The sequence below is a fragment of the Gorilla gorilla genome, chromosome 11 (genome assembly GCF_029281585.2).
Source record: "Gorilla gorilla gorilla isolate KB3781 chromosome 11, NHGRI_mGorGor1-v2.1_pri, whole genome shotgun sequence".
Taxonomy (NCBI): domain Eukaryota; kingdom Metazoa; phylum Chordata; class Mammalia; order Primates; family Hominidae; genus Gorilla; species Gorilla gorilla.
In genome coordinates, this window is record NC_073235.2 from 85,352,758 (window position 1) to 85,641,115 (window position 288,358).

Below are 288,358 nucleotides of genomic sequence, written 5' to 3' on the forward strand. Positions count from 1 at the left end.
TCCCATTTTGTGAATGAGGACATTAGGCCACAGAATAATTTTCCCAAGATCCCATGACTTAATAAGAGGTCATGTCAGGATTAAAATCCAGACAATCTGGCTGCAAATTCTGTGCTCCCCGTCACAACACTGCATTTCCTCTGCATGGAAATTTACTCCTTCAGTCTTAACCCAGTGCCCACTAGAAAAAGTCTGGCACGTTTTAATATAAATACCTCACCTACTAAATTGCTGCCAATCCCTCAGATATCTTTTTTTATAACAGTTGCATTGAGACACAATTTGATTTCCATAAAGTTTACCCTTTTAAAGTATATGATTCAGTGGCTCTTTGCTTATTCACATAGTTGTGTAATCATCACCACAAACAATTTCAGAACATTTTTATCACCCCCAAAATGAAACCTCATACCCATTGGCAGTCACTCCCATTTCTCCCCCGTACCTCCAGCCCTAGACAGCCATTTATCTATCTCTATGGACTTGCCTATTCTGGACATATATGTATGCCTATTTATATAAAGAGACTCATACAATTTGTTGTCTTTGTAAATAGCTTCTTTCACTTTACATAGTGCTTTTAGGTTCATCTATGTTGTAGCGCATATTGGTACTTAATTTCTTTCTATTGCTAAATAAATTCTACTGAATGGATATAGCCCATTTTGCTTATCCATTTATCAATTGATACACATTTGGATTGTTTCTACCTTTATGGCTATTATGAATAATGCTGGCATGAACACTTGTGTACAAGTTTTTGCATTAATATATACTTTCATTTCTCTTGGGTATATACCTAGAAGTGAAATTGCAATTGCTGGATCACATGGTGACTCTATTTTAACATTTTTAGGAACTCTCAAACTGTTTTCAAGGTGATTGTGCCATTTTGTAGTCCCACTAGCAAAATATAAAAGTTCCAATTTCTCCATATCCTTGTCAACTCTTATAGATACAACATTTATATAATCTTTTTTTTTATTATAGCCATCCTAGTGGGTGTAAAGTGGCATTTCATTGTGCTTTTGATTTGCAGTTTCTTAATGACTGATGACGTTGAATATCTTTTCAAATGCTCATTGGCTATTTGTACAACTTCCTTGGGGAAATTGCTATTCAAATCCTTTGCCACTTTTTTTCTTTTTGGTCTGTGTTATTGCTAATACCTTTGCCACTTTTTAACTGAGTTACTTGTCTTGTTTTTGAGTTTTAAGAGTTCTTTATATATTCCACATAAAAGTCCCTTATTAGATATATGATTAGAAAATATATTTTATCATTTTATGGGTTGTCTTTTCATTTTATTAATGGTATCTTTTGAAGCACAAAAGTTTTTAATATGGGTGAAGTCCAATTTATCTTTTTTTCTTTCGTCTCTTGTGCTTTTAGTGTCATATCTAAGAAGCCAAGGTCACAAAGATTGGCTCCTTTGTTTTCTTCTAAGAATTTTTAATAGTTTCAGCTCTTATCTTTAGGTCTATAATCCGTTTTGGGTGAGTTTTTATGCATGATGTAAGGAAGTGATTCCACTTCATTCTTTTACATGCTACTATCTAGTTGTCTCAGCACTTACTTGTTCAAATATTGTTTCCCTTATTTCATTGTCTTGGCACCATTGTCAAAAATCAGTTTACAGGCCAGGAATGGTGGCTCACACCTGTAATCCATGCATTTTGGTAGGCTGAAGCAGGCTGATCAATTGAGTCCAGGAGTTCAAGACCAGCCTAGGCAACATGGTGAAACCCTGTCTCTACAAAAAATACATAGAAATTAGCTAGGCATGGTGATGCGTGCCTGTAGTCCCAGCTACTTAGGGGGCTGAGGTTGGAGGATTGCTTGAGCCCGGGAGGTGGAGGTTGCAATGAGCCAATATCATGCCACTGCACTCCAGCCTGGGGACAGAGAGGGACCCTGTCTCAAAAAAAAAATCAGTTGAACATATTTTTGGACTTTCAATTCCATTCCATTAATTCCCTAGATATCTTAATTCAATCTGATGATAATTCGTAAAGACCTTAACATCAAGATTGGTTTGATCTTAGGAAATGTGTCTTGCAAAGCCTGTCACCCTTGAGCAATCTCTCAGGAAAGGAAAGGAAAGACAGGAAAATTGCGATTTCCAAATTCTACCTTGAACGTACGACTGATATGAGATCAATGCAATATTATTAACTGAATGTAACAATAAATAATTTCTTGAGCCTAAAGGAAAAATATCTGGTCAAACTGTTTAATTACTGCAACATTATGATGTTATGGAATACATCTAGGGGAGGATTATATCTTCCATCTTTAAATAAAAATCTGCTTTTACTTATTTCCTTCATAAGAGATAGTTTCCAAGGCTCTCTAGAAAATTAAATCCATGACTATAATTTATAATAAATATTTGTTTTGATCCTCAATCTTGGCTGTCAGTCTGATTATTACAATGTTGAGTTTGACAGAATAAAAACAGTAAGGACAAGTGAGAGTCTCAATTATTTAATTGACTTGATGAGTCTTAGAATTTGATAGGACTTTGCACATAGGTCTTCTGAGAAACCTCCCCCTTCCCCCACAGCAACACGTCATGTAAAAGACAGCATAATAGGAGAGATTCCCAGAGAGAGAATCAGGAAAGAATGTTACCTGGAGTGACATCACTCAATTATTCTCTCTGAGGTGGAAAGAGAGATGGGGACAGAACATCAGCCATCCTTTCTCTTGGCCTGATAAAGATAGAACCTGGCAAAGCTTTGAAAATAACACCCACATGAAGATAAGCTAAGGCCATACAGATTCTTTCAAAGTGACTGTGCCATTTTGTAGTCCTACTAGCAACATACAAAAGTTCCAACTTCTCCACATCCTTGTCAACACTTAAAGATACAACATTTATATAGTCTTTTTTATTATAGCCATGCTAGCGGGTGTGAAGTGGGATTTCATTGTGCTTTTGATTTGCATTTCTTTTGCACTTTGAAGGCCATACGCAATTTCTTTTTTTTCTTTCTTTCTTTTTTTTTGAGATGGAGTCTCACTTTTTCACCCAGGCTGGAGTGCAGTGGCACAATCTCGGCTCACTGCAACCTCCGCCTCCTAGGTTCAAGCGATTCTCCTGCCCTAGCCTCCTGAGTAACTGTGATTACAGGTGCATGCCACCACACCCAGCTGATTTTGTATTTTTAGGAGAGACGGAGTTTCACCATGTTGGCCAGCTGATCTCAAACGCCAGACCTCAAGTGGTCCACCCCCTCCGCCTCCCAAAGCGCTAGGATTACAGGCATGAGCCACCGCGCCCAGCCTGCAGTACACAATTTCTATAAATTCTTCATCTCTCTTGATAGAAGTTCCAATGTTGACTTATCACTAGTAATTGCCAAACAAAAACAATTTGAATTCTTTAAATATTTTGCAAGAGTAAGAAATAGCATCTCTCTTTTTAGATTTCCTTTTTTCCAGTTTTGAAACTAGAACACATTTAATTTGTAAGTAAAATATAATCCGCTTTGAATGAAAACATTCAAAGATCTCCCAAGAGGGCATTGGAGTGGAACGTCCACTGGAGTCCATTTATACTGTTTTATTTTAATGTTTCTGATGATGATAATCACGGTGATTAACACAATGAAAATACAGCTATTAAGGTCTAGAATACTGTGTCTAGTAGGACCAAACTGGACAGGATACAGAAGAAACTATGAAGCCTCTTTGGGGAAGGAAGTGGAATATAATATCTGAGGAAGGTTTAAAATAATATTGTTATTCTGAAAAAGTTAATTCACCCAATTCATTCATTGAACATTTATTGCTCACCTTCTAATTACCAGACAATTTTAGGTTGCTGAGATAACGCAATAAACAAAGCAGGGTCTGGGCCATCATAAAACTTAAACTCTAATAAGTTTACTTTACAAGATGGAAAGAACTATAAACAAGTCGGTCCTATATCTTCACTGAGGGAAAACTAAGTTACGACGTTGTTTATGTTACAGTGGAGAAGATTTACACCAGATTTGAAGAATGTTCTAGTGTAGAGGTTGGTAAATTCCTGAACTTGATTTTTTAAAAATTAAGTTACGTAGAATGAGAGAACACTTTTCTCTTCAAAGGATTTAGATGACACCACCCTGCGAGCCAGGCCATATACATCAGTTTTCTTCAGAAAGGCCATAAACCTAATGTGCAAGGAGGGAGGTTGGGAGACAGGGCTTTAAAAGAACTGGCAGGTGGAATACAATTAATTGGGCATTTTTGATAGTGCCTATAAACTGCTTTTGAAAAACTGCTTACATTTCACCAACGTATGTCAATGTTGGCATATATTTATTTAGTCATTTTTCATTTTGTAAGAGCCTAAATGTGTATATTTGAAATAATTATTTGTCCTGCAGGTGACACATTTGATGTTTCATTTCACCAAGTTGTAGGTCCATATTTTCATTTTATTTTTGTTTCTCATCTCACATTATCCATGAACAAGCATTTTGCAGAAAATTGCATTTTCCTTTTCTAGGTATAAACAATTTTTAACTGCAAGTAACTGTAAAACACTATTGCCAGGTTTGCATAGGCTTCAAGGAACTCTCTGTCATTTGGTGCCACATCAACAATTGGTGCTGCCTAGTGTTAAAAATATCATTTCTGGAGGACGGTTCAGTGGGGAACTCTACAGTGTTTTACACCTGATGTGCATTTTGTTTTCGAGCCTGTTTTTCTCTGAAGAATGGGGTAAAGCCAACAACAGGCTAAAATTTTCCCTAAAGTATTTAAGAAGAACCAAACAGAACGCTGGAAAATTATAATACTTAATTCACAGTAAGACTATGACAAAGGAACTAAAAGCAGTCAAGAAACGACTTTACATAGAAAAGGGTTTGGTCACATGTAGAAAAGAAAAAATCATGCAAATAGACTGCCAATCAATTGCTTCTATCTAGCTATGACTAGCTCTAGGTTCTGTTTATAAATGAATTTATTCTATCTTTTTAATAAATGTAATGTTCCTCAGGTATTCACACATTCCATGTTTCAACCTAAATGCAAATTTACTTTTTCTTTCCTGAATATAGAGAATGATGATTTGTTTCATTTCACATATAGATCTAAAAATATATAAATTACATATTTTCTTTGCTCTGGTAAGTGGATGTAACCAATATTACTATTATATCACTATGGTTACTATATATGATTGAAATAAATTATTAAGAAAAAGGGCAGAGAAAACTGTCTGATGGCTTCCCATGATCAATACAGTATGAACCCCCAAGACAGAGAAAGACAGATGTGGAAAGAACAAAGGAAATGAAAAGAAGTGTAGCAAAACAAGATTGAAGGATGCTAAGGGATGAGCTTAATGTTAATGGGGAAACAAGAATGTATTTCCACAGAGAGGAGGAAACATCCACTCTTCTCCCCAGGACTAAAAACAACATGGGAGGAACCTGAATGGAGTTTTTTTCAGACCTGTAAATCTGAGCGAAGGAGGACATCTGGGTTTTCCTCTCTCCTTTGGAACTCTTCAACACTTTTCAGGTGCCCTGTGTGGTCACTTCTAGGGGTGGCTCAGCCTGCAGAGGAGCCCTGCAGTGGTCCAGCACACCCATGACTGGGTGCTTAATTCTTATGAATCCTGGGATCGAAAATTAGCAAGACCCGTTAGTCACATATCTAAAGCCACATTCTCCAACCAACTTTATATTAGTAATAATATCAATCAGTTAATCTGCTGTGACTTTTGTTTCAATTAGTTTTTAATTTGGATTGGTAAAAGAGGTGTTTGTTTACCGGACCCCTTCAAGATTTACCAGGAGTCTAATTTCATCCCGTTGCCCTCAGGGACCGCTGCGTACCCCTAGAGTCTAGTTCCTCTATAGTGTGGATGGTAATGAGACCTCCGTGCAGGTAATGAGGCTCTGTGCAAGCCCTCTTAGGGAGACAGCACCAAAAAGAATACAATTCCAAAGAGATGCTGTGATCCTAAAGTATTATTCTTTACAATAATATTGGTTACTTTTTCTGAATTTTATTTTTAACTGACAAATAATAATTGTATATATTTAGGGTAAAATGTGATGTTTTGATATGGATATACATTGTGGAATGATCAAATCAGGCTAATTAATATATCCATCACCTCAAATACTTATCATTTCTTTGTGGTGAGAACATTTCAAATGCATTCTTTTAGCAATTTTAAAATATACAATGCATTATTATTAATAATAGCCACATGCTGTGTAATAGATCACAAAAACCTATTTCTCTTGTCTCACAAACTTTGTACTCTTAGACCAAGTGCTCCCTTTTCCCATCTACACCCGCCTCCCCAGTCTCTGGTAACCACCACTGTGCTCTCTACTATGATGAGATCGATGTTCTTAGGTTCCACATATAAGTGAGATCATGTGGCATTCGTCTCTCTGTACCTATCTTATTTCACCTAACATAATGTCCTGTAGGCCCATCCATGTTGTTGCCAATGACAGAATTTCCAGTTTTTTTAAAGGCTGAATAGTATTTCATCGTGTGTATATATATATATATATATATATATATATATATATCACAGTTTTAATCCATTCATCTGTTGATGAGCACTTCGGTTGTTACCATATCTCGGCTGTTCTGAATAATGCTGCAATGAACATGGTAGTTCAGACATGTCTATGACATACTGATTTCAGTTCCTTTGGATATATGGCCAGAAGTGGAATTGCTGGATCCCTAGTGGTTATTTTTATAAATAGTATCACAAAGAACAAATAAGTCACAGAATAATAGAATATAAAATACTGTTTACTAGGGCATCAACTCTCACAATTTTTTTTTCTCTCATGTATGTCATGACCCCTCCCCAACCAATTTTCCTCTCTTATTACCTGTTCTTTGCTTTTCTATAGACAAAAATGCCCTGGAGATTAAGTACTACATACATATAAGATAAAACAGATGGTGCACTGAATAACCCCCATTCCCTGCATCCCTCAGAAAACCCAGGACTAAAGTTGCTTTTGACATACTGTATGTTTTTTATAAGGCCAAAGGTGTATTACACATTTTTATAATATGAGTATTGTTGGGAACCTGATACGTACTGTAGTTAACGCCATAAAATATTCGAAGATTCTGAGGCAAGGTCCATGAAAACGGCTGAGCGTTTCAGTGAATCTGCTTGTAATTCAACATGTGTCCTTCCAGGTTTGTAATACTGTCACAAAGACTCTCCTGCTTGTTTTATTTGCAACTCCCCACTGATAAAAGTAATGAATTCCAAGCGTGTTCACATGAGCCTGTGAACCAAGACTGAAGTCATAAATACGTTCCCTGGTGATATGGAATGGTTACAAAATCATTATGTCTATATACTTCCATTATTAATTAGTATTATACAATGTTTATGAAGATTTATAACTGGGTAATCTCTAACTGATTTCTCCCAATTTCTTTTTTTTTTTTTAAGAGTGTGTCCACACATAAATATGTACTTACTAGGTAACAATAACATGTAATCCCAAAGGGAGTGGTGATTAGCATTAAGGCATTCTAAAATCCTTCATTGTTTGAAAGGATTATTTGCTTGTCTAATTATTGACATTAGACTGTGTGAGGTGAAATATGTCCTTCAAAATGTGTCTCAGGTAGCCACTACAAAAACAATAGCGCACATAACTTAAACTAATAAAGGAGAACATAACCAAGGAGCAGAGAAAAACTGAAAGTAAAAACTTCAAAATGAATCTTTTTTCTTGAGAGTGGGCATGGTCTGGAAATGATTTACAGTTGCAAATGTTCCAGAGGTTGCAAAAGCCCTCCACCCTTGTGACCTTCGAACCCCATTTGCTCACCAAACCCAAGGTTTCTCTCTCTCTCTCTCCTCCTTCTTCTTTTTATCTCACTATGCATACATATATATATACACAGATCTATATACTTAGTTCTTTTTATGGTCTGTACTTATTTTTAGATCAATACTATATCTACATTTTAAGTTCTTAAAAGACAGAAACAATTTACCCATTTCTATGATTGAATCTATATATTAATAAAGAAATTTGACAAGTTAACAAAAAGCTAAGCTGAGTATAACTGAATTTTGACCTACCTGGTTGTTTGCACATGGTGTTAGGATTTTAAAAATCTGTTTTCAATGGTAAACAAACTCTCAATGAAATTTTTGTAGCTTAAATCACTATTTGATCAGAAGTACATATTAATTTTTTAATTGGTGATAATTTAGGGTAGAAAGAGGAAGGAGAAAAAAGGCAGGTCATGGAGACATAGAGAAACTGTCCGGGATTGGGAATTAGTTTGCAGCAGAAACAGAGAGAAGGAAAGAGCCTTCCCAGCCAGTTTCATCAGCTATTTATCAACACTACCTTCTTCCTTCTTTCTAACTCTGATTAGATGATCCTGATTTGACAAATTAATCGTCATAAGGTTAGGATTAGATTCCATGTCTCATTACTATGGCCTCTAGGAAAGACAAGACAGTCTATACTTGTGAATGATGCAATAAACCATAGCTAGTATCTGCCTGTAGCCTCTATGAAGCACAGCTTAATAGGAAGAGAAGACAGGAGCTTTAAAATTGAATTAAATGAGCCAAAAAAACTCTTTACACAGACGTTCTATTCTAGAGAAAAAGATCTTTAATGTTTAATTTATAAAACTCTTCAAACTCGTGAATATCCAGCAACAAATTTCATACCTATTTGATTGATTTAAAGTAAATTAATTAGAAAAGCTTTAGACTTAGACTTCCCATTGCAGTATGATTAATTTACCAATCTAAATTTAAGATTCTGTAATAAATTATTCACATTAAGTATTTCCCCAAAACCCATTAAATATTACGTCGACTTGAAAATTCTCCTAGACTGCCGTTTTGTTTAACGTGCCATATTTTTGTGTACGGAATGAATGCTCTTTGGTTGATTCATATCATGCAGTTTTTTTTCACATAGACATAAAATATCAAATGGCTAAACTTAAGTAAAACCTGATTGCTACCAATTAAAGGTTCTTTAGTGTAATGTTTTGAAAATGTTCTAGAATTTACAACCTCTGAAAAAATAAGCTTTTTGCCAAAGTCAGTATTGCTGAATTTGCCTAGTCCTAAAGGGATAATGTAGGGGTTATCTCCCTAAAGATTCAGAAAGCAAACAAACAAAAACTTACATTAATTATACCAGAAGTTCTGGAGCTCATTCATTTCCTTTTAGTTTTGTTGGGTGGCAAAGACATGAAGTGAATGTTAAAATTTATGAAAACAGTCATAGGGTTTATCTTTTTTATGTGAGAGCAATTATGACACTTCAGATACGTTCTGATGTTCAACTTAATCTTTCCCAAAAAAAGGCTTTTGGAAGAAAATCTAACACTGCTAATAATGAAATCAGATGCTTTGACTAGAAGAGTCTTAAAACGACCTATTCCACCAAATGCCTTATGCTCCTTTCCTGCTCAATGGAACACATCACTTGTTATTGGAATAAAATTATAACTAAATAACTTTAACACTAGGATTTTCTGTAGATCTTTATCCTTAGGATAAGCACATGGACAATTTCAGCCCTGTAACTGACTGCAATAAAAAGAACAATTTGGGCCGGGTGCAGTGGCTCATGCCTGTAATCCCAGCACTTTGGGAGGCCGAGGTGGGTGGACATGAGGTCAGGAGTTCAAGACCAGCCTGGCCAAGATGGTGAAACCCCGTCTCTACTAAAAATACAAAAATTAGCCTGGCACAGTGGCAGGTGCCTGTAATCCCAGCTACTCGGGAGGCTGAGGCAGGAGAATCGCTTGAACCCAGGGGGCGAAGGTTGCAGTGAGCTGAGATCACGCCACTGCACTCAAGCCTGGGCGACACAGTAAGACTCTGTATCAGAATAAATAAATAAATAAATATTTGGCTTATTTAACAAAGTGTTTGGTCATTACTTTCTCCTTTGAGGCACACAGGAGCAGAGAGTAGCTGTATAAAACTGAACCCACTCTTTGAGGTTATGAAAAATGAATGTGATGGGACACATACCCTAATGATTTTTATTTTCCTACAAGTGATAGGAAGGAGACAGGAGACAGACACATTCCTAGGTAGTCAAGGACAGGTTCCCAGTGAAACCCAACATTCGAGTTAAAGAGAGCCTGAAGCCGGAAAACCGAGCTGCCAGTTTCGGGTGGAATACACCACCAGAGTGAGAATTTCCTCCATGCCTTGTAGCCAATGGAATGGTGCCTTTTCCAGGCCTGCCCACGGACCAATCAGCGTGCACTCCCCCATTCTGAACCCATAAAAACCGTAGACTCAGCCTCACAGATGGCTACCTGCTTTCGGGTTTCCTCTCACACAGAGGGCTACCCACTTCAGGTGCCCTCTCATGTCAAGAGCTTTTCTGTTGCTCAATAAAATTCTTCTCTGCCTTGCTTACTCTCTGGTGTCCACATACCTCATTCCTCTTGTTTGTGGGACAAGAACTCGGAACTGCCGAATGGCAGGTGCAAAAAGAGCTGTAACATGCATTCCTGTTCCCCAAGCTAGGAAGTGGAAAAACCACTGGGCACCATGCATCCCCGTTCACCAAGCAGCGGGTGGCAGGAACAAACGAGCTGTAACACACCCCCATCCGCCAAGCTGTGGGCATCAGAGAGAGCTGTAACACACCCCCGTTTGCCTAGCTGTGGCATAAAGAAGCGAAGCAGTTGGGCGCCATTCCCTCCTGGCTGGCTTGCCAAACTACAAAACCCACATTTCTTGGGGGCTCAGACCTCAGGACTCCCTGAGCGAGAGGTGTGACACCCACTGGGGCTCTGTGGTTGCTGGCATCCCTGAGTTTTCAGTTGTCACCGCATTCCCCTCATCTAGACTTTTGCACCCAATGTGAAAGCCACCCATGGCACACCTAGTCCAGCTGAGGGCTGAGGGCAGAGTCCCTGTTTGGATGCGGGATCTGGGCAGGGGCACAAGCTGAGCCCAGCCTGAGGACCGAGTGGGTAGAGTGAGCCCCAGGCACCGAGTGAGGCCCTGAGCAGATGTCACAGCAGCTGCAGAGATTGCTGGATGGTGAAGTGGCACTGAAGGAATCCTGTAATACCAGGAAGTGTTCCAACCATAACATAACATGATGTGAGCACTAAGTCAGGGACCTTCAGAGAAAGGAGAGACTGAACTCCATCTATCTTGTTTCTTCGGTATGGTACCTTAAATACCATGGATGTTCAATAAGTGTAGATTATAAAATGAGTGAATGAGAATTAGTGAGTGAATGAAAAAATAGAACATGTGCCTTTTTTTTTTTAGTTTAGCAACTTTTGTTCTTTCAGAATATTCTGAGATAAAAAATAATGCTTTTTAAAGTTTCACAGCACATTTTCCTAGTGAGGTCAAATCCAAGGTAAAGGGAAGAAATAAAGCAGCCCTTGGAAGTCACCATCTGTGCCCTTCATAGCGCTTCAGAGAGGACCCAGAAGGTCAGAGGGGCTGCTCAGACCCAATCTCCAGCATTAGGAGGTACCCAGAGTCTTGGTGTCCAGCCTTCCCCAAATTCATGCTTCTTCAAAGAGGCATAAGAAGTGGGCTGGGGCTGAGACTTATTTTTTGAAGTTTTAATCAAAGCCCTGTAGAGAGTTGGCTGAGGATCCTCAGACCCCTAACATTCTCTCCCTGTTTAATCCATGCTCCCCAACCACCACCACCACACCAAGGGTCCTTCTGCTCTTGGACTGTATGCCCCTTCCATAGAACCCTTTCTATTACTCGCTCCAAGCCAACACACAGCTGTTTCTCAATACTGCTAAATTAAACTAAATTTGGCCAAGGCCACCTCTTTACTTTGTTTCTGCCTCCTTGTTTCTGCCTCCTTACTTTGTTTCTGCCTCCTTACTTTGTTTCTCTGTAGCAAACTGCCGCCTAATAGCACATAAACAAAATGCAGGCTAACACTTGAGTAGCAAGTAGCTGAATCTCAGCAAATCATAGTAGCCAAACTTCAGCCAACTACAGGCTGCCAACTAATCAGTCCATGCCCAAATAAGGCAAATGCCAAGCTGTAACCAATCAAGCTGTTTCTGTACATTATTTCCTTTTTCTATCTATAAATATTGCCTGCCACGTTGTTCCACATTGCTGGATAGAGCTCTCTGAATCTCCTGGAAATCCTCATCTCCATGATTTCTAATTTTTTTTTTTTTTGGAGAGGGGACGAAGTTTTGCTCTTGTTGCCCAGGCTGGAATGCAATGGAATGATCTCAGCTCACCGTAACCTCCGTCTCCCGGGTTCAAGCAATTCTCCTGCCTCAGCTTCCCAAGTAGCTGGGATTACAGGCATGCACCACCACGCCCAGCTAATTTTGTATTTTTAGTAGAGACGGGGTTTCTCCATGTTGGTCAGGCTGGTCTCGAACTCCCCATCTCAGGTGATCTGCCTGCCTCAGCCTCCCAAAGTGCTGGGATTACAGGTGTGAGCCACCACGCCCGGCCCAGGATTTCTTAATGCTGAAGGGCTTCATGGTTCAGTCCTGGTTCTGAATGCTGTCCAATTCATGAATCATTGCTCAAAAAAACTCTGCTAAATTTAATTTGTCTAAAGATTTTCTTTTAACAACACATACTCTCTGCTCTGGCCAAGCTGATATATAAGCATGATCTTCATGAACTCTTCCTCAACCCTGGCAGCCTGCAGTAACTGCACTTATCACAGCTATGTTACTTAATCATATTAACCCTTAATGTGTATGCATATATTAATTTCTGGTGCTTCAAGGTTGAGGGCCGTACCCTAACTCTTTATATCCCACTATTCTTTGCAGTGTTTTGTTCTCATAGTAGCTTATTCGTATTTGCAATCGAAATAAGAATATATTCTTTTCCTCTGGAACTGCCTTCTGTATCTTTTTTATTTAAGGCATGTTCATTCAGAGCAAAGACTTTCTGAAACATTATGTGATAGTTGTAGAACAAGAGGTAGCCTCCTTGTTATGCAGAAGAGTCAGCTAAGTAATTTCTCCACCCAGAAAATTCACCACTCTCATAGATATGAAGGAGGTCAAGTGTAAATTTTCTCTGTAAAACACAATTACAACAAATCCAGTTTACATAACCAACAACACATAACGGTCATGTGGTCATGGAGGTGATGAAGATGGTGGTGGTGGTGATGGCAGACCATTTGGATACCCTAGAAGATGACCCTCAAAATCCTCATCTCCATAATTTCTTAATGTTGGAAAGCCTGAGTTCAGTCTTTGATACGCTTCTTTTCTCTATACTCACTCCCTTGGTGACTTCATCCAATCTCACAGCTTTATATTCTATCTAAAAACTGTTAACGTCCAGATTTATGTCTGTAGCCCAGATCTTGCCCCTGAACGCTACTCCACATTTCCACTGGGCTATCTAATAAACACCTTAAATTTAACATGCCCTAAACTGTGCTCCTGATCTTTCACCACCACTTCCACCCCAAAACAAAATAATGAAAAATTTAAAAACTGGCCCACTAACAATCTTTCCAGTCTCAGTTATGGTAGTTCCTTCCTTACAGTTGTTCAGGCTGAAATCCTTGGAGTCATTCTTCCTTTTAACTCCACCTTCAAAATATGTAAAATTCTGGCCATCTGGCCATCTCTCCATCTCTCATTACTCCATATTAGCCCAGTGGCTCAAGTCTAGATTATTGCAGTAGCCTTCTAACTAGTCTCCCTGCTTCCATTTTCAGCTCCTTACAGACTAATCTCAACACAGAAGTCAAAATGATACTTTAAAAACATAAATTAGATCAATGTGACTCCTTCAATGTCCTTTACTTTCACTTAAAGCAAACATCAAAGTCTACAGTGGCCCACAAGACTCTACATGATCTACCTCTTCCCTCTGTTCTCTGACTTCACCCCCACTACCCGTCCCCTCATTCATTCCACCTTAGCACATATGTTTCTGGCTGTGTTTTGAACACATTGGGAATGAGAATGCTCCTGAGTCATTGATTTTTCCCTTGCTGATCCCTTGGTCTGCAGTACTCTTTCTCCAGATGTCCATGTGACTCACCCCTATACTTCTTTAATGTTTTCACTTAAATGTTAACTTCTCAATGGAACCTACCCTGACTACCCTATTTGAAAAGGTAAACGCCCAATCCCTTGGCCCTCTTTATCCCTCCTCTTCCACTAATTTATTTTTCTCCATAACTCTCATCACCTTCTACATAATTCGTGTATGTATTTTATTGTCTACTTTCTTCCCCTAGAATGTAAATTCAAATGAAGACAGTGATATATCCATTTTGTTCTTGTGCCTATGAAAGAGCCAGGCACCTTATAGGCATTCAAAAAATATACGTTGCAAGAATTAATTAATGAATGGCTGAGTCATTCAGTAATTAGGTCATAATACAGTCTTAATTAAGTCATAATACAGTCTTCACTCACTGTAACATAAAGGAACAGCAACATTAGAAGTTACTCAAAACTCCACCAAATATATACCATCTTGACCTTGGGTAAATCATTGAACTTCTCTGACCCTCGGTGTTCTCATCTGTAAAACAGACATAATAGTCCTTTCTCATTCTATATCAAAAGGCTGTTTTGAGGGTAAAATAAGATAAATGGCAAGATGAAAATGGTATAAACCTTAGGTAAGTTCTAGCCTTAACAATGTCAAACAAGTAATTTTAATAATAAAATTTCAGGGATAAGTCAACTCAGTTCCTGAATTTCTTCACTGAACTTATTGTCTGTTTGACTTACTTAGCATTTTATCACATAATAGTCTAAAAAATTTCCATTAATTTCATTTATGTTTACTCCTTCAACTTTTCAAGCTTGTCCATTAAAATGAGATTTTTATTATTGCCTTTATTGCCTTATTATAGTAATAGTAAAATTTCTGAAGGACAAATTTTGTGATATATATTTTTATACTTCTCTTTTATATAGGTTGTCATACACAGTTGATTGTTACATTTTTGTCAAGTGAACTTATTGGATCCCTAGAAAAGTGAGCCGTGGTGAAAGTGGCTCAAAATACTGGCTTGCAGAACTCAGGTCCAACTGACTTAGACTTGAGATACACAGCAATATATAATTAACATTATAATATTACATAATTATGTTATTATAATTATATAATTAACTATAAATGGAAATAGAATATCGAACTGGTTATAATCTTACATATTATTTTATCTTGCCTTGAAGCAACACTGTGTTCAAACCATCATAAGACTAGTAAAAATATAATGAAAGATCATTATGTTTTTATAGCCCTGGGTAGACCAAGACATACAGTCACATCAAGTTAATTACATATACCAGACTTATTTGATAATTATCGCACTCTAATTCACCCATAATTTTCAGGAGAAAATGTAGGGTTTTGATCTTTGTAATTATTTTCTGTCAGTTTTCAGGACAACAGCTTTGCACAACTAATGCTTATCCATAAAAATCATAGAAAAAATTAAATTATCTTTCATTAAACCCAGTCTTAGCAACACTTCAGAAGCAAGTCTAGGGGAAGCAGCTGCTTCTGTTAGGCCAAACTACCCAGGTTGGGAGTGGCGGCAGGGGTGGGCAGAGACCTGGAGGTGCTGTGGCCACAAGACAGGAAATCACACCTTCTTCTTAGTGATAACATAAAAACACAAATCTAGGAAACGTAGCCTAGGAGCTTCCAAAATCTGAACATCTTCAGAAAAGAATGTTCCACACCCTCCTTCAGTAATGACTAGGGTCTGTTCCACAATTTAAATGGTCCGCATTTCCCGGAATTATCTGCTTATCTGCAAGACTTCCACGTACACCCAAACCTGTGCTCTGTGGGACCCTAGGGACACAGCCATCATCCCTGACCTATTTCTTGGTCCCAAGTTCTATTCTCTTCACTATCCCCAGAAATAAGCACCCAAGCTTTTTTCACTTAAAATGTGGTAAAGAGAATTTTTACAGGGAAATTGAGAAGAATGATGAGGAGAGACAACATGGGAGGTAACAGAGTTGGCAAACTGCTCAAAGTCACACTCCCAGGGGTGACCTTCTGACTCCTTTTGGAATGGAAGCAGGTGCCTGCTAGGACCTTAGGCCTCCATTTTTCTTTCTTTTTTTTTTTTTTTTTGTCTGAGGCTGGGACTCACTAAATTGGTTCCGTTTCCCTTCCCCATCGTTAGGGAAGGCTACCAGCTCCGTGTGTGACCTGAGCAAGTGTCTTACCCTTTCTCAATCTCAGTTTTCTTCCCTAAAAATGACAGTGATAAAGCTACTAGACCCCATGAGGTTGTTGTGAAGATTAAATGTGTTAATACATGTAAACGCCTAGAACAGTGCCTGGCACATAGTAAAGCCCAGTAAGTGTTAGCTGTTATTATTATTATTTGTCCTGGCAAGGATCTCTTCCCACCCTAAAAAAAAGGACCGCATCTCTTTGTCACATGGGTGTACACTGCCTGTCCAAGCATGCCAGGTTTCATGGCATCCACTGTATAGGGCCTCTGCTCCAGCCAGACACAACACAATATTTCCCTCATCTGCCCCATTCTTATATGAGCTCATAACTTATATTTTCTCATCAAAGGAAATGGGTAATTAGTAGTAGCCCATCCTCCACTGGAAATCTAGGGAACTAGCTACAGATCTTTTCCAGACAGTAATAGTTCTGGTGACTCTCAATGAGGCCATTTCTGCCTTTGGATGAGACAGCTTGACCAATAGTATGCTTCATAACTAAGGAGACCATCATCATCCTGGTTTCTACAAAGAGTGTGTGGAGGAATTTGCACAGCTACATTGAAAATTCTCACTCCAAGACTGTCCACTCTTTGCTTCTCCTGAATTGCAAAGGGTAGGCAGACCTGTGAGCCATGCTCCGGGTGCCTTCAGCTACCCTCCCCAGTACAAGATTCCTGAAAAGCCAGGTCAGCTCTACCCTTGCTGTGGGCCTTCAGTCACATGTTACCATGACAGATGAAGAGAGTTACGCATCTGTTTTAAAACATGGAAAACAGAGATAATGTGACCTGTCTTTGAGAAAGTAATACATTTGTTTGTTCAACAAATATTTACAAAGTATTTACTCTGTTCTAGGCCTTGAGTTTATAGCAATGAACAGAACACACATGAGAATCATGCTGTGGCACTTGGAATGCAATGAATCAATGCCATAATTAGAAAGTTACTGTATATGGCTGGGCGTGGTGGCTCACGCCTGTAATCCCAGCACTTTGGGAGGCTGAGGCGGGCAGATCACGAGGTCAGGAGATCAAGACCATCCTGGCCAACATGGAGAAACCCCATCTCTACTAAAATACAAAAAATTAGCCAGGTGTGGTGGGGGGTGCCCATAGTCCCAGCTACTTGGGAGGCTGAGGCAGGGGAATTGCTTGAACCCGGGAGGTGGAGGTTGCAGTGAGCCGAGATCACGCCACTGCACTCCAGCCCAGGCGACAGAGTGAGACTGTCCCAAAAAAAAGAAAGTTACTGGATATGTGATTCACCTCCTATTTCCAGGTCTTACTCCTTCTACAGTGAATATTGAATAAACCCTTAATAGGGCCTAGAGTCTCTCACACAGCACACCTCTCTCCCTTCTTCCCTTTTCCCTATCTTTTCTTCTTCCTTCCTTTCTTCCCTTCCTTCTACCTTCTCTCCTTGCCTTTCCTCCTCAGTACTGTTTATTACTATACTTCTGTCTTACTAACACCACCTAATAATTTGCCCCCTCAACCTACTTTTTTTCTAACAAGTTCTAAATGAATCAGTCTTTCTTAGCTCTAGTATAAATAACTGAGCTGAAGAGCTCTGCCAACATAGGATTTAGGCAGCAGGGGTGGAGCTCTCCTTACTACATGGTAGAAATGCTGGTCTTCAACAAATACTGATAGGTTGCAGCTTATTAGATTTAGAAATACCTGTCATTTTGCTTTTCCTTTCAAGGAAGGTAAAATACAAGAATATTTTAGTAGTCAGACAACATCAAGAAAATCAGAATAGGTGTCAGAATAGGAGAGTAGTTGTCGAAGCCATGGGTTTTGCAGATGGTGAAGGTTGGTTTTTGAGTGCTAAGGAGTATATAAATGTCATCTTTCTTCTTCTTCTTTTTTTTTTTTTTTTTTTTGAGACGGCATCTCACTCTGTCGCCCAGGCTGGAGTGCAGTGGTGTGATCTCAGCTCACTGCAACCTCTGCCTCCTGGATTCAAGTCATTCTCCTGCCTTAGCCTCCCACATGGCTGGGATTACAGGCACCCACCATCATACCCGGCTAATTTTTGTATTTTTAGTAGAGACGGGGTTTTAGTAGAGACGGGCTGGTCTCAAACTCCTGACTTCAGGCGATTCACCCACCTTGGCCTCCCAAAATGCTGGGATTACAGTTGTGAGCCAACATGCCCAGCCTAAATGTTGTCTTTCATATAAAATGTTCTAAACTATTTTGGGCCTGAGGTGAGTAAGATACCTACAAGATTATTTAAAATGCCAAGTGCATCCATTGCTAAAAGGAAAGGCTCAGCTAGACACAAAAAAGGAAAGCATCACCTCCTCTCCAATCCCCATAGGCCCTGCCTCTGCAGCACACCTAGGGCCTCCTGCTGCTGTGTAGGTGCACGTCCTATGCAGATAGACACACACTCACACACACTCGCACAGACACAGGCGTACACACTGGCATGCCTTCCAGACTACCTGCTCCAACAGCAGGTCTCCAGCATTTGGGTTGCTGAGAACTGAGCCTTCGTGAGGCATTCCCAGAATGGCCCTCTGCCAGTGGGCTCAGCTGGGGCAGACAGCGGTCTCTCCATCTGACCGTTATCACATCTTCCGCCCCTTCTATGTTGGAGTGAATTAAACCTTCCATACTATCTTACAAAGATTGCCTGCCCTGTTTTTTTCTTTTTCTTTTTTTTTTTTGAGACTTTTCTTCTTGGGAACTGAACCTATTCAGTAGGCTGGTATGCTCACAGAACTCAGGGGAACACATTTACCGCCTTATTTCATAGTAAAGGATATGATAAAGAATACAGATGGGCAGCCAGGTGGAGAAGTATTATACATAGGAAGAGATTTGGAAGGGATGTAAGCTCAGGAACTTCTGTCCCATGAAGTTGGGGTGCACCACCCTCCTGGCTCATGGATGTGAGCTGGAAACTCTCCAAACCTGATACTTTAAAAGCTTCTGTCCTGTGGAGTTGGGGTGCACTGCCCTCCTGGCTCACGGCTGTGGAGTTGAAAACTCTCCAAACCCCATACTTTGGGGACTTTTTTTTTTTTTTTTTGAGATGGAGTCTCACTCTGTCACCAGGACTGGAGTACAGTGGCGCACAGCAACCTCCGTCTCCCGGGTTCAAGCGATTCTCCTGAGTCAGCCTCCTGAGTAGTTGGGATTACAGGCGCCCACCACTACTTCCAGCTAATTTTTGGTATTTTTAGTAGAGATAGGGTTTCACCATGTTGGCCAGGCTGGTCTCGAACTCCTGACCTCAAGTGATCCGCCCGCCTTGGCCTCCCAAAGTGCTGGGATTATAGGTGTGAGCCACCGCGCCCGGCCTAGGGACTTTTATGAAGGCTTCCTTATGTAGGCATGGTTGATTATTAACTCAATCTGGAGCCCCCCTTCCTTCCCCAGAGGCTCGGGGCTGAAAGTTTCGAGCTTCTAATCTTGGCTTGGTGTTTCTGGTGAACATGCAGGAGGAGCCCACCAAGTCTTGCCTCATTAGAACAAAAGATGCTCCCCATCACCCAGGAACTTCCAAGTGACTTAGAAGCTCTGTGTCAGGAACTGGGGTCAGATATCAAATATGTAATTTTATTATGCCACATTATTATACGATAATATAGCAAAAATTGGGGATGAGTAAATTCTGGAATATTGTAGACTTGGCAGAAACTTTAGGCTATTTTTTCCAATGTTTTGTGGTTACCAAAATGCTTTTGCAACCAGTACAATTCCTTGAAGTCAATGAGTATTATCAGAAAATTTCATCTACATTTTACAAATTAATTTATGTTTTACTCACCAATTCCATTTCAAAGGAGATTTTGATATCAAGGAATTTATTTCAGTTTCTTTTTACAGGTCTCTTTTAAAACTTATTTTCTCCTGGTGACAGGAAATTGTCCGGGCAGCACTGAACTCTAGTAGATTAGAATTTGTTAGAAACCCTGAACTGAAGAAATTTCTGAACAGCGTGACAAAATTAACTAGGCTACCGTTAACCAAAATGACAGTTCTCTTATTATATAGTTAAATGAAATTTTGGCAATATAGCTAAAATAAAAATAACTGGAAAGTCAGCTGACCAGGAATCAATTCTTGATCTTTGCTCAACCCAATCTTAGTTTCTTACTTCAGCCAAATATTTAGTATTTTACAATACACCAACCATAACAACCCTTTTCACTCTCCTGCATAATATAGAAAACATTGTTAAGTGGATGTCTGTGTGGCACTTTGAGCTGTTCAGATTTAAAAAGCTGCCTGGAAAAATTTAAGTAATGTTTGGTGTGAGGCAAGAAAGCAGGTCCTGTCAAATCCTACGGGTGGAAGTAGAAACAGGAACAGACTGTCTGGAAGATAAAGTGTCACTGAGCAGCAGAATCCTTATAATTTTGACTCATAATTCTACTTCTCCAAATTTATTCTAATAAATAATAGGGTACTGGTAAAAGTATGCTATGTGGAATACTATACATTAAACCATTAAAAATGATTTAGTAGACTGTACAATAGAAGAAGAAAATGGCATGGAAAAATATTCATGATATGTCAAGTTTTTAAAAGTTATCAAACGGTGGGTATGGCATGATGGCATGTTAATGTATATATAGATATAAACACTGAGAGAGAGGTCAGGCACGGTGGCTCACGTCTGTAATCCCAGCACTTTGGGAGGCCAAAGTGGGTGGATCACTTGAGGTCAGGAGTTCGAGACCAGCCTGGGCAACATCGTGAAACCCCATCTCTACTAAAAATACAAAAATTAGACGGGCGTGGTTGTGGTGGTGGTGCCTGTAATTACAGCTACTCGGGAGGCGGAGACAGAATTGCTTGAACCTGGGAAGCAGAGGTTGCAGTGAGCTGAGATTGCGCCACTGCATTCCAGCCTCGGCAACAGAGTGAGACTCCGTCTCAAAAAATAATAATAAAAAAATAAATAAATAAATAGAGAGAGAAAGAAAATTAGAGAGCTAGATGTATATATAAAGATAGATGCAGATGTAGTTGTAGATACAGATGCAAATATAGTCATAGAAATACATATGGCTCTAGAACATATATATGTATGCATGTATATCCATATATAGATACAGATATAGATTTCAATGGTTTAATGCATAGTATTCCATATTGCATAGTTTTACATATAGATATAAATGTGATGGTAAAATGTTAACAAAGACTTTCAAAGGTATGAGATTTGGGGTGATTTTTACTTTCTTTGCTTATCTCTATTTTTTTCTGAATAAACATGGATTTTCTTCAATAAACATGTAAGTTTTCTTCAATAAATATTTTGAAGAACTACTTTATAATATAAAAAATCATTTAAGTGAATGGCACTAGGAAAAAATAACATCTATAAACTAATTACTAGACTGTACCATACTTACTTTAAAAGAAACAAGCAAATCATTATGCATATTTTTATGTACTCATACTTTTCAAGGTCAGATTCTACAGATGTCAATTTTTGCCCTTTGAGCTTTATTGCAGGCAGGAGCTGTCTCTCCTGAGTCACATCGCCAGGTGATAAGGGAAGTGCATCACATCCACCATCCCAGGCCACAGTCTCAAAATTACTTGAGACAACTGCACCAGCAGCTTTGATCTAGGGCTTCTTGAGGTGTAGCTGAATTTTCACACAAATTCTAGGTCACTAGGTCACCCATCATCTAAAACATCATAAGTCATTTAATGGTTGCTTGAATGTACTTTAAATTCATTTGGGAACTATATTCAGATTTTCAAAGTAAAGAGGAAAGTAAGTCCACACTGAACCTTTATTTAGCAAACAAAACGGGATCCAATTTATTAGCCAAAGTACTAATAGCGGGGTAGCACGAGGAACAGGAAAATTTATTCTGGCATCCAGCTCCTTCTTGTTTTATCCATCTGGGACTCCCTCCCCAGTTTAATAACAAAGAAGGAAATGTGGTCACCTCCACCAGGGAATAACACCTAGCAGTCAAATTTTTCTGGTATAATATCCTCTCTGTAGAATGCTGGCTCTTAAGCAAAATGCTTTAAAGAAATAAATATGGAAATTTTCTTTTTTGGCTTTAGAAGATTGATATTCAACCTAAGACATGACAAAAGGCCTAGATGTTGTGCACAAAAAATATAGAAATGAACAATTACTGGTATCTTTCCATTCTTATTTAAGCTACAGTAGAGTCTCTTTAGAAAAGAGCACATGGAATAGACACATATATATGCTAAAAGGTTCAGTGCAGAGTTCTCACAGGGGAAGATTCTTTCATATTTTTAAATTTTCTTGAATCTGGTTTGTGGCATGGGAAAATAGATTGTTTCTTCTTTGCTTTCTGATTTAACAGTTAGCTTTCTGGTAACAATAATTAAAGAATAACTGTCAAATTTCTTTTTTTTTTTTTTGAGATGGAGTCTCGCTCTGTTGCCCAGGCTGGAGTGCAGTGGCACAATCAGCTCACTGCAAGCTCTGCCTCCCGGGTTCACACCATTCTCCTGCCTCAGCCTCCCGAGTAGCTGGGACTACAGGCGCCCGCCACCATGCCCGGCTAATTTTTTGTATTTTTAGTAGAGACAGGGTTTCACCGTGTTAGCCAGGATGGTCTCGATCTCCTGACCTCATGATCTGCCCTCCTTGGCCTCCCAAAGTGCTGGGATTACAGGCGTGAGCCACCGTGCCCAGCCTTCAAATTTCTCTTAAATCAGCTGAAAGAAACACATCATTCAGAGCACTGGGTATCTCTCCCTAATCTCCAGCCTCAGAAATTAGAGACTCCTTAACAAAAAAAAAAAAAGTTAAGCTAATGAAACATATTCCTGAAAGATCTAGTTTTTGAGCCATCTATTTTTTCTCTTCAAACTAATAAAATACGATAAATCTTTGTTGTCTAATTTGCTCAATGGGAAATCCCATTGCATATAACCTTTCACATGCTCAGTGTCAAATGCATCTTTTCTCTTCATTTCAATATCACAGTTGATTAACTGCTACCTACAGTGCAGACACAAGCTGTTTTTATGAAAAGGTGCTAAATATACAAAACAGGTTATTATTCAGCAGAGGCTATTTAGAAATATGTAAAAATTTAATTTACTTGTTTCTCCTACAAGAGGCTATTGCAAACACCATAAAATATATTCACTTACAGTCATAAAAGGGGGATTTATTGTACATTTCCTGTTTCCACTGAGGTCTGGTTATAGTTCCCACAGGTAGACAAAATACAAGAGAATTTTAACTTCTTTAATAATTGCTCAAACTGACTTTAGTTAATATAGAAGGAAATGGAAACAGGTTTTCAAAAATATGCTTGGACCTGAAAATTTGCTTTTTTCTTTTTTTCCTTTTCTTTTTTGCTTGTAGCTATATTGTACCTTCTGGATGGTTGGGAATCTCTGGTTTGTATTTCTAAGTTGGTATTTTATCCTTTAGGTTTTTTTTTTTCAGTTGTTAATTGTGAGCTTTCTTTTCCTAAGGAAAAAAAAATCAGCTATCTTATTAAATTTTGCATAATATATTGAACTATAGCATCAAAGCTAGGTTTCCTAAGCTACATTTTAGATTCTTTTCTCAGCAATGTACACTTACTTTTAAAAAAATAATAAAAAAAATAATAAAAATCCTTTTCCCAAGCACCCCCGTCTAAAGTTACAGCTGTATTTGGTTACTCGTTGGAGAGGAAGGCCGGTTGCCTTTCTTCTTGGCTTCCAAGCCTTGTTTCTGAATCCCTTCCACACACACAACTCTTACTTCAAAGAGAAACCCCACTGGGAGACTGGAAGACAGGACTGTGAGAGAAGGAAGTTATGTTAATTCCCCAACCCCAAAGACACCAGTGAGCACTTCAAATACTTAGGGAGAAAAAAAAGAAGCTTCCTTCTAGATTGATTAAAAGTTTGGTGATCACATTTGCAAGTTCTCACAGCTCCACCATTACATCCCTCCTCCCCCACCGCACCAGTCACTTGCTTAGTCACAGATAGTGTCGCTGCTTAAGGAGCCAAGTAAGGCTGAATGTGACCCCTGTTTCCCCGTGGCAGCCTGGGCTCCAAGGTAACTGAAGACATGACAGCTGTTGATTTTGGCTGAGGCTCAGCAAGGACTTAATGTTTGGGGAAATCAATGGCACCACAGTAGGCCACAACCCAACCAAGTAGCTTCTCCAGCCTTGAGGAGTATTTTTGCCTCTCAAACTTGAAAGATTCCAAAAAAAAGGGAACAGGAAGTGCTAAGAAACAATTTTTAAAATATTTACACATCTGACAATAAAACAACAGACTCTGTTAATTGGAAGTTACTAATGGAAAAATCTTTCAAGAAGAGATGGTATATAGAGATTGAAAGAAATCTTTGAAGAGGAAATACAGTCTCCTGCAAGCATTCATTCAACAAATATTTTACATGTCATGCAATGCAATTATTCTTAATTTTTTCCCTTCCATTTGACAATCCGATAAACAATAGAAACTATTTCCCCAGGAAAAAGCACACATGTATATAAATATTAGACCTAGGCCAGCTGCAGTGGCTCATGTCTGCAATCCTAGCACTTTGGGAGGCCCAGGTGGGCAAATCATTTGCACCCAGGAGCACAAGACCAGACGAGGCAACACGGTGAGACCCCATCTCTACAAATAAAAAATAAAAAAATAAAAATTAGTTGGTGGTGGCGCACGCCTATAGTAACACCTACTTGAGGGGCTGAGTGGGGAGGATCATTGAGCCCAAGAAGTCGAGGCTGCAGTGAGGAAAGACCATGACATGCACTCCAGCCTGGGGACAGAGAAAGACCCTTTCTCAGAAAAAAAAAAAAAAAAAAAAAAAAGAATAAAACCCACATGGGGATTTTTTTTTTTTTTTTTTTTTTTTTTTGAGACGGAGTCTCGCTCTGTTGCCCAGGCTGGAGTACAGTGGCGTGATCTTGGCTCACTGCAAGCTCCACCTCCCGGTTTCATGCCATTCTCCTGCCTCAGCCCCCTGAGTAGCTGGGACTGCAGGTGCCCGCCACTGCGCCCAGCTAATTTTTTGTATTTTTAGCAGAGACAGGGTTTCATCGTGTTAGCCAGGATGGTCTCAATCTCCTGACCTCGCGATCTGCCTGCCTTAGCCTCCCAAAATGCTGGGATTACAGGCGTGAGCCACTGCACCCGGCCAAAATGGGGAATTTTTTTAATCTTGAAAAACTGGATATAGTTCATCAGCCTAACTATTTAAAAGTTCTGTATGGCTAAAAAAAAATAAAGACAAATGATAAGTTTAGAAAACATTTGCCAAATATATGATAGACAAAAACAATTTCATTAATATGTGTACATTTTGTTAATAAGTGACTTCTTACAAGTCAATAAACATACAAAAAAGATGTTCAACCTCACTCAGACAATATTTTTCATCTATCCAATTGACAGAGGTTAAAAAATTGGATAATATCCATTGCTGGACCATGAGGACACAGGGATCATACATCGCAGATGGGAGTGTCAACTGGTACAACTGTTATTTGATAATGTGCCATATTTCTGGGACTTTTTAAAGCACATATATTTATCCAAGTGCTCAAATATATATATATATTCAGATGTTCACTACTGTATTTTTTTAAAGAATGTAATCGGACTGTTCAATGGGACACATAACACGTTTAGGCTATTTCAAGATAATGGTTTATTTTGACACCACCAAAAGGAATGTAGATCTCTCTGTTTTGATCTGGAAATAGGTTCAATACACATTATATAAAATTTACCGTTTCAACCATTTTTAAGCATACAGTTCTGTGGCATTAAGTACATTCATGTTGCTGTGCAACAACCACCATCATCCACTGTCAGAACTTTTTCATCTTCCCCAACTGAAACTATGTTCCCTTCATACACCTTCTCTTCATTTCCCTCTCCTTGCCAGCCCCTGCCAACCAACATTCTACTTTCTATCAATTTGACTATTTTAGGTACCTAATATAAGAGGAATTATACAATATCTGTTCTTTTGTGGCTGGCTTATTTCACTCAGCATAATTAATGTCTTCAAGGTTCATTCATATTGTCTCATGTGTCAAAATTTCTTTCCTTTTTAAGGCTGAATAATATGCCACCGTACATATAAATCTCATTTGTTTTTTGATTCCTTTGTTGATGGATGCTCGGATTTACTGCCTTTTCTTGTATGTTGTTGTTTTATTTGTTTAAGTAAACAATCACTTTTAAAGCCAAGGTTTCCTTGAGAAGATATTTAGGGCACAGGACACCAAAATACAAATAAGTCAACTAGAAATGAGAATTTTCTGTGCTCCATTTTGAATTTGATTTGTAGTTCTCAGAATAGAACAGGGAGCCCAACCTGAGCTGAGGTTCAAAATGAACTTCTTGGGTACTCCTAAGAAAAACCCTTCCCTGGAATCCATTCTTAGCCACTGATCTAGATAAGGGCCAAATAGCCTCCTGATCCAAGGCCACAAATTCTGTCACATTTGGTGTTCAGACACGTATAACCAAGTCTGTTGGAATGGATGGGGTGGGAATTCAGTGAAGGCCAAAATACAAAAGAAAATGATAGGGTTGCAGACAGAAAGTTTTATTCTAAGGAGTTCAGCCGCTGAGCCCTAGAGTTAAGGAGAAACAGTGGTTTCTGCAAAGCTGTGGTAGCTGGCTCTTTAACTGGTTCAGACTCTACTATCTTGGAGGCCTGCAGGTGCCCTGGTAGCCAAAAGGGCTCTAAGTTCAAACTCAAAGAGCTACCTCACTAAACTCTACATCATTTTGGAGTCCAAGTAAACCTGCTGTGGGACAACCCTCGCCACCCCACTCAAGCTACAGCTTTTGATTGAGTAGGAAAGCCAGCATGATTTGTGTTTCTGCATCCAGGCAAATGTACTAAAATTCTTTGAGAGATGAGAGGAAATATTTTTCAGAAGCTTGGAGGTCTGAGTACACATGTGGGGAAAACAGTGATTATAAATTGGGCATGGATGTTAATGTATACTCATACGTGCCCACAACAGTTGGAGCCTTGGGAACAAGGAAGTTACACTGCCTCGGCAAAGAAAGTGCTTTTCTCCACTGGACCTGCAAAGGAGAATCTCAGCTCTAGGAGAGCCTCAGACCATTCAGGATTCAGAACCTAGATAGATGACGCTGTGAGGGCTGCGGCTGTGCTCTGCACTTCTGTGTACATCGAACAAGACAATAGATGTGAAAGAGCAACCCAGAAGTTAGTCCATGTTTGGTGGAAAGGGGTCCTCAGCACCCTCACAGGTCATGCATCCTCAAAACCTTTTCTTCTAGGAAATTCCTGGCAATGCAATCTAATTTCTTCACTCCTCATCTTGAGGGGTAAGTGGGCAAACATCAAGAACATTGGCTTGTCAGCAAACTTCAGAGAAAGTTACTGAGAAGAAGGTGATTGCTAAGTATTTACAGATTAAAGACTCAACCTGTATTCATGCTCTGATGGTCCAACATTATAACTTGGAAATAAAAATAAAATCCTAAGCCCCCCCCCATTTGACTAAATAGACCCTCTCCTGGCCAAGAGGACTTCAGGGAAACCTTAAAAACTGAGTTCCCGGACATGATGGGATGGGAGGTTGGGCACATCTCATTATACCCCCTCCTCACTAACTGCCATTAGGTGTTCTTTCCTAAGAGTTAAACAGAAACCAGCCCTTTGGAAAGACCTGTTGCACCTCTGATTACAACCAACCTCATGACTACCCCTCCCTTTTTGCTCTTTGACAACTGACCAGCATTCCTTCCTATTAAGGGAGTCCACTGACCATGGAGTGGTTCTGGCCAGTCTAGGGAAGATGCAGTGAGGGTTTTTGTGTCCTCTGCTTCACCTTTTGATGTCAGAGGGCTGAAAATCCCACCCTTGGATCATGCTAACACCACTAAGCCTTACATAGTGGGGAATTCAAACACATGGGAAGGGGATTAATTCACAAAACAGCCTATACTATATGAATAAGACCAAAAAATGGCCATCAGTTCATGACTTTATTAACTTATATAGTTAATACATGTTTTATATACTGTTATAAACAGACTATGTGAAAAAATTTGAAATATAAACTCTTAAACCATGAAAACATAAGTCAATATTCTGTTACTCCAAATGTTAAATATTTCAGTCATCTATGAATGGCCATCATAATGATTTGAAACTAGCAAAGTTATCAGTTAGGTTTGCTATATCCTTTTTTTTCTCCCAAGCTGTTTGAGCTTTTATGTTAACACCTATACTACTACAATGAGAAAACAGATTGCTGTTGATGGGAATTATTAAAAAAAAACAAAACAAACAGAACAGCTTTTGGAGAAACTTGTCCTTATATACTCTCTTATAATTGCCTCAACAAATTCAAGATGGTTATACTTTTTAAAAAAGTTTTTCATGATTTTATTAGAAAGTAGTAACTGCATTTCTGGTAGGCCTTTCTGATAGGTCACTTGAGAATGACTTTTGCACTATTCATGCATTTTCCACAATAGACACTTCATGTCTTTGAATTCTTTTAGTTGGAGTAGGAAATGCAAACAAATCGGCAAATGGACTTAGCCCTTGAAAGCTTATGTCCAGCTGAGTAGTTATATCAATCACATCATGAAAAATTCCTTTTACCTAAAAAACTGCTGAAGTTCAGAGGTTGTAATTTTTTTTTTCTCAGCATAGGACAGACTGAAAAAGAAAATGAAGACCATCTTAAAATATCTTTGGATATTGGCAAAAATTTAGGGAGCTTTTTGATATGAGAAAAATATGCTTTTGCCTTTAAGGCAACATGTTGCCCATTACGTATTAATAAACTGGATTCAACAAAGACATTCTTACCCATTGCTAAAAATCAACCAACTATAAACAGTTACCACAGTTCTGTTTTTGCCAGTGCCAAAAAGATTTCCAAATCTTTTCAGCTAAAAAGCCAGCAAAGATCAAAGAGTTTTCACATGAGCTCTCTATGTGGCAGTGAGATACAAGTGCCATCTTTTAGCACATTATAATAATCCTGTTGTGCAGTACTCCTTTCCAATGACCTGTAAAAATTATATATTCAGAAAGGCATTTTTCTCAGCAAAAGAGAAAAAGTACGAATTAGGAAAGGTACATTTAACAAGCTCAATGATCTATTATAAGTTAATACACTTTTTCCCCATTCTGTGGAGTTCAGAATTATAAATGCTTGGCTAGTTAGCCGTAATAAAAATGGAATTTGAATGTTAGAGTGCAACCTGACAAAATGATTTATTACTCCTTCGTCATTGAAACTAATACACGTTCTAACCTTTATAGCTTTTCACTTACTCTGTTAAGCATGCCTTGCACCAAATTAAAATATGTGCACTAGCACAATACTATAGACAGATCTCAAAACCAAAGAAAGATAGAGGAAGAAAGGAAGAAAGGAAGGAAGGAAGGAAAGAATTCAGCCAGATGAACTTTAGTTAAGTGCAATTTATGTTTTTGCTAATGGTATCATACTAATTTTCCAATGCATTCACCTATCCATTGGCCATGGTTACTATCATTGAAACTTTCACTTGAGCCTCTGTTCAGTTTTGACGTTACCATGTTGAATAGTCGTTATTTGTTTTACTGTCTGCCTCCTTCATCAGATGATGAGTAGTGACCCTAGTTTTACAGTCAAGATCAAATATGTAAAGTCCGTCTCCTGCACTATATTATAAGCTCTGTGACATCAAGGACCAAATCTGGTTCGTGTACATGCCAAGCATTTAGGACACTATGTCCTGTGTATTCATTGATTCAACAAATATTTATTGAGGACTGTTGTGGCTTGAATGTGTCCCCCAAAAGTTCATGTGTTGGAAATTTGGTCCCCAGTGCAGCAGTGTTGAGAGGTGGGACTTCTGGGAGGTGATTGGTTCACAAAAGCTCTGCCCTCATGAGTGAATGAATTCATTTCCAGATTAATGGATTGATGGGCTATCGAGGGAGTGGGTTAGTTACCACAAAAGTGAGTCTGTTATAAAAGTCAGTTTGGCTCTCTCTGGTGGATCCCACCCCCACACGATGTGATGCTCTGTGTTACCTCAGGACTCTACAGAGACCCCACTAGCAAGAAGGCCCTCACTAGATGAGAACCCTTGACCTTGTACTTCCCAGGATCTAAAATGGTAAGCAATAAATTTCTTTACTTTATAAATTACCCAATCTCGGGTATTCAGCTATAGCAACAAAAAATGAATGAAGATAAGGACCTTCTCTGCACAGGGCCCTTTTGATTGCAAGAAATATAATCTAGTCAAATTAATTAAAATGAGAAAAGAGTCTATTTCCTAATTCTCATCCTCTCATGCTTCTTTGCTTCTCTGTCTGCATCTGCCCCATTCTTTTTTCCTGATCAGCACTCTGATGCTCTCTGCCCCCACAGCCTGTGGAAATACAGGAAACTTCACAATGGTGCACAGTCCATACTCCATGAAACTTTCTGCTTAAGTAGCCCCCACAACCCTCAGCCTCTTGGTTCTAACTTAGTGAGAAAACTCTGATAAGAACCCACCATTTACAAGCTATTGGACTAACTCCCCTTGGATCAGTTTTCTTCCCTCATTTAATCAGTTGTAGCCAGGGAGAAGTCACATATTGGTATCAGAGTGTGCAGTCACAGAAGGAACTCCCTTTAGCAGTATCTCCCCTTAAATGAAGTTATAGTTAGGGCAGGTAATCGTAGACAAGACTAGTTAAACTGTGTTTTTAGTTAGCTTTGTTTTGTATTTTATCATTCTGTCCTCAGTATCTAGCACATCGTAGGTATTTTAAAAACTATATTCATTGAACTGATGTTAGGATATGACATAATATATTATTTTTAACTTTTATAGTTTATGTGAAATGGGGAAGGCAAGTGGAGGGAGCTGACGTTTTGGACTCTGGACAGATGCAATACATACCTGCTGCCAGGATGAATAGATTAAAACAGGCAATTTCTATTTCTTTAACTTTCCTACTCAAGCATTGTTTTTAAATGAAAACTAACTCAGCATATCAAGCTTTAAAAGACCAATTAAAACAATTAAAAGAGGAAATGGAGATACTCTAGTATGCAATTTATATGAAACCCATTGCCCACTATAACCATCTTTGAGGACACTCTGCATTTTAGAAGTGCCACAATAGCATATTCTCTCCTTTTCTGATTCCCTTTAAAACTTAAGTCACTTAGAATGACATGAGGGGTTCCATTACTAATTTGAAGAGTAAAAAGAGTAAAAAGGAACAAATTCCCCTCTAATAAATTACCCCCACAGAAAATATGCTGTGAGGTGGGAAAGGCTGATGGCTAGACCGACACTGCAGAGTTCCATTGGTAGAGATGCGCTTTGTGTAATGTTGGGAGCAAGTAATGATTTTTCCTCTTTGTTCTTGTGGAGGGATGCTTTGGGTGCTCAGAGGAGCATTGACTACCTTTTCCATCCCTTCCCTTTAAAGAAATCAGATTTTGTAAACAGTGAAAAAACCAAGAGCAGATGTGATCATTTAAGCTGGGAATGCAGCCATACCAGGTGTCAGAGAATGTTGTGAGCACCTCTACCTGGGTGTCCCCCTAGGGCTACAGCTGCTCTCAATGTCACTTCCTCTCACACAGACAGGCAGTGAAACTCATGCTGAGGACTCATCTTCTGTACACACTTTTAAGAACTTCTACTTCCAAAGATACAATGAAGTTAATAAATGAAGCAAAGCAGATTTCTAGACTAGGCTTCACATAGGGTGGCTTGCAGCATTTAGAAGCATTTCTCTAGACACCACACCTATTTTCCAACTGTAATATTCTGTATAGAATGCAAATGTTCAGACTTTGCTTTTCAAAAACGTTGTATGGTTCACAGCTGAAGAGAGAATAGTTGAGAGTTGAGTGATCTATCCTTCAAACTACAGACATGATATTCCTTCACTTGCCAGCAACCCTTGGACCTCTGCAAGGATGTGACAGGAATAGCACAACTCACTAGAGCAGGTATCAGCTGCTCCCTCTAGTCACTTTGTGGGTGCTGTGACCTCCAGCAGCAGAGGCATTCATTCTCCAAGGGTGTTCTATGAGCCTTATTGGTCCTCCCTGTATGATCAGCTGCGAAAGAATTGCCAGTGCAATCTTGAGACTAGATGAGGAGTTACACTGACAGGATAAAATTTCAAGGCTTGCTAATCCTTGTGCATGATGACATGAGATCATCAGACCAGCTTGACTGTAGGAGGCATTTCTGTAAAGGGGTAAGATTACAGTTAAGTGTCTCACAGCTCCTGTCTTTTCTATGAAGTACTGACTCTAGCTAGGGGTGAGTCACCAGAATAAAATGATCATTTATTTCAGGACAACGACCTGAGTAGTCACTTTGAAATTTTTCTGATGGCCTCTCTTCTTTGCTCTTGGTATTTCACTTAAATTTTCAGATTTAAAAATTATTTTTCTGCTACGTGGAATGCCTTTTTGATCTATTGCCAATGATTTCACCTTTTGTCTATTTATACAAGGGGCTCAGATTCTGCATCTTCTCCCCCTGACATCCCAGACAAGTGATTTGTCTCATTGGGAGAAATCTTAGAAACCGTGTCTTCGGGGCAGTTTCCTCTCCCTCCCCGTCTCCCTGCTCCTGCTCCTCCCTCTCCCCCTCCCCCACTCCAACTCTCCCTTTCCCTCTGCCATGTAAGAAGTACCTTGCTTCCCCTTCGCCTTCTGTCAAAAAAAAAAAAAAAAAAAAAAACATGTCTCTGTGTCATCATTGAGCTGCTGCTATTACAGGTGTAGAAATCCCCAGCTGCCTGTATCTCTGATGCTTCTCCACAGGAACAAAAAGAAACAGAACCACTTGTTCCCAACATGAAGCTAAGGGCATCTGTACCAATGGAGGTCTGTAGCATCTGTCCAGCCACCGGCCTTTCCTACCTTAAAGTAAGATTCTGAGAGTTACACAGGGTAGGAAATGACTAAACAGACAGAAAGATGAAATAAACCTAGACCGTGACCTCAAGGCAGTCCCAGAATCAAAGGAGTCAGAGATAAATAATAATTACATTATGATTCAATATGTACTATAATAAAGGCATTTATAAGGTTTAGAAGAAACAGGATGGCATGGTAAGGAAAGGGCAAGTGATGTTTGAGCTTACTGTTTACATTATGATCAGGAGTTTGCCAGCCAGAATAAGAGAACATTCCATTCCAGAGACAGGAAACAGCATGTGGAAAAGCACAGAAGCTTCCAAGAGCAATTGTTGCAATTGTTCTGGATACTGCAATAACATTTGAAAATACAAGCTTTACATCTTATACATTTTTGTGTATAGTATATACAAATATAGTATAACATACATATAGTATAGAGCAGTCTTAAAATTAATTTCAGCATCGTTTTCTGTTAAGGTTACATGACGGGGAAAATAATCTTTCCCATTTAAGATAAAGACTCCGATCAGAGCTATAGAATAGACTAACACAAATGTTACATTTTCATGAATGGAAGTTCTGATATTATAATACTCATAAAAACCGTGAAAAAACTCTTTGAAGGCAATTTTATAAGTGAAACCAAATAGCCTAATAATACTGGAGAAACTACCACCGTTTACACTGAATGCCTACTTTGTGGTAGCCTCTTCTTCCCCACCATCTCATCAATTTATATGCATGATCTTATTTTAATCTTACAATAGCCCTTTAAAGTAGATATTATCCACATTCTACACTTAGGGAAACAAACTTGGAGAAGTTAAGTAATTTGTCCATAAGTGACAGAGCTGGGATTCAAACCCCAGATTTGTTTGAGGCTGTGGCATCATACTTCAAGTCATATCCACCTCCAAAATCCTACCAGGAACCAGTAGCTGTTTATTATTATGAAGACTATTACTGCATAAACATAAGATCAGCATATATGCGGCAACACAGCACAGTAGAAGGAACACTATATGAGCACATCGCCACATATGTTAATTTGGTTAAATTACCTAACTCTCGAATAGGTTGAACCAGATAATCTCTAAGGCTCTTCCAGCTACAAATGACTAAAATGCTCCATCATTACAATCATTGATACATAATAGGTTGCCCATTCAAGAATTAGCTATTATCTTGAAAATAAGTTCATCTTTCATAAAGGCAGAATTAATCCATCAATCACATTTAGAGAGCTCTTGGCACTAACTTTAATATTAGACCAAGCATTGTATGTTCCAGTGTAGGATCTCACTTCAACAGCTGCGTTACCTTCAGAAAACAGTAAAAACCATTTTTGTTGACATAGAGAGTAAGTACTGTGTGAGCTTGAGATTTAAAACTAAAACAAATATTTTTAACATTCACAAATATGTGACATATTATCTACTATATATGTGGGATAAGACAGCCTAGGAAAGAAATCTGATTTACTAGAGATTAATCTGAGCAGGATCAGAGAGAAAAAGAGAAGAAGCAAAGAAGCAACTTACAACCATGAAGGACAGAAAGTGGGCATAGTGTCCCCAAGCCCACAGTCATTTACCCAGGAAATGTTTTTTAGTGCTTTGGGAAAGAACATGATACAGTAGAAAAAATATGGGCTGGAAATCCTAGAGCCTTAGGTTTTAATCTCAGCACTGTCACTCAAACTCATTTATGACACTGGGGCAAGGAATTTAAAGTTTTATGAGCTGGTTTCCACATTCATTTACAAAAATCAAGAAAACAATCCCTATTGAGTAATTTGGTTGTGGAGTTTAAATGAAGTAATGGATATGAAAATGTCTAGTATCAAGAGTAGCATAATGTAAGCCCTCAGTGTTATTTTTTTTGTCCCTCATTGTTAATGTAAAGCAGTTTCAAATGCTACTGGATAGAATTTGATCCAGCAATCCTACTACTGGGTATCTACCCAAAGGAAGTCAATATATCAAAAAAAATCTGCATGTGTATATTTATTGCAGCACAATTCATAACTGCAAAGATATGGAACCAACCTAAGTGCCCACTGACCAATGAGTGGACAAAGAAAGTGTGGTATATATACACACCATGGAATACTGTTCAGCCATAAAAAAGAAACAATGTCTTTTTGCAGCAACTATGATGGAGCTAGAGGCCATTATTCTAAGCAAAGTAACTCAAGAACAGAAAACCAAGTACCGTATGTTCTCACTTGTAAGTGGGAGCTAAGCTATGTGTATGCAAAGGCATACAGAGTGATATCATGGACTTTGGAGACTCAGAAGTGGGAGGATGGGAACGGGTCTAGGGATAAAAAACTACATATTGGGTACAATGCATACTACCTGGGTGACAGGTACACTAAAACCTCAGACTTCACCAACGTATGATTTATCCATGTAAACAAAAACCCACTGTACCCTAAAAGCTATTCAAATTTTTAAAACATTAATTAAAAAATGCTATTCGTTAGAAAAGTCCACACTCACATTTGAGAGATCTGAGACACAGTTTAATGAGAAGAACACAACTCTGGGGCCAGATTTAAATGTTGGCCTCTGCTACTTCCTCGTAGTGTGAGTTTGTAAAAATTGCTTTGTCTTTCCTCAGCTTCAGTTTCCATATCAATAAATGGGGGTCATCATGATATAGGATTACTGTGAAGACTAAAAGAGCAATATTTAGAGGTCTGAATTAGAGAAAACTTAACAGAGTATCTGGTACACAATGGGCTTTCAATAAACATTAGCTCTCATTATTATTCTAGTCAGTATTTTTGGCTTGATAAAACCACATCTGTCAGTTAAGGTCAAATTTTCCCTTCCTAGCCATCACAAGTTCTGCCATCTGGGCCTTGTTTCAGACTGCAAAGACCCTTGTACATTTTGGCTGAAGGTAAGAATTCAGAATGAACTGACATTCAGCATTAATCTGTAAAGTTGTGTACTACCTGCTCCTCAGCTTCAACTTCAACCTTTGCAAGATCTAACAGTTAAATGGTTAAATGACTACCTACTTCAATGTGCTTTCTGGCAGCCAGAATTTGCATGCAATCAATGACCATGTGACTAACGTTAAGTTATGGTCATACCTAATTAGTATGGCATTCTGATTATTAACTGGATATTTCCTCTCAAATAAAGATAAACATTCTCTATGTAACTTGGAGTGAAACTCTTATGTGTTTTATACATTGAATGCTATCCATCAGTTCAAGGGTGAATACGCCTTCAGAATGCAAGTGTTTTTTTTTTTTTTAATGTAGTATGATTTTTTTTTTTTTTTTTGAGACAGAGTCTTGTTCTGTTGCCCAGGCTGGAGTGCAGTGGCACGATCTCGGCTCACTGCAATCTCCGCCTCCTGGGTTCAAGCGATTCTCCCGCCTCAGCCTCCTGAGTAGCTGGGATTACAGGCGCGAGCCACAAAGCCCAGCTAATTTTTGTATTTTTAGTAGAGACAGGGTTTCACCATGTTGGCCAGGTTGGTCTCAATCTCTTGACCTCAGGTGATCCACCCACCTTGGCCTCCCAAAATGCTGGGATCACAGGAGTGAGCCACCGTGTCTGGCCTTAATTATTATTGAGACCGGCTCTTGCTCTGTCACCTAGGCTGGAGTGCACTGGTATAATCATGGCTCACTGCAGCCTCGAACCACCCACCGCCGCCAACCCTCCCCTTGGGCTCAAGCAATCCTGCCACCTCAGCTTCTCAAGTTGCTGGGACTACAGGTGTACACAATCACACCTGGCTTTTTCATTTTTGTATTTTTTTTGTAGAGATGGGGTTAAGACATATTGCCCAGGCTGATCTCGAACTTCTAGGCTCAAATGATCCCTCTGGCTCCGCCTCTCAAAGTGTTGGGATTACAGGCGTGAACCACTGTGCCTGGCCACCAGTACTTCTTACATAATACTTGCTGTAGAGAATCTCTTTCTACTCAAGGGAAGATGCTAAAACTGGTGTTCATGCAATTAAAGATGATATGAACATAGACATTCAGAAGCAATACTGTCATCTTGAGAGCCACATCATTCCAGTGTCACATTTCTAGAACCAAAATATGAGTCCATGTGGGCTGCTATAACAAAATGCCTTAGTCTGGTTTATAAAGTTTATAAGCAAGAACCGTGTTTGTTACTATAAAAAAACTTCTTGCTCATAGTTCTTGAGGCTGGGAAGCCAATCAGTGTGCTGGCATATCTGGTGTTTCTGGAGGGTCTGCTTTCTGGTTCATGAACAGTGGCTTCTTGCTTTGTCCTCACGTGGCGGTTGGGGCAAGTCGGCTGTCTGGGGCCCCTTTTACGAGGGCATTAATCCCATTCATGAAGGCTCCACTCTCATGACCTAATCACCTCCCAAAGGCCCCACATCCTGTCCCACTGATGATCAGATTTCAACATATGAATTTTGTGGCCAGGGGGACACAAACATTCAGACCACAGCACAAAGGTTAGGGACAATTTCTTAAGTAATTGTGTGATGCAGCAAACACATGCAAAAAAAAAAAAAAAAAAATCAGAAATAATGAAAGTAAACAAGGGCAACATTATCTTAGGTTTGTCTCTGAAAACATTCAGGACGCATCACTGAGCAGTGCACACAGTTTTAGTCTGTGAGCACGCTTCAGTGAAATTATATCACCACTGACCACAAAATCTTCAAATCCGAGAGTTGAAGAAACACTTTTAGTCAGTTACTAATGGAGAAAAAACAAATATAATTTGGTTGCAACCTCATTAAGTTGCTTCCTGTTCTATAATTTAAAATAACTATCTTAAATTAGTTCAATGAGTGAGCAATTTAGCACCTGACAATGCTGAGAAATTACTGACTGCACTGCATTAAATTTAAAAAATGAGCTTTAATAAAATTACAGTAAATTTTAAATATGATTTCCTACTTATTCATGGATTCTAGAAGCTTATTTTATGATGGTAATCTTCAGTTTAGGTCTTGGCGAAATAATTTCAAGCCTTAGCCATTGGCATTTGGTCAGTATGTGTATGTAGTGTACTATGAATGTGACTCAGCCATATACTACAACTGAGACAAGGCAATCACCAAGGTCACATACCTAGTACAGCCCCATCTCCAGGCCACCCATTTACCAAGTTTGTGGCCCTCATGTAAGAGGTGACCAAGATGCACCTGCACCAAGAGCACCAAGAGGATTGTCTCAATCCTTAAGAGAAAGAAGAAGGTATGGGCTGGGGATGAGGGGTACACTTAAACCAGAAATGAGACATGGCCCTCTGTGGCTAGGATACTAACTTCAGATTGCTAATTTATCCCATTTTACTTAGGCCCAAAATGACAGGCTGAATACTTTTATTGGAAATGAAACATTCCAGAGTTAGACATGTTTACTCTGGACAGTCAAGGACAGCGATGTGTAGGGAAAATTTGGTTCATGCAAAAATGAATGAAATTTTAATACACTTAAAGTTACTTTTCACTCTGAAAATAATACCAAAGTAGAGTCAATAAATATTAAATTTCCTTCCAATTCCACAGGACCAATTAACGAAAAACATAATTTTTGTACTAGAGAATAAAAAATTTAAAATCTCAAATATTTTTTCCCAAAGGCAGAGGTCATGGCAAATCTTCAGAGAAAGAGAGCATTTTGTCTATTTGAAAATTCAGGCTCAGGCCTTCAAATGAAATGACGGTTCATGCTGTCATTTCAAGTGACTACAAAGAAGAAATGAAAGAAAGATGTAAGGAGTCACTACTTTAAGGATTATTCACAAAAGTCTTAGGAATAATACAGGTGAAGTCTCAGAAAGGCAAGTCATTATAACAGAATGGGCATGGATCATGTACTAATCAGTAGGTTACAATTCACTACCTTACAGAATTTGGGCTTCATTTAGAAGGCCTAATGGTGTACAAAAGACCTTACATTTTCACATTAATGCAAGAGCCTATCAGTGAATTCATGTTCATTTCCTTTATTAACCAGCCTACATTAGATTTAATTTGTGAACTCTGCTATATAAGCAAAGAAGAAAGCAAGCAAGCAAGTGATCAGAAAAGAGCTAGCTGGCCCATAAGGCTCCTAGAGGGAACTTGAGCACTCCTCATGACAGAGACACAGAAGACACACTTTTAACTTCTCAAACATGCCAAGTTTGTGCTTGCCTTCTGGGTCTTTGCCTTTATTATTCCTCCCCTCAGCCCACTTGTGGTTCCTTCTAATCCTTCACGTACCAGCTCAAATGTTTTCTCTTACACAGATGACACTTTCTTCTAAAGTAGTTTCACCACTGCCTCCCCACATTATCCTGTATACTTTCCAGTCACCATCAGAAGTTTGCTCATGGCTGGGCGTGGTGGCTCATGCCTGTAATCCCAGCACTTTGGGAGGCTGAGGTGGGTGGATCACCTGAGGTCAGGAGTTCGAGACCAGCCTGGCCAACATGGTAAAACCCCATCTCTACTAAAAATACCAAAAATTAACTGGGCGTAGTGGCGGGCGCCTGTAATCTCAGCTACTCAGGAGGCTGAGATGGGAGAATTGCTTGAACCCGGGAGGCGGAGGTTGCAGTGAGCCGAGATCAGGCCGTTGCCCATTTCCTGGGCAACAAGAGTGAAACTCCGTCTCAAAAAAAAAAAAAAAGGAAGAAGCTGGTTCGTTTATTGTATACCATCATTAAAATCCAAGCTCAACTATAAAACGGTCACCTTTTTGCTCACCATTACATCCAGGCATCTAAAAATACTTGCTTAAATAAATGAATGAAAAAGCAGCAGAAAGGAAGCAATTTTACTTCTGAAAAATTATTCTAAAAAAATAACAGGTCAACTTTACCAAGATATAGATATACATTTATAATAATGAAAAGAAATTGTCTAAAAATCTATCCAATCTATCCAAATGAGTATTATCTTTTTTTTTTGGAGACAGTCTCATTCTGTCATCCAGGCTGGAGTGCAGTGGTGTGATCTCAGCTCACTGCAACCTCCTCCTTCTGGGTTCAAACAATTCTCCCACCTCAGCCTCCCATGTAGCCAGGATGATAGGTGTGCACCATCATACCTGGGTAATTTTTGTATTTTTAGTAGTGTCAGGGTTTTGCCATGTTGGCCAGGCTGGTGTTGAACTCCTGGCCTCAAGTGATCCATCCGCCTTGGTCTCCCAAAGTGCTGAAACAGGCGTGTGCCACTATGCCCGGCCATGAAATTGTTAAATTAGTTATGGTATCTATAAAGGTATTAAAAAGAATATCAAAGACATTTTTTCTACTATTGAGTGAAATAAGCAGATTACAGGCCAGTATGTACGGTATGATCACACATTAATGTAGAGAAAACAACAAAAATAGTATGTTGTTGTATAAGTTTAGAAGAAAATAAAACAAACAAGATATCAAAAATAGTAGTTGTCAATTTACTTTTAACTTTTTCCTCCAAGTTACCTTTGCCACGCCTCCTCCCCCGCCTTTGCTGTATGAGAAAAAATTTGGACAAAAACTTCAGGTGACTATGAGGAGCGATTTTTTTCTCAGCCTAGCAGTGGTAGAGAATGCCTTATTTTCATCCTTATGCCCTTTCACATATGATTCCAAAGTGTACATATCCAAATGCCTACTTTACCTCTCCAGAGATCACTGCCAACAAAGTTATTACCTCTCTAAGATCCTAATATTTCAAAACAAATGGCATTAAATCTTAGTTTTGACTGTTCACGGTGTAAATCAGACTATTTCAGGTCTGAACTATGCCATTTAAAAATTTCCCCTTTTAAAAAATCTTTATGGAACAAGTACAATTTTTCGACAGATAGTGACAACTACTCCCTACTTTAAATATAGGCTGGACAAATCATACACAAAATAACAGCATAATCTCATAGTACTTCAATTTCATTCTACTCTCTATGTTTGAAGAAAGAAAAACATTATAACTGAGTTCACAGCAGCCTTCTTTTATCTTAACACAAGTTACCAGTGTATACATAAGAAGCTGTGAACAGAAGCTCTTTATGATATTCAGATACAAAGCTGCTGAGAAACAGCCTCAACAATGCCAATCAAAGAGCAAAACATCGGGTTAGTTTTCAAACTAAATGAGCTGCTTTGCCCTCCATGCCAACTATTAAGCAATAGGCCCTTTTATGTCTTTCCCATTCATTACTGACTAATGCAGCAGTTCTCAACATTCTCACTAGTCCCATGATCACTCACATTTTTTTCCCTATTCTTTTAAATAACTCTATTTGGTTACAGATAAAATGAGCAAGTTGACAGCATACAAGTTTTCTTTAAGTTCTTAATTTTTAAGAAGTATTGTGTAATTTTATTTTCTAACTTTGGTATTTTTTTCAAAAAATGTTTTTCAAAACATTTAAACAAATCATATAATAGCTGACCTGGTATCGAATGCTGTACTTAGACATTCCTAAACCATTCTTTTTTATATTTCAAACTAAGTTTAAACAAAAACTTTATTATTATTGAATGAATATCCAAGGATCTTAAAGAAATCAATCGAAGTGTGATACAGTCTAGTGTTTATTTTATGTTATGGCAGGTACACTTGAATTTCAAAAATTTAAAACATATATAAAAAGTGGTTAGGGACTAACATTTGTATCAACAGTTGATAAATGTCTAAGATTTTTTATTATACAGCAGGGTACAATGGTAGTGCTAATGCCAACAGGGCACCATGGAAGTTAGTCTAAAAATTATCGCTAGGCTTTATACAAGCAACAACATATGCTGCTGTTTTTAGAATTTTGGGAAATCATCTGCTTCTAATACTAAGCAGTTCTTTAACATTTTTAAATGTTATACAGTGTTCTAGTATTTAGTTTGGCAAATGTTTCAAAATAAAGTAGAAATGTATTCATAACATCACAGAAATGCACATCCAATTTTGTTTTCAATAAGAACCATAGGTACAGATCAGAACTCTTCCCTATATGAAATAATTTACACACAGATGAATGCTATAATATCACTATCTAAAATAATCACTAAATACAGTTCTTTTTCAGAAATAAACAAGCAAAGATTTTTTTCATTATCAAATATCAAAAACATGTTGATAATGTATGTTTTTCAAATAAATGATACTTTAAAATTATAGGAATAATCTCAGTGAATTCAGTGAATGTGCAACCTAAATCAACCAAGTATACTGTAGTACAACCATATTAAGAAACCAATGATCAGAAAATACAACCGTATGAAAGAAATTTATAATCCACAAAACTTTTTCAGGTCTTAAGGTAAAATAGTTCCACAGTCTACAGGTAAAACCAAGGCAACAAAAATGCGTGCTTGTCTTGAGTAAGTAGGTAATTTTATGCAGAAGATGTAACACTTTGTTTGTAGACAGCATGGTATGCATTTCTCAGCAAGACATAAGGAAAACAAGATTCCAAAAGATCCATTGTAAGGAATGGAGATTCTTGTACAATCTGTAAAATTCAAAAAATGCATCAAAACAAGTTATTTATAACTTGTTTATAAACAAAAATTATAAGTTATCTATAATGGGAACATTTATTGACAACCAGTAAGGCATAACTTCTATATTGTTCTTATTAGCAATAGACACATATTATTTTCCTTTTACTTAATCTAAAATGTAAATGTGCCACAGTGAATGTATATCAAACTGTTTAAAAAGTGCTACTTTTCAATTAAATTTGTTTAATCAACAGGAATACATCGAGCACTTTCATTTTCCTCACTGACATACTAGAAATAAAAGACAATACAAAAATATTTTTTTTTTGTACCATCAACTCTACCTGGCAATCCAAGACTAAGCTAGGAAGCAAAACCAAACATAAGACCGACTATAATGAAATGGAAAGCTGTAAATTCTGTAAGAATTCAAAACAGAAGAAAGATTAATGTAGGCCAAAGTAATCAAGAAAGACTACCTGGAAAAAGATTTGAGCTGTGGGATGTGCTAAGTCATTAGAATAAATCCAATTTCTGCAGGTAAGGAAAATAACTCTAAGTGGGGAAAGAGCCACGTGGTAGAAACAAGCAAGAGCTGGTTCACAGATACTGCAGAGAGGGAAGTGACTAGGCACAGAGAATTACAGAAAATTACGAGAAATGGGCAGAATAGAGTTAGAATGTAGAAAACTCAGAAAACTGGAAGAGAGCTGACACCAATACACTAGAAAAATACAAGGCCTAAATGTTTTCCAACAGGTTGAAAAACTGTTCATAAAAGAATACCCATAGTTAATGCTAACCTTTGATGGTTATCTTCTGATATTACCGAAATGATAAAATATGAGTGATGTCAGTCTTCTCTGCAAATTTTAGAAAGGTGTGGCTTACGTGAAGTGAACAAAAGGGATCAAAAAAAGTATTCAATGACTAAGATGCCAAGAAAAGATTCTCAGGAATGACTGGAACTTTTTTATTGTTAGTAAAAATTAAAATGAGACTTACCATATCTAGCAGTAAATAAACGGATTCTCTATTTCTTGTTGTAGTTTTATCTGTCTCCTGGCCAATTTTCAGTAGACTGGAGGATGCAAGCTTAAAAGTATACATACACATAAAGTGAGTTTGTTAATAAAAGGTTCATCGGTTACTTATTTTAGGTATGTTTCAACTTCCAACACATTTCAATCATTCAGTGCTAAATATAAAATAATGAGCAATTAAATAATAAGATGAGCTTAGATACCCTACATTCAAGCAGTAATTTAGAGAGTAATTAAGGCACAAAGAGATACTAACATAATAAATGTAATCAAATATTCTTATTGGTCTTTAAAACTGATTTTTTCAGAACAAGTCTGCTTTTTAAAATGACTCAAATTATTTTCTCTTATCCCATCCCATTATCTATACTGACTATATTTCTTAGTTCCCAAGGAAGAAGACAGTTTCACACTGGATTTGACTTCACAGAAACACTGTAAGATTAAGACATTAAACCCTGAGTGAAGGAATTATTTGCAAATGGAAAGAAACACTTAAAAATTTTAATAGTGTTTTCCTTGAAATAGAAGTTATTTTCTCCTCAAGTTAGTACTATATTTGCATTTGTAATTTAAAAATTATTTTTTAAAAAAGCTGACAGGATTTATAACTGAAAAAGAAGTAAATGTTCTAGAGTTCAGTATGCCATAGTATATCTTTCGTTTAAATAAAATATGGAAAAGGTTATATTAATAAAGAAAAGAAAGAACTACATTGATAGAGAAACTAAAAACCATGTTTCATGAGGCTACATTTAGCACTCCTCTCTTTTGGTAGTGAGTAGTATTTTTAATGATGAATTTTTCACCATTAATGGTCTTTCTCCAAAGAAATGGAAAAAAGTAAAATATGTCTTTTTAGAGGGAATAGCTTCTCTCTTGGCCTCAATTTTCCTTTGTTTTTTTCTCTTTCAAGCCTAGGAAAATTTCTAGGGCAGTCCAAACATCAGCTTGGGGGAAAAAGGTCATATTGCAGAGCTCTAGAGTTGGGAAAGAGACTTCCGAGTCTAAGGGAAATAACGGACTGCTCCTCGATTTTAATGCCCCATCTTCACACCTGTTTCTCCCTCCAAAAAAGAAAATAAACAAATAAAAATAAAAGGAGACTGAAATTCATATACCTGAGAAAATAATTTGAAAACAAAATGCCATTAGAGGACACTAAATAAAATGTAAAAATAAAGAGAATTTATTCTTACATTTTGTGGTTGTGAATTTTAGTTTTCTTTATAAAATGTGATGAGTTTTGTTATTTGATTATACATACCGCCAGAAATTCTTTAAGACGGTCTTCAATGCTTCCTTTGTGAATTGTAAACAAAGCTGCAGCAATCTGGTTGATGGCTTTGGCCAAGCAATGTATGTTGTTGCAATGCCCTGAGAAAATGCAAATAGGGTTGTGTAGACCCCAAAATAGCAAATAATACATAGAAGGCAAACCTTTAATGACTTCACAATCTGCATAAATAGTGGCATAATTAAGAGTAGAGTTGGGACATGACCAGACTTGCTCTCCTTTGACTTTCATGAACACTGATGTTTTTAAAACTAGTGTAACAGGAGAGTAACAAACGATCGTGTATATGTTAAACAGGCAAACACTTCTGAAAACATCTAAAAGAAATCACACATCAGTTTTATAGTAGCTCGGAAATAAAAAGGAAGTGCTTAGCTGCTTTACAACATTTTATCATTCAATCCTTAAAATAATCCTATGAGTTGGATAATCCCTCACCGACCTCTACACACATTCAGGCACACATGAGCTTACTTACACACATTTCATATATCAGGAAACTGCAGTTTAGGAAAATGGAAACAGACTACCCCATGTTCCACTGCCAGTCAGTGGCAGAACTTAACTCATATTTTATTATAAAATACCAAAACCCATGATTTTTCCATCGCCAAAACAATTTTAAACCACTATTACCTTCTATAGCAGGGCTGTACTGAGACATCACATTACTGGCCAGTGTTGGCAAAGAAACTGCCACAAACACCATGAGAAGGCAGGCAATTTTATACTCTTCTTCTGGACTAATGTTTTCTAAGAGACAAAATTTAAGAATAAAATCAAGGTATTTCTTCAAGATTAGTTAAGATTTGATAATCTAAACTAAACGGATTTTTATTTTAAAAATGGTTTACTTTTTTTTTTGAAATAGTAAACTATTTTACTAGCATTCTATAGAATTGGTCACAATTTTATTATAAAAATATAAAGTAGAAACAGTTTATATTACAATGGACTATTATCAACTACTTAGGCATATTTCAAGGACGTCTGATAAAACAGTAAGGTAAGATTTTATTTTTTTAATTGTAAGATTATAGAACAAAAAATACAGTTAGGATAACTGCAATCCTACAATTTCCTAATTGAAAACTAATGAGGAATTATTACTTTATGAGACAGTTCTATTTACAATTTAGAAAATTTATCTCATAAATTATTCTGCAAAATCACCAAAAAAAATCTTAATTACTTTTTGAAAGAGATATGAATATAATTTGAAATTTACTATTTAAAAGACATAAATGTGGAAAGTGGAATGGGTTTTCAACCTCTCTATTTTAGAAGACAGAAGAAACTAGTCATGAATAAAAGAAGACAGAAGACAGAAGACAGAAGAAACTAGTCATGAATAAAAATACCTAGCATTGCTCTAAAGCTTTCAAGACATAACCCTTTCTAAAACATTTATTGTGATATGCACTCAAATTGTGGGTTATTTAGGCTACTAATCACCATTAGATATAATTAAGAATTGAATGTAAGAAAAAAGCTGAAATATGTTTTAAAGATTTGGTTGACTACAAAAAATACAGCTGTAGCAAATCAAGTAATAATTATAATTATCCATGTGACTAAATGTAACATACTGTATGAATGAGGAAACAAAATTGCATTGTTAAATGAAATTGTATTGTTAAATGAAAAAAAAAAACTGATGAACTCAAACACCATGCTGCTGCCTCAAGGGGGCAGAAGGGGCATTTTAGTAGTAGAAAGAGATGAAATGCTATATTTACTTTGTAGACAAATCAAGAAATATCTGTAGGATTCTGAGTACTGCATTTCTAAGGGCTGGTCTTAAAAATGTCTAAATGTTTTATATAACACTGTACAAACTCTTGATGGTGAATAACTCTAGTACAATAAAAACAGAATACCCTTTTCTAGATCTCAATTTTTTGCTATCTACTGGACCATCTCCCATTAGCATACAAATGCTGTAATCTCCTCCATCTTAAAAAATCCTTCTCTTGACTTTGCTCTTGCCTCCAGCTGCTGAGATTTCTTTGCTCCCCTTTACAATAGAACTCTTTGAGTTGTCTTCTAGTTATCTCCAAATCCTTTCCTCCTGTTCTCCCTTAATCTCCCTTACTCACTACTCAGCCTTTTGCCCATAAAACCTCACTGACACTGATCTTGTTAGTACCACCAATTAACTCTACATAGCTGATCATTTCCTTTCTATCTTCCTGGAAGCTACTCTTTCCTGGTTTTTCTTCTACTTCATTGGTCCTTTCTTCTCAATTTCTCTAAACTTCTTTTTTGGTGGTTTTTCCTTTTCTCCCTGAGCTCTTAAATCTTAGAATGGCTCAAGGCTCAGACCTGGATCCTCTTCACTGCTGCATCTATATACACTAAATGGCTCAGTAATCTCAACCAATCTTAAGTTCCAGAAGGGTGATGTTTGTGTTTTATGCACTGATATAGTCCAAGTACCAGCAATAATAATAACAAATTTAAAAAGCTGAACACAAAGCAGGCATTTGAATATATGGTTAAATATCATACCTATACCTATGCTGCCCTGGTAACTTTAACTAAGAGTATTAAATATTTACTAATGCATTTTACCCGATTTTTGTGAAGAAAGAGCTACGACCAATGCAGGATCAATCTCACAAGGTAATCCGGCAGCTGATGATAACTCATACACATTCATTGCAACCTGATAAAAACAAAAGAATTACAGAGCAATAAATAGTCTAACAAATTTCTGAGAAAGCTCACTGTTTATTAGAGTCTGCCTAGAAGAACACCAGAGAATTTCGGAAACTTGGCTGAAGCAGAAACTACAGCATAACTAAGTATACTGAACAACTGATTCAATGTAGGTTGAATACTGTGAGGTGCTGCTGGTTCTAACTTCCTACTGCTAGGCCAAACAAAACTTGTATACTTTCTGTGGCACATTCCAACAGGATAATTCTAAAGTTATCACTTTGCTTGGAAGCATGAATATAAAATATCAAGTCAGAAAAGATGAATAAATGAACAAAGTGAATCAATATTACTAGACCTGTGTTTATCTCCATAGTGGTTTAATGAAAAATTATAGTGGTTCAATGTCTAATCATATCGTATCTATAAATATAGCAAATTACTTATAATAGGTTTTTTAAGGAGTATTCATTTAAAAATCTGATAAGGGAATTTCTAATAACGAAAGTAATTTTTCTGTATCACATATAAATTTCAAATATTCAAGGCATTCTGACTGCTCAATAACCTCAGAAGAAAGCTATCTATATAACTGGTTACCTCTGATATTGCGACAAAAAACCTTACTATAAAATATGAAGTAAAATAGTATAGCTCAGAAAAACTGGGAACACGGCAGGGATTAAGTTCTAGATTAAAATGTTTGTAATCTATTACTCACTTCACACATAAAAATCAACTCAAAATAAATCATAAACCTAAATGTAAGAGCTAAAACTGTAAAACGCTTAGAAAAAAATATAGGCACAAATCATCATGACACTGCATTAGGCAATGGTTTCTTAGACTGACAGCAAAAGCACAAACAAACCCCCAAAAACAGACAAAATGGACTTCATTGAAACTAAAATACATCATCAACCTATAGAATTAGAGAAGAGATTTGCAAATCATGAATATGTTAATGGACTTGTATCCAAAACATATGAAGAACTCACAAACAGAAAAAGACAACCCAATTTATAACGTCAAAGGCTTTGAATGGTTATTTCTCCAAAGAAGATATAGAAATAACCAGTAAACATATGAAAACATGTTCAACATAATTTGCCATCAGGAAAATGCAAATATAAACAATAAGATGCCACTTCACACTCACTAGATGGCTATGATTAAGAACACAGACAATTACAAGTATTAGTGAAGATGCAGAAAAAGTGAAACCCTCATACAATGCTGGTAGGAATGCAAAATGACACACCCAATTTGAAAACAGTTTAGCAGTTCCTCAAAAGGCTAAACATACAGTTTTCATATGACCCAGCAATTCTCTCCTGGTATATACTCAAGAAAAATAATACACGTTCACACATAAAAACTTGTACATGGATGTTCACAGTTGCAGTGTTTCTAATAGCTAACAAGTGAAAACAACCCAGATGTCCATCAATTGATGTGAATAAACAAAATGTTGTATATCCATACAATGAAACATTATTCAACAATCATTAAAAAAAAGTACTGATATATGCTGTAATATGTATGAATCCTGAAAATATGCTAAGTGAAAGAAGCCAGTATCAGAAGACTACACATGACGATTTATGTAAGTGTCCAAAGTAGGCTAATTTAAACAGAAAGTAGATTAGTCGTTGCCTAAGGCTGGGGATGGGGGAGAAGTGTAACGGGGAGTGACTGCTAATGGGTACAAGGCTTCTTTTTGGGGGTGATGAAAATGTTCTAAAACTGACTTTAGTGATGGTTGAACAACTCTGTCACTACACTAAAAACCACTGAATTGTGCATTTTAAATGAGTAAATTTTCTGATAGGTGCGTTATAACTCAATAAAGCTGTTTAAAAACATGTTTTTGTTTTTGTTTTAAAGTTAAGTTCTATTGAAAGTTTGCTGGAAACTAAACATGATTATGTCAGGTGAAAAGTGAATGGTTGCTCAGAATATTAATTAGAATTCTTATAATCCTGCACATCAGTGTCTTCTCAAGAACTGATTAGTTTTTGTCTCCTTAACTTTATTTTTTCTGCAGTGTTTCCACTTAGGAAATCATTTTGAGCTATTTGTACATAGTTTTCAATCATAGAATCACAAGACAATCACTGATCTCAAATGTTTATTCTGTACAAAACACTGTAAGAGAAACAACAGCAACACCACCAAAAAAACAAAGTCTGGGTCTTCAAGATATATACCATTTGGTATAAATATAAGTAGAAAAATAGAATTATAATACAAGGCAGATTATATTCAACTCCACAGGAGATAAACAAGTTCTCTGATAACACTAAGAAACAAGAAGTTCTTTATCACTGGAGAATCTAGGAATGGTTCTTAGAAAATGGCAATTGAATTAAGCCTTAAAATACAGGCAGGATTTCAAAAGGCAGAAAGAGAAAAGGTTGGTATTTTCAAGTAGAATAAATCAGAAGGTAAAACAGATAGATGTGAGAATGCAACAGAAAGATCTAGTTAGCTCACAGAATACCATATAAAAAGAGGGGCAGAGTAAGAAAGAGAGTGAGAGAAGGAAGAAAGAAGTGGCAGAAGATAAGCCTCAAGAAGTTTGAGTGGCACCAAATTTTTTTTTTTTTTTTTTTTGGAGACGGGAGTTTTGCTCGTTCCCAGGCTGGAGTGCAGTGGCGCAATCTCAGCTCACCACAACCTGCACCTCCTGGGTTCAAGAGATTCTCCTGCCTCAGCCTCCCGAGTAGCTGGGATTATAGGCATGCACTGTCACGCCCGGCTAATTTTGTATTTTTAGGAGAGATGGGGTTTCTTCACGTTGGTCGGGCTGGTCTCGAACTCCTGACCTCAGGTGATCCGCCCACTTCAGCCTCCCAAAGTGCTGGGATTAGAGTCTTGAGCCACCATGCCCAGCCTGAGTGGCACCAATTTTAGAAGAGTCTTGGTGTCATACAAAGGAGTTTAGACATTATTTTTTTCAGTCGGTGTTTTTCAAGATATGTGAAACAGAAACAATCTCTCTAAGAAATGTGTCAGCTTAGAAAACACAAATGTAAACCCCGATATATCACTTACTAGATGTATAACCACTGGTCAATCATTACTAGGATTAGATCAATAGTTGGATTTCATGGCTCAATAGAATTTCAAAATAAAAACTGTAAGCTCACAGAAGGCTGCCAACCTGCTGTTTTATATATATATTACATATAATAGAATACTAGAAATCTTTTTTAAATTACAGCCTACAATTACATCCTTTTATAAGAAATGACTTAACATCTATCTTAAACTTACTGAATTTCATTGTATTTAAAACGACTATTATTTCATTGCTTCATCTTTCTTTTTTTTTGAGACGGAGTCTCATTCTGTTGCCCAGGCTAGAGTGTAGTGGCAAGGTCTCAGCTCGTTACACGTTCCGCCTCCCAGGTTCACGCCATTCTCCTGTCTCAGCCTCCCACGTAGCTGGGACTACAGGCGCCCGCCACCGAGTTAGCCAGGATGGTCTCGAGCTCCTGACCTTGTGATCTGCCAGCCTCGGCCTCCCAAAGTGCTGGGATTACAGGTGTGAGCCACCGTGCCTGGCCACCTCATCTTTCTTAATTTTCTTTATCACCATGTATAAACAGCTATCCATTTAAGGAGAAAAAAAATCTATTTTTAGTCAATTTTGCATTGCTATAGGTGATCAAAGAAGACTGACTTTCAAAATGCCTAGGTAGTATTTTGGTGCTGAGCTCTCAAAGATTCAATTACAAAGGCAAGCATGCTAACTAACCACTCTAAACTAGAAACTTTACAGTAGTTTAGGATTTATTACATTTTATTGCATATGTAATTTAAATATTTCGCTTTAGAGACTGTAAACCCCAACTATAAATTATATTATTACCTTCATATCAGTTTCCCTTGGAATGTGATCCTTAAAATCTTCGATTGAACTTACAAGAAAAGGAATGTGGTAGGATAAGACCTAGGCAGGATAACAAATAAGAATACAGAATTACTTTTAAATGGCAACCCCTAAATTTACAAAATATTACCAATTGATTAATTTTAGTTTTCATAAAAATTATTTTACTTTATCTACTTTCAGTGATTTTTCAAAAATTTCAAGACATATGAAAATTAAATGGATTCAAAATAATTCAATATTAAAGCCAGTATAGTCAAAATTGAAAATACTCTACCGATAATGAAGATCACTGAAAAAGTAGTGCAATAACCACGCAAGTTATACTCTGCAAGCAGCAGTACCAAAACAAAAAATGAGCTTAAATAACTAATTTTATGTATGTTATTTTCTGTAACTACTAAAACTGGAATTTTAATTATATCATTGCTAAGCATGAATCTGAAACTTAACTTTAAATTTCTGAGAAATTAAAAGGGATTGTTTGGATACCGAGTATATACTTGTAATGGTTTCTTACATCTCTAAGTGCTTCTTGTGCCAATGATCGGAAGGATAAAATTACACCAATTATTGTCATCCTCTTCAAGACACTGTCAACAGCTAAATTCAAAGAAACAGAAGGAGAAGAGAATAAAAAAGTGTGAACTGGATTCTTTCTTAAACTTGGAAAAAAATCTAAATTTATTAAAGTAATAAAATTCCCATGATAAAAGGCACAATTAACAGTAATTTGATTACAATAATGATTAAAGAGAGAAAGATGTTGATAGCTGATATTTAAACTGGTTAAACTTTTAAGTAACTATAGTTTCCATCAAATGGAGTATATTGTGCTCTTTCATATGAGTTAGATGGTTCACAAGTAGCTAACTATAAATTATATTTATAATATAACTTTATATAAATTATATTACTACCTTCTGAAACCCTATTTCAGAAAAGGTAGGGGCAGAAAGAAGGGAAGCGAGACTAGGTGAGAAAGAAGCTGATCAGAGTGAACAGGAGTTAAATCCTCAAGCGGCCCAGGAACTCAGCAGTACTAAATTCTTAAATTGTTAAGGTCTTGAGTTAAGAAACAAAAAATGCCTGTTGAGAACACATGCAGTTTTGGCAGGACCAGTTTGCTGAAGCTGAACAGATTTGATCACTTACATATTGGTTAGAGAGCATTATTCTAAAAATTATTAATAGATTTTCAAGGCTGAGCATGGTGGTTCACATCTGTAATCCTAGCATTTTAGGAGGCTGAGCTGGGAAGATTGCTTGAGCCCAGGAGTTCACAAGCAGCCTGGGCAACATAGCAAGACCCTGTCTCTACAAAAAATAAAAAAAAATCAGTCGGGTGTCGGGGCATGAGCCTGTGGTCCTAGTACTTGGGAGGCTAAGATGGGAGGATCCTTTGAGTTCAGGAAATCAGATGTTGCAGTGATCATGCCACTGCACATCAGCCTGGGTAAAGGAGCAAGACCCCATCTCTAAAAAAAAATAAAACTCTGTTAACAAAGTAGGATTGGAAGGGTCAATATGATGGTTCAATACCTTCACATTTTATAAGGCCAAAACAAACATTTATTGCACGCCATATACAAAGCCTTACACTGTGTAGTAAAAGAAGAAATATAAACAGAATAATGATCTAGACCTCGAATAGCAGACAATCTAAATGGGCTGTCATGAAAACTAAGAAATATAATTCCATTTATGTAAACTAAAAAAGATATATATACAGACCTATATTTGTATATACATAACAAATTTCTGGAAAGAGATGTATGTACTACAGTAACTGTTAAAGTTACTAGTTGAGGAGTAGCAATAGAGAGAAGTGTTTTATTTTTGACTTTCTACCTTCTGTGTAGCTTGTTTAAACTTTGACCATAGTACCTTTTACTAAACCATACAAATAGGCCTAATATAAGCCAAACATGAATTAAAAGTCATGTTAACAAAATGATATAAGGTGCAAATTTATTAAAAATTCCATGTGAGCAGGAACTACTCTTAATCTTTTCATCTACCTGTAGCACTCAGCACAGTGTCTGATACCCAGATGACCAGTAGATATTCAATTAAATGGTAATTCAAGATGAGACTAGGTTGGGTGGCTGAGGCGGGTGGATCACTTGAGGTCAGGAGTTCAAGACCAGCCTGGGCAACATGGTGAAACCCCAACTCTACTAAACGTACAAAAATTAGCCAAGCCTGGTGGCACGTGCTTGTAGTCCCAGCTACTCAGGAGACTGAGGCAGGAGAATCACTTGAACCCAGGAGGCGGAGGCTGCAGTGAGCCGAGATCTCGCCACTGCACTTGAGCCTAGGCAACAGAGCAAGACTGTCTCAAAAAAAAAAAAAAAAAAAAAAAGATTCACACTAGAAATAACAAAAGATTCAGTGTGATATAGCCATATATTTTCCAAAGTATGTTACCCAGAAATTAATCAAGTTCTCAAAGACTATACCCTACAACCTCATCTTGAATGTGTACAATAATGACACATTAAAAGTTCTAAGATACTTCACAGTAAGAAACACTGCTTAATGTATTGTGTAATGGATTATTTGCCAAACCATTTGACCACTGGCACTTCCCTTCACCCCACATAACGTCCACTAACTTCCCAAGGAACTAACTCTAGAACAGAGGCTATGTGGGTCTTGGACCAGGCAAACAAACAGGTAGTGGGGGACAGAGAGAGAGGTAATGCCGGTCAATTATTTCATTAATCCAAATAATAGTTTTTGAAGGTCATGCTAAGGAGTTTATACTGTATCCTTCAAGCAATGAGGGTGTTGTTCAGGGTTTTCAAAATATAAAGAGTTATACGAAAAGAATTCTATTTAAAAATGACTCTTCCCATTTAAAAAATAATGACCCAAATTGAAAAAAAATTTAATGTAGCATAGGGCCAAACAATGTATACCTTTGGACCAAATGTGACACACCAATTTGAAAACTCTCATCTATAAGACATAGCTACTGCACATGGAATATGAGGAGTGAAAGAATCAGAGAGGATGCCCAAGTTTTCCAGTGTGAGTCAATGGATAGATGGTGAGAGAGGTAACAAAATAGTCAATAAAGAAAACATCAGGTTTTTTCTCCCCACCTACTTATACCTGCCATGGAAGAGATACTTCCCATTCCAGGGACGTTGTGAAAAACCTGTGGGTCATATAGCTGAAAATATTTAACACAATGTTTCTAAACTTTTGTATGATTCCAAATGACCCCGAGGACTTGTTAAAACACAGACTGCTGGGCCTCAGCCCCAGAGATCTGAGTCAGAAGGTGTGAGGTGGGGCCCAATAATTTACATGCTTAACAAATTCCCAGGTGGTGCTGTTACATGTCCCTGGGTTATACTTTGAGAAGCCCCGGTCAAACTAGTACTTGGTATTAAACATCTGGAGATCAACAGAAGAGAGTTAAGGCTGAAGATAAATATTGGATAAGGGAAGAGAAAATTTGGGATAAAATTTTTCCAATAGGATTGCAGAGTAAAAATGGAAGAGTAAGATATCACAAGCTGACACTACATAAAAGATGAACCTGCAAAAACGACGAAGAGTAGAGATAAAAGTATTGGCAAATAAAGAAAATAAAGCTTTAATAAAAAGGAGAATAAAAGAGATAAACACGACAGAGAAATAAACAGAATGAGAGTTGAGGAAAAAGCACCAAATCTTGCAAATGAGTAGTCACCAACAAACTTTCAGAAAGGTTTCAGGAAAGTGGACATATTACAGCACACCAAGAGTGGACAGGTGGGATGATCAAACAGTGCATACAAACTAGTCAAAAAGTTTCAAAGTAAGACAGGTGGTAAGATGAAAAAGAGGCCAGTTTAACGACAGACTTAAAAAGTGTTATTTCACAAGCAGTACTTGGCTTTCAGGGTGGAGGAGACTTTCTAGGGATCAGGAAAACTGCTTTGTGGGAATGAATGTAGCAAAAACTCAAGGGTATGACAGCATAAGGGAGAATGCACTAACCAAATTTCATAGTCCAGAATGGATAAAATATGTAAAGCCAGGAATAGGTGATCAGGAAAGCTGAGAGGCATAAAAGTTTCAATGAGCTAGAACAAGGAGTTCAATAAGTGTAAAGGAATGGGAGAGCTAGAAGACATGGCTGTGATCTGAGAGTTGAATTTCAAAGTTCAAGATTTTTACTGATGGAACAATTTCAGGAAATAATAACATCCAAAGTACTGCTAAAGTAAAGATCTTCAGAGGCAACTTATAGGTTTGTAGATGATGGCAGAAAGGTATGTGAATAGAATGAGTTTTCAAAAGAAAAAATTGCTGTAGGGAAACTAGAAATATTTTTAGTCTGGAATCAGGGAGTCAGTAAAGCGATGAACCTAGTCCCAAGAAACAGATGTCGGAGAATAAAAAAATATTAAACAGACATAAGGAGATTTGCCCAAGTCACACAGAAGTCTTAAAACTGATAATAAGGCCAGGCACGGTGGCTCACGCCTGTAATCCCAACACTCTAGGAGGTCGAGGAGGATGGATCACTTGAGGTCAGGAGTTCGAGACCAGCCTGGACAACACTGTGAAACCCCATCTTACTAAAAACACAAAAATTAGCCGAGTGTGATAGTGCATTCCTGTAGTCCTAGTTACTTGGGAGGCTGATGCAGGAGAATTGGTTGAACCAGGAGGCGGAGGTTGCAGTGAGCTGAGACTGTGTCATTACACTTCAGCCTGGGTGCCAGAGCAAGGCTCCATCTCAAAAAATTAAAAAATAAAAATAGATAAAATAAAATAAAAATAAACTAATAAATTCCAGATTGCCTCCCAATTCAGACCTACTTTTAATAAATCATAATGCTTTATCTTTTAAAAAGAATGTGCTTGTTGACTGTGAAAAACTCCTTCAAAAACACATTGACTTCTGGATATGGACATGGGGAGAAGGAAGCACAAAAGAATAAAAAAAAAGAGAATGTTTTGGAAAACAGTTCAATTGCTGAAAAAATAGTTCTCTCTACTCTCCTAAAGGAGTCACTCTCAAGTGAATCGTTTCTTTTTCCAAATTATAGAAAAGATTTAATAAATTCTATTTAAAGACAAATTTGATATATATGGGTCATTAATATTCAACAATTTAGATTTTGGTTTTGGCCAATTCCAAAATGGCCAATGAGTTAGAGGTAATGAGTCACCACTAATTATTATACACATAATTCAAGTAAGCAGAATCTTGACAAACGACTATGAATTTTATTTTGAAAACTTGCAAATTCTGTTTGGAATTTTAACAAATTCCATTGTTTCAATTCTACAAATGAGAGTTAAATAAAGTACTGAACAATGCAGCGGATTATTTGCTTCTAATTAGATGGTACAGTCAAAAGATTGTTAGTAGGAAAGTAAATAGGGTTAAGGCCAATGGGGTTGTCAAATGAGTATTAAAAAATGGGAGAAAACATGAAAAAAACAAAACTAATAAGAATAAAGGAGTAGAAAATATAAACCAATGTACAATAACAAAAGAAAGATCAGGAGAGTTTTAAAAACTAATTTCCTACTTATTCATACTCCTCCCTATAATGCTACCACGTCTATTTTTTTGTTTTTTAAAGTATCATATAATAAAAATGACCTTTTCTTTTCCTTTTGGTATACAGCTCCATTTTTTTTTTCTTTGAAATAGAGTTTTGCTCTTGTCGCCCAGACTGTAGTGCAATGGTGCTATCTCAGCTGACTGCAATCTCCATCTCCTGGGTTGAAGCAATTCTCCTACCTCAGCCTCCTGAGTAGCTGGGATTATAAGCATGTGCCACCATGCCTGGCTAATTTTTGTATTTTTAGTAGAGAAAGGGTTTCAACATGTTGGCCAGGCTGGTCTGGAATTCCTGATCTCAAGTGATCTGCCTGCCTTGGCTCCCAATGTGCTGGGATTACAGGCCTGGGCCACCACACCCAGCCCCAAATGTTATCATGTACAGATTTGTGTTACCACTATGTAACACACAGTGATATGTGTCGTATGACACATATGATAGATTTGTATCACCACTATGGTGAACAGTTTCATCACCCTAAAAATCTCCCTCATTGCTTTCCCTTTATAGTCCTGGCAACCACGGATCTGTCCTATAAGGTAATCTTTAATTTTTATTCAATAAGAATTAAATAAGTTTTACAGGATAAAATAGCCTAATAAAGTGATTCTCTAAAGCATTTAAGAGAAAAATGTCAAATATGAAGTATGTTAAACACATGTATGGCTTTAGTTTTCTTCTGGATTATTTTTTGTTTAGGAACATAAACTTGTTCTCTGGCTTTCTCAAATACAAAGAATATTTTATTTGGGATTTCATTTTTTTTTTTAGTGTTGAGAAGGCTTTTAAATTAACCAAGAAGTGTGACTTTAAAATAATTTTTCATTATAACTTTAACAGTTCAAGTAAAAAAAGCAAAAGAAAATAACATTAGATCAAGTATATCTAAAACAGTTATCTGGTTGAACACACTTTAATACTTAAGATTCACTGTGATTTCACAATATACCTCCCACAAAGAATCAATGTCAAGAAGACATTACAATTTTTTTTAAAGTTGTAGGTTCAGGTTTTCATCAATCTTAGCTAATAACAAAAAGAAACAAATTACTGATCACTTAACAACATGGATGAATAAATCTCAAAAACATTATGCTAAGTGAAAGAGGCCAGACACAAATTTAATCTATAGTGACAGAAATAAGATCAGTGGTTGTTTGGCCTGGGGCCAGAGACTGGGGTAGGAGACCAACTACAAAGAGACAGCAAACAATTTTTCAAACTGATGGAACTGTTCTATATCTAGACTGTGGCAATGGTTATATGAATGTATCCATCTGTCAAAATCCAAAATACCATTTGCTTAAATGGTACATTTTATTGTATGTAACTTATACGTATAAAGTTGATTTTTAGAAAGTTAACAGGCTCAGAAGCTAATCCTTTTAGTCTAAATTAATGTAGATTTACTGTATTAAATTTAATGGGTTCAAAACCAAATTGATACTGGTAATATTCATGAACCAGCGACACATAGTAGACTAAGAGTATGGTTAAGAAAAATTGTGAAACAGATAAGCCACACACACACTTATATGATCCTTTGACTGCAAAAATGTTCTAGTTCTCTTCATAAGCTAAAGAGTACTTTTCATAATTTACTACTTGTATTTATGTTACAAATTTTGAGCCAAAGCTAAATACTGAGTATCAAGATCTTCTTATGTTTATAAAAAGTATCACGAGTTACCCACATGATAATCTTTTAAAGAGTGCAGCCATCTGGTCTGGTTTGTCAAAGCTGGTCCTCATTTGTGTTAACACATCAACATTCTCCACCACAAGTTTCTAAAAAAAAGAAAGATCCTTGGTCAGGCACAGACCTCTTTGTGTTAATGAGATAAGAGCATGCTTGGAAATTACAATCTGGCAAGTAGGAAACACAATTCATGAAATCCAGACGCTCTATGCTACATATATTTTTTTGTTGTTTCAATAAAAGAATCTGAAAATTATTTATATAAGCTTAGTGTTTCCCTTCAGTTTACAAATTCAAGAAGGAAGGAGTTCAGGAAAAGCAACAAAGGTAAGTAGTAGGATAAAGAATCATCTTATGCTTACTTAGACGTTGAATGGCATCAATAATAAAAAGTAGACACTAAAATGGACATAGCAACAAATTCCAACTGAAACAAAAGAACTTGCTAAAGTTAAACCTGGCTAAAGGCAGGCTAGAGTATGCCTGTAGACAATGAGTATTACTGGATACATACAATGAAAGGGAGAATGACTTGTTATGGTATGGTACCACTTGATGGGGATTATATAATAGTAATGTTTCCCAACAAAAATTATAAAATGGAAGTATAAACTATCTACTCCTCTTTCACAGACCACTGAGAAAAGGGAAGAGAAAAGAAGGAAGAGATATTTAAGGGAAGGGTGTGAAGGATAACTATTCAAGAAAAGTATAACTCATTGAAGAATGCTCTCCTCAAAAGAAACATTACAAAGTAATTTAAAAATTATAACACAAATGTAATTAATTTCATTCTGTCAGAGATAAGCCTAGACAACAATAAACCGAGTTTCTAAAACAACGAAGAGAGAAGTGAGAGAGACATTCTGCTCTTTGTTGCACTGTTACCTGTGTGGTCTGCTTTCACCACTAAGTTCACCACTATCACACTTCCCAGTTCTTTCATAAGTGAAGTTTATAATTTAATTTCTGATCTCTATATCTCTACAAAGTTCTTGTAAATCAGAATTTTCTTTACTTTTGTTCTCTATAATGGTTCTCAGCCCTTGTACACATCACAATCACCTGTGGTGCTCTTTCCAAATACACATATCCATGCTTCATTCTTGGTTATTTCAATTCAGCAGACCTGGCTGGGAAGGTGCAGCAAGCATATAAAGTGCCATGGTGCTTTTTACAAACGAAAGGTTGATAACATCTGATTTAAGGGAAAAAAACTACACAGAAAATCCATAAAAATAATTTTTTTGAAAACATTAGTATAAGTTTTGTTTAGGTTGCTTGATGTTATTACTTCAGATTGTTTCTTATTATGCTGCTAATCAGAAGTTAAGCTCTAGTCACATTTATTTGCTGAATTTAACTTCTATGGTCTCTGATTAGGCTGCCTGCTCTCTCTGGGCCAAAAAAAACTCTCCAAACTTAAACCTAAAACTGGATTCAATACACACTCAAACTCTATGCCCAAGCCTGATAGTGACCATGCACTTTAAACATAGTATCACATATCAGTGAATCAACACCATCGAATTTAAAATACACCTTATTCTATGTGTCACTAAAAGGAAAAAAAAAAAAAAACAACTACTAACACTATAAGATACATACTATTTCAGAAATATTGATATATGTTTAATAATAAGAGCAATTATAACCATTTGTTAAGCTCTTATACAAGGTAACTTATAATCATATTTACTATAATCCAATTAAGGGAGGTAATATTCCAAGTTTACAGCTGAGGAAACTAAGGTTAGAGAAGTTGGATAACTTGCCCAAAGTTACAGTGATATTCAACAGTTAATTTGGAATTTGAATTCAGGTATGTCTCATTTTAAAATCCATGTTCTTAATCCCTAAAGAAATGGTTCCCCATCTTTTGTGCGCATAAAAATTCTCTAGAGGACTCCTTACAAACACACATTGCTGGGTCCCAGCCCCAAAATTTCTGATTTAGCAGGTCTGAGACAGAGAACAAAAACCTGCATTTTTAACCAGCTCCAAAGTAATGCTTCTTCTACTGGTCTCAGAAGTAAAATTTGTGAACCATTACCCTAAATTATTTGCTGGCTTACTATTTTTGCTCTCTATAAAGTTATTGATTAATCTCACTGACGAATAAACTGAAAGCTGGCAGTAATAATAGGAATTACCAATGAAATGGTTTAGAATAAGTTTAGACAAAGCAAGTGAAATCAATCAAGATTTTTTAAAAAAATGTTTGATATAATTTAGTTGGTATTGTGTTAAAAAGAAAGTGTTAAAATTCTTGGCAAAACTCATATTTAAATTTCCTACTTCATTTGAAAAAATGTCCTTTAGGATCCCATGAAGAACTAGAACTGATCTGTAAAATGCCAAAACAATTCTTTTGGCAGACTGGAAGGAGAAATGGACTCAACGCGCACAACCCCAAATAAAACACCCAAGAATTTTAGTAGAAAAAAAGATGGTTGCTTTCTTCTCCTGAAAGGAATAAACATGTTTCACCATAAGTACACGTACATAGTGTTGATTATGTCTGACACACAATTTATTCACAACCATCAAATATAAAAAAGCTCTACTTCTTTAATTAGCACACAAATTACCCTATAAAACAAAAAGGTCCTCGGCTAAAACAGGAACTAAGATAATTAAGGTCACCTTTAAGATAAAAAGAAAAAGACAGAATCAAATGATACTTAGTTTATATCAGTTTAGATTAAATATTTTAAAAATGGGAATAAAAGCAAAGAAGTGGCCAGGCATGGTGACTCACATCTGTAATCCTAGCACTTTGGGAGGCCAAGGTGGATGGATCACCTGAAGCCAAGAGTTTGAGACCAGCCTGGGCAACACAGCAATATTTCGTCTCTACAAAAAACTTTAAAAGGCTAGGCGCGGTGGCTCACACCTGTAATCTCAGCACTTTGGGAGGCCGAGGTGGGCGGATCACCTGAGGTCAGGAGTTCGAAACTAGCCTGTCCAACATGGTGAAACACCATCTCTACTAAAAATACAAAAATTAGCAAGGCGTGGTGGCAGGCGCCTGTAATCCCAGCTACTCGGGAGGCTGAGGCAGGAGAATCGCCTGAACCCGGGAGGCAGAGGTTGTAGTGAGCTGAGATTGCGCCATTGCACTCCAGCCTGGGTGACAAGAGCGAGACTCTGTCTCAAAAAATAAAAAACAAAAGAAAAGCTTAAAAAAAAGTAGGCACAGTGGTACACGCCTATATTTCTCAGCTACTCAGGAGGGTGGGCCCAGGAGTTGGAGGCTGCAGTGAGCTGTGAACGTGCAACTGCACTCCAGACCAGGTGACAGGGAGACCCTGTCTCTTAAAAAAGAAAGAAAGAAAAAAAAACCAGCAAAGAAATTACAGAATGATCTTTAAAATATTACAATTCCCCCCAAAACACAAAACACTGTATATACTAACTCCAAAAAGACTAAGATGCTATTAGAGATATCACAATGTTCTGCTGAGGAGAGTGTGAACTACAATATTTTCAGAGGGATATTTGGTAATATCAAAAAAAATTAATGTTCATATTCTTTGATCCACTTTTAGAAACGTTTCCTATCAAAATGCTCAAACATGCTGGTGAGGTTGCAGAGAAAAAGAAATGCTTATGCACTGCTGATGGGAATGTAAATTAGTCCAGCCACTGTGAAAAGCAGTTTGCAGATTTCTCAAAGAACTTAAAACAGAATTACTGCTCAACCCAGCAATCTCATTACTGGGTATATACCCAAAGGAATATAAATCATTCTAACATAAAGACCCATGCATGTGTATGTTCACTGCAGCACTATTCACAACAACAACAAAAAGACATGGAATCAACCTAAATGCCCATCGACAACAGACTCAATAAAGAAAATGTGGTACATATGTATCATGAACTACTACACAGTCATAAATAAGAATGAGATCATGTCCTTTGCAGCAACATGGATAGAGCTGGAGACCATTATCCTAAGGGAATTAACACAGAAAGAGAAAACCAAACACCTCACATTTTCACTTAAAAATGGGAGCTAAACATCAAGTACACATGGATAGCGCAGTGGCTCATGCCTGTAATCTCAGCACTTTGGGAGGCTGAGGTGGGTGGATCACGAGGTCAGGAGATCGAGACCATCCTGGCTAACATGGTGAAACCCCGTCTCTACTAAAAAATACGAAAAATTAGCCAGGCGTGGCGGTGGGCGCCTGTAGTCCCGACTACTCAGGAGGCTGAGCCAGGAGAATGGCGTGAACCTGGGAGGCAGAGCTTGCAGTGAGCCGAGATCATGCCACTGCACTCCTAGCCTGGGCGACAGAGCGAGACTCTGTTTACAAAAAAAAAAAAAAAAGGAGCAACACACACCAGGGCCTACTTGAAGGCAGAGGGTGGGAGGAGGTTAAGGGTCAAAACACTACCTATTGGGTACTTATGCTTACTACCTAGGTGACAAAATAATATAATCTGTGTGCCAAACCCATGACATGTCATTCACCCATATAACAAACCTGCACATGCACCCCTGAACGTAAAATAGAAGTTGGAAAGAAAAAAAAAAATGCTCAAACATGTATGTAAACTATGTAGAAGTGCTGGTGAAATGTAGAGAATTTTAAATGTCTAAAACTGCTCCTTTCAGAAATCCACTCAAGTCAGAGGTAAAAAAATAAAGGCATAAACCTACCAAAAAAAAAAAAAAAAGGAAACAGCAGAAAAAACAAGATCAAAGGAGAAAAGTCAACAAATTCCTGGAAGATGGAAACTAGAGCAAAGAATAAGGAGAGGTGAGAAATTTGATTAGCAAGTTCTTATAATGGAGATAAAATGTAGACGCAAGTTAAATCACACCTCAAGAGGGAGGAAAGGAGGAAGGGATCAGAAATTGAAGGCAATGGCACAGAAAGGAAGGCTTGAGGCTGAAAACAAGACAATAATTTAATCATGGCAGCCTGCCAGATATATAAAACCTCCTACCTCCACCCTGCACTAATCTCCAAAAGACTTCCACTCTCCAGCTGAAGGTCATGTGCTTGATGAATTATTTGCAGGAATCATCTGAAGCCTAGGATGAGGATACCTTTCTCCAGAGAAGATCTGTGTTAGCTTCTGCTAAGTACATTGGGGCACTACCAACCTAGGACCACATTAATCCAGGTCCAAGGATTGAGATGCCTTAGATAAAGCATATAACATAAACAGGGCTGCAAATCCTGGGGAGGGGTGACTCATTTCCAGTTCATCCTTACCCTGAAGTTAGACAGTGTCTATGTAAAGAGGGCTGGGGAGAAATTATGCAGACTTCCCATGCCCTACTTTGAGAAGGCTTTACTCTAGGTTTTTGACTACTGACACCCTTGTTCCACAAGGCCACCAGAATTCAGCTTAGTTTTACAAATGTTACTTCTGCTTCAGTACACATGCCTGGGTGAAAAGTGGCTTCCAAAGCTGGGCTTATGTCTCTGATTTCCCAGGTTCTCCTTGGCATCAGCCTAGAAATACTTCACTATCTTTTTAGTTCTTCTTTAAAGAAGATTATTTTATAGATATATATATATATCTCCAGCTTTTAAAGTTGTTCTTTGGAAATAAGGAGGTCTGAATTACCTAGACTACCAATACTGGAAGCAAAAATCTGTAAGTTCTTTTGTTCCTATAATTTCAAAAATTAGGTTATTCTAAGGAAATTTTATAGGACGCTAAAAATTAGAATCATCACTGACAGAATAACTTTTAGAGATTTATTTCAATGAGACAGACTAGTATACAACACACTGAATTTATCTATATGAAACATCATTATGATCTGTAGGATTTCTTATGTAATAAAATACAAGAATACGTATGAAGTATGCCTCTGTACACAGAGGCTGAGAAAACAAAGTCACAAATAAACACCTTCTCAAGTCCTTAATAATACACAAGTAGTTGAATACTAAACAATCTGGATTACATCTTGAGGTTATTAGGAGAGAACTCAAACAAAATCACTATAAAACATTATACAATTCCAGAAAATGGAATCCTTACAATTAACCTTGTTTTGAAGAACTAAATGATGAAGGCACAATATTAAAAATATAAATATTTCATAGGAAGCCTTCTGAAAAACATAATCCTTAAATAAGTCAGGATTTAGTATTTGAGAAGCAAAAAAGTAAAAACAAATACCAAAAAATAATAATTACTACAATATTAAATCATTTATAAAATATGGAAGTTATTATGAAGGTAAAATGAAAAGTCAAGTAAGAAAAGAATCACATAGGAGATTACTAGAAAGCTAACATCAAAAGTTTTCAAGAAAAAATGTTTTAACATCCTTAACCATCTTGGTTAAGGATATTTAAAAAGTCAACATTGTTTACAGTAGTTCCGCATTCCCCTAACTTTAAATTTTAATATCTGAGAGAGAATACAGCCACTCCAAAATATAAGAGAGAAATGTTAAAACATAAGCACCTTCCATTTCTTCTCAAGAATGAGAATATATTTGATAACATTCATACTTACAGACAAGGCTAAAATAGTTAAGTTTATAAAATAATTGTTAAAAGACTAGGATAAAATCTGTACTCAAAAAAAGACCCTAGAATAATGGACAATACCTAACAAGATAAACTTTACTAAGAAAAACTACAAAGCATACACTCAGGTCTAAAAATTTCACAAAATATAAGATGTGGAAAGCCATGGTTTAAGGTTAGCATAAGCAAAAAAAAGAGACAATTCATCTGATTGCAAGTTGATTGTGAAAACAGTATGGCATAGCTACCAAATGTGTTCATGCTATCTTAAACTGTGTCAGTAAGTACAGTATCCAGAATAGATAAATGTACTCTCACTCATCACACCTTATCTGAAACTCATTCTTGGTTCAGGGCACTATTCTCTAAGAGTGACAACAAAAAAAAACAGAGTTTGTACAGAGGAAGGAGTGAGAAAGATGGCAAAGAGACTGAATATGAATATATTCCACACGAGGAAGAGAAAGATGATACATGAAGGGAAGCAGTTTTTAAATACGCGAACGGTGATCTCGTCAAAGGCAATCCCTGCCTCTTGATGTAGAATAAGGACCAATAAAAAATTACTACTTAGATACTAAATCAACATAAACTAGAGATGTACAGTAATTGATAAGATGGCCTCATTTTCAAAAAGACCAGATAATACACCTAGAAAAATGCAACATGTGCTCCTTCATCAGATAAGAGTAGGTTAGATGACTACTGAGATCCCTCTCAGTTCTACAGACAGTGTAGCATGGTACTAGCATAATCTGTGGTGCTAGACAGACTGAGTTCAAATTTCAGTTTCACCACTTACTAAAATGTGAGCGTGCATAAGTTATTTAATCCTTCTTGGCCTCACTTTCCTAATTTGTAAAATAAGGAAAACACCTCTTTTAAAGATGTAAAGGAGTTAATAAGATAAGTGAAGATCTTAGAAAAGTCCTTGAATAAAACAGAGTTAAGAAAGCTGGGGCCAGGCACAGTGGCTCGTGCCTGTAATCCCAGCACTTTGAGGCTGAGGTGGGTGGACCATTTGAGCCCAGGAGTTAGAGACCAGCTTGGGCAATATGGCGAAACCCTGTCTCTACAAAAAATTAGCCGTACTTGCTGGCACATGCCTGTAGTCCCAGCTACTCAGGAGGCTGAGGTGACAGAATCGCCTGAGCCCAGGGGGGCCAAGCTAGCAGTGAGTCATGATCACACCACTGCACTCCAGCCTGGGTGACACAACAAGACTCTGTCTCCAACAAATAAACAAAGCTAGCTATTTTTATTTTTGCATCCAAGAAATATTTACTAAGTGCCTACTATGTGTTAGGTCTGCAGCAAGGTTTTAACAGAATTTAGAACTGCATTTATACTCTAGTGAGAGTGACATAAACAAATACACTGCATGAGAGGTCACAATTAAGATACACATACAGCTGAATGAAGAGAATAAAAAGTGATGTTTGCTATTTTAGAAAGCTTGGTCAGGAAGGACATTCTGATATGGTGACATTTGAAAAATACATGAATGTCACGAACAGGCAAGTTATGACCATGTCTTAGTGAAGGGTAGTTTGAAATGACACAACAGCAATCAGGCCAGCCATGCTGGAAAAGTGGAGGAGGAAGGAAAAGCAGAAGGCCAGATCCTTGCAGTATTAAGGAACTGTTCATATAAATGAATTCAGAGACTCAAAATAGGCTAATTTTTATTACCATACCATGATACTGCATCCATCGAATTAAATAAGAAAAAAGCAAAAAATAATACAGATAATTCTAGAAGTGCCTAGTTTATTCAGTCTGAAATAAAAAATAGCTGGCTAAAGTAAAATTTCAGAGCCATAATTCTTCTATGATCTCATACTGAAGGAACACAAGAAAAAAAAATTGGAGATGAGAAATTTGTTATTTGAGAACAGTAGGATAGAAAAAAATTATGTATTTACAGGAGAATTAGTCTAATAAATAAGAATGATACTGCTTGTAAAGAACCAAGACTAGCATTTCAATGTTTGTATATTTACAACCATATAAAGTTTACAAACTTTATATTTTAAGGCATCTAAAAGTTGACTTTTATACAATAATTGCAGAAAACTTTAAAAATAACAATGAGAGGAAAATGATATGATGAATACTAAAATAACAGACATTATGCTGAGTACCTAAAAGCTTGACATGTATAATCTCATAAAATTCTCTCAAAGTAAAAGCTTAAACATTTGTCTGAAATCAAAGCTTGTAAGTGACAGGTCTGAAATTCAGGAAAGTCTCACTTGAAAGCCTGAGTTTTTTCTTTTTTTTGAGACAGAGTCTCACTCTGTCATGCAGGCTTGAGTGCAGTGGTGTGATCTCAGCTTACTGCAACCTCCGCTTCCCGGGAGGAAGCGGATTCTCCTGCCTCAGCCTCCCTAGTAGCTGGGATTACAAGTGCCCACCACCACACCCAGCTAATTTTTGTATTTTCAGTAGAGGGGGGATTTCACCATGTTGGCCAGGCTGGTCTTGAACTCCTAACCTCAGGCAATCCGCCCACCTCGGCCTCCCAAAGTGCTGGATTACAGGCATGAGCCACCACGCCTGGCTGAAAGCTTGAGTTCTTAACCAATGGGTAATATTGCCTCTCCTTAAATCTTTGATTATACTAAGCTTTTAGTCACACTGACTCTTGCTATTTATTCACTCAGCAAAATACTATTAAGTTTGTAGAAATTAACTTGTTCTACATATTTGCTCAATTTTCAGTAAATCAGATTAACCACATTTAGAACTCTATGTGCTACATCTGAACTGTAAGCTACTTACCAGTACCGTCTATCATTTTCTTAAGAAACTAAAAATTGGCCAGGCACGGTGGCTCATGCCTGTAATCCCAGCACTTTGGGAGGCCGAGGTGGGCGGATCTCTTGAGGTCAGGAGTTCAAGACCAGCCTGGCCAACACGGTGAAACACTGTCTCTACTAAAAATACAAAAATAAGCCAGGCTTGGTGGTGCGTGCCTGTGGTCCCAGCTACTTCGGAGGTGGAAGTTGCAGTGAGTTGAGATTGTGCCACTGTACTGCAGCCTGGGCAACACAGTGAGACTCCATCTCAAAAAAAAAACTAAAATATCAAGACTCAAGTAACCACCAAAAAGCTTTTACAAAGAAAATGTTTATTTTAAAACATAACTTCTCTATTCTGCTTGTAAGTTCAAAAGTTTTGGTGGCCCAAGTTCAAATTCTTTCAAAAACTACATAGTTATTATATATACAGATTCGTTTAATATAAATCACCTTAGCTCTAGGATATTTCTAAAAGGCTAAAAAAAGGTATTTAAAATGTTGTTGCTTCAGTTCCTTTACATCTTTACTGAAACATTAAGCATTCTAAAGGCATTTTTCATTCAACTTAGAGGGCATAAGATAATTTAAAAGATTACCTAAGAAAAAGCAATAAGCCCAATAAGTTTTGTATTATAATCTATGGAAAGCAAATACATTCAAACCGCAAGTGTGAACAAATTTTTAACTTTGGCTGGAATTTTGAAGCTGGTATTTCAAAGAAAACATCATGATTCAATACTATGAAGGCTTGACCACAAGCCAAAGACCCTGAGGTTCTGTCCCGTTTACCAAGTCAATTCACCTATTTTGGCTTTCCATTTTCTCACCTACAAAATAGAGAAAACTAAACTAAGATGCCATAAAAAGGCCTTGCTAGCTATTTAATTTTCATTTTCATATTAGTACTTTCATGTTGGATTAAAATAATTAACATTGTAGGCTTGTTGCTCATATCCCTGAAATGTTTTTCAGGAATTAATGCTTAAAAGCTAAAATTAATAAAGACTATATTACCTTAAGTTCAGCAACTTGTGATGAAATATGCCACATAAGGCTTTCACTTAGAAACTTCATACCATATGGGCCTAGTAGTTCTGATAATGACCTCATTTCTGAAAGAAAACGTACTTAATTTTATACTTTCGACCGAGCAAATACTTTAAGAAAATGAACATTAACACAATACAACATCTCATTATAAAAACTAATGTAAAATCCTGATAGAAGTCTCTAGAGTGAAAGAGAGAATACAAAATGCAAAAGTAATTCTAAGATACAATATGCAGTTATGCATATAATTGAATGAAATAGTCACAACAGAATCAAAAGTCAAAAGAATCAAGACACTAGCAAAAGAATTAAGTGTTCTTCATTCTCTAAACTGTGGTATAGTACTATTCACCTGATATGTCAGAATATTCCTCTGCATTGAATGTTAATTCATTTTCTGTAGGTAAGTTCACAAATGCTTTCATTGCAGGAAAATATGCTATATGGCCATTGCTGACTTGTCGTAACAAAGTTTCCAAATACCTAAGGAGAAACATAAACTTATAACCGGAAGAAACTGCTTAATTCAGAATGTATCATGATATACATTCCTGCATATAATTTTAAGTTGACTGATAATATGAATAAGTACTTATTCACAAAAAAATTAATTTTCCTAAGTACTTCATTACAAACTTTCCGCTACTACAAATTTCTAAATGCATTCCTTACCAATTTGTGTATAGACTTGTAATGGTTGGCTCTCCATGACTGTCTAAGTGTTGTGTTTGTTGAAGAAGCACATTATTAAATACTCTTGTAATATCAATCTGCACATAGTTTTCTATTGACTGGAGTACGGTCATGTATGCTCTTACACTTGTTAGAAGTTCTGAAGGTTTTGCAATTTCCTGTGTGGCTTGATTATACATAGTCATCCCAACAATTGACCTGGGAAGAAGGGATAGAAGAATAAGAAAAGCCTCTGACTTTTCCATTCATGTAAAATAAAGCACTCAACCTACTGTTATCTAATATTAAACAAGCAATAAAATTAACTTTAAAAATAATTTATTACAAAGCTGTAAAATTACTGCCATTATCTTCCCAGGAAACAACGTAAAAAAAGAATGAAGGCCGGGCATGGTGGTTCACGCCTATTGTAATCCCAGGATTTTGGGAGGACGAGGCGGGCAGATCACTTGAAGTCAGGAGTTCGAGACCATCCTGGCCAACATGGTGAATCCTTGTCTCCACTAAAAATACAAAAATTAGCTGGGCCTGGCACATGCCTGTAATCCTGGCTACTTGGGAGGTTGAGACAGAAGAATCGCTTGAACCCAGCAGGCAGAGGTTGCAGTGAGCTGAGATTGCACCACTGCACTCCAGCCTGGGCAACAGAGTGAGACTGTCTTAAAAAAAAAGAAAAAAAAAAAAAAGAAAAAAGAAAACTTAAAAACTACAACGAAATGTGAATAAAATGATTAAAAACATTCTAAGAATACCAGTAACAAAAGTGATTTAAGTATAAAGAGGGTTTTACAAATTGCTTTAACATGGTAAGTTGTTTGTAGCAAGGACAGTGAACTATTTAGTCTACAGCTTGAATTTATTTGACACTGTTAGGTGCCAGTAGTTTTTGAGGCTTTATATAAATTACCCACAATCCTCACATTTAATAAACACCTACAATGTACTTATCACTATATCTCCCAGAGGAAAAAAATAAAGCTCAGGACTCACATAAATTGATAAGGTTTTGTTGGGAAGTGGTTATGACTAGGATTTGACTGCAGATCTGCCTGACTTAGTGCTGCCTCTAAACAAACTGTATGACAGTCAAACAAAATAAGGCAACAAACAACTTTATTTTCTTTAATCACTCATAGCATATAAAACACAGTTCTGTTTATATCTCAAGAAACTGTATAAGACTAAAAAGGAAACACAAATTTTGAAAATACTTCCCTAAATGATCTTATCCTACACTGGCCACCCCTATTTCACTTTCTTTAAAACTCCCTGAGCATTAGATCTGTAAAGATCTTAGACTTGTATTTGTAAGGATGAATCCTTAAAAGACAACCGACAAATCCCATCACTAGAAACAGGCCAAGAAGAGCCAACTCAAGACGAAAACTGCTATCCTAGTGTATAATCCCTAAGTCCTAAGACTGTGCTCAGTTGATTGACAAAAACCAACCCACTAATATTCACAAGCTATCTGGCTGGCCAATATGGCGAAACCCCGTCTCTACTAAAAATACAAAAATTAGCCAGGCACGGTGGCACACGCCTGTAGTCCCAGCTACTCGGGAGGCTGAGGCAGGAGAATTGCTTGAACTCGGGAGATGGAGGTTGCAGTGAGCCGAGATTGTGCCACTGCACTCCAGCCTGGACGAAAGAACAAAACTCCGTCTCAAAATAAATAAATAAAATAAAAAATCTTTCCAAGGTAAATAAGCTGTTCCCCTTGCCTTGATCCTAATCACTAAGTAGATGTTTGGTTAAAAAAAAAATTGCTTCTCTGTGGATTAACAAAGCAGACTGTTTACAAGGAAAACAAGGGAGCTGTACACTGAACTCTCCCTTCCACCCACCAATCTCCCACCTCTAACCCACTTGAGAATAATAAACACCACAAGGCACAATGTCCCTTTGGTCTAAGTACTAGGGCATTCTGGGTTTTACTGTCAGGATGCCTGACTTACTAAGGAGAACAAAAGACAGTTCATCACCAGACTCTTCTCAAGTCAACTGATAATTTAACACTCAACTTAGTGCCAATTTATATACTGTCATATTCTGTTCTCTAATTCTTTTAGTCATCTCACCAGCTACAGTTCTATCTTTATCTCATTATTACCTAGAGTACTTAACACAATGTTAAGCATATAGTGCAAATACAAACACCACCTGTTAATGACTACAGAAACTTTGAAAACCTTTTGGCAAAATTTTGTTTTATAAATTGCTTCAAGGCTTTGAAGAAAAAAATTGTCAAATAAATAAAAATTTTCATGAATAAATATTAATAAATATGTAACTTCAGAAAAAGGTTAAAACAATATAAAGTTGAAAGGTTTCTGACTTATCAATGCACTATTTCATATACATACATAAAATATATATTCATATATAACAGGAAATTCTAATTAGAATTGAGAATTCAAGAATCTAGAATTCTACTGGCTTATTTAACAGCAACATGTGAATTCAGAAAACATGTAAGGGTTCATCTAGTCCTCAGGTCTTCAAACATTTTACTGTGACCTACTGCATGACACGCATCTTAACACTGCAAGTCAATACACATGCATATATGTAACTGAAACATTTCACGAAGCAATATATATATTTAATGCACACAGTGTACTGGGTTTTTTTTCCTATTTTTTCTTCCTCTTGTCCTTTCTTTCAATCCCACTTCTTTCTCTAAACTTTGACTACAACCTAATAAACTGATTTCATGAACCTACTAGGTTGCCACCTGCAAGACGAAATACGTTATTTGCTCCAATATTCTCACTTTGTATATAAGGAAGCTATGACTCAGAGATATGAACTGGTTTGCCTGGTGTTACCAGTTAATACTAATAGGTATGAGAAAAGAATCTGGGTATCTTAAGTAATTTTCAGTTCACTATTCTTTGCATTTCCCAGTTCATTATTCTTGAGACAGAGTCTTGCTCTGTCACCCAGGCTGGAGTGCAGTGGCATGATCTTGGCTCACTGCAAGTCTGTCTCCCGGGTTCACGCCATTCTCTTGCCTCAGCCTCCCGAGTAGCTGGGACTACAGGTGCCCGCCACCACACCCAGCTAATTTTTTGTATTTTTAGTAGAGACGGGGTTTCACTGTGTTAGCCAGGATGGTCTCGATCTCCTGACCTCGTGATCTGCCCACCTCGGCCTCCCAAAGTGCTGGGATTATAGGCGTGAGCCACCAGGCCCGGCCCGGTTCATTATTCTTAACACTAATCCAGTTCTACTAATGCTTTTCCTTATAAAACACTGTATAATTAAATAACAAACTCATTACTGAGTCAACAAACAAAAACAGTCAATATTCTTTCTTACTTGGTAAAGCGTATTTCCAGATGAGAAGTCAAATATTCTCGTGGGGTAAAGGTATGTTCCCATACCACCATGTTTGGTACATAATTTATAGAGAAGCATAACTCAGAAAGTGCAGTGTGCAATTTATCAAGGCTGAAAAAAATTAATAAACAATTAAAATGTTCAACATGTCATCATAGGCAATACAAAATTAATTTTATAAATATATCAACCTTATTTGGAGATAATGCTTAGAGAATTCGACTTTTTAATCTCCTAAACTGAGAAAGTTCAAAATCTTTAAGGTTATAATTAACACATAAGAGCAATATTCTAAAGATGGCGTCATTTGTTTCTACCTTTAGGTAGTAATGAATATACTGACTTAATATACAAAGGTAGAGCTTATTCTGCACTCATAAAGATAACCACGTTCAATTCCGGAAGTACTTTCTGTTATGAGAGAAGGAAAGTTGTCTATAAAAGGGCAATGGCTTGCTCAATTTAGCAAGAAAGTAGGAACTATACTTTAAACAAAAAATATTTACCGAATTATTACCCACCTACACCTCCCCTCCAAACAACGAAGCAAGCAAAGATCCCTGAATGCTACCTGGTCTGTTATTTCTGTTTTATAATAATGACATTGGGTATGTTCTAATATATCACAAACATGCCAAAATAAAGTCTCCACTATCTAACTTCAAATAAATTAAAAATTACAGATTGCTTATAATGTACCACACAAAATTTTTTAAACATATAATTGGCCTTCAGTACTTAGTATAAAAAGACAAATATCAACTATTACATATATTTTCTTCTAAAGGCCAAAATCTGTATTTTGAGATGAAATAAGCAACTAACAAGTTAATTAAGCTCAGAAATATTTTTTAAAATGGCTGGAAAATGAAGAATATACAATTATTAGCATTTCCTCAGTACTGTCATAGAAAAAAATGAAATAAATATTTTACCTGGAGCAAAAAGGTATAATATAAGTGGACACTTACTTGGTCACAACCAGCCTGTTTTTCCTCATGCTCTCAACACCTGGTTTCTCCCTTTCAGGTTCCCCTTTCTTACCAGTCTGCTTTTTTGATTTCTTATTCACTGCTTGACTGATAGTTTTGGCACAATGCTTGGGCAGCAACTAAATTTAGAAAAGAATGAAATCTTACATTACACCAATTACTCTGAAAGCATACTAACTATTCAAGCAAACATTAGCTGAATCCAGGCTATGTTGCAAATATCACAACAATATTAAAATACAGAAATATAAGTGAGATACAGAGCTTACTTAGCTAGCTTGGGTAATGCACATAGCTTGGTGAAAACAGAAACGGGTAAATCTTGTGTGAAGAAACACGTCATAGAGTAATTCATAGATGCTTATTTACATTACTATTAAAAAGACAAGTAAAAACATACCAGGCAAGCAAGGAATGAAAAAGGATATTTCACTGGAAGGATTAAGTGGCCTTTGGAAAAAAACTGTGTAAAGATACGATGGTTCAGAGCTGTAGTTAGAACTACTATGTGGTGGAGCATAATGTGTAAGGTAAAGTACAGAGGTTTCAACTATTAGGAAGGGCCTTGAATGCCAAGCTAGAGGTTGGATTGTAAACTGCAGGCAAAAAGACAGCGACAATTTTTTAAAATAGCCACAGCATGAGGAGACATTTTCTTTTCTTTTCTTTTTTTTTGAGATGGAGTTTCACTCTTGTTGCCCAGGCTGGAGTGCAATGGCACAATCTCAGCTCACTGCAACCTCTACCTCCTGGGTTCTCCTGCCTCAGCCTCCTGAGCTGCTGGGACTACAGGCGACTGCCACCACACCCAGCTAATTTTATTTGTATATTTTTAGTAGAGATGGGGTTTCGCCATGTTGGCCAGGCTGGTCTCGAATTCCTGACCTCAGGAGATCCTCCTGCCTCGGCCTCCCAAAGTGCTGGGATTACAAGCGTGAGCCACCATGCCTGGCCATGAAGAGGTATTTTCTAAGGATAACTCTGATATTGGCAGAAGAAAACACTGAAAAAGGAAAATTGTAACAGAGCTGCTAGAAATAGTTCAGACAAGGCATGAAAAAGGGATACGAAATAGGCAAGTGTAATAAAAAAAATTTTAATGGGCAGATCTGAGACAGACTTCTGAGATAAAATTGAAAGGATTCAGTAACTTAGATGTGTGAGAGAAGCAGGAATCAAGTATGACAGAGAGGTTTCTACCTAACACATTGTTAAGACCAATAATTAAAAAAAAAAAAAACCACACAGGTACAAATGAGAAATAATTGATTTCACTTGACAGGTAACAAAGCAGGCAAATGAGAAATAAGAAATAACATTTTAGGTAGAAGGAGAGCTTCACTGTACATTACAGTAGCCACACGTGAAATGTGCCCCGTCCAAATTCAGCTGTGTTATAAGATAAACACCAGATTTCAAAGATTTAGTATAAAAACTATACAATATTTCATTCATATGATTACATGCTAACATAATAACATTTTGGGGTATATCGGGTTGAATCAATGTTTTTAAAATTAGCTTTACCTGTTTCTTTCTAAGTTTTGTGTATGGCTACTACAAAATTTTAAATTACATATGTGGTTTGCATAGTATCTCCATTGGACAGTGCTGGGCCAAGGAAAGTTATTTAGTCCTTATACCTAGATAGTAACTAAAGCCATGGGATTGGTATTTGGGGAAAAAAATGCATAAGAAATTACACTGCATTTCTATTGTGACAAAGGAGTTCCTTCCTAAAATGAAAATTTCTACGGACATTTGCAACTTCAACAATATTAAAGAGACCAGAGTGTTGAATATCTATAACACTCTTCATAAGAGACAGAGCTACTAGAAAGGCTGGTACATCTTGTCACACCAGATAACAAGAAAGCTCTCAAATGACTATAAGGACTCCCACAAGCCAGGCTTCATCCCTGGGATGCAAGGCTGGTTCAACATATGCAAATCAATAAATGTAATCCAGCATAGAAACAGAACCAATGACAAAAACCACATGATTATCTCAATAGATGCAGAAAAGGCCTTTGACAAAATTCAGCAACACTTCATGCTAAAAACTCTCAATAAATTAAGTATTGATGGGACGTATCTCAAAATAATAACAGCCATCTATGACAAACCCACAGCCAATATTATACTGAATGGGCAAAAACTGGAAGCATTCCCTTTGAAAACTGGCACAAGACAGGGATGCCCTCTCTCACCACTCCTATTCAACATAGTGTTGGAAGTTCTGGCCAGGGCAATCAGGCAAGAGAAAGAAATAAAGGGTATTCAATTAGGAAAAGAGGAAGTCAAATTGTCCCTGTTTGCAGATGACATGATTGTATATCTAGAAAAACCCATTGTCTCAGCCCAAAATCTCAAGCTGAGAGGCAACTTCAACAAAGTCTCAGGATACAAAATCAATGTGCAAAAATCACAAGCATTCTTATACACCAATAACAGAGAGCCAAATCATGAGTGAACTCCCATTCACAATTGCTTCAAAGACAATAAAATACCTAGGAATCCAACTTACAAGGGATGTGAAGGACCTCTTCAAGGAGAACTACAAATCACTGCTCAATGAAATAAAAGAGGATACAAACAAATGGAAGAACATTCCATGCTCATGGGTAGGAAGAATCAATATTGTGAAAATGGCCACACTGCCCAAGGTAATTTATAGATTCAATGCCATCCCCATCAAGCTACCAATGACTTTCTTCACAGAATTGGAAAAAACTACTTTAAAGTTCATATGGAACCAAAAAAGAGCCCGCATTACCAAGTCAATCCTAAGCCAAAAGAACAAAGCCGGAAGCATCACGCTACTTGACTTCAAACTATATTACAAGGCTACAGTAACCAAAACAGCATGGTACTGGTACCAAAACAGAGATATAGACCAATGGAACAGAACAAAGCCCTCAGAAATAATGCCGCATATCTACAACCATCTGATCTTTGACAAACCTGACAAAAACAAGCAATGGGGAAATGATTCCCTATTTAATAAATGGTGCTGGGAAAACTGGCTAGCCATATGTAGACAGCTGAAACTGGATCCCTTCCTTACACCTTATACAAAAATTAATTCAAGATGGATTAAAGACTTACATGTTAGACCTAAAACCATAAAAACCCTAGAAGAAAACCTAGGCAATACCATTCAGGACATAAGCATGGGCAAGGACTTCATGTCTAAAACACCAAAAGCAATAGCAACAAAAGCCAAAATTGACAAATGGGATCTAATTAAACTAAAGACCTTCTGCACAGCAAAAGAAACTACCATCAGAGTGAACAGGCAACCTAAAGAACGGGAGAAAATTTTTGCAATCTACTCATCTGACAAAGGGCTAATATCCAGAATCTACAATGAACTCAAACAAATATACAAGAAAAAAACCAAACAACCCCATCAAAAAGTGGGCAAAGGATATAAACAGACACTTCTCAGAAGAAGACATTTATGCAGCCAAAAGACACATGAAAAAATGCTCATCATCACTGGCCATCAGAGAAATGCAAATCAAAAACCACAATGAGATACCATCTTACACCAGCTAGAATGGCAATCATTAAAAAGTCAGAAAGCAACAGGTGCTGGAGAAGATGTGGAGAAATAGGAACACTTTTACACTGTTGGTGGGACTGTAAACTAGTTCAACCACTGTGGAAGTCAGTGTGGTGATTCCTCAAGGATCTAGAACTAGAAATACCATTTGACCCATCCATCCCACTACTGGGTATATACCCAAAGGATTATAACACATGCTGCTATAAAGACACATGCACACGTATGTCTATTGCAGCACTATTCACAATAGCAAAGACTTGGAACCAACCCAAAGGTCCAACAATGATAGACTGGATTAAGAAAATGTGGCACATATACACCATGGAATACTATGCGGCCATAAAAAATGATGAGTTCATGTCCTTTGTAGGGACATGGGTGAAGCTGGAAACCATCATTCTCAGTAAACTATCGCAAGGACAAAAAACCAACCACCACATGTTCTCACTCATAGGTGGGAATTGAACAATGAGAACACATGGACACAGGAAGAGGAACATCACACACTGGGGCCTGTTGTGGGGTGGGGGAAGGGGGGAGGGATAGCATTAGGAGATATACCTAATGTTAAATGACGAGTTAATGGGTGCAGCACACCAACATGGCATATGTATACATATGTAACTAACCTGCACGTTGTGCACATGTACCCTAAAACTTAAAGTATAATAAAAAATAAATAAATAAATAAATAAATGCTTAAAGTTGGAAAGAAAAAAAAAAGGACTCCCACTAGCCAATGACGGGGCAATCTGAGCTTCAATCTGAATTATAAGTACAGTGGATTGAAAATCACCAAATATGCTTAATTCCAGTTCTTTTGCAACTTTCAAAGAAATAGCAGAATCAGGTGCTAACACCACACACACGTAAAAACTACACGTGACTCCTGATTAAAGAACACAAACAGTACGTAGAGTCTTGCCAAAAAGTTTACATCTAAGAAATTATACCTGTTAATGGAGTTTCACAGCAGAGGTTTGAGGTTTACTAATAGTGTGGGAACTAAAGAATGGAAAGTAAAACAACAACTGGCTAAAAGCACATTTTCTTGCCTTCACACTCAAAATTTCCTATCTGTTGGAAACATTTAAATCATTACCTGGTCACTAAGGGTACACTGTTCTGTGCAAATATCAGTGATGAGATTTCGAGCTTGTTTGGCCATTTCATCTAGGAACATATTACATAAGGAAAGACTGCGATCTCCAATATGATGTCGCTGTGAAGGCAGAATAATAATAATAATACAAGTTATAAAGAAAGTACGTTGAATTAAAAAGACTTCTAAATAGACATGGAAAATTAGGCTAAAGGTACATTCTGCAATAGTGAGGGTGGGAGATGTTAAAAATTGCTTTTGCCTCTTGTAACAACTAACTCACCATACTGTATTTGAACATAAATGACAAAGTATTTGGTGATTGTGAAAGCAATGTATAACTGGGAGGAGTCTTGAAAAATCAGTATTTTGCTTAACATGAAAAACTATGTATTTAATTTTCAAATTCCACAAAGTCCTATATCCAGTTCTTAAATGTTAAAATATTAAACATATAATGTGAAAGGAAACAGATTTAGAGTACTGTTTCCAATCTTATTTAAAATCTGTGTCTCTATAAATGTATAAATTGTGACATAACTTTGTATAAACAGGAAAGAAGAGCTCAAATATTTAAATAAAATGGTGAGAAATCAATTTGGTAATACAAAGTCCAAGGCATTCAAATCTCTAAAATCAAACCCCATTGCTCCCAGGAAGAAAAAAAAAAAAAAGCTGATCATGCATCCATCTCTACAGGATTCTCTTTTTAGTTTTAGTGGGTTGCAATCGTTTGATTGTTTTTTTCTTATCTATGGTAACTGGAATGTTGAGTATAAAACACTGTAAATTTTTGCACTACACATTTCTAATACTTTACAAAGAAATAAAATTTTTAACAGTTTTCCTGCCCTGACCTTCCATAATCATATATGTAGAGCTTACATACAGTATTTCTATGATGAAATAAGTGTAAAATACATAAAATATAAAAATACTTGAGCATAGAAAATAACTTTTCCTAGATCTATTATATCTAACGTATTTTATTTAAAATGCCCTGTAAAACTTTAATAGAAAGTCAAATAAAAAAAAAAGATTTACAACCTGATACAATTAAATATTGGTTCACCTTAGGAAAGATTTCAATTAATAAACAGTGTTTTGTTTAATCAAATTCTGACTTCTGAAAGACATAAATCTTCTGCTATTAATTCTTCCTGAAAAAAGAATACTGAATTAAGACTGCTCAAATTTGTTCTTTACAGATACTAACTTATTTAAAATACAAATCTGATTTCACTACTCCGTTTCAACAGCTCAGAAATGCTGAGATGGAGAAAAACTAAGGTTTAACATGTCATACAAATCTCTCTATTATCCGACCTCTGCCTTTGGCTACGGTGCCAAGAATAAAGTTTAGGAGAACAATGGCAGAAGCAAAGAGACCACTCAGGTAATCCAGGCAAAGATGAACTCCATTTAGAGTACATATGAAGAGTATCATAAATCTGAACTGTAAAAATGACAATAGCCATGGAAAGTAGAGGATGGATTCAGGACATGACATATAAATAAAATTAGAAGGATTTTACGGGTAATTTAATGAAAAGAAATTTGATGGTGAGGAAACAGTTAATAATACATCTCAGGTGTCAAGTTGGGGAGAAAAAATCTATTAAATCTAAAAAATTCATAAATCTATTAAAATTGGTGGTATTAATATCCTCATAGGTAGAAATTCTGAAAGTATTCCCTAATAAACTTCCTGTAAGCTAACTTCTGTCTCAAAGTTGGCTTCCCCTGGAATACTGGCATACAATCTGCAACAGATGTTGTCTAATGCTTGAAGAAACTGATCATGTTCCTGCTATCTCTAAGTTTCTTTTCTACAAGTTCTGCAATTTTAAGTAAAGGGACTAAACACTAAGTTAAATTATAATAAAGAAATACATTATTTAATCTTTATATTCTTATCACACATAGAAAATATTTCTTCTTTAAAGATTAGAAGAAACACTGAGTACATTTTTCACAGATACTTGGCATCAACAAAACTACCAAGCAGTTCAATTACTCTGCAACTGTGTGTGTGTATGCACATGCATGTATGTATCCCACAAGTATCAGCAAATCTGGATTTTGCTTAGTATATTTATTAACAAGTTAGTAATAATAAGCTAGTGAATCTCTCTTTGACTTGTTTATGCTTATTCAGTAATCCATAAATTTAATTTTCGAGTCCTTTCCATGACAGTTTAAGAGGAAAATTAAGTATACAAAATCAATTACTATATAAATCTTTTCCACAGATATTAATACCTGACCCACCATTTATCTTAAAAAAGGTAATTCCAAGTGACTTTATGGTATGTTCTTATTATACTTATGTTTATTTATCTATATATATATTAAACCTATGTATCTGTTCAAGCACTTTTCTGATTCTGCATAGAGATGTATTCGATGGGAAGCTAAGTTAGGTAATTATGACTGTAAATATTTGGTTGGCTACAGGTTTGATCTAGTTTACTTTGCATACCATATAACTCACAGTAGTACGCTATAATTACCTCTTCTGGACACAGTTCATGCGTGCAACTCATAAAATGAGTGCAAAGTAGTGGAAATGCAATTGAGTATCTTGATTGAGAGGGTAACTCCAAACACTGCTGAAACATCTTCTCAAAAGCACGACTATAAAAACTATATAAACAAAAATCAGAATCACAATTTTTACATTTAAAGTAAGTTTTCTGATATAGTACCTTACAGTTAATTTGATTCAAGTGAATGAATGATAACTGGTACCACTGATTTAAGAAGAGAATATTTTTCCCCCAAAGTATCTTTTACACACCAATAATTATCTCAGAGTAATAAAAATATTATTTATATAACAATAACAACATTTTAAAAAATAATAAACCATAATCTATGGCCTCTTACATAATCAAATTTCATCAAAGCTAAGTCACTATAAATAGGAAAAAATACCATTATTATGGCTCGGTGTGGTGGCTCACACCTATAATCTCAGCACTTTGGGAGGCCAAGGCAGGTGGATCACTGGAGCCCAGGAGTTTGAGAGCAGCCCAGGCAATGTGGCGAAACCCTGTCTCTATTTTTAAAAAATAAATTAAAAAAAAGAGAAATATTATTTTATGAACCACTAAAAAAAAAACATTGCCAATTAAATAATCACACGCCATCAATTTTATTTTTTTTTTTAACTTTTTTTAGATGGGGGACACTTTGTTGCCCAGGCTGGAATGCAGTGGCACAATCACAGTTCACTGCATCCTTAACCTCTTGGGCACAAGCAATCCTCCATCTCGGCCTCCCATGGTGCTGAAATTGCGGGTGTGAGCCATGGCACCCAGCCTGCCAGCAGTTTTAATTTGCATCCACATTTAAAGATGTTAAATCTAAATGTAAAAGAATGTGAGTCAATAAAACACTATATATCTTAGAGTAATAAGACAAACAGAAGTAGTAAACATTTCTTTATTTTGGATGTGACAGGCAAAAATAGAATGCAACTATGAAAAAATATAAATAAAATTCAGGTATGACTGAAAATTACAAATTTCAAACATTATTCAAAGTGCTTTTATTTCCAAGAAAGGGGATACGACTTTCTAATTGTTGTATTCTTCTTTTGGAATAGGATCCTTTGCATAGCTGAAAATATCTAAACATATAATGTTTCATGTTCTACCTAAGGTAGACTTTGTGCCAGATAGACAGTAGTCCTGGGCTCCAAATAATCTTAAAAATTCTTGCAAATTTGACCTGTGATGTGTCTAAATCTAAAAAGTATACTTCCTAATGTGTTTCATTATTTCCTTTAAGAGGCATGGTTTCTCTACCTGGTGATTTGAATTTCTTCTGCAATACTAATTCAAGCTTTCCTAACAAACTGCCAAAATCAACACAGATTATACTATTTTCCAAAAGAAATGCAGTGAGAAGCTTTTCATGATGATCTCCATCCAATACATAGAATCTACTATCACTATCCACTGAGATCATTTCAGCATTTTAGAAATCAAGAGACATACTAGGTTATTCCAGTCCTCTTCCCTAAAGGAAAAAAAGGGCCAAGAAGCAGAAAATAGAGTTGATATTATACAGCTTGAGGAGAGAATACTTGAGTTTGAATCCTAACCCCACTGTTATGTATTTATTTATTTATGAGACAGTCTCACTCTGTCACCGAGACTGGAGTGCAGTGGCGTGATCTCGGCTCACTGCAACCTCCGCCTCCCAGGTTCAGGCGATTCTCCTGCTTCAAGCCTCCCAAGTAGCTGGGACTACAGGCACACACCACCACGTCCGACTAATTTTTGTATTTTCAGTAGAGATGGGGTTTCACTATGTTGACCAGGCTGGTCTCAAACTCCTGACCTCAGGTGATTCACCCACCTCGGCCTCCCAAGTGTTGGGATTATAGGCGTGAGCCACCGCGCCTGGCCACCACACTGTTTATTAATCTGATCACAACCAAGTTGACTTATTCATTCAAAGATTTATTAAACAACTACTATGACAGACACTAACAAAACAAATTATAGCCATTAAGGACCACATTTTCTGGGAGGAAGAGAGGGAAGAAAAATAAACTAAGTATAACAAAAAGACTCTAACAGAAAAAGAGAATGAAGCACAATGCAGGAGGTAGTCACCACATCATCTTCATATTAATGTTTAATTTAACATCATAGAAGTGAAGTTACCAGGCATTTAATTTCCAACACTGAGCTCTATTTGACCTTGATCTACAACATTTCTTTCCCTTTAGTTTAATCATGCAAAGAAGGGCCTCAAGGTTATTTGGAGTGACTGTTTTCAACTCCTCAAAAAAATGTAAGAAATAAAAGTCACATCAGTAAGTTGCTCTTTTAGAGAATTAAAAATAGACATAAAATCCCTATTTGGTTAAACTTTTTGTTGGCACATTTTAATAAAAGTCCACTATTCCCTTTATTCTTAAGGGTCTATTACTGAACTGTCTTAAGGACTATGCTAACACAAAAATAATCAAGAAACATATATCACATACTAAAACTTTCAAATCCAGATTTAGAGAAAATTACAACATACCAAAATATGGAGAGATCTGATGTTTCCACCAACATTTCCACCAAGGAATCTACCATTTTTGTGTGAAAAATTATTGTATTCATCATCTTTCCAAGTTCTCTGTGATCTGCAAGGCCAAGTGAAGCCTTTGAGACACTAGTATATGCCTATAAAGCACAGAAAAAACAAAAGTAGTTTAGGTAAACATAAATGACTTTGGACTTGTCATTTTACAGGGGGAAAAGCATCATTGAAAGATATTTAAACTATCTACTGTGACACTGACAGTAACATCTATTGTGTTAGTTGTCTGTAGTGACCCTACCTTGAAATTCCTATCAAGAATTTATTTAGTAAACTGAAATACTAATGTCCATAAAACAGTGTCTAATATATGAGTCATTCACACTGAACCTCAAAGGAACTGAAGTTACAATATCAAAAGTGTAAAACAATTAATTGTCATATTAACCATACCGAAAGAAATCTTCGACCTAATTTAAGAGACAAAACACACACAGGAAGCAATCAGATAAAACTAAGTACTGCACATGTTGATTCAACGAGGTTTTAGAGTATACTGATTCACTAAAAACTGGATCATATAATACACTGTATTAATTTGACAAATTCTAGAAAAGTACTGAAGATAGTAAAAATTGGTGTCGTTTGGCCAAAAAAGTGATAGAACTCAAAGAAAATCATTAAGATAGGTTGTGGGGAAAAAAATTCTATAACTGGGACACCAAATCACAAAAAGCAGATCATGTCCATGGATAGGGGACATTTCAGAAGGGCAGAGAATAAGAATAGAAGGGATGCCTACAGAATAAATACTGTTTGTTACGGCTAGAGTTTGAGTGCAAAGAAGAGAAGGGAAATAGTAAAACATGAGATTCAACCAGATCGTGAACAGCCTGTATACCACGTTAAAGAATTTAAACTTTTTAGTGAAGCACTAAGGGTTCTATGTGGTGGCCAGTTTTTGTTTTAGAAAGATTACTCTGTATAGTGAGGAAAATAGGGAAGCATGACTGGGAAGGGAAAGGAAGCAGAAATCTATTAGAAGTCAGTAGTGGCAATAAGACGGCATTACAATGGTCTAGTTTTGAGTAATGGTAGTTTAAAAGAGTTTACTCTGGGAAATAATTAGATATAGTGGGAAATAGAATTATAGATGATGGTCAGGATTTTGGCTGTTGGGAGATACTCCTGCATGGGTCTCATGCTCCCACACATCTTGCTGGGTATGTCAAGAAGGCAAGGCCTGAGCCACTCATTCTCTAGGCCATTTCTTAGGGTTGTACTTGCAGCTATCAAATTTGAGGGATGAGGTAATGTCTCCCTTGGAACAAAGAGCAAGTATGCTTACGGCTGATGATAAAATAGAGGGTTCCTCAAATTTAGTGTTCCTTATCTGCAACACAAACAGACTGCATGCACAGAATTCATTTTGGCTCCTCTGTACCACACCTGCAGAGCTTAGGGAAATAGCAGAAATAATGCATATATGCTGATGCCTATGCTGCTTTCTGTGCAGTGAATGAAGTCTTTTGTCTTTTGTCACTGACCCAGGAGCTCCATATCTTCTTGCCAGCATCCATGAAATAGTAAGAGAGTAAATTACCACCTTGTAAGTAGGATAAAAATTAAACCTCAAACCCTACCATGGCAAGGGACCAATAGGTGGATGATGTTACTATTCAATGAGACAGTGACACCACAAAGGAGACTTTTGTATTTTGTTTTTTTGTCTACCAGAAAAGAAGAAGGAATGAGGAAGAATGATATCAATATTCTGATGACAAAATATACTTGACATTTATCACAAACTAAGCCTAAGGAGTTTTACTTACCATTTATCAGCTTTAGAGTATAAACAGGAATTAGCTATAGCTGTGGCCATGAATTCAATAAAGAGTTCCATTAACTGTCCCACATTTTCAAAAAGCAGAATTTATTCTTCTCATCAGAACATGGGATATTCCCCAGGAGAGACCATATGTTAGGCCACAAAACAAAGTTCAACAAATTCAAAAAATTGAAATCATATCAAGTATCTTCTCTGACCACAGTGCAATAAAACTAGAAATCAACAAGAGGAACTTCGGAAACTAACACATGGAAATTAAACGATATGCTCCTGAACAATGTAGAAATTAAGAATAAAAAATTTATTGAAACACATAAAAATAGAAACACGATATACCAAAACCTATGAAATACAGCAAAACAGTAGTTAAGAGGAAAGTTTATAGCAATAAACACTCATATTAATAAAGCAGAAAGACCAAATAACCTAATAATGTACCTTTAACTTCGGAAACTAACATATGGAAATTAAACAATATGCTCCTGAACAATGTAGAAATTAAGGACATAAAACATTTATTGAAAGAAATAAAAACAGAAACATGATATACCAAAACCTATGGGATACAGCAAAAGCAGTAGTAAGAGGAAAGTTTATAGCAATAAACACCTATATTAATAAAGCAGAAAGACCAAATAACCTAATAATGTACCTTAAAGAACTAGAAAAGCAAGAATAAACCAAATCCAAAGTTAGCAGAAGGAGATAAGTAATAAAGATCGGAGCAGAAATAAAAAAAATTCAGACTAAAAAGAATACAAAAGATCAACAAAATAAAAAGTTCTTTGGAAAAATAAAATTGACAAATCTTTAGCTAAATTAAGAAAAAAAGAAAGAAGACCCCCAAAAAATCAGAAATAGAAAAGAAGACATTACAACTGATAGCAAAAACTTCCAAGGATCAGAGATTATGAGCAACTATATGTCAAAGAACTGGAAAACCGACATGAAATGGATACATTCCTAGACACATACATCCTACCAAGAAGAAACAGAAAACCTGAAAGGACCAGTAATAAGTAATGAGATAGAAGCAGTAATAAAAAGTCTCCCATGAGAGAAAAGCCTGGGACCTGATGGTTTCACTGCTGAATTCCAGCAAATATTTAAAGAACTAATACCAATTCTACTCAAACTGTTCCAAATAATTGAGGAGGAAGGAATACTTTCAAATACGCATTCTATGAGGCCAGCATTACCCTGATACCAAAACCAGACAAAGACACAAAACTACAGGAAAAGAAACTACAGGCCATCATCACTTATGAACATAGATGCAAAAATGCTGAACAAAATACTAGCACACAGAATTCAACAACACACTGAACAGATCATGATCCAGTTAGATAAATACAAGATGGTTCAACATATGCACATGAATAAGGACAAAACTGTATAATTTTAACAGATGCTGAAAATGCATTCAATAAAATTCAACATCTCTTCATAATAAAAACTCTTAACAAACTAGGTATGGAAGAAAACATAGCTCTTAAAAAACTAGGTATGGAAGAAAACATACCTCTTAACAAACTAGGTATGGAAGAAAACAATAAAGGCCATAGATGATGAACCCGCAGCTAGCAATACACTGAATCAGGGAAAACTGAAAGCATTTCCTGAGATTTGGAACAATACAAGGATGCCTGCTTTCAACACTTTTATTCAACACAGGACTGGAAGTCCTAGCCAAAGCAATTAGACAAAAGACATAAATAAAAGGCATGCAAACTTGAAAAGAAGTCATCAAATTGTCCTTATCTGAAGAAAATATGATATTATATTTACAAAAACCTAAAGACTCTATTAAAACTGACCAACCAATTCAGTTTCATGACATAAACTCAACATACAAAAATCAGAGGCATTTCCATGTGTCAACAGCAAACACACTGAAAAAGAAATCAAGAAATCTCATTTACAATAGCTACCAAAAAAAAAGCCTATGAACAAACTTAAACAAAAAGTGAAAGATCTCTACAATGAAAGCTATAAACACTGATGAAGGAAATCGAAGAAGACACAAAGAGATAAAAAGATATCTCATGTTCATGAATTGGAAGAATTGATATTGCCAAACATACCACCCAAAGTGATCTACAGATTCAATGAACTATCTATCTAAATACCAATGACATTCTTTACAGAAACAGAAAAAATAAATCCTAAAATTCATATGGAACAAACAACAACAACAAAAAAACTAGAAGAGCCAAATCAATCCTGAAAAGTACAATCCAAAAAGTACAAAGCAGGAGGAATCACATTACTGATCGCAAAATCTACTACAAAGCTATAGTAATCAAAACAGTATGGTGTTGGCATAAAAGCAGATACAAATATCAATGAAACGGAACACAGAACCCAGAAATAAATCCACACATTTACTATTAGCTCATTTCCAACGAAAGTGCCAAGAATATACATTGGGGAAAGGACAGTCTCTTCAATAAATTGTGCTGAGAAAACTGGATATCCACATGTAAAGGAATGAAACTAGACCTCTATCTCTCATCATATAAAAAAATCAAATCAAAATGAATTAAAGACTTAAATGTAAGACCTGAAACTACGACACTACTAGAAGAAAACACTGGTGAAACATGCCAGAATATTGGTCTGGTCAAAGATTTCTTGAGTTAGACCTCAAAAGCCACAGTGAACAAAAGCAAAAAAATGGATAAATAGGATCACATTAAGCTAAAAAGCTCCTGCACAACAAAGAAGGAAACAATCAGCACAGTGAAGAGACAACCTATAGAATGAGAGAAAATATCTACAAACTATTCAACAGACAAGGCATTAACAATCAGAATATATAAGGAACTCAAACAGCTTAATAGAAAAAAAACTGATTTAAAAAATGGGCAAAAGAGCTAGACATTTCTCAAAAGAAGACATACAGGTGGCCAACAGATATATTTTTAAACCGCTCCCCATCAGAGAAATGCAAATTAAAACCACAATGAGACATCATCTCACCCCAGTTAAAATGGCTATTATCAAAAAACAGAAAATAAATGCTAATGAGGATGTGGAGACAGCGGAACTCTCATATACTGCAGGTGGGAATGTGAATTAGTAGAGCCGCTATTGAAAACAGTAGTGTCTGAGGTTCCTCAAAAATTTGAAAATAGATCCAGCAATCACACTGCTGGGTATATATCCAAAAGAGAGGAAATCAACATACTGAAGAAGTATTTGCACTCCCATGTTTATTGCAGCAATATTCACGATCGTCAAGATATGGAACCCAACCCAAGTGTCTATCAATAGATAAATGGTAAATATATATACAATGGAATATTATTATGCCATAAAAAATGAAATCCTGTCTGTTGCAACAACACAGACGGAACTGGAAGAAATTATGTTAAGTGAAATAAGCCAGGCACAGAAAAACAAATGCCACATGTTCTTACTCCTAAGTGGATGCTAAATAAATTGATCTCATGGACGCAGAGAATAGTATGATGGTTATAAGAGGCTGAGTAGGGAAGGTAGGAAGTGGGAATAAAGAAGGATTGGTTAATGGGTACAAAAGAACAGTTAGGAGGAATAAGAACTAGTATAGCACAATGGGGCAACTATAGTTAATAATTTTCTGCATCTTTCAAAATAACCAGAAGAGTAGATTTGGAATGTTTCCAATATGATGATATGTGTTTGAGGTGATGAAATATTCCCACTACCCAGATTTGTTCATTATACACTGTATGCTTATATCAAAATATCACATGCACCCCATAAATATGTACAACTATTATGTATTCATAAAAATTTAAAATTAAAAAATTAAATCAGAATTTAAATAACATTGTGAAAACAAATTCAGAAGAAATGGATGGTAACAAAACAAGATAGTGATTTAACTGCTTGACAACAATGGGGGGAGAAACATGTTACTAAAAAAGAATAGATTTAAGTAAAAGAATATGAACAACTTGAATAAATTAGAAGACAGACGAGAAAAGATATTTGAAAGAGCAACTAAAAATGCTTAAGGGACTGATGGAATATACAACAGAATGAGATCACTTAGGAAGTAGAAAAGAATGACAAAAATACAAAGAGAATTCTTAAGAGTAAGTAAGAAAAGGGCAGAGAAAGATGAAAGTGACCTATAAAAAAGCAATGACCTTAGAACCAAACTAAATAGGACACCAGTGAAGGCACAAAGTACACTACTAAAATTCTCCTAAAGGCTTACTCTTCTGGTCTGCTCTACTCAACCACTACTGGCTATCTATAGAACTCTTCACCACTCTCTGGCCATGTGCTTTTACCTAACAATTCTTGCACTTCTACCTGAAACCAAAGGTCAGTGATCAAAGTCAGATCATTCATAGTTCTTGTGAATATTTTCCCCTTCTTACAGTAATACTTTATACTCAAAAGTCTCTTTACTTGCTCTTTACTCATCGTTTGTCCTTTTCTTTTTCCTATTCAAAGCAATTTTAACTTGAAAAATGCTTTATCCCTTCTAAGACTGAAATTAACTGATAAACATACTCTGTCTATGACATCTCTTAATCTTTCAGATTTTCAGCTGCTATTTTTTACATTTTTTATGCTTTGTCTCCATAGCTAGATTATAAAATCCTCAAAAGATGAATGTGCTATTTTTCTACAGATTATATAATACTGCTCAGTATTTTATCTTCTGTATCCTACAGTCTAATCTGTAGGCTTGGAACTTTCACCTTTGAGCTGCTTTTCAACACCTATGTAAACCTTCTAGATTCTGGACCTTGCCTGCTACCTTGCACTTGTGTTCTCTACTTCTAGTGAACACTTCTCTCGCTTAGTGTTATGTCCCATTCTTTCCTTCCTTTGTATGCATTGTCCTGTTATCACTAAAAAAAAAAAAAAAAAAAAAAAAAAAAAAAGGGGGGTCTGTATGCAGTAGAAAGGGTCTGAGTGACTGCATGTTCTAAACGTGGTTAACAGCAATGTGTATCCCCGAAAAAAAGATGTGCCTAAATCCTAACCCCCAGTACCTCAGAATGTGACCTTATTTGGAATTAGGGTCTTTCCAGAGCTAACTAAGCACATAAAAATGAGGTCATTTGAATGGGACCTAATCAAATATAACTGGTAGCCCTATAAAAAGGGAAAATTTGAACATGAAATATGCAAAGAGGAAAAATGATGTGAAGAAACACAGGGAGAATGCCGTTAGAGTAATGCAACTACAAGCAAGGAACAACAAAGATTACCAGCAAATCACCAGAAGCTAGGAGAGGGAGATGGAAGAGGTTCTCCCTTACAGTTCTTGAAACAAACCAACCCTGCCAACACCTTGCTTTCAGACTGCCAGCCTTCAGAACTACGAAATAATACATTTCTATTGTTTAAGCCATCTAGTTGGTACTTTGTTATGGCAGCCCTAGGAAACTAACACAAGTAGGTATAGATTACATGAAAAAAAATCAGATAGCTAGCTAATAATGCTCTTATAAAAATCTTACAAAACTTTAAAAATCTACACATAGGAATAATCAGGTCTACATTCTTCATGTTCACTCAATGCTTTTTATTTTGCTGTGATTGAAAAAGGCTAAAATTCTCACATGAATAACTCAAATGTAAAGGTGCATCTGAAATGCATCTGAATCTCTAAAATTCTCTGAGCCCAAGTACTGGTTTAGGCATTCCTATAAACCGAGAACAGGAGATTGAAGCAGTTCAAGCTTTGTGACAATGACTTTCAAAGTTTTAAACATGTATATCCTTTGGCAGAGGAAATTCCACTTCTTTTTTTACATTACAAGTTCTACTTTCGTATTGTTTCACTGCCTTTTTAAAAACAAAGAGGTGTCAATTTTAAAAGTTTATTTGTAATAAGAAAATAACCTATAATATATACACATTTAACATTTTGGGATGTTGGTATTTCAAGTGTACTTCCCTGATCTCCCACTAACTGGTAAGGTATTTAATGCTTTTATTTATAAAAGTCTTCATTTCTAAAAATAAGCTCCCTAGAGAATATAGAACAAAAAAGAGAAAAGTGCTCATGCATTTTGAGGTTGGAAGGAAAGAACCTAAGAAAAGCAAAAGCACCTGAGAGTACTAAGCAGACTGCCAGAAAAGTATGGTCATCCTGAGAGTCATTCCTGAGACTGTATCCATCTAAAAATAGCTTCCACAAAAAAATACTTCTTATATTTTCTCTTTTTAATTAAACAAATAGAAATTTTATTTATTTATTTTTAATAGCAAAACAGGCCAGGCACTGTGGCTCATGCCTGTAATCCCAGCACTTTGGGAGGCTGAGGTGAGAAGATCACCAAGGCCAGGAGTCTGAGATCAGCCTGGACAACATAGCAAGATTCAGTCTCTAAAATTTTTTTTTAATTAGCTGGGTGTGGTGGCTTGCACCTATAGTCCCAGCCATTCAGGAGGCTGATGTGGGAGCACTGCCTGAACATACGAGCCTGAGGTTACAGTGAGCTATAACCATACCACTGCACTCTAGCCTGGGTGACAGGGCAAGACCCTGCCTCTAAAACATAAATAAATAAGTAAATATTTTTTTAAAAAGACAAAAATAAATAGCAAAACAGTACATAGTACTATCTAATTTACTTGTTTGAACATCTAAAAAAATATAGGCCAGTTATTAAAAGTGAGTATTTCTGGAGAATGAAACTGGGAAAGGGGAAAACTGAATGTTTTGACTTCACAATGAGTCAAATGACTATATTACGATATAATGACTATTATCATTTAACAATATATGGATTTTTAAAACATGCACATTATTGAGAACACTGGGCCATTTTCCCATAATTACTTAAAATATTTACAGGGCAACTAATTTTTATCATTAAGGTTACAGTATACCCCAAGGTGTTAGGCTTGCATTCTTAACGCCTTTAGGAACTATTTATATGAGACTTACATATTAAATGAACACTCTAAGTCTAATAATATTTATTTGTTTTTCAGCAAATGTAAGTTTTTGGTATAGATCGTGGTGGTAAACTATGGCCTGTGGGCTACCTGCTTGTTTTTATAAATAGTTTTACTGGAATACAGTCATGCCCATTAAGTTATGTATTGTCTATAGGTGCTCTCACACTGCAATCGCAGAGTGCAATCATGATGACGGAGACTATATGGCTGCAAGCCTAAAATTTTTTAGCAGCTGTTTCTTTATTAGAAAAAGTTTGCTGATGCCCACAGTAGATTTTAAATATTTTCTCAGAAAATATTTTGTGCTTTCACTTTAGAATTAAATATTTGAATCAGGATAATCAAGAGAGAGACTGGGATTTAAATTTTTAGATATTTTAAAATTGTAATAATCTATTCAAAAACTCATATATTGGCTTAAGTTATTAATATATTTATCCAACTTTAATAATTAGTACAAAATGTTTCTTTTATGGTTAATTATACAAAAGAAATATTTTCAATAGGTATATAACAATGAATATTTTATAGTTGTTACAAAATTTTTCATGTTAACTAAAATAACAAAACAGAATGACAACAAAAGGTTATTCTTACCTGTAACCTAAACCAATCTAATCTCATTCCTCTGAAATCAAATACTTCCCCATCTTCAACTGTAGTAATAGAAAAAAAAAAAGATTACAAAGCAAATTAATGTTTTCACAATCTATAAGCACATTTTAAATTTTAAGAGCTAAGACAATTCTACTTCTGAGTATACCTAAAAGAATTAAAGCCAAGGTCTTAAAGAGATATATGTACACCCATGTTCACAGAAGAATTATTCAAACAGTCAAAGGTAGAAGCAACTTAAATTTCCATTGATAGATGAATGAATAAACAAAATGTAGTATCTAAATACAGTGGAGGCCGGGAGCAGTGTCTCATGGCTATAATCCCAGCACTTTGGGAGGCTGAGGCAGGTGGGTCACCTAAGGGTCAGGAGTTTGAGACTAGCCTGGCCAACGTAGTGAAACCCCATCTCTACTAAAAATACAAAAATTAGCTGGGTGTGGTGGTGTGTGCCTGTAGTCCCAGCTACTCGGGAGACTAAGGTGGGACAATTGCTTGAACCTGGGAGGCAAAGGTTGAAGTGAGCCGAGACTGCACCACAGCACTCCAGCCTGGGCAACAGAGTGGGACTGGGTCTCAAAAATAAAATAAATAAATATCATGGACTATTATTCTGCTAAAAAAGAAAGGAAATTCTGACACATGCTACTATGGCTGAACTTGAGGACATTAAGCATAGTGAAATTAGCCAGTCACAGCAAGACAAATACTCTGTGATTCCACTTATATGAGGTATCTAGAGCAGTCATGCTCACAGAAACAGAAGGTTGAATGGAGGTTGCCAGGGGCTAGCAGGAAAGGGAAATGGCGCACTGTTGTTCAATAATCATTAAAAGAATTTGTTTTGCAAGATGAAAATGTTTTGGAGATTGGTTGTACAACAATATGAATATACTTAACACTACTGAACTATACACTCAAAAATGGTTAAGATGGCCAATTTTATGTGTATTTTACAATTAAAAAATAAAAACATTTTAAAATTAAAGAGTGAAGACAGTGAAACAATTCTCAAATCCTGTAAAGATGATGATAAAGGAGACAGTTGTGCTAAGGGAAGTAAAGGCTTTTCTCCTAAGCTCTCTGATTCTTGGTGTGCTTACATGTCAATTTACAGGAGTTTGAATAGAATTTGAGAGATCCTACGAATAGAAACTTTGGACAGCATGCTGAAGTTCCACAGAATAACTCTATATAAACCAAATATCACCAGAAAAAATTATTTTAGTTTCATTACTTAGATGTGGTAGCAATAAAGATTGAACTAAGAAAAATGTTTATACATTTATTACTCAGAAGTTTTCAAGGTTTCTGATATCCTTTATTAAAAGACTATAAAACTAAAACACACTATCGATCCACTAGAATGGAGTGTCACATAATGGCAAGGTGATTATATGACATCAATTTTTGAGACTGACAGATTTGAGCTCAAATTCCTACTCTTGCTTAATAGCTATTAGAGCTTGGCAAATTATGTTTAGTAACTGCGAGGTTAACCCTCAAACCCAGAGTTTCCAAATCTGTCAAAAGTAATAACAGTGTTGAAAAAAGAATGTGGAGTAAATGGGATAATATACATGTAAAGTGCCTGGCACAGACTAAACATTTTATAAATGGCATTAAATATTGTTATTGGTATGCTTGGACCAAATATATGATTTGCTACAAAATGCAAATGTTTTATTGTTTTTGTTACAAAATGCTTTTTTTCCTGCTTAATAATTAGAAATATAAAACTGTAATTATTATTTTTGTAAATAGAATCACAAACCCATTTTGGAAATCTTTGCTTCAGAGAACAAAATTAAGATAAAAGATAATAGATCATTAGCCAAATTGATTGGTAAATTATCTCCTTAATAATCAAGTTTGAAAATCTAATTAGAAGAAAATATGCTTTTATTTAAAAGGCTTATTACCTTGTTTTACACTTAGGGAAGTCATAGTGTTAACAAAAGAGGACATGATGATTGATTCATCTTCAGGGCAAACAGAAAGATTCTGAAAAACAAACAAAAAGTAATGTTAAAAACATCTATAGTTGGGAAACAACTCAGGTCTATCAATTAGTGGATGGATAAACAAACTGGTATACCCATACTATGGAATATTTTTCAGTAATAAAAAACAAATGAAATTTTAACACACACCGTAACACGAATCTCAAAACCATTACATTAAGTGAAAGAAATAAAAAATAAATGATTTTGTGTTAAAAAGTAGTTTTTTCATAAACTATATAGGAAAATTTATATGAAAAAGTATTTTTAAGGCGAAAGTATAGTGACAAACACCAGTTGCTGTCAGGGGCTTATGCAAGAATGATGAAGGTGTACCATAAGGGTGTATAAGTAAACTTTTAAAGGTGTTGGAAAAGTTCTGTCTTGAATATGGTGATGGTAATAGTTGCACAAATGCATACAGCTACCAAAATTTACAACATGCAATAAAAATGAATGATTTTTGTTGTGTGTATGTTAGGCCTCAACAAAATTAAGACCTAAAAACCCTTTTCAATCTAGCTTAAAAAATGAATATTTGATAAACTGAATTTAAAGTGGATGCTAAAAAATAAATTCCTTTTAAAAAGTGGATGCTTAGCTTACAAACAGTATAAATAAAACACATTTTCAAAACTTTATGATGCAAGTGTACTGTACACTTAAAAATCATGAAAATGGTAAATTTTGTTACATATATTTTACCACAATAAAATATTAACACCTATTGCAATCAACTATGCTAACAGGTTTACAACCTTAGTTCTAAATTTATATGCTAGCAAATGGTGAAAAACATTGTGAATATACTTTGCAACAGAAGAGGGTGGTAAAATGCTCAGGCTTTGGAGTCAAAACTTGAGTTTGACTACTGGCTTTATTACTTATGCGCTGTATTGGTGATAAGGAGCAAATTACATAAGGCATTTCTTCTTCAACAAATAATGATAACTATATCCACTCTCACAGAGGTTTTCTACAGATTTGGTAAGATACACTATCAATAAATCTGGCAATTACTAATATCAGTATGATTGCTGCTGCTACGATACTATTACTATAATTCCAGAAGAAATGCTAAGAATTAATCTTCTCAGTATAAGTAAACTCCACTTTATATTAAAATAGATTAAGTAATTCAGGAATTCTGGTTTACTTTTTAAACTGTATGCTAGTATGAATAAATAATAAACAGTAACAAAAGCTTCTGGCTTATCTGTTAAGTAATAACTATTCCAATAAAATTATAGTAAGGCAATAATACCCCAGGTTTTCTGTTCCCTTTTTAAATGACCATAGAAAGGAAGTATCTGAGCTCCATCTAGTGGCTAAAAGAAGAAATAAACTATAGAGTTTAGAATACTAGCTTGTAACAGCATATAATTCAAGGTAAAAAAAATTACATGAACAATTTTTTTCCTTATTATATTTTTAGGTTGATTTGAAAAAAATGAGAACTTCAAAGTATGGTTATTTCTCTGGAAAACTAGCAGCTTTAGAGTAGTCTTTATATAAAGAGGATTCTTAACTGTTTTCTTTATACTATATATTAGCTTACAGTCTATTTGAAACATGTAATTCTATAAAGTGAAGCAAAATAAAATATTATTTCCTTAGAGTCAGTTTATTTGGAATAAAAAATTTTTTTAATTTAAATAAAGATGAAAGATATTGAATAAATAAATTATGGAAAGCAAAAAAAAGGCTAAAAACCAGTTAAGGAAAAAAAATTGGACATTTAAATGGGAATGTCTATACAAAACCTTTACTTACTGGCCATCCTCTAACAATCTTCTTCAAAAAGATTTTTATTCTACTTTCCCTCTAATACTTAATTATCAATTATATTGTCTCTATCATCTCTTCTGAATCTCCATAGCTACTGCCCACGTTCAGACTCTCATCACCTCTCATCTAGCCTACTGCAGTCATTTTTCTTCTGGTCTCTCTGCCTCCTCATTTGGTTCCCAGCAATCTATCATCCACACTGAACCGGGGTGATCTTTTTAAGTAGTACACCTGATTTATGACTAACCTCCTCTTTCCCAAGGCCCTCTGTAATTTGGTTAGCATACACCTCCATCTTCGGGATAAATAATTGTGTCTTTCCTTGTGTTCATTCTGAGCTTTATATATACTTAATGCATAACACCTATCACATTGGACTACAACTGTTTCTTCCCTTCTAAGTAATGATCTCCAAAATATAAACATGATTTATCACTTGGCACATGATATTTCATAAACAAATAAAATACTATCAAAGGTGGGAAGGAAGGAACAAAAGGGAAATAGTATGAGATAGTTTTTACCTGCACGAGTTCATTGAGGACAACAGCATCAAAGCCAGAAAGGTACTGCACGTAATACCTCTGCATTACAGGTCCATATTTCCTCACATGTGCTCTAAGTTCCTCCATGTAAAATATTAATTCAGCAATGTGCCTTTTTTAAAATTTCAAGAAAAATATTCAAATAATAAATTCATCATTATTAAAGAATATATTAGATGCCCTTAATCTTATTTCTAAAAGTATTTTTCTTATAAAGGGCATTGTTTAATACTTAATGTCAATTACTTCCTTTTTAAATCATTTCATGAATAAAGAAATCATGGAAAGCAAAGAAAAAAAGAAGAAAGAAAAAAAGTTAAGGCTAAAAATCGATAGCAGAAAATCCAAACTGAAAATAAGCAGGGCCGGGCACAGTGGCTCACGACTGTAATTACAGCACTTTGGGAGGCCAAAGCAGGCTGATCACATGAGGTCAGGGGTTCAAGACCAGTCTGGCCAACATGGTAAAATCCCATCTCTACTAAAAATACAAAAGTTAGCTGGGCATGGTGGTGGGTGCCTGTAATCCCAGCTACTTGGGAGGCTGAGACAGGAGAATCGCTTGAACCCAGGAGGTTGAGGTTGCAGTGAGGCAAGATGGCATCACTGCACTCCAGCCTGGGTGACAGAGTAAAACTCCGTCTCAAAAAAAAAAAAAAAAAAAAAAAATTAAATTAAAAAAATAAACAGGACATGTTATAAATACATCATCAAAAAATCTCACATAAAAGAGGATTAGCAAGAAATAAAATTTTTCTGTATGCTCTTATTTCTCTGCTCCATTTTTCTAACTCTTATTGAGAGACTGAACTAAAATAAGACAGACATTTTAATGACACACTGAGTTGCAACTCTAAAAACAGGATTTTTATTTAAATGTTTTGTGTAGTAAATAGTTTTAAAAAATGAATTCCATAAGAAATATTACTGAGCATAGCAAGAAAACAAAAACTTTATCACCACAAAGCATACTACGAGAAAATAAAAGCCCTAATTTAAAACTAAATTTGATTTTGCAGTCTAATTAATATCATCTAATGATATATTACAAATATTCCAAGCTCTTCAAAATAATTTTGCTTCAAATATAAGTCTCCAGATTCCCCAGCCCATAAATGAGAATATAGATGGTGCACAACTTACAGTGATTTGGATGTACTATCTTTCTAATTTACAATGGTGCAGAAGCGATACACATTTAGTACAAATTGTACTTTGAATTTTGACTTTTTTTCCAGGCTAGCAATAGGCAGTATGATACTCTCTCATGATGCTGCCGCAGTTCCCAGTCAACTATGTGATCAGGAAGATAAACAACCTATACTCTTCAGTGTACTATGTTGCCAGATAATTTTGCCCAACTGTAGGCTAATAAAAGAGTTCTGAGCACATTGAAGGTAGGCTAGGCTAAGCTCTAATGTTCAGTATAATAGGTGTACTAAATGAATTTCAACTTAACAATATTTTCAACTTACAATAGGTCTATCAGGACATAACCCCATTGTAAATCAAGAAGCATCTATATACAGAAAATATTTTTTTAAATGTTGCTAACTTACTTATCTATAAAGTCGTCTGCACTCTTCTTTGGCATGTTATCTGCATGACGAAGTAGCCAGATGATTTCATCACGGGCAAAGGATAATGCCATAAAAACAAAAAGTGCCTGTTTAAAAAAAAGTAAGTGTTTATTCTTATTCAAAGATTAAAAACAAAACTGGTAATCTCTTTCTATGTGAAAAGTCATTGGCAAGAAGTGATAATATCAATTCAAAAGGGTGAAGAGACTAACAGGAGAGGACACAAGAGAACCTGTAAGTATGTAAGAGAGAGAGCACGCATATAAGGGAGAAGAATGCAGGGAGGTACGATGTATGAATGTCAAGTCAGCAAATTCATTCTCCACTAAATATAAAAATCCTTTTATTTAGTCCCTGACTCAAATTTCAGTAAAATTTCATTTAGAAACGTTTTTTAAAATTTTAATATGGCACAATTATTGAAATAATTAAATGAATTACCTTGGGACCTAGCAATCCAGGTTGATCAGAGAGAACAGTAGCCAATTCCTTCAGTGCAGATCTTAAAAACTTGCGTCTTTCTCTGTGCATTGAACCACTACGGGGAAAGACACCATAATAGTTTATCTGCTTCTACTAGAATTATTATTGGCAATTAAAGTAACTAGCATTACAGGTGCAACTTCCAAAGTCTTTTTTTAGGAAGCCAAAGTTCCTATAAAAATCATCTTCTATGTGTCTATCGTTAAGTGAGTTTCTAATCTTACATTTATCCTGCCTTTCTTATGTTGCTTTTTAAACTATGTTTCTTCTGTTATTCTCCATCTATCAAAATCCTACCCAACCTTCAAGACCAGTCCTTCAAGAAGCATTTCCCAACATCTAGCTATTTATTTATGAATAATTTATCCAATTGTAGTACCATGTAGCTTTAAGCACTTTATAGACTATGAAATTCTTGACGGTGACCAGACACAGTGGCCCATGCCTGTAATCCCAGCACTTTGGGAGGCCAACTTGGGCAGACTGCCTGAGCTCAGGAGTTCGAGACCAGCCTGGGCAACATGACAAAACTCCGTCTCTACTAAAAATACAAAAAATTAGCCAGGTGTGGTGGGTAATCCCAGCTACTTGGGAGGCTGAGGCAGGAGAATCACTTGAGCCCAGGAGGCAGAGGTTGCAGTGAGCTGAGATCATGCCACTGCACTCCAGTCTGAGGTGACAGAGCAAGACTCCACCTCAAAAAAAAAAAAAAAAAAAAAAACCGTGAAGGCAAAAACTGACTAACTGTATACATTTTTGTCACCTCCATATAGAAATTAATAAATATAACTTAAATATCTGGTTATCTATATCCTTATTAAGTTATATTCCTATTAAATATACAAAAGTGAATACACAAGAGCTATAGTCAATAAAGGTATTGGGATGAGAGCTACTTGGCACTCTTGTTCAAAAATAGAAAGATGGGGAAAGGAAGGGATAATCATAAATATTCATATACTACTTATTTTAAAATTAAGATTAGAAAACATTCTCACATATTAACAGGAGGAAAAAAAATCATAAAATGTTCCAAGTATTCCAACTCCTCATACTACACAAAATATACACTGCTCCAAGAAAGTTTTAGAATTTAGATGGTGTGTGTGTGTGTGTGTGTGTGTGTGTGTGTGTGTGTGTGTGTGTGTGTGTATGAATGATGCCTATGCCAAAAACTCAAGTATAAAGAATACACAACACTAGTAATTTCGCAGTAGATCAGTTTCAGAGGACTCAAATTAAAATCCATCCTCTCCCTGCATGACCTTAGGTTCCAATTCTAAGTTTCAGTTTTTCATCTGTAGAATAAGTATGATGACATCTGTTTCAAAAGATGCACAATCTTTCATGATGCCTGATATATAGTGCTTCTGTTACTTTAATTTCAATGACAAGCTCTTTCTACTGACAATAATAAAGTCATCGTGTCATTTCCAAGAAGAAAATGAACAAATGTTATTTTGATTATTTTACTTCACAGGATTACTGTGAGGAGTCTGTGATGGTTATTGGGAGAAAATGTCTATAAAGTACTTGGGCCTGGCACATGGTAATGAGTCCTACAAGTTACCACTGCTTACTACTTATATTTTATTTAATAAACAGAAGGAGGAAAATAAAAATACCTTACTTGTAAAAGATCTTTATAAAAGATAGCTACGCCTATATGTCTGCCTATAGTAGCATCTATCCCACGAAGAAATAATTATGTGCATTTCTGCAAGTCTAGAGAGGAATTCTAACAAACTCCAAAGTACGTTATCTGCACTAGAAATCATTTTTGAAAAATTAAGCACATGTACTTCATTCAAGTAAATAAAATATGCATGAGGAATGATATAGCACAGATACGATGAGTAAAGATGGTTTAAATTCCCAATATCTTATAGCCTAAACCGAAATTCTAAAACTTCCTGTGGTTTTATAGTTTTCTCTATGGAGTGTTGCTTGTCTTCTCTCTGCCTTATATAAAAATATTGATAGATCAAATAATATTATCTGTATATAGTACCTAAGTTCACTGGAGAAAATATTCTATATTAAGTATATCATATACGTAACAAAGTGAAATATCAAATGATTTAGAATTATTTTATGAGAAAACTGGAAAGTTGTTCAAAGATTTAAAATACACTAATTTCTCACTTAGGATATCTATATATTTACTAATATAAGAAACTAAAATTGGGAAAGAGGTGTACTCTTAAAAGTAATATTTGCCGGGCACGGTGGCTCATGCCTGTAATGCCAGCACTTTGGGAGGCCAAGGCAGGCTGATCACTGAGGTCAGGAGTTCAAGACCAGCCTAGCCAACATGGTGAAAACCTGTCTCTACTAAAAATACAAAAATTAGCTGGGAATGTACAGCGGGTGCCTGTAATCCCAGCGACGCAGGACACCGAGGCAGGAGAATTGCTTGTACCCGGGAGGTGGAGACTGCAGTGAGCCGAGATGGTATCACTGCACTCCAGCCTGGGTGACAGAGTGAGACTGTCTCAAAAAAAAAAAAAAAAAAAAAAAACTAAATATTATCTGTAAGAGTTATATGGATATATTAATTTTCATGTAATAGTACAAAAATCATATTGGTATGCAGAGCATAGTGGCAGTGAGATTATACCCAAAGTAAGAGTCCTTTGTGTGATACTTCCTTATAGCATTTTATCAACACTTCAAAAACATTTAAAATCTGACTTAATTCCAAGGTTCTACATGTTGAGGCAATATACTTAATACTTCTCATTGACTGAAAGTCACCCTCTTCTACTACCATATCTTGCATACTATTAATCTGTACTCACTTCAACAAAATGATGCTTTAAGAATTTTTCTTGATTAAAGCTACCACGGATAAAATAAAACTACTCACGCATGTGACACGGCTGCCTCCTTGCATTCTCTTATGTCATTAATACGTTTATTATAGCTAGGTGCAAAAACAAATTAGAACGTTAGTTTAATTTGATCAATAACTGTCAAAATGAGTAAGTCTAATACTAGAAGTCAATTAAAAATGACATTATCAATTTAGAAACTGGCCGTCAAACTGGAAGTGCATGGAAGAATCTACCCACACTTTTTCCTAGCACTTAGATGTCCAGTCAAGCCTTCCTAAAAAAAAAGTAACATTATATTAAATCCAACATAAAATTAAACTTCACAATGTAGATTTTCATTTCATTAAATGTTATTACTTCCTTAAGCCCCAATGGAGACACTGAAATTACACTTCTGATGTAATTAACATCAGAAGTGATTTCCAAAAGTCTAAAGTACTGACAAAGCTATCATTTCTGACTTTTCAATCAAGTCTATCTTTAAGCATGAAAAAATTCTGAAAGGATATATATCAGTGATCAAAAGTAGTGACTGGATAAAAAGGTTTTGTGAAGGAGAAAACTGAGGCAGAAAAGCATTTGCCGACTTCAAATTATTTTAAGAGAACTATATATGATTTTAAGCTATGTATTTTTTTTAAAAAACTTATTTTTCAAATAAAAAAACATTTAATTAACATCAGCTTAAAGATGCTACCACAAAAACAAATGCTAATAAATAATTTCATGAATAATAGATATAAAAACTCAAAATTCCTAAAATGTTAAAGAAAAAATATCTTCCTGACAACCTCTCTAAAAATCTCTTACACTATGGCCGGGTACGGTGGCTCACACCTGTAATCCCAGCACTCTGGGAGGCCAAGGTGGGTGGATCACTTGAGGAAAGGAGTTCAAGACCAGCTTGGCCAACATGGTGAAACCCCATCTCTACTAAAAATACAAAAATTAGTCGGGCATGGTGGCGGGCACCTGTAATCCTAACTACTCGGGAGGCTGAGGCAGGAGAATCGCTTGATGCCGTGAGGCGGAGGTTGCAGTGAGCTGAGATCACACCACTGCACTTCAGCCTGGGTGACAGAGCGAAACTCTTGTCTCAAAAACAAATAAAAAAATAAGTAAATAAATAAAAATCTCTTACACTAAAATGAACTCCAACTTCTATGTTTAAGTGGTCTAAGATTTATGTATTCTTTGAGCAAATTTCCAAAATATAATAATTCTGTAATCATCACCCTCTATAATTAATACACTTTTATACTTATGGTTTGATTATGATAATTCATATCTTAAACTGGATGATCATTCACAATTAAAAATGTAAACACAATTTTAAATACAGAGATTCTCAAATGATAAATTTATTATTAATAAAGCATAACAAAGACAACTGGTTTCACTATGGCATTAAATTTACTTGCACCATACATAAGTTCACTCAATATACAGAGGCTAACTGGTTTTAAATGTTTACATATATTTACGTATGATTCTACAATGAGTTTGTCAGTATGCTAGTACATGATATTAATATGTTTCATGATTTTCAATCTAAATCAATTAGAAAATGACAAAGCACATCTTGCATATAATATTTCAGGGTATTCCACCATCTAAAATAAGAGCTGAAAAGTACATAGGGCACTATTTATCATATGACTGACGGATCACTGGCATAAGAATATCAGTATGGTGACAGAAATCAGAATAGTAGTCACTTGAGAAAGGAGTGGGGGGGAGTGGGGACTAGACATGGCAGTACCGACCAGAAAGAAGCACAAAAGAATTCTCCGGAGATGATGGAAATGTTCTTACATCTTGATTTAAGCGGTGATGACGCCAGAGTTTTCATACGCAAAGTCACTGAGTTATACAACTAAGATGTATGTATTTTTCTGTTTGTATTTTCTCTCAAAAAAGTACTCGGGAAGAAAAGGGCAGATTCCTTTAACCTCTCCAAGACACAGATAGAGGAGGTTAGAGGTGATGCTCAGGAACCTGGATTTCAATTTGCATTTTGGGGTAATTCTTATGTACACTAAAATGTGGGATATATTGGCTTACATTTAGCGTCAGACATATACACATACATTCAAATATCTAGAAGTTTTATTTCATTTCAATGTCATTAAGTCATTACTCAACTGGATGTGAAATAAATATAGGCAAATTTCACTGTTATCTGAAGCTAGGAAGCCCAACTTATATATTCAACATAAGTATAGCAGATCCCAGATATTTTTAAAAGATTTCATAATTGCCACCAAGTCTGAGTTCAATTTGGCTTTTATATATTGGCTACAGAATCTCAAGTGGAGAGAAATAAAGTTATTAAAAATTTCAAAGACACACATTTCAGATAATTATTTGCTGAACTGGAAATAAATGAAAATAAATCATGTGGAATACTATTATTTAAATAAAAACAACATGATTTCCTACATGCAGTGATATGAATTCTGTAATGGTTATAATTAATCCAATTAACTATTTTTTATTGCTTCATATACTTTTACAAGTACACTCTATTCTAAAATAACACTTATAAAAATTTTAAACCTCTAAAATGTATGTGGTACTTTTGCATCTAAAATCATATATGACTTGCAAAAGAAGACGTATCTTCCTTCTCCTATATTACATGTTTTGAAAGGTCAGGTAACCTCAGTTTTTTTTTTAATATGTGAAGTTACCTGTAAAAAATATGATTATTAACTATCAGGATGACTGTTAAAAACAACTTCCTGGGATCCAAGTCAGATGGTATAGGCTGTATCTTCCTGCACAGTGTGACTACTCCTTTATCCCCAAAACTTCAGTAAAGATAACTCACTCACCACCCTTCTCCAAAAAAGACAAAATAAATGAAAATGCCATACCCTCGTATGTTTACAAATAAGTCTTCTGCAGCTTTGTGAATGTGGAAAACTTCATCCCGAAAGAGAGAGAGGCAAGAGCTACTTTGAAGAGCTAGTTTCCAAAGGTTCAGTGCTGTAGCGTCAGTATTTAGGATCCCATGGCACAAAATAAAGCCAACTTTAAATAAAAAGAAAGCAAATACAAATGTAAATGTAAAAGTATTCCAAAGTTTGGTGACAGTGTAGCTTTTGAAAAATACAGAAACGTAACCACGATCACTAAATTGAGGCTTCTGAGTGACAGTAACAATACATATGTATAAACCATGGTAACATGTTTCTTTTCCAATTATAATTTTCTGTATTCTGCAAAACCAGTTATTTGAACCTGCACTGACAAAACGGGAAAAATGTCACTTCTGGGTTATGAACCAAGTCATTTTAATAAAAGTAACATTTATAAAATATTTTCAACCAAAGATCAGAAATTTCTAATTAACATATAATGCAGTAATCATTACAGTTGTTATAATAACTTAAAAATAAAGCTTATCTTAGGGCCCGGTGCTGTGGCTCATGCCTTTAATCCCAGCACTGCGGGAGGTTGAAGTGGGAGGACTGCTTGAGCCCAGGAGGCAGAGGATGCAGTGAGTCGAGGTTGCGCCACTGCACTCCAGCCTGGGTGACAGACCCTATCTCAAAAAAAATTTTTTTTAATGGCCGGGTGCTCATGCCTGTAATCCCACCATTTGGGAGGCCAAGGCAGGCGGATCATGAGGTTAGGAGTTCGAGACCAGCCTGACCAACATGGTGAAATCCCGTCTCTACTAAAAATACAAAAATTAGCCAGGAGTGTTGGCGCGCCCAGCTATCCAGGAGGCTGAGGCAGGAAAGTCGCTTGAACCCGGGAGGCCGAAGTTGCAGTGAGCCGAGATCATGCCACTGCACTCCAGCCTGGGTGACAGAGCAAGACTCTGTCTCAAAAAATATATATATAATTTATATATATATATAATATGCATACATACATAAAGAGAATCTACTTTCCTAATCATGAGAATAAATCATAGCATCTCACATTTTAATAGCATCCTCACATTTTTAATAGCAATTTATAGTTCATTAAGTCTTCTCATATATATTATTTCAAATGATTATCCTGTGTAGTAGACAAGACAGGTGGTATTCTTTCTTTTTTTTTTCTCTTTTTGGTAGAGATGGGGTCTTGTCATGTTGACCAGGCTGGTCTCAATCTTCTGGTCTCAGGCCATCCTTCCACCTCATTCTCCCCAAGAACTGGGATTACAGGTATGAGCAACTGCACCTGGTCCATATGCTTCTTACAGTTGAAGAAGTGAAGGGTCATTGACTTTACTAAAATACTATTAAAGTAATAAAGCTAGGACTTAGCCCCAATTATTCATCCTTAAAGTCCAATACTTTCAATATATTAAGTTGCTCTTTATGATATGAATTCTAAATATCTTTTTTACCTTTTGTTATCTAATCTGGAAATCCTATATAAATGTATAATTTTATACATGCTGACTGATATCCTCTCTAGTCTTCTATACTAGGACGTAAGACCTCATCTTTCATTCACTGAACATCTACTCAGTGTCTACTATACATATAAGGTTCTGTAGTGGGCCAGTTAGAAACCAATCCCATTTTCTTTGAGACTTCCCTATGATTCTCAATAATCACTCCCATGTTTAAACTCCTATTATAGCTGTGCAACTATCTTGACACTTTAACATAAAACTTGCCATTTATCTTTTGATTCTTAGCTCAAGCTTCCTTCTTGGGTCACTAGAGAAGCAAGCTAACTCTGTAAGTAGGCATATTTTGTAGAGTCATACACACATATTTAACTTCTTTGACTTGAACTATACAAAATATTTTTCATACAACAGGGCCCCTAAAACAAGCCAATTATTCAATCTGGCACACAATCAAAGAAACAGAATACATGTATGAAAGATTAAAGAGCCCTCAAGAGAAATTTTGTTTATAAAACATTATCCTCTTATGTACTTGACTTTCCACCCTAATATCAAGTGAAATCAGATTTCACTTAGTGTCTTACACCTTTGTACATTAACACTTACAAAATACTTGCTACTACTAATACAAAGTTTCTCTGAAAATTTTTATCACTTACAAGTTAAAAGTGTTTGTTTTTAACATACGTGTTATGAGTTTAAGTATACTGATTTGTTTAAATTGGACCAAAAAAGGCAAATGAATTTAAAATAGATTGCCCAGGCTGGGCATGGTGGCTCACACCTGTAATCCCAACACTATGGGAGGCCAAGACAGACGGATCACTTGAGGTCAGGAGTTTGAGACCAGTTTAGCCAACATGGTGAAAACCCCATCTCTACTAAAAATACAAAAATTAGCCAAGCATGGTGGTGGGCACCTATAATCCCAACTATTCGGGAGGGTGAGGCAGGAGAAATGCTTGAACTTGGGAGGTGGAGGGTGCAGTGAGCTGAGATGATGCCACTGCACTCCAGCCTGGGTGACAGAAAAGACTCAAGTCTCAAAAAAATAAAATAAAATAAAATAAAATAGATTGCCCAAGATTAGGGGGATGACTTATTAATTAAACTACACATCAATCTCCTTAACCAAAATTAGGATGAAAGGACAAAAAAAAAAAAATTTAAAAGTAGCTCTTAAAACAGAAGACCAAGTCTTGACAAGAAAGTTGAAGAAAATCTTTGAAGGCAGAAAACAGATCAAATTGGACTATCAATATAAAAAACAAGGCAGAAATTAGTAATCCAAAACTCTGGAGATAGGAAAAAAAAATCTTTCCTAAGGAGTCTCCCAAGTCCAATCAACAGACCCAAAAATGAACCCTAAAATACGTATCAGGATAATTAATTTTACAACTGTACTTCAAGTGCTGGGTCCTCAATATTCTAGGTCCTGCACAACTCTTAGCATTGGGCTATAATCTAGAGCAGTGATTCTTAAACTTTAGCTTGCACCAGAATCACTGAGAAAGTACATTAAACAGATTGTTAAGATCCATCTGCAGAGTTTCTGTTTAGGAGGCCTTGGGTAGGGACCAAGATGCTGCATATCTAAGAAGTTCCTAGGTGTTGCTGATGTTGCTGGTCCAGGAACCACACTTTGAACTAATCCAGAACAAAGGTCCAAAGAAAGTAGACTACCTACTGAAGAAAAATCCTAGTCTGGGAAGTAGTTCCAAAAAGAGAAGTGCAGAATTTGAGGCAACTCCTAACCTCCATATTAGCTCTACTCAGGGTTCAAATACATGAAAGAAGCAAAATTCATCCCTTATTTTGGCAACTGTGGTTATCCCAAATCTGCCTTCTACATGCCCATATATTCCCCATTAGGGCAGCCTGCTTCCTGATCGACTTACCGGCTCATTACACAAACTCATGCCATCAGCATTCCCATTTAAAATAAAGACCAGCGGGAAGCAAAATCCAGAGGTCACTAATGACAGCTAACTCTACTAATTAACTCAATTATTCAGCTGTACATCCATAAGCACAAAACAACTAACAATTACCACACAACCGAGCAAGATCAAAACTCTGAAAGCTGTTTTTCTAAATAAACTATGAGACAAAGCATGATAATTTCACTTATCTTTATAGAAGAAAATATAAATACCACAAACCTGGTCAATGTAAAAAATAATATAATTAATAAAAATAGCTAAGGCCAGATAGTATGGTTAAATTTCCCCTCTTTCATACTAAAAACACACTACTCAAAGTATCAGTCCATAATGAGACTAAGTATTGGAACAGGGTATTTAGAAACTTTCATAAATATTTCACAGTGATTTTGGAGTAGAAACCTAATAATCTGTTAGACTGAATCTAGTAATAAAAACTATGAGCTTGTATTTTATGTCTTTATTACTTTGTTTTTCTGGTAATTCTAGTAATTCATTTTATTTATTTTATTAAAGGATCAATCCAAAAAATATTAAAGAAGAAAAACTAGTCCTTCACCATAGTTTGAGAAACACTGTAATAAAAAGTCAACAAATACAGTCATCTCTCAATGTAGGGGATTGGTTCCAGGACCATCAACAGATAACAAAATCTGTGGATGCTGAAGTTCCTTATATAAAATGGTGTAGTATTTACATATAACCTACACACTTCCTCCTGCATAATTTAAATCACCTCCAGATTACTTGTAATACCTAATACAATACCTACACATCACTTCATTTGCATGGACTCAATGTAATACTCATTATGCAGTAAGTTTTGCTTTTTGGACCTTTGTGAAATTTTTTCCCGTATTTTAATTGGCTGTTGACTGAATCTCTGGATGCAGAACCCCAGGATATAAAGGGCCAACTCTATTCTCTAAAGGTTAACAAATCAAGAACAAAACCTGTAAGAATGAAAAAACACAAACACTTCAAAATTATTCCCCTGTGGCAGTGAGCCTAGGGGTGAGTAGGAGGAATTTATCTATATTACAGAAATTCTCATTCTCTATTAAACCTGTGTGTCTCCATGGAATAGTACACAGCCATAAAAAAAATGAATTCATATCCTTTGCAGTAACATGGACGGAGATGGAGGTCATTATCCTTAGGAAGCTAAGGCAGGAACAGAAAACCAAATACTACATGTTCTTACTTATAAGTGGGAGCTAAACACTGAGTATACATGGGCACAAAGAAAGGAACAATAGACACCAGGGCCTACTTGAAGGTTGGGATAAAAAAAAAACGACCTATCAGGTACTATGCTTATTACCTGGGTGACAAAATAATCTGTACACCAAACCCCCATGACATGCAATTTACCTATATAACAAACCTGCACATGTACGCATGAACCTAAAAGTTTAAATAAAATCTCTTTTGAAGCTGATAAACAAACAGCTTAAAAGCAAATACAACAAGCTATTAGAAGTCATAGAAACTTGGTGGTAGATTTATGGGTGTTCACGCTACAATTATCCCAACTTTCTTGATGTTCACAATAAAACGAAGGAAAACAAACAAACAAAAAACCTTGTGTCTATTTCTCTCATAGTTTGTAAGCTTCTTAGAAGCAGAAACTAGTACTTTTATCTCCTATGCATCTAAAAAACTGCCAAACATACGAGTAATTTATTAAACTGAAGTGAATTAAAACCAAAAACTTTAAGTGAACAGATGTGACATTTAAATAATCATTAAAAGCAAAACCAAAATTTAGTTTTGAAGGTTATGTTGAAAGGCAATATAACGTAGCCCATGAGCCTTGGAGTTAGGCTGGGTTCTTATCTTCTCTTTGTCACTCACTAGCTGTGTGGCCTAAGCTTTAGATTCCCCAGCTTTAAAACACCTGGCCGGGTGCAGTGGCTCACACCTATAATCCCAGCACTGTGGGAGGCCAAGGCGGGCAGATCACCTGAGGTCAGGAGTTCGAGACCAGCCTGACCAATATGGAGAAACCCCCACCTGTACTAAAAATACAAAAATTAGCCAGGCATGGTAGCGTGTGCCTGTTGTCCCAGCTACTCGGGAGGCTGAGACACAAGAACTGCTTGAACCCAGGAGGCGGAGGTTGCAGTGAGCAGAGATTGTGCCACTGCACTCCACCCTGGGTGACAGAGCAAGACCTCATCTCAAAAAAAAAAGAAAAAAAAGAAAAAACCCACAAACAGACTATCTACTCTGATAGGATCAATATGAGGACTGAAAGAGGTAATGGACATAGATGGGTTAGCACAATGCTAAGCACAGAGGTAGTAACCATGTCACCTGCTATTTTTCTCTAAAACATAAAGCCTGGGGAGTAATCATATAACACTAACCCATTTTACTTACAGATAATCCACTTTTCCATTGCATCCAAAGAGAGGTATTCACAAGGCATCTTAAAAAGAGAATATATACATTTGCAGTTAAAAGAAATTCTAAAAAAATATTCCATACTGAGCCACTCTCCTCCCTTTCTCCTGATAACTTACTATCCAATTCTTCGCCCAAATACTACCACAACAAATTTGAAGAGCTGGATAAAAGTTTTATTACCTATACTGAAACTTGCAGTCAATAAACAACGAGAGGTGTGCCCCTTTCACATCTGCACACCCTCAAACCTCTCTTTAAAAAAATATTGTTGCTAATTATCTTTAATCTGGTAAATGACAACTTAGCAATTTCTCAAGCCTATTTCAAAGTTTACAATATTCCAAAAGATAAAATTTTAGTCAAGTTAAAAGACAATTATGTGTCTGAATACTCACTGTCTCACCAAAATCAGTAGCTATGTGTGTGTATTCTCCATATGTGTGACACCTATGTTCATAAATACAGAGAATAGACTGAAAAAAATATAATGGAATATAACAATGATTTTGTCTACTTGGTTCTACTTGGTGAGATTTGGGGTGATTTTTGTTTTTGCTTTATACTTCAAATTTTTCTACCATGATAAAGCAAAACAAACTTTTAAACTTTAAAGAAAAAAGTACTCATACTATTCACCATATTAACTTATCACCAGTTTTCATTAAGACTCTAAAGCTAAAAAATCTGAACAATATGACTTAAGTAATGAACATTTTATAATGAACTTCAACTAATAAGCTAATGCTAATTAGAAACAAACTGCAACAGCATTGCTGAACTATTATTTTTTAAAAGTCACTTTATTTTCATTCAAAAGAGAAAAATAGAACCATACAGTGTCGGACTGCGCTGGATTAAGCATTGTACTAGGTGCACTGATGAGGCTCAATAACTGGGCATTTCTCCACTGGTCAGCTGAAAGATTCCTTCGAGGATATACCATTTGAAGAGAAATTAGTGCATCTGAAAGAGACTAATTAAAATACGAAAAAAAGCTGAAGAATAATTTTCTTTCCTTTTCTGTTTACATTGCAGCTATAATTGCTGTGTGTTTCTAACTATACCATCATAAAACAACACAGCCTAATTATAGCCATGCTCCTTATAATATCTGAGTTGGGTTGTGGCTCCTCTCCTCTAGAATTTTTTTGCTAACGTTATAAAAGCTACACAGATTCTGCGTTTTTGAGCAAAAGCTTAGGTCAGAAACTCATGTTATTTTCTTAAAGGTTAAAATACGTGGCAATCTTGGGAACTTTATTCCAAAAGGGATAGACAGCCCACTGTCATCTTTTTGCCAATGCAAGTTTCCATTCTGATAGTTTCTGATAGTTCCAAAAGAAAAAGACTTCAGGGTTATATGACTAAGTGTTAATAAAACTCAACATGCTTTATATTTCTCTAAAGAATGTCTTATAAAAATAATACACTGTACCTCATCTTAATAAATTACTTAACTTCTCTTTATCAACGGGTTTGTTGATTACAGCTTAATTATCAAGGTATTTAACATTTCATCTCAACTGTTTCTTTCTTGCTTTCATAAATGTCTTTTGCTATTAATCTCTGCTTCCTAAAAATTCTGTAAAGAGTGATTCTTTTTTTTTTTTTTTTGAGACGGAGTCTTGCTCTTTTGCCCAAGCTGGAGTGCAGTGGTGCGATCTCAGCTCACTGCAAGCTCCGCCTCCCAGGTTCACGCCATTCTCCTGCCTCAGCCTCCGGAGTAGCTGGAACTACAGGCGCCCGCCACCACGCAGCTAATTTTTGTATTTTTAGTAGAGTCGGGGTTTCACCGTGTTAGCCAGGATGGTCTCGATCTCCTGACCTCCCGATCCGCCTGCGTCGGCCTCCCAAAGTGTTGGGATTACAGGTGTGAGCCACCACGCCTGGCTGTAAGAGTGATTCTTTAATCTGACTGCACACAGAATGCCAGAGAAGTCTGTTCTGAATACAGAATACAGGGCTCTAACTGAAATTTAGTGAACCTGAACCTCTGGAAACAGAACCCCACAATCTAACATTTTATTAAGCTACACAAAGTGATTCTGACATAGCCAACTAAGAATGTTTTAAAAATTAAATAATGTAATTTTTTAAATCCTGGGAAATTTGGGAGGTTGTATGTTATGGGAATTTACCACTTCCTCTAGATTTTCTGGTTTGTGTGTACAGAGATGTTCCTAGTAGTCTCTGATAATCTTTTGTATTTCTGTGGGATTGGTTGTGATATTACCTTTCTCATTTGATTGTGGTTATTTGCATCTTCTCTCTTTTTTCCTTGTTAATCTAGCTAAGAGTCTGTCAACCTTATTAGCAATCCTTTCAAAAAACTAACTTTTTGTTTCACTGATCCTTTGTATGGTTTTTGGGTCTCAATTTCATTTAGCTCTGCTGTGATTTTGCTTATTTATTTTCATTGCAGGCTTTAGGTTTAGTTCATCCTTCTTTTTCTAGTTCTTGTAAGTGCAAGGTTAGGTTATTAATTTGAGCTATTTTTATCATCATTTTAGTGCCATAAACTTTCCTCTTAACACTGCTTTTGCCACATTCCAGAGGTTTCAGTATGTTGTATCGCTATTTTCATTTGTTTCAAAGAATTTTTTTTATTTCTGCCTTAATTTCATTATTTACCCAAGTCATTCAGGATAAAATTGTTTAGTTTCCAAGTATTTGTGTGGATTTGAGAACTCCTCTTGGTATTGACTTCTATTTTTACTCCAGTATGGTCTGAGAAGATGCTTGGCATGATTTTAATTTATTGAGATTTGCTTTATGAAACCAGGAATAAACAGAAATCCTGAACAGACCAATAATGAGTAATCAAATTGAATCAGTAATAAAATACCTACCAACCAGAAAAAGCCACAGGCCACATAGATTCACAGCTGAACTCTACCAGACATACAATCCTATTGAAACTATTTCAAAAAGTTGAGGGGGAGGGGCTCCTCCTTATCATTCTATGAGTCCAATATCATCCTGGTACCAAAATCTCGCAAAAATACAACAACAAAAAAAGAAAACTACAGGCCAATATTCCTGATGAACATAGACACAAAAATCCTCAACAAAATACTCACAAACCAAATCCAGCAGGACATGAAAAAGTTAATTCACCATGATTAAGTGGGCTTTATTCCTGGGATGCAAGGTTGGTTCAACATAAGCAAATCAATAAATGTGATTAACCACATAAACAAAAATTTTTAAAACACCATATGATCATCTCAATAGATGCAGAAAAAGCATTCGATAAAATCCAATATCCCTTCACGATAAAACGTTCAACTAACTAGGCATCAAAGGAACACACCTCAAAATAAGCAGTGCCATCTATGACAAACCCATAGCCAATATACGGAATGGGCAAAAGCTAGAAGCTTTCCCGTAAGAACTGGAACAAGACAAGGGTGTCTATACTCCTACCATGTCTGTACTCCTACCACTTCTATTCAACATAGTACTGAAAGTCCTAGCCAGAGCAATCAAGCAAGAGAAAGAAATAAAAGGCATCCAAATAGAAAAAAAGGAAGTCAAAGTATCTCTTTTCATTGACAATATAATTCTATACCTAGAAAACTAAATGACTTCGGCAAAGTCTCAGGATACAAAAATCGACATACAAAAATTAGCAGTATTTCTATACACTAATAACATTCAAGCTGAGGGCTCAAGAATAAAATCCTGGCCGGGCACGGTGGCTCACACCTATAATCTCAGCACTTTGGGAGGCCAAGATGGGCTGATTACCTGAGGTCTGGAATTTGAGACAAGCCTGGTCAACATGATGAAACCCCCTCTCTACTAAAAATACAAAAATTAGCTGGGCGTGGTGTCAGGCACCTGTAATCCCAGCTACTGAGGGGGCAAAGGCAGGAGAATTGCTTGAACCCAGGAGGTGGGGGTTGCGGTGAGCCAAGAGCCAAGATGGCACCACTGCACTCCAGCCTGGGTGACAGAGTAAGACTCCAACAAAAAAAAAAAAAAAAAAAAAAAGGAAGGAAGGAAGGGCAAGCAATCCCACTTACTAATAGCCACAAAAAAAAAAAAAAAACTAGGAATACACCTATACACCTAACCAAGGAGGTGAAACCTCTCTAAGAGAAGAGCTAGAAAACGGTGCTGAAAGAAATCACAGATAACACAAATAAATGGAAAAGCATTCTATGCTCATGGGCTGGAGGAATCAATATCATTAAAATGACAATAATGCCCAAAGCAGTTTAAAGATTCAGCACTACTCCAATCAAATTACTGTCATCTTTCACAGAGTTAGAAAAATCTATTCTAAAATATATATGGAACCAAAAAACAGCCTGAACAGCAAAGGCAAAATAAAGAGACAACTTACAGAATGGGAGAAAATAATTGCAAACTATGTACCCAACATAGGACTAATATCCAGAATCTATACGGAATTTAAATCAACAAGAAAAAATCAAACCACCCCACTAAAATGTGGGCAAAGAACGTCAATAAACACTTCTCAAAAGAATACATATAACCACCCAACAAACATATGAAAAAATGCTCAACATCACTTATCATCAGAGAGATGCAAATCAAAACCACTGGTAAAATGGGATACCATCTTACACCAGTCAGAATGGCAATTATTAAAAAGTCAAAAAAATAACAGATGTTGGCAAGGCTACTGGAGAAAAGGAAATGCTTATACACTGTTGGTGGTAATGCAAATTAATTCAAACCCTGTGGAAAGCAGTTTGATGACTTCTGAAAGAACCAAAAATAGAATTACCATTCAACCCAGCAATTTCATTACTGGGTAGATGCTCAAAGGAAAATAAACTGTTCTACCAAAAACACACTTGCACTCGTATGTTCACTGCAGCTCTATACACAATAGCAAAGACATGGAATCAATCCAGGTGCCCATCAACACTGGACTGGATAAAGAGAGTGTGGTATATATGCACCACGGAACACTATGCAGCCATAAAAAGGAACAAAATCATGTCTTTCTGCAGCAACATGGATGGAACTGGAGGCCATTATCAAAAGAGATTTAATGCAGAAACGGAAAACCAAATACTGATTGTACTCACTAATAAGGGGAAGCTAAGCATTGGGTACACATGGACACAAAGAAACAACGGACACTGGGGACTCCAAAAGTGGGAAGGAGGGGGATAAGAACTGAAAAACTACCTATTGGGTACCATGTTCACTACTTTGGCAACGGGATCATTAGAAGCCCACACCCAGCATCACACAATATACTCATTTAACAAACCTGAATATGTACCCCATGAATCTAAACAAGAAACAGGAAAACAAACCCTGGCAAATAAACAATAGTGTTTTATCAAAATTCTAAGGTGTCATGGAATATTAGAAAAAAATCAAGATTGGAAAATAAGTGGTCTAAATTCAAATGAATTATCCTATGTAATTATCAATAACCTACTATATACTGAATATATTAATGTGCTAATGCCTATATAGAACTTAAAAAGCCGAGAGCCTAGCTTGGAATTTTCAAGAGCCTGTCAAGGAAATTTTCAACACCTAAGAGTGGAGAAAGAACCAAATCTAAAATAGCTAAATAAAAACAAGACCATACATGATTAGGGAAAAATCCTAAATGGATCCAGAGAGAAAAGAGGAGAGGAATAGAAAAGACAGTTCCGGGTGGGGAAAAACCACTACTGATATTAGAGATAGGAGATGACCATGATATGTGCAGCATTTTGAGGAATTCTGATACTTCCATCTAAAATGCTGATTTTTTTTAAATTTCAAAACTGATGCCATCTACTAACTTCTTGCAAACTAATGATTCAACCAATTCCATGACAGAAAACCTATATAAATTTGTGTATAATGTAGCTATGCAAATCTGGAAAGAATTCTTCAGAATTTTCATGGGAGTAAAAAAATTCAAAGAAAATTATTGGTGTTAACTGTATGTCAAGAAAAAAGCACAGTGGCCAGGCGCAGTGGCTCATGCCTGTAATCCTAGCACTTCGGGAAGCTGAGATGGGTGGATTGCCTGAGCTCAGGAGTTCGAGACCAGCCTGGGAAATATGGCGAAGCCCTGTCACTACTAAAAATACAAAAAAATTAGCCAGGCGTGGTAGTGCATGCCTGTAATCCCAGCTACTCTCGAGGCAGGGGCAGGAGAATCACGAGCCCGGGAGGCGGAAGCTCCAGTGAGCTGAGATTGCACCACTGCATTCCGGCTGGGGCGACAGAGCGAGACGCTGTCTCAAAGAAAGAAAAAAGCACAGACTTACACAAGGTAAATAGTTTAACTTTTATGATTCAAAGAGAACAACGTAGACCAAGATTCTAGTATCCTGGGCTTCAGTTCTAGTTTTGCCACTATTGTTACCAAATGACTTACCTTGTCATGATACTGCTCCAGCCCTTAATCCTTAGCTATAAATAATGAGACTGGATGAGATACCTATGAATTTCCTTGAAGTGTTCAGACACTACCATTCTGTGAATCAGCCCTTCTGCAGAGAATCCATAATGACAAGACTACTTACAACCAAAATTATTTCATTAAGAACTATTTTTAATATCTCTTAAAAGATAGTCATTTCAAATTATTTTCATAAAACCCGTCATTTTTTAAGAGACTATAATAAAGTTAAAATTTATCAAACACTGTACTTTTTAATGAAGTAATTCATTTCTCATAAGAACCATATGAAATAAGTGCTATTATTATTCCATTTTTACTGATAAGAAAACTGAGGTATCGTGAGGTTAGTTAAGTAACTCGACAAATATTATACTATAATTTGCAGAATTGCTATTAAAACCCATTAGTGTGAGAACAGACCCTCTCAAATACCATATGGTAAATCCTATTGTTTAGTGCTATATTAAAATCTAAAAAACTATAATGAAATCAATCAATATATTCTTGAGTCTCTATACACTATTCTGAATCTCATTAATTAGTTCCCTGTCTATAATTAGATAAAAGCACACATAACTATTACTTATATCCCATTATAGTATTTTTCAAAAACAAGATTATCCCTTTATCCAACCATCCATCCTCATGCTATGTTATATGCCCATTCTCTCATATGCCTAACAACTGCCTCTTACCTTGCTATGGGGTACAAATTCTTCCATCATCTTCTTTAAAGGGTTTTCATAATCCACAATCATCTGGCCAAGGCGTGGGTATTCTCTGTCACTTAAAACAGACATATCAAATTTCAATGAGTTGTAATCCATCAAACTGAGCATTTTAGAAAGACTTTTATAATGCAAATCTACCTTGCTCCATGAGTCATTTCATGGGCATAGTTGTATAATCCAATGATTGCCTTCCTTTCTTCAATTCGAGACAGCAGTATCATTAGTGTTGTATAGGTTATAATTAAATCTAAGTAGTTCTTTGTTAAATCAAAGTTTACAGTCTAGGAGAAAAAAAAATCAAGTTCAACTACTTCCTATTTCTTAAAATTTTAAACACACACAAAATCTTCATAGAAGCTATTGAGAGCTAATAATTTTCTGTATTTATTTTATCCCCATGCTAAAATGCTAATTCCTTTCACTAAAAGCACATCTAAAATTTGACAGTTACAGATAACAGTTCTGTGTCTGACACAATTTTATGGATGAAAGAAAAAGAGCTTGTGATCACTATATTCAAACTGGTAACACTTCAAAAGAATAAAAGCCAGAATAATAAGGAACACTGGTGCCAATCTCACGAAAGAGGAAAACAATTATTCTTTTTAAAGTCCACCATTAAGTAAATGGAGACAATTTTCACTTTGACTTCTTGTATCTAAAAATTATCATACTAAGAAAGAGTCCATCAAGTATGCCTTTTACAGAGAAAAGATTATCCACTTAACTTTTCAAAATTGGGCCTATTAAATAAAATACTAAAGTTAACGTGTATTTCCCAATATGTACAAGACTTATACTCAGTGACAATCAAAACAAATAAAAAGAATACACACTTTACTTTTTAAAAAAGCTATAAAACGAGCCAAATTAATAATGCTAAAACTTTATATGCTAGTTACATAATCTAGCTAAAGAAAAGCAAGTGGTCCCCTGAGCTCTTCTGGAAACAGAATAATTGGACATTTTTCTGAAAATGATACTTACAATATCAAAGAAGACTTGGCAAACATCAATAGTATTCAGCAATTCACAAACATGGTCCTGAAAAGAAATACTTATTTTAATGTTTTATCTGTATAAATCTGTTTAAATTCAGAAAACACAAACAAATAAGGTATGTTTTAAACTTCGGTTCTGGAAGAATTTCAATTTTATTATTTACAAGTGACACAGCAATTCACACAATTAATAAACTTTTGAAACTACTTCTGAAATGTTAAATATTATATATTAAAATACATACCTTAAATTCCATAACATCTACAAATGTGAAGTAATATAATGCCAGATTTTTCAGAATCTCTGATTTTTCTTTCTGTAGTTGTGCAAGCTGTTGCTGTAAAAACAAAATTAGAATGCATTGCTCATAGAGAACAAAAGTATTTAATTTTACTACAAACTATCTTCTTTTATGACTGCTATATGGAAGCACAAGCTTTCAGAATATTTCTAGATGATTACGGCTTTTTAAAAAACCAAAGTACTCGAGACAGCAACTGCTAATAGTGATCAGCAACTGACAGTGTGAGGCTATAAAACAAATCAAAGCATATTAGTACCAAATTGCGCTACTATTAAGGAAAATCTGAAAGTGTTAGGAAAAAAAGTATCAAATGAACTCTTAAAAAATTAAAAACAAGTCATGAGCATGATCACATTACTAGAAGTGGGAGAAAAGAAGGTGAAAAACATTACAACTCACACTACAAAAAAACAATATGCCATATAAATTTGGAACTTACCAAAAAGAACATCCAGGTAAAGCCACGTTACGCATGCAAAATAAAATGTAGATACAAACATAAAATACGGTAACGGTTCCCTGACCAGATCCACAAAACACAATAATATATTAAACAAAAGCAAAAACCACAACAACAAAAAAGAAATGAGAAAGAAGCAAAACTAGAGTTAAGACATGAAAGAGGGAAATGTGAAAGACAAATAGTATTTTAATCAACTGTATAATTAAATTTACAAAAGTCCCAATTTTTCTTTTAAAATCAACTATTGATATAATTTCTAAAAGAATCTAGCTATTTTTAATGCCCTGTAAGATTCTCAGAATTCCAATAAATGATCTAGAACCTTGACACTCTTGAGTGTACTTTACTGAATAGCCACTCCCACATCATTCAGGAGCTTGTTAGAAAAGCAGAATCTCAGGCCTACCTCAGATCTACTGAATCTGAATCTGCCTTTTAACAAGATACCCAGGTGTTGTAAACACACATTAAATGTGTGAGAAGTTTATTCAGAACATGAGAAAACTGGAAAATATAAGTGGCTCAAAATAGCAGATTTGCTATCAAAGCCCATACAATGCTGAGGCCTCCATATAGTTCTGAATTACGCTCAGGAACATTAGGGGGAAGATGCATCCATACATAATTGTACTGAACCACTATGATAAGTCAGAAAATTTACAGCAGTGAGCCTAACATCAGAGGAATATATATATATATATTTTTAACTACGAAAAGCCTATTTAAAACAGCAAGCAAAAAAAAAAAAAAAAAACAGCAAGCACAGCAGTCTGGTAGACCCTACTATTATAGGGTAAACCACCCTAAATATTGCACTCCCTGAAGACATTTAAAGAAGTAATTCTATCTAGAAAATATTCACACTCAAGCCTGTAATCCCAGCACTTTGGAAGGCCAAGATGGGTGGATCACCTGAGGTCAGCAGTTCGAGACCAGCCTGACCAACATGGTGAAACCCTGTCTCTACTAAAAATATAAAAATTAGCTGGGCGTGGTGGCGCATGCCTGTAATCCCAGCTATTCAGGAGGCTGAGACAGGAGAATTGCTTGAACTAGGGAGGAGGAGGCTGCAGTAAGCCTAGATCGAGCCACTGCACTCCAGCCTGGGTGACAGAGATGAGACTCCATCTCAAAAAAAAAAAAAAAAAAAAAAAAATTCACAAATGAAATATTTCATTACTACCCCTAAATACCAGACAAATTAAGATATATACTTGTAGTGACTATTTTTAGCTTCATCTGAGAGTAGCTCTGTTTTGCACAACATAATCTGTTTCAGAACGATTCCATGTTTATATGCATATTTTAATCATTACTACTCCAAAAACATCAAGTGAATACTTATTACCTTATTCGACAACATTAAACATTTAGAATTGGTGTCTTAGTCCTTTTTCCTGCTTTTCAGTACTTTAAACTTGAGTTTCAAAATACAACAGGTGAAAGTACATTCATAATAGTAAGATATGAAGGGTATAATTTGGTTTACATTGGGCTTAATAATCCCAATTTATTTTAGTTGCCCTAGTGTAATTTTACTAATTGTGTCCCCTTTCCTTCCAACTTCAGTGTCCTAGTCTGAACAATAAATAATACGGTCACCATCTTACTATGAGCCTTAAATGGTCTTAAATACAAACCTCATTTTCCATATTAAGAACCTAAGACCTACGGAGCTTAAAAAAACCTTCTTAAAGTTACAACTACTTAATGACAGAGCCAAGATTGGAAATCTCATCTCTTTACTTCTGAAAGTGTTCTTTCTACCATTCTACACGCCCATCATCTCCCTTTTTAATACAATCTCATAGGCTACATTTCTCATTCAACTTTATTTCCCCCAAAGCCAGATATAACTAGACTCTACTTAGCTACAAACATTTATCAAACAACTACTAGATGCCTAAATTCAAAACAGTCTAGCTTTCAAGGCCCTCCACAATCTGGCCCTAACTTACTTTTCCAATCTACATTTCCCCTACATGTATTCACACACTACATACGGTAGCCAAAACAATCTATTCACTATTTTCTATACACACCTCCTGCTTTCTTACTCTTCCTCTACTGGAATGTCAGAATCCCACCATTTAAACATGTCCCAACCCCACTATTCCTAAAGCACTTAGTTTAAATGCTAATCCCATTTTCAGAAAACCACACCTGATTGCACTCCTTCCCTGAAATGCTAACATCTCCCTCCTCTAAACATGTATAATGTCTAACAGCAGCTATCACTTTCTATCTTCTATTATAGCTATCTCCAGCACAATTAGACAGTGTACCAAACTCAAGTTTTAATTTCCCCAGTCCATATCACACAGTTCTGGACACAGGAAGTATCCAATGCAAACATCTATCAGATAAGGGATTATAATGACAAACTTCAAAGACTACCAGTGTCAGATGATATGTTTTGGTAGGTGATGCTAGAAAGCATACCTTATTATGCAACCATGGTTAAACGACTTAACATCTCTACCCTAATACCCTGCTCATCGAAATGGAAGCTGACATGGACAATTAACCAAGATAATGTACATAAGAATATGTAGCAATGCCTCACAGCCAAAAGCTGTACATTAAATATTAAGTGAATAACAAAGGAAGCTTGCAGATCACTTCTTCAAAATAAGTATAATAAAACTTTAATATTCCCCATTATTACCCATAGTATTTCTAATAAGAGCTGATATTTACTGAGCATACGTTATGTGTCAGGCATCGATTGTTCCAAACATTTTACAGGTCTCTCACACAATCCTCTCAATATCTCTATGCAATCACGTTCCCCATTTTAGTGAAAGTAAATTCCATAAAGCCTGGGTGAAAGAGGTCAACTACAACAATGAAGAACAAAAGTGTCTATAACTATCTTGCTTCAACTACAAAAAATGCTACATTTTAGTTCCTAAAGTGAGGGAGAGTAGATACTACCAAAAATTATTAATATCTAGAACAAAGTTTTCTTAATTCAATCACATTGTTTTATAGAAAATAAACAGAATGGCCTAAGAACATAGCTAACACATTGTTTGACGTTATACAACAGAACATTAGAAAAGTACTACTGTGAGAAAAAATTGATTCTATTCACTACACTAATACTTTATTTATTTATTTTTGGGATGGAGTCTTGTTCTATTGCCCAGGCTGGAGTGTAGTGGTGTGATGTCGGCTCACTGCAATCTCTGCCTTCCAAGTTCAAGCAATTCTTCTGCCTCACCCTCCCAAGTAACTGGGACTACAGGCAGGCACCATACATCCAGCTAATTTCTTTGTATTTTTAGTAGAGGCGGGGTTTCACCATGTTGGTCAGGCTGGTCTCAAATTCCTAATCTTAGGTGATCCTCCCGCCTCGGCCTCCCAAAGTGCTGGGATTATAAGCATGAGCCACTGTACCCGGCCTCAATACGCTAATGCTTATAAAAGCATATTCGTGTGATACATGCAAATATTTTAGCAAAGAATTTGTACAATGCTTTCCTTAAACTTTCTAGCTATGGGTCATTATTCTAAATATTCAAGTAAAATATGTAAAAACTGGAAATAAACAGGATAAATATCAGGCATGCTTACGGCAAAGAACCTATCTCCATACTGAAAAATCCTGGTAATTAATCTTTGTTCAATTAGGAAGCATTTTCCACACAAATATAAGTATCTAGAAAATTGAAATTTATTATTTATTCTAAATCCTAAAGTATTTCATTCTTCCAAAGAAAAAGCAATGGCAAATTACCATAAGGAATCAGTGCCTACGAGCTAAACCACTGAATACAAAGGAACGTGGGTAGTTTTTATTCACTCATTTCAATTATTACCTTCTATTGTTATTGAAACTGCTTATTCATAAATTATTTTTCTTAATCTAAGTTTTGCTAGTATTTTGTTCCTCTTAAAAAACAACCAAATTCAGAAGTTTGGTTTCAAGGAATGCTTTGTTCAAATTCTTAGTATGATATTCTAGGCCAGGCTGTTTAAAGTAAGAGTGCACTGAGATGCTACTTGGGTAAATCTCTGCCTAAACTGTCCCAGCTACCACCCTAGTCATCAACTCTCATGTGGACTCCTACGGTAGCATCCTAACTGGTCTCTGTATTTCTCCTCTCGCCTCTTCAATCTTCTCCACATAGCAGCAGCACAGTGAATGTTTTTTGTTTTTGTTTTCTTTTTTTTGAGACGGAGTTTGGCTCTTGTTGCCCAGGCTGGAGTGCAATGGCACAATCTCGGCTCACTGCAACCTCCTCTTACCAGGTTTAAGCAATTCTCCTGCCTCAGCCTCCCGAGTAGCTGGGATTATAGGCATGCGCTAGCACACCCAGTTAATTTTATATTTTTAGTAGAGATGGGGTTTCTCCATGTTGGTCAGGCTGGCCTCGAACTCCCAACCTCAGACGATCCGCCTGCCTCGGCCTCCCAAAGTGCTGGGATTACAGGCGTGAGCCACCACATCCAGCCACAGTGAACATTTTAAAGCAACACACTACCCTAAAAAAACTGATTCCACTGATGTTATGCAAGATGTTAACAGCACGTGAAGAATATAGGTGAATTCTCTATACTATTTTTGCAAATTTTTTATAAGTCTAACATTATTTCAATACAAAAATCATTTTTTAATTCCAACAGTTTCACCTCACAATTAGAATAAAATACAAAATCTTTACCAGTGCCTCAGAATAAAGTCTAAATCAAAGCCCTTGTCCGTCACTAAGACCTCATCTTCTTCCATGCTCCTCCACCCTCACTCAGTATAGTTATCGTATTGGTCTTCCTGCTGTGTTTGCATTCACCAAGTATGTTCCCACCGCAGAGCCTTTGCATTTGTTCTTTCTCATGTCTGGGGTGCTCTTCGACATTTCTTAGCATAGCTTACTCCCTCACCTCACTTCTCTTCAGTGAGGGAGAGTAGATACTACCAATTTTAAAATTTCATTGCTAGTCACAAATGAATTTGACAGTAGGTATAAATTCATGTCTCAAATGAGTTTCTAAATTGATTTAATCCCTTGAATAAAATCCCCAAAGTTGGGTAAAATACTTCACATTATGTCCTTCCAGCAAAGGAAAGCATAAAAGAAATGAGTGGCAACCACAGAGACTGACATATGCATATCAAATATAAGCAAATCTCTTAAGATTACCTAAAAATTCTAATTAACACAAAGAATAGTCATGTTTTAAAAGAACCTTAGAATCCTACTTAAAATCTTTTGCAGTGTATTTCTTTTTTCATATACAAAGTGATTTTACTGGCAGTAAATATTTCAAAAATGCATTTTTCTGAGGAAACGGTAGTAAATATATTTTAGGAAAATGTATCCAGGCCAGGTGCGGAGGATCACGCCTGTAATCCCAGCACTTTGGGAGGCCGAGGTGGGCGGATCACCTGAGGTCAGGAGTTCAAGACCAGCCTGGACAACATTGTGAAACTCCATCTCTACTAAAAATACAAAAATTAGCCGGGCATGGCAGGTTAGCCACCTGTGGTCCCAGCTACTCTGGAGGCTGAGGTAAGAGAATCACTTGAACCTGGGAGGTGGAGGCTGCAGTGAGCCAAGATTGTGCCATTGTACTCCAGCCTGGGCAACAAGGGGAGGGGAAGGGAGGGGAGGAGGAAAGAGGGAGGGGGAGGGGGAGGGGGGAGGGGGAGAGAGGAAAGAGGGAAGGGAAGGAAGGAAGCAAGCAAGCAAGCAAGCAAGCAAGCAAGCAAGGTTGGTTATCCTAACACTAGCCTAGTAAAATATGCATTACTGAATTACTGAGTGTTTAAGATGTATACTAAATTGAATCCTCTTAATACTTTTTCAAGGTACATTACTTTTTTTATTGTGGTAAAATACACATAAAATTTGCCATTTTAACCTTTTCAAAGTGTGCCGTTCAGTGACTTTAAGTACATTTGCACTGCTGTGCAACCATCAGCACCATCCATCTCCAGATGGTTTTCATCTTCTCAATCAAAATACATTTTAATCCTCATTTTCCAGATACAGAAACAGACCAGAAAAGGGTAAGATGCCAATCCGGGTCTATGAGATTCCAAAACTTGAAACACTTCTTCAATACACTTCAACATTCAAGTTGCTATACAATGACATAAAAGTAGTGTAGGGACAAGCTAAAGAAAACATTTGTATTTAATTATATTATAATCAATTACACAGACTTAAACGTCTAAAAAATCTAATTCAACTCTTTCACTTTATAATTAAGGTTATGTTTCTCTAAGTTCACACTGCTAGTCTTCTGTTTAAATTAATTCTGGAATGCACAAAGAGTTTTCTATTAAAGAACTGAAAGGCAAAGAAAAAAACTTAAAATTTGTGTCCACGCCTCCTTGCAATAGAACTCTACTGCCTCTCCCATTAAGCACTGTTGTCTATTTTCCCCACCCTTCCCATCTTGGCTGGCCTTGTGACTTGCTTTGACCAATAGAAAGCAGCAGAAACAACAATGAGTCACAGAATTCTAAGTCTAGGGCAAGGTCTTATAACTTCTGATTTTGCTCTTTTGGAACACTGCCCTGACGTGCTGTATGTGAGGAAGCCTGAGATATTGTATCACATAGAGAAAGGGCACTTCAGCATCCCTGCTGTTCCAGCTGGGCCCATCCCCCAGAATGCACCAGTGGAATGCACTGTGGTAACCTAAAACCAGTGAGACCAGCAGAGAAACTGCCCAGTCAACCCACAGAATCATAAGAAACAAGCTGCTGTCGTTTTAAGCCATGAAATTTAGAGGTGACCTGTTATGCAGCAATAGGTAACTGACACAATTAATATCAAGCTCAGCAATATAGATTAAAATAATTTCTATTTCACCACCTGAGCACATTAATGTGCCTCAGCTAAAACTTTTGGAAATTTAAGATTCTGGCTATAGATGGTCAAATTAAAGCAAACTTGAAATTAATTTTATTATCAGTACTACAAAAATCACTAATTATATACTGTGGTATAGTGGGGTTGGTCAAGTGTAACATTTTTGTATAAAGGGTATCACATTGCACTAATGATAATACAATTTACCTCATTTAATGGCACTATTTTCCATTACAAATAGAAATATAAATAGGTTAGTTCCTTTACATTCAATTTTAATAATTTTTTAAAACCTTTCTAATATGTGATTAACTTACTTTCAAAACCAGTAGACCAGGCATAAATCAAGCTTTTCTTACTGATTAGATGTCATCATTGTAATTGATAATTATACAGATTTATTTATGTCAAGATGGCCTTAGATGCTACTGACTTGTACAAGATAATCTGACATTAAATGGTCCTTGCCTGCTATACTTAAAGAGTTTTTATTTCTCTATCAATTATCATTTGCTCTTGATGAGAGTTCCTTTTAATGTACAGTGTGTTAGAAAATATACTTGTTACAATTTTGCCTAACCGGACTCAACAAGTTTGGTCATAGGAGAACCAAAATGCTTTTCTCTGAATAAACTTCATTTATTCTAGAATACATTTCTAGTTGTTCAAAATCATTTGGTTTTTTACAGCTTTATTAAGGTACAGTTTACTTACCATGAAATTTACCCATCATAAGTGAAAAATAATTTTAGTAAATTAGAGTTGTGAAACTATTCACTCTATCCAGCTTTAGAACATTTCCATCACCCCAAACCCTTGTGCCCATTTACAGTTAATCCTGCTGTTACTCCCAAGCCCTAGGCAACTACTGATTTGTTCTCTGTATCAATAAGCTTGCCTTTTCTAGACATTTCCTATAAAAGAGAATCAGACAATATGCAGCTTTTTACATCTAGCTTCACTTATTCATGTTATAGCGTTTATCGTAGTTTGTTCCTTTTAATTGGTGAGTAGTATTCTGTTAAATGTACACACTACATTTTGTTTATTCATTCATCAGTTAATAGGCATTTGAATTGTTTCCAATTCGGGGCTATCATGAATAACAAATTCTGCTATGAACATGTCTTTGGGTAGACATATTTTCATTTCTCTTCGGATAAGTCCCAGAAGTGGAATTGCTTTCTTCCTAACTCTGAGATATGATTCAGAGAGGCAAGTGACATGACAAGTACAGATAAGTGAAGAGTTACTGTAATAACATATTATTCATTTAGACAACAAATATCTTAACCTATTATATTACCAGGCATTGTGGGAGAAGCTGAGAAAAACTATGAATAAAGTACTGACCCTGCCCTAAACAAGCTCATTGTCTAGTGAGGGATGTGTATATAGGTGTACAGGGAACTCCCAATTGTTTTTTCTTTTTGGTTTGGTTGGCTTTCTTGTTCTTTTTAAGGTAAATATCCAGTTTTTGAAGCTGATTAACTTCTAGGTGCAAGGTTTAAAGATGGTGAAAAACTACTATGATCAATTCCCATATTCCCTTCAAGACAAAGGTTTTCACCAACTGGCAATAACATGAAAAGGGTAACAACAAAAACAAAATCTACACATTAGTGTGATAAAGACCACAATAAGAAAGATCAGAACTTCTAAGAGTGGTGAAAATGCTGAGCAAAACAGGGAAGTCAAAGGAGAGGCTGCACTGAGTAGGTACCCATGAATGATTTTTGGTACATGAATACATACTGACAGAGGGCATGACAGCTGATGTTTTCTCAAGCCTGTAAACAGGAATAAAGTTGATGTTTAAATTATCCTGGCTTCTGTCTGGCCTTTTTGGACATCTGTTGTCCTTGGGAGATTTGGAGACAAAGTGAGGTGGCATCACTGGGAGAATAATTCCCACTTAAAATCTCTAATACTCTGCCTCCACAAATTCTTTCAACACAGAGGGACCTCCTATCCATTCGCTCTACCATCTTTTTACTGTCACTCATCCTCTTACGCCTTTTTTTTTTTTTTTTTGACACAGTCTCACTCTGTCCCAGGGTGTAGTGGCATGATCTCGGCTTACTGCAGCCTCCACCTCCCAGGTTCAAGTGATTCTTGTGCCTCAGCCTCCCCAAGTAGCTGGGAAAACATGCGCACGCCACCACACCTGGTTATTTTTTTTTTTTTTTTTTTTGTATTCTTTAGTAGAGACAGGGTTTCACCATGTTGGTCAGGCTGGTCTCGAACTCCTGACCTCAAGTGATCCACTCACCTCACTCTCCCAAGTGCTATTACAGGCATGAGCCACTGTGCCCAGGCCCCCTACTTTCTTATCCATCTTAACTTTAAATGGCCCATCATTATAATTACTGCCTTGCCCTTCCCTCCCTCTTTCATAACTGTCTGATAAAACCTACAGTAGCAGAAAAGCATATACTTTGCTGACTCTGATCTCAACCTGATTTCATGATCACTGACCACAATTGAGTAGCAATACTACTCAAACTTTTCTGTCAATTCATTTTCCTACTGTCCTAGATGATTATTCCATTCCTCTCTCTCTCAAATCCCTCAACAATCTTCTTCAACTTGACAGTCAGCTTAAACCTAACCTGAGATCTACATTCATATAAACAATTGGCTATTTGGTATCTCCACTCAGATTTGCAGTAAGCCTCTCAAACTTAACACGTCTAACATTGAGCTACTGAGTACTTCCCCCAGTGCATTCACTGTACTACTCCCACTGCACTACCCCAAACCTATTTCTCCTGTTCTCTCACCCCATTATATCTTGACATGAGTTCAAGTCAAAAACCTTAAAGTCTTATTTCTCACTGTCCATACACCCAACACCCAATTCATCAGCAAATACTATAGGTTCTGTCTTCAAAAATATAACCAGAATCTGAACATTTCTCACCTCAACCACCCTAGTCCAAGCCACCATCAGCTCTCATCTCAATGATGGCAAATTTCCTAACTATTCTCCCTATTTTCACCTTTGCTCTCCTGCAGACTATTCTCTACCGAGTAGCCATAGTGATCACAGTCATATCACTTCATTCCCCTACTACTCCCCTCCTATGGCATCTCAACACACTCAGGGTAAATTAGCTAAGGTCCTCACTATGGTCCAGAAAGCCCTATATGATCTGCCTATTCATTACAACCACTGGCACTTCATGTCCTACCACCGTCCCCTTCAATCATCTACTCTGCTCATAATGCCCTCCTTGTTCCTGAACATGCCAGGCATGCACCCACCTGAGCCTTTGGAGCTGCAGTTCCTTCAGCACAGAATGCTGCTCCCCTAGCTAAACTCACTCCCTCATATCTTCAAATCTCTGCCCTCATGCTTTCTTCTCAATAAGGCCTTTCCTGGTCACCCTAAGTAAATTACATCTGCCAGGCATTAGTTTTATGCGTTTACCCTGCTTTGTTCTTCCTAGAACTCTTTACCTGGTATTATATTCTTATTTGTTCATTATTTATTTCTGTTCAACATAATATAAGCTCTATAAGAACAGAGACTTCTGTTTGTTCACTGCTGGAATCTTCTCTTCCAGAACAGAACTTGGCTCATAGAAGGCGCTCAATAAAGGACTTAAATAAATAAATGAATAATCAGTGGAGAATGTGATGGAAACATACATATGCAGAACTTAAACTAATTTGGAAAGGTCACGGAAAGCTTCTCTGAATGGTGGCATCTAAGCACAGACCTGAAAGACAAGCTAGCCTAGTGAAAGAACATGGGAAAGAGAGACTATTCCAGATAGCAAAAAAAAGTCGAGGCAAAAGAAACATGGCCATTTGTTCAATGAAAGTATAAACATACTTTCCCCAAATACAACACTCCTTTAAAAAAATAAAGCAAGCAAATATATTTTCCTTAGGTTCTACATTCTATCCTACACTAGACAATGGGAACTAACATAGTATACTAGCCTGCATACTCTTGGCCAGGGACCATTAATGTACCTATTTAAAATATTCTTGGCCAAGATGAGTACTACGAAGAATAAAAGAAAGTAAGTACTCTGCAACATGTGTTATTTATTCCATTGTAGCTTTTACTGTGTTATTTTCAATCTTGGCGATTAACTTTAGATCTGACAAAAGGTAGTACTGAACCTGCCATGAAGAAACAATGAGAAGATAACATGCTAAAGGTACTTAAAAGGTACAAGATTAAAAGTGGCTAAAGGCCCCAAAGAAATGACCAAGGAAACCAAAGTTAAAGGTCAATAGGTGATTAGGTAGTGATAATGTCCTCTGCTACTATGAAGGGCATCAAAATCACCACTGCAGCCAAATGGACTAACAACTGTTTGAAAGCTGAAAAACTATCACTTACAGGCAAGATATAACTTCAGGAAATTTGAAGAGTATGGAAAAATGACTACAGATGCCAGAAATGTATATACTTGAAGGCTATGCTATGGAACCCCAGTGTAATGCTCACTGGCAGCCTCATTTCCAGGAAAGCGCAAAGTCTCTTTGAGCTGAAGAGATTATGAATATAGTCTAGTATGACAAAAATATATAGCACATAAGATGCACAAAATAATATTCTGAAACCACAGGTAACTATATAAAAAGGATAAGAAAGGAGATGTTTTAAAATAGATGTGTTTTGGGATCATAAGAACCACCCTTGAGAATATGAAAAAAAGCTTAATAATTCATTCACACACAAATTCTATACGCAACTTTAGGGGATTCTCAAACTCATGAAAATTCAGTGGAAAAGCGCAGGTAAAATCATTGCACTGAAGACAAAGATATAACCCATAATGAAAGCTACACAGCAGGCGTTTACAAATTATCTAGATTGATGTTAGAAGACAGAAGGTTAGAAGAAAGTAGGCTCCAGGAAAAAAAAAAAAACAATTATAAAAAGGTGACATGATTATAAGGCCAAATAAATTTAAAGAAAGTAAAAAGGCTTATAACTATAATTTCAGAAAGTCGTGGTATAACTATGAAACCGTAAAATAATTTTAAGTAAATGACAGAATTTAGGAAGAGAGATTCCTTTTCTCTTTAAGGCTAAATATATTATTCATCTTACAGCCCAAAGTGTGACAACGGAATGAAGAAACGCAAACCAAGCACTTAGGCCTTTACTAATATTTAATTTTTTTCCTCCAACATATAATAAATATAGTATCAGAACACTGTATAATTACAGAACCAAAAAAAAAGCAGTAACAATTTTGACAACATGAAAACAAAAGGATAAATGGATAAATAACCAAGGGTGACGATATCAAAAAAAAAAAACTATATTAAAGTTAAAAAAGGAAGTAATCAATGATCCAAAAATACTAACAAAAAACACTGGGAAAAAGGCTTGAGAGGGGAAGTAAGGGGAAGTAAACTGAGCAAGCTAAATCCTCATCTTTTGTTGCATAGGAGAGAGACTGTCTAAAGTTGGTAACTGAAGTTATAAGGGAATAAGCATATTTGTTATAGTTCTAGCAGTAACCTGTAGAAATTCTAAAAATAGAAGTTCCCTCTGAGGAATATGACTAGGGTGGGAAAAAGTAAACTAGGAGATATTCACTTTTCATCCTAAATTCTTCTGGACTATTCATTATCATGTATTCATGTTCTTTGGGCAAAAATAAAAAACAAAAAATTTAAATCAATTTAGGTAGGTCACCAGTGCTGATGCAATTCCCTGCCACTATTTGACCTATTTCAATTACTTTCCAAATATATCAAAGCAAGGCTTACTTGCATCTCCTGAGGAGTTCTTTTATTTACTGTTTGTTCAAGATAGAATTAAAGACTTTTACATGTCTAAGAGTCATTAACAACTCAATACTGATGACATCTTTTTAAAAGAACATTGACATTTCAGTTAATTCTCATTGTATCAAAATTCCTTAAATCCTGGCAATGTTTAATTGGTCGGGACCAAATATTCCTCTGAGTTTCCATTAGGGCATATATATTTATTCATGATGAAGTATGCTGTTACAACTCCCAGTTACATTATTTTACAGTAACGTGATTCCTTCTAAATCAAACTCTTATTTGTTGGCCTACTACATGCCAGTCAAGAGGGATTCAAAGATGAGTGTGTGGTCCAGGAAGATGCAGATGTGGGGTACCACAGAGAAAGTGATTGTTTTTTGTTTTGTTCTGCTTCCCCTGGTGGAGGTTGGAGGGAGGAAACCTCCCTCCAAGGGAGGGCGAAAGTACGAGAGATTGGATGGCATAAAAATCAATGTTTGGATTAACATGGCATTTGTCCCAGCAGGAAATGTAGACCTGAAGGGGATAAATTCAAATGACATTATAGTGGGGAACCCGGACAAGTCGTAAATGACCAGTTTGATATTTTTTACAAGTCAAAAGGGATTCTGAAGGTTCTAGTTTAAATAACTAAGTGGATGGTGACAGCTCAAGGGGGGAAACACAAAAGAGGAAAAAAAGGTAGGATAATCACATGTTCCATATTGGATAAAAAGTTTTCTGTTTAGCTTGTGGAGCTGTCCAAAGGGGTAGCTAGAATTCAGCTCTAGAGCAGCAGTCCCCAACCTTTTTAGCACCAGGGACCAGTTTCATGGAAGACAATTTTTCCATGTACTGGGGCGGAGGGGTGGAGGGTGGTTTGGGGTGACTAAAGCACATTACATTTATTGAGCACTTTATTTCTATTATTACATTATAATATGTAATGAAATAATTACACAACTCATCATAATGTAGAAGCAGTGGAAGCCCTGAGCTTGCTTTCCTGCAACTTCATGGTCCCATCTGGGGGTGATGGGAGACAGTGACAGATCATCAGGCATTAGATTCTCCTAAAGAGCTCGAAACCTAGATCCCTCGCGTGCACAGTTCACAATAGGGTTTGCACTCCTATGAGAATCTAATGCCACTGCTAATATGACAGGAGAAAGAGCTCAGGCACTAAAGTGAGTGATGGGGAGTGGCTGTAAATACAGATGAAGCTTAGGGTACTACCACTCATCTCCTGCTGGGCAGCCGGGTTCCTAACAGGCCACGGACTGGTACCTGTCTGTGGACTGGGGGTTGGGGACCCTGATCTAGAGCACAGAATATAGGAGATCGTATATGTACTTAGTTGAAGCCACAGCAGTAAGTGTTTTCACACATATACACTACGGGGGGAGAAGTCATTTAGGAAAACCCACATTTAAAGGGTACTCAGAAGAAAAGCCAGCAAAGTAGTCCAAAAAGTCAAAGAGGTAAATGTTAAGTTAACAGCTTCCATTCTTCAAGAGCAATTTGTCACACACTGTACTAAGTGCTTTAGGAAACAATGAACTACTCCTTCAGATTGGTATTATCACCATTTTAGAAATAAGAATAATGATACCTGGCCGGGTGCGGTGGCTCATGCCTGTAACCCAGCACTTTGGGAGGTTGAGGCGGACGGATTGCCTGAGGTCAGGAGTTTGAGACCAGCCTGGCCAGCATGGTGAAACCCGTCTCTACTAAAAATAGAAAATTAGGCGGGCGTGGTGGCAGGCACCTGTAATCCCAGCTACTCGGGAAGCTGAGGCAGGAGAATCGCTTGAATTCGGGAGGCAGAGGTTGCAGTGAGCCAAGATTATGCCACTGCACTCCAGCCTGGGCAACAGAGCGAGACTCCGTCTCAAAAAAACAAAACAAAAAAGAACAATGATACCTTAAGATGTTAAATAATTTGCCCAAAATCATCCAGCTAATAAGTGGAAAGACCAGAACTCAAATTCTGGTTTACTGAATCCAGAGTCCATCCTCTTAACCAGTATGTTACTATCTTAATAGGAGTCATGACAAAACAAGGAATGCCCTCTCAAAGACAAGTTAAGAAGGAGTTAAATATGCCTACCGTTGCCTTCTAAGTCCTTACCAAACCACAGTGCATGCATGTGTCAAGGGCCTCCCTACACCTATCACCAATTCCACCACCCCATCCCTAAAACACATTTATGTTTTTAGGAGTTGAGACTCTTGCTCTATTTCTGGGTAACTTTCAATAATACCATTAATAAGATATATTTGAATAGTTCTACTAAAGAGTACAATCTTTTTTTAGCTAAAATTAACTCCATAACTTTTTAAAAGTGTGGATAAGTTCAGGTCCTGACATAAATCTAAAGCAATGTTTGAATACAAGTGAAAGCTGGTTATGTTAGAGTGTATCAAATAGTTCCATTCATTAGTGGGACATTTATTTAGTGCCTCTTATGTATCAGGCACTAGGGATAAAACATTTTTAAAAGGCTCTATTGCTTCGCCTCTGAACTAACTTTACTGCTGATTATTACACTTAGAGTTGCTTTGTCTTTCCTAGAGTGACTTTATAAGCTACTTAAATAAAAAATATGTTTTACATAACATCTTATAATTCTATGTTCCTTGGGAGAAGGGATAAATAATATCTATAACATAAAAGATTCCTCTAACTTAGGAAAACATAATTTTCAAATTATTTCAACAACAGCCTGTGTCCTAGTTTAGAATCCCTATATCACTCCTGTGGCACTCTACTCGCCAGCAATGTCCCTATTCTTAAAGACTTCAAGATCTAATTCAGCATATATAGGATAGTAAATCAAATCCAAAATTTTACATTAAAATGTGCAATAGGCTAATTCCATAATAACACTATTGTGCCAGATAATATTTTTACTGTTTTAAAAAACACAAACTACCTTTTAGGTGTAATGCAATATAGGAAAGAGAAAAAAAAGTTTAAAAAATATTGGAAAAAAAATTAGAAAAGTTTTAACATACACCTGAACATTTGCTTACATTGCCTCTTAGGTTTCCTGAGCCAAATAATTTGTATGTGTTAATAAAATAAGAAAGGAGTTTCTACTATTTTCTTCATCCAGGAAAATAACAGATTCCCCTCCATGTACCCTTAAGAAACCTACGAGAAACAAATTTCATTTGAGAGTTACACTTTCAAAATAATGAAAGCATTTATATTACAGATAAATTAGATAATCTTTCAGCTCAAAAATACTTTGCTTAATCTGAAATTAAATGAGGAACTCTATCAAAACACATAACCTGGCACACATTAGATAACAAGTGGCTGCTATAATTATAAAACTGGTATGGCTTTTATTCATTTTGAATTCCATTTAATCAGCTTGCTTTGAAGCATGAGGCATTTAGTTCAACATCATGACCCAAGGAAAAAACCTCATTCCTTGGTCCTAGATTTTCCCTAAATCCAGAATTGGAAATATAAAACTTGTTACAACTGGTCACAAACAAGAAAGTAAAAATGACTCAACAGAGTCCAACATTATCACTGTAGAAGTCATGTTGTGTACCAATCCTGCTACCTGTCAGCAGTGCCCTCCTTTGTTGCATATCAAATAACTATGTGCTCAAGGATTCTAAAGGGATTAAAAAGTATGGAGGTGAGGGCAGTTACTAAAAAAAAACAAAAAACAAAAAACAAACAAAACAAAACAAAAAATCAACAATTTTTTAGCTGCAAGATAAGAGTAGAATTTTGCAAGAATCCATTTTAGAAACTTCAAAAAATAAATATTTTGAGCCTGGGCATGGTGGCTCAAGCCTGTAATCCCAGCACTTTGGGAGGCCAATCTGGGAGGATCACTTGAGCCCAGAAGTTTGAGACCAGCCTGGGCAACATAGCAAGACCCCATGTCTACAAAATACACAAAAAGTTAGCCAGGTGTGGTGGTTGTGCCCCTGTAGTTCCAACTACTTGGGAGGCTGAGGCAGAAGGATTGATTGAGACCAGGAGGGGGAGGTTGTAGTGGGCTGAGATTGCTCCACTGCACTCCGGCCTGGGCAACAAAGCAGGACCGTGTCTCAAAAAAAAAAAAAAAAAATTATTGCATTTTCACCAGAAATCTGTTTTTATGAGTACCTTTTCTGAAATTGGGGGACATGTGTTACTTGTAAGACATGAATCAGAGTAGAAATAGTAATAACCTAGGTCCCTAAGAAAAAGTAAGCATGTTCTGTTTCACATATTTACATAATAATCCAAAGCACAATAAGAAAAAAAGAAAGAGAAGACTGATATCAATATCACTTCTACAGTGCACTTAGTAGCCAGAAATCTGCAACCTCCTATCAATCCCAGACACTACTATCTTTTCCAGTCTTTAAGCTCCATCAACTAATTCAATAAGTTAAAAAATAATAATAAAACTGAAACCTCACTTCTCATGTCCTGATCCAAGCTAGCTAGGAACTTCTCACCAAAATTTTAGCAGACCCAGATCAAAACTGAGATCACAAGACTTTATATATGCCCAATACATAGTACTTCAGCAGGTAAAAAAAAACAACAGAGTAGCATTACAAAGAATAGTTGTAAAGGCAATATGAAAAAACTCAGGCTTTGCAAACAAAACAAAGTAAATACTACAAGTAAGTCATAACATTCAACAACATTATACAATCAATTTTATAGGTTAAGCACAGAATTACTACACCACCCAGCAATTCTTTCACAGGTTTATAAAGCCAAGAGAAATGAAAACATATCCATACAAAAACTTTCACATAAATGTTTATAGCAACATTATTCATAATAGGCAAAAAAGTAGAAACAATCCAAACATCCATCAACTCATGAATGAATAAAATGTGGTATATCCACACAACGGAGTATTATTTGGCAATAAAAAGAAATGAAGATCGGGCACAGCAGCTTACAGCTGTAATCTCAGTGCTTTGGGAGGTCAAAGTGGGAGGACTGCTCGAGCCCAGGAGTTTGAGACCTACCTGGGCAACATAGCCAGACCACATCTGGATAAAAAATTTAAAAAAATTTTTAAAAATAGCTGAGCATGATGGTGCGCACCTGCGGCCCTAGCTACTTAGGAGGCTAAGATGAGAACATCATTTTGGTCTAGGAGTTCGGTGTTACAGTGAGCTATGATGGCGCCACTGCATTCTACCATGGGTGACAGAGTGAAACCCTGTCTCTTAAAACAAAAACAAAATACTGATACATGCTACAACTTGGATAAACCTTGAAAATATTACGTTAAATGACAGAAACCAGTCACAGAAGACCACATATTACATTATTCCTGATGAAATCTTCAGAATAGGCACAGAGACAGAAAAAGTACATCAGTGGTTGCCTTAGGGCAGGGGTGTTGGCAGGAAATCAGGGGTGACTGCTAATGGGCACGAAGTTTCTTTGGGTGGTGATGAAAATGTTCTAAAATTAACTGTGGTACTGGATGCACAACTCTGTGAATGTACTAAAAAACACTGAAACTGTACACTTTGAATGGGTGAATTATATGGTATGTGAATTATATCTCAATAAAACTATTAAAAATATCGATTTTGCGCTTCAAAAGCTAGAAAGAGAAGTAAAACTATCAAAAAACAAAAAACAACAGGATGATAATAAACAGTTTGCCCGGCATATCAAGAACAGCAGATGCTTAATTGGTCTGCCGACAACAGACAATTTTACTGTTGTTTCACCAGACACTTCTAATTCTAAGGAAAGACCTAATATTAAGGAACAATGCATATTCTCACATATAAGTTTACACACAAACACATGTGTAAACTAAGCTTCAAAGATTCTCTGAAGAGCTCATGTCAGAAATTTTATGAGCTGTAAGAAAAAGAAGTGTATATAAAATTAATTTAAGACAGATTTTCATAACAAAATTTCTCTTTTAGAGTGAGTATATAATCTCTCAGATGAGGTAGCCAATTAATGTCAGTAACTAAAAAAGAGTTCTCCACACAAATAAAAGTGTTAAGAAGTGCAAGTTTTGAATCACCTATTTTGCAATCAGGAACTAATTATAATGCTTTAATATATTGATATATTATAAAACAATATTTCTGGCTGGGCACAGCAGCTCATGTCTGTAATTCCAGCACTTTAAGAGGTCGAAGCAGAAGGATCCCTTGAGCCCAGGAGTTCAAGACCAGCCTGGACAACATAGTGAGATCTCGTCTCTACAAAAACAATCTTTTATGAAACCTCTACTAACCTGTACTCCCCAAAAACAGACTTGATTTTTTTTAAAAAAATGCCTTAAAAAGCACTTTATCTGACTTATTTTTATTAGTTCTTACTAGCATTTTCTTTCTAAATGGAAGTGTTTTTAAGTAAAAGTATCAACAGGCTAAATACAAATCTTCAATGAACATACATGATTTGAGAAAACAAAAAGGTGACAATGTATCTTTTTATTTTTAAACCAGTCAAGCGCAGTAGTGAGAAGGGGGCAAAGAGTAGAACAAGGAGCTGGATCTGTAACTGATGCAGAACAATCGAGATAACTCACTATTTTTGGACCAGCTGACGATATATCTTTTCAACAGAGCTTCTCAAAATTATGAAGATCATATGTGAGAGGAAATTTCTAAACTAAATTTGTATGTAAAGCAAAAGAGGCAGCAAAGATAGTAACAAGAAAGTATCAGAGAAAAAAATAAAAAGAGAAGACAGGCAGAAAGATTCTGAGTCAAAATTTATATAAAAATGCCACACTGAGGCAAAAAATAACTCTAATTTCCCAAAAGTAGTTATTCATAGAAATTACTATAGATATGTAAACATATCAGGAAGATTCTGAATATGACCATTCTTCAGTATACTAAGAAAAAACTTTCCCACATGAAAAGTAATATGGAGATAATAAAGACCCTAACACAATCATTTACTTGTACTATTTAATCTTTAGAAATCATTCTGTCAATTATGAAAATACTAGAAAAACAAACACATTTTAAAACTAAATACAGCTAACTACTTAAAACAACAGAAGCTCTATGCAGACATTTACTAACTTCAACAGGAAGTTTATGACTATAAGAAACAAAAATATCCCAAGTATTCACACAAGAATTTGGAATATATACATATCTATTACCTTACTCTTGTTGCAATTTGAAAGGGAATAAATATATAGGAATCTAAGATCTTTGCTGTAATAAAGTGGCAATGTCGCTAAGAGTTATTTTTTTCCAGTCTCAGACATAAGAATATTGTCTCAAAAAAACCCTTAAGGTATATAATCTGTATATCAAAATGTTAAAAATTAGGTAAATAAGAGCTACTATAAGCACTGTGTTGACCACTGTTTCTCTAAAAGATGGTTAAAATCAAGCAATAGAACAATTTAGATAACTTACATTGTTGTTGCGGGTTTCTACAGCAGGGAATTTTCTGACTATGAATTTCACAGCAGATTCCAGGTTTTTGTCGATAAGATAGGATGGTTTTGCCTTGGGGTCTCCACATGCCTATAAAACAACAGTAATAAAAAAAAGTGAAATGCACCCTTCTTCTAAAATCAAAAATAGCAAATCTGCAATTAGAAATTAAAGAGATATTTATTGTTTTTGGTGAGCAGGTGATAAAATGAATAGGCAAAGTGCAGGGATTGTCACAGCTGAAATATGCAATGGGAGACAGTACAGAGATGTTCTTCTACTGAAAAAAATGCATGGAAAGTTTCGAAGCAGTTAGCGCAGAACAGCAGTGAAGGAAAAAGCTCAAACCTAAAAAAAAGAAAAAGAAAAAAAATTCTTGGTTTGAGGTAGGATTGTATTCATCTGAACCTAATAAAATATTACAAAATTAAATATTCAGTAGAGTACTAGACATGTTTCTTTCTAAGTGTTATAAAATAAAAGCTTATGTTTAAATGTCTTTTCCAAAATGTTTTCCTCATTCACTTTAAACATTTTAATACAAGAGCCCTAGTTCAAAAGAACTGGAAGCTGCTAAAATTGTCTTTATAGTGCTAAGGTGTGTTGTCTGATTCTCTGAACATCTGAGTTACAACACTGTTTTCCATCATACCAGCAGCACTTCAAACAATGAATCTACATCTGTTCTACATATCATAAGCACAGAACAAATGGATATGTTTACATTTTGACCGTATCAGCAGTACAGCATTCTCTGCAGTAAACTGTAAGGCACTATACAAATGTAAGGTATTATTATTAGAAAGAACTTTCTACCTGAACTATTACAATACAGAATATAATCTTGAATACTGTTCCTGTTTTATTACGTGACATTTAATTAACTGCTTGCTAGCGAGATGTTATTCCTTAGGGAATTACTAAAATTATAACATTTCTATTTAACTTCTTTTTATTGCATTTTAAAAAGGATGTGTCCTTTGGAAAGTTACATCTGTCTGCCATGTGTGAGGAAATACACTACTGCAATTTTATAGTTTTCCATTGTTTACTATGGCTATGTTGTGGATTGCAGAAAGAGAAGTTATGAAACATGAAACTGATCTGAAAGCGGGCAAGCGGGCAGAGGGAAGGTGAAAAGCTTTGCAAACCTTCCAAACTTGTCCTTGCTGGGGAAGCATTGTAATAAAAAGAGAGAAAATTACGTGTAAACAATGATTGTCAAACTATGATACACGTTTCAGAAGAAAACTTATGCACTGCAGACTATGAATAACAGAACAAGATTAGAATTATATGGTGCTACAATTTTAAAGGTATTCTAAGTAGCGAGTTTTAGTATAAAATAAATTTATAGAGTTTATACTGTTCATATAAACACTACTGTGTACGTGTACAATCAGGTCAGTTTCTTGGTGCTCTTTCTAAACCAACTTAAAATAATACTAGAAAGAAGGAAAATAAAGACTACATGCAGCTATAAAAACAGGAGCAAAACCATCAGTGAAATTTTACATACCTTAAAAAGAAACGGTAGCCGAGAATAAAAATAAATCGTTATTGGATGACTTTTGTATTTCAGCTCAAATTGTAACTATTTTTCAAACATCACCTAACTTCCTACCATGCCAAAGTATAAAAATCAATGTTAACATTCCTATATTTTCCAAATGGAAATAGGAATGCAGTAAGAAATCTCTTAATTCTCAAATATAATTAAATAAAACAAAATCTTAAGAAATTTAGAACTTCATAATCTTTAACCAGATTGACATTACTACTATGTAAATTCCATTTCAACATCATAAATATTAAAATATGTCCAACTTTCTTTGAGTAGACTATCATTTCTTTAAAATATTCTTAAAAATCTTCCAATTTATATTCTTCTCCCCAAATATTATATAATAGCTAAGAATAATAATCACATACTAAAAATTTGCCCAAACACAAATAGCTATAGATTAGCATTGCCTTACATAATCACATAATAAAAATCAAGTGTCATAAACATGCTTGAGGTAGTGCAAAATCCTAAAGTGATTCCAAATTATGTTCAGTTTTTTCATATGTATTGTCTTTCATATTCTAACTATTGAAAAATTTAGCTATCCATTCCTCTATTAGGGACTATCACATATAATGAAAATGACAGATCACCATATCCATTTCCCACAACCACAAATTTTACTGTTTAAGAATGTAAACATATAAACAACTTCATTGGTTGATAACCAAACAAGTATGTGTGTGCGTATGTGTGTATACACACATACTCATATATAAATGAGCAGCTCTTCCTTCTCACACTGAAAACAGAAAGAACAGAATTTCATTTTGTCCAAGTCCAGTGGCTCACGCCTGTAATTCCAGAAATGGGGGCTAAGGGGCTTCAGCCAGAAGTTGGAGACCAGCCTGGACAACATAGCATGACCCTGTCTCTACAAAAAAATGTTTTAAATTAGCTTGTAGAGAAGTAAGCTCAGGGCTTTAAGAGAAAAAAAAATTATAAGGGTATGGTGGTACACAACTGTACTCCTAGCTACTTGGGAAGCTGAGGGAGAAGATCACTTGAGCTCAGGAATTCAAGGCTACAGAGCTGTAATCACACCACTGTACCGCAGCCTGAGCCACAGAGTGAAGCTCTGTCTCTTAAAACTAAAAACTAAAAACTAAAAAAAAAAAAAAAAAAAAAAAATTCAGAAAAAAATAAAGGACTATATAATCTGCTTTCCCTGGAATTGATTTACCTTTTCCACACTGCTCAGTGGACCTTATCTAACATACTTAATTGGGAGGGAGTATGTCTCAAAGGTTAAAAACAAATATTCTGGAGTAAAACTGGCTGAGTTTCAATTTTCATGACTTACTAGCCATGGGACCTGGAATATATTACAAAATATCTCCTAACCTATCTTTCTTCGTCTGTAAAATGGGGAAATTAGTACTTACCTCACAGGGTTATTATAAGGATTAGAAGAGAGATAAAGAAACCATGTAAAGCATTTAGCAAAATGATAAGCACATAAGTGCTCTAAAAATGCTAGCTGCTTTTTAATAATAGCTATAATGATGATACTAATTATCCAAGTCTAATATGAATAGTAATCATAGTAGTAAGAGTCTTTATCATAATATATATATACAACTAGCAAGTTAGTGTTAACTTCCTTATGCAACTATTAAATACAATCCCCTCTCTCAATCAAATATTTCCTTTATTCACTTTAAGCCTAAACATCTAAATATAGCCTAAAGTCTACATTTGCTGTAACTGTACAGAGTTTAACCTAATTGTTAAGAAACTGAGTTTCAAGACAGGCTGTCCATGTTTAAAATCTTGGCTCCATCACTTAACAGCTGTGTACCCATGAGCAAGCCAGTCTATCTGTGCCTCAGTTTCTTCAACTGTTAAACAGATAATAATTACAACCTATGCTAAAAAGTTTTTTTTTTTTTTTTTTTTTTTGAGACGGAGTCTTGCTTTGTCGCCCAGGCTGGAGTGCAGTGGCGCGATCTCGGCTCACTGCAAGCTCCACCTCCCGGGTTCACGCCATTCTCCTGCCTCAGCCTCCCGAGTAGCTGGGACTACAGGCGCCCACTACCACGCCCGGCTAATTTTTTGTATTTTTAGTAGAGACGGGGTTTCACCGTGTTAGCCAGGATGGTCTCGATCTCCTGACCTCGTGATCCGCCCGCCTCGGCCTCCCAAAGTGCTGGGATTACAGGCGTGGGCCACCGCGCCCGGCCAAAAGTTTTTATGTTCACTACATGAAAGTGTTATCTGTAGACTTTACGAGAGTATTTGGCATACCAAGAGCTCCCAAAAAATGCCAATTAAAAATAAGAGGTTAATATATACAGAAGTACTAGGCTCCATCTTATCTTTTTCTAAAATCCACTTACTTGATTTATTTGCTTAATAACAAGAGAGACACTTGTATGGGGAATACTTAGGCAAAAAAGAAGAAGTATATGAAAAAAATAAACTGACATGACTAAAAGTTATCAGCTAGGTAAAATATATCCTGGCAAAGAACCATAACAAATAATTCAGGTAAGAAGGCTGATTGGGCATGGTGGCTCACAACTGTAATCCTGGCACTTTGGGAGGCTCAGGTGGGAGGAACACTTGAGGACAGAAACTAGAGACCAGCCTGGGCAACATAGCAAGATCCTATCTCTACAAAAAAATTTTTTTAAAAACTTTAAGGTTTCCTACCATACTAAAACAGTATAGAAAATTCCAACTAACCAGAAGTTATAGTTTATAAAAATTCATCTTATTCCCCACCCAAACTCAAAAAACTTTCATTTTGAGGACAAGAAAATCACAACTTGCATTTTCAGAAAACAGCCTGCTATTGGTATACTTGAAACCATATATTTTTCTATTCCATCTACAATATTACACAAAATTAATCCTTAATTCAAAGTTATCACCTTTTGAAGTATCAAATTTTTAAAAACTAAATACACAATTAAACTTAGTTATCAAAACATTTTAGACTAATATATTCCAGAAAGGCTTACCAGAAAGACGTAATCAAAAGATTTAACAAATTACCAATTCAATTAAACATTTGAGCACTTCTATCCCCCATACTCCCAAAAATAGAAAAAAAGGAAAGGTGAATACAGTATAAAATGATGTCTAAATCCCTGAATTTTATAGCCCTACCAAAAAAAAACTTTTTCAGAGAATTGACTAAAAGAGGTATTTCACTACACAGAAAGAAAACTATGTATAAAGTACAGAATTGAAAAAACAAAAACTCCCCCAAGTACCCTGTTTTACTTTATCTTGAGTCAGCATATTTTCATAAAACATAAAATACTATAATTTCAGAAGATCTAAAATAAATTTAAATATTTATATACTTAAATTTCCAGTTCTCAGAATTGGAACTTTATTCTCCATGAATATTCTGATTATAATATTTTAAAAGTCAGGATTATTTTATGTGGCAGATAAAATTACAGTGATGTTAAAGGATACACTTAAACATAGTAATTAAAACCCTTGTCTCTTGGGTCAAGTGGATAATAGCCTATATGACCTTAGGCAAGTTGCCTAACCTCTCAGCCTCAGTTATCTAACCCATAAATTGAGGATATTATTACTACCTACTGCATAGGGTACACTGTTAAAATATTTAAAAGATAAGATACACATAAACTGTTTATTTAGGTGCCTGGCACATATGTAGTTAATAAATAAGTTCCAAATAATTTTTTAAATAAAACTTCTTTATATACATGGATATACATAGTGAGTTCTCAATTATGGAAACAAGATTTTCCATAAAAACAATTCTAGGCTGGGCTCAGTGGCTCACGCCTGTAATCCCAGCACTCTGGGAGGCCGAGGTGGGCAGATCACGAGGTCAGAAGTTTGAGACCAGCCTAGCCAACACGGTGAAACCCCGTTTCTACTAAAAATACAAAAAAAAAAAAAAAAAATAGCCAGGCATGGTCTGGCGCCTGTAATCCCAGCTACTCGGAAGGCTGAGGCAGGAGAATCGCTTGAACCCAGAGGGCGCAGGTTGCAGTGAGCCAAGATCGCGCCACTGCACTCCAGCCTGGGCAATAAGAGTGAAACTCTGTCTCAAAAAAAAAAAAAAAACTATAGGTCAGTAGTCAATTCAATATCTCTAAGTTCCTTTTAAAACACAAATCTGATGTTATTAGTAAAAATAAAGGACAAGGATGTTTCAGAAAACTACACAATATATTATCCGGGCCACAAAAGAAACATCTTTGATTAGAAACATCAAGCCTAGACCCTATGCCATTTTAAAGTATGACTTTAAAACAAATCTTTCTGCCACTCTACCACAAACCCCCGTACTGAGGCCTTTCCTCAAGCTATTACAGCATAAGACTACATACCACAGCTTAACTTTACATGGTTAATGTTACTATTTTTCCAAGAACTTACCATGATGACAAAAAAAAAAAAAATACAGATTTTTAAAATTCCTCTATCTATTCACAAGAGATTAAGCAACAATCAAGACACCAAAAAAAAAAAAAAAACAGACTGCTCGGTAGCTCACACCTGCAATCCCAGCACTTGGGGAGGCCAAGGCAGGAGAATTGCTGGAGCCCACAAGTTTGAGACCACCTTGGGCAAGAGGGAGACCCTGTCTCTACAAAATATTTAAAAATTAGCCAAACGTGGTGGTAAATATCTGTGGTCCCAGCTACCTGGGAGGCTAAGATGGAAGGACTGCTTGAGCCAGGGAGGTTGAGTCTACAGTGAGCCCTGTTCACAACCACTGCAAACTCCAGCCAGGCAAGAGTGAGACCCTGACTCGAAAAAAAAAAAAAAGAGAGAGAAGGAAAAAAAACAACAAAATAATCAAGATACAAAAGGTGTTGGAAGTAAAAAGAACATTTACTGTGCAATTATTGTGCGCAAAACACCTATGCTTTAGAAATTATCTAAACTATCACTCAACAGAAAGGAAAGGAGCTTCTGAAAAATTAAGTAACTTGATCAAGATTTCACAACTACTGACAGGACCTACAGAGAAATTCATACCTGATTCCAAAACACTATCTAAAAATATATGTCCCCTCCCAAAAATAATGTTTAAAAACATGCTCCACTTATTCAAAACCTCCGCTGCTTAAAACCTCAGGAAGCAGTTGCTATCACGGTAAAAATCTGATCAGTTCAATCCATTTTATTTTTTTGAGACAGCATCTTGCTATATTGCCCAGGCTGGACTTGAACTCCTGGTCTCAAGAGATCCTTCTGCCTCAGCCTCCTAAGTACCTGGGATTACAAGCACGCACTACTACAGTGCCTAGCTTCAGTTTTATTTTTTAATTTCTATTCTAACTCAGGAATAAAACACATTCCTTTGCTAAAATATGGAAGAACAATTATTTTCTACTACAATAATTGGAAAAATGCCAAAATAGGGAAGAACAAAATGATTTTCTAGTACAATGAATTAACTGAAAAAATATGAACAAGATCTCAGGAGTCAGAGTGAGAATGCTATTCGTGAGGGCACAGAAAACAGCCCCATCTGAATAACGTCAAGGATGAGGAGAAAAATACAAAATGTGGCCAATTTAGACTTGAAAGAGGAATTTGACTTAATAACCAAGAAACACCACACGTTTTGCAAAATTGAAGGAATAAAGGGACAAAGATTCTTCCCTGAGTTTTCAACAAATTGAAATTAATACCTACAGGAAGAATAGACATTACCTGAAATTATGGAATGTAAAAGTAATATATATCTATGATTATTTTATGTTCCAATTTTTTAAATAATGAAAATATTACAGTATGAAAATTGTCCATAAGTACTGGAAAACCTTATATCAAGAGCAAAATAAGACTCAAATTGATCAGTAGTTAGCTTTCCGATTATTTTTTTCCTCCTGTGTTATGATGTATATTTTGGCCAACCGATCTGCTTTAAGTTAGCACTTTCCCTCTTAGGTAGGTAAAAAGAAAAGAGAGCAATCTACTGCTAGTAACTTGGATTAAGAGGCTTGATAACAAAGTATACTGAAATTATTGGAAATGCTTTCAAATTAATGTAATTTTATCAATAACTACCTCTTAATTGGAGCCAATAATTGAGATCTAAAAATATAGAAATCACAGTTATTGTCCTTTAGACACAAGTTCTGAGAAAGTCATGAACTTGAAAAACTTCAAGCCATTATACACTTCAAAATCATTAAAAATTTTAGTGATTCAAAAAAAGAAAAAAATTTAGTGATTCAAATGAGTTATTAATTACCATTCCATTTACAAGAAGATATATATGTCACTGTTGCCTTTAAACAGTTTTCAGCTTCCAATATACAGGATCACCTCAGTTTATGAAGCAAAGGTGTTTTTGCAGTTTTTTAAAGTATATATATTGTCATACCTTTGCGGTTAAAAAGAAATTGTTATTTAAAGGACTACTGTGGAACACATACTTCTGAAATACAAATAATTATTCTGTCTTAGCAGTAAGTAGATGTCAAACTGTATCAGGCAGTAAAACAGAATAGTGAGGAATGTTTCCTAAAAGGTAGTCTTGAGCGTATTTTAATCTGGGGGTGGGGGGGGAATGAACATTTATTAAGTGTCCACTATGTTCCAAGCCCCAGAAATAGAACTAGTAACAACAGCCACCATTTACTCAGCTCTTAACGCTTGCTACAAGGCACTGTACTAATACTTCCTATGGATTCACTCATTTAATTCTCCTCTTAACCTATGAGGTTAATAAAAGCGTATTCCAAAAACGTGAGATAACTGGAATATCTATTTAAGATTACAAGAGTTAGAATCAATAAGACTAGCAAGGCTTAGAAAGCCAAAAAATACAGCTTGAAGCATAACAGAAGCTGAGAGCAAATAAGTACCATGGAGCTGGTTTTGCTAGTAGAGAGCCAATGTGCAGCCTTCCAGAAATTTAGTTATAACCCAGACAACTAAATTAAATCACTACAGTTAATAATTAGCAGGAAAAGAAATTACAGGTATTTAAGAATTTACATTTCAGTTATTTCAGTAGTTAACATTGGAACAATTTCAGGGATTTTTTTCTGTTCAAGTTAAGTTTGGGTCAGGATCCAGATGTATGGAATTTGTAAAAACCTTCCAAGAGGATTCTATTACGTATCCCTGGCTAGGAACCACTGATCTCCTCACTTTGTAAGTAACCTACAGCCCAGAAATGTTAAATAACTTGCTCAAACTAAAAAAAAGTATCAGAGCATTATCTAGAATCTAGCTCTCTCAACTCACAGAATATTCTGCAAGTACGGAAAATGTTTAGAAAATAAGTGAAGTTTAGAGGTTATATGCCTGCAAGAAGAGCATTACTATTTTATACTCTAACACAGTCATGCATTGCTTAATGTCATCAGATGATTTCGTCGTTGTGTGAACATCAGAGTGTACTTACATAAACCTAGATGGTATAGCCTACTATACACCCAGGGTACATGGGATATAGCCTACTGCTTTCATGCTACAAACCTGTACAATGAGATTACTGCAGGCAATTGCAACATAATGGTATGTATTTCTGTATCTAAATGTATCTAAACATAAAAAAAAACAGTAAGAATACAGTGTTATCTTACGGGACTACTGTGTATAGGCAGTCCATCATTTAAGTGTTATGTGAAATATCATTATGCAGAATGACTGTATTTTGTTATCTTTATACAGATGCTCCTCAACTTAACAATAGGGTTACATTCCAATAAACCTATCTTTAATTGAAAATATCATAAATCAGCCAGGTGCGGTAGCTCACACCTGTAATCCCAGTACTTTGGGAGGCTGAAGCGAGTGGATTGTTAGACCCCAGGAGACAGAGACCAGCCTGGGCAACACGGTGAAACCCCAACGCTATCAAAAAAAAAATACAAAAATTAGCCTGGCATGGTGGCATGTGCCTATAGTCCCCGCTACTTGGAAAGCTGAGGTGGGAGGATCGCCTGAGCCAGGAGGCAGAGGCTGCAGTGAGCTGAGATCGTGCCATTGTACTCCAGCTTGTATGACAGAGCTAGACCCTGTCTCCAAAAAAAGAGAAGAAATGCATTTAACACACCTAACCTACCTAACATCATAGTTTAGCCTAGCCTACCTTAAACACTTACATTAGACTACAGTTGAGTAAATGATCTGGTAATACAGTACACTGCAGAGTATCAGATCACAAGAAAGTATCATACCACTTCCTACTGCGTGACATAGCTTTTGTGCCAACAAGAAGTCAACAAATTGTTAAGTCAAACCATCACAAGTTGGGGACCCTCTGTATATCCTACTGAATAAAAACTCTGCAATCTGAAATAGTAACTAGTTAGTTTCCGTCAGTGCCTGCCTGAAGTTTCTATTCATACTTCAAAACCAAGTACAAATGTCACTCTTCTCTTTACCATCTCTCCCAGATTATAATCTTTAATTCCCTTCTCAAGACTCCCACAATCCTACTTACACACTGCATTTTAGTTAAATATCTATACATCTCTCTCCCCACTAAGACACTAATTTCTTGGCACTAGAGACTTCATCTTAATTTACCTCTATTTCCCTCATGCCAGGGAACACATTCAATAAACGAAGAGTAAATGAATAAATTAAAAGGGAAAACCTCAATATTTGAGAGTAACTGAAAGAATAGCTCATATGATCGCTTATAAAACAGTTTTAAAGATGCAATTTTATTACTATCTAAAATAATCAACTATGCAATAACAAAGCATTTTCCAGTATGGGTTCTTCTACTTAAAACAAGAGAATCATTTCAAACTGGCACATATACAACCCTACTTACAAACTAACAATTCAGTAGCTTATAAAGTTATAAAGATGGGCAGACAGTGAATTTTTGAAGTCACTCATTTATGTTATGTTTGAGTTTTTGACAATAAACATATATTCCTCTGGTAATCATTAAAAAATTTTAAAGTTACTTAACAATTCCATAAAGGAAACAAAAGATGGATTATTTATCATTGCTACTTAAAAATTAAAAATAATTATTTTCCTAAGCATCTCTGGAACACGCTTCTGCATCTGATTGACCAAAAGAGAAAATAACGCCCTAAGTGGAAACAAATACAATACTGAAAGGGAAGACTAAAACCAGTTCCCCTCCCTTTACCCTGCACTGCTCCCTTCACAAACATCTTTTCTTCCCCCACTAAATAAGCAGATACTGGCTAAAGACTTTCAGTTTTACAATGCTATTCCTGTTAAATTTTTCCTTAGAAAATAAATTTATCCAAAATAATGAGAAAAGGATAGGGAAAAAAAGAAAAATATTCCTCTAATGTTTTTAAAGAAGTAAAACTGCATTTAAACCACCACAATACTCCATTTTAAAAAGTTTGTAATAGTTGTACGGGTTTTTTTTTTTTCTCGTTCTCTGTCCTTTACAGTACAGGCAAAAATTTAACAGGAGGAAAAGATGCAAGTATTAACTAAGATCTTTTTAATACAGAGATTAATCTCATGTTGGTAATGGTGGAGGAAAAGAAAGGAGAAGGAAAAAAAGAAGAGAGTAAACCACACACACAAAAATTTAACTGAGCAAAATGTTTTCTTTGGGTATTTGGCCGTTTTGTTAAACAGTCATACAATTTCAGAAAAACAGCGTTGCCCAAAAGAGATGCTCAGATTCCTAAATACTATTTTCACATATTACCATCCTCTACCTTCAGAAGCAATTCTGTGAAGTATGTAGGGCAGGCATTATGCTCCCTACATTACAGAAAACTAAACTGAGTTCAGTTATTGTTTAAAATGAAACATAATTTCTACTCTACTACTTCACCATAAAATCATAAAGATAGAGCTGGAATAGACTTTAGTGTTCCTTTTACAGTTAATTTTCCCCATTTTACAGATGAGGAAAAGTGAAGCTCAAGAAAGTCAAATTACTAACCAATGTTAGAGAACTCTCAGTGACAGAATGAAGATTGGAATGCAAGTCTCTTAACTTCTGGCCCAGTGCTCTTAATCCCACCACCACACAAGTTGCCATGCTGGAACCTTTAAAAATGTTACAAATCTCTACATGAGTGAGTCACATTATTAGGTCTGGAAAAGGGAAACCATATATAGATATAAAAAAAGGAATTAAGCAACAAATAAATTTAAATGTAAAGCTACCAATAACCTTCAAGTCTTTTCCTTAAAATCCGCTTTTATGTGTTCCTACATCCTCCGTCAAACTACAAGTTCCCTAAAATTCCCATAAATTGTAAATATTAAGATCTCAAAATTTTTGACTGATGAAATTAAAAAAAAAAACATTCTTCAGTAATCATGCTCCAACTTCCCTAATAAGCGTCAAAGCATATTATTGACAATAGTAAGTTATTTTACTTAACTATTTTTCATTGTATATGTTCACTAAAATATCATTTCCACTGTATACTTCCAATTGAAACAGAGTAATTAGATCTGGTAGACAATCTAATGCACATGCATTAATGAAAATGTGATAATTGACTGGCAAACATGTATTATGAGGTGGAAAGTTTTTTTTTTAGGACTAGAAGAGGTTGAGATTGAAAAGATTATGTGGTTTATAATGCAGTAAGAATGCAGACAGCATGAACCTAATAAACACATGGTGAACAGATCTTACTCACTTCTTTGGCAAGATATTTGAACAAATGTTTCAATTCCTAGCCAGCTGGGAAGATATGCCAGACTCACAGACAATTCTATAGGCTGAAAGATCCAAAATCTTATCTGATTCATTTACATGCAAAATTACACAAAGGGAGCAAACCCAAGGGTATTATTATTAAAACTAGAGCACACAGGTTTTGAGAGAGAGGAGGGAAGTAATTCATTCATTTCAACCTGGCCTAACTAAAGGCCTCGAGTATCAGATAAGGCCCTAAATACTCTAGTATTTCAAAAATTACACTGTCCCTGCCCAGAGAAAATTCACACTCAAGCAAGGTAAGCAATGTATTTCTTAAGAAACTAAAAATATAAGGCAAGTGCTAAAATATGACATTTCAATAAATCAAAATATTTGACATGGATATAATAATGATCACATTCAACGCATTTTAACTTTCACAAGTTCAGTAATACAAGAGGCTGAAGCTTCCCAAAACAGGAAGTGAAAAAAACAGTGCTTTTGAGAAAAGGCAACGAACTGGAATTATAAGAGTTCAAATGCCCAGAATTTCATTTAATCTTATTTATGAAGGTGGGATATTAAAGTTTGATTGCATTTATCCTACAAAAATGTTTAATAAATGCTTAGAAAAGGTATTTTGCCCAAATACCCAAATCACTTTTGATGTTACTCTCACTTCCTCTTTTAGAAACCATCATAACCATTTCCTTTAAACCACAATACCACAGGTCTAGTAACTTTTATAATATTTGACTTGCTCATTTTTGGACAAAATTCATATAGGAATCAATTTCCAAGTTTTTTAAGCAGCTCAATCTCCCCAAACAGTTCAGGTCAATGCAACCTCTAAGTAATACTATTTAAAACTGAATTATTCCTAACCTATATAAATTTATAACCTAGGCTCCTTGGTAAATGCAGAGGGGCTTCTTTGTCATGACACTGAGCTCCTGCCACATAAAAGGTAACAAACTGAGTAAGCATGTTGCAGTTACTCTCCAGATAGCACTGGGTTTAGAGTAATAAATCCTTGCAATTAGGTGAGCAACCAGATTTTGTCCTTATCCAAAATTTATCATCATTAAACCAGGACACTCTTTAGAATTAGTGTCTACATCAAATTGTAAAAAATAAATCAATTTTACACTCAAACGCTTGGAAATGAATTTCCAAAAAAAAAAAAAAAAAAAACAACTTTCTTCAGAAGCCCTCTCAACCTACAATCTATTGCTATGATTAAACTAAACGGTAACATTCACGATATATTAAAAAGCCAACAAATAGTTACGAAGGTATGACATCTAAGACACATTGGAAACTCAATGGATCTAACTTTTCCAAATATCTCTTTTTCTCTTTATCAAATTGTTTAAAACTTACCAACCTTGCCTTAAGGGGAGAGATTTTGTTGTTTTATCCTACGATAATGAATGTAATTATTTGTTCTATCTTTACATGGACTTTTCCAAACTTCCAGTGGTCTTCCACTCCTTACTGTACTGAGGACATTTAAAGCCTTTAAATGGGCCTATTAGCTATAGTTGCTCAAATTATCAGACTATGCTATAAATCAGCAGCAATTGCAACATTTTTACGGTTTTTATTTTGTACAGACACCGAACTTTAAGAAATGGTATTGGAAAATCTAACATGAGGAGGAGTACAGGGGAAAGAGTAGAAGGTTGTTATTCCAGTTCTAGTGACTCACAGCCTAGAAGTATTTCAGAAAATTGGTTCCACCCTCACTTCCCCCTCCTCTCCACCTTCAAAATGAAATAATCCCAAATCGTCAACACACTCTCAATGGCTTTTTATTTAGCAATCTAAAATAAAGTGGCAAAGTGGAGGGGATACGGGATTCGTCCAATCAGCCCTTCTCTACCCACATTCCCACACCAAAAAATGGGGATGTGGGGTGTAATCCCTGTTCACTGCTGCCATCTCCCTAAGAATATGGAACACTCAAGTTTTCCTACCCACCTAGAATTTCGCCCACCCACCACCCTCCCTTTCCTATGGGCCCCGTCATGGGGGCGGGGGCGCCGACGAGGGGACAGCTCCCGGCTCCCAGCGGCGCCCCCACCCCGTGCGAGGCCCAGCGCCCGATCCCGCCGCCGGGAGCCGGGAAATGGCTTCTCTGCCTTCGGCCGGCCGGCGAACCACAGGGAGAGGCGCCCGGGACTCCGCATTAGGCCGCGGCGCATCCAGGCGACCCCGGGCCGGGCCTCGGGCGGCGACGCCGAGATTTCTACACCCGGCGCCTCCCGCCGCCCCCACCCCACGGCCTCCCTTGCCCTTCATCCCTCCCGGGCCCGCCCGCCTCCGCCGCGGCCTCCCCGGCCCGTGCGCACCTTCTTGATGTTGTAGAGGCGGGTGAGCATGCCGACGCCCCGGTCGTTGAGGATGGTGAGCTTCTCCGCCAGCTTCTGCTGACTGGGCTGCAGCACTGAGCGCGACATGGTGGTGCTGGTGCCGCCGCCGCCGCCGGCCGCCTCGCGCCCAGTCACTGGCCCGCGGCCTTCGCAGCAGCCTCTCTCCGGCCTCCTCCCCTCCCGCCCGCGACCTCCGCCTTAGGAGAGCGCGCCCATGGCCCTCGCGCCCCAATCCCGCGCCGGCGACAGAGCGAGCCGCGGCGGACTCCTCGGAGCCCCTTCTCCCGCAGCAGCCCGCGCCCCGGCAGCCTCCTGCCTTCCGCCCGCCGCCCTTCCGCCCCCACCCCCGGCGCTCTCCGCCCCAGCCCCCAACAAGCCGCCTTCCCCGGCTGCTCCACTAGGTGTGGCGGCGGCGGCGGCGGCGGCGTCTACGGCGGCTGAGAACGAGGCCGCTTCCCGCAGCCCCGGACGGGCCCTCGGTCACCTGATCGGCAGCGCCGGCGCCCCCGCGAGGCCGGACGGGGAACTGCGGCCGACGGGCCCTCGGCCTGGCCTCGCCGCCGCCGCTCTGGCCCTGGCCCTGGCCCTGGCCTGGACCGCCCACTACGCCTGATGCCGGGATGGGAGTCCCAAGCGGGGACTGAGTGGGGTCGCGTTCTGTGCTCTTTCCACTTCGCCCCACACCCCACTCCTTCAAGTTCCCAAAAGTTGCTTTTCCGCACCACCCTTCTAAAGAAACCGGCAGAAACTCTGCTGGGAGGCGGGGTGTTTTCCAGGCGAGTTTCGCTTAAGAGTGGGCTGGTGGCTCCAAGCGCTTTTTCCTCCCACTGCTTGACAGGCGCTCGCCGCAGAACACAGCAGATGTTGTGCTCCGCGAGGTGGGGATCGCCTCTGCCAGCCTCCCCAGCCTATCCTCAGTCTCCCCGCCTGGAACCAGTTTGTGAGAGAGGAGGTCGGAAGTGAGGGTAACTCAAGTCCTTGAGATAATCACAATCTAGACTTTGTCGGCGAGGAGCACCCATCCGGAGGAGACGCAGTAGGTCCTGGCATGTGGAAGGCAAAAAATAAATGTTTGTTCAATGCGTAAAGGAACCGCTCCCATTTTTTTCCAGCCTCCACCCTAAATCCCACTTCTTCTTGGAAACATTCTTCTTTGCCATCTCATTTTTCCTGATCAATTTCTTCTTAGCGACACTCCAAGGCTACTCCCTTGTCAAATGTATTAGACATGATTCCAAAAGTGAACTAACTGAGGACTTACGTAATTGGGGTGAGAAACTTCAGCCAAGAGGACTCAGGCCTCTAATATTTTTGGCTTTGCCTTTTCTCGATATGTTAGTTTTTTATATTATATTCATTAATTTTAAGTCAGTAACAAAATGTCCCGCCACATTCAATAAGACATTCTAAGAGTAATAAGCCATCACTGGATTTATCAAAACTCTTTAAGAAAAGGAAATTGTAATGAATAGCTTTAAAATATTTTTTAAAGCTACTATATCTACTATTTGTAAGGAAATCTTCATTTTAATAGTCCAACAAGAAAGAAGGAGTGGACTGAATGGATTTAATCTAAGGGGCATTTAAAAGAGTCCTGTTCCCACCAAAAAAAGTCATAATCATACCTGCCAGTGTGCCTGAAATTCTATATACAAAGCTGCAGTACCTTGAATGAATGCTTTGTACCTAGAGAGTCTTAAGAATACAAACACTTCAGAGAGATCATCTGTCGAGCTATTACTAGTCATTAACTGGTCAAGGAATTTAATTTATCTGGTTACTTCTCAGCCTGATAGTTAACATTTTAATTTAGAGGAGGCAAGGTTGTGGGGCCTGGAATAGTAAGGGCAGACCTGAGAAGGGGAGGCTGCAAGGAGGGGTTTGGGGTAGCCAGATAAGAAAATTTAAAAATGTTGAACATTGGGGGAAATATGTGCTCCTTTAGGGAGATTACAAATAACTAAGTCTAGACGCAGAATTACAGAGTGCTACCAATGAAAGATTGTCTCATTTTCTAGTTTTTTAAAACTGCTGTATAGGGAGAACAAGAAAACGGCACTGTATTATAAATTTGAACACAACTCTTACTCCCCAAGAAAAACTATCATGTTGCCATATAAACTTGAATACTAGTAGCTGCTTATAACTCAGGGAGTACCCAATAGGAGAACGCTGTAGATAGTAGTCTCATTATTCAATATTTATTGTCACTAATTCATAGACATACTGGCCCTAGACTGTAATGAAATGTATCTATTTGCGTAAAAGAGATTAGATGTAGATGAATTACAATTTTTGTCTTTCTCTACATTTTGCATTAAAAAGAACAAGTGTACGGGAATTTTTCTTAAACTTTTTAACTTTTTTGTAGAGACAGGGTCTCCCTATGTTGTCCAGGCTGGTCTTCAACTGCTAGGCTCAAGCTCCATCACACCTGTAACCCCCACACTTTGGGAGGCCAAGGCAAGAGGATTGTTTGAGTCCCGAAGTTCAAGACAAGCCTTGGCAACATAGGGAGACCCCCATATCTACAAAAATTTAAAAATTAGCTGGGGGTGGTGGCGTGCCTGTGGTCCCAACTACTCTGGAGGTTGAGGTGGGAGGATCACTTGAGCCTGGAAGGTAGAGGCTGCAGTGAGCTGTGATCACACCCCTGTACTCCAGTCTGAGTGACAGAGCAAGACCCTGTCTTAGAAAGAGAGAAAGAAAGAGAGAGAGAGGAAGGAAGGAAGGAAGCAAGCAAGCAAAGGAGGGAGGGAGGGAAGGAGGAGGAGAGGGAAGAGGGGAAGGGAGGGGAGAAAGGAAAGAAAGAAGGAAGGGAGGGAAAGAGGAAGGAAAGGAAGGAAGGAGAGACGAAAGAAAGAAAGAAATTGAGGCCAGGCGCGCTGGCTCACTCCTGTAATCCCAGCACTTTGGGAAGCCAAGGTGGATGGCTCACCTGAGGTCAGGAGTTTGAGACCAGCCTGGTCAACATGGTGAAACCCATCTCTACTAAAAATACAGAAATTAGCCGGGCATGGTGATGCGTGCCTGTAATCCCAGCTACTTGGGAGGCTGAAGCAGGACAATCACTTGAACCCGGGAGGAGGAGGTTGCAGTGAGCCCTGTGATTGCACCCCTGCACTCCAGCCTGGGTGACAGAATGAGACTCTGTCTCAAAAAAAAAAAAAAAAAAAAGAAAAAGAAAAGAAAAGTACATCCATCATCCAGCCTCCCTTGCAGCTTATGTTCTGACCAGTAAGATATAAGCTGTCAAGAACCTTCCTAAAGGGACTGCTGCTGCTCTCCATTTGCCAGTTCTTCCTCACTTCCTTTATTCTGCCACACCTAACAAGGATGCAATGACCACTATCTTGAACCAGGAAGACAACAGCCACTCAGTAAGGATGACAAAACATAAAAATGGAAGGTGTATGTGGACTTTTTAGAACACAACAGCCATGTCAAACTTGGCCTGTCTAGACCTGGTTTTGTACAAAAGAGAAATAAACTTCTAGCTTTTTTTATTTGTTTTTTTTTTAAATTACTTACAGCCAAACGTGATCCTCAATAATCCTTAAACGTGATCCTCAATAATAAGTTTCTGTGGCCAACTTTATAATATCTCTAATAGGAATAAAATAAGGGATGATAACTAGGTTTAATAGTTATGGTTTTTGCACTGTGTCAGATGTTGTTACAATTTGAGCTACATTTTCTCATTTACTTCTTTCAAAAACCTTTAGAGATATTATCATCTTTAATTTTACAGATGAGAAAACTGAAATGCAGACAGTTTTTTTTTTTTAATTGCCAAAGATCACACCCATAGAAAATGGTAAAGCTGGTATTGGATCCCGTATCAGTCTGACTCCAAAGTTCGTGCACTACTGTGACAAGACAGTTGGATGGCACTACATTTTTCATGCATCTAGTGAACATGATTCTATGGTTTCCTCTAGAGTCCTATAACCCTGCTCAAACCTTTATAAACAGTTCCTTCACTTTCTTCAATTCACAGTTAAGAGTCTGCCATATTTTTTCCTGACCGATACATCAGCTCTTTTAGGTGGCTTTCTTTAGCTTTGCTTTCTCCAGAAACTAGCATGAGAATTATTTCTGTAATGTCTTTTGCTAATCATAAAGAATGTTTATGCGTTCTTTTTTTAAAATCACTTAGTTTACCCAACCCAGTGTTGCTTCTCTATATAAGGCAAGAAGTGAGAAAAATTGATTAAGGGTATCTCTATAGGTTCTTAGGATAAAGCCCTTTGATTAGGAGGTCTGCCATCAAAGGCAGTGTTCCACTTGATCTTAAAGACAAATATAATGTTTTTCCTCCCATCAAACTTCTAACCAGGTATTACTAACTAAGTATGACTAGAAATGTATGAACAAATTTCTCTTTGAAATAGCCTGGGAATTGAGAAGTAGACATAGTAATTTTGTCTGTCTTTCAACCCTTCCTTTGGGAAGCCACCACCTTCTGACAAAATTGAATGCAGAAAGAAAAAGGGCCCAAGCTGTGGGAAGAGTCAGACATAAGTGAATAACAAATTAATAGAGCTTTTCAAGGAAATGCCACTCTAAAAAATTGCATTTGGTGAGACCATAATGCAGAGAAACCAACTCTGGGTGAACAACAGTGGAAAAGGACATAGATTTCCCGGTGGTTTAACAGTAATTCATGTCCTGTTCTTCTGCTTGGCAAAGACCACAAGGTATAACATTTATTCCCCAAAAAATTATTAAGAAAGAGAATGAGGAAAAGACAGGGCAACAATGAGGAAAAGACAGGGCAACAGTATCCACAGTAAATGAAGGAAGGAGTTAAGACTTAGCCAGAGATTGCAACTCAGTAGAACAGAAGAGTAACTGAGACCAGAATAAAGAAACATGAGGTATCTCCAGTAATCAGTAGAAGAGATGCCAGAAATACAGCTGATCTGAAAAGTTAAAAAAAGAAATAAAATAAAGAATTAATTACAGCCTTGATCTTGACCACTCACATCCAATTAGATTCATCTTATAGTATGCCTAATCTTTGGTAATATAACTCACACATGTTTATTTGCACCTGCTCTACAAAACTATAGATTTAGCTTTCCTTTTTTGTTGTTTTTGCTTTTTGTTTTTTTGTTTTAGATATTTATTAGGCTAGACTTATGCATGAATAGTATATGATGGAATATATATCAGTGAATACAAATATTGGTTGATCTTTTTAGGTTTATAATTTTTTAACGTTAAAATGCTACATAGAAAATAGGCAATATCAATGGTAGAACAAAATGAGTTAGAATACAGGGTTAGCATTTTGATGATACCAACTTTCAGCTGAACAAAAATAATCTATTTACGTTTTTACATTTTTACATTTACATCAAATGTAAAAACTCCAGAGGTGAATATTCACTCCAGAGGTGAATATTCTTTCAAAAATTTGAAAATACATTGAATCTATTGAACTGGACCTCCAAGGGGAGGCCTAGCATACAAATTTGAAGTTATCAGAATTTGGGTATTATTTGTAGCCATGGGAATAAATTGAGATACTTTTTGGAGAGTATTTTTTTAAAAAGGAAAATAGTGTGTAATAGAAAGAAAGAAAGAGAGAAAGAAAAGAAAGAAAAGAAAGAAAGAAAGAAAGAGAAAGAAAGAAAGAAAAAGAAAGAAAGGAAAGGAAAGGAAAGAAAAGGAAAGGAAAGGAAAGGAAAGGAAAGGAAAGGAAAGGAAAGGAAAGGAAAAAGGAAGACTTATGAGGTGTTAGGCCTGTGAGCCCAAGCCTGCACGTATTCATCCAGATGGCCTGAAGCAAGTGAAGAATCACAAAAGAAGTGAAAATGGCAGATTCAGCCGGGCGTGGTGGCTCACACCTGTAATCCCAGCGCTTTGGGAGGCCGAGGCGGGTGGATCATCTAAGGTTGGGAGTTTGAGACCAGCCTGACCAGCATGGTGAAACCCCATCTCTACTAAAAATACAAAAATTAGCTGGGCGTGGTGGCGCATGCCTGTAATCCCAACTACTCGGGAGGCTGAGGCAGGAGAATCGCTAGAACCCAGGAGGCGGAGGTTCCAGTGAGCCCAGATCGTGCCATTGCACTCCAGCCTGGGCAACAAGAGCAAAACTCCATCTCAAAAAAAAAAAAAAAGAAAAGAAAATGGCAGATTCCTGCCTTAACTGATGACATTACCTTGTGAAATTCCTTCTCCTGGCTCATCCTGGCTCAAAGGCTCCCCCACTGAGCACCTTGTGATGCCCACCCCTGCCAGCCAGAGAACAACCCCCTTTGACTGTAATTTTCCGCTACCTACCCAAATCCTATAAAACAGCTCCACCCCATCTCCTTTCACTGACTCTCTTTTCGGACTCAGCCCGCCTGCACCCAGGTGATTAAAATGCTTTATTGCTCACACAAAGCCTGTTTGGTGATCTCTTCACACGGACATGTGTGAAAGGAGGTAGAAGCAAATCATAAGTAAATGGCATCTCGGGAGCCAGGGGAAGAAAGTATTTCAAGACGATGTGGTCAACCGAGTTGACTACTGCTGAGAAATGGAATAAGAAGTAAACTAAACAGAAGAGTACTCATTGAATTTGGCAACCTGTAAGTTTTTGGTACTTTGAGAAGAATAGTTTCAGCAGAATGGAAGAGATTAATTAAGTATAGAATGGGAGAAAGGGATGTGAAAATAACATATGTAGATAAGCCTTTTGAGACTTTTGATTGTGAAGGGAACAAGAGATGGGCAGTAACTAGAGGGTTAAGGGAAGGTTTTTGTTTATTTTCAATGAAAGTTGCCAGATTATCCAGTAGAGAGGGAGAGGTTTATGATTCAATAGAGAAAGAAGGAATAAGCAAAGGAGCCGAGGCCCTGATAGAACAAGGAAGAGAGATGGATGGGAAGCAGATGATATATGTCCAGACTGATTTTTGATTGGTTTCGGGGGGAAGTGCAGGGAGGAGACAATATATGATATTAGCTAACATCTATTGATCACTTTCAATGTGTCATGTCCTGTCCAAGTGTCCTAACATGTATTAATATGTTTCATCTTCATAACAAACTCTTAAAGTAGTGCTGAGACCATCTCGGTCGGGGAGACTCTAACCCAGTGACGCTAGAGGAATTAAAGATACACAGAAATATAGAGGTGTGGAGTGGGAAATCAGGGGACTCACAGCCTTCAGAGCTGAGAGCCTTGAACAGAGATTTACCCACATATTTATTGACAGGAAGTCAGTGATAAGCATTGTTTTTATAGATTATAGATTAACTAAAAGTATTCCTTATGGGAAACAAAGGGATGTGTCAAAATAAAAGGATGAGTTTGGCTAGTTATCTGCAGCAGGAGCATGTCCTGAAGGCACAGATCATTCATGCTATTGTTTGTGCTTTAAGAACGCCTTTAAGCAGTTTTCCACCCTGGGTGGGCCAGTGTTCCTTGCCCTCATTCTGGTAAACCCACAACCTTCCAGTGTGGGCATCATGGCCACCTTGAAAATGTCACAGTGCTGCAGAGATTTTGTTTATGGCCAGTTTTGGGGCCAGTTTATGGCCAGATTTTGAGGGGCCTGTTCCCAACATGTCCTCCTTCTTTGATTTGCAAAGCGATAAAAGCAAAAGCAGCTTTGTCACAGTTAGCTACCTCTTGCGGGAATCAGGATCTGCATCTGCAGGCTATACAAAGACAAATAACACAGATTAAAAGCACAATCATTGAAATCACAGAGCTTCTAAGAGTTTTTATCCATTTTAATGGGTTACTAGCTTCTAATCTGTCTGCAGCTCCTTCAGGCACTCCAGTTCCTGGCATTAAGGTCAGGTGTGCCTGGGATGCTTTAAATATTTGTTCTTTTAATTTTGCAATATCCAAAGACAAGTTTGTAGAGTGCCCTTCTAGATGCTTTTTTATTCTTTCCCAAATTTTGATCCTATTAAGAGCTATTAATAGTTTCCACAAATCCTTATGTGTAGCTCCTACAATGGGCCATATCATTTGAGGTTGAGGTACCACTATACCGCCATGATTCCAGATATAGGAACTCTTGCGTACTTCTTATCATTTCTGCCATCTGACCGTTTTGTTCAGACCAGCTGAACATAGTGTGACCGTGGCACGCAGACTGAGAGGTGCAATTCAAGCTAAACATCCCCTCAGGGGACCAATCAATAATGATTCCATAGGAATCATTGCGCAGCACCTCTGCCTGTTCTGCAATGCAGTCTTCCTAAACAAGTACATTCATTTTTTTCTGACTGGGTCCAATCCTGTTTACAAATAGGTTTTTGAGGACGGTATCCCTCAATTATAGGAGCAGATTTATTATGGTAAATACTGAGACCAGAAAGCATGTGTAACTGTGTCATAGAGTGATTACATCCAGGCATTATTGCCAGGCAAGATTGATAAATATGCCCAATAAGTATAATTTTTCTCTGTGTCAGCCCTTGTTGAAGGAATAAACACAGCAATGGTGATCACCGCTATCATAGCTACCATTAAATTACTCATTGTGACTGGTTGTCCTGCTTTCCTCAGGTTTTCTTCTGCCATCTGTGACAGTTTCTTGATCTGTCCCCAGGTGGGTGGCTGTGTTCGACGGGTGTTGCTCATGACAGTTGGGGTCCTCCTTAGCGTCAGCCTTTACATGGCTGCAACCGGGGGGTCCTCGGATTTCTCCCGGAATCTCTCCCTCGGATAATTGCTCTGGAATTAGAACTTGTGCTCCCCATTCTTGTAATAAATCTCTCCCCCATAAATTTATAGGTACAGAAATTATAATTGGTTGAATAGTCCCAGGTCATCCATCAGGTCCTTCACATTGCAAAATATAACTACTTTGATATACTTCAGGGGCTTTACCAACTCCAACTATGTTAAATTGAGCAGGTTGAATGGGCCACGTGGATGACCAGTGCTGTAGAGAAATGACTGAAATGTCCGCTCCTGTATCTACCAAAACTTTAAATTTCTTTCCTTGAATAGTTATTTCACAGGTAGGACGTTCATCAGTAATTTGATTTACCCAACAAGCTGCTTTGCCTTGTTTATCTGTGCTTCCAAATCCTCCTGTTAGTTTAATTTCACTTTTCCCCATTTCCACATATGGCACAATCAGGAGCTGTGCTGTATGTTCTCCTGGCTCTGCTTTCCAGGGAACAGAAGTAGATATAACAATTTGAATTTCCCCATTGTAATCTGAATCATTGACTCCTGTTTGTATTTGTACCCCTTTTAAATTTAAACTAGACGTTCCTAGAAGTAATCCTATCATCCCCGCTGGCAAGGGTCCACAGACTCCTGTTGGGACCTTTTGTGGGGGTTCCCCAGGCAGAAAGCTCACAGGTTTTGTGCAGCATAAATGTACTGTGGCACTACTGGCTGTGGCGGGGGACAGACATTGTACAGGGGTGAGGGAATGGCCTGAGCCGGAAATGCCCAGGTTTGGAATGGGGCCTGGGATGGGCCCCTCATGGCATTTCCCGAATTTAAAAGGAAAAGGCTCAAATGTAGCTATAATATTCCCCTGTTGATCTGGGGGGTGTATTCTAACAGGGAACTGCCAAGCCTCTATATCACCCTCTCTTCTAGCTTGCTGGATTCCTGCCTGAATAGAACTGAGAGCGGTTGCTGGAGGTGCTGCTCAGTCATTGGGACAACTAATTTTCACCCAGTGTCCTCTGGAAAAGAAACATCTGGAGGGTCAGGCCACTCTTTTTCTTCAAAATAAGGATGGAGTGCAGAAGGGTAAGGAGGAACCTCTCCCTCCTTTGCCACTTTAGCTTTAGCTGGCAAACAAACCTGCTCTGTAACCTCTTCTGTTACTTTGTTATACTCCCCTTCCTCCTCACCATCAGTGTGAAAAGCTTCCAAGGTGGAATGAACCAGAGTCCACCCTTGTCCCATTGTTACCTTGATGCTTCCGAGCTCACCTTCTTACTGACCATGGGGACTGCTTTAAGAGTACTTGGGTGTCCTCCAGCTTAGTTCCACGTTCTCCAACTGTCGCTCTGGTGATCGTTTGACCTGGATTCGAGCCCCCACGTATGGGTGCTGCTTGCCAAGACCAGCTTGGTCAGGGAGACACTAACCCAGTGGTGCTAGAGGAATTAAAGACACACGCACAGAAATATAGAGGTGTGGAGTGGGAAATCAGGGATCTCACAGCCTTCAGAGCTGAGAGCTTCGAACAGAGATTTACCCATGTATTTATTGACAGCAAGTCAGTGATAAGCATTGTTTTTATAGATTATAGATTAACTAAAAGTATTCCTTACAGGAAACAAAGGGATGGGTCAAAATAAAAGGATGGGTTTAGCTAGTTATCTGCAGCAGGAGCATGTCCTTAAGGCATAGATTGCTCATGCTATTGTTTGTGATTTAAGAATGCCTTTAAACGGTTTTCCACCCTGGGTACGCCAGGTGTTTCTTGCCCTCATTCCGGTAAACCCACAACATTCCAGCGTGGGCGTCATGGCCATCATGAATATGTCACAGTGCTGAAAAGATTTTGTTTATGGCCAGTTTTGGGGCCAGTTTATGGCCAGATTTTGGGGGGCCTGTTCCCAACAAAGTAGGTACCCATAATCATTCCTATTAAACAGATGAGTGTCTAAGGTCACAGCTGGTAAGGGGAAGAGCTCCACTGGAGTGCACTGATGTAGGTCAGTAGAATTGGTTTTGAGAAGATGAGAATTTCCCATTTTCTCATGTCTTCTATTTCTCCAATGAAATAGAAATATTTCATAATCCTAAGAGGGAGGTCATATGTCAGAAAATGTTAAATATTCATTTGTGCTTGGTGTCATGCACTTAAATGGTTAGCAGTAAAAAAGCCTGGAGTCTGGGGTCAGATTAACAGAGTTGAAAACCTGGCTTTGCTACTTACAGTAGTGTGACCTTGAACATATGAATAAAGCTCTCTAATCCTCAGATTTTCACCATAAATGGGGATAATTGTACCTACCTCACTAGATTGTCATGGGGAATACATGAGATAATTTTTAGCATTGTCTCATGTGTGGTTATACTAGCTATAAATGTTGCCTTTTATTACTACTCTTAAAGTTATTGTTATTATTATTATCACTCCACTCTGCCCAGTTTTGTGATTTTCTATGTTAGTACATGGCTTCAGGCCCAGAGAAGATAGAGGGTTATGGATTTTTCTTTTTTTAGATGAGTGTAATGGAGGGAGAGAGTGGCAAAGAAATGAGAGTAGTGACTAGAGAATAATGGTCTACTTTAAATAGCCAACACATTGTGTTTTAGCATTCAACCAAAAGAGAATTAAAAATCTACCTAATTGTATTAAATTGCTGTGCTTGACAAACTCCTATTTCAAAGTAATAACTTCCAAAAATGACGTTCTCACCATTTCACGTTAAGTACACACCACAATCGTTATACTTCTAAGCCTTGATTATGTGCAAATGTTAAGGACATTTTTTTTCTTATTATAAAAATATATACTATGTTAAAGTATTATAAACTCATTATAAGATTATTTTCCCCAGTAAGACATTGCTGAAATCTAAATGTTTACAATAAGTCAGTTGTTCACTGATGTTTAAATTCAACTTTGTAGTCCCACTTAAATTAAAATCCGGGCCAAGTGCAGTGGCTCACACCTGCAATCCCAACTCTTTGTGAGGCAGAGGCAGAAGGATCACATGAGGCCAGGGGTTTGAGACCAGCTTGGGCAACATAACAAGATCCCGTCTCTACAAAAGAATAATAACAATAATTTAAAAAATTAAAATTCTGGCCAGGTACAGTGGCTCACACCTGTAATGCCAGCACTTTGGGAGGTCGAGTTGGGCAGATTGCCTGAGCTCAGGAGTTTGAGACCATCCTGGGCAACATGGTGAAAGATTGTCTCTATTAAAAATACAAAAGAAAAAATTAGCTGGGCGTGGTGGCACGTGCCCATGGTCCCAGCTACCTGGGAGGCTGAGGTGGGAGAATAGCTTCAGCCTGGGAGGTAGAGACTGCAGTGAGCTGAGATCGCACCACTGCACTTCACCCTAGGTGACAAAGTGAGACCCTGTCTCAAAAAAAAAAAAGCCAATGTTACTTAAGTACAGTCACACAAACTAAGCTGCTACTATAAAATCATGTTTTTCTTTAAAACTATGAACATACACTGCCCCACCTGGATTGTTTGCACATTAAAGTTTTACCATTTCATAGATTATTTTTAATTGCTTCAACCCATTACTCTTTGCACAAACCTTTAGAATCAGAATTTATTCACATTTTCTACAACTACTTTTTACATTTCTTATATTCCCAATGGTCTTCATTTGTGCTATATTTGAAATGAAAGGATGAACAATTTACTTTTAGTTTGTGAAGAGAGGAAACCCACATTTCCTAATTAGTGTCCAATTTATTTATATAGTTGATTCTACATGTAAAATATTAGGAACACATTGAAGCAAACTTTAGCATTACATATGTATGTATACTTTCTTATGTCACATTTTAATTATAGAATTGTTTTACTTGAGCAGAAAACATTTGTAAGTTGATTTAAATAAAAATATGTTATCTAATATATTAGCCAAAAGTGCTAGTAGTTCTGTTATATAATACATTGGCTAAAAATGCACCTGCTACTACATTACAGACTATGGGACTTCCAAACATCAGAAGAGAACTTTGGATGTGCAATTCTGGAAATAACAGAATTAGCTTAGAGTACCCTCCTGTTTTAAAAGACAGTGAAAGACTTAAAGCCTGTGAATTGAATCAGAATAAAAGAATGAAGTGAGCCACTCATCTTTATTCATTTTCCCCATGGAGTCAAAGAAGAAATAAAAACAAAGCTGAAATCATTTTTTCTTTATGCTGGTGTTGGCCAAATTAATTTTTGGTTACAAGGTTTCTAATTAGCTTTTTTTTTTTTTTTTGACAGAGTCTTGCTCTGTCACCAAGCTGGAGGGCAGTGGCGCGATCTCAGCTCACTGCAATCTCCGTCTCCCGGGTTCAAACAATTCCCCTGCCTCAGCCTCCCGAGTAGCTGGGACTATAGGCATGTGCCACCACTCGCAGCTAATTTTTTGTATTTTTAGTAGAGACAGGGTTTCACCATGTTGGCCAGGATGGTCTCGAGATCTCTTGACCTCGTGATCCACCTGCCTCGGCCTCCCAAAGTGCTGGGATTACAGGCGTGAGCCACTGCACCTGGCCTCTAATTAGCTTTGAGTAATGGATCCCCCTGCTGAAGCTGGTCATCCTATCCATAAAATATATACAAATATTGTAGTACAATTTTAAATAGTTTATGGTTTCATTAAGACCATATAAAGCTCCAGAGACCCTAGATTTGAAACGACTATGCATTGCAATGAGTCTATCAAAAATGGCATAACAGGAGCAATTGTATACCCTGGTAATCATGTGCTAAGCATCCGGGTTTAACCTGACATTAATGTTAAAAAGAAAACTTTCTATGCCGGGGGCAGTGGCTCATGCCTGTAATGCCAGCACTTTGGGAGGCTGAGGCGCGTGGATCACCCGAGGTCAGGAGTTTGAGACCAGCCTGGCCAACATGGTAAAACTGTGTCTCTACTAAAAATACAAAAATTAGCTGGGCATGGTAGCGGGCACCAGTAATCCAGCTACTCAGGAGGCTGAGACATGAGGATTGCTTGAACCTGGGAGGTGGAGGATGCAGGGAGCAGAGATCACGCCACTGCACTCCAGCCAGGGAGACAGAGTGAGACTCCGTCTCAAAACAAACAAACAAACAAAAAAACCTAAAGCTTTTTAGAATGTCATCTGGATCTGTAAAAGAGCCTCTTTCCTAATGAGTTCAATGCATTACCCTATGGCAATCTTTCCATGACAGTAATAGGGTAGCCTCTGATATCAACATTTTATCAGGACTAAATATTCCACTGTAGATCATTTACTCAAGTTCTCTCTTTATCTGCCTCCCTCTGGCTGCCAAGACCTTTGGCACCTCCAACAGAAGGTGGGAAGGAGAACTGAAAACATGAGACTCAAATTGTTTTGTTTTGCTTTCATTTGAACACCTTAACTAAACAGTTTTGTATAAAAGAAGAAATGGAAACTGCTGATTACCAAAAAGTCTTTCAATGATCTGCAAGTTATCATTTGTCTACATATCCCTTTTTCTTATTGTTATAAGTAATAAAGGGTTGGATGTTTCCTTAATGAAATGTACAGTGTTTTAAAGAAATCCTGTGGCTTCTGCACATTACATAAGCCATAGTTAGTCTGCCTCAGAATGATTGCAGAAATATTGTAAATTTAGTCTCAGAAACTGGCTGCTAATGTAGGCCCAGCCAGCTTTTCAGCTTTCAAGACTGCTCTGTGTAAAATAGCACATTTGGAAATCTGTTGCTGCTACACCCTATTCATACCATACCCTGTTCCTAAGAAGTAAAACTTAACATGAAGAAGAAGCATAAGATATGTGAAAGGGTCACAAAAATGGAAGAAGCAACAGGTTCTAAAAATATTTGGTATTGGTTCAGCGTTCAAATACCTAGACATTAATGTCTTTGAGTGTTGACAATATTCTCTTGTTGGCAAAATACCTCTTCTCTTGATTTCAGTGCTAGCTGGCAAACTCCCATTCCACGGATGTACAACTGGCATCTGTTTCATACTGCTTTTGTTTTTGTGAGAAAAAAGTTAATATAAGGTAAATATCACCACCACCACCACCATCATTATTTAATGTTAAATATCAGTTTGACACAAAGCAATGGACTTGACTACAATTATCAGAGTTAGTTAAACTGCCTCAGATTTTTTGTGGAATGAGGTCATGTGAAAATATAATCAAACACTGTACTAGAAATATGGAATTTTTTTCCTTCTCTTCATGGGAGACAGATTAGCTTAATTCATGTGAAATTGTTTCTTTTTCTCTTATGTCCTTTTCATTTCAAGAGGTATTCCTACCTTTAGTGGGAAGGGTGTTTTTTTTTTTAAATTTTGTTTTGTTTTGTTTTGTTTTGTTTTGAGACGGAGGCTGCCTCTGTCTCCCAGGCTGGAGTGCAGTGGCACGATCTGTGCTCACTGCAACCTCCACCTCCTGGTTTCGAACAATTCTCCTGCCGCAGCTTCCCAAGTAGCTGGGACTACAGGCACCTGCACCACCCTGCCTGGCTAATTTTTGTATTTTTAGTAGGGGCGGGTTTGAGATGGCCAGGCTGGTCTCAAACTCCTGACCTCAGGTGATCTGCCCGCCTTGGCCTCCCAAAGTGCTGAGATTACAAGTGTGAGCCATTGCATCCGGCCCTTTAAAAAACGTTTTATGTGAAATCTCGTCTCTATTAAAAATACAAAAAATTAGCCGGGCGTGGTGGCAGGCGCCTGTAGTCCCAGCTACTCGGGAGGCTGAGGCAGGAGAATGGCGTGAACCCGGGAGGCAGAACTTGCAGTCAAAAACACAAACAAACAAAAAAATCTTTTTATTACAGAGAATTTCAAACATGAAAAGAGTAAATAGAGGAGTATATTAACTTCCCATGTAATGATCACCCAGCTTTGACACTTAATGACATTTTTCCAAACCTGAATGTAAAGGGTTTGTCCATAATCTAAACCAGAACTCTTATTTATGCTAAAATAATACATTAGAATAAAAAATAATATAATAGAAACTCTTTTTGTTTTCTTTCTTTTTTTTTTTTTTTTGAGACAGAATCTCGCTCTGTCCCCCAAATTGGAGTGCAGCGGTGTGATCTCAGCTCACTGCAACCTCCACTTGCCAGGTTCAAGAGATGCTGGTGCCTCAGCTTCCGGAGTAGCTGGGACTACAAACGCACAGCACCACTCCCAGCACAATTTTTTTTTTGTTTTTTGATACGAAGTCTTGCTCTGTCGCCCTGGTTGGAGTGCAGTGGCTAGAGTGCAGTGGTGAGCTCTCGGCTCGCTGCAACCTCCGCCTCCCGGGTTAAAGTGATTCCCCTGCCTCAGCCTCCTGAGCAGCTGGGATTACAGGCGCACGCCACCATGCCCAGCTAATTTTTGTATTTTTAGTAAAGATGTGGTTTCACCATGTTGGTCAGGCTGGTCTCGAACTCCTGACCTTGTGATCTGCCTGCCTCGGTCTCCCAAAGTGCTGAGATTACAGGCGTGAGCCACCACGCCCAGCTGATTTTTTTTTTTTTTTTAAAGACAGGGCCTTGCTATGTTGCCCAGTCTGGAATACACCGGCTATTCACAGGCTCACTGTAGCTTGAATTCCTAGCCAGAAGCAGTCCTCCCTCCTCAGTCTCCCAAATAGTTGGGACTACAGGTGTTGCAAGCTAGGCATTTTCACATTTCTTAATGGTAATTTTTATCAACATTTTAAAAAGAAGAGATGGTAAGAACAAATATCAAAGTGACACTCTTGGCAATAGCCAAACCAAGGGGTAAAACATGTCTATCAAACTGAACTTAAGCTAACAGCATGTGATATCATAATTATATGAGTAGTGCTTCCTAAATCCTGGTTTCTTCGAGAAGTAAGTGAAGAATGTACCCAATGCTTTCATTTTGCTGAGTCACCATGTGGAAAGAGAAAAATCAACCACTTACTGAATGAATCACTTTGTTTTTCTTCTAAGTAATTTGCTCTTCTTTAAGAACTGGCAGGCATGAAGCTACCAGGACTTGTGCTACCTGTCTTGTCAACAATAATACTCACCCAGGGATTACAGAAATGCTTTTAATAATAACATAGATCAGACACAATCTAAATTATCATAGTAGGAAAGAGTTATAGGAGTTATATAGTAAACCTACACCAAGAAATTTCGAAGGAATTATATGCCAATGAAAGAAAATGTAGGTAGGTAGGTCTTAGTAATGTATATCTGCCTCTTTAAAGTGTTCTAGGGTCATAACCAAAAAGATTATGTAATTCAGACAAATGGGCCTTCTGAGAGGTATATCCGTTCTTGATCTGACAAGGGATCAGGACAAGACAGGCATAGTGATCTCAAGTCCCACTTGGCCTGTGGACAATGACTGATTGGGTTGGACATTTGAGGTACAAAATCCAGACTAATTTATGGCAACCAAAATGAAGTTGCACTTGAGCTGTTTTACATCTTCTGTGGCACTTTGATGGAAACCATGCACTGAACAGCCCATTGCCTAAACCATCCCATTCATAGGCATTCTATAGTGCTGCTCTACTGTTTTAAAGTCCCCAACATTCCTTGCTTTAGCCAAAAAATGTAGTGGCACTGACTGCAGAGGGTGGCTTTTTAAATATGCTCACGTCCAGAAGGTAGATGCAAATGCTCCAGACCCCCCTTTCCCTTCGTTAGCACGGATTAGGTCAGTAGGCAGCCTTGTATTGAGGAGGAAGGTGTAAGAGGAGTTAGTCTGTTTGCGGGTGGGTCTGGTGGGGTCTGGGGTTGGGAAAAGAATAACAGTGATAGTCTTGGTCTGGCCAGAATGTGCTGTAAGAAGTTCCCTATGCCCTGATAAGAGAAGGAGGAAGTTCTCTGTAAGGTCCTCTGAGCTGGTCGCACCATGGTCGAGCCATCGTGACATTCCCCTGCCCTTGTGATAATGTACTTTGTGATATTCCCCAACCTTGTGAATGTACTTTGTAACATTCCTCCCCACGCTTGTGACAATACACACTCCCCGCCCTTGAGAATGTACTTTGTAACATCCATCCCCTGCCCGCAAATAATTGCTCCTGACTCCACCGCCTATCCCAAACCTATAAGAACCAACGATAATCCCACCACCCTTCGCTGATTCCTTTCTCAAACTCAGCCCACTTACACCCAAGTGAATAAACAGCCTTGTTGCTCACACTAAGCCTGCTCAGGTGGTCTCTTATAAGGACAGGCATAACATTCTCCTTCCCTGAAGAGAGCAGAAGGAGAGAACTTATCAGCATTCAGGAATGCTGTGAGAGAAGATGTGGCACTCCAAAGGCAGGAAACCATTTCAAAGAAATGTGCTCAGAGTTGGGCGGTCAATAAGGATTGCTTTCAAAGGAAAAAGATGGTGTCACAATTCTGCCAAAGGCTGCTCTGAAAAAAGGTTTACCCTTATAAAAATAAGGGCTGGGCGTGGTGGCTCACGCCTGTAATCCCAGTGCTTTGGGAGGCTGAGGTGGGCGGATCATGAGGTCAGGAGATCAAGACCATCCTGGCCAACATGGTGAAACCCTGTCTTTACTAATAATACAACACATTAGCCGGGTGTGGTGGTGCACACCTGTAGTCCCAGCTACTCAGGAGGCTGAAGCAGGGGAGTCACTTGAACCTGGGAGGCAGAGATTGCAGTGAGCTGAGATAGCGCCACTGCACTCCAGCCTGGAGACAGAGCAAGACTCCGTCTCAAAATAATAATAATAATAATATAATAAAATAAAAATTTTTTTAAAAAGGGCCTATCTTCTCCCTATCCCTCTAAATCTTGGAACATAGATAATTTAATGGCACTGGGAGTTGCAGTGTTAGGGGGAGTGGTAGAGCTACCAAACCCAAGTAGTCAGCTTTCCATTTCCCAGGAGCTGAAGAGGGCTGGGTAGAATCAGCTCTGCTTTTTACCATTCTCTTCATTGACATCTATTCTGCCCCTGTTCATTTGAGGTTCACAAAGGCTTTCCTGCTTTCTTAGAGGAGTCTGACATCAAAACCCCAGCAGAGCCAATGTGGAGGGGTATGTGAAGGATGAGCATCTTTAAAATTACAGAAAGGGGTTTCCCCCATTGTGAGAACACTTTTCAATCTATTCTCACTGGGAAAAGTAAGATATTCTAAACTTTAAGAAAATGCTGTCAACTTTACTAGGAAAAAAAGACTAAATTATTTGGAATTTATGGGAATGCAATCCAGTTGTGATGGTAAATAGTTTTATTTGTTTTTTTGTTTGTTTGTTTTTTTTTTGAGGTGAAGTCCCACTCTTTTCACCCGGGCTGGAGTGCAATGGAGCGATCTCGGTTCACTGCCACGTCTGCCTCCCGGGTTCAAGCGATTCTCCTGCCTCAGCCTCCTGAGTAGCTAGGATTACAGGCATGTGTCACCACACCCAACTAATTTTGTATTTTTAGTAGAGACGGGGGATTTTCACCATGTTGGCCAGGCTGGTCTCGAACTCCTGGCCTCAGTCGATCCACCGACCTCGGCCTCCCAAAGTGCTGGGATTACAGGCATGAGCCACCATACCCGGCCCGGTAAATAGTTTTAAAAGTCTCTTTTATTTACCCTAACAAGGGGCAAAGATTGCCTAACTTAAGTTTCAGTTGTTTTTATTTCCCCTGCTTCCCTTCTCATAATGGTTTGAGTGGAGAAATCATAAAATCATAAGTTTAGACCTAAAAAAGGCCTTGGAGATAATTTCTTACTCTTCATTTTACAGATAAGAAATCTCAGGCCTGACAAGATGGCTCACACCTATAATCTCAATGCTTTGGGAGGCCAAGATAAAAGGATCATTTAAGCCCAGGAGTTGGAGACCAGACTGGGCAACATAGTAAGACCCCCATCTCTAAAAATTAAAAAAAAAAAAAGAAATTTGCCAGGCACAGTCATGTGCACCTATAGTCCCAGTTATTTAGGAGGCTGAGGCAGGAGAATCCCTTGAGCCTGGGAATTCAAAGTTGCTATGAGCTATGATCTTGCCACTGCACTCCAGCCTAGGTGACAGTGAGACCCTGTCTCAGAAAAAAAGAAAAAAAAGAAAAGAAATCTCAGAACGGATAAATAGCTAAATGTAGGAAGTCAAAAAGTTGCAGGAGAGACATTAAGTATAGATAATTCATAAAATAAAAATCAGATCCACGAAATCCTGAGTTTGTTGTAGAAAATGTCATTACACTTAACCATATTTTCTCTGCAGATCTGGATATGTGTTTGTTGTCTCTATTTTTGTTGGTTAAAGAATGGATCAAGGTTTTACAAAATTGTTTTTTGCTGCCACAGTGGAAATCTACAAAAATGGATAATAGGCTATTTTGGGACCATTGTTCAGAAGTGCATTTATCTTAGAAATGGTTACCATGGAGATGAGCACACGTTGTGTGACTCTACAGCTTGCAAGTTAGAGTCATCTATGCTACTAAGACATAAATAGCTATATTATTACACACAGATGCACAAGAGCTCATGCACACATGCAGAATAAAGTTATGTTGTTCCTCTTTTTGTAAAATAATAATAAAATTCCATGTAGTGCTGACCTTTGGTGGTGGAAGGGCCTGCACATCTTAGACATTTTAAAATGTAATATTGTATGATGATATAAAAACCACTTTTTAAAAACATCATAAAGTAGTCTGAATCAAGTTTAAAGAGTAACAACATACTTAACAAGTAAAATAAATGAGAGTATGTTTCTTAGACATCACTGCTTCTTAAAGTAGAAATATAAAAATCAAAAAGTAAAAAACAAACTCAGAAAATATTACAAAAAGTTCTTGAGTTATTTTTCCCAAAGCACTCAATATTGGGCATAGGTATTTACCTAGTTTCTCTCTCCCTCTGGCTTGTTAGGTACTTTCTCTTTTTTTCTTTCCCTCTTTCTTTCTTTCTTTCTTTCTTCCTTCCTTCCTTCCTTCCCTTCCCCTTCCTTCCCTCCTTCCTTCCTTCCTTCTTTCTTTTGTTTCCCTTTTTTTTTTTTTTTTTTTTTTTGAGGCAGAGTCTCGCTCTGTCTCCCAGGCTGGAGTGCAGTGGCGCGATCTTGGCTCACTGCAACCTCCCTGCTTCCTGGGTTCAAATGATTCTTCTGCCTCAGCCTCCCAAGTAGCTGGGACTACAGGCGCTCGCCACCATGCCCTGCTAATTTTTTGTATTTTTACGGGGTTTCACCCTGTTAGCCAGGATGGTCTCGATCTCCTCACCTCATGATCCACCCGCCTCGGCCTTCCAAAGTGCTGGGATTACAGGCGTGAACCACTGCGCCTGGCCTTGTTTCCTTTTTCCGCTTGGACTTTTCTTTTTCTTCAGGAATTTTTTACCCTCTGTGTCCCCAGGCAGCTGCATCACCCTAGGGAGGTCAAAATGGTCACAGCACCATGGAATGCTCACTGGCAGACCGAAAAAGCACCCGCTGGATGCTGAGGGAGTCTGCAAAGAAAATAAAGGTTTTAACATGCATGAATTCCCAAGAGACTAGCTACTTTCAGTGATCACTTGTGGAGATCACAAAGGCATATATTCTGATAAAGTTAATTTGCTTTAATATTTTTACCTTTTTCTTTACATTTTATAATGGATGTTTTCAAATTTTCGAACAAAAAATGAAAGGATAGTAAAATTAAGCCCTCTCCCAGGTATTCGTCACCCAGCTTCAATACTTATCAACATATGGCTTATTCTGTTTGGTTTACAACCCTCCTTCCCCCATCGTTTTAAATCAAATGCAAAACATCATAATAACAATTCTTTTGAATAATTGAACTAGTCAATAAGAAACCTTTTTTCCTCCACAATTTGGAGTTTTTTTGTATTTTCCTTGGAAACTTCAAAGGCTTCATTGTGTATAGGGTGCAATGCAGGGTACTGAATTCAGTAGTGTAAATAATAATAACTATAATAATAATAATAATAATAATAATGCTTTCTCCATCATGCAAGTGATTAAATACACCAATGATTTAGCCACATTTAGCTTTGAAGCTACATGCCATCATTCATCTATTTCTTTTCTTGTGTGAAAAGAAATCTTTTCTCATGCACCAGAGTTAATTTTTTCAAGACTAATTACTGCATATGTATTTAAACACATCTTTAAAGTAAGCCATGTACTTTGACTTGTTTTATAGAATCACAAGAAATATACATAAAATAAACAAAATACATGTTTTCTGCTTTTTTAAGACAGCGATTTTAACACATCTGATTAGTAAACAAACACCCTATAACAGCTAAACAGTACACAAAAAGTACAACTATAAAACAACTAATCATCTTTCACAATCTTTTCATTAAAAATAGCCATGTATGGGCTGGGTGTGGTGGCTCACACCTGTAATCCCAGAGCTCTGGGAGGCCGAGGTGGGCGGATCACTTGAGGCTGGGAGTTCAAGACCATAATGGCCAACATGATGAAACCCTGCCCTGTCTCTACTAAAAATACAAAAATTAGCCTGGGATGGTGCCACGCGCCTGTAATCCCAGCTACTCAGGAGCTCAGGAGACTGAGACGGGAGAATCGCCTGAACTCGGGAGGCGGAGGTTGCAGTGAGCAGAGATGCACAACTGCACTCCAGCCTGGGTGACAGAGTGAGACTCTGCCTCAAAAAAAAAAAAAGTCACATATGATTTCTCAGTATTTGCTGCCATTTTCAAACTTAGGCATCATGTAGTTTTAGAGATAAAATCAACAAAATACAAAACCTAGGTTAGCAAAAAAGCTGATTATATAACCTTGATTTGCTTTCATTTTAGTACTCTTATCACACTGCCTTCTAGAATTTCAATACTGAATAACTTGTGAAGTTTTTCCCCCAAATTTGTCCATCTAATATGGCTTATTCTCAAATGAAATATTATTTATCAATGTATTAATAATTAGATCCACGCCTTTAAAAATACATATAAAGTTTTAAAATCTTAATCTTTTAAATCTGTCTCAGGCAGTAAAAGATTTTTAATGTAGAATGAGAGACCCCTCAGAAATCAGAAAAAACATCTTTTCACTCTACATAGCCTCATCCAGGTTAATTAATATGTCTTTAAATAACCATTGTTTGAAAAGAGTTAGCGTTTCACCTTTATGTACAGCTCTAGTGCTTCTAGCATTTAACTATTCATCGTTATAAAATATCTACATAAATAGCTCCAGGAAAATATACAGGTTTTTAGGAACATTTCCAAGATAAAAGTTACAGGGGACTCCTGACTCAATTGAAAAAGAAAGAATTCAAGATTAAAAAAGAGACATGTCATATTGTATTGGACCAGTTGATTATTCTAAAGAATACTGACACTACAATAAATTTTGAGGGAAAGTGCTATAGCTTTCTAATTCATCAATTAAAAATCCAGAAATAGGGATGCTTTCCTTAGTTGATGTATAATCCAAACATCTTCTCAGCTTGTTGGATACTATTCTGTTGTTGTCTCTACCAGTACATAAGACAATGCATTCAATGACTTCATTACCCACCATATCCTTTTAGTTGACATAAAAGTACTTCTTTTAAACTTCAAGACATGTTCCCTATTATTTTTAATATCCTAGGATTTTATTAACTTTGTTCACATTATCCATATTATTCCTGATTCTTTAAAATAATTTGATCATATTTATTCCCAGCTTTTCATTACTTTAAATTAAAAAGTCATATATGTTTTATATAAATAAGTATTATTAAAAATAGCATTTTAAAGAAGGAGGATAGATTCCTAGAAGAAGGTAGGGAGGTCAACATTATCTGAAAATGACACTCTGGAAGTGAATTTTCTGTCATGGACAGTCTAGCACTTTCCAGACACAACCTCCAGCTGCCTCTAGTTATATGCCATCGTATCTTTTCAAGCTCTTTAATTTGGCAGCTCTTCTACCACCCTATTGAAGCTGTTCTATGAAAAATCATCAGCTTATCTCATTGTATCATGTCAATTTAACTTGTCTTCATTCTCTGTATTCTGACTTCTCTGTAACTTTTTACAACATGGAATAACTTTTCTTTTTCTTTTTTTTGAAATTCTATTTACCTTTGAATACATGGTCCAGGCTTTCACTGGTTTCTATAACTTCTCTTTATCTGCTTTTTTTTCATGTTTCATTTGTTTTCAAGACTTCAAATTTTGTTCCCTAAACCATCGTCCTTTCCTGGGCTTTCTGTAAACTGGCTCCTTTGAGAAGTTCATATCTTCTCATTCAACCATCACCTTTATGTGAATGACCTCAACTCAACTCAGATATCCTGGCTTTATCACTCACTCATTCATCCATCCATGAAATATTTATTGAAGGCTTACAATGTGGCAAGCACTAAATAGATAAGTTGGGCTTCTCAGCACCCTAGAAAAACACAGCTCATAGTCCTTATAACACTAGTGTCCAAATTTCCCTAGCTAGAAATTGTCAAGTCATTTTTGATGAGCCTTTTTCTTTAATCCCCAAATAAATTTTTTTAAATAAGTTCTCATTTATTTTATTAAAAATTGGCTTTTGGTTGGGCCTGGTGACTCAGGCCTGCAATCCCAGCATTTTGGGAGGCTGAGGCAGGAGGATCACTTGAGGCTAGGAGTTAGAGACTAGCAAGGGGAAACACTGTAAGATCTTGTCTTTACAAAAAATTTTTAAAATTGTATTTTTTGTTTGTTTGTTTTTTGAGATGGAGTCTTGCTCGGTCGCCCAGGCTGGAGTGCAGGGGCACAATCTTGGCTCACTGCAAGCTCTGCCTCCTGGGTTCACGCTATTCTCCTGCCTCAGCCTCCCGGGTAGCTGGGACTACAGGCACGCACCACCATGCCTGGCTAATTTTTTGTATTTTTAGTAGAGACAGGGTTTCACCATGTTACCCAGGGTGGTCTTGATCTCCTGACCTCGTGATCCGCCCGCCTTGGCCTCCCAAAGTGCTGGGATTACAGGCATGATCCACTGCGCCCGGCCAAAAATTGTATTTTTTAAAAGTACTTTATAGGTCATCATTCTTATGGGCTTCAACATGATTCAAGTTGTCAAATCCCTTGTACCTGCATTACTATCTTAGTTTCCTGATTGGTCCTCTGACTTATTTTCTTCAGCTTGTATAATATTTTTTATCATGTTATTCTTAATGTTTATAAAACACTATAAGCCCAAAAATCTCCATCTGGTTTTTGAAGCTTACATAATCTGATCTACCATGCTGTGTAAATTTTATTTCCAACATGCACCCTTCTTAAAGCTCAGATGTTTCCCCACAAGTATGTGTTATTTTTAACTTCTATACTTTGCTAATACCTGTGACTTTTTTTTTTTTCTGGGTTGATTTTTTTCCTCTTCCAAATGGAATTGTAAACACTTGAATGTCAGAATCTATTTTTAATTGTTGAATTGTATCAATTCTAAAATGCACATTTCTTACATTATTAACTTCCTGAAAATGAGGGTGTATCTTTTAATCAATAATGTCTTAAACATTTTAATACAGTTCAATTGGTAATGTTTATTTATTAATTTTTTTGTGGTACATAAAATAGTAGTGTCTCATAATCAACGGCATTTTAAATTCAATGAAATGCCTTTTTTTTTTGCACCTTGATAGTCTTTGATGGAGTATTTAGCTCATTGCAGATGCTCCAGAAATGTTTGTTGGTTGATTCTATGGTTTTAAAGCATAAGTGGCTGCAATAAAGATAACTTGCATGTCTAGCATATACCTAATTTGAAAATTCAATTTTAACATGATTTGTTTTTTGAAGTGAAGTAGAAAAATAATTAGATAAATATTGATGGCAGCAACGGCCCATCTGGAGCAGCAGCTGTAAAGATGCTGGCTGCAGGAGGGATAGGGGGTGGTGGCCGGGGTTGTGTGTTCTGCGGGGCAGCATGAGCCAGGAACAGGTGTGAGCCCTGCCCTCTACTAAGTTGGCAAGGCAGGAGCACCACACTCCCAGGCACAGCTGCAGCTGCACAGCTGTGGCTCTGAACCCAGAAAGGGTTCTTACAAGCTCAGAAGTGCCTGCTGTCTGGCCTCTGTCTGCTCCTGGTGCCCACTCTAGTGCAAGCCTGGGTGCTGTCACAACCCAGCCAGGTGTGCACGTGCTCAGGCCAGTGCTGACATGCCAGCCCCCTGCCACCTTAGCTCTCTTGGGACTTTGGGCACTGACAATCATGGGTAGGAGGTCGGGGGTGCTGAGGGAAGCTTGGTGTGGGCCTGCAGGCACCACTGGGCACTAACAGCCTGGGCACTGTGGATAGCATGTTGATGGCGGAAGGCAGACAGGTTCCTGGGTGGAAAGGGGCAGGTCCCTGGTGAAGCTCCACCATCAAGCCAGGGGCCCCTTGAAGCATGATGGCTGGGCTGTCAGTTCCAGGTAGAGTCTGCAGCCTGGAGTGAGAACTTATGGTGCATTTTCTGGTCCCACCCATGGCTGCCCACGGACCAATCAGCATGCACTTCCTCCCTTCTGAAGCTCATAAAAACCCCAGGACTCAGCCAGACTCTCAGAGACAGGATGACCTGTCTGTGAATAGGAGCTACCCACTCTGGGTCTCATCTCTGCTAAGGGCTGCAGATTTGATGGGACAACCTGCCTGCAGAAAGGAGTTACCCACTTCAGGTCTCCTGAGAGCTTAATGTTGCTCAATAAAGCACCTCTTTGCCTTGCTCACCCTTCAATTGTCCATGTACCTCATTCTTCCTGGACACAGGACAAGAACTAAGGACCCACCAAATGGTGGGACTGAAAGAGCTATAACACAAACAGGGCTGAAACACTACGCGCCCCCGCCACTGCCTGCTTGCCAAGTTGTGGGTGACAAGAAGGGGAGAAGATTTGCTGCCCTTTGGGGTGTTCAGACCTAGGGTCCCCCCAAGCCAGGGCTGTGACACCCTCTTTGGGGCTCTGTAATTTTTGGCATCTTCAAGCTTCTGGGCACCACCGTATTCCCCTCGTCCTCAGGTGCCCACAGTGGAAACCACTTGTGATGCATCTGATCCAGCCGCAGGCTTGCATGAAGCCAGAGTCTGTGCTGGCATCTGGAGCTGACTACCCCACTGCAGCAGCTGATGTGCCTGGCTGTGCACAGTGGCCTGATCCCCTACTTGCTCACTGACACACCCCTCACTGCTCTGTGCCTGGCTCCAGTCTCTTCCGAGGCATGGGATCCAGTCTGGTAGCACGAGCTGAGCACAGCCTGCCAGGTCAAGTGGGCAGAATGAGTCCGGCAGGCCAGAGAAAATCTTGGGCAAAGGCATCACCGACCACAGAGGTTTACAGCTGGAAGAGCGACACTCTAAGGATCCTGTGACAGTAGTGGAGACTACTTTTTAAAAATACCATGTATCACAATGAATAGAACTATAAATTTCTGGATTTAGAAATTCTAAATTTCTGGATTTAAAAATTTAGGATTCTATTTATTGTGATATATGGAATTTTTAAAAAGTGGAAATAGAGTGCATCCCATGCTCTATTTCACTGAGCTTGAAAACATCTCACTTGTTTTGGGAAATGTGAGATTCTTAAATATTAGCACAGACATGCAAGGAATTGATATTTGAAAGGAAATGCAGAGAGTTTGTATATCTCGACTGGGCGCGGTAGCTCATGCCTGTAATCCCAGCACTTTGGGAGGCTGAGGCAGGTGGATCACAAGGTAAGGAGTTCAAGACCAGCCTGGTCAGCGTGGTGAAACCCTGTCTCTACTAAAAATCCAAAAAATTAGCCAGGCATGGTGGTGTGTGCCTGTAGTCCCAGCTACTCAGGAGACTGAGGCAGGAGAATCACTTGAACCCAGGAGGCAGAGGCTGCAGTGAGCCGAGATCACACCACTGCATTCCAGCCTGAGCGACACAATGAGACTCAGTCTCAAAAAAAAAAAAAAAAAAAGAAAGTTTCTATATCTCTGTTTGTATGACTATATACATATATATGTATTTGGCAGAGCTAGCTGAGGTTTTATTTTGGAAAAAAATAAAAGCAATTTGAATTGTTCTGTAGCTGGAGGCATGGATGGGCAAGGGGGCTCCCCAGGTAGTAAACTCCCCTGCGGATGGGCTGAGGGCTAGGGCTGAGGCTCAGGTGGGTCTCCCGTTCTCTGTGCTACTCTGCACAGCCGCCTCCCTCACGGGCTCTGGTGCAGCCACAGGAGGGGCAGGCTGGGAGGGGCTGCTGTGGCTGTCCACTTGGGCAGGACGTCAGAGAACTCTGACACCAGCGTCCCATCACGGGTCTCAATCTTTTTCACAACCACGGCCCTGGTGTAGCTGGTGCAGCTGAAGGAACTGGAGCCCGCGCCAGAGCCAAAGCTGGAGCCCAGTCCACAGCTGAGGCCGGGGCTTGTGAGGCCCCCATAGACCGAGCTCAGACCACCTGCATAGCTGCTGGTGGTCTTTGTATGGATACTCATGCTCTGCATCCCAGACTCCAGCCAGCTCTCCTCGCCCTCCAGCAGCTGCCTGTAGGTGGCGATCTCGATGTCCACGGCCAGCTTGTCGTTCATCAGCTCCTGGTACTAATGCAGCTGCCGCACCATGTCCTGCTTGGCTTGCTGCAGGGCGGCCTCCAGCTCAGACAGCTTGGCGTTGGCATCCTTAACGGCCAACTCCCCGCGCTGCTCCGCATCTGCGATGGCGGCCTCCAGGGAAGCCCTCTGGCCTTTGAGACCCTCAATCTCTGCCTGGAGCCAGCTGATGTTCCGGTTCATCGCGGAGATCTCAGTCTTTGTATGCTGCAGGTCATCCCCGTGCTTCCCAGCCAGCGTCTGCAGCTACTCATACATGCTCTCGGCCTCAACCCGGCTGCGGTTGGTGATCTCGTACTGCGCTTGACCTCGTTGATGATGCTGTCCAGGGAGTGGCTGTTGTCCATGGGCAGCACCACAGACGTGTCTGAGATCTGGGACTGCAGCTCCGGGATATCCTCTTCATACAGCTGCCTGAGGAAGTTGATTTCGTCAGTCAGCCCTTCCAGGCGAGACTCCAGCTCTACCTTGTTCACCTAAGCTTCATCCACATCCTTCTTGATGAGGACAAATTCATTCTCCATCTCTGTACGCTTATTTATCTCATCCTCATACTTGTTCTTGAAGTCCTCCACCAGCCCCTGCATGTTGCCAAGCTCCGCCTCCAGCTTCAGCTTTTCCTGGCCCAGAGTCTCCAGCTGCTGCCTAAGGTTGTTGATGTAGCTCTGGAATATGTTGTCCATGTTGCTCTGAGCCGTCTTCTGCTGCTGCAGGAGGCTCCACTTGGTCTCCAGCATCTTGTTTTGCTGCTCCAGGAACTGTACCTTGTATATGAAGGAGGCAAACTTGTTGTTGAGGGTCTTGATCTGCTCCTTCTTCTGGGTGTCCACTGCCTAGATGTGTGGGTCCACCTCCAGGTTAAGGGGACTCAGCAGGCTCTGGTTGACAGTGACGGTGGTGATGCCTCCCATGCCACTGGCCCCACTGTAGCCTCCTCCCAGGCCACCCCGGAAGCTGCTGCTGCCCACTCGGGAGAAGCTCGAGGAGCTGATGCAGGCACCAGGCCCACTTGTGTAGAAATGGCTGCTGAAGGCCCGGGGGCCAGAAGTGGACACCCTGTGGGACTTCTGGGTCGCCCTGATGGACATGGTGGAGGCAGGAGTGGAGGCAGGCAGGTTGAACCAGGTGGAGTTTCCACAAGGAGTGGAGAAGCTGCTTCTTGGTCAACTTCTTATATTATCAATATAATATAAATAACTAAGGCCAGACTCGGTGGCTCACGCCTATAATCCCAGCACTTTGAGAGGCTGAGGCAGGTGGATCACCTGAGGCCAAGAGTTGGAGACCAGCCTGACCAACAGGGTGAAAACCCATCTCTACTAAAAACACAAAAAAATAGCCAGGCATGGTGGCGGGCACCTGTAATACCAGCTACATGGGAGGCTGAGGTAGGAGAATCGCTTGAACCTGGGAGGTTGAGGTTGCAGTGAGCCAAGATCGTGCCACTACATTCCAGCCAGGGCGACAGAGCAAGACTCCATCTCAAATATATATATATATATAAATATATATTTATATATATAAATATATATTTATATATATAAATATATATTTATATATATAAATATATATTTATATATATAAATATATATTTATATTTATATATACAAATATATATTTATATATATAAATATATATTTATATATATTTATATATATATTTATATTTATACAAAACCACACATATATAACGAAAAAATGTGTAATCAAAATACTCCAGTAACAAATTTATAAATAAGGAATTGTATTCATGAAGAAAATTTACATTCAAACTTGTTTTAATTGAAATTTTTAAAAAATCTTCTAAAGGATCACACAGGAAGCAGTTGCCATAATCATGAAAGGAATTTCGTGGGTTGTTCTGTTTTGTTTTGAGACAAGGTCTCTCTCTTTGTCACCCAGGCTGTAGAACAGTGGTACGATTTTGGCTCACTGCAGCCTTGACTTCCTGGGCTCCAGCAATCCTCCTACCATAGCCCCCTAAATAGCTAGTACTGCAGGTGCGCGCCACCATGCCCAACTACTTCTTTTGTATTTTTTTGTGGCGACTGGGTTTCACCATGTTGCCCAGGCTGGTCTCCAACTCCTGAGCTCAAGTGATCTGCCCACCTCGGCCTCTCAAAGTGCTGGGATTACAGGTGTGAGCCACTGTGCTTGGCCGAATTTTGTTTTTCTCTATATTCATTTCAGGCTGTGTCTGCATGTTCTTAGTGAAGTGCAGAATTGAGATTATTAACTCAGGCTAGAAATTGTAATGCAAAGAGGAGGATTTTTGATGATTTGTGAATGATTTTTACCCATATAAGTCACATCTTAATTAATGAGGATTACATATTCCCATGGCAGATTTTATTATGTAACATATCAGAGCATGTAATGTAGTGGGATAAAAGTGGATCTTAGAATTCAACAGACCAGTGGCTGGGCACGGTGTCTCACACCTGTAATCCCAGCACTTTGGGAGGCCAAGGCGGGCGAATCACCTGAGGTCGGGAGTTCGAGACCAGCCTGGCCAACATGGAGAAACCCCATCTCTACTAAAAAAAAAAAAAAATACAAAAATTAGCCAGGCATGGTGTCGCTTGCCTGTAATTCCACCTACTCAGGAAGCTGAGGCAGGAGAATAGCTTGAAGTCAGGAGGCGGAAGTTGCAGTGAGCTGAGATCAAGCCACTGCACTACAGCCTGGGCGACAGAGCAAGACTCAGTCTCAAAAAAATATTAAAAAATTAAAGAATTCAACAGACCTGAGACTAAATACAAAAGATCCACTGCTTACTACTTCATTTCGATTTAGCCACTTTATCTAAAAGTGAGAATTTTATGAGGATTAGAGGTAATGCTCAGAAAATGCCTAGCATAGCACTTCACATAGACACTCTAAATCTGTTAGGAGAGAATTACATGGAGAACACAGGAACATATTATAGGGTGCATTCACTTCACACTTTTCCCTTTTCCTCAGATCCAAGTCCCCAAGCCCTTGTAAGGATGTGCCCTTTCTTGCAGGACAATCTCTTATCATTCATGTCTCAGCATGGGAAATGCCTTCCCCAGGGGCGGAATGCTGTCTTCTCCCTCTGGCCTGGGTCTAATAACATTTTGCCTCTTATTTCTCTCCTGCCAGCACTCTAAGCTAGCTTCGTGTAAAGGATTTTTGCCCTTAAGGGACTTTTTGGAAAGCCATACATTGCAGTGGAACAAGCATTGTATATTGAGTCAAGGGACCTGGGATTACAAGGGATATGAACTTGGGCAAATCGGTTTACTTTTCTGCACCTTGGTTCTTCTGCAAAATGTTGATATGAGTTGGATAGCATCTAGGTGTCAGGATATTAGCAATCAATGTTACTGCAGACATTAATATTCTAGTATTACCAGCGGGGACTGCAGCTATCAATGTGTAACCAACAACTCTACCCATCCTCTACAGAATGATGCGGTGTAAAGAATATGGGCTTATGAGTAAGATAGAACTGTGTTCAACCTTGTTACTCAGATCTGTTACCTAACAGATCTGGACTGTGTGACCAAAGGCTATGTCCTTAGGTTCCAAGTTAAATGTCCTTCTTTATAAAAAGAGAATGGATGCCTATTTTATTAGGTTATCATGTGGATTGAATCAGATGCTGTTTGTATATTCCTGGGACATAGATCTGTTCTTGTTGAAGGAGTCTTTAAATCCATTATAGTGCACAGTCTTTATCTTACTCAACACTATCAACAGCATATGACACAGCTGATCACATTGTGTACTTTAATACATTTTCTTTACTTGTACTCTCAGAACTCACTCTCTCATTCATTTTCGTTCAACTCCCTGACCTCTCCTTCTTAGTCACTTTGGTATACATGGGGCTTCTCTATCAATCCTCACTACCAGGCCATCTCATTCAGCTCCATGGCTTTATATAGCATCTTTAAGCTGATTACTCCAGAAGTTGCATTTCCAGCAGATACCTCTCTTATGAAGTCCAGATTCATATGTATAGCTGCCCACTTGATATCTCCATTTGGCTGACTAATTGACATCTCCATTTGGCTGACTAATAGGAGTATTAAACTTAACAAGTCACAAACTTCTTCTCATATTCACGTCACCTGTTTCTTGGTAACTGGCAAATCTATTCTTCAGTTGCTTAGGCTAAGAACTTTGGAATTATCTGAATCACCCCACATCAATCTACTAACAGATTCTCTTGGCATGATTCTCATGTATCCCTAGAATCTAACTACTTTTTACCTTCCCTCTGCTGCCGTTCTAGCGCAAGCAACTGTCATCTTCCATCTGGACCTCTGTAGTAGTCTCCTAACAACAAGCAGGAAAGGGAGCTTCCATCCTGCTCCCTTTCCTTATAGCAGCCAGGAAGACCCTTCTATGGCATAAGCAATGTCATGTCACTTGTCATAGATTAAGTTTCCTGGAAGCTGACTGAAGTGGAGTTTAGCATGCAAGACTTTTCGAAGAGTGCCCTTGGGATCAACACTTGTGGAATGGAAGAAGAAAGCAGAATTGGGCAGATAGAGAAGTCAAGTGGTTATACAGATCCAATGACAGGCTTAGCCAACCACGTGTTAGCTTTTTAGAGCTAGAATGGTTCCTCAGAGTTGTTTCAAATTGGGCTAACATACAGATCTTTATGCTCCCTCATCAATCAGCCATGGATGTGGTCTATTCCATAAGGGACAAAACCTCGGCAAAGCAGCCCTCTGCAGCTGCAGCAGTCCCTGAAGGGATTGTTACCAGTCAGCCAATAGTACACCCGGTAGTGGAGACAATAGGTATTCATTGAAGAAGGATCTGGGTAGCACAACGCAGGATCCATCATATGACTCCTTTCCCTAGTTCCCTCCTGTGGCTTCCTATCACTCAGAATACAAGCCAAAGTTATTATCATTTCTCTCTGTCCACATCTCCTCCAACTCTTTCCCCTGATTCACTCCCTTACAGCCAAGTTAGCTACCCAGGTGTTTCTTGAACCTCTCCATCTCCTACTAGTGCACTCCTGTTTCAGCACTTGGCATAGACACTCCAAATCTGTCAGAAGATTTAGACACTTGGCTATTAAGCTATTCCCCCATATATCTACAGGGCTGGCTTCTGCACTTTATTCAAGTCTCTGTTCAATTTTCACTGTATCAGAAGTGCTTTCTCTTACCACCCTAAAACAAATAACACGCTGCCCTCTCACTCTGTTCCCTTATTTTGCTTGATTTTTCTTTTTTTAGCATTTAAATTATGACCGAACATGGTTATATGTATATTTGTTTCTTGCTGCCTCCACTTGGATACAAGATCCATGAAAGAAGGGACTTTGTTTTTATTCACTGCTGTATTTCCAATGACTATAACAGTGCCAGGCACATAGTTGATGCTCAATAAATATTCGTTAACTGTAATTATTTTGGAAGCAGGGCCGTATTCTACAGTAAATAAAAGATAAGGCACTGGACTGAAACAAACATAGGTTTTATTTGTGATTCTAAACTTATGAGCTATGAAATGTAGACTATGTGATATGCTTTCTCTGTACCTGAGTTTTTCCCAGTTGTAAAATGAAGATGATTATAGTAGTATGTACATAATAGGCTAGGGGTGAGGTCAAATATGATAATGTGTGTAAAGCATTGTTAAGCAGCTAAGGGATAATACTAAGAATCTAAAATTGTTTATAAGCGCAGTGCCTAGCATGCAGTGAATGCTTAATAGTACTTATTTTTTTGATCATTATTATGATAAATATATGGATTGATTTATGGTTAGAGTTGTTTTTTGATGAGCCTGTGATTGTTGTTTAAATGATGCAAAGAATTTCTTCAGTTTTTCATTTTAGGACATCCTGTAGATAGCCTGAGCTTGTATATATATATATATTTTTCTCTCCCTTCTTTCTTTTTCTTTTCTTTTTTCTTTCTTTTTTTTTTTTTGAGACAAGGTCTTGCTCTGTTGCCCAGGCTGGAGTACAGTGGCATGATCATGGCTCACTGCAGCCTCAACCTCCTTAGCTCAGGTGATCCTCCCACCTCAGCCTCCCAGGTAGCTGGGACTACAGGCACGTGCCACCAAACCTGGCTAATTTTTTGTATTTTTTAGTGGAGTTGGGGTTTCATCATGTTGCCCAGGCTGGTCTCGAACTCCTGGGCTCAAGCAATCCACCCATTTTGGCCTCCCAAAGTGCAGGAATTACAGGCATGCGCCACTGTACTGGGCCTATTCCCTTTTCAAGAGGGAGAAATTTGGTTTATATCTCAGTTTGCTCAGGCTGCTCTAACAAAATGCCATAAACTGTGTTGCTTAAACAACCAAAATATATTTTCTCACAGTTCTGGAGGCTGAGAAGTCCAAGATCAAGGTGCTGGCCTATTCAGTTCCTGCTGAAAGCTCTCTTCCTGGCTTGCAGACAGCCAGCTTCTCCTTATGTCCTCATACTGTCTTTCCTTGGTCCATATAGGGGAGCAGGGAGATTTCTTTCAGTTCTCCTGAAGCCACTAAACCCATCATGAGGACCCTACCCTAGGGTCTTGGTCTAATCCTAAATTACATCCCAAAAGTCCCATTTAAATACCATCACCTTGAGGTTTAAAGCTTTAACATATGCATTTTAAAGGGACAGAAATAGTCAATCCATAACAGTTGAATTTTTTTATGTCAGAAAGTTTCAACAACAACACAAATTTTAATATGTGGTATTGGAAGAAAAGTTTTCATAAGTGCAACTTCTTCATTTTATATATGTGTTTATACATTGTGTTGAAATTCATTTAAAATTACATTTACTTTAATAGGGGTTTGAAAAATTTCTCTTTAAAGGAATCTTGTGATTTCTTTTGCAAAACTTTTTTTGGTAATCAGAATCATCGTTCTATAATTTATTTATCTGTTTTACAAATTTGGATGCTTACACAATTGATTTTCTTAATTCTTCGTATGGATGGACTTGCTGCAATTCTTATTTAGGATGTATATTTACCGTATGAAATGAAAATGTAGGCTGAAAATCAGAAAATAAATAAATTTTAAGCTCTTGTCAATCTACATATATGAGCATAAATTTTAAAAATATATCTTTTTTCCCAGTTTATTTAAATTGTTGCCTCACAAATATGCACAACAACTTTATCTAGTAAACGTTCCTCTTGCATTAACAGCAAAAGCAGAAGGTGTGAAGGATACAGGAAGCGAGAAATAACTTTTAACGTCTGCTCTAGCCCTCCTGGACTAGCCTAAAAGCAGACAGGCAGGAAAGGCTTTGGGACATAGGGTGATTTGCAAGGTGACTCCGCCGGCCTCTTTCAAGCGGGAGCGATACACAGGTCAGCCCGGATCGTCTATGGTCACTGCCGTAAGTGACACTAACAGAATATATCAGAAAATCACTGCCTTTAAAGAACCAGGACATATCATTCCTCTCTCCAACGAAGTCTTATATTTTACCATTCTGCGTGTATTAGAAAGCTAAATTTAAACAGCAACAATAAGAAATCTTCTCCAGCGGATCCCTTGAGCCTTTCGGGAAAATGCAGGTTTCTGGCTGACAGGAAGAAGAAAAAGCATCCAATCGGCACTTGTGTCTCAATGACCAATCAAATTTCGCCTTACATTGCATCGCTGGGAAAAAACGGAGCTGGACGACTCAGTCTCTTGGTCTGTGGCTGCTGCGGTTACCTGGGCGTGCGAGCACCTCTGAGGCTGTCTTTGTTACCTGGGCAATAAGGGACTAGCAGTTCAGCCGTTCTCTATGCCTGCTGGATTTGTTTGTATTTGTTCCCAGCCACTGCTCATGTAATGCACTCCCTTAACCAGGAAATTAAAGCATTCTCCCGGAATAATCTCAGGAAGCAATGCACCAGGGTGACAACGCTAACTGGAAAGAAAATTATAGAAACATGGAAAGATGCCAGAATTCATGTTGTGGAAGAAGTAGAGCCGAGCAGTGGGGGTGGTTGTGGTTATGTGCAGGACCTTAGCTCGGACCTGCAAGTTGGCGTTATTAAGCCATGGTTGCTCCTAGGTGAGTATATCGACTTGCCACTAGATCATTGAGTCCTTTTAGCCAGATTACATTCTCATTTTCCCCCTTTATGCGTAATAGTCTGTATTATCAGCTATCCTGCCGAAAAGCTGAACTGTTTCCTTTTTTGGATATGGAACTTCCATTAGCCAGCTAGAGCCGTTTCTGCCTCACGGTGTACCCGTAAGAAGCATAGATGCTATTCTAGTAGCACTTGGCACTGCATATTTGAATTTTAGAAAAGCTTTCTTCCCGTTTCTCTAACTTCTCTGTAGAATAACACATTGATGTTGTGTTTTCTTGGCTTATAAAAAATACAGCTTAAAAAAAAAAGGAATGAAAAAAGAATGTTTGTATCAGGCAGAACTACAAGTGACAATGGTTAAAGTTATAGAAAAGTTAATACTCGAAATAGTCCTGTGCTTGCTGGCCTGCGCAGCTCTTACAGACCGTGCGGAATACATGCCTCCTGTGGCCACGTCTGTTCATGGTGTCTGTTTTTGGAGTGTTTAAGAGAAGGAGATCTTAAGATCTTATGATTTATTTCGTATTATGGAAATACTGAGCCCCTATACAAGCATAGTTCACAAATAGCAAATGAAGCAAGGTTATAAAAGTACAAACTTGTTAATTTGGCAAGAATATGGTATGGTGTTCTTAAAAAAATAGTCAAGAATGTTTTCAAGTACGTCTGAATTATTTCTATTTATGAATAGAGAAATTAAGACTTGGAAAGACTAAATGACTTGTCACTATGCAGCTAAGGCATTCTTGAATGGAGAGAAGACTGAGAAATAGCCCAGGTGCTGTTCACCTAGTGTCTTACTCCTTTGAGGAATCCTGTGAAGTAGGGATTATCAGCTTTGTTTTACAAATAGAAACCAGGATTTAAAATTGGTGAAGTAATTTACACAAGGTAACACACCTGGTAAATAACAGACGTATGCATCAAGCCCAAGTCTGATGGACTCCTGCTGTCCATTGTTATACTAGGGTGCCTCACATAGACCAAGTTTTCAATCCTGCTCCGCCTCTAATTTACTAGATTAGCTGGTGCAAGCCATTTATCCTTTCTGGTCCTCCAAAAAGCCATTTGTAAAGATGAAGTAACAGTATCTGCTTATGTCATAGGATCCTCCTGAGGTTGTTGTAAAAGGTTTTTGATGCAAATCAATTGCAGTATACATATAAGTTATTAAATATTATATGAATTGTTACATAGGCTGTCTTTAAATTCACCAAATAAATGTCTCTAACTAGTTTCTACAGCCCCGTGAAAAACTGTACCATATTCTTGTCACATTTACAGTGAAAAAGTGAGTTATTTAGGTAATCTGAAAAGTTCACCTAGGCCTTGCTCACCATATCTAGGAAAGAAAATATGTCCCAGCACATTTTTCAGTTATTTTGGCTTCCACTGTAGTAATCATGGCTTGGAATAATTATGGTAGAATTTTCATATATCATTCGCCAATTTAGGGTCTTCATGAACTTTGCTTATTACTATTATTATTATTTGTGGACTTACCCAAAGTGAACTGATCAAGGTAGTGTTCTGAGATTGGGGTTGGAAACCTCCCCAGGATAGTGGGAGAGTCCTGGGAGGAACTTCTGAAACTAGCCCTAATAAGGTCTTCTCTCTGGAATGGGATACTTTGATCAGGAGCAACCTCCTCCCTTCTGAAAGCTCACCTTTTTCTGCCTAATTACAAGTGCCTCATTCCTAAAGGACCCATGGGTGTTTCCACCTGCAGTTCTTCTACATGAATGTTGAAAGAGTTGTTTCTGACCAGACTTAGTTTATGTCTGGGAGACTGGGGTTGTTTGCAGGTTGGTTCTAAGAGCTTCTTTCACCTCCTCAAAGCGACACAGCTTCCTCCCAGCATCGCATGCCAAACAACTTCTGGTTTTGGTGATGAATAAAGAAAATGAAGAGTTGTAAAAATGTAATCTTTTTTAGTTTGTAAACTCTAAAAAGTGACTGCATTTAAAAAATATTACACAGGCCCTCGAACCATTTAAAAATGGGGGAAAGATTTTAGACAGCATTTTTGTCCTAGGCTTTGAACATTATGTATAGACAGATAATTATTTTTTATTTATTTATTTATTTTGAGATAGGGTCTCAAAATAAATCCAGGGTGGAGTGCAGTGGCACGATCTTGGCTCACTGCAACCTCTGCCTTCCAGGCTCCAGCGATCCTCCCACCTCAGCCTCTGAATAGCTGGGACTACAGGTGCACACCACCATGCCTGGCTAATTTTTTGTACTTTTTGTAGAGATGCGGTTTTACCATGTTGCCCAAGCTGGTCTTGAACTCCTGGGCTTGAGCAGTCTGCCCGCCTTGGCCTCCCAAATTTCTGGGATTACAGGCATGAGCCACCACGCCTGACTAAACCACCAAATTTCAATTATTTGAACCTATTTTTTCCTCTGGAGTTGGTTAGGGCTTTCTACATTAGAAAACAGAATTTTAAAAAAATTATGAAGTATTTCAAATTTATAGAAAATTACAGAAACTAATAGACAATTATGTATATACCATTCAGCTTTAACAAATGTTAATATTTTGATAGGCTAACTTTTAAGTATAATAAAGCTGAATGTGAGCTCAGTAATGAACCTGTAAGCTTGGTGTTATCAAGAGGATATTGGCCAAACAGCATACTTGCTGGCCTTTCAGCCACCTAAAATCACATAATAAAAGTTGGCTGAATTCCCAGATGGGTAACTTAAAAAAAAAAAGTTTATGAAATAGAACCTAATTCAGGAAAGTAAAATACTTGAAATCTTTAAACTGTGAAACTCACTTTATTTTGACTTGTTATTCTCCATATGAACTTGCTTATTAACTAGAGCCAGTTTCCAAGTGTGGGAGATCTGGGAAGCCGGCTGTGACAGAAAGAGATTGTAGAAGGGCACAGCCCTAGTGATACATGGAGTGTGGGTGGGATCCTGCAGACCAACAGCATTTGCTCTAAGCTACTGGGTGTTCCCAAACCAGCTGGCACAAAGTCATCTTGTGGGTGTGTGGTTTTTGTAATATCCTTTTTTAAGTTACAAAATAAAGAGATGTTTATTGTAAAAAGTCAGAATGAGCATAAAGAAGAAAAAAAAATCACCTGCAACCCCACTATTAACATTTTGTTCTATATATACCTCCTTTCCATTTTTTAAGCATATACATATTTTTTGTTGTTATAAAAATGGATGATGGTGTTTTGTAACCTGCTTTTATCACCAGATACATTAAGAACATTTTTCCTTCTTTTTTTTTTTTTTTTTTTTTTTTTTTGAGACGGAGTCTCACTCTGTCACCTAGGCTGGAGTGCAGTGGCACGATCTTGGCTCACTGCAACCTCTGCCTCCCAGGTTCAAGCAAGTCTCGTGCCTCGGCCTCCTGAGTAGCTGGGATTACAGGCATGCACCACCATGCCCAGCTAATTTTTGTATTTTTAGTAGAGATGGGGTTGTGCCATGTTGGCCAGGCTGGTCTCAAACTCCTGACCTCAAGTGATCCACCCACCTCAGCCTCCCAAAGTGCTGGGATTACAGACAGGAGCCACCACTCCTGGCCAAGAACATGTTTCCATGCTATACATATTTTACCGCATTTCTTCTTTCTCTCTCTCTCCCTCTCTTTCCCTTCCCTTTTGTTCGTTCGTTCCTTCCTTCCTCCATCCCTCCCTCCCTCCCTCTTGTCTTTTCTTTTCTTTTCTTTTCTTTTCTTTCTTCTGGCTGTGTCACCGAGGCTGGAGTGCAGTGGCATAACCATAGCTTACTGTAACCCCGAATTCCTAGGTTCAAGGGATCCTCCTGCCTTAGCCTTCTGAATACCTGGGAATACAAGCATGCACTACCATGCCTGGCTAATTAAAAAAATTTGTTTTTCTATAGACAGGGTCTCACAATGTTGTTCAGGCTTACATTTCTTATTTCTAATGGTGGTAATGGCTGTATGTATTTCACTACACAATTATACCATTTTTTATTTAATGCAACAGCTATTATTGGGCTTTTAGTGTTCTTTTGTTTTTGTTTTGTTTATATTACAAACAATACTATGGTGAACATCCTTACAGCTAATCTTTGCAACATCTATAACTTTTAGGACAAATTTTTAGAAGTAGGATTTCAGAGTCCAGGAGTTTATGTAGGATGACTGTTATCAAATTGCCCTTCAGAAAGTTGGACTAAGGTCCTTCCAAGTTGTTGGTCTTTTTTTTTTAATAACAGAATTGCTGTAGAAATTTATATAAAAGTTCAAGATGATTATATTTGTGTTCAAGGTGGTATCATTTATTTCTTCTAGGGTCACAAGATGCTGCTCATGATTTGGATACACTGAAAAAGAATAAGGTAAAAAAATGCTTTAAGTCTGGCACCATATACACAGAATATTTTAATTGTTTTATTTAGGAAAAACTGTATTGGTCCATCTTTGGTATATTATGGAGTTTATTTGGTAACATTTTGGCTATCATTTCAATAGAGTTGAAAAATAATTGGCACATAATTCAAATATGTGGATCTGTAATCTGTCTTTCCAGTTTTACATTCTTCTTGATCTCCTTCATGTACCCTCATGAACCTGACCTTGGAGGCATGTCTTTCTTGCCTGTGTTTATGTAGTTCCTCTGTGTGGGGTAGACTTTCCCTCATCTCTTCTTGTCTAAGACCTGTCCATACCTTAAGTCCCAATTCACATACCACGTCTTCTGTAATGCCATTTCCAGCCACTCTACTCCATACAACTGATGTGATTTATTACATATTTACTCAAAAGAATTTTTAGCCCTCTACCATTTTTTTGAGTACTGTTTCAGGTCATGGAATTGCTGTAGTTGAAGGAGTGCAAGAGATTCTTGTTCACTTGAAGCGTATGACCTAAGGGGCAGACAGAGAAGAGAGACAAGCAGCTACTGAACAGTGTTTGTGTGCTTTGATGGGGAAGTGCAGGGTGCTATAGAAGTGCATAGGAGATGATGCTCTTAACCCATGTTTGGTTTGGTTTGTTTTTGGGGGGATAAGTGAGTCAGGGGAGACTTCCTGGAGGAAGTGATATTGAAGTATTTCTCTGAAGAGGCTAGGAAAGGAGTAGACAGCCTGTAATCCCAAGGCTTTGGGAGGCCAAGGCAGGAGGATTGGTTGACCCCAGGAGTTCGAGGTTACAGTGTGCTATGATTTTGCTACTGTACTCCAGACTGGGCGACAAAGCAAGACTCTATCTCAAAAAAAAAAGAAAGTAAAGTGTTCATACAGAATAAACGATACGTGTGAAGGCCCAGAAGCAAGAGAAAGGTGGATGCTTTCAGGGACAGAAAAGTTCAGTGACCCTGGAATAGAGAGTGTGAGAAAGAAGGGCACCAAGAGACAAGGTCAGAGAGAGAGGTAAGCTTGAGCCAGATCACAAAAGGCCATGTAAGCCAAAGTTAGTTGTGTGGACTTGATCCAAAAGACTATGGAAAGCCACTGAGAAGTTACCCAGAGATGTAGCAAGGTCAAATTTGCAGTTCAGAAAGATTTCTCATTAGAAGCAGTGTGGAAAATAGATTGGAGGGTTGCTCAAGTTAGAGATGGGGAAACTGGTTATAAAGCTATTGCAGTAATCTAAGGAAAAGATGATAATGGCTGAGATTAAGATTTAGTGGAGATAGAATTAGATAGATGTGAGGGGTTTTTTAGAGGGTAGAATTCTTAAAATTTGATTACTTATGAGGCAGGATAGGGAGTGGGGCTAAGGGAGAAGGAGGAGTCAAGGCTGATGTCTAGCTTTCTTTGGTAACTAAGTAAAGTTATCGTTCCATGAGATTGAAAGCAACGTAGAAGGAACAGGCTTTGAAGGAGAAACAGTGTGCTCAGTTTTGAACGTGTTAGATTTTGGGTGATGTGGATCATCTAGGTGGGTGGATATGTAGGGTCTGAAGTTCAGAATAGAGGTGAATATATAGATTTAGGAATCTTCAGCTTTTAAGTAGTTACTGAAACCATTAGAATAGATGAAGCTGCCTGGGGAAAAGTGTAAAGTAAGAGAGAAGAGGGCCTATGACAGAATCTTATCACAGAACTGATAAATTGAGGAATATCACCCTATATGGAATGATCAAAGAAAGAAGAGTCTGCAGTGGGAAAGGAGGATCTAAAAGAGGCCAAAAGAAGGTAAAACAAAAAGGTGGTGTCATGGAAGCTAAAGAGAATAGTGTTTTAAGGAGGAGAGAGTCAGCAATGTCAGATGCTGTAAAAGTTTAAGTACGATTAGGACTAAATTATGTCCATGGGACATGGTGACAGAGAGGTTGTTAGTGCATTTGGTAGAAACAGTTTCATTTGAATTGGAGGCCAAAGCCATATTGCAAAAGATTGAGAAGTGAGGAAGTGATGGCAAAGGGAAAAAAAAAAAGAGAGAGAGGAGCCATAGGTGAGGAGGGGGAGGGGAGAGCTTTGAGCATGTTTTAAGGCTGATGGTAGAAGAAGGAATTGAAGATAAAGAAAAGCAACAATTATGACTATAGGGAGATGCCAAGAAAGTAGGAAGCACTGTGACTCCAAGCACAGGTTCTGGAATGAGCCTTATCGAAGATGCACGAGCACATCCTTCATTGTAATCAGAAGGCAGAGGGGAAGTACAGATGTGGACAAGGTTGTTAGGTTTTTTTTTTTTTTTTTTTTTTTTTTTTTTTTTTTTTTGAGGCAGAGTCTCGCTCATTTGCTCAGGCTGGAGTGCAGTGGCATGATCGTGGCTCACTGCAACCTTTACCTCCTGGGTTCAAGTGATTCTCAGCCTTTGGATTATCTTAATGGACTGTCTGCCTGGCTTTCTTCCACATGGTTGGTGGACTCTAGGAAAAGGGGCTCAAATACATAGATGCAAGAGGAGAAGGTTGCTCAAGTGTACCATCTGAAAGAAAATATTTTACAACCACACCTCCCCTTACTTTTCAGCCAGATTGGTTCATCAGAATCTCTGGGTATGAGACCCTGTGTTATTGATAGTTTTTAAGAGTTCATCAGGTGACTTTAATGTGCAGTCATCCTGGAGAACCATTTTATAAAGAATATAAAGGAAAACAGGGAAATAATTCTTGAAAGGGAAGTTGTGTACCACTGATACACTTCTCCTATTTAAGTTTTTATATGGATATTCACAGATTAATTCAACAAAGATTTTAAGCATTTTCTGCTAAACTCACTGCTCATTCGCTTATAACACTAAGTTAAACATGGTCCCTACCCTCATGGAGTTTCTAGTGCAGTGAAAGAGAAAAACAATCTCTAAATGGCATGAGCTATAATAGGGCAAATCCAGGGCTATGAGAATATATAGGCCAGGTGTGGTGGCTTATACCTGTAATGCCAGCACTGTGGGAGGCGGAAGTGGGAGCATCACTTGAGGCCAGGAGTTTGAGACCAGCCTGGGCAAAAAAAGTGAGACCCACCCCTCTTCTCTGAAAAAAAAAAAAAAAAATTAGCTGGGTGTGGTGGTACACGCCTGTAGTCCCAGCTACTTGGGAGGCTGAGGCAGGAGGATCACCTGAGCCTAGGAGTTCAAGATTGCAGTGGCCTATGATTGCATCATTGCACTCCAGCCTGGGTGACAGAAAGAGACCCTGTCTCTGCACGATGATAATAAGTTAAAAGAGAGAGAGAGAGAGAAAACATATAGTAGAAGGAGCACTTCTCATGTGGGATTGAAGCAGTATTATCATTCAAGTGAGTCGCATTTAAATTTTTTACCTATCTTGTTATAGATATCAACACCCCAGTCTCTTTTTAGGTAACCTAATTCATGGGATTTAAAACAATCATCTTTTTTCTTTCTCTTTAAGGTGACTCATATTCTTAATGTTGCACATGGAGTTGAAAATGCTTTCCTCAGTGACTTTACATATAAGAGCATTTCTATATTGGATCTGCCTGAAACCAACATCCTGTCTTATTTTCCAGAATGTTTTGAATTTATTGAAGAAGCAAAAAGAAAGGTGAGTTTTGTTTTGATCCATAGTTCTTCAGAAGCAGAAATTTGAAAGTGTGGATCCATTACCCAATCTTTATTATTTTTATAATGAATCTCTAAAAAACCATTATGAAATTTCCCTTCTAACAATATTTCATTATTTCCTACAATTATTTGGTTAATTGCTCTTTTTTCAATGAGATATTTAGTTTCAACATTAATTCAGACTGCTCTGAATATATAACAGAGACTGCTCTAGACTTGTTAGTGTATTTATGATGATTAATATGCATTTGATTTTAATGAATGAGATAGTTATTGTGAAACTATGCATTTTTAGCAGTAAAATTTTAAGGCAGTCTAAGGACTAAATGTGTATTGCTTTACTTAGATTGTATGAAAATGCTGATCAGAAACTGTCTGTTGGTTTTCTGAAGTTAGAAGACCAATAGCCAATGTCATATAGTACTCCAATCTTGTTACTGAAGTCAACATTCTGACAGGCAAAGTTTCTAGGTTGGCTGTTATCAATAATTATTCCTTGAAATGTCATCATTTTTAGTCAGCAAATAATTCTTACAGACTTTATGTAAGATACGTAGATGGGAAAGTAGAAGCATTTACAGAGAGAAATAACTCTTCTGGAACACCTAACAATGACAGGATTACAATCAGGTTTAATTGAACTCTGGCCTACCTTCTCTCCCTTTATCTTTTCTCTTTCCCATTTTCTCTCCTCTCTCCCTTCTTTCCTTTCATTTAGTAATATTTATTGAATGCCTTAGGTGCCCAGCACTGTTCTACGTGCCTTCCTCCTAGACTACCCAGAAAATATAAAACTATTCAATTCTACTGTTCATCAACTTTACTTAATAGCAGATACAGTCATGCACTGCATAATGATGTTTGGACTGCATATATGATGGTGGTTCCATAAGATTATAATAATGTATTTTTACCATACCTTTTCTATGTTTATGTATGTTTAGATACACAAACACATACCATTGTGTTACTGTTGCCTACAAGTCAGTACAGTAACATCTGAACAGGTTTGTAGTCTTGGAGCAATAGGCCATACCATTCTAGGTTTGTGTGTGTGCACTCTGTGATGTTTACACCACGAAGAAACTGCCTAACAACACATTTCTCAGAATGCATCACCATTGTTAAATGATGCACGACTGTATTTGGATGGAAGCAAAGGAAGAGGTTTTTTTTTGTTTTTTGTTTTTTGTGTTTTTTTTTTTTTTTTTGAGATGCAGTCTCACTCTGTCGCCAGGCTGGAGTGCAGTAGTGTGATCTCGGTGCACTGTAACCTCCGGCTCACTGCAACCTCCGCCTCTCGGGTTCAAGTGATTCTCCTGCCTCAGCCTCCCAGGTAGCTGGGACTATAGGAGCACACTGCCACACCCGGGTAATTTTTTTGTATTTTAGTAGAGACAGGGTTTCACCATGTTGCCCAGGCTGGTCTTGAACTCCTGAGCTCAGGCAGACCACCTGCCTCAGCCTCCCAAAGTGCTAGGATTACAGGCATGAGCCACTGCACCTGGCCAAGGAAGAGGTTTTCTAATTCAAAGCCTAATATTGGCCATTCTGTTTTCTTGTTAAAAAATTTACAGGCTCTGGATTGTAACATTCCAGTGTGTGAGTTAATAGTTTTAAAAATAAAAAGGATGTTTCTGTATTGGCTCCTTCTCTAAGGAGATGTAGAATATGCCAGAGATGGCAAAGTATAGATATCATCCATATTCATATTAACATTAAAAGAGATGTAAATGTTGCAAGTAAAAATTAGAGAGGTTAATCATATCTAGAAAGAAAAGCAAGAGATTGAATATTCTAATAAGCTTGGAATTTTAAATAAATTAAAAAAATAAAGTTTGCCTTAATTTGGGCCAGTAAATTAGAGTGGATTTTAGCTTGGGTTTCCTAAAAATAAAGCCTGAGATGAGGATTTAGAGCTGATGCTTAATTTGAGAGGTACAATCTCTAGGCAGTGAGAGTGGCAAGAAAGGGAAGTGATTCAAGGTGGGACGAGAAGCAATACAAAGTGATGCGTATACCCTGCTGGGCTCATTTCACAGTGAGCTGACTGTTGGCTATTCAGCAGGTACAGCTACTCTACCACCCAAAATATCTCTGGACAGGCAGTACAAAGAAACTGCACCTCAACCCAGCCTGGAAGGGAGGATTTATCTGCCTGGCTTCCTGTCATCTCCTGTTTCCCATTGGTCAAAGTTTGCCAGTGGGGATATAACCAACCCCACAATTCTAGGTTATAACATTCCACTCCTTCAGCAGCCACCTCGAAGCCAAATCCAACACCCTGTAATACAACTTTTCAACCAAGTTGAGAATTAGAAGATCCAGAACTCAGAGTACGCCTGTCTATACTGTGGACACCATGGAAGAAGAGCTCCTTCTTTGACAGGCAAAAGTGAAAGCAGGGGAGAGCAGTCAGCCATGGAGGTGGTAGCCGAGGTGGAGCATGCCGAGAGGGTCTGTGAGATGGCGGCACCACAGGAATCTGAGGAGCTGCAGAAAATGTTTCTGATAAGATGAATTAGATTTCAGAAATATGTTCTACCCTCTCAAGCCTTGTGTTTTATACTGGGATCCTAACCTCAGCCAATATTTCCCTGCCCTGAAAACTCAGTGCTGTGACACAATCTCAGCTCACTGCAACTCCACCTCCTGGGCTCAAGTGATTCTCCTGCCTCAGCCTCCCTAGTAGCTGGGATTACAGGTGTGCGCCACCATGCCTGGCTAATTTTTGTATTTTTAATAGAGACGGGGTTTTGCCATGTTGGCCAGGATGGTCTCAAATGCCTGACGTCAAGTGATCCACCTGCCTCAGCCACCCAAAGTGCTGGGATTATAGGCATGAACCACCATGCCTGGAAGGCTAATATATATTTAGTTTTAGCAATAAAAATTCTTGAATTTTTTTCATTTTTTTAAGAAAAGATCTCTTCATGCCTTTGTCTATTTTATATTCAAGTATTGTTAAATCTAATTACTCAGTGAATTACATGTTTCAAAACTACCTTTCTAGGCTATAGTTTGTTGTTTTCATCTTTTTACATACCGTTGCCAAATGGAATGGATTCCATTTCCTAAGTCTTTACTCATTTCCCTCTGTACTTGCAAAACTCTATTTGGCTTCTCTGTCCTTCCTTTATGCCTAAAGGGACAGAAATACACCTGAGAAGAACAGTAATGGTAACTTCTATAGCCCAAAGAGTCCTTTTAGGAACTAAATTTATTTGTCCCCTCTTTTTATGTCCAAAAGGTACAAAGTATAACAATGTGTATTTGATATTTTATGTTCATTGTTGATAAGATGTGATTTTAAAAACATGACATAAGTAGTCCATGTTCTTTGTAGAAAAAATGGAAAATGCAGATGAAAATTAAGATACTTCCACACTTAGATATAAGCATTGTTAGCACTTTGATATATTTTTTAGACATATATATATTTTTATTAAAATAGTATCATACAGTTTATATTCTTTTATAGCCTGCTTTTTTTTGGGGGGGCAACTTCATGACTTTATTTGTGGTACCTGTGCTTTATCTTGAAAATACCTTCTCCCCCTGTCCCAGACAGTGGGCTGGGAGGGGGCAGCAAAAAATGGAAGACGTCCCTCCCTATTGCACATGGACCCTATGTACAGGCCCACCCGGCTGAGGCCAGCAGGCCTCTTGGCACATTCTTGGATCCCTGCTCAGGAGGGAAGGGCTGACGGGGTGCTATCACATGTGAGATCGGGAACTCTGGGCGGCCACTTTGGTCCTGGGTACTGATATTTGCACTTCTTGGTCCTCAGTTCCTTCCTGGTCCTGTCTCTGGCCCTAGTCCCCTCTGTATAGCCTGCTTTTTATACTTGATGATTCAAATCATTTACAATTTTTGCACAGTATTCTGGTAGTTGGTGATTCTATAATTTATCTTATTTCCTGCTATGAGACATGAAAGCTGTTTGTAGTTTTTTGTTCAATAGAAGTAAAAGTTCATTAGAGAGACATTATGGGTCTAAATAAGTACCTAAATTCACGAAGTTTTTAGATGCTTCTGTTACAAGTAGAGGGTCATGACTGCAAGTTGTCCAGGTTCTTGGCGTTTTGAACAAATAATTGGACAAAACGCCCATCAAAGCAAAGAAAGAATGAAGCAACAAAAGAGCAAAAGCAGGGATTTATTCAAAGTGAAAGCACACTCCACAGTGTCGGAGCAGGTCCAAGCAGCGGCCCAAGGGACAGGATACAGAATCTTCTTGGGTCCAAATACCCACTAGAAGTTTCCCAATGGCCACTTCATGCTCACCTTATGTAAATGAAGTGGTATCCTGCAGTCAGTCTGATTGGTTGGAGAAAGCAGCCAACCAGAGGCTGAAGTGAAGTTACAAAGGTCACGCTCCTGTGCAAACATCTGATTGGTTGCAAAAAGCAACCAATGAGAGGCTAGGGTGAAGTTACAAAGTTATACTTCTATGCAAACGAAGACTTGGCCTGCAATTAGTCTGTTTGGTTGTGGACAGCAAATTTCCCATCTGCATGCAGAAAAGGTGAGGGGTTTGCAAAGGCAGTAGCCCCCGGTGCTTTTGTTACTTAGGTGTGGAAAGTTAGGGTTTTCCTTTGAATTTAGTTCTGGGAAATCGGAGTAAAACAGCCTTAGGTTCCCTGCCACCAGACCCTATTCTCTTGCTTTACTTCTTCCATTTTGTTTCAAAGCAGTCTACCCATCACTTTTTTGTATTTGTCATATTTACATTCCCCTCTACTACTGTGGATAGTCATGAGTGGACTGTTCTGACCTGTGCTCCTCGAAGTGTTGTCCAGTTTGCTACCAGACCTCTGCAGGATAAGAAGGTTGTGCCTGAATATAAACCAAGACATTGCTTAGTTCTTTGAGAGATTTTGGCTGCTCCCCCACCCCACCCAAACGCTGAACTAAGGAGTATATTTTTAGTGACAATTGATTTTCATTCCACTGCAAAATTCTTATTTCATCATAGGTGGCTGTCAAGCACTTGCAGACTATCACATTATACCCAAGGTTTTTTTAAGTTCTGGGGCACATGTACAGGATGTGCAGGTTTGTTACATTGGTAAACATGTGCCATGGGGATTTGCTGCACTTATCAACCCATGACCTAGGTATTAAGCCCAGCATGCATTAGTTACTTTTCCTGATGCTCTCCCTCCTCCTACCCCGCCTAACCCTGACAGGCCCCCAGTTTGTGTTGTTCCACTCCATGTGTCTATGTGTTCACGTTGTTCAGCTTCCACCTGTAAGTGAGACATGCAGTGTTTGGTTTTCTGTTCCTGCATCAGTTTGCTAAGGATAATGGCTTCCAGCTCCATCTGTGTCCCTGCAAAGGACATGATCTCATTCCTTTTATGGCTGCATAGTATTCCATGGGGTATATGTACCACATTTTCATTATACAGACTATCATTGATTGGCATTTGAGTTGATTCCGTGTCTTTGCTATTATGAATAGTGCTTATGCCCAAGTTTTTTGTTTTTTTTTTTTTTTGAGACAGAATCTTACTCTGTCAACCAGGCTGGAGTGCAGTGGCATGATCTCAGCTCACTGCAACTTCCGCCTCCTGAGTTCAAGTGATTCTCCTGCCTCAGCCTCCTAAGTAGCTGGGATTACAGGTGCCCAGCACCACGCCCAGCTAATTTTTGTATTTTTAGTAGAGATGGGGTTTCACCATGTTGGCCAGGCTGGTCTCGGACTCCTGACCTTGTGATCCACCCGCCTCAGCCTCCCAAAGTGCTGGGATTACGGGTGTGAGCCACTGTGCCTGGCCATGCCGAAGTTTTAATGGAAATTAAATATAAGGAAAAACACCTGGGCCTGGCTCAGTTACTGTTAACAAATATTAATTACTTATTCTGAGAAGATGTGAGGGATACACATTGCTGCCCTCAAGGAGCTTGCAATCTAGTTGAAAACTATAACAGCACAAGAACAAAGACAACTCTATGAAATGGAAATAACATAGCATAATTACTATCTGCCTATAGGTTACTACTTGCCCATAGCAAAATGGTGATTTTGAATTTTTGAAAGAACACTTTCCTTTCAGAAATGCAGAACAAATTTATTCACTTAGCAAAAAGTTATGGAATAACTACTATATGCCAAGAATTGCACTAAATACTAGGCATACAAAGATGGCTAAGACATTCCTCCTACCCTCATTTCACTTGGAAAGAGGGAGTCTTAGAACAGAAGTCAGAATTAGCTGCACCAAGAAGAGCAAAGGTCTTCTAGGCATAGGACAACAGCAAGTGCAAAGGAAAAAAAAAATGGTTTATAAATTGTTTGTTACTATTTTGAGCTCTGGAAAAGGGATATAAAGCCAATAATTTCTCTGGAAATACTTTCAAGGACAATATGATACCTAAGGAATAATCAAAAGGTAGAAAGTAGGTAAATTGAAAAGCTGTAGAAAAACAGCTATTATATAAAGTAGAAAGAAGAAAATAATATCATTTTAAAACATTAGCTAAAATTGGATGCACAATGTGTAAGACTGAAAATAAAGCTAGTTTCATGTTCAAAAGCCTATGTATGCATCATAAAGTAAAGCCGACTAGTATATAAGCAGGAAATATTAAAAGTGACATTGAAGGGTATGTCTTGCTTATTAAGCTTATGATTGCAAGTTTCTTTGGAGTATCTAATTAATTTGTTTTATGCTAAATGAAGTTCATTAATAATTTTCATCAGTTACTTTAATATAATTTTTAAACATCTTAAGTTTTGTAAAAATGGGCTATTGCTACAAAATGAGAAAAGTTCCCAAGGTGTATAGTGAATATTTGTGTTTTGCTTTTCTTATATAGAAACTGTTGAAGTTTGAAAATGAGTCATAAATATCTATAGAAAAGAGTAATATCCCATAGTAATGTAAGATGTGAAAAAAGAAAACAATTGATATTGTCCTTTTTTATATGAGGATTTTCAAAATGTTAACTAATTTTGTTATTAATCATTTGGCTTTCTTGAAAAGAGATGCACTTGCAAATTTGTTACAGCAGATCAAGGAAAGGAGTTTTGCAACAGATGTATGAATCGGAAAACTGCCTTGCAGAAGTAAAATAATCCAATGAGTCATAACAATAGTATTGTTAATATGTGCTTTGGGTAGAGGGTTTTCAGTAGTATATTTTTTCCCTCCTGCTCTCGTCTTTTTTTGTGTTGTACCAAATAAAGAATCAAGAAATGAAGTAACTAAAATGTCTAATTCTGGAGGGTGTGCTCACAGTTCACCACATTTCATTTAGATCATTAACTTTTTAAAAGCTTCAGATAGGCCAAGCTGTATCAATGCTGTCCCATCAGATCTATCACATTCATTATTAATACAATATTGCCCCCATCAGCATTGGTCTTGCACTGTGTCTCTTTTCACTTGGAAAGTATCATTTGCAAGTTACCTGAAACGTTTTTCATTTATTGACCTCATGCTGGTATCTGATTACCTTTTCTACTTCACATTGTTATGAGCTATTTGTGTCACATTTTACTACCTCGTAAGTTTAAATATTTTTAAGTAACTTCCTGCCAGAATAAAATATGTGCAAGGGTAGAAAATTTTTTCCTTGCTGATTATTTAAACAGATTTGCAAGCCATTGACACTAGCTTATTTATGAGAACACTAAGTATACTCTGGAGTATTTCTGGCTTTCTGTTTAGCTTATAGTTATGATTTTATTTTATGTTTCCACATATATTTCCTGTGGTTTTTTTCTTATTTATGTACACTTATCTACTAAGTTGTTAGGTTTTATGTGTACTTTACTGATACATTTGGCTACAAAGTTGTTAGGTTTTCATGTGTACTTTACTGATACATTTGACTACTAAGTTATTAGGTTTTTATGTGTACTTTACTGATACATTTGGCTACTAAGTTGTTAGGTTTTAATGTGTTCTTTACTGGATTACTTTAGTTTAATGAAAGATACTGTTTCAGAATTCCAAACATCATTAAAGCATTTCAATCATGGGTTAGTAGGTAAGGGAGGTACAGGTTGATTGATTGATTGATTGAGTTTCCATTTGTTGCTGGTAATGAATTTTATTTCAATAATCAAATAAATTGAATCAAGTTAATCGATAAAACTGAATATTTACTTTATACTTTCAAGTAGTATAAGAATGTGCAATTGATATAATAACCTTTCTCAAATGAATAATGAAGATTTTTGTTTGATTTTTTTTTTTTTTTGTAGGATGGAGTGGTTCTTGTTCATTGTAATGCAGGCGTTTCCAGGGCTGCTGCAATTGTAATAGGTTTCCTGATGAATTCTGAACAAACCTCATTTACCAGTGCTTTTTCTTTGGTGAAAAATGCAAGACCTTCCATATGTCCAAATTCTGGCTTCATGGAGCAGCTTCGTACATATCAAGAGGGCAAAGAAAGCAATAAGTGTGACAGAATACAGGAGAACAGTTCATGAGTTGCATTGTAGCAGACAATGGACAACTGTAGTTTCTGAACTGACTTCTATAGCCATCTTTTCCCTTTTTTGGAGAGTAGACTAGCAAAACTCCCTTTTTTCTCTTGCCTTTTTTATGCATAAATGGAGGTCAATTTGATTGTCCTGACCTACTGTATAAGTAAATTTCAAATGTCATTACTTTCTCTTTGTTATTATAATGTGTGATTAAATGCTTTTTTAAATTGCTAAGGGAAAATAACAAAGTGTTAGTAATCATTGCTTTCTGTAGAAGAAAAAGGTTTAAATTTAAAATGTGTATTTAGAGCATGGAGAGAATCATTTAATGAAGCCTATTTTTCTGTTCCAGCAACTGTTTTTATGAAAGAAAAACTTGAAATGCTACTTAACTTACTATTTCAAAGGGAAGTATATTTCTTTTTAAAGAATCTTTTTAAGATTAAAAATGAATACCTTAAATCTCCCAAAAGAGATAACCAGTATCTGAAGGTTTATACAATATTTACACAGTGGCTACAATATTCACAAAATTCTTATGTTCTCTTATGAAAAATGTACACTTTTCATTTTGTCTTCTTCTTCTTTTTTTTTTTTTAGATGGAGTTTGGCTCTTGTCCCCAGGCTGGAGTGCAATGGCGCAATCTCAGCTCACTGCAACCTCTGCCTCCCGGGTTCAAGCCGTTCTCCTGCCCCAGCCTCCCAAATAGCTGGGATTATAGGTGCCTGCCACCATGCCCAGCTAATTTTTGTGTTTTTAGTAGAGATGGTGTTTCACCACGTAGGCCAGGCAGTCTCGAACTCCTGACCTCAGGTGATCCACCCACCTTGGCCTCCCTAAATACTGGGATTACAGGCGTGAGCCACTGCATCCGACCTCATTTTGTTTTTTTCAATTCTGTTATCGGCATTTCTTTCTTTCTTTTTTTTTAATGTATAGGTGTTCTGTCATACCTTATTGTGAGCTTTGGTTCTTTGAACAGGTGATCTATTCTCTTACATTTTGTGCTTTTTATCTTGGGTGCCTAGCATTCTGTTTTTTTGATCCTATGTCATAATTTTTTGAGAAAATGTTTGATACTGCAAGATCATTGTTTAGTGGTCTGTTTTCTACTTCAGTATTCTACCAGAGAACATATTTTTTAGGGGAGAAGGGTTATGGTTTTGTAAGAAACTTTAAATATACTTTTAGGAGACCCACAATCATTTACAGTTTTATCTTTGGCCTTTGAATTGGTTCTTTTTTCTTTAATGTCTCCGTATTTGCAGAACTGAGCTCTGTACATTATAAATTTGCTTAAAGATTTTGATTTTTTCTTCAGAATATGGTATACTTAAAATTAATTAATTAAGACAGTTTCTTTTTTCTTTTCTTTTTTTTTTTTTCGAGACAGGGTCTTGCTCTGTCACCTAGGCTAGAGTGGAGTGGCATGAACACAACGCACTGCAGCCTCTACCTCCTGGCTCAAGCAGTCCTCCCACCTCAGTCTCCTGAGTAGCTGAGACTACAGCTGTGCGCCACCACATCTGGCTAATTTTATTTTTATTTTTGTAGAGACAGGAGTCTTGCCATGTTGCCCAGGCTGATCTCAAACTCCTAGGCTTAAGTGATCCTCCCGCCTTAGCCTCCCAAGTGCTAGGATTACAGGCATCAGCCACCAAGCCTGGCCTGATAGTTTCCACATAGTTTTTCATAACTTAGAAGATATCATTGCCATGTAGCTTTTATTTTTAAAAGTCTTGAGCTCTTCTTAAATATACATTATAGAGAGCAAGCATAGAAGGAAAGTGCATATTGAACACATCTGTGCATTTGAGAAGGCAGGCTTTCATATGCTGTCATGAGCAAAAAGTAGAAGTGATAAATGCAAGTTATGTTTTGAGATTGCTTACACCGTGACAAGATGCCATCACTTGTGATGTTATGAACTGTTATAAACTCTTTGCTTCTGCTAAGAAGCAGTCTAAATATAATCAATGTACAGTGAGCTCTTTGAAGCCAACCAAGGCAGGCAGAACCCTCTTAAATATGAGACTGGTGTATAGGTTCTCTCTATGGTCAGTATCACTGGATAAGCCTTCTCCTTTCATAAGAAAGGATGTATTTAAATACATTTTATTTTGCTAAATCCTGTTTAGTTTTCAGCCATTAAATGTCACATGAAGCCTTGATAGAATTTGTTCATAATGGATCATGTATTATTATTATTTTTGAGATGGAGTTTTGCTCTTAATGATATTATTATTATTTGAGACAGAGTTTTGCTCTTATTGCCCAGGCTGGAGTGCAGTGGCGTGATCTGGGCTCACTGCAACCTCTGCCTCCCAGCTTCAAGCGATTCTCCTGTATCAGCCTCCCAAGTAGCTGGGATTATAGGCATGTGCCACCATGCCCAGCAAATTTTGTATTTTTTTTTTTGGTAGAGACAGGGTTCAACCATGTTGGTCAGGCTGGTCTCGAACTCCTGACCGCAAGTGATCCACACGACTTGGTCTCCCAAAGTGCTGGGATTACGGTGTTAGCCACTACACCTGGCCTGGATTGTGTATTATTTATGTCTGTAGTTTATATGCTTAGTTGTTGCCTATAGTGATCTGGGTAAGATTCAAACATTTATCTTTTGTATCTTCTACAGAAGTGCTTTGAGCATCAAATTTGTTTTAATGTTAAATTGTAGTTTGCTGTATTAAAATAGATCAATGAATATAATTCAGTCTTTTAGGGGCACCAAGTAAAGCATAAGGTCATATATACTATACAATATGTTTATTGCACTTCCCATGGGGATAAATCACTCTGTCATTCCTAGTTATTTTAAAAAAAGAACTTTATGATTACGGTCCTCTTTCTCACATACTGCAAACTTAAAAGATACATACACCAAATATAGGTCTGTTTTAAAGGAGAAGAAAAATAGTTCAAGGAGTTTTTGCCTCTTTGTTTTTAAATAGATTATTCTGCCATTTTTTAAAGGAAAGGGAAAATGAAAACAGCATGTCTTTTTAAACATTGAAAAGAAATATGGAGGCTTTAAACCGCAGACTGAAAAAGCTGAGTAGAACAAAGGCAGTGGAGCATACAATACAATTCTATTTATTTGAGGTTAATTGAAGTTAATAATTTTTAAATTTTTTTCTAATTTTATGCTTTAAAATAGGTTTCTGATTACATAAAATTTGAATAGAAAACTCGAGAAGTATGTAGATTTTTGAAAAACCCAAACAATATTCTTCTTAGATTTTTGGAGGCAAAATTTAGACCAGTATACTAATTCAAAGACAAATATTTCAGAGGAAGTGGAGTATAGTATTTAACATTTTGTTTGCAATTTTACTTTTTCTGCCCTTCTTCCCTATTGAACCTTGATTAAAATGTATGAATACAATACTTGGATTTTTTTTTTCAGCTTAGACTCTGATAATTTCAGTGGTAGTGGGGAAACCTGAATTTGTCAGCATGATTATTTGTAACTCAGATTGTTCAAATGTATATAGAAGGTCCCCTTCAAGTGTTGTTTCTCCAAGTAGTCATAAATGTAGCAAGTATAAATCAGAATATCATCTTATAATCTTACAGAGTTAACCTAATGAGTCAATACCTTTCTAAGCAAAACCATGATAAATTTAAAAACAACAGAAATGTGGCATGATTACTTATTTATTTGTTCCAGGTGACTCTAAATAGTTGATTTTTCTGCCTGAAGGATCCTGAACATATTTAGTTACCCTGTAGTTATTTAGGAATTTAAACCAGAAGACTTTGAAGTTGTATATTCTTGCAATACATAAAATGGCATTATAATCAACAAACTTATGGTTTGTTTCAATTGATGTACACAAAAAATAACTTATAGTTAGACTTTTCTATTTCAAGTAAAGCTTTGAGTTACTTATTTTTATACATATTCATCATGTACCCTTTATTGTTTATAGGTGTTGATATATTTTAATAAAAATGATATGTTTAATATTTCCCCATTAATATATTTCTTTGAAGCTATTTGTTTTAGAAGATGTAACACTTATTTGCTGTCAAATTCTGAATTAAAAAATCTGTTGGTAGCCAGGCGCAGTGGCTCATGCCTGTAATCCCAACATTTTGGGAGGCCAAGGAGATGGATCACTTGAGGCCAGGAGTTCAAGACCAGCCTGGCCAACATGGCAAAACCCCATCACTAAAAATACAAAAATTACCCGGGCATGGTGGTGGGTACCTGTAATCCCAGCTTCTTAGGAGGCTGAGGTAGGAGAATCGCTTGACCCTGGGAGGTGGAGGTGGCAGTGAGCCGAGATAGCACCACTGCACTTCTAGTTGACAGAGTGAGACTCTGACTCAAAAAAAAAAAAAAAAAAATGTTGGGAAGACACACAATTTTATATTTTAAAATGTAAGTTAGTTTAGATCTATGAAGATTTGTTGTTCCCGTCTCTTCAAGAAATGAAAAGCCGGCTGGGTGCGGTGGCTCACGCCTGTAATCTCAGCATTTTGGGAGGCCGAGGCAAGAGGATCACAAGGTCAGGACTTCAAGAGCAGCCTGGCCAATACGGTGAAACCCTGTCTCTACTAAAAATACAAAAAAAATTAGCCGGGTGTGGTGGCACACGCCTGTAGTCCTAGCTGCTAGGGAGGCTGAGACAGGAGAATCGCTTGAACCTGGGAGGCGGAGGTTGCAGTGAACTGAGATTGTGCCACTGCACTCCAGCCTGGGTGACAGAGCGAGACTCTGTCTCAAAACACAAAAGAGAAAAGCTAAAGTAAGAGCATATAATTGACATCACTGTGGACAGATTGCCAATGAAAATGCAATAGAATACCTTATTTAAGGTAAGAGAAGATGCTGAGTTACTGTCAGATTAAATTACCCTACATTCTAACTATGGCTGCATTGAGATTATTTGTACATAGTGTGACACCCACCTCCCACGCTCATGCAAACAGGCTGTTATATCTTTGTAATAGTTATTTTAAAATGTACAATAAATTATTGTTGACTGTAGTCACCCTGTTGTGCTATCAAATACTAGATCTTATTCTATCTAGCTATATTTTAATACCCATTAGCCGTCGCACTTCTTCCCCTCATGCCCCCACTATTCTTTCCAGCTTCTGGTAACCATCATTCTACTGTCTATCTCCATGTGTTGAACTATTTTAATTTTTGGCTCCCACAAAGGAGTGAGAACATGTGAAGTTTGTCTATCTGTGCCAGTCTTATTTGACTTAACATAATGTCCTCCAGTTCTATCCATGTTTTTCCAAAGGACGGGATCTTATTCTTTTTTATGGTTGAATAGTACTCCATTATATATATGTACTACATGTTATTTATCCATTCATCTGTTGATGGACACTTAGGTTGCTTCTAAATCTTGGCTATTGTGAATAGTGCCGCAATAAACATGGGAGTGCAGATATCTCTTTGATATATGAATTTCCTTTCTTTTGGGTATTTATCAATGTTCATCAGGGATGTAGGCCAATAGTTTTCTTTTTTAATGTGTCCTTTTGATTATTATTACACTTTTAGTTCTGAGATACATGTGCAGAACTTGGGGGTTTGTTACATAGGTACACATGTGCCATGGTGGTTTGCTGCACCCTTCAACCTGTCATCTAGGTTTTAAGCCCCGCATGCGTTAGGTATTTCTCCTAATGCTATCCGTCCACTTACCCCCAACCCCTCGACAGGCCCCAGTGTGTGATATTCCCCTCCCTGTGTCCATGTGTTCAGCTCCTACTTATGAGTGAGAACATTTGGTGTTTGGTTTTCTGTTTCTGTGTTAGTTTGCTGAGAATGATGGTTTCTAGCTTCATCCATGTCCCTGCAAAGGACATGAACTCATTCTTTTTTATGGCTGCTAGTATTCCATGGTATATATATGCCACATTTTCTTTATCCAGTCTATCATTGATGGGCATTTGGGTTGGTTCCAAGTCTGCTATTGTAAATAGTGCTGCAATAAACATACGTGTGTATGTGTCTTTATAGTAGAATGATTTATAATCCTTTGGGTATATACCCAGTAATGTGACTGCTGGGTCAAATGGTATTTCTGGTTCTAGATCCTTGAGGAATTGCCCCACTGTCTTCCACAATGGTGGAACTAATTTATACTCCCACCAACAGTGTAAATGTGTTCCTATTTCTCCACATCCTCTGCAGCATCTGTTGTTTCCTGACTTTTTAATGATCGCCATTCTAACTGGTGTGAGATGGTATCTCATCGTGGTTTTGATTTGCATTTCTCTAAAGACCAGTGATGACAAGCTTTTTTTCATATGTTTATTGGCCGCATAAATGTCTTCTTTTGAGAGGTGTCTGTTCATATCCCTTCACCCACTTTTTGATGAGGGTTTTTTTTTGTTTTGTATATTTGTTTAAGTTCCTTGTAGATTCTGGATATTAGGCCTTCGTCAGATGGCTAGATTGCAGAAATTTTCTCCCATTCTGTAGGTTGCCCATTCACTCTCATGGTAGTTTCTTTTGCTGTGCAGAAGCTCTTTAGTTTAATTAGATTCCATTTGTCAATTTTGGCTTTTGTTGCAATTGCTTTTGGTGTTTAGTAATGAAGTCTTTGCCCATGCTTATGTCCTGAATGGTATTGCCTAGGTTTTCTTCTAGGGGTTTTATGGTTTTAGGTCTTACACTTAAGTCTTTAATCCATTTTGAGTTAATTTTTGTATAAGGTGTAAGGAAGTGATCCAGTTTCAGTTTTCTGCATATGGCTAGCTAGTTTTCCCAGCACCATTTATTAAATAGGGAATCCTTTCCCCGTTGCTTGTTTTTGTCAGCTTTGTCGAAGATCAGATGGTTGTAGATGTGTGGCATTATTTCTGAGGCCTCTGTTCTGTTCCATTGGTCTATATATCTGTTTTGGTACCAGTACCATGCTGTTTTGGTTACTGTAGCCTTGTAGTATAGTTTGAAGTCAGGTAGCATGATGCCTCCAGCTTTGTTCTTTTTGCTTAGGATTATCTTGGCTATATGGGCTTTTTTTGGTTCCATATGAAATTTAAAGTAGTTTTTTTCTAATTCTGTGAAGAAAGTTAATGGTAGTTTGTTGGGAATAGCATTGAATCTATAAATTACTTTGGGCAGTATGGCCATTTTCACGATATTGATTCTTCTTATCCATGAGCATGGAATGTTTTTCCATTTGTTTGTGTCCTCTCTTATTTCCTTGAGCAGTGGTTTGTAGTTCTCCTTGAAGAAGTCCTTCACATCCCTTGTAAGTTGTATTCCTAGGTATTTCCATTTTATTTTATTTTATTTTCTTTGTTTGTCTTTTATTGGAGTATAGGAATGCTTGTGATTTTTGCACTTTGATTTTGTATCCTGAGACTTTACTGAAGTTGCTTATCAGCTTAAGGAGATTTTGGGCTGAGATGTTGGGGTTTTCTAACTATACACTCATGTCATCTGCAAACAGAGACAATTTGGCTACCTCTCTTCCTATTTGAATACGCTTCATTTCTTTCTCTTGCCTGATTGCCCTGGCCATAACTTCCAATACTATGTTGAATAGGAGTGGTGAGAATGCATCCTTGTCTTGTGCCAGTTTTCAAAGGGAATGCTTCCAGCTTTTTTCTAATGTGTCTTTTTGTGATTTTGGTATCAGGGTAATACTAATCTCATAGAGTACATTTGGAAATCTTGCTTCCTCCTCTATTTTTCAAAATAGTTTGAGTGGGATTGATTTTAGTCCTTTTTTAAATGTTTCATAAAATTCAGGAGTAAAGCCACTAGGTCCTGGACTTTTCTTTGCTGGCAGACTTCTTATTATGGCTTTGATCTCATTCCTTGTTATTGGTCTATTCAGGTTTTGGATTTTTTTATGGTTCATTCGAAGTAGGTTGTATGTTTCTAGGAATTTTTTCATTTTTTCTAGGTTTTGCAATTATTGGCATACAGCTGCTTATAGTAGTCTCTAATGATCCTTTGAATATCCGGGGTATCACTTGTAATGTCTCCTCCATCTGTGATTTTGTTTATTTAGTCTTCTCTCTGTTATTCTAGACACACTCTGGGTCAGAAGGGAACTCTGACTCAGAGTGTTAGTCTGACTAAAAGTTTGTCAATTTTGTTTATCTTTTCAAAGAACAACTTTTTATTTTATTGATCTTTTGTATTTGTTCCATTTCAATTTCATTTATTTCTGCTTGAATATTTACTATTTATTTTTTTCTACTAATTTTGTGTTTGGTTTGCTCTTGCTTTTCTAATTGTTACAGATGCATGGTTAGGTTTTTTATTTGAAGTTTTTCTACTTTTTTGTTGTAGGTGCTTATTGCTATAAACTTTCCTCTCAGTACTGCTTTCACTGTATCCCATAGGTTTTGGTGAGTTGTGTTTCCATTTTCTTTTATTTCCAGAAATTTTTAAATTATCTTCTTAATTTCTTCACTGGCTCACTGGTTATTCAGGAGCATATTATTTAACTTCCAGGTGTTTGTGTAGTTTCCAAAGTTCCTCTTGCCATTGACTTCCAGTTTTATACTATTCCTGGTCAGAAAAATACTTGATATGATTTCAATGCTTTTTTGAATTTTTTAAGACTTGTTTTGTGGCCTAACATATGGTCTGTCCTTGAGAATGATCCATGTACTGAGGACAAGAATGTGATTCTGCAACTGTTGGCTAAAATGTCCTGTATATACCTATTAGGTCCATTTGGTCTACAGTGCAGGTTAAATCCAATGTTTCTTTGTTGATTTTCTGTCTGGATTATCTGTCCAAAGCTGAAAGTGAGTGTTCAAGTCTCCAGCTATTATTGTATTGGGATGTATCTCCCTCTTGTCTCCAGCTATTATTGTATTGGGATGTATCTCCCTCTTTAGCTCTAATAATAATTGTTTCATGTATCTGGGTGCTCCAGTGTTGGGTACATATACACTTATGATTGTAATATCCTCTTGTTGAATTGACTCCTTTATCATTATATGGTAACTTTGTCTCTTTTTATATATTTTGTCTTGGAATCTATTTTGTCGGATATAAATATAGCCACTACTCATGCTCTTTTTTGGTTTTGATTTGCATGGAATATCTTTCCATTCCTTTACTTTCAGTCTATGAGAGCCTTTATAGGTGGAGGGTGTTTCTACTGTGGCTGAGCTGGCAGCCAAACCATGGGACACAGTTCTTCTGTATTAGTCTGTTCTCACATTGCCATAAAGAACTGCCCAAGACTGGGTAATATTTAAAGAAAAGAAGTTTAACTGACTCACAGTTCTGCATGTGAGGCCTCAGGAAACTTAAAACCATGGCGGAAAACACCTCTTCACATGGTGGTAGGAGAGAAATGAATGAATACCAAGTGCAGCGGAAGCCCCTTATAAAACCATCGGATCTCATGAGAACTCACTCACTATTATGAGAACAGTATGGGGGGGAAAACCGCCCCTGTGATTCAATTACCTCCCACTGGGTCCCTCATGCAACACATGGGGATTATGGGATTACAATTCAAGATGAGATTTGGTTGGGGACACAAAGTCAAACCATATCATCACCTTCCTACTGTTACCTCTCCTTTGCTCATGCAGAAGTAGTCGCTCCTTATGACCACCACTGCTCCAGGCCCACAGTGAGTACTGCCTGGCTACTACCAGGCAGTTCACTCAAAGCCCAGGGGCTCTTCAGTCAGCTTGTGGTGAATGCTGCCAGGCCTGACTCTCTCCCTTTAGGGCAGTGGGCTCTCCTGTTGCCCAGGGTGGGCCCAGAAATGCTATCCAGGAGCCAAGGCCTGGAATCAGGAACCTTAGGAGTTCACTTTGCGCTCTACCCAACTGTGGCCATGCTGGTACCCAAGCTGCAAGACACAGTCCCCTTTATGCTTTCCTCTTCTTTCCTTAAGCAGAAGGAGTCTCTCTCCATGGCCACCACAGCTGGGAATGTGCTGTGTCATTCCTGAAGCCAGCATGGCCCTGGGTTTCCACCCAAGTCCCGTGGTGATTACTGCCTTGGTACCACTGATGTTTATTCAAGGCCCAAGGGCTTGTTAGTCAGCAGGTGATAAATCCTTCCACGACTGGGTTCTTCCTTTCAAGGAAGTTGGTTTCCTTCTGACCCAGAGTGTGTCTGGAAATGTCTAGGAGCTAGGTCCTGAAATGGGAGCATCAGGACTCTGCTTGGTGCCCTATTCTACTGTGGCTGAGCTGGCATCTAAGTTGCAAGACAATGTCCTGTTTACTCTCCCCTCTCCTCTCCTCAAGTAGAAGGAAGGAATCTCTTGAAGCTATGAGCTGCACTGCTTAGGGTTAAAGGATAGGTGATGCAAGTATTCTCTGGACAGCCCCAGCTGGTGTCTCACTATGTAGCACCACCCTAATTCTACTGGTTCCGAGCCCATCACAGCACCAGGACTTGCCCTGGAATCATAGTCCTTACGCCCTAGATGGTCTTCCAAGTTTATTTAGGACCCCATAGCACTTTAGCCCATGGTGGTGGGGCTAGCTGAAACTCAGGTTCTGACCAGTGGGTTGGACACTTCCCATCTGGCTAGACCAGCCCTAGCCAGATGGGAAGTGTCTCTTGGTGGGCACTAACTGAATCCTGCCCTATGTTGCTTTCTGCTGTAACAGAGCAGCACTGAGTTCCAATGCAAAGTTCCACAGTCATTGTGCTCTCTCTTCCCCAAACACACACATTCTCTCTTGAGGTGACACGGCCACTGCCAAGGGATGGGGGAGAAGTGGTATCAGCAATTCAAGACTGTCTTTCCTACCCTTTCCAGTGCCTCTTTCCCTGATATGATGTTAAAACTAGGTACTTTGATAGCACACCTGACTTTTGTTTTTTATAAAGTGTTTTCTTGTGTAGATAGTTGTTCAATTTGGTGTTTTTGTAGTGGGGATGATTGCTAGAGAGTTCTATTTCACCATCTTCCTATAGCAATTTATACTGTAGAAATATTTATTGAGAATCTAACTATCAATACAAATGGTGTTAAATTAAGAATACTGCATACAAATCTGATTTTGTTGATGCTTGTTATCTATACAGTGATAAATCCTTCAAAGTTAAAAGTAAAGAACACCAATAATGCAACTTGCCTTCACTCTTTCCACTTGAGTATCATTCTACTTGAATATCATTCTAGTAGGATAGGAAGTCTGTTTAATTGCTTGCATTCTCTAAAGTCTCATTCTCCTCTTTCCACAATTCAGTTCTTCTATCAAATGTGTGAATTTACTTAATAAGAGTTGTCCCTTGAACAAGGTGGGTGTTGGAGGAGCCAACCCTTCCTTCCACAGTAGGAAATCCATGTATAACTTTTTTCTTCCAGGGCATGGGGTCTTGCTATGTTGCTCAGGCTAGACTCAGACTCCAGAGCTCAAGCAATCCTCCTGTCTCAGCCTTCCAAGAATCTGGGACTATAGGTATATACCACCAGGCACATACAAAAATAACACATATATTGTGTATGTTATATGTATTCCATATTCTTACAATAAAGTAAGATAGAGAAAAAATGTTATTAAGAAAATCATAGGTTGGGCATGGTGGCCCATGCTTGTAATCCTAGCAGTTTGGGAGCCTGAGGTGGGCAGATCACTTGAGCTCAGGAGTTTGAGACCAGCCTGGGCAAAATGGTGAAGCCTCATATCTACTAAAAATACAAAAAATGAGCCAGGCATGGTGGCAAATGCCTGTGGTCCCAGATACTTGGGAGGATAAGGTAGGAGGATCACTACAGCCCAGGAAGTTGAGGGTACAGTGAGCTATGATCATGCCACTGCACTCCAACCTGGGTGACAGGGTGAGACCCTGCCTCAAAACAAACAAAAACCCAAAAACAAAACAAAAATGATGAAGAAAATCATAAGGAAGAGAAAATATACTTACTATTAATTAAGTGGAAGTGGATCATATAAAGGTCTTCTTTATCATCTTTGTGGAGAGTAGGCTGAGGAGAAGGAGGGAGCAGAGGAGCTGGCTTGCTGCCTCAGGGTGGCAGAAGGGGAAGAAAATCTGCATGTAAGTGGACCCACACAGTTTAATCCCATGTTGTTCAAGGGTCAACTGTAGTTGTAATTATTGCTAATGCAGTTTTATGACTGTAAGGAGTAAATCAAAACAGTTAATGTCTCACCACAAGAGATTTGTTTATATACAGCTTTTATAAAAAGAAATGGAATATTTTCTGAAATAAGAGTCTAAGCTCCAAAGTCAGATTGTCAATTTAAATTTTGACTTCACTGCTTACTTGGGCAAATTAACTTTTTAAGATATTTCAGGCCAGGTGCGGTGGCTCATGCCTGTAATCCCAGCACTTTGGGAGGCCGAGGAGGGCGGATCATGAGGTCAGCAGATCAAGACCATCCTGGCTAACACGGTGACACCCCATCTCTACTAAAAATACAAAAAATTAGCCGGGCGTGGTGGCGGGCGCCTGTAGTCCCAGCTACTCCGGAGGCTGAGGCGAGAGAATGGCGTGAACCCAGGAGGCAGAGCTTGCAGTGAGCCGAGAGTGAGCCACTGCACTCCAGCCTGGGCGACAGAGCGAGACTCCGTCTCAAAAAAAAAAAAAAAAAAAAAAGATATTTCATAGAGTACTTTTAAAGATTAAATGAGATAATGTGGCTTAATAGTAGGCACTCAGTTTTTTTAAAAGTTGAAGTAGATTTCTATATCATGGGTAGCTCAGGAATGATGTTTTCTCACAACATAAACCATATTCTTATAATAACAAAGACTCTCTTTCAATAAATAATAATATATACTACAATTCTCATTAATTATAGAAAAATGAAGATTCATAAAAGCTTTCCTTAAAAAAAAGTAAATTACCTTTTCAGTAGAGTTAAGAAAACGGGAAATCACTGGTATTCAATTCTGTGGTCTTTTCTCTTTCAGCAAATAAGAACAGCTATACCTTGTCCGCCACCGCAAGCTGAAGTATGTGGCTCTTTGATACTGCAGACTCTTTTTTTTTTTTCTTTTTTTTTGAGATGGAGTTTCACTCTTTTTGCCCAGGCTGGAGTGCAATGACACGATCTCAGCTCACTGCAACCTCTGCTTCTCAGGTTCAGGTGACTCTCCTGTCTTAGGCTCCTGAGTAGCTGGGATTACAGGCGCCTACCACCACACCCAGCTAACTTTTTGTATTTTTAGTAGAGATGGGGTTTCACCATGTTGGCCAGGCTGGTCTTGAACTCCTGACCTCAGGTGATCCACCCTCCTCGGCCTCCCAAAGTGCTGGGATTATGGGCGTGAGCCCTGCGCCTGACCCTGTCAGTATAAAACGATTTGAATGACAGTGGATTTCTTATCAGAAGACATGGAGGCCAAAGGGAAGTGGCATCATATTTTTCAAATGTTTATCCTACAACCAGCAAAAATAGTCTTTAGGAATTAAGGGGAAATCGATCAAGACATTCTTGCTTTTTGGTTTTTTTTTTTTTTTTTTGATTCTAGATAGGATGTCTGTTGCCCAGGCTGGAGTGCAGTGGCATGATCTCAGTTCACTGCAACCTCTGCCTCCCAGGTTCAAGCAATCCTCCTGCCTCAGCCTCCAAGTATCTGGGACAACAGGTATGTGCCACCATATCCAGCTAATTTTTTGTATTTTGTTGTTGTTGTTGAGACAGGGTTTCACCATGTTACCCAGTCCGGTCTCGAACTCCTGGACTCAAGTGATCAGCCTGCCTCAGCCTCCCAAAGTGGTGGGATTATAGTTGTGAGCTATTGTGCCTGTCCTCAAGACATTATTATATGAAGGAAAATGAAGAAAAGCTGTGGCCGGCAGACCTATTCTAAAATAATAGCTTAAAAGAAGTTCTCTAAACAGAGACAAAATGATATAGGAAAAAATTCTTGGAACAAGAAATAACTTTGCAAACAAAATATGACTGAATAGAATAAGCTTTCCATGTCACCTTGAGTTACTACATTAAGTTTGAGGGTTTAAACCATAATGGTAACAGTCTGATGTGTTTTTAACTGTATGTAGAGGAAATATCTAAAACAATTATATTGCAAATGGGGAAGGTTAAAGGGGCATAAAAGTTTCCATATTTTATTTGAAATAGTTAAAATAACAGTAGTAGAGTGTGATCAGTTATGTATATATAGTGTAGTACCTAGTGCAACACCAAATCTACTCAATCCCTTCCAGAAAACAGAAGAGGAGGAAACGATTTCCATTTCGTTTTATGAAGTTAGTATTAGCCTGATACCCAAAATAGGCAAAGAAAGAATACAGCCAAGATCACTCTTGAATACAGATACAAAAGTCCTTAACAAAATATTAGAAAAAAAAATTTAGCTCTTCCTTCCTGTAGGAGACAGCTTTTTAAAAAACTCAGCTATTTATAAAAAGAATGACATAGCATGACCAAGTGGATTATGTCAGAGATGCAAGGTTGTCTCAACTATTGAAAATAAATCAGTATAATTAACCATATTAACAGGGAAAAGAAGAAAAATCACATAATCATGTAAATTAATACCGAAAAAAACGTTTGACAAGCTTCAACACCAATTCATCACTCTCAGAAAAATAAGAATAGAGAGGAAACTTTCTCAACTTGATAAAAAGCATTTACAAAAAACCTTTATAGCTGCAGACGGTGGCTCACGCCTGTAATCCCAGCACTTTGGGAGGCAGAGACAGGTGGATCACCTGAGGTCAGGAGTTCGAGACCAGCCTGGCCAATATGGTGAAACCCCGTCTCTACGAAAAATACAAAAATTAGCCAGGCATGGTGGCACGCACATGTAGTCCCAGCTACTTGGGAGGCTGAGGCAGGAGAATCTCTTGAACCCAGAAGTTGGAGGTTGCAGGGAGCCAAGATCCTACCACTGCACTCCAACCTGGGTAACAGAGCAAGACTCCATCTCAAAAAATAAAAATAGCCGGGCACGGTGGCTCACGCCTGTAATACCAGCACTTTGGGAGGCCAAGGCGGGCGGATCACGAGGTCAGGAGTTTGAGACCAGCCTGGGCAACATGGTGAAACCCCGTCTCTACTGAAAATACAAAAAATTAGCCAGGTGTGGTGGCAGGCACCTGTAATCCCAGCTACTCGGGAGGCTAAGTCATGAGAATTGCTTGAATCCGGGAAATGGAGGTTGCAGTGAGCCGAGACTGTGCCACTGCACTACAGCCTGGGCAACAGAGTGAGACTCCATCTCAAAAAAAAAAAAACAAAACAAAACAAAATAAAATAAACCTTATAGATAATATTATATTTAATGGTGAAAAACTAAATGCTTTTCTCCTAAGATCAGGAACAAAGCAAGGATGTGTGTTCTCACTGCTCTTCTTCAACATATTGCTGCAACTCCTAGCCAGTGTAATAAATCAAAACAAGGAAATAAAAGGCAACAGATCAGATAGGAAGAAATAAAAGAGTTCCTTTTGCAGACTGCATAGTTGTTTACATAAAAAATTCCAAAGAATTTACAAAAAAACTGAATGCAATTGTACTTCCACATGCTAGCAGCAAACACAATCACTAAGATTAAAAATACAATATGATTTATACTCACTCAAGAAAAACAAAAGTGAAGAGGCCGAGCACGTTGGCTCAGGCCTGCAATCTCAGCACTTTGGGAGGCCAAGGCAGGCAGATTACCTGAGGTCAGGAGTTCGAGACCAGCCTGGACAACATGGTGAAACACCATGTCTACTAAAAATATAAAAATTAGCTGGGAATGGTGGTGGGCATCTATAATCCCGGCTACTCTGGTGGCTGAGGCAGGAGAATCGCTTGAACCCGGGAAGCAGAGGTTGCAGTGAGCCAAGATTGTGCCATTGTACTCTAGCCAGAGTGAGACTCCATCTCAAAAAAAATTAAAAAAAAAAGTGAAGAAATATTTAGGTGTAAATTTAATATAACATGTAAAGAACTTATATGCCAAAAGCTATAGAATGCTAATGAAGAAATGAAAAGAGATCTAAATAAATGTAGAAAATTGTTAATGTATTGAAAAATTAAGTGTAGTAAAGGTATCAATTTACCCCAAATTGATACACAGCTTTACTCAAATTCCTATGAAAACCTCAGCAAGACTTTTTACAGATACAGACAAGATTATTCTAAAATGTATATGGAAAGGCAAGAAACAAAAATAGCTACAACAATTTTGAAAAAGAAGAATAAAGTAATCTGGTTTCAAGACTGGTTATATAGCTACAGTAGACAGGACTGTGTAGTATTGGCAGAGAGACAGACACTTAAATCAATGGAACAGAACAAAAAAATCCAGAAGTAGACCCATATAAATATGCTCAAGTGATCTTTGACAAAGGTGCAAAAGCAATTCAATGAAGGAAAGGTAGCCTTTTTAACAAATGATGCTGGAGCAATTGGACATCTGTATTTCCATAGGCAAAAAAAAAAAAGAAAGAAAGAAAGAAAGAAATTCTATGTAATCCCATACCTTCAACAAAAATTAACCAAAAATGGAGTATAGACTTAAAAGGAAAACTAAAACACTTTTAGGAGAAAATCAAAGAGAATTGGCCAGATGCGGTGGCTCATGCCTGTAATCCCAGCACTTTGGGAGGCCAAGGAGATCAATCACAAAGTCAGGAGATGGAGACCATCCTGGCTAACACAGTGAAACCCTGTCTCTACTAAAAAAAAATACAAAAAAATTAGCTGGCGTGGTGGCAGGCGCCTGTAGTCCCAGCTACTCGAGAGGCTGAGACAGGAGAATGGCGTGAACCCGGGAGATGGAGGTTGCAGTGAGCCAAGATTGCACCACTGTACTCCAGCCTGGGCAACAGGGTGAGACTCCATCTCAAAAAAAAAAAAAAAAGAAGGAAAATCACTGGGTTCCAGGGCTAGTCAAAATGTCCTTAGACTTGACACCAAACTTGTGACCCACAAAAGCAAAAATTTATAAATTGGAAATTTATAAATTAGACCTCATCAAAATTAAAAACTTTGCTATTTGAAAGACCTTGTTAAGACGATGAAAAATGGAAGAACATATTTGCAAACCATGTGTTTGACAAAAGATTAGCATCTAGAATATATTTTAAAAATTCTCAAAATTCAACAGTCAGAAAAAAAATCAACCCAATTAGGAAATGGACAAAATGTATGAAGAGACACTTTACTGAAGAGGATATACAGATGACAAATAAGCACATAATAAAATGTTCGACATCATAGCTACTGGGGAAGTGCAAGTTAAAACCATAATGAGATATCACTACATACCCACCAGAATGGCTAAGAGATAATGACACACCAAATGTTGGCAAGGATATAGAGAAATGGAATCATTTATATGTTATTGGTGGAAGTGTAAAATGGTACGGCTACTCTGGAAAAGATTTTGGCAGTTTTTAAAAAAGCTAAATACACAACTACTGTGTGACCCAGCAACTATACCCCTGGGCATTTTCCCCAGATAAATGATTATATATATTAATACAAAAACGTGTACATGAATGTTTATAGACAGTTTATTTGTAATAGGCAGAACTGGAAACAACCCGGATGTTCTTCAGTGGGTGAATGGCTGTCTAAAGTGTGATGCATCCATGCCATGGAATACCATTCAGTAATAAAGAGGAACAAACTAATGATGTGTGTGCATCAAGCCGAATGAATCTACAAAGAATTATGCTGAGTAAAAAAGTCAATCCCCAAAATGTTACATACTGTATGATTCCACTACTATAACATTCTTGACATGACAAAATTATAGAAATGGAGAACAGAATAGTGATTGTCAGGAATTAAGGAAGTGGTGGCAGGAGAGGGAAGTTGGTGGGGTTATAAAAGGGCAACATGGTAATAATAATGTCCTTTAACTTGATGTATCACTGTTCAATATCCTGGTTATGACATTGTACTTTAGTTTTGCAAGATGTAACCATTGGGAGAAACTGGGTAAAGGGCACATGAGATTTCTCTGCATTGTTTTTTACAACTGCTGGTGAATCTATAAATATCTCAAGAATTTTTAAAGTTTTTAAAAGGCTTAATGAAAAAAACACAAGTCCTTGACTTCATGGAGCTTATAATCTAGTTGGGAGGGAAGATATGGATTATTTTTTAAAGTACAGAAGTATGTAACTCAAACAGTAACCTCATCTAGTTATGAGGGAAGGCTTTCCTGACTTTTGAGTGACATTTACCATCAGTTAGAAAAGATAAGTAGGCGTTGACTAAGTGAGGGAGAGTGGGTTGTTGCAGGTCTTCCAGAACTGAGGGAGGAGAATAGGTAAAGACCCAGGGTTGGGAAGGAGCATGACACATTGGAGTGATGGAAAGAGGGCTGAATGGCTGGAGCAGTGAACCAGAAGTGATAAGGTGGTGTCAGATGAGGCTGGACTGTTAGGCTACATCAAGCAGGGGCTTGTAGGAAGCTCTAGGATTTTGGCCTTTTAAACAGTGAAAGAAACTGAAAAGTTTTGAGATAGGATCTCGCTCTGTCACCCAGGCTGGAGTGCAGTGGCATGATCAGGGCTCACTGCAGCCTCAACTTCCCGGGCTCAAGCAATCCTCCTGTCTTAGCCACCCAAGCAGGTGGGACTACCTGTAGCAATCCCACTTCAGCCTCCCAAACTGTTAGGATTACAGGTGTGACTCACTGCACCCAGCAAAATGGAAAAGTTTTAAGCAGGAGAGAAACTTGTGCAGAATATTACTTTAAAAAGATCAGTCTGACTGCACTGTGGAGAGTGGATTAGGGAGGGAAAGCAAGATCATTAAGGAAGCTAGGTCCAGGTCCCAGGTGATGAAACTGAGATTTTGCTGAAGCAGTAAAAATTGAAAAAAAAATGGATGCATTTAAATGGTATTTAGGAGGTAGAATTCACAGGACTTGGCATTGAATTTGTGTTGGAAAGAGAGGTTTTCAACACCATCCATGGTTTCATGCTTTAATAACTAGATGGCTGGTGGTGCCATTCCCTGAGATAAATATTCAAGTTTTATACAAAAGACCATGAGTTTGGCTTTTTAAATTTGATTTTGAAGTACCTTTGAGATATCCAAGTCAAATAGATATGTCAAATAGGTAATTGGGTACATAAATTTGTACCACACAGAATGATCTGGGCTGGTGATATGAATTGAGAGTCATTGTAGGCAATGTGCATGGATGACAACATACGAGGAAAGAGTGTAGGGCAAGGCCAGATCATAAGATAAAGCCTTGGGGGACAATTTTATTATTATTATTACTATTTTTATAGAGACAGGGTTTTGCTATGTTGCCCAGGCTGGTCTCGAACTCCTGGGCTCAAGCGATCTTCCTGCCTCAGCCTCCCAAAATGTTAGAAGTATAGGTGTGAGTCACTGGCACCTGGCTATGGGAACAATTTTTAGTGGCTAGGTAGAGGAGGATGAGTCAAGAAAAGACATGGTCATATGGTGAGAGAGGCAGGAGGGAACTCAAGAGAGTATATTGCCAGAGAAACTGAAGGCTACAAAGAGAGTGTTCAAGAACTCACACTGAGAAGTTACAAAAGGTTAGAACTTAAAATGTATTGGATTTAGCCTCATAGTGGTTGTATTAGTCTGTTCTTGCATTACTATAAACAAATACCCAAGACTGGGTAATTTATAAGAAAAGAGGTTTAATTAGCTCATAGTTCTGCAGGCTGTATAGAAAGTATATAGTGGTATTTGCTTCTGGGAAGGCCCCAGGAAGCTTTTTACTCATGGTGGAGGGGAGAACAGGAGCAGGTGCTTCACATGGTGAAAGCAGGAACAAGAGAGTGAGGTGGGACATGCTACACACTTTTAAACAACCATATCTCATGAGAACTCACTATCTCAAAGACAGTACCAGGAGGGATGGTGCTAAACCATTCATGAGAAATCCACCCCTATGATCCAATCACCTCCCACCAGACCCCACCTCCAACACTGTGGATTATATTTCAATATAAGATTTGGGTGGGGACACAGATCCAAAACATATCAGAGGTCTTTGGTGACTTTGGAAAGACTTGTTTGGCAGATTAATGGGGGAAGAAGCCAAATTAGTTTATCAAAGGCTACATCATATGCTGAATGACAGATAAGACCATTAGGCTAAAATTCAATTGTTGAATATATTATATATAATACATATCTATCGCTGGGTAAATAAGTCAATGTATTACATGAGGTAGGTAAAATTATTCACACTATTCAGATTTTTAAAACAGAGTCTTAGAGATGTTAATGTCACATGTCTATTAAGTATTTAAAGTCAAGATTTGCACCTGTAGTCAACAACATGCTGATTCTCTAAACAAAGGCATTATCAAGCAAGGAAAGATTCATGTTTTCCTTTTTTCGTTTTTTGTTTTTTGAAGAGACAGGGTCTCATTCTGTCACCCAGATTGGAGTGCAGTAGTGTGATCATAGCTCATTGCAGCCTCAAACTTCCTGGGCTCAAGTTATCCTCCTACCTTAGCCTCCCAAGTAGCTGGGACTACATGCGTGCATCACTATGCCTGGCAAAATTTTTTATTTTTATTTCTTGGGTCCCCAGAAGTTGCCCGGGCTGGTCTCAAACTCCTGGCCTCAAGTGATCCTCTTGCCTCACCCTTCTGAGTGGCTAGGATTACAGGCTGAGGCCACCATGCCCAGCGTTTTTCATTGATTTTTTTCTCTCATTTTTCACATAAGCTGAGACAGAATGTATGGCTTTTGAACACTCTAGAATTTAGGCTTATTGATTTTTTTTAAAAAAAGAATTTAGGGAAAATAACAAACATACACAAAATTATAGACAATAGCATTGAGTTCTAGCACTCTGAAAAAAGAAAAAGAAAAACAAAGAATAGCATAATTTATTACCATCAACATTTATTGACTCATGGCTTTTCTGGTTTAATGTATACCCCTAGACATCATCCCTCCTCTCTTTCTGCCCTCCCTACCCTAGCAAATTATTTCAAGGCAAATCCTTGATATAGCTCTTCCTAAAATCCATAGCATTTTTTATTCAAAGTTGTCAATTTTGCCTGCTATAAACTTCCTCTTTTAAACATCTGATCAAACTACCTGATAGTTCAAATAGAAGAGCAGGAAATAAAATTACACCTGAAAGTTATGTAAGTTTTAAAGTTAGTTTTTTCACTTCCTGCAGGTGAAAGGAATCATTTAATTGATTTAACGACAACAGGTGAATGAAGTAAATTGATGTTTCTTTTGAAGTTTAGCTACTTCCTTTCTGCCAGTTGTTTACTATAGTAAAATGATCAGAAAAACTTCATGCATTTTCACATGTAATATTTTATTTTTAAATGTATAAAGACATGGCTTTGGTCATGATTGTTTATAGAGGTCAGATAATGCAAATAACAAGAGCAAATTTGTATTTTTTTTTTTTTTTTTTTGAGACAGAGTTTCACTCCTGTTGCCCAGGCTGGAGTGCAATTGCATGATCTTGACTCACTGCAACCTCCACCTGCTGGGTTTAAGCGATTCTCTTGCCTCAGCCTCCCGAGTAGCTGGCATTACAAGTGCCTGCCACCACACCCAGCTAATTTTTGTACTTTTTTAGTAGAGACGGGGTTTCAACATGTTGGCCAGGCTGGTCTCGAACTCCTGACCTCCGGTGATCCACCCGCTTCTGCCTCCCAAATTTCTGGGATTACAGGCATGAGCCACTGTGCCCGGCCAAATTTGTATTTTTTTAAAGATGATGTCTGATTTTTTTAAAGATGATTTTTTTAAAGACGAGGTCTCACTGTGTGGCCCAGGCTGATGTTAAACTCCTGAGCTCAAGCAATCCTCCTGCTTCAGCCTCCCAAAGTGCTGGGATCACAGGCATGAGTCACCATGCCCAGCCAGATCTCTACATTGTAAACATCACAAAGGATCTTTGGAGATCACTTGTCCTTGGTATCCAGGAAGTCATGGTTCCTCTGTGTGCTTTATGTGACATCATTAAGTGAAGGGTAGCCCATGCTACACCAGATGCTGAAGGCTGAGACGGTGAGAGCATGAGTGATAAGATGCTCTCTCCCCTTGCTCTCTTTCTGAAGATGACAAACTCCATCTTTTTTCTGAAGTCTTACTAAAGGTGGAAATCTTTTTTCTTCACTTCAATTTTAAAAAATTATTTGTTTTTGTTTTATAGAATAGACTGAGAGTGGGCTTTTAAGAGTAACAAGTTGATTTTGTATTTATATACAAACACTGCATATTGTTAGACACTTATAAATAGGTTGATGAATATTCAGTATATATGATAGATATACAAGCAGTTTGGTGTGGATATATTAAACTTATTGAAAAATTTTTAAAATGTGAGATTTTACATATTTCTGACTTTTTCAAAATTTGAGTTTAGAAGAAGGTTGAAATATAGCTCAGAGCTAATTTTCAGGTTGAGCTCTCTGTAGCCCTAGGTACTCCAAACCAAGTGTTTCAAGAGTCACCTGGAGTTGCGATAGTTGGCAGTTTGGGGGGCAAGAACCCTTGTACTCTTTCTGTTCCTCCCCTCCCAACTGGGCAGTTGTATTTATTAAGCATCTGCACCATCCTTTGTTGAAGAAAGGGCTCCCCACCTAAGTTTGATAATCAATGGTCTACAAAAATAGCACTTTGATGAAATCTGATGTCCTGGGAGGAAGGAATTCAGAACAGAAATAGGAAACAGGTTCCATTTGACAGTTTATTTAGTGTGTTCAGAATAGAAGGTAGAGAAAAAAGTATTGTAATCAAGATAATATTCATCTACAGAGGAATATAGTGAACATGCAGTATTTCTAAAATTGCAGTTTAACAAGAAATAAAAAAAGTACAAATGTTTCTCATTCAAGATAATCCACATTTTGAAGATCTCATTTTACACAAAAAAGGGTAATTAGAACTATAAACAGGTCTTCATTTTATAATAAGCACTTAATATAATTAATGTGCAGTTATGATTTTTAAAATTGGCAAACATGCAAAATTGCATTAAATAAGTTATGTCAGATAATTATCCCTTGTTTAATGTTTATTTACAGCTTGTAATTAATGTTTAATCATTTTGTTGTCAGTGGTGGGAATCCAAGTTACACAGCACCAAAATATGTTGTCAGCGGCAAATCCGTAAGGGTCTGCAACAACAATTCTTGTGTCCTCAGGAGAGAATCTGACTAAGGGGCATAAGGCAGAAGAGACCAAGACAAGTTTTAGAGCAGGAGTGAAGGTGTGTTGAAAAACTTTAGAGGAGGAATGAAAAGAAAGTAAAGTACACTTGGAAGAGGGCCAAGCGGGCATCTTGGAGAACAAGTGCCCCATTTGACCTTGAGCGTAGGGTTTTACATGTTGGCATACTTCTGGCATCTTGCATCCCTTTTCCCTTGATTCCTCCCTTGGAGTGGGAGGCCTGTTAGCACTTTGGAGGTAAGCATGCGCAATGTGTTTACTGGAGTTGTACGCATGCTCACTAGAAGTGTTCTTCCCTTACCAGCTGAATGTCCTTAGGAGGTCAGATACCAGTTAAACTCCTCCATTTTGCCTCTTAATATGCATGCTTGAGCCCACTTTCCCAACTCCTTGGATCTTATCGGGAAGCTGCCGATCACCAGTTTTAGGTGTTTCTATCTACTGGGAAACTGCCTTTTCCTGGCACTGGCTGCAACCAATTATTTTAGAGAGACAGTTTAACAACCGCCTGACATTCCTGGTTGGGGTAGGGGGCACCTTCTCTTGCTCTGTTTATGCCTGAATAGCTACCTACTGTAACCATTTATTTTTCAACATACATTTAATTAAAAAATAATGGAAATACAAAATAGGAAAAGTTATGGTCCCTGGCCTCAAGAAAATCCATCTAGTGGGGCTGAAAAGAAAACTTACAAAACAAGTATCTTACAGCAAAGTGAGGTGAAGAGATAAGACGAATCAGAGTTGGCATGGCTGGGGCAGGTTTACATGACAGAAAGAGGCTTGAGCTGCTACTTGAAAGAAACACAAGACTTTGCAAATTGGGGTGGAAAGCTAAAGGATGCTAGGCAGAGGGTTGATGTGAGCAAGAAATACAATGTGAAGAGCTGTTCACAAGAGAATGAGGGTTTTCAACAGGGAATAATGAGAGAATTGATTGGAGCAAAAGGTTAGGATGAGGAGGTGAAGGAAATTTTTCTTTTTGGAGGGGGGTGGGCAGGGAACAGGGTCCAGCTCTGTGGCCTAGGCTGGAGTTCAGTAACAGGATCATGGCTCACTGCAGCATGGAACTCCTGGGCTCAAGTGATCCTCCCACCTCAGCCTCCTGAGTAGCTGGGACTAAAAGGTACATGCCACCCCACCCTGGGATTTTATTTTTGAAGCCAAGGATCTCAGTTACCCCAGGGTGAAAGTAGGGTAACAATGTGTATTGCCTTTAGGGGTTCCTATGGAAGTCTCTTAAAGAGATGCTTCTACCCTCCCACCATGAGAGATTCTGATTTTTTCCTTCTTTGCTGTCCAGGTGACAATGTATATAGTATAATGAAGGATGTTACTAAATGACATATGCTGCACACCTGAGTCTTGTGGAGGCTGAAGAAAAGGAGGCTTCTGTAGAAAATAGGAACTCAGTGAGTGTTTTCAGACAGCTGGGTAATGTGTATGAAGAAGAAAGCTTTGGGCCAGGCGTGGTGGCTCATGCCTGTAATCCCAACACTTTGGGAGGCCAAATCTGACAGATCACTTGAGGTCAGGAGTTCGAGACCAGCCTGGCCAAAATGGCAAAACCCTGTCTCTACTAAAAATACAAAAAGTAGCCGGGTGTGGCGGTGTGCACCTGTAATCCCAGCTACTCGGGAGCCTGAGGCAGGAGAATTTCTTGAACACGGGAGGCAGATGTTGCAGTAACCTGAGATCGCTCCACTGTACTTCAGCCTGGATGACAGAGTGAGACTCCGTCTCAAAAAAAAAAAAAAAAAAAAAAAGAAAGTTTTGGCTACTGGGTGTGTTAGGCTTGGTGGGAGAAACTGAAGGCAGGGAGATGTAAGGAGTTGACTGCAATTGTATAGGAATTGAAGAGGCATAAAGAATATCTGAATGTTTGATGGTAGAGAAGGTGAATGTCAGAAAAAACAAAGCGGAGCAGACACTGTACTAAGAATAACCATTTTTCAAAGTAGGTATTGTTTCTATTTTACAAACAAAATCTAGAAATCAAATACAAATCCAAGTTATACAGGTTTTAGTGAGAGAGTTGGGCTCTGAATTGAGGTTCATCTGACTCTAAATTGTGCTAACACACTATGAATTCAATTTTGAGTTTCTAAGAGATGGAAAGAAAAAGACGAAAGGTGAGCTTGCTTTTGAGGTTTGATGTACGGGTAGGTTGTCCAGCAAGCATCTGGAAAAGTGGCATTTGGCTTTAGAGATGTTGGGTATAGATTATTAAAAATTATTTGCACAGGGTGACAATGATAAGGATTCCAAGGGAGACCACTAAGAGTTGAAAAAGAAAGGACAGAGCAAAGGCTTGAACAGCAATAATATTCCCAGGTTAGAAAAAAAATGGGATCAATTATTGAAAAACCAGAAAAGGAGTAGGAAGTTATGAGAAACAGGAAGTGTAGCATCACCAAAAATAAAGAAAACACTTGTACTTAGGAAAAGATTGTCAAAGCTGTTGGATACTGCAGATGTCAAGGAGGCAGGTCTAATTTGGCAATTAGAAAATAAAAATAGTTGGGGTCAGTAGTTTTATTTCGGAAGAGCATTACACAGGAGCCAATCTGTAATTAATTAAAAACCAAAATAGTAAAGATAGGGAAACAGATAACTTACTAAAATCTATAGACACTTCTTTTGAGATTGTGAAAAAATGAAATGAGAGAGAAATTAGCACATGGTAGGTAGGTGGAGGAGCAAGGCCTAGGGAGGGTTTCAATTCTGGGCTTCTTTATAGCTTGGTAAGGAAAGAGCCTGTTGAAAGGGTAAAAGATTGAAATGCAGGTAAAGAAAAGAAAATAAATGTCTTAATGGAAAAAAGTTTTTAATTTAAAAAGTAAAGAAAATAGGGCTGGGCATGGTGGCTCACGCCTGTAATCCCAGCTCTTTGGGAGGCTGAGACAGGTGGATCATGAGGTCAGGAGATCGAGACCATCCTGGCCAACATGGTAAAACCCTGTCTCTACTAAAATTCAAAAAAAAAAAAAATTAGTCGGGTGTGGTGGCATGCGCCTATACTCCCAGCTACTTGGGAGACTGAGGCAGGGGAATCAGTGGAGGTTGCAGTGGAGTGCCAGAGCTGAGATCATGCCACTGCACTCCAGCCTGGCGACAGAGCGAGACTACATCTCAAAAATAAATAAATAAATAAATAAAAAATAAATAAAATAGCAATAACACTTGTCATCAACCACAAAAATTGTATAAGTTAAAGGCCATTCTTTTTATTATTATTATTATTATACTTTAAGTTCTAGGGTACATGTGCACAATGTGCAGGTTTCTTACATATGTATACATGTGTAAAGGCCATTCTTAAATCCTCCAATTTACAAACCCTTTTCTACTTTACTGTTAATAGTTTGGTGCAAATCTTTTTCTTTTTCTTTTCTTTTTTTTTTGGAGACAGAGTCTTGCTCTGTCGCCAGGCTGGAGTGCAGTGGCACGGTCTTGGCTCACTGCAACCTCCGCCTCCTGGGTTCAAGCGATTCTCCTGCCTCAGCCTCCCAAGTAGCTGGGATTACAGGCACGTGCCACCATGCCCGGATAATTTCTGTATTTTTTAGTAGAGGTGGGGTTTCACCATGTTGGCCAGGCTGGTCTGGAACTCCAGACCTCGTGATCCACCTGCCTCAGCCTCCCAAAGTGCTGGGATTACAGGCATGAGCCACCGCGCCCGGCTGGTGCAAATCTTTTTCAACATCTTCCTTTATTTAAAGAAGTATCACTCTTTTCTCTCTCTATCTTTCTCTGCATCTGTTCCTAAATAAACCCGTTATTAAATAAAAATGGTGCTGTATATGCATGCATGTTTTCAAATTACTTTTTTTTCATTCTATCTATCAGACGTCTTTCTAGGTTAATATTTACACTCATATCAAATCCATCTAATTCATTTTAGCTGGTGTATAGTGTTCTTTTGTTTGGCTAGATCATAATTTGTATAGAAATTTCTTTTTTATTTTGTAGAGAAGTGGGGTCTCACTATCTCAAACTCCTGGACTCAAGTCATCAACCCCTCAGCCTCCCAAGGTGCTGGGATTGCAGGTGTGAGCCACCACATCTAGCCTCAATGTGTGTAGAAATTTCTACATTGATATACCTTTCTTGGTAGCTTAATTCTAAAAAGTGGATTGCTCTGTGTTGTGGGCTGACTACTCCCCAAAGATATCCATACACTAAGCTTTAGAATCTGTGAATGCTACCTTACATGGCAAAAGGTATTTTGAAGATGTGATTATTAACTTAATCACCTCTACTGAATATTGAAATAGTAAGATTATCCTGGATTACCTGGGTGGGTCCTAAATGTCATCACAAGGCTATGTGATGGCAGAAGCTGAACAAAGCAGTGTCAGACAGACCAAAGATGCTACATCGTTGGCTTTGAAAAAGCAGGAAGGTGGCACAAGCTAAGAAATATAAGTGGCTTCTAGAAGCTTGAAAAAGCAAGGTAATAGATTCTCCCCTGGAGCCTCCAGAAGAAAATAGTCCTTCTGGTACCTTGATTTTAGCCCCACAATACTCATTTTGGATTTTTGGCCTCCAGAACTGTAAGAGATACATTTGTGCTGGTTTAGTTAACCGAGCTTGTGGTACTCCAATGTGACTTTATCTGAACTTTATTACATCTGCAAAGACCCGATTTCCAAATAAGGTCATACTCATAAGTATGAGGGTTAGGACTTGAACATAAATTTTTGAGGGACACAATTCAATTCACACACCCATTTTCAAAGAGTCAATTCGATCTGTGAGTGGTTTTAAAATTTGATTTCTGCGAACCTACCATTTAATTCTGGAATTGTTACTGCCTCATTCCAAAGACAAAATTCTTCCTCCATTTGAGATTTTAGGAAGTCCTAGAAGAAATAGCTGAGCATGGGTGGATATTTTGGAAATAATCCTCATGGTATGGAGCAGAGAACGTCCCCAGTTATACATATGTAGCACATTATTTTATAAAGTTAGTAATTGAGCAAAACTAAACAATATATTTTCACACACACATATGCAGAATATGTGTATGTGATTTACGTATGACTATGCCCTAAAGAAAAGCAGCAAAGTGAGGGGAGGTGGACGGCAGGGATGGCACATGCAGGAGCACGCAAGATTCCGCGGTGTGGAGGGTTCGTGGGTGCGTATAATTATCCTCCATTATTTACATGTGTACTTTATGCGTTCGTTAGCTATATTTTTGTATGTTTTAATATGCAACAAAACAGCGTATGAGTTATGCTTTAATGTAAAATTGTCTACATAACACAAAATTTAAAAGAAATGGCATACGGATAGTAGAAAACATGCTTTGAGGAAAAAGCGTCATGTACTAAGTCCAGAAATCGACACTGCAAAGAGGCACCAACTGTTTTCATCAAGCTGACTTTTCCAGGTGTTACTCAGAAAAGCTGAGCGATGATAGAGCACTGGGTCAACTCACGCTAATTATGAAACCGTGAGTAAAATAATCTGTGCTTCTATGTAACTTAAGTACCCACAAATCAGGAAGCATTCCCGGATGGAAAGCATTCACAGAACCATACGCTGGTTCGCTACCCTCCCGGTGGAAAAACCCTTTTCTCGGAAATTCTCAGCGCAAAGACTTTGCCCTATTCCAAAATGGCTCCGGCGCCTACAACTTAAGCATAGCGCAGGTCCGGAAGTTACGCAACTCCATAAGGTAGCACGCCCTTACCCGTGGGGAGCGTTTCCGCCATTTTTGAAAATTGATTGGGAAGGTACTGGTTTTAAGTGTAGTTGCCGACGCAATGGCAGCCTTTGCCGTGGAACCTCAGGGGCCCGCGTTAGGTGAGTGAAATATTGCTTTTCCTTGCTAGCACTGCCATCCATGCTCTGGGCCTGGAGGCGGGCAAGACTGAAAGGCAGTCGTCAGGCTCTCGTCTGCTGGTTTCAGTCGCGGAGAGGGAATCCTTGGGTGCCCCCAAGTTCATAGTCGGTCCCCTACTCGACGCGTCGCCTCCATACTGCTACAAAGGTGGCGCCGGGAAGCTGAGGGCCCTGGGAGGGTGAAGAAAAGGCCGTCTAGCGGTGACTGAGCTGTGTTTGTGTCCCCACATGCCAGCCACGTTAGACTGGCCCATACCTTAACCTCCTTCTGATACCCGAGACGCGATGCTGGTTGCTGGATTCCCCGGTCCCCAGAAGCATCCCTGGGAGGAACTGACCGCGGTACACGTGGGTGGGCGGTGCCCTGAAGTGTGTGGGTGCAGTCTACTGCTTCTTGATCACCTGTGCTTCCAGTTCCTGTTTTGACTCCTCTCTCCCGGGCTTTGCCAAAGGAATCTTGTTATTAATGGAAGCTTGAATCGTGCAACATTTAATCAACCGTGTGGTTGGTAATCATTGAGATATTGACCTTAACAGCAAGCTAGGAGTTCGCACGATATTTCCCGCCTTTATTTGGGGAAAGTGACTCTTAAGTATTGTAGGAGGTATTTTTCTCTAGTAAGTCACGATCTGAATTTTTTTAAAGATTCATTCCCATTATTCATTGCGGAGCCTCGTTGAAATATGTCGTCTTTGAAAAAATCTACCAGTTTAACAGCACGCGGATTTCTTTTTTTCCTGCTGAGTTTTGCGACTTGTGAGAATCGTCGAAAATTTTAGAACGGAAAATAAACCGTCTTACTGTCATAGAGACTTACCTGAAAAGTTAGGTTATAACTTTCTGAGCTTGGAAAAGAGAGCAAATGTAATATATATGGTGTAGAAAGAGTCTTTAGATTTGAAGGGTATGTAATGCTTGCCATGTTTGGTGTAAAATAAGTTCTTTTTGAGAATAGAGTAACTTGAACTGCTTTAGTCTGTCATAAAAAAACTAAATGCATAATGTCAATAATGCAGATACTCTGCATTAAAATTTATATATAGATGTCATCTTGGTATTTATTTTTAATGTATTTTAGAGATCAAAAACTCTTCATTTCCAGTTCCAAATTTTTCTATTCAACAAAAACATTTTGGAGTGCACATTTATTGGGGTTACAAATGTGAGTAAACCAGTCCTTTTGTATATTGCCTTGCCAGAAATCTGACATTAGCCAGTATTAATGTTCAAGTCCACATTTTGCAGATATTCCAGGTGCCCACTGGTGTAGTAAAACTAAGGGTTGACTTCAACAAACTGCTAGCTGAGTACGTATCTTTTAGGAGCACAGAATATGAAATGGAATTGAGGACATGCAGCATCTTTTCCTTAAGTTTGCTTTAAGTGAAATTTAGCCTGAGGGGTGGTTAGTGACAGTCCTGATTAAGAGCCCATTGTGCCCTCCTTCCTGTCTGGTGCTTTCTTTTTTCTTTTCCTTCCTTCTTCCCTCTCTCCCTCCCTCCCTTCCTCTTTTTTGACAGCCGTGTCACCTGGGCTGGAGTGCAGTCGTGCAATCTCAGCTCACTGCAACCTCCGCCTCCGGGCTCAAGCAATCCTCCCACCTCAGCCTCCCAGGGGCTGGGACCACAGTGTGCCGCCACGCCCAGCTACTTATTGTATTTTTGGTAGAGACAAGGTTTCGCCATTTTGTCCAGACTGGTCTCGAACTGAGCTCGAGCGATCCACCCGCCTCGGCTTCCCCAAATCCTGGGATTAGAGGCTTGAGCCTTCTACTGTGTCTGTATGTATCCAGATACATCAGAACTTTTCTTAAGCCAATTCTTACTTTATTTTGCTATAATTTTTTTTTCTTTTAGGGAGGGGGAGTGAATGTAGTGAATGTTACCAAAAACTTTGCGTTTAATATGATATTCTGAATATCTGTTAAGAATATGCTTTTGTTTAGACTTTTGGTTTGATTTTAGTGGATCTTCTTACGAAATATTTCTATAGTGCCATGTAAGATAGTAACTAGCACTTTATAAAATAATTACAATGTAATTAGAGTTTTTCACACCTTGTTTTAGCATTTGCTTTATCCATTTATTGAATTTGTTTTTTTTTGTCTTTTATACACTTGTATTGTTAATATCTAGGCCTAATATAATGGGAAATAAGAGGAAGACTAAATAGTTGGCAGCTTTTGGATATTAAGAAACAGATTGTTAAGGCCATCTAGAAGTTAAGTAATAGTTAATAAAAAAACATACAAATAACATAGCAAACATTTGACCTTTCTGAGTGCAATGAGTCACACTCAGGCTTGTCACCTAGTTGAAAATTATTTTCATAAGCAGAGATTGCAAATTCTACATTTATACTTTACTCAGTTTTTGCTATTATAAAATTTTTGTAGAAAATAATAATTCGTATTTATTGAGCACCTAACTATGTATCAGGTACCAGGTCAAGCTATACTTGCTTTAATTCTAACAAAAGCTCTGTTAGTGGATGCTAGCTATGCTTATTCCCTTTTGCTGAGAGAACTTGAACCCACATCTTTGACTCCATAGCCCATTGTTTTCCTTATTCTGCTATTTTGCTCTGAAATTAGAATTATATAGCTCACTCATCTTCATAAGGGAAATAATATCTACTCTATAGATTGTGAGGATTTATTTTGTATCAATTGTGAGGTTTCAGTTCTCTAAGTTGGCTTTATATTAGGGGGATATTTAATGATGATTCTTTAATTTTTTTTTTTTTTTAAATAAAAAAGATGAGATCTCAGTGTGTTGCCCAGGCTGGTCTTGAACTCCTGAGCTCAAGTGATCCTCCTGCCTTGGCCTCCCAAAGTGCTAGGATTGCAGGTGTGAGTCACCATGCCCAGCTGTGATTATTCTTGACTTAAACTAATGATTAAGAAAAAAGATACAAAAATAAGTTTTCAACTCTTTTCAACATGTTTCTGAGTTAGGGTGCTAGTTATCACTGTTATTTTGTAAGTGCTCTAATATATGCATGGTTACGGTTTTATCACAATAATGATGAACTTTTTATGGGGAAGAAAAAGAAACAATTTAGCAAGCTAAACCCATTGTGTTTGATATGCTAAGCTTTGTATGTATAAGTAGTGCAGCCTGTCCTTGTTTTCGGTTGTTACATAGTCCAAACTGATTCGGAAATGGAAAGAAGTTAGTGTGATTTTTAAACCCCTGAAATAATGTAAACAAAAATAGCTGTCACAGATTAATATTGTGCTGCCAGGTGTAGTGGCTTCACACCTTTAATCTCAGCACTTTGGGAGGCGAAGGCTGGTGGATCACCTGAGCTCAGGAGCTCCAGAGCAGCCTGGGCAGCATGGTGAAACCCCATTTCTACAAAAAAATACAAAAATTAGCTGGGCGTGGTGGTGCAGGCCTGTAGACTTAGCTACTGAGAGGCTGAGGAGGGAGGATCGCTTGAGCCTAGGAGGTGAAGGTTGCAGTGAGCTGAAATTGTGCCACTGCACTCCAGCCTGGTGACAGAGTGAGACTCGGACTCAGAAAAAAAAAAAAAGTGAATACAAGATAACTTTACATTTTTCTAGAAATATTTTTCGTTGGCTTTTAAAATAATAAATTCAACTATGGTTCTATTATATCTAAAAGTTTTGATTAAATTTGCAAAATTATGTTAGATTCTTGCATGTTTTTGTCATCAACATGTAACAGAAACTATAACAGTAAAGTCCTTAATTTATTTTTTGATTCATGTAGGATCTGAACCAATGATGCTGGGTTCACCCACATCTCCAAAGCCAGGAGTTAATGCCCAGTTCTTACCTGGATTTTTAATGGGGGATTTGCCGGCTCCGGTGACTCCACAACCTCGATCAATTAGTGGCCCTTCAGTAGGAGTAATGGAAATGAGATCACCTTTACTTGCAGGTAGGTGAATTGCTTAAAATAATTTTATAGACATGCTAGATACAGGGATGTCCAATTTTTTGGCTTCCCTGAACCACATTAGAAGAAGAATTGACTTGGGCCACACATAAAATACAGTAACTCTAATAATAGCTGATGAGCTAAAAAAAAAAAAAAAATGCAAAAAAAATCTTAAAATGTTTTAAGAAAGTTTACCAATTTGTGTTGGGCCACATTCAAAGCCATCCTGAGCTTCATGCAGTGTTCAAGCCATGGGTGGGACAAGCTTGTGCTAGAATTTTAAAAAGTGTAGTGGTGCAGCATTCACCCTCATCAATACATTCATTAATTAAAAAAAATTAAGCAATGTGTCTATTATAAAGCAAAGCTTTTAAGGCTCTTGGAATAGAGGTGTAAGAAGTATAAGCTATAATTTCTAGAGCCACTAAAATGTATTCTATGTTTTTTTCATTCTAAGATGCCTTTGAATTGGCTTTTAATACGACTAGGAAAGATAACCCTAAATATGACACAATGCTAAGATGCCATTTTTTGTAAAATTTCTGTTTTGGAGATGGCAGAGTGTGGTGGGGGAAGAGTGCCTCATAGAGTTGATGAAATACTATCATTTAGCTTCAACTGAATTCATTTAAAGTAATTCATCTTAAGATACAAGAATAGGAAATAATCGGTCAAAAGAAGTGTAACTTGAAGATGTAGATACGAATTCTGCCTTTAGTCTTAGTGAATTGAGGTTCTCACATATAGCGTGTTTAAGGAAACTTGGGGGGAGGTTTTATACACAGAATTTGTGATTGTCAGGGCAAAGTATTGTGAATGCAGCCTGTATTTATTACAGAACTCCTTTAGCAAAGAAATATTTTAAAAAATGACTTCGAAGTTTTAACTGAGCAGTGAGAATTAGATACAGAAGTGTTGAATTCTAATTGTGAGCTAATATCCTTTAGTAGTTGTTCAAGTGAAAACTCTTTTTACCTTAATTGCCCTTTAAAGTATTTTTGCTTTAAAATGGTTTATTACTTAGGATTTATCAGGGAGAATTATAAATTATATTTGAAGTAATTCATTTAACATTAAACATTAAATTTCAAATGTGTTATTTTATTATGGTAGCCAACGTATATTGATTGCTTATGAGCCTGGCAGTATGCTAATCATTATTTTGTCAATCTTAGAGGGTAGGTAATAGTATCCCCATCTTTAAAAAGAGAAAACTGAGGCTAAATGCAATAAGTAATTTGCTGAAGCTCACTTGCTAGTAAGTGAGAGAGCACTATAAACCTCAGGTTAGTCTTATTCCATAGACTGTGCTCTAAATAGCTTAAGCTTTACAGTCCAGGCTCAGACATTAGTCTTACCGATGGCCTGGGCTGCATCACTATTTGACATTGCATGTTCTCTGATCGATAAAGACATCTTTATGTCACAGAACTTGGTCCTTTTACTACATCTTTATTATGTACTTAAATATATTTCTACTGTGAGAAACATGAATGGGATCTACTTAATCTAGATAGTCAAACTCTACATAGGGAATTGTATTTATTCAGGAATCTACAGACTGGAGCTGTTTAGTACCTACTTTCAAGTGAGAAATGGGATCAAGTTTTGTATTTAAATGTTAAGCGTTTTGTAGAGCGAGCAAAAGTTACATGTGTTTTCTGAAAACTAAGATTTTCATTAACTACTTACTCTGAATCCTTTTATTCAGAGTGCAGTCTGTGGATCAGCAGCATTGGCATCACCTGGGAGCTTATTAGAACTGTATAATTTCAGGCTTCACCCTACACCTTCTGAATCAGAGTCTGAATTTTAACAAGGTCCCCAGGTGACTGTTCAGCATATTAAAGTTTGAAAAGAACTAGCAGACAAGATTTTAAGTCAGTATTTCAAAAATATAAATTAAAAAAATCTTACCAAAAAGAAGAATCCCTTTTTTTTTTTTTTTTTTTTTGTATGCTGTAGGTGGGTCACCACCACAACCAGTTGTACCAGCTCATAAAGATAAAAGTGGCGCTCCACCAGTTAGAAGTATATATGATGATATTTCTAGCCCAGGACTTGGATCAACACCTTTAACTTCAAGAAGACAGGTAATATAAATACCCTTTTGATCCCCAGTGAACAACATCATGGTTTTATGTGGCTGTTCAGTGAGAGTCAATGCTTTGAAATGTTTCCCTGAAGTGTATTTTAATGTAACTATGTTGCACAGAATAAACATTAAACACATCATAGAATCTACTTAAATTGTGTTGATGATGAACTGTACTTAACAGTGTAGAACTCTAGATTTTCTCTCATAGGTAATTCTCAGGTGTTTATAGGTATGTCTTATCCACCTGCCCATACCTCCAACCTACTTAATATACATGTAGAATGTGACTATGGTTTAAATCATTCTGATTGTTTAAGAAGTTTAATATTTAATATTTAAAAATTATGTGAAAGAACAAATGAAAATTTAGAGTTTCATCTAGATCTAGGGCACTCGTCAGCTGAGAAGTAGTATGGACTTGTCTTTATTTTCTTCTTTTTTTAGGGTCCCCAACAGGGTCCTGCTCAGTTGCCCAGGCTAGAGTGCAGCGGCACAGTCATAACTCTGCAGCCTTGAACTCCTGGGTTCAACCAATCCTCCTGCCTCAGCTGTCCTATTGGGATATAGGCACATGCTGCTATGCCTGGCTAATTGTATTTTTTTTTGTAGAGGTGAGGTCTTGCCGGATTCAGGTGATCCTTGCACCTTGACCTCTCAAAGCGCTAGATTATAAATGTGAGCCACTGTGCCTGGCCGACTTTTCTTTTAAGTAGAAAATTTAGTAGCTTCATAGACACAAGTGTTGTTTCCTATTATTATTGTGCTTAGTAGGACATATAAACAAAGTTTATCAGTTAAGTTGATGAGTTCTTTATATAAAGATATGTCTGCTGTTTGCTTTAGATATATGTTTTATGCCTTTCCCTGAATTGTATTTAGTGAAGTTGAGAGTTCAAGAATATTAGAAAACATTTTTCAGTGGATTCGTGCTATTTATAGGCTTGATATGTCTGGCATACTAGGCTTACTTGTCAAGTAAAGCAAAATTCATTCACTGTGGTAAACAGATTACTGTTTCTTCCCAACACTTCTAGACCTGCCTTCCTGTCCAACAGGAGCCACTAGCTAAGTGTGGCTATTGATACTAATGATATAGCTAGTCTTTATTGAGATACACTTTAAGTATAAAATACACACCAGAGTTTGAAGACTTAGAAAGAATGTAAGGTATCTTATTTTTTTATGTTGATTACATATTGAAATGATAATGTTTTGGATGTGTTTGGCTAAATATTACTAAATTTCACCTGTTTGTACTTTTAAAATGTGCCTACTAGAAATGGTAAAATTACACGTATGGCATTTGTTGTTCCTAATGGATAGATATCCTGGTCTGGGATGGTTTTCTAAAGGTTGATAAGTAAAGCTTATGATTAGTTTGGTATGAAGGCTGGGCGTGTTGGTGCATGCCTGTAATCCCAGCACTTTGGGAGGCCGAGGTGGGCGGATTGCTTGATTTTTATGTATTTTTATTTATTATTATTTTTTTTGAGACAGGGTCTTGCTCTATCACCCAGACTAGAGTGCAGTGAAATGCTCATGCCCCACTGTAGCCTCGACATCCTGGGCTCAAGTGATCCTCCCACCTCTTCTCCCTAGTAGCAGGGACTACAGATGTGGACCACCATGCCTGGCTAACTTTTGTATTTTTTGTAGAGATGGGATTTGTCCTGTTGCCCAGGGTGGTCTTGAACTCCTGAGCTCAAGTAATCCACCTTCCTTGGCCTTCAAAAGTGCTGGGATTACAGGTGTGAGCCACTGTGCTGGGCTTTGGGCAGATTGCTTGAACCCATGAGTTTGAGATCAACTTGGGCTACATGGCGAAACTCTGTCTCTACTGAAAATACAGAAAAAAAAAATTGGCTAGATGTGGTGGTGTGTACCTATAGTCCCAGGTACTCAGAAGGCTGAGGGGGGACGATTGCTTGAGCCTGGGAAGCTCAGGCTACAGTGGGCTGTGATCGTGTTACTGCACTCAGCCTGGGTGACAGAGTGAGACCCTGTCTCAAAAATAAAATAATAAAAATTAAAAAATTAAAAAATTGTTTGTTGCAAGAACCACTGGCTTCTAAATTTGTGCAAGGTTTTATTACTTCTCCGATGATACAGACAAAGGCTTACAGATATTGCTGTATTCAAAATGTTTGAAAGACTCGTGGGTCATAATTTATAGAGAATGTTTTTGATTTGAAAGTTGGTAAGAATATTATTGCTAGATTAGAGCCCAAATTAGTTATGCCCCCTGGAATTTGCTCAATTGGCTTTCTAATCATGAAAGAATTGGCATTAATAATTGAGGAATAAATTTTATATCTCTCCCAACATTCTCTCAGCATTTAGTTCTGGTTGCTAAATGAAGCTATTTGAGATTTCCTTAGTTTAATTAGAATCTGTTTTAAAAAATCTTTATTGAGTTCTAGAGAGATTCTGTTCTCATTTATTGATTGGATATTGTCTTTGTTTTAGAAGGATTTTAAACTATTTTAATCCTTAATTTTCTTATATTTAAAGGAACTAAAATGGATAATTTACCAGTTTTGGAACTTTCTACTGGTAGTGGTAGGGATGTGCTGTCTTTTATTGTTTAGACTGATTTGAATCTATAGTGTTTCATGGTTTCTAAGTATCTGTTGAAAATCAAATTTTGTTACCCTTCTGTTTTTCTGTATGAACCTGGTCATTTTAAAAATTACCATTATCTCTGTTATTTCAAATATTGTACATTAGAAACTAAAAAACAAATAGTTAACATGTCACCTTTTACAGAAGATAGTCTTTTTTTTTTTTAACATAATATGACTTTTCTTATTTTAAACAAATACTAAGGGATCTAGTAAATTTTAGGTTAATACTGTTTAACTTACGGGGAAAAAAGAGTGCCTTTGTACTTTGAGCTAATTAGAGGCATCTCTAGCACATGATAAAAATTCAATTATCCATTGAATGAAGCCTTTTAACACTTACTGTATTTATGTTTTGCATTTTTACCATAACACTTTCTTCTGTTTTTGTGTAGCCAAACATTTCAGTAATGCAGAGTCCTCTTGTTGGAGTTACATCTACTCCTGGAACAGGTAAGTGATTCTTTTTTTTTTTTTTTTTTAAAAGACAGGGTCTGGCTCTGCTACCCACGCTGGAGTGCAGTGGTGTGATCACGGAGTAAACAACTCTGACACCAAATACTTCTCTATTCTTCGAATGAATTTAATATAAAGTGTTTGTTGGTAACTGCCAAAATTTTTTATTTTATATTTCAAACTTGGAGATTTTCCGAAATCTGTAACTTCTTTCAGGAAGGAAATACTTTGTATTTTGATTATTTTCTGAATCAGATCACCCTAAAGGTATGATGGGGTGAATATTCAGAATGTCTTTTTAAGAAATTATATACTTAATAGATGTTTGAAGTGTCTCCTTAGTTATTAAAACTTGTCAATAAAAAAGCCATTGGAATTGGGATGAAAAGGAATAGTTAAGACACTGAATAATAAAGGTGTTTTGAGAGATGTTAATGCATAGTTATAAATCTAAATGCCGTTGAATAGAAGCAACCACTGATTATATACCTAGTTTTCCTTTAAGATTAATGGCTTTTTAATAATCATCATTATGCTTAGCACAGTTCTTCATATGTAGTCATATGTGTATAATCCCATCAAATGTTTATTCAGCAAATATTTGAGCACCTAACTATATACTCTGGGAAATAGTAAACAAAATAGATATTCCCTGCCTTTATGGAACTTACATTTATTTGCAGAATTTACATTTATAGACAAAACAAGTAAATTATAACATTTGTTAGAAGGTATTGCATTTTGTGGAGGAAAAAATTAAGCAGCAAAGGGGGGAAGGGGGTAGAGACTTAGAGTTTTAAATAGGGTAATGTATTAGTTTTCTGTTGCTGCCATAACAAACTACCACAAACATAAAAGTGGCTTAAACAATACACATTCATTATCTTTCATTTCTGGAGGTCGGAAGTTTGAAATGGGTCTTGGTGGGCTAAAATCTAGACATTGGTAGGGCCGTGTTCATTTATGGAGGTTCTAGACAAAAATCTATTTTTTTTTTTTTGTTTGAGATGGAGTCTTAGTCTGTCGCCCAGGTTAGAGTGCAGTGGCACCATCTCGGGTCACTGCAACCTCCACCTCCTGGGTTCAAGTGATTCTCCTGCCTCAGCCTCCCGGGTAGCTGGGATTACAGGTGCTCGCCACTGCGCCTGGCTAATTTTTTTTTTTTTTTTGTATTTTTGGTAGAGATGGGGTGTCACCATCTTGGCCAGGCTGGTCTCGAACTCCTGACCTTGTGATCTACCCACCTCGGCCTCCCAAAGTGCTGGGATTAAAGGCTTGAGCCACTGCGCCCGGCCGGCAATAATCTATTTTCTTGCCTTTTCCATTTCTAGAGGCTACTTAACGTTTCTTGGCTTGTGGTTCCCTTCCTCCATCTTCACAGTCAGCAACTTTGTAACTCTTTGACCATTCTTTTGTAGTCATATCTCCCTCTCTCTTTTAAAGACCCTTGTGAATACATTGGGCCCTTCTAGATAATCTAGGATAATCTTTGTATTTTAAGGTCAGTTGATTAGCAGCATTAATTCCACCTGCAACCTTAATTCCCTTTGCCATGTAATGTAACATTCACAGGTTCCAGGGATTAGGTCATGGACATCATTTGGGGACCTACCCAGCTTATTCCACCTACCACTGATAGTTAGGGGGCAAGTAAACTTTACTCAAAAGTCAGTAAGTGAGGGAGGTAGGGAATAGTATTCTAGATGGAGGGAACAGTGTGTCTGGGTGTTCAAGGAAGAATAAGGGGACGGTGACTGAAATGGAGTAAGTGAGGGGGAGAACAGTAGAAAATGAGGTCAGAGAGGAGAGGTAATGGGGGCAGATGTATTACATGGCCCTGTAGGTTATTGTCACAATTGGTCTTTACCCAGAAAAGGTGGAAGACAATAAGGATGAGACTGTTGCTGGGTTCAACTAGTTTGGGAGTAAAAATTAGCTTAGAAGCAAGGAGACAAGTTAGGAGGCTACTTGTAGCAATCTAGGTGAGAGATGATAGTGATAGAAAAAGAAGGCAGGCAAGAAGGGAAATAATACAATAACAGGGAAAGATGGAACATAAGAAACAATAGCAAGACAGTAGATTTTAAACTAAGCAAATCAGGCATGTGCCTGTAGTTCCAGCTACTCGGAAGGCTGAGGCAGGAGGATTGCTTGAGCCCAGGAATTCGAGGCTGCAGTGAGCTGATTTTGTCACTGCACTCCAGCTTGGGTGACAGAACAAGACCCTATCTCAAAAAAAAAAGTAAATAAAAATTAAAAAAAAAAAACTAACCAAATTAACAATTATGTAAAATGTATTAAACACTCTGGTTAAGGCAGGTATTGTCAGAATGGATAACAAAAGGAACACCCAATACAAATTGGATCCTTTGAATCCTCCAAGTCTGAATTTCTTGAGGCAGTCTGTGAGCACTCATTGGCCGTGTCTTTAAAGTCTACATTTCTAGTAAAATATTCTTCAAGGAAACTTAGTCATTTTCTATCACGATGCTCATAATTCTTCCAGCCTCTACCCACTGCCTGATTTCTAAAGCCATTTCCACATTTTTACTTGGGTGTTAACAGCAGCACCTGACTTGTTCCAAAATCTGTACTAGTTTTCTGTAGTTGCCATAACAAATTACGACAAACTTAGTGGTTTAAAACAATACACGTATTATCTTCTGGTTTCTAGAGGTCAGATATCTGGGCTGTTGGTTAGAGCTCAGATGTCAACAGGGCTGTGTTTCTGTCTGGAGGCCTTGGGTATGAATCTGCTTCCAAGCTCCTTCAAGTTGTTGGCAGAATTTAGTTCTGTGTGGTTATAGGAATGAATGAGGTCCCTCTCCTTGCTGGCTGTTACCTTAAGATGTTAACTTCTAGAGGCTGCCCTCACTCCTTGGCTCATGGCTCTCCATCTTCCATCTTCAGATATAGCAATGGCAGATCAATCCTTTGTTATGCTTCATATATCTCTAACTTTACTTTTCTGCCTTCTGCTGGTGATTAGAGCTCATTCGATTTTATCAGGCCCATGAAGATAATCTGAGATAGTTCCTTATTCTAAAGTCAGCTGAGTAGTAACCCTAAGTTCATCTGCAAAGTTCCTTCACAGCAGTACCTGGATTGGTTGATTGGATTACCAATCAGTCAAACCAGGGGACAGAAATCTTGGAGGCCTCTTTAGGCTGGGCGCAGTGGCTCATGCCAGTAATCCCAGCACTTTAGGAGGCTGAGGAGTGCAGCTCACTTGAGGCCAGGAGTTTGAGACCAGGCTGGCCAACATGGGGAAACCCTGTCTCTAGTAAAAATACAAAAATTAGCCAGGCATGGTGGTGCACGCTTGTAATCCCAGCTATTTGGGAGGCTGAGGTGGGAGGATCACTTGAACCTGGGAGGCAGAGGTTGGAGTGAGCTGAGATCGAGCCACTGCACTCCAGCCTGGGTGACAGAGCGAGACTTTGTCTCCAAAAAAAAGAAATCTTGGAGGCCTTTTTAGAAGTTTGTCTACTGTGTATGTCATGATCAAACATCTAGAATGTCACCCTAGTCTTTTCAGCCATGTAACTGAGGTTGAATGTCTAGGAAAATTAGTTCTGAACAGCCTTAAGCTGATCAAACTGTAACAAATAGGTGGATGATGATGCTTTGTTACACACAGAAATAGTGACTATTCAGTTATTTGAGTCATGCCAGGTGCCACTGGCTCATGCCTGTAATCCCGAGGCAGGTGGATCACTTGAGTCCAGGAGTTTTGAGACCAGCCTGGGCAACATAGTGAGATGCCTGTCTCTACAAAAAAAATTTTAAAAATTAGCCTGGCATGGTGGCACACACCTGTAGTCCCAGCCACCTCGGATGCTGGGGTTAGGAGGATCACTTGAGCCTGGGAAGTCAAGGCTGTAGTGAACAGTGATCACACCACTGCATTCCAACCTGGGTGACAGAGTGAGACCTTGTTTCAAAGAAATAATTGAGTCAGTAAGTGATCCCAGGGACATTGAAAATCCAAAAACAGGGCTGAGTGTGGCATGGTGGCACATGCCTATAATTCCAGCGCTATGGAAGGTCAAGGTGGGAAGACCGCTTGAGCCGGGGAGTTTAAGGCTGTAGGCAGCTATGATTGCACCACTGCACGCGAGCCTGGGTGACAGCGAGACCTCAAAGAAAAAAAAAAGGCAAAAACACATAATGTTAAGTAATGTTTTACATTTTAGCGACTCTCTTAGTTGACTGAAAAACATACATTTTAATTTTCCTACCGTTGTCAAGTAGAAAAGCGCATGATTAATGTTAATAAATATCTTTTTGTTAACTTATTTTTTTCTAATATAGTAACTTCTGTGAGGTTTTGTAATTGTAGAAACTATATATGAAAATACAAGAGCTGTGATAGGAAAAATACCTATCATGAATTGGCCACTGGGAGCCACTGCTGCTTCTACTTTGAGTTTAAGGAATTTACACATAGAAAGTCTTAATGGGGTATAAGTGACAAAGAATATTTTTGAAAAGATGACAAGGTGTGGAGACCTATCATGCATGGCCAATGATAGGCAAGAAATAGAAAAAGAGAATTGACAGGAAAATTGAGGGGAAAACCTAGATTTTTCATTTAGAGCTATATATATATATATATATTTTTTTTAGCTCCTGTATTTAGTGTTAAGTGAAGTTTTTTTGGATGATTAGTAAATCTTAGCTTTCTGAGATTGGCAACTTTTATAAAGAGATGTCATGGGATATAATGGCATGACTGCCACTTTATGCTTAGGTTGTTTTTTGCATCCAATAAAGAGGTTGGTGGGTTTATTTTATTTTTTAAACATTCTGTAACTGATGTTAAGATCTTTTTTAGAATATTATTTCTGGTGCAGGAAAACATTGGTCATAAGTCAAAATAGGAAATCTGGATTAAAGAATATAAGAAACTCTTAGTCATGGTATATTACTGCCCCTGGTAAAGAACATTGAATGTGTTTTTTCTACTTTCCCCATCCTCATCCCTCAATATTTTTTTCTGCTGCAATTTAAGTTTTCTTCTGCTTTTCTTCTTCCTTTATATTTTTTATTACTTTTTTTCTTGAGAAGTTCTTTCACTTATATATTAGCTCTCTTCCAAAATGGTAGGTCACTCGTTAATTAACTAGAATCATTATTTGTGTTAGCATATTGTTAACAGGTTAAGCGTGGTATTAAGTGATAGTAGCACTTTATGGCTGCTTTTGTTGATGCAAGGACCTCAGAGTTTTGATAGTGTTCCTGGAAGTGGGGGCCAAAAGGGACTCTTGTTTTTCTGGTTTGGGTTAGGTACTCCTTACATGTGTTCCTTTTAAAGCTCTCTCTGCTTGGCTCTCATCTGTCTTTATTACTTGATTATGAACTCCTTCAAGACAGAGATTTTTCCTGTGTCTTCAGTGTTTACCCATCTCAGAGCTGGGTACAAAGGACCTAACATTAATCCTGTGCTTTTCCACTTGAGACAACAATAAGAAAATTAAAATGTATACTTTTCAGTAGACTAAGAGAGCCGCTAAAATGTAAAACTTTACTTAACATTATGGTTTTACATTTCTTTCTTTTTTATTTTTTTTGAGAAAAGATCTCGCTGTCACCCAGGCTGGAGTGCAGTGGTGCAGTCATAGCTCCCTGCAGCCTTAAACTCCCAGGCTCAAGCAGTCCTCCCACCTCGACCTCCCATAGTGCTGGAATTATAGGCATGTGCCACCATGCCATACCCAGCCCTTTGTAAATGTTTGTTGACTGAATATATTGATGGATATAAGCTGTATAGAGTTGAATGGTGGCCTCCATACAATATGTCCACATCCTAATCACTGGAACCTGTGACTGTTAACTTACATATGATTGAGTTAAGGATTTTCAGAGGGGAGACTCTGAAGGAGAGTTTAAAGAGTTAGGGAGGGAAGGGGACAGAATCCTGGATTGCCTGGATGGCGCCTAAATCCAGTCACAAGGGTCCTTGTAGGTAAAAGGCAGAAAGAAATTTGAAACTGAAGAGGAAGAGAAACATATAGAGGAGAGAGAAGGTGATGTTCAGAAGGGGGCAGAGATTAGAGTGTTGTTTCCAAAGCATGCCATAAGTCACCAAAAGGTGGAGGAGGCAAGCGGCAAGCAGTGGATCCTTCCTTAGAGTCTGCAGCAGGCATGCCACCTTGCCAACAACATAATTTTTGACTTCAGGCCTCCAGAATTTGTGAGAGAATAAATTTCTGTTTTAAGCCATCCAGTTTGTGGTAATTTGTTACAGCAGCCACAGGTAACTAATATATGTAAATATTGTTTTGAGACAATGACATTCCAACACCAGTATCCACTACCAAATAAGAGGATTGGTGTATTTGCATCCAACTTGGCAAGGCATGATTTTTCTTTAATAATACTGAATAAAAACTATCCTTATTCTAGACTATGTAGCTTCTTATTGCTGCTGAACCATATTATCACAAATTAATATCTTAACACAAATTTATTGTGTTACAGTTATGGAGGTCAGAAGTCTGAAGTAGGCCTCAGTGGACTAAAATCAAGATGTTAGCAGGACTGCATTCCTTTCTGGAGGCCCTAGAGGAGAATTTTTTTTTTCTTTTCTAAGTTGTAGAGGCTGTCCACATTCTTTGGTTTATGTCCCCCTACCATCTTCAGAACCACCAGTGTCCAGTGAGTGTTTCTACATTATTATTTTCCTTTCCTCTTCCCCTTTTAAGGACCTTATTGGTTATATTGGGCCTATTTGGATAATCTAGGATAATCTTATTTTTAATTAGTCACCAAAATTTTATTTACTCTCATGTCAGATTAACTATGCTTCCATTGAGTGGTCTCTAATTATGGTGGTGGCAATGTTTATGTTTTAGTCAAAATAATAAATTCAGATGGTTTTAGAAAATTAAATAGAACTTACTGTAATCCCAGCAATTTGGGAGGCCAAGGCGGGTAGATCACCTGAGGTCAGGAGTTCAAGATCATCCTGGCCAACATGGTGAAACCCCATCTCTACAAAAACTACAAGAAATTAGCCAAGCATGGTGGTGGACACTTATAATCCCAGCTACTCAGGAGGCTGAGGCAGGAGAATCACTTGAACTGGGGAGGTGGAAGTGGCAGTGAGCCGAGATCGCACCACTGCACTCCAGCCTGGGCAACGAGAGCAAAACTCCATTCAAAAAAAAAAAAAGGAAAATTAAATAGAACTTTAATACAACAAAATGCAATAATCTTTAACCTTATTATGAACTAGCCAGTCTAGATCTTAGAGCTATTCGTTTTGGAATTTACTATGTCCAAATTAGATGCTATATTAGTTTACTCTTGCCATTGTAACAAATTACCACAAATGTATTGGCTTAAAACACTTTACATTTATTCTCATTTATCCCAAAGTCAGTTTCACTGGGCTAAAGTCAGGGGGTTGATAGGATTACCTCTGGAGATTCTATGGAAAATCAGCTTCCTTATTTTTTTTTTTTTTTTCCTCAGCATCTAGCTGGATTCTCCTTTATGCCTTTTTCCTCCATCTTCAAAGCATATCATTCCATTCCCTGCTTCCATAATCACATAGCCTTCCCTGAAGTAAAATCTCCTACTTCCCTCTTGTAAGGATACTTGTGGTTACATATAGGGCCCACCTGGATAATCTCCCCATCTGAGGATCTGTAATCACATCTGCAAGATCCCTTTTGCCACATAGATAGCATTTGCAGATTTCAGGGATTAGAATGTTGTTATCTTGGAGGGCTGTCATTTAGCCAGCCACGTCGTCATATTGCTAATTCTTAATTTTCAGTTTTTAATTTTGCTATATTTCTCTTAAAGTAATTGAAGATATTGTATTTTCCCCTCATATTATCTGAATATAGTTACATCTAACTTTATTCCTTTGTCAGTGTTTGTACTGTGACTATGTAAATACTGCTGAGTGCTGAACCAATTAATATGATTATTCTTTCTGTAAAACTCTTGATTCTCCTATAGTTAATAATTGTTTTTTTTCTATTAGTCTAATTTTCTATCTGCCATTTGTTCCCTTTATTTTAAGCAAACATTCTGCTGCTATGGTACATATCTATTTTAGTACACTCACTTTTCAAGCACATTTTTCTTTGTTTTAAATTGAGAATTTCTCTCTCTTAGCCTCTGTCTTGATTTCTTGTTTTGGTATGGTGTATGACAATCATCCTAGGACTTGCATGTTTGTAGTGTTGAGTTCTTTTTCCTAGAAAGCATGCCTCCCTCTTTATGTCCTGATTTTGGTGAAGAACATATTTAAGTAGCTTTCTAAAAAAGCTTGCTTAGGAAGTAAAAATTTAAAACCTCATGTCAGAAATGCTTTTTTTAGTCTTCACACTTGATCGATAGTGTATGTCGGTGGGTAGGTTGGAATTTTGGAGGCATCATTCCATTGTCTTCTGCCTTCCAGTGTTCTGTGGAAGCCATTTGTGATGATGATTCCTGAGTATTTTTACGTGACCTGTTTTCCAGAATTTATGATATCTCTATGGTTGGTATTCTCAATTTTGCAAATGTGACTTGGTGTGGAACTTTTTCATTTGTTTTGCTGGGGAATTGATGGATCCTTTGCATCAAGATGCTTATATTCTTCAGTTCTGGGAAACTTCCCTGTATTATTTGTTTGATAATTGCTTTCTCTCTGCTTTCTCTGTTCCGTTTTTTGGAATTGCTTGTTTGTGTGTTGCATTACTGCAGAGATTTCTAATTATTTTTTCCCTTTTATGTTATCATTTATATCTGTATGCTACTTTCTGAGAGATTTTCTCAAATTTTGTGTGTTTTCTTTTTTTTTTTGGTGGGGGGTGGTGGGTGCTTTTGCTTTTGTTTTGAGATGGAGTTTTGCTTTGTTGCCCAGGCTGGAGTGTAGTGGCGCAATCTCGGCTCGCTGCAAACTGCCTCCCCAGGTTCAAGTGATTCTTCTGCCTCAGCCTCCCAAGTAGCTGGGACTACAGATGTGCACCACATGCTGGGCTAATTTTTTGTATTTTTAGTAGAGACAGCGTTTCACCATGTTGGCCAGGCTGGTCTCGAACTCCTGACCTCAAGTGATCCACCTGCATCAGCTTCCCAAAGTGCTGGGACTACAGGTGTGAGCCACCGTGCCCCACCATCTCAGTTTTTTATTTTCTCTGTCATTTTAATTCCAGGAACCTTTTTGTTGTTGTCCTTTGAATGTACGTAGAAATATAGCATTCTCTTCTCTCAGCTGGGTGTGGTGGCTCACGCCTGTAATCCCAGCACTTTGGGAGGCCGAGGCGGGTGGATCACGAGATCAGGAGATCGAGACCGTCCTAGCTAACAAGGTGAAACACCGTCTCTACTAAAAATACAAAAAATTAGCTGGGCGTGGTTGCAGGCGCCTGTAGTCCCAGCTACTCGGGAGGCTGAGGCAGGAGAATGGCCTGAACCCGGGAGGCGGAGCTTGCAGTGAGCTGAGATCGAGCCACTGAACTCCAGCCTGGGTGACAGAGCGAGACTCCATCTCAAAAAAAAAAAAAAAAGAAAAGAAATATAGCATTCTGTTCTTTCATAGGTAAAATGTCCTAGCAGTGAGGTTAATAGCAGTCTTTTTTATTCTTGCTCTTATTGTCTCGTCTCTTCTAGTTCTTGGTATTTTTTTTTTCACCCCTCTATCATTGCTGGTGAGCAAATATTTATCAAATGAGGCACTAAAAGCTATTTGGAATAAGTGTGTGCATAGGGTTCAGTATTGGCAGCAGGGTAGAATTGATAGAGAGGAGCTGTTGTATATCTTACTGGGCTTCACTTTTAAGTGTTCCCAAAGAAGAATCTTTTAATACTCAGCCTTATGCCTAAGCTGGTGTTCTGAATATGGGCAGGGGCAAATCTCCTTTTCAATGTGCAGATTTTCACTTAATCTCCTTACAGTTGTCTTCTGCTGTCAGACTCATTGAGTTTTGAGCTGTTTAGGTTCCTTTTCTCCAGAGACAAAATCTTTGGTCTTTTGAGGGTGGATTGGGAAAGTGACAGTTATCTGGCTGCCTGGGATAAGGAGAGGCCTGGACTCTAAGCCCTTATTATATACTTTACACTAGTTTTCCTTAAGTTCAGTCAGGAGTTTTTCACAGTATCATTGGTCCCCAAAACCTGACACTTTTTTAGAGTGTCTGTCAGTAGGGGTTTGCAAGGGATTATAAGTGAATACAGGGTTCAGTTCACCATGCTTGATTGGACATTGTACCATTCAATATGATTTTTCGGTATAATGTGTGTGCCATACTGCAAAGTCTGATTAAATAGTCCTTATAAGATTATCCTTACTTCAGATACTAGCTGTTAAGTTTGGGATGATCACTTTAGACCGGCTGTCTGTAAATCAAGAGGTTCCCAAGGCTGCTTGTAATGTTTGGTAGTTTACTAGAAAGACTCACAACCTCACTGAAAGTGCTGTGCTCATGGTTACAGTTTTATTACAGCAAAAAGAAACAAATTAGAGCCAGCCAAAGGAAGACACATAGGGTGACGTTGGAAACGGTTCCAAATGTGAAGCTTCCTTTCCATTGTCTTCAGGGAGATGTGTTATCCTCCCAGTGTCAATGTATGGCAATATACATGGAGTACTACCAACTAGGGAAGCTCACTGGAGCATCTATGTCCACAGTTTTTATTGGAGTTTCATTACATAGGCATGATTGAATTACCAATCAGGTGGTTGAGTTCAGTCTCCAGTCTTCCTCCTCTTGTTGAGCAGAGACCAAATCCCTTATTACATATTGTGCTACTTTGTTTCATGATAAGAAGTTAACACTGCCAGGAACCTCTTTTTTCCAAGTTTCATTTGGCTCATATCTATTTAAAATTTACTAGTCTTTTAATTTCTTTTGTTTTCATTTAGGTTAGTGGTCTATTTTGAAATAATTGAATCTTTCTTTTAATTGAAGACATTTTCATAAAGAGTAATAAGGTCTTTTGCCCTCTGCTTTAATCCAGTTTTAGGAAGAATGTTTGAATAGTGATTTACTCAGGGAGACACATTGCAGTCCGATTTGATGTGGTTTGATAGGCACACTTTATTTTCATCTCACAAAGCATGGCATGTGGGCACCAGAAGTCTGATTGAAAGGAAGTAAAATCAGTGGAGCAATTAAACATTAACTAGGTGGGGGGCAATTATGCTTAAGTTATGTAAATAGTTTTAGATTATGTATAAGTAATTATATTTTTCAGAGTAGTTGACAGGGCAAAAATTAGATTGCTTATTCGTTTGAGACTTATTTTTGATTTGTTTTATTTTTAAAGGTTGTAATGGTTGTCACAATTCGAACCTTCATTTAATTTCTTGCTTGAAGGTTATTACATGATGTAGCATAACTAAATTTTATCTTCATAATGGTAATACTCGTAGACCGTAGAAAATTTGGATTGGCTTCAGATTAAATGCCTTTTACTGTCTTCAGTTTGTTAATGGAATGTCTTTGTAGTAACTAAAATTAGTTAAGAGTATCTTTTGTATAAATATATGCTTCCACTTACTAAAGCAATAGTTGGTAACTTAGTTGGTAAGTAGATTCTTAAAAATATAACAGCACTTGTCAAAGTGGGATGTTTCATTTTAAATCAGACTTATTTTAGAAATGTATTGAACAGGTTGAATATCCCTTAGCAGAACTGCTTAGGACCAGAAGAGTTTCAGATTTTGGAATATTTGCATTATACTTATCAGTTGAGCATTGAAAATCTGAAATTTCCTTTGAATGTTATGCTGGTGCTCCAAAAGTTACACGTTTTGGAACATTTTGGATTTTGTATTTACAGATTTGGGATACTTAGCCTATACCTATTAAATGCTTCTGTGGTGATGAGGGAAGTAAATTGTTAAATGTATTATAGGATGATGTACTTTAGTATTCCTCCACATGTACCCCATACATTTGTACAAATAAAAAGCTATCCAGTATAGTTGAAGATTACCTGAAAGAGAATTTTAAAAAGTTTAATAAATATTACTTAGTTATTACATCTATAATGAACCTTAACACAAGACTTAGGTGTTACTCCAACAATAAAATGGGACAATAGACAAGAACTTTAAAAAGTTAACTGTTGTTAGTAATACATAACTTCAATTACAGCACAAATATTAATTTATAAAGTCAAGTCTAACAGACTTCTAGGAATGATGTCCATGTCTTGCCTCCAAATGATATCAAAACAAAAAACTACAGCCTGGACAGGATCAAAAGAGTTATCAAGTAAAAACTACAATGCAATAATATCATTCTAACTGAAGAGAAAAAATATAATCACTTAAGAATTTCAAAAATCTGCTGTGCATGGTAGCTCACGCTTGTAATTGCAGCACTTTGGGAGGCCAAGGCAGGCGGATCACCTGAGGTCAGGAGTTCGAGACCAGCCTGGCCAACCTGGTGAAACCTCGTCTCTATTAAAAATACAAAAATTAACTGGGTGTGGTGGCACACACCTGTAATCCCAACTACTCCAGAAGCTGAGACAGGAGAAACGCTTGAACCCAGGAGGCGGAGGTTGCAGTGGGCTGAGATCGCGCCACTGCACTCCAGCCTGGGCAATAGAGTGAGACTCTGTCTCAAAAAAAAAAGTATTTCAAAAATCTTACTTCTTTAGGGTTGCTAAACAATTTGAGTTCCTAGACTCCTTTGAATTCAAATTTAGAAACTAGAACTAATCTAATTTAACCTATTAATGTACACTTTCCTTTAGGAAAAATATTTTTCAGATCACCTCACATCTATTAAGCTTATTGAAGAATATATTTTATCCAGAACACTATTCTAGACCTTACTAGACAACAAGATGTTCAAATAGTAGTGCTATTTTGAGTTCTACAAATCTCCAAACCGCTTTCTGTTGAGGCTGAACTAATTTACAGTCCCACCAACAGCATATAAGGGTTCCCTCTGCAGCCTCATCAACATTCTTACATTCTTATTTTTTGACCTTTTTTTTTTTAAGTTGGAGTCTCACTGTCACCCAGGCTGGAGTGAAGTGGCTCGATGTTGGCTCACTGCAACCTCTACTCCCCGGGTTTGAGCGATTCTCTTGTCTCAGCTTCCCGAGTAGCTGGGACTACAGGCACCTGCCACCATGCCTGGCTAGTTTTTGTATTTTTAGTAGAGATGGGGTTTCGCCATGTTGTCCAGGCTTGTCTCGAACTCGTGACCTCAGGTGATCCAAACGCCTTGGCCTCCCAAAGTGCTAGGATTTCAGATGTGAGCCACTGCACTTGGCCTATTTTTTGACTTTTTAATAGTAGCCATTTTGATTGGTGGGAGATGGTATCACATTGTGGTTTTGAATTGCAGTCTCTGATGATTAGTGACATTGAACATTTTTTCGTGTTTGTCGGTCACCTGCATGTCTTCTTTTGAGAAGTGCCTGTTCATGTCCTTTGCCCACTTTTTAATGTTTTTTTCTTGTTAATTTAAGTTCCTTACAGATGCCTTTGTTGGATGCATACTTTGCACATGTTTTCTCCTATTCTGTAGGTTGTTGATTTATTCTTTTAATAGTTTCTTTTGTGTGCAGGAAGTCATTAGTTTAATTAGGTCCAACTTGTCAATCTTTGTTTTTGTTGTATTTGCTTTTGTGATATGAGTCGTAAAGTCTTTGCCTAGGCCAATGTCCAGAAGAGGTTTTTCAAGGTTTTCTTTTAGAATTTTTGTAGTTTGAGGTCTTACATTTAAGTCTTCAATTCATCTTGAGTTAATTTTTTTATATGGTGAGAGGCAGGCTGCATATGGTTAGCTAGTTTTCCTTGCACCATCTATTGAATAAGGCATCCTTTATCCATTTTTTTATTTTTGCCAACTTTGTCGAAGATCCATTGTTTGTAGGTGTGTGACTTTGTTTCTGGGTTCTCCATTCTGTTTCATTGGTCTGTGTACCTATTTTGGTACCAGTACCATACTGTTTTGGTTACTGTAGTCCCATAGTTTGAAGTCAGGTAATATGATGCTGCTGGCTTTGTACTTTTTGCTTAGGATTGCTTTGGCTATTTGGGCTCTTCTTGCTTCCCTGTGAATTTTAGAATAGTTTTTTATAATTCTGTGAAAAATGATGTTGGTTATTTGATAGGAATTGTGTTGAATTCCTTTGGGCAATATGGTCATTTTAATGATGCTGATTCTTCTAATCTATGAGCGTGGAATGTTTTTCCATTCGTGTCATCTGTGATTTCTTTCATCAGTGCTTTGTAGTTCTCCTTGTAGAGATTTTTCACCTCCTGGGTTAGATGTATTCCTAGGTATTTTAATTTTTTATTTTTTTGATATGTGGCTATTGTAAATGGGATTACATTTTTGATTTGGTTCTCAGCTTGAATGTTATTGGTGTATAGAAATGCTACTGATTTTTATGAATACTTTTTTAAGCACTCGCTTATGAGTGAGCATATGTGATGTTTGTCTTTCTGTGCCTGGGTTGTTTCACTGAAGATACTGACTTCCAGTTCCATCCATGTTGCTGCAAAATTGATTCCTTTCCTTTTAATGGCTGAATAATATTCCGTTGTATATATACACCACATTTTCTTTATTCATTCACCCATTGTTGAACCCTTAGTTGATTCCATATCTTTGCTATTGTGAATAGTGCTGTGATAAACTTATGAGTCCAGCTATCTTTTTGTTATATTATTTCTTTTCCTTTGGTTAGATACCCAGTAAGAGAAATTGTTGGATTGAATGGTAGTTCTATTTTTAGTTCTTTGAGAAATCTCCATACAGCTTTCTATAGAGGTTGTACTAATTTACGTTCTCACCAACAGTGTATGAGTTCTCTTTTCTCTGCATCCTTGCCAGCATCTGTTTGTTTTTTTGTTTAACAATAGCCATTCTGACTAGGGTAAGGTGATGATGTAGTTTTGAATTGCATTTCTGTGATGATTAGTGATGTTGAGCATTTTTTCATATACCTCTTAGCCATTTGTATGTCTTTTGAAAAATGTCTGTTCATGTTCTTTGCCCACTTCTTTAACAGGTTATTTTTATCAAATATATCTATAGATATATTTTGAGATGGAGTCTTAAACTCTGTCATTTAGGTTGGAGTGCAGTGGCATGATCTTGGCTCACTGTAACCTCCACCTCCCAGGCTCAAGTGATCCTTCCATCTCAGCCTCTCAAATAGCTGGGACCACAGGCACACACCACTACGCCCAGCTAATTTTTTGTATTTTTAGTAGAGATAGGGTTTTGCCATGTTGCCCAGGCTGGTCTTGAACTCCTAACTTGGCCTCCCAAAGCTCTGGGATTACAGTCATGAGCCACAGTGCAAAGCCAAGCTTTTTATCACAGTAGCTTTTCCCCCCACCTTCTATAGATAATCTTTTTTGTTTCTTAAGAACATACTTGGAGAAATCCATGTGACTATAAACACTTTGGAATGAGTTAGGATGGTTTTCAACTCATTTGGGAATTAAGGATAAATGCAAGTCAGGAGATATATACAATAGTTAGAATATGTTAAGTAGCCTCTAGAAAATCAATAAAAATGGAGCATGACTCATGCGCATTGACCTGTAGAACAGTGGTTCTCAAACACCTTAGTTTTGTAGTTTTTACCTTGTTTATACTCTTAAAAATTAAAGAGCTTTTGTTTATATAGATTATAGCTATCAATATTTACTGCATTCAAAATTAAAACAAAATTTAAAATTTAAGTATTAACTCATTTAAAAATAAAGCTATTTCATATAAACATAATCTTTTTTGAAGTGAACAGTAACTATTTTCTAAAGAAAAAAAGATTTGCAGGAAGAGTGACATTGTTTTTGTTTTAAAAATCTTTTTAGTGTCTGGCTTAATAAAATACCTGTGAATTCTCATGAATCTGCTTCTCTGTTCAACCTGAGTCTGTTGAATCACATGAAGTTGCCCCTGGAAAACTCCATTGTACACTAATAAGAGACTGAGAAAAAGGCAAATGAAACTTCATGTTTTTGTGAAAATAATTTTGAGTTGGCTGATCTCATGAGAGAGTCCTGGGGGAGCCAAGAATCTCCAGACCACACTTGTAGTACCGCCACAGGAAATAAACATGTTAACTAGATTACTGCCTCCGAGCTCATGCTTTGGATTCCGATTGCCTGGATTGGAATTCCAACTAACCTTCTGGATGTTATTTAATATTATCCTGTTTCCTAATTTGTTAAATGGACTAATTGGACCTTTTGTAGGATTGTTAGAATTAAATAAAATTACACTTGTAAAGTGTAATAATCACTTAATAAAATGCTACCTTTTTTTTTTTTATTATTATTTTTTTGAGACAGAGTCTCTCTGTCACCCAGGCTGTAATGCAGTGGTGCTATCTCAGCTCACTGCAACCTCTGCCTCCCGGGTTCAAGCGATTCTCCTGCCTCAGCCTTGAGAGGAGCTGGGATTACAGGCATGCACCACCACACCTGGCTAATTTTTGTGTTTTTAGTAGAGATGGGGTTTCACCATGTTGGCCAAGCCGGTCACAAACTCCTGACGTCATGATCCGCTCGCCTTGGCCTCCCAAAATGTTGGGATGACAGGCGTGAGCCACTGGCCTGGCCCTTAAAATGCTACCTTTTACTATCAAAGTTTTAGTCCTGTTATGTCACGCTTGCTCAGATTTTTCTGTTGGTTTTCTACCTCGCTTAGAGCTTTAGCTTTTACAGTGGCTTTATAAGGTATTTCTTCATGATCCGGCATATTGCTGCCTCTCTGCTCTCATCTCCTTGTTCTCATCTCACATCCCCCTCACTGTGCAAACAGTGGCCTTCTTGCGTTCATGTAAGATCAGTCATGTCTTTCCTCATGGCCTTTGTTTTGTTATTTTCTCCACAAAATGTTCACTTCTTCAAATATTGTTTTGCTTCCCTTGTCCTTCAGGTTTTTGCTTTAACGCACCTCAGTGAAATCCTTTTTCATTTAACCCACCCACACAAATTGGCCCTGTCTCCCTTCTCTGCTTTATTTTTTTTTCTCTGTAGGATTTTTAGTTTTGTAGCACATTAAGTATTTACTTATTTGTCTCTCTTTCTCTAGAATGTAGGCTCCAATAGGGATGGATTTTTTGTTTTTATTTGTCTAATGTGTTTACTGCTATACCTTCAATACCTAGGTTGATGCTTGGTGCATATTTAAGTGCTGAAAAAATATGTTTTGAATGAGTAAATCATTATTGCTACTGTGAAGATGAAAGGGAAATAGTCTTTGCTTCTCACAAATGTATAGCCTTAATTGGACATTGCTTCTGAGATAAAATGAACTTTATAAAGTGTTTAGCATGGCATGTTGGACACACAGAAGTACTCAGTTGGTGGCTGTTACTGAAGAATAAGAAATAAAAGGATAAGACATTTTAGAAAGAAATGACCTGAATAAAAGAAAATTGCATTCACATTTTAAGGGGTAGGGTAGATATTGTTTAGTGCATACTGGAAAAGTAAGGTTGCAACTGTATAGCTGAGGCCAAGGCATTCGGATTTTGTTCTGTGGGTAATACATTTTTACATGTTCTTAAGGCAGAGGTGCTGTGATGAAAGTGGTAGGTTTGGAAGATGAAACCAACAGAAGTCTTTGAGGTTGCCTGGGATATCCTTCTGGTGTCAGCTTAACCAGACATGCTTAATAAAACATTTAGATAATTTATCATACATAATAAAACATTTGCAGAATTATAAACTATGCCCAATTATTACTTCCTCTAATTGTATGGTAGCATGAAATTGCTATTTGACCACAGTTGTATGTTTTGAACTGTTTATGTAATTGCCAACTTTATTAGACTTTATCATTTAAAACTAAGATTTTTGATTTAGAATCAATCGAGGTGTTTACACTGGCAACTAACTTGCTAAATATACTAATATAGGGCAAAGTATGTTTAGTCCAGCAAGTATCGGTCAGCCACGAAAGACGACATTATCTCCTGCCCAGTTGGATCCTTTTTATACTCAAGGAGATTCTTTGACTTCAGAAGATCACCTCGATGACTCTTGGGTGACTGTATTTGGGTAAGGTTTGCAGATCATTTGCCTTTTAAAAATCCCACCCTAACATTTTATAATGAATATAATCAAACATACAGTAAAATGGAAAGAAGTGCATAGCAAACACCCATATTACTACCACCTAGGTTCTGTGGTTAACAGTTTGCTACATTTGCTTTGTCATTTATCCATCTATCAATTCATTCTTTTTGTTGGTACATTTCATAATAAGTTGTAGACATCAATACATATTACCCTGACACTTGAGCATGCATGTCATTAACTAGAGTTTGATATTTGTTTGTAGTTTTTTTTAATCATTTGTCTGTTTATTTCTTCCCAAATTATTTTCTCTCAAGCATATTTGCTAGATGGAACACAGTTGTCCCTTTAGACTTAGGGAACTCCTTCCCCTTTTTCTAGTGACTGGTTCTCTACATCTAGTGGAATTCACCAGTTTTGAATTAACAGAATGAACATTTACAAACACACACACACACACACACACACACACACACACACACACACACGTCACAGGGTTGATACTTTCTAGTCCACAAAATATTGAATATTAATAGAAACAGAGTATGACAGTCCTTGTTACATTTTTGAATAGATTTTTAGGTTCAAAAAAAACTTTAAAATGCCTTTTTTTAAAAAAAAATTTTTTTTATTTCCAGAGGTTTTTGGGGAACAGGTGGTATTTGGTTACATGAGTAAGTTCTTTACATGATTCGTGAGACTTTGGGGCACCCATCTCCTGAGCAGTATACACTGAACCCAATTTGTAGTCTATCCGTCACCCCTTTCCCACCCTTTCCCCCAAGTCCCCAAAGTCCATTGCATCATTCTTATGCTTTTGCATCATCATAGCTTAGCTCCCACTTATAAGTGAGAACATACGATGTTTGGTTTTCCATTCCTAGGTTACTTCACTTAGAATAAGTGAGTTACTTTACTTAGAATAATTTGCAGTCCCATTCAGGTTGCTGCAAATGCCATTAATTAATTCCTTTTTACTGCTGAGTATTCCATTTTGTATGTATATATATCTATCACAGTAAAACTCCTTAGAGATCATATTGTATAATGTTTTATTTTACAGGTGAGGAAACTGAGGTGTAGGCAGATTAAGTGATTTATTCAGCAGTTCACATCTAGTTATTATTAGCAAAGCTCCAGCAAAAACTTGGGTCTTTTGATATTCAAGCTGATATTTACACTCTACAAAAATATAAAGTTTGTTTCTGAAAGTATGATTTGCCATACTGTATTAGTCTGTATTCATGCTGATAAAGACATATCCGAGACTGGAAAGAAAAAGAGGTTTAATTGGACTTAGGGTTCCATGGCTGGACAGGCCTCAGAATCATGGTGGGAGGTGAAAGACACTTCTTACATGACGGTGTCAAGAGAAAATGAGGAAGAAGCAAAAGCGGAAGCCCCTGATAAACCCATCAGATCTCGTGAGACTTACTCATTATCATGAGAATAGCACAGGAAAGACTGGCCCCCATGAATCAATTACCTCTCCCTGGGTTCCTCCCACAACACATGGGAATTCCGGGAGATATAATTTGAGTTGAGACGTGGGTGGAGACACAGCCAAACCATTTCATTTCATCCTTGGCCCCTCTAAATCTCATGTCCTCACCTTTCAAAACCAATCATGGTTTCTCAACACACCCCTGAAAGTCTTATTTCAGCATTAACCCAAAAGTCCACAGTCCCAAGTCTCATCTGAGTTAAGGCAAGTCCCTTCCACCTATGAGCCTGTAAAATCAAAAGCAAGATAGTTATTTCCTGGATACAGTGGGGTTATAGGAATTGGGTAAATACAGCCATTCCAAATGGGAGAAATTGGCCAAAACAGAGGGGTTATAGGCCCCATGCAAGTTCAAAATCCAGAGGGGCAGTCAAATTTTAAAGCTCCAAAATGATCTCCTTTGACTTCCTGGTCTCACATCCAGGTCATGCTGATGTAAGAGGTGGGTTCCCATGGTCTTGGGCAGCTCCGCCCCTGTGGCTTTGCAGGGTACAGCCTCCCTCCTGGCTGTTTTCCCGTGCTGGCATTGAGTGTGTGGGTTTTCCAGGCACAGAGTGCAAGCTGTCAGTGGATCTACCATTCTGGGGACTGGAGGATGGTGGCCCTCTTCTCACAGAGCCACTAGGCAGTGTCCCAGTAGGGACCCTGTGTGGGAGCTTTGACCCCACAGTTCCCTTCCGCACTGCCCTAGCAGAGGTTCTCCATGAGGGCCCCACCCCTGCAGCACAATTTTGCCTGGGCATCCAGGTATTTCCATACATCTTCTGAAATCTAGGTGAAGGTTCCCAAACCTCAATTCTTGACTTCTGTACACCCACAGGCTCAATACCGTGTGGAAGCTGCCAAGGCTTGGGGCTTCCGCTCTCTGAAGCCACAGCCCAGGCTCTACATTGTCCCCTTTCAGCCACGGCTGGAGGGGCTGGGACACAGGGCACCAAGTCCCTAGTCTGCACACAGCACGGGGACCCTGGGCCTGGACCACAAAACCGCTTTTTCCTCCTGGGCCTCCAGGCCTGTGATGGGATTGGCTGTCTTGAAGGGCTCTGACATGTCCTAGAGACATTTTCCCCATGCTCTTGGGCATTAACATTAGGCTCCTTTCTAGCTATGCAAATTTCTGCAGCTAGCTTGAATTTCTCCTCAGAAAATGAGTTTTCCTTTTCTACTGCGTTGTCAGGCTGCAAATTTTCTGAACTTTTATGCTGTGTTTCCCCTTTAAAATGGAAGGCTTTTAATAGCACTCAAGTCACCTTTTGAATGCTTTGCTGCTTAGAAATTTCTTCCACCAGATACCTTAAATCATCTCCTTCAAGTTCAAAGTTCCACAAATCTCTAGGGTGGGGCAAAATGCCACCAGTCTCTTTGCTAAAACATAACAAGAGTCACCTTTGCTCCAGTCCCCAACAAGTTCCTCATCTCCATCTGAGACCACCTCAGCTTGGAACTTATTGTTCATATCACTATCAGCATTTTTGTCAAAGCCATTCAACAAGTCTCTGGGAGGTTCCAAACTTCCCACGTTTTCTTCTGAGCTTTCCAAACTGTTCCAACCTCTGCCTATTACCCAGTTCCAATGTCACTTCCACATTTTTGGGTATCTTTTCAGCAATGCCCCACTCTACTGATACCAATTACTGTATTAGTCCGTTTTCATGCTGCTGATAAAGACATACCTGAGACAGGGAAGAAAAAGAGGTTTAATTGGACTTAACAGTTCCACATGGCTGGGGAGGCCTCAGAATCATGGCAGGAGGCAAAAGGTACTTACACAGTGACAGCAAGAGAAAATGAGGAAGCAAAAGCGGAAGCCCCTGATAAACCCATCAGATCTTGTGAGACTTACTCACTATCATGAGAATAGCATAGGAAAGACCAGCCACCATGTTTCAATTACCTCTCTCAGGTCCCTCTCACAACACATGGGAATTCTGGGAGATACATTTCAAGTTGAGATTTGGTTGGAGACACAGCCGAACTGTATCACATGCTGATACTGGAATGTATCTATTATATATTTTTTGGGATTAAAAAACATAAAAATAACACATGAGCTCCTTGAAGGAAGAAAGGTGCATAGTAAATGTTTAGTGGATTTTATGTATTCAGTTTATTTAAAATTAAAAATTCAAAAGGTATGTAAGAATGTACAATGAAGTTTTCCCTTTTGCTTTTGTCGCAAGCTAGTTTTCCTCCTCTTTAAGGCAGTGATTGCCATCTGTTTTTTGTGTATGTTTCCAGAGAGATTTTATGTGTTATTGATTTCTATTTGGGTAAAAAGCGGGTCATTGCATTCCGTTGTTCTCTAGAAAGTCCATACTCAGTCCTATATCCATAGCAGTTGGGCTGGTGTGTTTTTTTTCTTCTTCTTCTTTTACATTTACATTTTTATAGTCTCTCATAAAATGGCTTTTTTTTTTTTTTTTTGAGACAATCTCTCTGTTATCTAGGCTGGAGTACAGTGGCATGATCATAGCTCACTGCAGCCTCCAATTCCTGGCCTCAGGCAATCCTTCTACCTCAGCCTCATGAGTAGTTGGGGTAACAGGCATGAGCCAGCTTGGCTGCATGTTTTTGAAAATAGGTACCCACTCTTAAATCTGTTTTTCAGGCTCAGTAGTTTAAGATTTCCAGTAATTAGATAAATTACTTGAGGCACTCCTAGTATTTTTTCGTATTTCAGACATTAACTCTCCCAGCTGTTTATTTTTTTACTTTTGTGTTTTAATAACCCTCTATGACTTTAATTTCAAGAACTGAAGCATTCTCTTTTAAGGGATAAAGTATTTTATTTTGATCATTTATGGGGAAGTACCTCTAAAGGATGCATTATATATGTTCTTTGGTAGTTTAACTTTTTCCTACTGACTTAGGGTTATGAAATACTCATTGTTTTGGATGATTCTGCTGTAGAGTACTAGAATGTAAGTTTCTACTCAAAGTGGTCCAAGAGTTGTAGAATTATGTTTTATTTCTTAAGTACTTCCCTCACTTGCAGCCATTCTTTCTTCTTTTCATTTTTGTTTTATCTCTGCCCTGTAGGCACCCAGCCTATTTGTTGTTTTTCTTTGTGGTTAGAAATTTCATGTCCAGATTTTATACAAATGAATTTTCAGTTCTGATTGCAGTGAATATTTTACTCATATAGATTTTATTTAATTAATTAATTTATTTTGAGATGAGGTCTTACTCTGTCACCCGGCTGGAGTGCAGTGGCACGATCTCGGCGAATTGCAACCTTTCCTTCCCAGGTTCAAGCGATACTTCTGCCTCAGCCGCCTGAGTAGCTGGGACTACAGGCGCCCGCCACCATGCCCAGCTGATTTTTTGTATTTTTAGTAGAGGCGGGGTTTCACCAGGTTGGCCAGCCTGGTCTCGAACTCCTGACCTCAAGTGATCCACCCACCTCGGCCTCCCAAAGTGCTGGTTGGTATTACAGGTGTGAGCCATCGTGCCCAGCCTCACATAGATTTTTAATGTGTTTGGTTTCTGATTTATTTTTGAGACTCGAATTTTTTTTTTTCTTTAGGGTTCTAATTCAGTCTTCAGATAACTGAAGTTAGATAGCCATTTCTATGCTATTGGTAGTGGTTATTGTTTTCAAATTGAAAACAGCTTTATTGTTAAGACTATAAAAGAATAATATGTCATTGTAAAATATCCAAACCATACAGAACTTTATAAAGAAGAAAGTAAAAATTACTTAGAATTTTCTCATGCAGAGATATGGCTAATCAAATTTTGGTAACTGTCCTTTTAAGTGATTCTATACCATAAATATTGATGCTGAATTTTCTCTTTGTTATGAAACTAAATTTCAGAATTTTTAAGTGATGCTCAGTGTATAATGATTCGTTTATAATTTAAAATTCTTTATCTTTTCATAACCATAGTATACCTAAATATATTACATATTAACGTACACATATTGAAATAAATTATATATAGAACTGCAACTTTATAGTTTTTTTCTAAGACCTGGATAATGGCAATGAGAGTAGCATTTTTAGAGATTTCAGAGGTAGAAACTGAGGATGGAGAAGAATGGCAGGATAAGACTAAGTTTAAGGTATTTGCTTTTGAGTGACTAGTCACTGACAGAATTAGCCCATATCGGGGAAAACAGGATGATCAGCACTCTCCTGTTAATGTTCTAGACAGTTGGGGGCCATTTATCTTGAAACATTATCTTGTAGTAATTTGCATTCACATTGATAGTAGAAGCTGACTGTTTTCTTTGGACAACTCTTTTTTTCAGGTTTCCTCAAGCATCTGCTTCCTACATATTACTACAATTTGCACAGTATGGGAATATCTTAAAACATGTGGTAAGGCTTAATTTTTTTCAGTTCAGAGTTTTGACTAAAGAGGGATAAGTTGTGAATTGAGAGAAACTGCTTCTGAATTTTGTGGGTTTTTTTTAAACTTAAATTTTTTTTTAAGTTTTGATATAATACATCCTTTGAAGTCTGGAAGGCTGGAAGTTGCATAGTTTTTGATAAAAAGAGATATAGTGAGAAGATATGGAAAAGTGAGAGTTTGAAAATCCACCTCCTCTCACCTCCTTTCTTAAATAGTTTACAGTCTTAAAAAAGATAGATTATACCAAGTATTATATTACTGTTTTCCGATTTGAGCTGCTTTTATTGGGGATAAAAGAAATAGGAGGCTTTTAGAGCTTTTAGAGTTTTTAGAACTTTATAGCTCTAAAATTAAAAAAATTATCTTACCTTGTGCTACAAGTTATAAGTAACAAATCCTTTTTTGTTGCTAGAGATTGACTTAACTCCTATACAAAATCAAATTGAGTAGTTTTAAATAATTTTATGGCAAGTGTTGCTTTGATCTCTTTACAATAAACATTATATTTTGAGAAGTATCTTACTTTCAGAGAATATGTACATGTTGATTGTAGAGAATTGAGAGATTGTTGAAGCTGTTCTAAATACGATTTTTGTTGAACTTTACAGCTTTTTACAAGGCATCAAATACGGAATGGAAGTAAATTTATCTTAACATGTTCCTATTTTCTAGTAGAATTCATTAGATGTAGATTTTATATATTTTCTATTTTAAGAGAGTTTTATTCTTTGCAGATGTCTAATACAGGAAATTGGATGCATATTCGTTATCAATCTAAGCTGCAGGCTCGGAAAGCCTTAAGCAAAGATGGGAGGATTTTTGGAGAATCCATCATGATTGGTGTAAAACCATGTATTGACAAAGTAAGTTATTGGTGATGTAAGCAAAGTAGCTTAATCTATATGAAGAGCACAAGACCAAGGATTGAAATTGGTGGTTGTGTCACTTGGTTTCACTGTGTCTGTTTTTCTTAGTTTGTAAAATGTGATGATGTTTATAGTACTCTTTGTGGTAAGCCGAAGGTATTTAATCATAGAGTTTAGAATTTAGAGGTAATCTGTCCTCACCTCTTCATTTTTCAGATAAAGAAACTGAGAGGGCTTAAGTAACTTGTCCAGAGTTGTTAAAGGTGAGGCCTAGATTTTAGGTCTCTTGACTACTAATCCATTCTCTTTTTTGTGCAAAGCGATACCAGATTCTTTAAAGTACTTAAATGGAATGGTACTATTTCAGAATGAATTAGTTCATATTAATGTTAACTGATAGTTAACTTTTAAATGTCAAAGGTTTTCGTTTCAAAATATTTCTGTTTAAAACTATTTTAAAATTATTCTATATATACTCATTAAATAGTACAGAGTACAATTTAAACTGTTCTTTGTGGCTTGTTAAATCATTGTGAACATTCTTTAAGTATATGTGAACTTGTACTACATTCCAGGCATTGTGCTTGGTGCTAGTATACACACATTAATGAACGAAGCAAGATGTGGTTCCTATTCTTAAAATCTGTTGTATCAGTGTAGTTATATAGTTATAATACTGTGCTGTAACAAATGTTTGCAGAGGCCAGAAGAATATTTGGGGTAACTAAGTGCTAAATAGCATTGGAGTTTGATTCTTTCCAATCCAGGTTTCCCTAAGAATTTTTTTGTCCTTGCTGATTTTTCATAGTGTTTTAGGAAATTCTTATTTTTGTGGTCTATAGTTGTATTGAGATTGAGGTCACTGAAGTGAGATTTCTGGCTGAGCATTCAATCTCAAATGCTACCTAAGAAGCAAATATTTTCTCAAGCCTAAAATTATTTGCAAGTTTAATTAGAGCAAATAAAGTATTTCATCTTTATCTTTTAATTAAATTTTCTAAGTAGGATGTAATACTGGATGATATGTATTATGTTTATAAACAAAGGAGTTATTTCTTTGTTTCTCCAGAGTGTTATGGAAAGCAGTGACAGATGTGCTTTATCATCTCCATCTTTAGCCTTTACACCACCAATCAAAACTCTAGGTACACCAACACAACCTGGAAGTACTCCTAGGATTTCTACCATGAGACCTCTTGCTACAGCATACAAAGCCTCTACTAGTGATTATCAGGTATTTTAAGGATTGGATAAAAAAAGATGTACTTCAATGGCTGAGTGCATAGCATGCTTAACTTTTTCATTGTATTGATTTGTATGCCATTAAATGTTTCCTGAGGAGGCTATTACCTTGATGAAACCTTTACGCTTTAAAAGTTTTCTGCTTTAAAGTTAACATCTTGGCCAATTGGAAAGTTATCATGAATTAAAAAAGAAATTTATTTGCCATTCCTTTAAATTTTTTGAGAGTTGTTTTAGCTTTTTTAAGTTATATTTGCATACATACGAAATGTATCCTGTGTGCATCTTTGACATGAGGGCGCATTAAAACTCTATTAAATTGATGACTAAATTGATGGTATCCAAAGTGCAGAACCTTAGGTTGGAGTAGCTTTGGTTATTTAAATGAAGACATTGACCAACCTCCAGACAGAAAAAAATTTCTCACTTCAAAAAAGCTTAAAGAAGTTAATTATGTTCTTTGAAGAATGGTAGAAGTATTATGACCTCATTCAGTATATTATTGTCTCCTACTGACTAGCCAAGTGTTCGAACTTAACCAGCTGCAGAAACAGGTCCTGAAACACACAGTACATGAAACACTTGTGCTTTTAGTGGGGCAGATAGTGGTAGTTCAGTTTTTTGACTTCCTCTGAAATTTGGAGATTATTCTAGAACTGTTTTTTTCTTTAGGTTCTATTACTGTTATTTTAAATTTCCCATTCTGTGCAGCTTTTGTTATTCAATTTTTCTTTCTTTTGTTTTGAGACGGAATGTCTCTCTGTTACCTAGGCTGGAGTACAGTGGCGCTATCCCAGCTCACTGCAACCTCTGCCTCCTGGGTTCAGGTGATTCTCCTGCCTCAGCCTCCTGAGTAGATTACAGGCACGTGCCACTACGCCCAGCTAATTTTTTGTATTTTTAGTAGAGATGGGGCCATGTTGGCCAGGGTGGTCTCAAACTTTTGACCTCAGGTAATCTGCCCACCTTGGCCTCCCAAAGTGCTGGGATTACAGACCTGAGCCGCTGCGCCCAGCTATTCAATTTTCTAATTTAAGAAACAGATATTATTTGCTTTGCCAAAGGAATAAAATTTTGGCATTCTTAAAAGCATAAGGATATTCTAAGTCCATATTTTAATTTTAAAAATATACAATTCAGGCCGGGCGCAGGGGCTCATGCCTGTAATCCCAGCACTTTGGCAGGCCGAGGTGGGCGGATCACGAGGTCAGGAGATAGAGACCATCCTGGCTAACACGGTGAAATCCTGTCTCTACTAAAAATACAAAAATATACAATTTAGTGCTATAAATGCATTTTGGTGTTTCTCTTTTAAATGAGCAATTCTAGAATTGACTATGACACTGAAGTAACAATAACCTAACCGTTTTTTTGTGTGTGTGTTTTTTAATAGGTTATTTCTGACAGACAAACGCCAAAAAAAGATGAAAGTCTTGTATCCAAAGCAATGGAGTACATGTTTGGCTGGTAGTAGAACACCAAGAAGGAGGTTGCTACACTAAAACAGAGTTAGCAGAGTGCTGCTGGTTCCTTCGGTTAGTTATATAACTGTTCCTGCAGTATTGGATACCTATCTCATACTTCTTTTAGAAAGAAGCCTTTTTCATTAAGGATACAGCCTATTTGTAGCTCGCACTTTAAAAGATGCTTGAGATACATTTTAAAGAAAACTAAAAATCCCTGTAAATAGGATTTTGTGCTTTCTGTAACAGTGCATGCTTCAGCACAGAAAACTCAGCATTGATTATTGTAAATTAAATAACTGAAATTGTGATGAGACGTCATAGTCTTCATGAGAACGTGGGGGTGAATTTCATGAAGGGGAACTATAGTTATTTCTACCGACACAAATATTATAATTAGCAATTTGAATTATGGTCTTTTAATTTAGATAGTATTTAATATTTTAATTATCCTTGTTTGTATATGTCCTGTCACAGAGTGTCCTCTTGGTGTATTCTAAAACGAGCATTCTTTTAAAAAACCTAAAGTTTCTTGATAATAAACATTGTCAATGATATGTGTATTAGTCTGTTTGCATTGCTATAAAGGAGTACCTGAGGCTGGATAATTTATTAAAAATAAGAGGTTTATTTGGCTCAGGGTTTAATTGGCTTGTAGCTGTACAAGAAACATGATGCTTTACTTGTGGAAGAAAGTAAAGAAGAGTGAGCATATCACATGGTGAAAGAGAGGAAGAGAGCAGGAAGAAGGAAGTTCTAGACTCTTTTTAATAACCAGATCTCACATGAACTCATTACTGCAGGGAGGACACCAAGCCATTCATGAGGGATCTGCCCCCATGATCTAAACATCTCCCACTAGTCCCCACTTCCAACATCGGGGACCATATTTCAACATGAGATTTGGAGGGGACAGATATCCAAATGATATCAATATGTACTGAACATTTTTTGAAAGGGTGATTTATTATAAAAAGCTTTAAGTATTCATTGAAAGAGAAAATATGTATGAACCACTATATACCAGCTTTAATTACCATTAAATTTTGCCATACTTGTTTCTTTTCTTCCCCTTTTATTTTGTTTAAAGCACATCCCAGATAAGATGTCATTTTACTCTAAATACGTGAGGATATATCAAAAAAGAATATTTCTACATGGAATTACAATGTCAGTATCCCATTGAACATAATTAATATCTTTTTTTTTTTTTTTTTTTTTTGAGACAGAGTCTTGCTCTGTCACTCATACTGGAGTGCAGTGGTGCGATCTTGGCTCCCTGCAGCCTCAACTTCCTGGGCTCAAGTGATTCTTGTGCCTCAGCTTCCCAGTTAGCTGGGACTACAGGCGTGTGCCACCATGCCTGGCTAATTTTTGTATTTTTAGTAGAGACGGGATTTCACCATGTTGGCCAGGTTGATATTGAACTCTTGAACTCAAGTGATTCACCCACCACGGCCTCCTAAAGAGCTGGGAAGTATTACTAAGTAATACTAAGGAATGTACTGGCATGAATGAAGATTCATTTATAAAGTATATTTTCATCTGAAAACTTTTACATTGAAGTCTTTTTCTTCCAGTTTAGGATTATATTTTATATCCTATTTCATAATGTGCAGAACTCAATTATTCAATGTAGAACTGGCTACTAAATTCCATTTTAAAAGTCATGCATTTGTATTTGAATTAATATACATTTTATTAAAAGGGTTGTTTATTGGAGGGGGTGTTTTATTTATTTGCATAGGCCTTCATGGACTGTGAAGTTTGCTTTTGGGCTAAAAATATTTGTTTGCTATATTTTGTTATTTCTCTTGGTATCATATCTTACCCATCTTTGTATCTGTCATTTATTTTAAAAGATCCAGGAAAATTTCAGAAAGCGAGCTGTCGTATTTTTGAACACTATATAAAAACAACAAAAGTGGAATATCTGTGATGTTAGGAAAGTTACCCTGAACTAAGCCTCCTTTTAAAAGCTCAGAGAAGCTGACTTCAAACAAAAATAACGTGAAACTATAATCATGCAAGGTTGTTTAAAAAAAAAAAAAAGAATATAAGGAAGAAAATAACATCCCTGTAGACACTGAAAGCACACCAGAAAGGCATGCCCATAAATGGATAGAAGCTATAGAGTAGTACTTAAAATTGAGTTTTAAGACATTTAGAAAATGATACAAGATATGAAAGAACAACAAAAATAAAATTGAAGAACTTGGGAAAATATTAGTAATAGAGGAAAATCACTCATAAATTAAGACTAGAATAAACAACAGCTGATGAACAACAGATATGCCTTAAAAGAAATGAAAGATAAAAATGGAGGACTTTTTAGAAATCAGAAAGAAAAGAGATAAAAAGGATTAGTAGGGGTATGACAAACTCTAGAGACAGAAAAAATGCAACATACAGAACAAAATCAAATGACTACTTTGATGAAAAAAATTTGGAACTACACATTGGAAGAGTAACCTGCCTACCTGAGATTATTATACTGGGACAACCAATGGCAATATACAAACTTTGGGTTTGACTAGACAAAAACAGCAAATGACTTACAAGAGCAACAGTTAAAACAGCAGCACTATGTCAGGAGGAAAAAGAATAGCCTCTTTAAGATATCTGTAGAAAGAAAATGTGAGTAAAAGATTTTGTATCTACCAAAACTGATTAAGTATAAAAATAACTCCTCAGACACTATCAATGTGCAAGAATTCAGGAAACGTGTTTGCCTTGAGTGTGTCCTGAGGAATGGACTAGAAAATGCACCTCCAGCAAGCTAAATGCCTAGAAAGATGACATAAAGACTGGCGAGCATTTAATTTTATGTTACATCGTGAGCAAAGTGCTGACCAGGTTTATTGCTTGAATTGAAGCTCAGGCCACTAGGTAGCTTTTCCCTTATCACTGTCTTTCAAGTCTACTCAGGCTAATATGACAGGAGTCAGTCTTTGGTTTACAGTAAAATACCAAGCTGATTTATCTGTGAACCAAGCCTGGGGTTTTTTCCTCCTCTGTCACCTGATAGTAGTGGTGAACCCCAATGAAGCCATGAGCTACGGGAAAGGTGCTGGTGTCTTGGAGGTAAGTTACATGGGCCACCTTTTCATGGAAGTGGGAGCCCTAGGAACTGCTTGGGCACCATCCTGAATGTAACATGAGTTATTACTATGCTGGTCTATTCTTTGGGTTTGGTGGATCTGACAATACCCAGCTCGTGATGGATAGCTCTGGTCACATAGTTGATGTGCTCTGATGTGAAGAGCTACTCTCTAAATAGTGACTAGTTATCTGCTGCGGAAAGACTGACTGAGCTCCAGAAACCTAAAGGTCTGTGTTACGACTTATGCAATCAGGGCTTGCCAGAGACTCTGTAGCATCCTTGTCTACCAGGAATGTCTCTGGCATCATGGGATTTGCCAGGTCATATGGCCTAAATGTCGAGTTATTTGTACTATAAGCTGGAACTTGCTCCAGAACTCCCTCACTCTGGGCCCCACTAAAATCTAAGCCACATAAGAAATGGGTCAAAGGAGTTTTCCTATCTACAATTTGTGTTTCTAAAATCCAGAAGCTTATAAAGTGCTGTATCTCTTTTTAATGGTAGGAGGATCAAGGTGAAATAAATTATCCTTTAGTGACGGGCAGTCCTAGCATGCTCCAGACCAATGGACCCCTCATAACTTCACCAATGTGGTTGTCCTTTGAATTTTTGTGGTTCATCTTTAACCTTCTGGAATGCATGTGACTTAGGGCATCCTGAGTACTTCCAGTTTATTTATTTATTTATTTATTTTTGAGACTGAGTTTCGCTCTTGTTGCGTGGGCTGGAGTGCAATGGCGGGATCTTGGCTCACTGCAACCTCTGCCTCCCAGGTTCAAGTGATTCTCTGAGTAGCTGGGATTACAGGCGCCCACCACCATGCACGGCTAATTTTTTGTATTTTTAGTAGAGACAGGGTTTCCCATGTTGGCCAGGCTGGTCTCGAACTCTTGACCTCAGATGATCCACCCGCCTCAGCCTCCCAAAGTGCCGGGATTATAGGCATGAGCCATCGCACCCGGCCACTTATTTCTTTAAAAAAATAATTTTTGTTGTGGTACAATACATATTACATTAAACTTACCATCTTAACCCCCCCCCCCTTTTTTTTTTGGAGACAGCGTCTCACCTGGGCTGGAGTGCAGTGGTGCTATCACAGCTCACTGCAGCCTCAACCTCCTGGGCTAAAGTGATCCTCCTACCTCAGCCTCCCGAGTAGCTGGGACAACAGGTGTATACCACTATGCCTGTCTAATTTGTATTTTTTAGTAGAGTTTGCCACGTTGCCCAGCCTGGTCTTGAACTCCTGGGCTCAAGTGATCTGCCTACCTCGGCCTCCCAAAGTGCAGTGATTACCAGTGAGGGCCACCGTACCCATCTCATCTTAAAACAATTTTTAAGAGATGTTCAGTGATATTACATACATTCATAATATGCAACCATCGTCACTATCCATTGCCATAATTCTTTCAATCTTGCACAAATGAAACTTTATCCATTAAGTAATACCCCTCCCCTTCTCCCAGGCCCTAGCAGCCACTACTCTTTCTGGCTCCAAAATTTTGACTATGCTTCCTCATATAAGTGGAATCTTGCAGTATTTGTATTTTTGTGACTTACTTATTTCATTTAGCATGATATCTTCAAGATTCATGTATGTTACAGCATATGTCAGAATTTCCTTCCTTTTTAAGGCTGAATAATATTCTCTTGTATGTATATTACCATATTTGATTATCCATTTTTTGATTTGTTGTACACAGCAACTAGAACAGAGGGTAAGAACACAGAATACATTAATACCTTGTCTAAGATCACATAGATAAGTAGTAACAGCAATAGGATAAAAACTTTTTTTTTTTTTTTTTAGAATGCAGTTTTGTGGAACTGTAACATTTTGAGATTTAGGTGTTTTTAGTTTCTATTTTAGGTCCAGGAGTACATATGCAGTGTTGTTACATATGTTAATCGTGTGTTACAGGGATTTAGTGTACAGATTGCTTTGTCACTCGGGTAATAAGCATGGTACATGATAGGTAGTTTTTCAGTCCTCTCCCTTCTCCCACCCTCCCAACTTCTGTTGTTCCCTTCTTTGTGTCCATGTGTAGTCAATGTTTAGCTTCCACATTGAGTACACATGGAATGAGAACATGCAGTATTTGGTTTTCTGTTCTTGTGTTAGATTGCTTAGTATAATGGCCTGCCTCTCCATACATGTTGCTGCAAGGGACATCATTTTCTTCTTTTTTATGGCTGTGTAGTATTCCATGGAATATACGTACCATATTTTCTTTATCCAGTCTATTACTGTTGTTGGGTATTTACATTGATTCCATGTCTTTGCTGTTGTGAATAGTGCTGTGATGAATATATGTATGCATGTATTTTTATGGTAGGATGATTTATATTCCTCTGGGTATATACCCAACAGTGAGGTTTCTGGGTTGAATGGTAATTCTGTTTTAAGTTCTCTGAGGAATTGCCACATTGCTTTCCACAATGGCTGAACCAATTTACCTTCCTACCATCAGTGTGTAAGCGTTCCCTCTTCTCTGCAACCTTGCCAACATTTTTGTTGACTTTTTAATAGCCATTCAAACTGGTGTGAGACGATATCTCACTGTGGTTTTGATTTGAATTTTTGTGATTAGTGATGTTGAACATTTTTTCATATGCTTGTCGGCTGTATATATGTCTTCTTTTGAAAGGTGTCTGTTCATATCCTTTGCCCACTTTTTAATGGGGTTGTTTTTGCTTGTTAATTTAAGTTCCTTATAGATTCTGGATATTAGACCTTTGTGGGATGTACAGTTTGCGAATATTTTCTTTAGTTCTGTAGGTTATGTATTTAATCTGTGTAATGGTTAATACTGAGTGTCAACTTGATTGGATTGAGGGATACAAAGTATTAATCCTGGGTGTGTCTGTGAGGGTGTTGCCAAAAGAGATTAACATTTGAGTCAGTTGACTGGGGAAGGTAGATCCACCCTTAATCTGGTGGGCACAATCTAATCAGCTGCCAGCAAATACAAAGCAGGCAGAAAAGGAGAGAGACAGGCCTAGCCTCGCAGCCTACATCTTTCATCTTTCTCTTGTGTTGGATGCTTCCTGCCCTCGAACATCGGACTCCAAGTTTTTCAGTTTTGGGACTCCGACTGTCTCTCCTTGCTCCTCAGCTTGCAGACAGCCTATTTTGGGACGTTGTGATCTTGTAAGTTAATACTTAATATACTCCCCTTTATTTATATATATGTATATATATTTATATTTATATATTTATATGTCTAATATTGTCAGTGGGGTGTTGAAGTCTCCCACTATTATTGTGTGGTTATATAGGATATATATATATAGGATATATATATATCTCCTATTAGTTCTGTCCCTCTAAGATAACCCTGACTAATACAATCTGTTTATAGGTTGTTTTGTTTTGTTTTGCTGTGCAGGAGCTCTTTAGTTTAATTAGGTCCCATTTGTCAAGTTTTGTTTTTGTTGCAATTGCTTTTGGCGCCTTCGTCATGAAATCTTTGCCAGGGCCAATATCCAGAATGGTATTGCCTAGGTTTTCTTTCAGGGTTTTTATAGTTTTAGGTTTTGCATTTAACTCCTTAATCCATCTCAAGGTGATTTTTGTATATGGTATAAGGAAGGAGTCCAGTTTAAATAGTCTGCATATGTCTAGCCAGTTACCCCAGCACCATTTATTGAATAGGGAGTCATTTCCCCATTGCTTATTTCTGTCAACTCTGTCGAAGATCAGATGGTTGTAGGTGTGCAGTTTTATTTCTGAGCTTTTTCGTTTGTTTGTTTTGTTTTGTTTTTTGAGATGGAGTTTCACTCTTGTTGCCCAGGCTGGCGTGCAATGGCATGATCTTTGGTCACTGCAATCTCCAGCTCCTGGGTTCAAGTGATTCTCCTGCCTCAGCCTCCTGAGTAGCTGGGATTACAGGCATGTGCCACCACGCCTGGCTAATTTTGTATTTTTAGTAGAGATGAGGTTTCACCATGTTGGTCAGGCTGGTCTCGGAACTCCTGACCTCAGGTGATCCTCCTGCCTGATTTCTTTATTTGTCTCTGTGTCTGTTTTTGTACCAGTACCATGCTGTTTTGGTTACAGTAGCCCTGTAGTATAGTTTGAAGTTGGGTAATGTGATGCCTCCAGCTTTGTTCATTTTGCTTAGGATTGCCTTGGCTATTTGGGCTCTTTTTTGGTTCCATGAATTTTAAAATAGTTTTTTTCTAATTCTGTGAAGAATGTCAATGGTAACTTAATGGGAATAGCATTGAATCTATAAATTACTTTGGACATTATGACCATTTTAACAATATTGATTATTCCTGTCCATGAGCATGGATTATTTTTCCATTGGTTGTATTATCTCTGATTTCTTTCAGCAGTGTTTTATGATTCTTGTTGTAGAGATCTTTCACCTCCCTTGTTAGCTGTATTTCTAGGTATTTTATAACTTTTGTGGCTATTGTGAATGGTATTGCATTCTTTATTAGGCTTTTGTCTTGGACGTTCTTGGTGTTTAGAAATGCTACTGATTTTTGTACACTGATTTTATGTCCTGAAACTTTGCTGAAGTTGTATATCAGATTTAGGAGCTTTTGGGCGGAGCTTATAGAGTTTTTTAGGTATAGAATCATATTGTCTGCAAACAGAGATAGACTGACTTTCTCTCTATTTGGATGCCTTTCATTTCTTTCCCTTGACTGAGTGCTCTAGCCAGGAATTCTACTACTGCATTGAATAGGAGTGGTGAGAGTGGGCATCCTTGTCTTGATACGGTTCTCAAGGGAAATGTTTCCAGCTTTTGCCCGTTCAGTATGATGTTGGCTGTAGGTTTGTCATAGATGGCTCTTATTATTTTGAGGTGCTTTCCTTCAATGACTAGTTTGTTGAGAGTTTTTGACGTGAAGGGATGTTGAATTTTATTGAAAGCCTTTTCTGCATCTAGTGAGATGGTTTTTGTACTTACTTCTGGTTTATGTGGTGAATCATATTTACTGATTTGTATATGTTGAAGCAACCTTGTATCCCAGGGATAAACTCTGCTTGATTTTATAGATTACCTTTTTACTATGCTGCTGGTTTTAGTTTGCTAGTATTTTGTTGAGGATTTTTGCATCTATGCTCATCAAGGATATTGACCTGAAGTTTAGTTTCCTTGTCTTGTCTTGTCTTGTCCTGTCCTGTCCTGTCTTTTCAGACAGTCTCACTCTGTTGCCTAGGCTGGAGTGCAGTGTTGCAATCTCAGCTCACTGCATCCTCCGCCTCCTGGGTTCATTCAAGAAAGCTCCTAAATCTGTTCATTCAAGTATTCAAGTGATTCTTCTTCCTCAGCTTCCCGAGTAGCTGGGACTACAGTAGGCCAGCTAATTTTTGTATTTTTAGTAGAGACAGGGTTTCACCGTGTGGCCAGGCTGGTCTCAAACTCCTGACCTCAAGTGATCTGCCCGCCTCAGTCTCCCACAGTGCTAGGTTTACAGGTGTGAGCCACTGGGCCTAGCCAACTTTTCCCTCTTAACACTTCTTTAGCTGTGTGCTAGGGATTCTGATATGTTGTTTTATTCAATTAATTTCTTTATTTCTATCTTAATTTCCTGTTTATACAAATGTTATTCAGGAGCAGTTGTTTAATTTCCATTTAATTACATGATTCTGAGTGATTTTCTTAGTTTTGATTTCCATTTTTATTGTGCTGTGGTCCGAGAGTGTGTTTGGTATGATTTAATTTTTTTTGAATTTGGTGAGGATTGCCTTATGGCTGATTATGTGGTTGATTTTAGAGTGTGTGCCATGTGCAGATGAGAATATATATTCTGTTGTTTTGGGGTGGAGAGTTCTGTTAGGCCCCTGGGTCAAATGTTGAGTTCATGTCCGGAATATCTTTGTTAGTTTTCTGCCTCAGTGATCTGTCTAATATTGTCAGTGGGGTGTTGAACTCTCCCACTATTATTGTGTGGTTATCTAGGTCTCTTGTGTCGGTCTCTAAGAACTTGCTTTATGAATTTGGATGCTCCTGGTTTGGGTGCATATATTAATATAAGGATAGTTTGGTCTTCTTGTGGAACACTTTACAATTGTGTAATGCCCTTCTTTATCTTTTCCGATCATTGTTGGTCGAAAGTCTGTTTTGTCTGAAATTGGAATAGCAACCCCTGCTTTTTTCTGTTTGCTGTTTTTTTGTTTGTTTGTTTTTTAAACAGAGTCTCGCTCTGTCACCCAGGCTGAAGTGCAGTGGTGCGATCTTGGCTAACTGCAAGCTCCGCCTCCTGGGTTCACGCCATTCTCCTGCCTCAGCCTCCCGAGTAACTGGGACTACAGGCGCCCGCCACTGCGCCCGGCTAATTTCTTTTTGTATTTTTAGTAGAGATGGGGTTTCACAGTGCCGGGATAGTCTCGATCTCCTGACGTCGTGATCTACCCTCCTTGGCCTCCCAAAGTGCTGGGATTACGGGCGTGAGCCACTGCGCCCGACCATTTGTATTTTTGTCTGACAGAGTTATTTTGGAGAAGCAGTCTTCAAGTTCTGAGATTGTTTCCTCATCTTGGTGAATTCTGCTGTTAATACTTGTGGTTGTATTATGAAATTCTTGAAGTGAGTTTTTGAGCTCTGTCAATTCAGTAGTTCTTTCTTAAAAGGATCATTTTGTCTTTTATCTGCTTTATCATTTTATTGTAGTCCTTAGAGTCCTTGGATTGGGTTTCGGCTTTCTCCTGAAAGTTGATGATCTTCGTTCTATTCATGTTCTGAATTCTATTTCTGACATTAAGCCATTTAAGCTTGGTTAAGAACCATTGCTGGGGAACTAGCGTGGCTGGAGATGAGAAGACATTCTGGATTTTTGAGTTACCAGAGTTATTGTGTTGGTTTTTGCTCATCTGTGTGGGCTGATGTTCCTTCAGTCTTTGAAGTTGCTGTCTTTTGGATGTTTTTTCCCCCCCTTTAACCTTCTTTGTGGTTTCACTGTGGTATAAAGTGAGTTCAGTCAACTGGCCTTAATTCTAGTCTGCTCCTGTGTCTTGGAGGATCCCCCCTCAATTACTGTCTCTGTGCCTTCTTTTTTCCTTCCTTCCTTCCTTCCTTCCTTCCTTCCTTCCTTCCTTCCTTCCTTCCTTCCTTCCTTCCTTCCTTCCCTTTCTTCCTTTTCTTCCCTTTCTTCCCTTTCTTCCTTTCTTCCTTTCTTTCTTTCTGTTTGAGGCATAGTCTTACTCTGTTGCTCAGCCTGGAGTGCAGTGGTATGATCTTGACTCACTGCAACCTCTGCCTCCCGGATTCCAGTGATTCTCCTGCCTTGGCCTCCTGAGTAGCTGGGACTACAGGTGCCTGCCACCATGCCTGGCTAATTTTTGTATTTTTAGCAGAGACAGGGTTTCATCATGTTGGCCAGGCTGGTCTCGAACCTGTGACCTCAGGTAATACGCATGCCTTGGCCTCCCAAAGTGCTGGGATTACAGGTGTGAGCCACCGTGCCTGGCCCCTGCTTTTCTTTTGTTCGGTGTTCTTGTCCATGGAGCTCCCTCAGGCAGGTGTCACAGTTGTAGACAGGCCATATACTTGCTGGGTCAGCCCTAATCTGAGTGCTTCCTGGGGGGACACAGGGTTGTGCCTGCCCAGGCATAAGCAGGACCCCTGGACTAGAAGCTTTAGTGGATATGGCCTTTCTTATGAGAGTGAGTGGAGTTGCCTACCCTGCCATCCAGGCATTTTCAGGGCAACAGGAGGCTGTGCCCCTCAGCAAATTCAGGCAGAGGCAGGACCTCTGGACTGGAAGCTCTAGCAGGTGTGGTTCTCCTGGAGTCACCCACCCTGCCCTCTGCGTATTTTCCAGGACAACAGGGTGCTACAATCAGACAGAAGTGGGACAGCTGGGCTGGAAGCTCTAGCAGGCATTCCTTGCCTGGCTGCCAGCCGCAGGCATGAGTGGGGTCATCCACCCTGTTATCCAGGTGTTTCCTGGGACAACAGGAGGCTGAGCCCACGAGCTAAGTCTACACAGAAGAGGGACCACTGGGCTAGAATCTATAGCAGGTATTGCCTACCTGGCTTCTAGTGGTGGGGTTGGGTGGGGCCACTCACCCTGTTATCCAGGTGCTTCCTGGGCAATAGGGGGCTGCAAACTCTGGCTGAGTTCACACAGAAGTGGGACCCCTGAACTGAAAGCTCTGGCAAGCACTGCCCACCAGGCTACTAGTAGTAGGGGTGGGTGGGGTCACCCACCCTCCTGTCTGGGTGTTTCCAGGACAAGAGGCTGCAGCCACTGGCTGAGTCCAGGCAGAAGTGGTTCCGCAGGGCTGGAGGCTGGCACCAAGCCTTGGCCAGCGAGGGGGTGTGGAGTAATCTTACTGCTCCCAGGCACCATGACTATAGCCTCTATTGGGTCTGTGGCACCAGTGCTGGTCTGCTCTGGGGCTCAAGGCTTGTCGAGGTCCCCTTGGACTTGAGTGTTGCCCCTACAAAATGTCTTGGTGTCTCTCAACATCAGTCCTCAAAGCACAGTGGGGGAGGTGCAGGGGAGCCAGGAGGATTCTCCTGTTCCCAGTCTTGCACAGGTCCCTGTGGAGAGTGTGCGTCCTCCAGGGGGCTCTCACTTTTTGATCCTTTTCTGTGTTGGAGAGATTCTCCTGCCTCCGCCCTGAGCTCAGACAGGCTGGTGCCCAGCTTCGCTCCTCTCTGCTCTCTCTGTTCCCCTGCTTCCTTGATGCATCCTGATGTGGTTTCTCAGATGATTGGCCTGCAGGGTCAGTGTTCACTAGCTGTTTTGTTTCCTCTCCATGAGAATGGGGGAGCTGCTTCTAGTCTTCCATCTTGACCCAACCCCCAAGGTTATTTGATTTTTAAACCACTTAGGTGAACTTGAGAAATATTTTACATGAATCTCCTGGGTTCTAATCACAGCTCCTTAATTAACTACTAATTAAAGAATATTTGAAAAGACTATTTTAAAAACATGAAGCCAAATAAAATATTTCTTTTTGGTCATATAAAAAGGTATACTTAAAACTTTACAACATGCAAAGGATGATCTCAATGTAAATCACTGGACACATTTGGACACATTTGTTAACTATGAATATTTAAATAGTATCAAAGTGCTGAATTCTTCGTGTATTTTGTTTGTGCTAGCACTTATTGTCTAGGCTGAGGCATAGGGACATTCTTGGGACAAAAAAGCATCTCTGACCCAGAGGACACATGTGCATCCTTCAGCTCTAAGATCTCCAAGTTTTGCCAACTGGGAGAAACATCAGGGCAATGTGTGCTGGGGTAGAGGCAAAGACACAGGGAAGGGACTCCAAACTTTTTTCTTTCTTTTTTATTGAGACGGAGTCTTGCTCTGTCACCCAGGCTGGAGTGCAGTGGCATGATCTCGTCTCACTGCAGCCTCTGCCTCCTGGGTTCCAGTGATTGTCCTACCTCAGCCTCCCAGGTAGCTGGGATTACAGGGACACGCCACTACACCTGGCTAATTTTTGTATTTTTAGTAGAGACGGGGTTTCACCATGTTGGCCAGGCTGGTCTCAGGAGGGTTGGTGAAAAAGGTTTCTCTGGAGCCTTTGGGTCATGTCTTAAGTTATCAGGTTATTTCTTGGCTCATCAGCAGAAGATATTTTATAAATTTAAATCATCTATCTCTTCCTGGTTGGTTTTTTTTTATATGTAGTAAAGTCTTGCAGCAGGTTTTAAAGCACAATTTCAAGTGGCATTTAAATAGATTGTCTATTTTATTTTATTTATTTTATTTTTTTGAGATGGTGTTTCCCTCTTGTTGCCCAGGCTGGAGTGCAATGGGGCAATCTCGGTTCACTGCAACCTCTGCCTCCCAGGTTCAAACAATTGTCCCGCCTCAGCCTCCTGGGTAGCTGGGATTACAGGCACCCGCCACCATGCCATGCTAATTTTTTGTGTTTTTAGTAGAGATGGGGTTTTACCATGTTGGCCAGGCTGGTCTTGAACTCCTGACCTCAGGTGATCCACCTGCCTCGGCCTCCCAAAGTGCTGGGATTACAGGCGTGAGCCACTGGGCCCGGGCAATTGTCTATTATTGAAAACAGCTTTCATGTACTCAAAACTTTAAAAACTTATCTAACTCAAACTTCAGATGTACCTCCATCTTGTGGCGACTTGTCAGAAGTGTTCAACATGAAAGAGTTTTAGAGTAAAAATGTTTTTTTCTTTTTCTTTTTTTTTTTTTTTGCTTTTTTATACTGTAAGTTCTGGGATACATGTGCAGTACTTGCATGTTTGTTACATAGGTATATATGTGCCATGGTGGTTTGCTGCACCCATCAACCTGTCATCTAGGTTTTAAGTCCTGCATGCATTAGGTATTTGTCCTCATGCTCTCCCTCCCCTTGTCTCCCAACCCCCGACAGGCCCCAGTATGTGATGTTCCCCTCCCTGTGTCCATGTGTTCTCACTGTTCAACTCCCACTTATGAGTGAGAACATGCGGTGTTTGTTTTTCTGTTCTTGTGTTAGTTTGCTGAGATTGATGGTTTCCAGCGTCATCCATGTCCCTGCAAAGGACATGAACTCATTCTTTTTTATAACTTCATAGTATTCCATGATATATATATATATATATGCCACTTTTTCTTTACCCAGTCTATCATTGATGGACATTTGGATTGGTTCCAAGTCTTTGCTATTGTAAATAGTGCTGCAATAAACTTAAGTGTGCATGTGTCTTTATAGTAGAATGATTTATAATCCTTTGGGTATATACCCATTAATGGAATTTCTGGGTCAAATGGTATTTCTGGTTCTAGATCCTTGAGGAATTGCCACACTATCTTCCACAGTAGTTGAACTAATTTACACTCCCACCAATGGTGTAAAAGCGTTCCTATATCTCCACATCCTCTCCAGCATCGGTTGTTTCCTGACATTTTCATGATTGCCATTCTAACTGGCATGAGATGGTATCTCATTGTGGTTTTGATTTGCATTTCTGTAATGACCAGTGATGATGAGCTTTTCTTTCATGTTTTTTGGCCACATAAATGTCTTCTTTTGAGAAGTGTCTGTTCATATCCTTTGCCCACTTTTTGATGGGGTTTGTTTTTTTCTTGTAATTTGTTTAAGTTCCTTGTAGATTCTGGATATTAGACCTTTGTCAGATGGATAGATTGCAAACATTTTCTCCCATTCTGTAGGTTGCCTGTTCACTCTGATGTTAGTTTCTTTTGCTATCCAGAAGCTCTTTAGTTTAATTAGATCCCATTTGTCAATTTTGGCTTTCGTTGCCATTGGTTTTGGTGTTTTAGTCATGAAGTCTTTGCCCATGCTTATGTCCTGAATGGTGTTGCCTAGGTTTTCTTCTAGGCTTTTTATGGTTTTAGGTTTTACGCTTACATCTTTAATCCGTCTTGAGTTAATTTTTGTATAAGGTGTAAGGAAGGGGATCCAGTTTCAGTTTTTTGCATATGGCTAGCCAGTTTTCCCAACACCATTTATTAAATAGGGAATCCTTTCCGTATTGCTTGTTTTTGTCAGGTTTGTCAAAGATCAGATGGTTGTAGGTGTGTGGCATTATTTCTGAGGCCTCTGTTCTGTTCCATTGGTCTATGTATCTGTTTTGGTACCAGTACCATGCTGTTTTGTTTACTGTAGCCTTGTAGTATAGTTTGCAGTCAGGTAGTGTGATGCCTCCAGCTTTGTTATTTTTTGCTTAGGATTGTCTTGGCTATACGGGCTCTTTTTTTGTTTCCATATGAAATTTAAATTAGTTTTTTCTAATTCTGTGAAGAAAGTCAATGGTAGCTTGATGGGAATAGCATTGAATCTGTAAATTACTTTGGGCAGTATGGCCATTTTCATGATATTAATTCTTCCTATCCGTGAGCATGGAATGCTTTTCCATTTGTTTGTGTCCTGTCTTATTTCCTTGAGCAGTGGTTTGTAGTTCTCCTTGAAGAGGTCCTTCACATCCCTTCTAAATTGTTTTCTTAGATATTTCATTTTCTTTGTAGCAGTTGTTAATGGGAGTTCACTCATGATTTGGCTGTTTGTCTATTATTGGTATACAGGAATACTTGTAATTTTTGCACATTGATTTTGTATCCTGAGACTTTGTTGAAGTTGCTTATCAGCTCAAGGAGTTTTTTGGCTGAGATGATGGGGTTTTCTAAATATACAATCATGTCATCTGCAAACTGAGACAATTTGACTTCCTCTCTTCCTATTTGAATACACTTTATTTATTTATCTTGCCTGATTGCCCTGGCCAGAACTTCCAATACTATGTTGAATAGGAGTGGTGAGAGAGGGCATCCTTGTCTCATGCCAATTTCCAAAGGGAATGCTTCCAGCTTTTGCCTGTTCAGTATGATACTGGCTATGGGTTTGCCATAAATAGCTCTTATTATTTTGAGATATGTTCCATAAATACCTAGTTAATTGAGTGTTTTTAGCATGAAGTGGTGTTGAATTTTATCGAAGGCCCTTTCTGCATTTATTGAGATAGTCATGGTTTTTGTCATTGGTTCTGTTTATGTGATGGATTATGTTTATTGATTTTCATATGTTGAACCAGCCTTGCATCCCAGGGATGAAGCCGACTTGATCATGGTAGATAAGCTTTTTGATGTGCTGCTGGATTCAGTTTGCCATATTTTATTGAGGATTCTCACATTGATGTTCATCAGGGATATTGGCCTGAAATTTTCTTTTTTTGTTGTGTCTCCGCCAGGTTTTGGTATCAGGATGATGCTG

At 37.8% G+C, this 288,358-nt stretch overlaps 3 protein-coding genes, 1 non-coding gene and 1 pseudogene across 9 annotated transcripts; 2 read left to right on the top strand and 3 right to left on the bottom strand.

Moving 5' to 3' along the window:
* Window positions 1-41,604: 41,604 nt before the first annotated feature.
* Window positions 41,605-154,861, bottom strand: NCKAP1 (NCK associated protein 1). Of its 2 annotated transcripts, XM_004032919.5 has the most exons (32): window positions 154,545-154,652; window positions 141,199-141,216; window positions 140,027-140,137; window positions 119,534-119,626; window positions 119,275-119,331; window positions 118,426-118,568; window positions 118,252-118,342; window positions 111,998-112,135; window positions 111,136-111,184; window positions 105,324-105,480; window positions 102,477-102,533; window positions 99,566-99,662; window positions 99,104-99,210; window positions 97,524-97,656; window positions 95,131-95,212; window positions 93,191-93,249; window positions 83,821-83,966; window positions 81,288-81,420; window positions 78,775-78,894; window positions 74,081-74,220; window positions 73,089-73,220; window positions 69,744-69,962; window positions 69,424-69,554; window positions 69,036-69,133; window positions 58,701-58,794; window positions 51,948-52,030; window positions 51,407-51,487; window positions 47,443-47,536; window positions 45,505-45,621; window positions 44,839-44,948; window positions 43,534-43,623; window positions 41,605-42,536 (listed from the first exon to the last, which is right to left on the bottom strand). In XM_004032919.5, the coding sequence occupies exons 1-32, from the start codon at window positions 154,650-154,652 to the stop codon at window positions 42,420-42,422; spliced, it is 3,405 nt and encodes a 1,134-aa protein (XP_004032967.1). In that variant the 3' UTR covers window positions 41,605-42,419. The 2 variants fall into 2 exon arrangements, with proteins under 2 accessions (XP_004032967.1, XP_004032966.1); XM_004032918.5 differs by lacking the exon at window positions 141,199-141,216 and having other exon boundaries at window positions 154,545-154,861.
* A 20,647-nt stretch (window positions 154,862-175,508) lies between these two features.
* On the bottom strand, window positions 175,509-175,620 carry LOC115933876 (small nucleolar RNA SNORA77). The gene has a single exon (XR_004069721.2). It is a non-coding gene; the product is annotated as a small nucleolar RNA SNORA77 (small nucleolar RNA).
* A 6,478-nt stretch (window positions 175,621-182,098) lies between these two features.
* Window positions 182,099-183,782, bottom strand: LOC101144651 (keratin, type II cytoskeletal 8-like; annotated as a pseudogene).
* Window positions 183,783-190,111: 6,329 nt separating this feature from the next.
* Window positions 190,112-212,127, top strand: DUSP19 (dual specificity phosphatase 19). 2 transcript variants are annotated; one of them, XM_019022790.4, is made up of 4 exons: window positions 190,112-190,686; window positions 195,000-195,046; window positions 198,632-198,666; window positions 206,906-212,127. In XM_019022790.4, the coding sequence occupies exons 1-4, from the start codon at window positions 190,461-190,463 to the stop codon at window positions 206,961-206,963; spliced, it is 366 nt and encodes a 121-aa protein (XP_018878335.1). In that variant the 5' UTR covers window positions 190,112-190,460; the 3' UTR covers window positions 206,964-212,127. The 2 variants fall into 2 exon arrangements, with proteins under 2 accessions (XP_018878335.1, XP_004032968.1); XM_004032920.5 differs by having other exon boundaries at window positions 190,113-190,686; window positions 198,514-198,666.
* A 16,867-nt stretch (window positions 212,128-228,994) lies between these two features.
* On the top strand, window positions 228,995-273,145 carry NUP35 (nucleoporin 35). 4 transcript variants are annotated; one of them, XM_055380355.2, is made up of 10 exons: window positions 229,027-229,125; window positions 230,090-230,241; window positions 239,793-239,963; window positions 241,929-242,056; window positions 245,078-245,135; window positions 262,995-263,136; window positions 268,914-268,983; window positions 269,752-269,880; window positions 270,953-271,117; window positions 272,519-273,145. In XM_055380355.2, exons 3-10 carry the CDS (start codon window positions 239,804-239,806, stop codon window positions 272,594-272,596), a joined length of 930 nt encoding a protein of 309 aa, XP_055236330.1. In that variant the 5' UTR covers window positions 229,027-229,125; window positions 230,090-230,241; window positions 239,793-239,803; the 3' UTR covers window positions 272,597-273,145. The 4 variants fall into 4 exon arrangements, with proteins under 4 accessions (XP_018878336.1, XP_055236330.1, XP_055236329.1 ...); XM_019022791.2 differs by lacking the exon at window positions 230,090-230,241 and having other exon boundaries at window positions 228,995-229,125; XM_055380354.1 differs by lacking the exons at window positions 229,027-229,125; window positions 230,090-230,241 and adding an exon at window positions 235,233-235,344.
* Window positions 273,146-288,358: the final 15,213 nt, after the last annotated feature.

Bases quoted from the DNA above. Each gene is read 5' to 3' on its own strand.
- NCKAP1 (XM_004032919.5), bottom strand. From the start codon at position 154,652: ATGTCGCGCTCAGTGCTGCAGCCCAGTCAGCAGAAGCTGGCGGAGAAG. The intron at 58,795-69,035 runs GTAATATAGTCT...TCTTTTTTTTAG, and splicing joins CACAAGTTGCTGAACTTAAG to AAACTTGTGGTGGAGAATGT. The intron at 47,537-51,406 runs GTAATAATATAA...TGTTTTTATCAG, and splicing joins CAAGGGAAACTGATATGAAG to GTTGCAATGAATGTGTATGA.
- DUSP19 (XM_004032920.5), top strand. From the start codon at position 190,461: ATGCACTCCCTTAACCAGGAAATTAAAGCATTCTCCCGGAATAATCTC. The intron at 190,687-194,999 runs GTGAGTATATCG...TATTTCTTCTAG, and splicing joins TAAGCCATGGTTGCTCCTAG to GGTCACAAGATGCTGCTCAT. The intron at 198,667-206,905 runs GTGAGTTTTGTT...TTTTTTTTGTAG, and splicing joins TTGAAGAAGCAAAAAGAAAG to GATGGAGTGGTTCTTGTTCA.
- NUP35 (XM_055380354.1), top strand. From the start codon at position 235,296: ATGGCACATGCAGGAGCACGCAAGATTCCGCGGTGTGGAGGGTTCGTG. The intron at 263,137-268,913 runs GTAAGGTTTGCA...TCTTTTTTTCAG, and splicing joins TCTTGGGTGACTGTATTTGG to GTTTCCTCAAGCATCTGCTT. The intron at 268,984-269,751 runs GTAAGGCTTAAT...TATTCTTTGCAG, and splicing joins GGAATATCTTAAAACATGTG to ATGTCTAATACAGGAAATTG.